The 239,251-nt window shown below is 46.8% G+C and overlaps 2 protein-coding genes and 2 long non-coding RNA genes across 7 annotated transcripts; 3 read left to right on the top strand and 1 right to left on the bottom strand.

Moving 5' to 3' along the window:
- The first annotated feature begins 57,800 nt into the window (after positions 1-57,800).
- Positions 57,801-66,193, top strand: LOC135899187 (uncharacterized). Its single transcript, XR_010563556.2, has 3 exons — positions 57,801-58,092; positions 59,599-59,735; positions 64,824-66,193. It is a non-coding gene; the product is annotated as an uncharacterized lncRNA (long non-coding RNA).
- A 49,765-nt stretch (positions 66,194-115,958) lies between these two features.
- On the top strand, positions 115,959-238,449 carry LOC135899188 (uncharacterized). 4 transcript variants are annotated; one of them, XM_070539566.1, is made up of 5 exons: positions 115,959-116,563; positions 121,158-121,445; positions 124,462-124,791; positions 234,575-234,720; positions 238,230-238,449. In XM_070539566.1, the coding sequence occupies exons 1-3, from the start codon at positions 116,354-116,356 to the stop codon at positions 124,540-124,542; spliced, it is 579 nt and encodes a 192-aa protein (XP_070395667.1). In that variant the 5' UTR covers positions 115,959-116,353; the 3' UTR covers positions 124,543-124,791; positions 234,575-234,720; positions 238,230-238,449. The 4 variants fall into 4 exon arrangements, with proteins under 4 accessions (XP_070395667.1, XP_070395668.1, XP_070395669.1 ...); XM_070539567.1 differs by lacking the exons at positions 234,575-234,720; positions 238,230-238,449 and adding exons at positions 158,309-158,366; positions 159,132-159,163; XM_070539568.1 differs by lacking the exons at positions 234,575-234,720; positions 238,230-238,449 and adding an exon at positions 195,499-196,153.
- LOC135900478 (uncharacterized) lies at positions 166,400-177,730 on the top strand. The gene is made up of 4 exons (XR_010563875.2): positions 166,400-166,547; positions 168,027-168,068; positions 171,188-171,392; positions 174,064-177,730. It is a non-coding gene; the product is annotated as an uncharacterized lncRNA (long non-coding RNA).
- LOC135900509 (uncharacterized) lies at positions 214,582-215,646 on the bottom strand. Its single transcript, XM_065429992.1, has one exon. The coding sequence runs from the start codon at positions 215,644-215,646 to the stop codon at positions 214,582-214,584; it is 1,065 nt and encodes a 354-aa protein (XP_065286064.1).
- Positions 238,450-239,251: the final 802 nt, after the last annotated feature.

Below are 239,251 nucleotides of genomic sequence, written 5' to 3'. Positions count from 1 at the left end.
TGTATAGGCAATATTTGCAACATTGGGAGCACCAGGTGGTCATAATGAGTCGGGTCAAGGAGCAGTACAAAGAAAATGTTAATAAAAGCAGTGCTTCCAATTGCAACAAAAAACTTGATAGGAGAACTTGCTAACCTAATCAACAGTGTATACCAATCTGGCTGACATTTTGATCGTAAGTGACTTTCAAGTGTGTAATAATCCAAGAGAAATGCGCTCTTGGTGAAATTATTACAGCTAAGCTGTTTACCTGACAGACTTGCATGAATGAGCCGTATACGTTGTCTCGTGGGGGTTATCCTGGCTTGCAAACATCCGTAAACTGAACAAAAAAGATGGCGCTGCGTGGTCTGGTTGGGAGGCGGGGAGGTGTTATCTGGGCTGGCTAACGTCTGTAAAGTGAACAAAAAAAAAAGAGCGAATCATAGTACGGTGCAGAGCAAAAAAAAGACGTGGTTTCACCGCGCGCCGCACCATCTCTGAAGGTCTTGCAGCTGGTTCGCATCTTTGCACGTATCAAAATTTAGTTTGCTCGCTCCGTAGTACCGGCGTAGTATCCTGTTCCGGCTTCGCGCTATTGGCTATAGTTGCTAAGCGCTTCCGTGCGATGAGCGACAAACTCTAGGGCGCTATTCTGGACATTCCGCCATTTTCTTCGGTGCGTGACGTAGGCGCGACGCAAACAAAATGGCGCCGGTGGCCCGGTTTTGCTTACGTAACGTGACGCCAACTTGACGTTTCGCCTAAGAAACTGAAATGAAGGCACTGAATGTAGCGTTATCGGTAAAGCAAAACAGTTTTCCTCCGCAGTAAAAATAAAGCAGCTATCTCAAAGCGTATGATTGTTCCGTCGAAAACGCTTCGCGCTTCCGTCGTCTGCTGCGTACAAGCCGTCGTCTGCTTCAATAGCTAGGATGCGTGTCCCCGGAAAATGCAATGAGTCATCGCATGTTGGCGCCAATGCCCTTGTTTTCTTGCTTGAGACAACATACGCGACCTACCAGTGGTGATGCGCGCACGTTCTAGGCCACGTTATCGCTATTTCGTGAAACGCAAGTGACTCAGCCCGACTCGGCTGGCTTAGAAACGGCCGAATATCACCGATAGCGTTGCGCGCGCCAGAGATATCCACTAGAGCGACGCAAGCGCCGGCGCTGCCATCTCTTGTTCATTTCGCTGGTTACTCGCACCGCGGGAGGAAACTTCAAGGCGCCGCCTTGCGTACATTTCTTTTTGTAAGTTAGAAAAAGGCCGTTGTCATAACTTTTGATTGTGCGAAAAGGCATTAATCTCGATTACAATACAAATGCAGCAGTGAAAAGTGGACAACATTGCTGAAAGTTTGCTATATTCAACCAATATTATTTCGTATTTACGCGTTCTTTTAAAAAACGATGGCCCAAAACACAAATGCCAACACCACCCGAGAGCGATGCAAATACTACGAGCACGCGTTATGAACAAAAGATTTTCGTGGCGCCAAACGACGGGGAAAATGTGGCGATACGCATTCCTCTCGGCTGCCATTGCATATGGCTGCCCATTAGCATAATTCGCGCGGCTCGTCGCAGCAAAAATTATGGCGGAAAATCTCAGCAATGGCGGCCCTGCGCAACGTCACGCATCGTCAAAATGACGTTTACGAAACAGCCCTTCCTGTGACGCTCCTCATGAGATATTCCTTCAGCCAATCAGCAAGCTGGCATGGCGCATATCTTGAATCGCCACCACATATTCGCGCAATTGCAGATGCATTGCACTGGCTTCTGCACGCTACCGCTCACATTCTTTTTGAAGCGCTAACATCACAATATATCTGCCAAGGACCAAAAAAATGTATTAGTCCATAACATTTGCAGCTCCACGTCACGTTTCGTCATCTTGATGAAAACGCAAAATTGCATTTTGCAATACTTCCGCTTCCCGGCACAAATTTCAAAACACGTGACCTTTCGACAGCCAATCAGAGAGTAAACATGGCGGCTAATGGCGGCCGTGCAGCCGCCATGCGTGTCCAGAATAGAGCCCTAGATTTCCAAAAGCGATCGACGAGAACAAGCCACTCGCGCGACAGCCCGCTTCGTCGCTCGAAGCCGTCGCACTCAATATCGAAGCCTTGACATTCGAGAGTCATGCCGACTCTCGATAAATGTGTGAAATTTACATAATTTTGTGCCACTGCGCTGGAAACCAATTGAAAGCAATTCAAGATGGTAGAATTAACTTTTTTAGTGAGTCATAATTAGAGGGATTGAATATCTCATTACTGTACAGTCACTCATGTCACCTTCGTAATATAACTAAATCACGCGTTCAAATTATATTCGCAAGTTAATTATTGGCTGCAAGCATTACTAGAAGAGGGGGGAAAACTCTAAAAACGCCTCGCGTCAAACTTCCGTCAAACACGCTAGAGCTTTCACCAAATCTGTCTTCCGTAGCGATAGATTTCAGTCGGCAGTAAAAAAAAACGCAGTAGTTGGCAACCAAGGCACACGGACCGTTCGGCGTTGTGTTACTCCGCCAGCCTGACGCAGAAGCAAACAAAATCGTCATGCGACCTTTTGAAAATGGCGTCGTACTTATTACATCCGGAGTATAGTGTACTAGAATAATAATCCGGAGCGTGTGCTGTTGAGTATATTCGTCGGCGGAAGCGATTTGTGCAACGGACATGGACAAAGTGTGTAGAGTCTGAGCATTTTCAAAAGTCCGCGGTACAGTTCATTTTACTACTGAGCCCGTTTTACTCGTGAAACTTCATTGCCAACTCAACTGAAACTTGATAATAGTTGCAGTGAAGCAAGTGTTTTGTTTCAATTGAGTAAAGGATTGGGTTTTCACCATCCTACTATATAACGGACGAGTGAAAACTAGGGGTGTGCGAATATTCGAAATTTCGAATACGAATCGAATATTTTCCTTATTCGAAGCGTATTCGATTCGAGAAATGCATATTCGTAAATTCCCGAATATTCGAGGATGGCCGAGTAATGGTCGAAACGGTGAATATTCGGACAGACTGTGAATAATTTAGCAATTAACGAATTATAGGCTTGCTCCACATTCTCCTAAGAACATGTTTATTCACTGAGAGCTTCACATGATCCGCTCATTATCTGTATGCTCCGCATCAAGATGGCAAGTTGGGCCAGTTGGTTGGGATTCATAGTTAGGTTCGTTACAGCGCAACACAGAACAAGGACAAAAGAAGGTACCAAACGCCGACACAGCGTTACAGCACTGTGATCTTAAGTGCTGTAACGAACCTTACTATGAATGTGTACGCTCTGTTCCAGTCTATCTGCATCAGGCCCCGTGAGACATGATCAGTTCCGATTTTTTTTTTTACCAAGATTTATTCCAGGACTCTTTCATAACAATATATGATGTACTTTCAGGCTTTGTAAGTATGCGCAATAAAATATGCACCTAGAAAATGTTACCTGGACAAATGTTGTCACAGTGCATAGAGAGCCCTTACTTTCTGAACATGTTGAGCAGTCAATTTTCCTTCGCGATAATCTGTAACAAGCGTTTACCTGACAGAGCATTACCTGACATTACCTGAGTGCATTACCTATAATGAGTGCCTCTTTAACCTGAAGCAACCTCGTAAAATGCAATATTATTTTTAAAAGCGTAATAAAACTATTGTTACCTCGTTTTGCAATTTTGTAATACTACACATATATTCGATATTCGATTCGATATTCGAAGACAGTTTTTCGCCTTATTCGTATTCGATTCGTATTCGAAAATTTCAATATTCGCACACCCCTAGTGAAAACGTATAAAAGTACGCACTAATAGTTTAATTTTTGGGGTTACCGCCTTATTAGGCAACTGGGAAAGTTTGAAGTACGAACTCTTTTCAGCCTCGCAGAGGAACACTGGCAGGCGGTTATTTAAAGGTGTGGGCGGGGCTTCACTGCAGACTTAAGTTGTACCGACTAAGCAAGAAAGTCCAATATATCCTAACCCCGTATTCAGAAATGCATCTTAATTTGAAGCCCATGCTTGATTTAAACGACGCCTGTCGTCAACGCACCAAAAGAAACGCAATGAGCGTCTTCAGCGCGTTCGCACCAGGCGTCATTTATATCAAGTCAAACATGAGCTTCAAGTTAAGTTGCATTTCTGAATACGGAGGTAAGGCTAATCTTCGTCATCTATTCCTTGCTACAACTGCGTAGAAATAAAAAAAAACATCGCGCAGAAACTCCTCTGGAAGCTGTCTAAGTATATCGCGCTATGGGTGACCGGTGGCAGCGACGCCCACATCGAGGGTGCGCTGCAAGCCGCTGTCGACGCAATAGAAGACCAGCTGGAAGGCACCGGACTGAGATGTTCGCCGAGCAAATCGGAGCTTCTCATACTCCCACCTACCAAAAACAGCAGAAGCAAGACCAGACAACGCGAAAACGAAAAAATCAGAATCGTCACCAAATCCGGCAACGTGATCCCCGAGGTCGGCAAAATTAGTATCCTAGGCATGGTCATCGAAAAGCACAGAAGAAACGGCGAAACTATCACCCGTCTGAGGGCGAAAGCAGCCAACGCGATTCGAATCCTAAAACGAGTCACTTCCCGAAAGGCTGGCATGAGAGAGGAGAGCTTACTTAGGCTCGTCCAGTCCTTCGTCATCAGCCACGTCGCGTACGTTGCAGCCTACCACAGATGGCTGCAACACGAACGAAACAAAATCAACGTGCTCATCAGAAGAGCGTACAAGACGGCGCTGGGCCTGTTCGAGTCCACGAGCACGAACCGCTTGTTACAACTCGGATTACACAATACGCTCGAAGAAATAGCCGAAGCGCAACGGACTTCTCAACTGGAGCGGCTGTCCATGACCAAAGCCGGGATGAAGATACTGGACGATCTAGGAATTAGACGCTCGAATGAGGTGAAGATGAAGCTCCCCGTCCCCGAAGAAGTCCGACGCCAGACCAGAATCGACCCCATACGGAAGAACATGAATCCCGAGTTCAACAAGGGAAGAAGAGCGGCGAGGACCAAGGCTCTCATTGACCAGCATGCCAACGACGAACACGCGCGGTACGTGGACGCGGCCGAATACTAACGGAACGCCTTCGCAGCGGTCGTCATAGAGGCGTCAACCGGCGCCACGAGGACGGCAGCGAGCGTGAGAAGCGCCGGAGCGGAACAAGCGGAGGAGGTAGCCATCGCCGACGCAGACTGCCACACGGTGCTGAGCGACTCAAGACAGGCGGTGCGAAACTTCGCCAAAGGCCAAATCTGCAGGGAGGCTGAGCGCGTACTGCGAGCGGTCAAACTAAAAGAACGAAAAGTACGACTCAAGTGGTTCTCGGCGCACGCGGGCGACGCGTCGGAACTCAATGAGAACCATAATGAGACGGCACACTCAGCGGCGCGAGCGCTAACCAACCGCGCCCCGGCGACGGACCGTCCGACGTGGTTCGGAACCAGGGACCGCATGACAGATTACAGTGAAATCACGAAGGCCTACCGCCTGGCTCGCAGGACTCTCCCATTCCCGAGACTGAGTCGAGCGGAGGCGGTAGTACTGAGACAGCTACAGACCGGATCGCTACCGAGCCCGAGACTGATGAATCGTATGTACCCCGAGGCATATCCGACAGATATGTGCAGAGTCTGCCGGAGGGAGACTGCAGACTACACGCACATCTTGTGGGACTGCGTCAAATATCCAGAAGATTCAAAATCAAGAACACTCCCACCACGGTTCGAGGCAGCCGCGAAGAGCTACGACCGAGACGATCAGCTCTGGGCGGTCCAGCAGGTCCTCGAGGCGCTCGAAAGGCACGGACCCAGCGAGCCGGCAACGGCGAGCGGAGACCCGCGCCGAGTAACGGCGACTTCGAGGATGACGTAGGCCCTCGTCGGGGCGCGCGCGCGCCCATCTGCAGGCATAAATAAAGTTCTCCCCAATCCAATCCAATTAGCGTTGAAGAGAGGCACGCGGGCCCGTACCTTGAAAGCGATCTGCGTAAGTGGCTGACTGCGGCGTGTGCTGAAAGCTCCGTCAGCGCTGTGTTCGTGCCACTTAAGTTCCTTGGTAATTTGAAAGTACCGCCACCCTTTGAACTCTGCCGCCGCTGCGCGACCTCCTCGCCTCTTGCGTGCCCCTCCTCCCCCGCCCAGCAACAACCAGTTTTGCCTCCGTTTTTCTGCACGATTGGTCTCCCTGCCGTTGCCCTTGGAAACGCGCGGATCTTTCGTTTTACTTGTGTTTTTCACTTTCGTTCGCGCCATTTTTCTCCTCAGCTCGGCTGGCTCGGCGCTTTAGCTCGGCGTAGCGAACGCTGTACTCTGTCTTTGCTGCTCTATGTGCTTATTATGCTCTGCTGTTGCGCATATAACTGCAGCATTTTAAGTAGCCTGAAGATGGTTATGCGGCTTTTATGACAGCACAAGGAAAGCGTGACGGCTTGCGGAGGAAGCAGTGGCTGCACAACATTGGCCGAAATAACTTTGTTCCTTCAAAGAATAGCGTTGTTTGCGAGGTGAGGCATTTTTCTTATTGCTTTTAGCAAAGCATCCCGTAATGGCGCATTTTTTTTTTCATTCTTGCGGCTGCTCACCAGCGTTTTCGTTGCGTCGACTTGTACGTTGCATAGAAATGCGATTGTCCTCAGTATGCTTAATATTCTGCGGCGGCTCCATCACCTGGCACGTCGCCAACTGTTGTTATTCAGTCGGAAACGCAGCACTATAGATTATGCTTTCCGCTGTGAACAATTATGTGCGAAGATACAGCCTCTCGATCACACTTTTCGCGATTGTTAGGATCCGTTGTCTGTTTTACTGAAAATCGAAATAGCGGCTTGTAGAGGAACTATTATTTCTAGCTTACGTCGATCTGTGTGTCAGTCAGATACAATGAATGCAAGCCCCGAAAAAATTAGTGGCAAGTATATCCGTGGTATTGCAGGTGATGAGCGCTAGTTAGTCCAAATTGCGTTCTTTTTCTTTTTTAAGTTTCAAGGCGAACGCCTTTAGATCCCCATTTCAAGGTCGCGTTGCGAACAGAAAATATCGCGTTACCCCAGCAAAGCCAGAGGCCACCCAAAGCATGTCTCCACCCCTGATAAGAGAATGGCTAGCCAAGGTAATGATTCATTAGGGATTGAGTTAAGGTGCGTTAGGGAGGATTTACGTGGATTAAGGGTGCATGAATAAGGATTAGGGTGTATGAAAGAGGATTAAGGTGGATGACGGATGATAAGGGTTGAAGTAAGACCTATCAGGGTGGATTACGGTCATGAACAAGAATTATGGAAGATCAAGGTGAATTAGTGTTGATAGAGGAGGATTACGACCGATTAGGATGGATTAGGCTAGATTAAGGTGTATTGAGCAGGATTAATGTGGACTAAGGTGTATGATAGAGCAATACGGTGAATTAGGGTTGGAGTATTACGCCCGATTAGGGTGTTTATTAAGGTGGATGAAGGATGATTAAGGTTGTAAAGCCTACTGTAATATTAACCTTAATCCACACTAATCCTTGATCGGCTTTAATCTATCTTCACCATAATCCACCTTCATACTCCTTCATCGACCTTAATCCACTCTAATCCTCATACATTCACTTTAATCCACGATTATCCTCCTTAATGCACTTTCATCGACCTTAATCCACCCTTATCCTTCATTCGCTTTAATCCTCCATAATGCACCTTAATCCACCTTCATTCACCCTAGCCCACCTTCATCAACTTTAATCCTCCTTAAACACCTTAATTTTTAATTCAATCACTAATCAATCATTACTCTGCTAATCAGTAATCATCTCTTATACACGGTTGCACACGCTTTGGTTCGCTTCCGGAATTCCTTCGGTGACGTGATATTTTCTGTAGCTCACAAGGCGACCTTGAAACAGATCCAAGGCTTTCGCTTAATAAGCCACACGCAATGGGATGTGCCACAAGCAATACTACATCAGACGCAGAAAGCATCTCATCATGTGGCAGAAAAATTCTCTAGAGCATACAACTCCCCTCAAAGCTCCTCTTACATCCTAAAACTGATACAGCGCAGCATAGAAAGGAAGAAACAAGCCGAGCCGGCCAGATAATCTCCAGCATTGGGCCTCTTCGATTTTCGTAGTTATGGCAGCCCGCTGGCAGCCAGCTAGTTCCGGTTCTGATAGGAAGTCACGTGGGCTGGGACACCAAGACAACCCGAACCTGCCCGAAGTTAGCAAAATCGAACGCCGGGACAGCTGGCCAAATGTGAACATGCTTGCTACCAGCATGGCAACGCCCGGCGAGGCCGGCGCGCGCTCGGCGTGGTTGGCCCATTTATGCGTTGCCAGCTTGAAAATATATTGTTCTATTCAGGGATGCAATCACTTTCGCGTGATTGCGCGCGACTCGGCGCAGGACGCGCACTGGGCCAACTTCACCTTGCGCAACAGACGGCCTCCGACGCGTCCGATGACAAGACGCGAAATCGCGCCTAAGTGATTGTATACTCAAAAACGATAGCTCGAGGATTCCTGCTCGCAGCGATCACGTCGCCCACCTGCGACATTGATGAGTTGCCGTTGTTTCATCACTTCACAAGGCATGAAAAAGCAGGTTATCGGGCGCGTACCTCATACGCGTTAAATTTCGTGCCGACCTGCTTGGGCTTCGATTTCAGTGGCTGATTGTGCTTCTCATTTTGACCCTGAGGAGCTGGGGACGCGGCTGGCGCATGAGAATGCAGGCCGCCTGTGACCAGCGAAACGTTTCACACGAAAAACAACATTGGTCGCGATCATGAGAGCAATGAGCCAATGTACAGTCAACAGCAAAAGTTTTCGGGATGCGCGAGCGCGTGGGAAAGCGACCCTCCTCCCTTTCTAGCGGTAAACCCCTGGTCTGGTGTCGAGACCGACGCCTGCACGCATGCGCGTCCCTCCGAGACTGCAAGCGTGCATGTTTCCGCGCTTCCTCTTTGCGTGCCGGCCATATCCGAACGTAGCCGCGAGGTAGCCCTCTTGCGATATGCGCCGTGGCAAGCACACCAGCCGGCGCTGCAGCAACGTTCCGCGGAGAAGTCGGGAATCGCTCAGTATTATTTATTTAGAATTTGTGATAGCAGAGGGAAGAGGTGCTTTGTCCTGAACTGCAAGAAGCGAGTCATGCAGACACTTGAATGTGCAGGGACTGTGTGCGAACTTGAATCAACCGCCTCAGCTGCACAAGAAGTGCACGCGTACTTACGACCATTAGTCACGCTCACCTTTCCGCAAGGCAAGCACAATACGCTCTATCGCCTGCACTGGATAGCAAGTTGCCAGTAATGATGGGCAGTTGACTGCCAGGCTAAACACCTAACATCACCTCCAGCACACGACACAGTGTTATTGCCTCCGCTGTCGAAAATATAGGGACTGACAACTGGCACGAATGCGTTGCGAGACGTTGACGGAAATGAAATGACCATGACTTATACTGGTAGAATCCAGCACGCTGTTCGCGGTTTAAGAAGGAATCATTATTTAAAGAAACAAGTAAGAGGCGTGGCCTGGTGGTAGTCTTGAACGAGACGTCCATTTGAGGGATCGCCAGCCGTATGTGTCCAGGCGAGAGTATCTTGCCCTTAAGAGCGGGCGCGAGAGAGAAAATCTGGGTGCTTGTTATGAGATACGGTTGAGTGGGACGAGCTGCTGGGGCGGTGCATGCTTTGCAGTGAGCCGCGCGGCGACGAAAAATACTGCGGCGGCGCTGCGATCGAAGTGGATTAGGCCGCATCAAGGTCGCGCCGTCGGAAACTGCTGGCGATACTTCTCGGAAGGGTCATTCGTACTACTTCGCGCGCTGGTATATGGGTCCAGACGGCTCAGACGGTGTTTACAACTGGATATCACATGTGTTTATGCCTTAGGAAGAGTTTCTTTCTTCTCTTCTTTATTTCATATTATATTTTTTAATGCCGCTCGGTCATTGCGCGTGCATTGCGGCTGCAGTGTCGGCTTTCATTCTATGCCATTGTGCGGTTACCTTTGGAGAACACATATTTTTCCTCATCTTCAATTAAACCAATTTTTATAGAATGCTTCCCATAGAATTACGCCGACCGCATCCCCCCAGGGTTGGCTTCGCCGCAGTGGTCGATGTCGCGGGTTCCTGAACTTGCGGGGGGCCGCTTCGCGCGGTAACCTTGCAGGGGTGAGCGAAGCGATTTCGGGTATATGAGAGTGTGTCCGCTCAGAATGGCGAGAAGCACTGCAATGGACACTTTCAAGCCGGGAAAGATGCGGTATCGTGGGTGTTCTCCCTGGTCGAACATTATTAGCTCACGATATCTTGGACATGGGAGGCGCAAGTTAAGCGCTGTGTGCTTGTCCTGCCTCTTCTGTGTACGTGGTGCTTCTGCGCTGAAGAAGTTTAGTCGCGGGCTGCACTTAATCTTGTAATACCCAAACATAGTTCCACATCGCAGAAAATTAGAAGAACAAGTGTTCACCTTTATTTCTGACCATAGAGGGTACATTAGTACAAAAGAAAGAAGAAATAAATGGTATTACTTATGGCGGAATTAAATGGGTAAGCTCAATTAGTACAGTAATCACTAATCGGTTTGTCGCACTATCCAGAACTGTAGACTCGCTAGAGCATAATCAAAACGCTATTATAAGCTGTGTGGTTGCCACGCTTAGATAGAAATGTTGGGATGTATATGATGCGTTGGGAACTACGGGGTTGTGATCTAGAAGCAAATTTGGCCGCAATAAAACGAGTTTTTGACTACCGCTGTGGAGTTGGCAGCCGTGCTCTTAGCACGTCATGTCACGTGATATCAGTCCAAGATACTAGGGAATCCATGAACTCATCCTGCACGGAGCACTGCGAAAAATCCAGCCAGCCGTGTTGGCAGATCATATTTGACCTTGCCACAGTAAGAAGGGAGGCGTTTTTTCTTCTTGCGTTAGGCTCGACGAATTTGGTGACGTACCAAGCCTCCATGGGCACTTCCCGCGAATGACGCGCGAATAACGAAAAGGCAAAGAGTTTTCGCACACGTCTCTATTAAGCAGGGGCTTAAAAAAATAAACGAAGACATTGCAATATCATATCATGTAGTGTCCGGATCCTGGATGATGTCACTAATCCATGCGGCGGGACGTAAATTCGAAACCATGATACGATCCCCGGAGTTGACGCGTGCCTGGCATGTACACTTGATTTACAATGCCGGTTTTCTTTTGCGCGCTGAGGAGAGACGTGAAGAACTGCTATGTTCGGAGTGCCTCACGGGCAGGCGTCTGTTTGTCAACCTAGATTTTGGGCGGCGCTAGCTAGCAAACCTCACTTAGCTGCACCATCCCAGCATGGCCGCGTGGGCACAACCGTTCCAAGCCGAAAATATCGCGCGGCTTCAGTATAGCAAATATTACAGCAAATATCACAAGCATCTTGCTACCGATTGGCTCTCGTGGGGAACGCGGCAAATGGAACGGGCTGTACTCGTAAAGCGACGAAGCTTTCCTTACCGCTTCTTTCAACTTTCCCGCTGCTGCTGCTGCTGCTGTCATCGTATTTTTTGTCGTCATGTCCACGGCTTGTACTTTGAGAAGGTGAGCTAGGCGCGGAAAAATGCTTTATGTGGTCTACATCGGCCAGCATCCGCCAGGATGGGCGTGATGTTGTCGTCAAAGCGTTGCCATCACGCCGTCGTTGATATACGGTCCCCGTCATTCTAGAGTCGTCATATGCGTTGGTCGTCATGCTGCGGTCTTCCCACCGTCGTCATCATAGAATTGTTATCCCTGCTGACCGTTGGCTTCAGCCTTGCACATTTGGTGAGTAACGGATATAGTGCAAGCAAACATCTGATATAGCGAATAAATGACACGGCCCGCAGCAGCAGGCAATGTACGTAAGAGCAGACGTGAGCTCCAACGTCAGCATGCGCATGGTCGTTGTCATGCCGTGGTCTTCATTGCATCACCTTCACGGCATTGTGATCATTCATTCGTTGTCATGTCATCGTCAAAGTTCCGTTGTGTTGCCTCTGACACTGTCACGGTATTGTCCTCACGCCGCCGTCTTCGAGCCGTCTTCTTCATGCCATCATCGTCACTGCCATCGTCACGTTCATGCCATTGTCGTATCTGCGCCATCGTCACAAAGTCTTGCCGCCGTCATTTTTTAATAGTGGTTTGACACATGTCTTCGTCGTCATACTATCGGCGTCACTCCAGCATCGATATCATATTGTCGTCACATCGTCGTCATTTGGTCGTCGTCATGTGACATGTAGCGTTGTTATGCCACGGTGGTCGTTCCATCTTTGTTGTTCCTGGACTATACCATCGGCATACTTCCAGAATCGACATCGCGTTATCACGCCGTCGTCATACCACAGTTATAACTCTAGTATCGTCATCCCGTCGTCGTCATGCGTTCGTCACATTGTCAATGTAGCTTCGTCATGCCACGTGGTCTGTCATTTTGTCGTCATAGCGATGGTATGACGGCGGTATGAAGACGAAACAACACGCTGTCGTCACGTTGTCGTCGTCACAACATCGTCGTCACTCTAGCGCTGTCATATGCTTTTTAAGCCGTCATGGTCACACTGTCGTCGTGATTACATCGTTGTCAAGCCACCGTGGTCGTTCTGTCGTTGTCTTGTAGTGATTCGAGTGTCGTCATGCCATTTGTCGTCGTTGTCCCGTCATCGTCATTCGATCTTTGTCACTGCGTCGTCAACATAGTCATCTTCATGCCCTCGCAGTCGTTTCATCGTCGTCCTGCGTGGTATGTGCATAATCGAGAGCAACAGCTTATGTTGAACGAGGCGGTTCCCACTGGAATGGGCCCAACATGGGCCGTGTGAGGTCAACTCACAAATTGTCGCCGAGTGGGAACAGTGTTCTTAACAAACACCAGTTCGCTAAAGCAGATTCCCACAACGCGTCGTATCCGCTGATTCTTCAGTCATTTTTTTTTAATCGAGAAAGATCAGCTGCAATGAGCGTGAAACTGGAAGCGCTGTCTATAATATCTGGATTCAAAGTTTCGGAAGCGAGTGTCATTGTAGCTAACGCGCAAAGCGACTCGGCAGGCCGTACACCGCTACCCCTCCTCCCCTCGACCCTGCCCACATTTTCACGCTCTCTGGCATATACAATTTCTGTCTAAGCTTGCAGTTGAGATTAGAAATGTCGATGTATTTTTGTCAATGTTACACTTCAAAACTCAAGTCAAATATTCTTCGGTGGGGACATAATGACCACGGAGTGACATGTCCCGGAAACACGGCGCTTGTTCTCACCTTGTTGCCAGGACTCTCACGGCATCAATGCCCCCTTCCTTGTTCCTCAGAATAGTTTTCTCGCCAACATTCTCAAATGGTTATTCGTGAGGCCCGACGCGAGGCGAAGGACGCTATCATGAGGGCATGCGCTCGTAAGTGTTCTTGGGTTCGCAAAGCAACTGGCTGACGTTCCATGAGGAATAATAACGCTTACTTATATGTTGTAAAGTGAGAATAGTGCTGCACCTCGGTGGGATTTATTCGTAACGTCAGCAGAGATATCACCGCGTGTTGCACATAACAATCGGTTACAACGTGTCTTAAGATCTTGAGGATGCGTCCTTAGAGCCTTGTCGTCAGGCATAGTCACTAAGGGACGAAAGCAAAATGGTACTAAAAGGTGTTGCGGAAAAGCGTCGTGCCAACGAAGGGTTCCGGCGTACGAGAGTAAGACGTCGTGCGACTTCGTACTAGTGCGACATACATCTGGCACAACGGACAGGCATAGCTGCGAAAGAGTCCGATCTAGATAGCAGTAACTATAAATGTTTTCGTCGCGGGTGAACTTTTTCACGTCGACACGGGGCGGTAAGGCATGGGAGTATCAGAATCATTGAAGAACTGTCCATCGCTTCCTTCGTCCTCTCGTATATTGTCATGAGCCCTTCGCTCCCAAAGCAAAGCGCTGGTCTGCTGCTTGGTAAATAATGGAGATGGTGCCGTGAACTCTGCTGCAACGCGCCCGTTCGTCGGGGGTCTATCGAGGTCGGTGACCTGCGTGAACTTCGTGCTCGCGTCGCCGGTATCCGTGTGGCCCTGTGTAGTGGCGAACGCGAACAGGACGAATATCAGCAGACACATGGTTCCAATGGCCAGTAGGAGGAACAGCGTCGACACAGTGGTTACGAAATCTGACCACGAAGTGCCGAATCTGCTGAAACCAGGTACTCTGACTTCCTGAGGCTTATTACTTTGCGCAAAAGCGCCGGAGGGCAGCAACTTAGCTGCGTTGATGGAACCAGGAAGCGGGTTTGCACGAAACATGGCTTCGGCGTACGCTGGAGGCAAATCGTCCGGGCTGATTGCAGCAAAAGTCGCGAAGGGTTCTTCGCGGTCGACGTAAAGGCGATTAGTGTTGTAGTTGATACCTTGAGGCGGGAAGGGCGACGGTTTTTGCAACTGCTGCTCAGGCGGCACCGCGAACACCACCCCTGGAACCGGTACTGCTGGTACGGCGGTCGGGGCGTACAGCTGCATGGGTCCGATGGGCGGATCTGGGGCGAGTCCTGTCGACGGTCCCTGTTGCGGTAGCGTGCCCACGATTGCTGCCGAAAGTACGGTCGGAGGTGCACAGCTTCCGGCGGCGGCGGCATCCTGCTGCACTGTGTCCCTTTCTTTGGGGTCGTTCATCCAACGGAGCGACCTGCGACGACTCCTCTTCAGTCGCCGGCGGCTCCTGCCGGACTTTAGGATGCCGACCAACTCTTCATTCGGATCCCTTGTGTATCCTCGACGCCCCTGAGCTTCGGATAATGCTGCAGCGGGGCTGTTTACAATCGGTGTCACCGCATCCATTCTTCTACTTCCTTTCTTCGAGGTTCACAGGGCAGGTGTATTCTTCGTCTCTATCTATGGTGGATGCCAACGGAACCTCGAGGTTGGGCGGTGTCAAAAATTTAGGGTTATTTTTCATAAGTATACATATGTGTAACACTGAGGCCTGGACAAGACACAGAAGATGCTGCTTGTCGAGCTCCTATATAGCTGGGTCATTTTATACAAACCTCCACAGAAGGCAAAGTCCAGATATTGTTAAGATGGAGGCGCCCACACTTACTTCTCGAGGTGTGACTCCGTGCATAGAGAGAGAGAGAGAGAGGGGAGAAAGAGAGCGAGTGAGAGAGAATGAAAGTCTCTGCGCTCTTTCATTTTCTTTCCCGGGAACATTAACGAAGGATGTCAATAAGACCGCACAATAACAACGGTGATTCTGAAGGCACTTACATTGCGGTTATCGTGGTATAAAAAAATTAGATGCACAAAAGCAAGAGGGAGTGAAGGAATTGTTTTAAGTCTATCGTTCTTTTCTAGTCCTATAGCGATTACGTCGATGGCTTCTTGAATTCACTATACCGATGCTCAACAACCGCACAAACGAATATTGTCTCTAGGACTCTTACTTATGGATGGAGTCGCTTAGCTACATGCGAATGTAACGCGCTTCGCAATGTGCCTCAGTTGCGGAGAATACTAAAGAGGCGCGGCGCATCGGGCTACACCGCAATCAAGGTTTGATTTCATCTGATTTGATGGTCCACATAACATATTGAAATGGGGTCGTGCACTACAAGAATGGGCGGAAGCTCGGCTGGTAAAGATGCCGAAGATCGCAACCGCCTCCAAAGTTTTTAGTTTATCCATATTGAACTTCGAAGGAGAGTACCGTGTTGCATCAAAGTGGCGCATAACCTAAGGTTAGAGATAAGAAGGAAATAGAATAAAAGAATGCATTCCTCATTAGCTAAGCATTGAGGAACAACAACAAAACACAGATAGCAGAGATGAAGTCGCGAAGCTGATCGGTATTCTCATTCTCCAGCTTATAGTAGGACCACCGACATCATGGCAAGTGGCATCACGGCAGGTTCGTCTGCTGGCACTATGAGGAGACAAATCTCCGAGCCGCTTCACAGCAGGCTCCCACCGCCGGCTCAAGCTGTGTTTCGGTCAAGCTTGCGGCGACCGCTACGAACGCGCTACCGCGACGAGAACCACCGAAAGAATTCGCCGGAGGTCCGTCCGGCGCAGCCACATAGCACAGAGCGCTTGCCTTTGGGGCAGCGGGAGTGGTCAGCGAGGCGACGGTTGCGATGTCGGCTCGGTTGACAGGGAAAAAGACGTCAACTTCGCCTTTTCAAGGTACCCACAACCAAATCGACGGCTTTCTTCTATAGCCGTCAAGAAGGTCGAGCTGGCAGCGCGATGAGAAATCCTGCCCAGCTGCTTCCAGGCCGCGGCGCACACAAGTCGTCCCTTCTCGTTTCTCCCAATATATACAACCGCTTGCGGACGGAACTCCGCTGCAACGTTGGGCTAAGGCTGCAGCACCGGTGGGAGTCGACAGTACGGAGACGCTCACCGACTTCAACATGCACCTGACAGCTGAGCAGGTGACCGCCCACATAATGACACAGGCCGAGGTGCCCGATGTTCAGGCGACCACTAACCCGAGGGGGGGGGGGAGGGGGGGGCTTATGGGGCTTCAGCCCCTTCCGAAATTTTTTCGTGCTGTCCATGCACTGCCTACCCAAGCAATCCCCGGTGCCGGAAATCATTCTGAATTTTCTCTAGAATGTCTTTTTCACACTCGAAAAGATATTTCAGCGCGAATTTAGAAAAGTAAATGCACCTTTGGCGTCCAATATTTATAGTAACATCAAACCCACAAAGTTCCGCACTTGAATACCTAAAGCACAACTTTGGAAATGTCAATGCACCTTTCACATCAAAAGTTTATGAGAACTTTATATCCATAAATTTCGGAATTGACATCCATGCGCTGCGTAGATTACGCGGCCTCTGCAAGATGCTGTGGCGAGTCCGTTCGCCATCGAAACGCCCTTGAAACTTTGTGCTCGGATGGGGTTGCTTGCGTTATGTGACTCCCGGTGCATGGGCGCTGCCGCGAACTCGAGCCCGAGTTCGCAAGGTTCGGGCCCGGCCCCACAAAAGAAAAAAAAGAAGACATTGTTGTGGCGCAGCGAATTGTCGTATGGTGAAAGTTCGATTTTGTTACTCCTTTTGCGGACAGTAATGGGCCACGGGACGCTTCAGTTGCCGGATAGTCTTATTATATAGTATTGCGATAGCAATTATATGGACACTCCAGGCGCATTCCTGCCGTCGCCGTCGCCCTCATGTTTCGTATAAAGTCCAAGGGCGACAACATCGTGACCGCGAGCCGCATGCTATATGTGCGAGTGGAAGCATAGGAAGGGGTGTTCGAATGGGTGAGACGACGATGGTGGCTCAGTCTTGTGTGTGCAAAAGACAAAAGCGAGGAGCAAGCGCGCCGCCTTCCGTCGCGCGCGATACATCGGGGGGGGGGGGGGGGGAGTGGATGGAATGGGGGTGTGATCTAGGATTCTATGAATCTCTGATTGCGCAACATGTTTATTTGCATTGTTTGACGCATTGTATAAAGTGACTTTTTTTAGATACGCAGAATTATTGGAGACTTATACGTATATTTAAATATCTTGTTGCGGTTTTTTGTGTATACGTGCAGTGAACTTTGTTTCCAGTGACACGTTCTGCCTTTTATCAAGCTGTATCTTCGCATTTTTAATGTACGAAGGCGAGTAAAATGAAAGTGAGCCAATCTACCCCGTGCAATAATTTTTCGGTCCATTATCTGAGGCATGCACGCGACACAAAGGCACTCTGTTACAAAAGTGACACGCAGGTGTGAGTATCAAGGTTGTTTAATGCTCTCATACACTGGGTTGAACATGGTTGCGCGACATAATGGAACCTCTAGAAGTTGAGCAGCGTGGTGCCCTGAGGTTTTTGACAGCCGAAGGTATTTCCCAAAAAGAAATTAGTCGCCGTATGGCTGCCGTATACATTGAACATCGCATTTCATTGGCCACTGTGAAGCGTTCGAGCAAAGGGTTCAAAGAAGGACGTGAAAGTTGCAAAGACGATCCAAGGCAGGGCCAATGCATTCGTGCAATCACCCAAAACATAATTGCAAAGGTTGACGAGCTGATGAGACAAGAACGGAGGATAAGCATCGATGAACTGGTATAGAGCGTGTGAACATTAGTCACGGTTCAGTTCACGCCATAATACATGTACATCTCGGTTATCCGCTCTTGTGTGCGCAATGGTTGCCCAAGATTTTGAACTACGGCCAGAAGACGGAGAAGTTCAGCGCTGCCTTGACTCATCTGATCCGGTATCACAATCACGGTATCACGGTATTCACAATCACGGATCCGGTATCACGACTTCTTGTATCCAATTGTGATCGGGAACGAACCGTGGTGCCACTTCTACGAGCCTGAAACACGACAGCAAAGCTTACAGTGGAAACATTCTAATTCTCCACCCCCAACAAAGGAAAGGCCGTCATTCCCGCCGGAAAGGTGTTATTTACTTTTTTCTCGATCGTCAGGGGCCATTACTGATACAATTTGCAAAATCTTGAGAGACTATCAATTTGTTTCGCTATTCTAAAACGCCAGATCAGCTGCGTGTCACAATCAAGAACAAACGTGGAAAATTGCCGAATGGGGTCATCTTGTTCCACGGCAATGCCGTCCTCACGTCGCGGATGTGGTTAATACAAAACTGGTAATCTTCAAGTGGGAAACGCTGCAACATCCGCCATACAGCCTAGACCTGTCGCCTTGCGACTTCCACTTTTTGGAGCATTTGAAAAAAAAAAACAGCTCAAGAGAACCAGATTCGTGTCGGACGATGACGTGAAAGAGTCAGTTGCAGACTTTTTAAAGCAGGAATCCAAGGAATTTAATGACACGGGAATCACGCGACTCGTTAGACAACGGGACAAATGTCTAAATGATCATGGAAACTACTATTAAATAAGGTACCCCCTTTGTCATATATTCGCATTGGGTGACTTTAATTTCACTCGCACTCGTTTATTTTGTAGAACTCCTGCTTTTTATAGGTGCTCTCTGTTGCGGCTATAATTTCGGTGCAATTACTCACGATACACGACCGGTGACAGCTGCTCCTGCGTAATACTATGGAACAAATGACAGCGTTGTTGAGATCTTTCACTGGCCGTTGCATATGTACAAGAATGCAAACAAGGTTCTTGAATGACAAAGTTTCATTAAAATATTTGTCCTCAATTTGTTCATTGCATGGCCTTTACATTTTTCATATCAGCAGTATGCACTGCTTTGCTGGTTTCGAATTGATATAGTTCTAAACTTCGTGTGATATTTTCTTTACTTATTAAATAGACAAAAAACATGGAAGCGTTGATATAAGTTATTTTGGGCACAATATTTGGCACGTATGAGCATATTTTTTATGACAAAATACATATTTTACTTGTTTTGACAGTGCGTAGCTTTGAAGAATTCGTTTGCAGCATCTTTGGCAATGTTAATGCAATTATTATTAATGTATTTGATCCCTCGAAAAATTGTTTAACAGGAAGCTCTAGCTCGGGACCAACTGCGACGCGGCCCATTCAAGTACATGTAAAACCCAGAAACTGTTTTCTGAGATAACCCCTCGGTCGCTTTCAATGAAATTTGTTGCATATGAGAGGAAATTTAAATTCTAGGGTCAGTTGGAAGCGGAATTTCGATTTAGGGCGTGAACATTGTTTAAATATCTTGAAAAACTCGAAAGTTAAAAAATAGAAGCACGACGTTTACAAACTAATAGCTCTGCATCAAGCACACATGTCGCTGTTCAGTAAACGACTTCTATTATAACAGTCAAAGCGGACAAATTTGGTTTGTCAATTCGTATCTTACGTGAATTGGTTACGTTGTGTACAAGGATTCTGTGAAAGCTGTATTTCCATAATGCTAAATTCCTTGAGATTCGCGTGTAACATAGAAATTCTGTCCGCTGTATATGTACTATTAGGTGCAATTCACAGAATTGTGATATCATTTTTCATTGCTGAGTTACGTAGTCTTAAACTTGATAGTTTAGATTTCTGAAAATTAGTGATTTCGGCGAATCTTTAATAAAGAATTGACAACTTAAATGAAAAATTCGAAACCTACAGTCGCTAGAATTTAAGTTTTCTTTTAAATGCAACAAACCTCGTCAAATTTGGTGCATTGGTTGCCGAGAAAAACGAATTCTCCTTCTACATGTATTTAGATACGAGCACCCGAGCTAAAGCTTCCTCTTAAGGAGTAGACCGAGCTGCAATGTGAGCCCCCCGAACGAAATTTCTGGCTACGCCACTGACCACTAACGAGTACCAAAGGCGCCGATCTAGTGGAGAAATTCCAGAGAATGGAATGGAATGGAATGGAAAACTTTATTGGTTCTTTAAGATATTAGCGTGTTGAGGACGAAGTCATCATTCTTGAAAACTTTGGGTCCTCTTCAGCCTTGGGTGGGCCCCTAGTCCAGGGCACCACTGAGTCGGGCCACCTCGCTTGCTTGTGCTATGAGGGCCCTTTGGACCCCTAGCTCGCAGCTGGTGACCCTAGCTCGCATTGCTCCGCACTTGGTGTTGTATGTTTGTGGAATGTCTTGTTTCTCTCACATTCCCATGTGATGTGATTTAGTGGCCTTGCTCCGCACCACGGGCATACGGCGCAATATTGTGTGGGGAACATCCTGCTTAGTATGTAAAGATTTGGAAAGGAACCCGTCTGCAGTCTACGTCATCCTGCGGCTTCCTCCTTCGTCAACGCTTTGTGTGGTGGGGGGTATTGGAATCTTCGCCCTCTATATAGGTTTAGCAGCTCTGAATAACTGTCCCCGCAAGTAATCTGAGGCTCTCCCGGGGGGACTGAGGTGCCCGCTCGGATGGTGAAGCCTCGAGCTAAGCTGTCCGCCCCTTCATTGCCCTGAATCCCTGCGTGGCTTGGTATCCAGATTATGTTGTGTGTAGGTTGTCCTTCATAGAGCGGTGCTCTACCAAGGACCTTGAGTGCCGTGCTGCTTATTCTACCTCTGATATAGTTTCGGCACGCCTCTTGTGAGTCTGTTAGGATGTTGAGGGATTTTCCTATCCTGTATCCTTCCTCTGTTGCCAGTGCGACAGCTATTTCCTCTGCTTCGGTTACGTCTGATACCGCTGCCGTGAGACTCGTGATTAGTTTGCTTTGATTATTAGCTACTACCGCTACTGCGTGTTTCCTGTGTTATTTTGGATAGAGGGAAGCATCTGTGTAGACTGTGTTGTCTCTCTGCCCCATCGTTCTTTCGTAGAATTCTGCCCTAGCCTGTCGCTTGCTGGTTTGGAGATTGGGGTCCATATTGTGGGGGACAGGTGGTATGCGTAGTTTCTTCCTTAGCAGGTCCGGTATTATTGCCCTACTACTTTGCGGTTTTTCTATGTCCTACCCCAACTTTGTCAGGAGCGCCCTTCCTGTTGTGTTACTGAGCCTTCGTGCTTGTGCCTTGAGCTGGCATTCTTTTAGTTCTTCAAACGTGTTGCTGATTCCCAGTTGCATCAGCTTGTCATTGGATGTGTTTCTTGGGAGATGAAGGGCTGTTTTGTATGCCTTCCGAAGGATTGCTTCGGCTTGTTCTCTTTCGGCTTTGATGGTTACATGGTACGGCAGGGAGTATGTGACCCGGCTGACCACCAGGCTGTTGACCAGCCTGAGGGTATCTTCCTCTTTCATGCCGTATCTCTTGTGCGCAACTCTGCTGATCATGCGGCCCACTTGTCCCGCTGCTCTACTCAGCAGGCAGAGGGTGTGGCTGCACCTACGGCTGCCCTGCAGCCACATGCCGAGGATCCTGATAATTTTCTGTTCCGGAATGTTTTGGTCTTCGAGTTTTAGTTCGAGTGGGGCATCTGTTGGGTGCCTTCCCACTCTGAGGAGCTCAGACTTCTCCGTGGAGCATCTGAGGCCTCTTTGCTGCGTATATTCCTCGATGCAAGCGGCGGCTTTCTGTAGCGCTTCTTGCGTACGTGTTCCCTAGTGATCCTTCGGTGGTCCAGATGGTTATGTCATCTGCATATATGGCACGACTGATGCCCTGGACTTCGTTGAGCTTCTTCGCAAGGTTGACCATGGCGATGTTAAAAAGTATCGTCGAAATTACCGAGCTCTGCGGAGTGCCCTTGCATGGCGTTTGAAAGTTGCCGCTCCGCAGGTCTCCGAGGCCTACTGTCACTGTTCTATCTGTGAGGAAGCTTCTGACATAGTCGTGTACTTTCTTCCCGCAGTTGGTAGTGTTGAGTCCTTCCATAATGGCGGCGTGGGATACGTTATCAAAGGCCCCTTTGATATCAATGGCCATGACGACGTTCTCTCCGTTCGGCATTGGTTCGAGTACCTCTTCTTTTGGTTGTAGCAGGATGTCTTGGGTGGATAGGTTTGCCCAGAAGCCGAACATGGTGTTGGGGCACTACCCTCCGTCTTCTAGGTGCGTTTGGATTCGTCGGGTCACAATTCTCTCAAACAGCTTGCCGAGGCACGATGTGAGCGAGATGGGTCTCAGGTTTTCAATTTGGAGTTTCTTGCCGGGCTTGGGAATCATGACCACCACGGCGTGTTTCCACTCCGCTGGGACCGTTCCGTCTTCCCATAATTTGTTGAGGTAAATGGTCAGTTGGTCTACTGCTTCTTCACTTAGGTTTCGTATTAGCGAGTTGCGAATCTTGTCCGCCCCTGCCGCCGTGTTCTTCGTGGTTACTCGTATGGCTTCGACAACTTCTTCCCTTGTGATGGGCCGGTCTGTTGTGGGGTTTTGCTCTCCTTGGTAGTCGCCTTGATAGCCTTCCACCGAGTCTTTCCCATAGCATTTTTCTCGTACTGCTTGGAGTAGCTGGTCTTCGGTCCATTCATATTGGTGAATTAGTCTCTGAATAGATTTGCTGCTTTCTGTTTTGCTTTTGCTTGGGTCCATTAGTGTTCTGAGGATCTGCCACGTTCTAGCTGTGCCGAGGGTGCCATTCAGTGAGGTACTAAACTGTTGCCACCCCTGTCTCGCTAGCTGCGTTGCATATTCCTCCGCTTGCTGTGCTATTTCAGGAATTTTCTTTTTTAGTTTCCGATTTAGTTTTTGGCGCTTCCAGCGCTTGGTTAGGCCCCGTCGTGCCTCTCATAGTCTGAGGAGTCGCTTGTCCACTTCCGGCGCTTGTTCTGTTCGATCTACCTCTTCGGTGTAGAGGTTCCTGATTTGCTTGAGTTGTTGGCTCCATTCTTCTACTGAAGTTATGTCCCCTTTTAGCTGTTTGCAGTGGATTAGGAAGGCGTCGCAGTCTGATAGGGTTGCCTTACCAATTTTCCTCTTGATGCTTTCTACTTCCGTGCTGATCCTAATGATGTAGTGATCGCTTCCCAGATTTTCTTGCAAGTTTTCCCATGTCACTTGCTTGGCACCCCTGACAAAAGTTAGGTCGGGACATGTGTCCACACTGACGCTATTCCCTGTCTAGTAGGTTGGCCCTCATCTGTGAGTAGTTCGCAGCCTGTTTTCTGCTGCTGTACAGATGCTGCGTCCCTTTTTGGCTTCAATTCTGATGCCCCATTGCGGGCTTTTTGTGTTAAAATCCCCGGCTATTATCAGGGTGTTTTGTCCCGCTAGCTTTTTTGCTTCTGTAAAGAGTTTAATGAAGTCTCCCCTATTTTTAGGTGGGCTGTATAGATTAATTATGAAGGTACTTTTAGCTTTCCGCTTCCTCTTGGGGATTATCTCGGTTACTATGTGTTCGAGCTGTGTATCCTCGAATTCTTTGTGTGCAATGGTGGTGATTTTGTTGCTAATTAGAGTAGCTGTTCGTCCGTTCTCCTGGCAAGTATATCCTCTCAGGGCTGAAATACAGTTTGTCTCTTGTAAAAGTATTAGATCTGGTGGGGTTCCTCTAGTGCTAATGAACTGCTGTAGGAGCCCTTGTTTGCGCTTATAGCTCCTGCAGTTCTATTGCCATATCTCTAGCTGGTTTTGTCCTGCCATGTTGATGTATTAGAGTGCGTACGTTCCCTGGGGTTCTGATCCAAACCTGCGCTCATTGTAGAGCCGGTCTCTGGCGTCGTTTACAGTTCTCTGTGTGTTTTGATTCTTTACATAATTTCGAAAGCTCTGATCTTGCATGGCTATCTTTTGATTTAGCTGCTGCATTTGCTGTTGCATTTGCTGTATCATTGTTTTCAAATCGTCTATTGGGGAGGTTCCCCCTTCGTCAGCCTGTAAGCTTCCTACGCTCTGCTGCGGGGGTGAGGATGGTCTGACAGGCGGAAAACCTGCCTTTCGCGTCTCTTGTATTTCTGCTATTAGTTCACTTATTTCTTTTTGAGTTGCCTGTTTTCTTCACGGGTCTGTTCCTGTTCCCTCTTAAGATTATTAATTTCGGCAATAAGCCTTTTTTCGTTTTCTGTTTGTGTGTTTGTGTTGTTACTGTTGTGCGGAGCAAAAAGATTCTTGGGAGGGCCGGCTCCCCAGCTCACCTTAACTCCGCCGCTCTGCTTCTGCAGTTGCTTCGGCTTCGACCAGGCCTGCTGACCGCCCAGGGGTGGGTAGGACTCGTCCCGCTCCCGGCTCCGGTCCTGGTCTCGGCTGCCACTGCGGCCCCGGCTGCGACTCCTCGACTCGCTCCGGTAGTCGCCTCGCTTCTCCTGGTCTTCGTTCCGGAACCAGCGTGGGCGCCGCGATCCGCCTCTGTTTCGGCTGCTGCCGCGTCGTTGCTGACCCTGGGGTCACCATCGTAGTTCGCTTGTTGTCTTTAAACGTTGCTTGCAGTCCTTTGTGCCGGCTGCGTGGGGCTCCCCACACAGCAGGCACTTGGGTGTGCATTGATGGTGTTCCTCTGGATCCTTTTGGCCACACTGCCTGCAGGTCTTGATCCCGGGAGTCGGGCAGACGTCTGAGACCGGTGTCCGTGCTGACAGCAGATGTAGCAGATCTGTCTCGTTGGTCTGTAGGGATAGCACCACATTTCTCCCCCATAGTACAGAACTTGCTTGGGAAGGTGGGGCCATCGAAGGTGATGACGGCAGTGCTCGACCGGCCTAGCATTCTTGCCGCCAAAATCTTCACACCCTGCGTTCGGGTTCGTAGGTTTGTCTCGAGTTCTTTGGCAGGGGTTCCCGGGTCCAGCCCGTGGATTACCCCGCGCGGCGTTCCTTCCGGCGCCGCCACGTGTGCGTTGATGCCGTAGCTGTGCTCTCCAAACTTCAGCTGCGTAATGCGTCTAATTTGTTGAGCAGCGCTTTCGTTGTTGCTGCTTATAATAATGATGTTGGAACCTGTGCGGAGTCGGATAATAAGGTCTTCTGCCTTGCATCCATGTCCGGTGGCTGCAACCACCCCCCGCGCCACTTGGTGCGTCTGCAGGTTCTTCACTGCTAGTCCCTTGGGCTCCCTATAGTGACGTGACTTTATGGCTTTTAATAAGGTGTCGCTACGTTTTTTGTTCCGGACGGATTTAGGCTCTCCTGAGACGAGCGGCGTTCGCGGCTGGCGCTCGTGTGTAAGGAATGATGAATCGTCAATGGAACCCTTCCATTTCTAATGAACGGCGCGTCATACATCCATGTCTTGCCAGCACGCTCTATATAATATACCGGATAGATTGACAAAAAGACAGATTGAGTGCCTCTGTGACGTGACGTTGCAGTGCCCAATTTCATATCGTTGGCCGGGTTCTTCTCATAAGCAGCGACGGCTGTCACTTACGCTGGGCAACAGGAGCATGTTGGGTCAATCTGAAGCATATAAACATCGTGACGATGGGAATGAAGCAGAATGCGCGTTGAAATAGAGCAGAAAAGATAGAATAAAAATAGTGCTTTCGGCGCATACTTTTTGCGGTATTGTACTGAGAAAACGTTTTAATTTAGAAGGTGCCGGTGACATCTCGGTTACAACAGCGCCTTGGCGGAACATGACTCTCGTAAGAATGTAATACTGTTGTGATGTTTGTTTAGTTTATTCGTGCAATGGTAGCAGCCATTCAAAAAAAAAAAGAAAAAAGTGGCGCAACCATATACACATTGTCTGGGCTTGCACAATGCGAAAGTTACCTGTCCTTGTCACGTCTACGTCAGTTCACATTAAGAGTCGCGCTTTTACAGAGCGACGTCAAAAATGCTGCATACGCTGCTTGCACTGCAATTTCTGCAAGAAGCCCCCTTATGTTCCCAGCAATGAATACATGGAAAATAAGAATGGGCGTTAATCTCGCTCGTCCTACACCTTTTAAAAGGGCTCAAAACGAAAAGTAAGTTAAGTTGCTTTAGTAACTCGTATGCCCTTCAACAACAGCAGTAAAGCCACTCTTCCCGCGAGAAGAGGCTTGATAAGCGAGATGAGACGGAACGACAGAAGGTGGGCGGCTACACTGCCTTGACGTTCCCGCACCAGGCCGCCGTGATGTCATGCATTTTGACAGCGTCTGCACACGCCTGTACGGCGCGTTTCGTATTGAGCGAGTAGCGCTGTGGAATTTGCGGAAGCGGTGCGGTCGTAGAAGCCTCACTCCGCATGTTTAGCGGCGCAATTGGTTTGTATCTGCGATTATGCGATTCGTTCTACGAAACCGTTCATGTATTATTACAACTGCGACTTCTGGATGTAACCTTAAAGGGACCCTGATACGATTTTGACGATTTTGTGCAAACGTACCGAGTCGTTAGAGTAGGTCCTTCTGATCATTAAATGGCGCATCTAAGGGCTCCGCGTAAAGCGTGCAATTTATTATAAGGTTTTAAAAAGTTACATGGTTGCCGATCAGAGCACATAGCTCGGCTGAATTTTAAGCCGCCCCTACCAATTTGACCTTATTTACCACAATGGTGTTAGTAGGGCGAGCTATCCGATTGGCTGCCCAGGTCGCGTGATCAATAATTTTTCCAACTTTATGGTAAACAAATGTTCGTAATAGTTGGAATGTTAGTTAATTTGTTTCTATAAAAAAAGTACCAAAAAGAGAATGCACAAGAACAATTTCTCACTACACTTAACAGGGACGTAGTCAGGGGGAGGGGCTTATGAGGCTTCAGCCCCCCACCCCTCACTGAATTTTTTTCGTGCTGTCCTGCACCGCTGACCAAAAGAACCCCCGGCGCCTCAAATCATGCTGGATTTTGTCTCGAATGTATTTTTCACACTCGGGAAGACATTTCAGCGCGAACATTGCAAACTCGGGCTGGATTTCGCGGCAACGCCCATGCACCGGGAGTCACGTAACGCAAGCAGCCCCATCGGAGCACAACATTTCAAGGGAGTTTTGATGGCGAGTGGGCTCGTCGCTTCATCTCGCGGAGGCCGCGTAATCTACGGAGCTCATGGATTTCAATCCGAAAATTTAATGGGTATGAAGCTCTAATAAACAATTCATGCGAAAGGTGCACTGACATTTCCAAAGTCGGGCTTTAGATTTTCAATTCCGGAACTTTGTGGGTTTAATGCCGTTATAAACATTTGACGCCAACGATACATTAACTTTTCTAAAGTCGTACATCGGACCATACAACGCGACAGGCCAAATCAATACACTATCAAACAAGTTGAAAAAGCACGCAGCGAGGTCCGATAAGACGAAGCTGTGTGGTGGTTCATTTGTGCCGTAATGCCACAGGAAAGAATATCAACATTTTTTTTATCACCTGCGCCAAAGCACCCATGTGAAGGCACTAAATCCAGCAGAGCTAACTAAGTTCTCATCTATTTTTCTACTTTAACTTTTATTCGCACGGACACATTGAACCTGTTTCATTTTCTTGTTCTTGCTACCCGCGGGCGAGAAAAGCGGGGAGGAGGCGCGCCGCCTTCCGCTGCGCGCGATACATGGGTAGGAGTGCAGGGCGGGCCTCAGGATTCTGTGATGCGAATCTGTGATTGCCCAAGGTATTTATTTGCCTTGTTTGACGCATTATATACAGGGACCTTTACTTAGCTAAGTAGATTTTTTGAAGATTTATAGGTACATTAAAATATCTTGTTGCAAGGTTTTGTGTATGCGCGCAGTGAGCATAGTTTACAGTGACTCCTTTTTGCCCTTTATCAAGCTGTAGCTTCGCACTTGTACATTCCATTCTAGCTTCACATTTCTAATGTACGAGGGCGAGTCAAATGAAAGTGAGCCAACCTGCAGCCCGCGCAATAATGGTTCGGTTCATCATGTGCGTGGCATGCGCGTAGCACACAGTCATCTCTCATTTACAAAAGTGGCACGCAGGTGTGAGGATAAATGTTCTTTAATGCTCTCATGCACTGGGTTGAATATGGTTGCGTTACATAATCGACTCTCCAAAACTTGAACAGCGTGGTGTCGTGAGGTTTTTGACAGCCGAAGGTGTTTCCCAAAAAAGAAATTAGTTGCCGTTTGACTGCCGCGTAATGCTGAACATTGCATTTCATTAGCGACTGTGAAGCGTTGGAGGAAATGGTTCAAAGGAAGATGTGAAAGTGGACTAGACGATCCAAGTCCGGGCCTAAGCCACCGTGCAATCACCCTCAAAACAAGTGCAAAGGTTGAGGAGCTGATTAGGCAAGAACGGAGGATAAGCATCGATGAACTGGCAGAGCGTGCGAACATAAGTCACGGTTCGGTTCATACCATAATACATGAACATCTCGGTCATCGGCTCTCGTGTCCACAATGGTTACCCAAGATTTTGGACCACCGCCAGAAATAGGAGAGCTTCGGCGCTGCCTTGACTCATGTGATCCGGTATCACAATGAGGGTGACGACTTTTTGTCTGCAGTGGTCATCGGGGGCGAATCATGGTGACACCTTTACGAGCCTGAAACACGACGGCAATGCTTAGAGGGGAAACATTCGAATTCACGACTCCAAAAGAAAGCAAAGGCCGTCATTTCCGCTGGAAAGGTGCTGTTGACTTTTTTTTTTTTCGATCGTCAGAACAAACGGCACGGAGAATTCAGGAATGGGGTCATGTTGCTGAATGGGGTCAATGCCCGTCCCAACGTCGTTGGTGGGGTTAACACAAAACTGGGGAAGTTCAAGTAAGAAACGCTGCAACATCCGCCATACAGCCCAGACCTGTCGCCTGGCGACTTACATAATATGGGGCAATGAAAAAAAAAACAGCTCATGGGAAGTGTATTGATATCGGACGATGACCTAAAGGAGTCAGTTACAGAGTTTTGGAAGCAGCAACCCAGGTAGTTTTATGAGACGGGAATCACGCGACTCGTTAGTCAGAGGTACAAATGTGTAAATGATCATGGAGTTTACTTTTAAATAATGTGCCCCGTTTGTCATATATTCGTATTTGGCTCACTTTCATTTGACTCGTCCTCGTATATTTTGCAGAACTACTGCTTTTTATGTTTGCTCTCTGTTGCGCCTATAATTTCGATGCTATTACAATACACGACCGGTGACAGCTGCTTCTGCGCACTACATTGAAACGAAGGACAGCGTGATTTAGACTTTTCCTTAGCCGTTGCATATGTACAAAAATGTGAGGTTAATGTAAGGTTAAAAATGTGAGGTTAAGTGAGGTTAATAGAGACATTACAATAGCTAACTGCATTGGCTACACCATTCGGTATCTACTGCTGTTGTCGCCTCCCTTTTAATATTACTTCTGCCCCAGAGTACTTTCATAAACAAATGGCAAGAATACTAGATGGGCAGGAAGGGGTTGACAACATGATCACTGACGTTCTGGTCTTTGGACGGAGCAACAAAGAGCACGACCTCCTTCGGCAACAAGTAGTTTCTCGCCTATAGAAGGCAGGAAGAGCACTTAGCGCAGCAAAGTGCAAGTTCAGCGTCTCGGAGGTCCCTTTCCTAGGATTCATCGTCTCGGCGGTAGGCATCAGGCTAGGTACTGCTAAGCTCGAAGCTCTACGCTCGACGGAGTCGCCCGAAGACGTCGCGGCTGTACGCCGTCTCTTTGGCATGGTCAACCACATGGCCCGCTTTATTCCCCACATTTCCGATGGTACGGCTCCTCTACGAGTCTTACTAAACAAGAATACTGGTTGGACAGGAAGCTGGAAGCAGGAAGCCGCTTTCCAAAAGCTCAAAGAATTTCTTACGTCCTACTGGTGTATGGCAAAGCGTCACACTGCTTTCTCAACCACCTTCTCAGCTGGTGCAAGTTCCTTCGCGCAGTGATGCTACAAACTCAACCTTCAGTGAAACGCAGACCGGTGGCTTTTGCAACCGGATCCACGAAACACAAAAAGCAGCATTATAGTCAAACTGAGAAAGAAGCCTTGGGTGTAACATGGGCCGTGCAACCGTTTGATGAGTTCGTGCGTGATATCAGGTTTGAGGTGGAAACGAACCACCACCCACTGGCGTCGCTGTATAGAAAAACGGAACTAGACATGCTTCCTCACCGAATTCAAATGTTTAGCTTGAAACTGATCTGCTACCAGTTTCCCGTGCATTAAGTCCACTGGACGCTTTGGAACCCTTCACAGCTGATGCCGTGATTTGCAGCTCCGATGTTCTACCGATAAATGTAGACGACTTGAAGAAGACACAAAGCTATGACGGCGAGTGGAAGATTCTTACCGTTTATGTCCAATGAGGATGACCTCAGAAAAAAAAATATGCCACTTCATCTCACAAAGTATGAACCAGCTATGCCAACGGACTCTCAATATGTGATGACCTGCTCCTCAAAGGTACCTGCATTATTGACCCTTCTGAACTGAGACCTTTAGTGTTGATAATTATGCATCAGGGGCACCAAGGTGTCAATCGCCATAAAGCTAACGCCTGTGAGTGCTTTAGTGGCCAGGTATCGCTGCCGATATCACTGAACTTGTCTCCATGTGCGAACGATGTACCACAATGCGAGCAAACTGCGGAGCCTCTCATCTCGACTCTACTACATGTAACCCCATGTGAAGTCTTGGGTATGGACCTCTGCCATTGGACCTCTGCCACTTCTTAGTCGTCATCGAATACTACTCACTATAGCTTGAAGCAGTGACCCTCTGATGCACTGCTGCGGGAGTGGTCACAGATGTCTTGAAGAGCTTTCTTTTCGTCATGGCATCTCTAAAATGGTCAGATCCGACAACGGTCAGCCCTTTTCCTCGCACGAGATGGCTGCTTTCACGCTGTCTTACGGATTTCAACTCCAGACGAGTAGCCCTCGTTATCCTCGATCCATAGGTAAAGCAGAGAGAATAGAACAAACAGTCAAAGATTTTTTTCAAAGACCACGGACCCCTATCCCGCTCTCCTCGATTACCGAGACACGCCGGGTGTGAGTGAATATATTCCTGCCCAGCTTCTTACGGGAAGGCAATTGAGGACAAGGCTAACGAAGAGAGAAGAGTTGCTTCAGCCTGTGTGTCCCGTCCTACAGCAAGTAACTAAGAGAGACGCAGTCAACAAAAACCACACGTAAAGGATTTCAACGACCGTCATCGTGTTCGAAATTCGCCACATCTCGAAGCAGGGAACCGGGTTTGCATACGCCCTGATGATCTACGGACTACAGCATTGAGCCCTGCTCAACGTCCATGGCCTTACGTCACGGAGACGGACAAAGGCACTGTGCTTCAGCGTAGCCTCTATCCCCTTGTGTCGTTCTACAGTCCGAAACCTCCGAGTGCGATTGAACCCCTAACCGCACAGGAAAGTGAAACTTGTGAAACGCCACCAAGCAGCCTTAATGCCGAACTGGCCGATGAGCAACAGGATTCAGATGGCAGTGACTGTGTTGTCAGCAACAAGAAGCAGTCGCCGCGTTGTGCCACCGACCCGATTAAACTTATAGTGTATGTGGTGTCCGCTTCACTTCTGAAAGCATCGAAGCGGACACCACATATACTGTGGCCCCACCACCGACCACGCGAGGAAAGTGTTCGTGATTGGTTATATTCCGCAGTACCTGACTTACTGGTGGTCCATCTTCTTTACCATATGTTAATATGCGTCATGCTCCCGTCTTGCGCCTCGTTATGGCTTCCTAATGGGTGCCCCATGTCCCGACATACCCTGTGGGGCAAAACAAGACAAGTTAACATATACCAAGACATCGATCGTTGGTCGACACGCAAATGAGGGCCTTCGTGCAGCCATCGCCGCGCCGAACGACGATAAAGAAGAACAAATTCACCGTCAGACCTTTCAAACAGTCGTCAATCTCAACGACATATTCTTTGACATCTCGACAAGCTTGACAGACAGCGTTGGAGGACTTTCTGCGGATCCCTAGACCCAAGACAACCTCTATCTATGATCTGGCGGGTGATGCAAATTCTCCAGGTAACTCCGCAACAAAGACACCCGTTCCGTGCCGGGGCTCTACATCATCGCCGGACCGAATTGGACGTAGCAGAGGATAACTGTAAACTTAATGTGGACAAATCTGATGCAGTAACTTCAGCTTGTCCCCATTGCGCCTTCGTCACCTAATGAGCGACTCGAAGTACCTTTTACGATGCAAGAGCTTGATGCCCCAGTTTCTGCTTCCCGAGACTCATCGGCGGCATGGCCTAATGGAAACACGTACACTGCAATCTGCCATCTGAGCTCAGAAGCACAATGTATCCTTTTATTTTAAAATACGATGTGGGTGAAAGGAGCGGAAGAAAGCAGGAGAAAGAGGTCCAGCTGCCGCATGATGCGTTTCTCAGCACAGGCGCCATCGCCCCATGTATTTCGGAGGTCACGAGCAGATTTTACGGCGGCACCGCAAGATGGCGTAGATTGTTGATAAAGAAGCCCGAGAGAGGAGTATTGAAAGAGCGTAGGTTTGGGCATGTTGGTATACCATAACTTTTAGGTTTTCAGCGCACAAAAAGGGACGAGAGACAGAAGTACCACGCGGACACAGCGCTGTCTCCGCGTCGAATTCACGGAGGCGAGCGCCATCTGGAGGTGTTGCAAGAAACCCTGCGGCGCGTGCAAGCTAGACCACAACAGCAGCAGCAGCGTCCGGAAAGTCGGGAGAAGAGGGAAAGAAAGCTGCGCTTTAAAATTGTCAGTTCCGGCATAAGACGCAGCAATGAAAGAAATGGCAAGGCATAGCGTCGCGCTCGAGCTTCCCGCAGTGTGTTCTAGCAGTACGCGAAGCCGACATTGTGCGACACAGCACGCGAGGGAACTGCGCCTTTGGCAGTTCATAAGGGATTATAAACTTGCGTGTGACACCGCTGGAGCGATGAGGAACGCCGACAGTGGCGTTACATTGGCCCCATCTTGATGGCGTACGATATGAGACCGACGGAACACCGTGAGCAATTGCTTGCGCCTAATAAAAGAAATCAGTGGGTTTAGCTTGATGCTCCCTCGGCGCTCCGCTCAGACCAGTGTATGTACCACGCTGTGGTATGCACACAGCTGCTCAACAGGTTTGTTGGAGTTTTAGAATTGGGGCCCCCAGCGTCTTGGGGCTTCAAGAAAATAGCGGGCCACAGCTCAGCATGCGCGGAACGCAACACAGCCGTAGGTCTTTGCGTTAGGGTCAACCAAGGAGGATACATAAAAATTTTTATGTATCCTCCTTGGGGTCAACCCACAGACCCTAAACTCGAGAAATAGCGTGCGTTCACAAGCCGCCTTGGGTGGCTCGCACCGGCGACGAGCAGTCGCGTGATAGCCGAGCCGCAGCCGTGATACGAGCCGCAGCCATCCAGAGCTTGGATCGCTCGGTCAAGTTAGGGCGCCAAGCATGACTGGCCAGAAAGCTTCGTATGCGCGGTCGCGTTCAACTCCCACTTGAATAGGCATACAACAGTTGGTTGCAGAGCAAACTTGCCATGTTCCGGATGATTTTCGACACATATTTAGATAACATTGAGGAAGGAAAAGGGATAGAGCATTACATGACGTAGCCAGCCGTGGCAAGCGAACGCTCCGTGAAGTGCATACATTTGCTCAGCGGTGGTCCAACACGAGACCTCTTGCATCGAGATTACGAAACAAGACTCGAGATTTGCTGAGGCGTCTGGTTCCCAGCAGCTGGGCCAGTATTTCTTATTCCGTGGGCGCTTGTTTAGCTGCCTTGCCATGGCTCTGCCTTCCGAGCAGGAGCACTACATCCAACCACGCACGTGTGATCACATTTGGGGCGACAGGTTTGGCTTCTATCCGTTGCGCGCGATGCTCCCTCCTAAGTTCTAAAGCGAAGCTTTCTTTGCCTCCGACTTTGCTCTGCTGCTGCTGCTGCTCCCGTGGTTTTGCAAGCCGCTAACGACTACTACATCGGGACGTAGTTGAGACGCTCGCCACTAACGTCGGCCGCGAGGCGACGTGGTTGAGACGTGGTCATGTCACAAAAACAGAAAAGACATGCGCTGTCGGTGTTTTGTTTCATGACATTTGTTTATGGGCTCTCATTCTCAAAATTCCGTGGAATAACTTTGTAAAGAATGTAAGACAAGATATACGCCACGTGAAGGGCCTTCGCGGTTGTGGTTCAGAATGATTATTCGCCAAGCGACGGCCGCGGCGTCGACACCGGATTTTCTGCGACACGTGAGCTTTAACGCTATCACGTTAGTACATGACAGGACTGTGGCACAAAAGAAAGACGACCCGCAAAGCGCGTGTCAACATTTACGCCGCGTTGCTTGTGCACAACGCCTTCTGGACGCCGATCCCCCCCAAATACAGTGTAGGAGCTGCCGCGCTTGTCTCCGTGCTCACCCGCGACAGCAACGACAGTAGAGAGAGGGGAGGTGGGGAGATTGTTAACGAAGGAATAGAGAGAGGAGGCAGTTTTGTGAGCTAGAACACAACAACCCAGAACGGCGCCGACGCGTGCACTTAGTGTCGAGGAAACGAACGCTCGCATAAAGCGTTGAGTGGAGCAAGAACAACAAGCAGCAGCGGAGCAGACAACATTTCACATCACGTCACGACTGTCGTTTGCCGTCATATATCACCACCAAATAACGTCAATGAACGCAAACAGCAGGCAAAGCTTCGCTTACATCGATTCCCACAGTGCGTGGAATCTGCAGATTTTCGCTTGCTAAATGGAACAGACAGTGCAACGCAAGAAGACGCTAGCTCAAGATAGGTCGGCGTCCTTCGACCCATCCCCGCTCCCCCTGGCTTAGAAAGGGCAGAAACAAGACTTATTCGAAGCCTTTTTTTTGTTCTAAAATGATTTCTCTTAGGTTTAGCGAGTGAAAAAAAATACTAATTGTTTTTTCACTTTCAATCGTCTTCTATTTTTGCCACCATTGCGGCATCCCGAGCGGGCAACCCAACGGTGCTCTTGTCCCAGTCGTAAAACTCTGATGCTCCTTCGAACCCAAGAGCAACCAACGCTACATGGCATGGGGCCCCAAAGTCTGGGGGTCCAATTCTAAAACTGTCTAAAATGTGCGCACGCGCGCAATGCTCGCGGCAGTAGCGCAACGTTAGAACGCTGCACTGGGACCGGCAGACCGGATAGAACGGAATAGGATGGTGCGTCCGCTTGGCTTCGTCGCTTTTGCAGTCAAACACACTGCGCGTCTCTTCAAGCCTTCTAAACCTTCATGCGCGTGCATGCGAATCGACGCGATGACAGCGCAGCGGCGCCACCACGCCTCTAGTGTCCGTATAAGCGCTGTCGTAACGAAAAATTGATGGCCTATAAACCAAAATGGTACATGTAAAAAGACCGTAGAAACTCCCTGAAATTGGTCCCATGTTTGTTCAATTAAATCTATCTATTTCGGTCGTCCAAAAGCTTCGTCACCACGGTATAAGAGAAGAGGTAATGCTCACTCTGTAGTATCATCGTACTTACAACACCGTACACCGTATGTAGAGATTAACGGGATCGCATCTTCCTTCAAACAGGTCAGTCTAGGAGTGCCTCAGGGAAATATTTTAGGCCCGTTTTTATTTCTTATATATATCAACGATAGCGTCACCATGGATTAGACGGTGAAATATGTCATACGCTGGTGGTACTAGGCTCTTCTTTTGTGGTCGCTTCACCGCTCATTTAGCAAATCGTGCGAACTTTAATCTAGATTTACTTGAACTATGGTCCGCACGAATCCACTTAAAACTAAATGTCAGTAAAACTAAAGCAGTAATGTTTCACCCGCGTCACAAAGAGCTTCCCCTGTACCCTCTCTGTATCAATGGCAGATCAGTTGAATACGTTCAGTCTTTCAAGACTCTGGGCATCTACCTGTCTGCAACTATGTCGCGGGATGCATACCTTCACTTCTTGTCTGGTGTTACGTTTCGCCTACGACGCGCGGTATAGCCGGCGCGGATGCAACGGACGCCGGGGCTTCGTTCAAAGCGGCGGACATTTTGGCCCGTTCGGAGCTGCCGCAACGCATCCCCGCCAAGCGCGTCCAGGCATGTTTCAGTCCCACGTGTCTTCGTGTGTGCGTGTGTGTGTGTGTGCCCTCGCTTGTCAAAGCGCGGCAGCCGGGGAGAGGAGCTCCCCAAGTGTGAAGCGAGGAGGTCTGACCGGCGCCGGCCCGGCTGATGCGTCACTACACTCGTCTCAACATGTCTCGCAGCTTGTACGTGCCCCTCTGTCACGTGGCCTCGTCCCGTGACGTTCCCTCTTGCCCTCAACTCCGAGAGTATAAAAGCAGCTGCCCCCGGACGCCAGGAGAGAGGCTCCGATTTCTTCTGTTGAGTAACGTGCTCTCCCGTCTCTCCACTTCGGTCGATGCTAGAATAAACAAGTTGTTCTGTTAGCAGTCGACTCATGCTTTGCCAGGACCTTCGGATGCTTCCAGTTGTGCCCCAGGCCGCCAGGCCAACGCTACCCTTGGGGCTTGCGACCCAGTTGCAACAACTCGTGCCAGCGGTGCGATTGCAACAACGGGCGTCAGCGCTGAGGTTCCAATAACTGGTTGCCAGCGGTGAGATCGCGACAACGGAGGCCAGCAGCGAAGATATGCGGTTGACTGTATGCTGAGCAGCACAACGACCATCCGGGAGCAGTGCGACGAGCCCTGTGTGATGACTGGTTGCCTGCAGCGGAACGACTGCGCTGAATTCTTGGCTGCGAGGTTTGGTGAGTGCGGGACTTTCTTCTTCTGAGTTTTGCCAGGCTTTTGTTAGTGTCAGAAACAGAGCTGGTAATTGTGGTTGTCGTTGCTGCCGGGTTTGTTTGCGGCAATACAATAGTAGGCAGTAGAGAAAGCAGCATTCAGAGCAGCCATGGATTTGAAGTCGTTGCGCAAACCGAAACTGCTGGAGCTTGCAAGAGAGTTGGGTCTGGATGTCTCAAACTCAGAAAACCAGAACTGCTAAGGGCTATTCTTGAGTTAGAAGCTGAGGATGACGAGCTGTCGGAATGCCTTGAGACCATTGAGGAGAGGGAGACAGCAAAAAGACAGGAGCGCGAACTTAAAGAACAGAAAGAGAAAGATGAGCGTGAACGAGAAGAACAGAAAGAAAAAGAAGAGCGTGACCGTCAACACGCTTTGGAAATGAAGCGTCTCGAGGTGGAGATGGAACGCGCTCGTAATGGAAGCCAGGCACACGGTGCAGGAGAACGAGTATTGTTCACGATGACTGACCTAATGCGGCCGTTTAAGCTTGGAGAGGACATTGGTTTGTTCCTGGTTAACTTTGAGCGAACGTGCGAGAAGCAGGGGTTCTCTCAGGAAACGTGGCCACAGCGCTTGCTCACTTTGTTACCCGGCGAGGCGGCCGACGTAGTCGCTCGCTTGAATAGAGGAGGCAGAGGATTTCGACCAAGTGAAATCGAGTCTGCTAAAAAAGTACAGGCTGTCAGCGGAGGCGTTCCGTCGGAAGTTTCGGGAAAATGAGAAAGGCAAAAGTGAGTCTTATACAGAGTTTGCCTACAGGCTTATGTCAAACATTCAGGAGTGGCTCAAAGAAGAGAAAGCGTTTGGTGACCACGAGAAAGTTCTGCAGTGTTTCGGGCTAGAACAGTTTTATAGTCGGTTACCTGAGAACGTGCGGTACTGGGTCTTGGATAGGCCAGACGTTAGTACGGTGGCTAGAGCCGCTGAGCTAGCCGAAGAGTTTGTGACGCGTCGGGCTCGCGGAGCTAAGGATGGTCAAAAGGGTGAATTTGGCTCCAAGTTTGAGAGGCCGAAGTTCACACCCATGAGAGCAAGGGATGGTTGCCAGAAGAAGGATGGCAGCCTAGGAAACATACGCTGCATTGTCAAGGAAGGTATCGCCAAGAAAACTGCTCGCTTTGTGGAAAGACGTGGGGTCCTGTACCGGAAGTATCTAGACCGCAGGGGAGTGGAGTTCGATCAGCTGATCGTGCCTCAGTGCTACCGTCAGGATCTGTTGCGCTTGTCGCATGGGGGTTCGTGGTCCGGACACCTAGGAGTAAAGAAAACTAAGGACCACACGTAGTGCGGATGCGAGTGAAAGCAGTCTGACCGAACGTAAGGAGACGGCGGCAGCCGAAGCCGAACGCAGAAAGCGGTTCGAGACGAGGCAAGCGCGCGTGTGTTATACGTGTAAGAAGCCGGGTCACTTTTCGGCGCAGTGTCCGGAAACAAAAACAAAAGTCGTGTTTTTGTCATTATGCAGCACTGACGAGAACATGAAGCTTCTCGAGCCTTACATGCGAGACCTCCTCGTGAACGGGAAAGAGTGCCGAGTGCTTCGCGATTCCGCAGCTACGATGGATGTAGTTCACCCCTCCTACGTAGAACCCGATATGTTCACGGGGGAGTGCGCATGGATCAAGCATGCCGTGGAAGCTCATAGCATGTGTCTGCCCGTAGCAAAAGTGCTTATTGAAGGACCTTTCGGGGCACTTGAGACGGAGGCCGCAGTGTCATCTATGCTGCCCCCCCAGTACCCGTACCTATTTTCGAACAGGTCCGATCATCTCCTGCGCGAGAAGGGGCTTTTGTTTGGTGAGGCTAGCATTCAGGCCTTAACCAGATCGAAGGTTCGGGAGCTCGCTGCAAAGGCGGTAGTTGCGGGGCTGACGTTGTCGAACAATGAGAAAGGGTCAGAGGCGCAGCAAGCTGATATTCAGAGCACGTCCAAACTGAATAAAATTGAGCCTGTAGCGTTGAAGGCACCAGATACTGGAGAGGAAGTGCCCGATGCGGGAAAGTTAGAGAGCTATCTGCAGATTTGCTCATCGCGCTTACGTCAGAAGGACTTAATAGGTTGCTAAAAGTCAGCCGGGCGGCTTTGATAGCCGAGCAAAAGAAGGATGGCAGCCTAGAAAACATACGCTGCATTGTCAAGGAAGGTATCGCCAAGAAAAATGCTCGCTTTGTGGAAAGACGTGGGGTCCTGTACCGGAAGTATCTAGACCGCAGGGCAGTGGAGTTCGATCAGCTGATCGTGCCTCAGTGCTACCGTCAGGACCTGTTGCGCTTGTCGCATGGGGGTTCGTGGTCCGGACACCTAGGAGTTAGGAAAACTAAGGACCGTCTCTTGTAAGAGTACTATTGGCCAGGGTGTTTTCGGGACGCAGACCACTTTGTGAGGACATGTGACACCTGTCAGCGGGTGGGCAAACCAGGGGACAAATCAAGGGCGCCGTTGAAGTTGGTACCTATCATTACGGAGCCTTTTAGACGGCTCGTTATTGATACAGTAAGACATCTGCCGGTAACAGCCACGGGGTACAGACACATTTTGACTGTGATCTGCCCAGCGACAAAGTTCCCTGAAGCAGTGCCGCTTAAAGAACTCAGCTCAGTTGAGATAGTCAATGCACTACTGCCCATATTTGCGCGAGTTGGTTTTCCTGCGGAAATCCAATCAGATCAGGGCACAGTGTTTACTAGCGCTTTGACGACAACTTTTCTCGAAAGGTGTGGGGTAAAGCAGTTACACAGCTCAGTGTACCACCCACAGTTGAATTCCGTTGAGAAGTTCCACTCCGTCGCTGCGATCTCCGCTTCGCATGCTTCGAGACGGATCACTACCCTCTCCAATGGCTGCAGACCATCTCTCACAAATGGCCGCCTCCTGCGCTGGAGCCTCGCTTTGCAACAACATTCCTTTGAGGTGCGTTACAAAAAGGGGAGTCTCAACGGTAACGCCGATGGCTTAAGTCGAAGCCCCTAACGTAGGAATCAGCCTCAGAGTTGTTTGTTACTGATGTTTTTCTTCCTGAGGCAGGATTTTTAACATATTGCTTTTGTTTAGTGTTTCAATGTCATGATGTGTTTTTAGTGCAATTTTCCAATTTGTGGAGGCGTTCTGGGTGCTGTTAGACTACTGTAAGGTACTAGGCAGTAGTGTAAAAGGGGAAAGAGCCTGGCATGGCTTAGTGAGGGTTGTGCCGTGCTTGCTGACTGAGCGGCTGAGTTTCGGCGCAGTTCTAACGCTTGCTGGGAACGAGAACAAAAATGGCAACTCTCCCGAAGTCACTTTGCAGTGTCCTGTGTGAACCTGAACGTGAGAACGAGGCCTTCTCGGTGCGCTGCGCTCAAGAAACGCAGAGGGACGACCGACTTTGGTTATGAGCATCATCGAGTGACATCCCTCCGTACAGCGGATGCTGTCCCCTGACCATCGGAATCTCCTTCCCCCGGCGGGGCGGTCTGTTACGTTTTGCCTATGACGCGCGGTATAGCCGGCGCGGATGCAACGGACGCCGGGGCTTCGTTCAAAGCGGTGGACATTTTGGCCCGTTCGGAGCTGCCGCAACGCATCCCCACCAAGTGCGTCCAGGCATGTTTCAGTGCCACGTGTCTTCGTGTGTGCGTGTGTGTGTGTGTGCCCTCGCTTGTCAAAGCGCGGCAGCCGGGGAGAGGAGCTCCCCAAGTGTGAAGCGAGGAGGTCTGACCGGCGCCGGCCCGGCTGATGCGTCACTACACTCGTCTCAACATGTCTCACAGCTTGTCCGTGCCCCTCTGTCACGTGGCCTCGTCCCCTGACGTTCCCTCTTGCCCTCAACTCCGAGAGTATAAAAGCAGCTGCCCCCGGACGCCAGGAGAGAGGCTCCGATTTCTTCTGTTGAGTAACGTGCTCTCCCGTCTCTCCACTTCGGTCGATGCTAGAATAAACAAGTTGTTCTGTTAGCAGCAGTCGACTCATGCTTTGCCAGGACCTTCGGATGCTTCCAGTTGTGCCCCAGGCCGCCAGGCCAACGGTACCCTTGGGGCTTGCGACCCAGTTGCAACAACTCGTGCCAGCGGTGCGATTGCAACAACGGGCGTCAGCGCTGAGGTTCCAATACTGGCAAGCTTTCAGGCACTATTTTCTTCTTGCAGCGGAATTGTTCAACGTTTGCATATCTGTTAATCTACTACTATATATCTCATTATTCTTTTCTATTCTAAATTATGGTGCTCTTGTTTGGAGCACAACTGCAAACGTTAATATTACGAAGCTGTTGGTATCACAAAAGCGAATTACTGGATTAGTTTGCGAAATGCCTTATTTGACTCACACAGCCGAATTATTTGCGAAGTTACACATAGCTATATGTTCCTTCGCTTTATGAATTTAGGCTTTCTCGCTGCTATAAGATATGTGTAAGGAAAAAGGACACTGCATTGCACATTCTTCCCAATCTTAAAAGAAACACAGTCACATATGACACTTGTAAACTGAAACTATGACATGCAACACACTTCTCACAGACTATGCCAAACAAATGATTTGATAACGGCTACCTTCGCTGTTAAATAACTTTCAACAACAAAATGGCGTGGACCTTGCAAACATATCACTGCAAGAAGTTCGTGACATGTTCTTGCAATAAATCTCTTGTCTTGGCTTTTACCGAACTTTGCTATTTTTATTCTTTCAGCATTTTCATTGTTGAACTGTTACATATGTTAACATATTGCATTGTCGCGTTATCTATTTCTGCAGAATTTCCTTAATTTCCCTAAAATTGCCTGTTAGACATAAAGGTTGTCTCTAAGTTCTCTGGCCTAAACATTGTTACGAAGAGTTGCGAAGAAATGGTATTATTTACAGGCGAGGGATGATGATCGTAGCGTGATAGTAGCGCAGCTCGGCCTCTCAAACTCCTCGTTCTCTTCGTCTTCTCTTCTCTCTTCTTGTCCGCGCCTTTCGTATCCGTTACATTTCCCCGCAAGCAGACGAAGCCCGTGGGGTGAGTCAGGATGGACAAGCAAGGTAGAAAGGCTTCAGGCGAGCAATATGAGTCAGCTGAGTTCTGTTTGATCGCCGACCATTGCACAGTAGGCGAGCTATGACGTAAGTGAGTTCGCTCAGGCGGTCCACAACTACAAATGGGCCTGAATATTGAGACAAGAACTTTTGGCACTATCCACGCTTGCGTTACGGTGTCCAAAGAAGAACCAAGTCACCTTTTCCCAACGATACTCGTACGTGACGGTCGTCGTATCGCTCTTTCGAACGAATACGAGCACGAAGAGTACTCGTCTTCTTTCGAGTACGAAGACGAGCTATACGACGGGCTTCTTCGGCGAGATACAAAATCTTCGATACAGAATCGTCACTGTTCAGAACGAAGGGTAAGAAAGTATCGAGAGGGCTTCGCGGTAACCTTGCATATAGGAGATAAAACGGGCTATAGTTCGTGGTTTCGTGTTTCGCCGTGTTGTATGCGTAAGTGATGAAGGGCAGCACGTCGTCCCAGTTCTTATGATTGGAGGAGACGTACATGGCAAGCATGTTGGTCAGCGTTCTGTTTGTCCTTTCAACGAGGCCATTGGTCTGTGGATGATACGGCGTGGAATGACGGAACTGTGAAGTGCACAAACGAAGTAACTCTTCAATGGCATCAGTCGTGAACTGGCGACCACGGTCGCTGATGATGACACGTGGTGGGCCATGACGAAAGACCACGGAACGCAACAGGAAGACCGCCACGCAAGCGGCGGTGGAAGACGGTATGGCTGCAGTTTCTGCATACCGTGTAAGATCGTCTACGCAGACACTTATCCAACGGTTCTTGTTAGATAACGGGAATGGACCCAAAAGGTCAATGCCTACTTGCTCGAACGGCGTGCTGGGCGGTGTCAATGGCCGAAGGGGACCCGGGACTGTGGTGGTCGGTCGCTTGCACGTTTCACAACTAGCGACATAGCGCTTGGTTGTTTCGTACATCTTGGGCCAGTAAAAGCGCTCCTGCGTGCGGTGTAGCTTTAGTACGAAGCCGAAATGGCCGGATGTCACATCGTCATGCATGGCGCGTAGAACGTCGGAGCGAAGGCTCTCGGGGACAACAAGCAGAAAACGCGCTGCATACCCGGAATAATTAGTTTTGTAGAGTAATTTATCACGGACAGTAAAGCGACCGCTGCCTTGAGAAGTATGAGCGGCGACAAAAAGCGGATCGAGGGTAACATCACACCGTTGTTCTCGCTGAAAGTCTGCCGTGTCAAGGAACGTAGAAGTAACAGCAGCGAGACAGTCGTCAAAATTCTCAGCATCGCAGTCGGTAGCCTCAAGAGGAATCCGAGAGAGGCAGTCTGCGTCAGCGTGACGACGGCCACTCGTACGACACCACAAAGTCGTATTCCTGGAGGCGCAGCGCCCAACGTGCGAGGCGACTAGAGGAGTCACGCAAACCAACCAGCCAGCATAAAGAATGATGGTCGGTGATAATCTTGAAAGGTCTACCGTAAAGATAACACCGAAAGTTCTGTATGGCGAAAACAGCTGCCAGGTATTCCTGTTCCGTAGCCGTATAATTGCGTTCAGATTTGCTCAGGCAACGGCTGGCATATGCTCGATGGATCGAAGTGACGCAAGAGGGGTGCTGACGTTAGTACAAAATTCAGTTGAGAGAATGATGCGTCACACTCTGGTGTCCAATTGAAGGATGCATTTTGTCGCAAAATACTTGTAAACGGGTAAAAGATGTCGGCACACCTGGGAACAAAACGACGAAAATACGAACATTGGCCAATGAATGAGCGAAGTTCTCGTGCTGATTGTGGTGGCTTGAAGGAGCTCACCGCTTCAATTTTACGAGGATCGGGTCTGATGCCATCCTTGTCGACTAAGTGTCCCAGGACCAGTGTTTGACGTTCGCCAAAGCGACATTTTTTTAAAGTTTAGAACCAGTCCGGCTTTCTCGATGCAGTCGAGAACGAGGCTGAGGCGTTCATTATGTTCTTCAAATGTGCGGCCAAAGATTACAACATCATCGGGGTAACACATGCATATGTCCCACTTTAGACCACGTAGTACTGTGTCCATGAATCTTTCGAAGGTGGCAGGAGCATTGCAAAGGCCAAAAGGCATAACATTAAATTCGAAGAGGCCATCTGGAATCACGAAAACGGTCTTTTCCTTGTCGGCAGGGTCCATAGGTATTTGCCAATACCCCGATCGCAAATCAAGTGTTGAGAAGTAAGAAGCAGCGTGTAAGCAATCAATGACGTCATCTATTCGCGGTAGTGGATAGACATCCTTCTTTGTCACTGCGTTTAGATGTCTGCAATCCACACAGAATCTCCAGGAGCCACCTTTTTTCGGACAAGGATTACTGGGGCTGCCCATGGACTAGACGACTCTTGAACGACACATTTGTCCATCATCTCCTTGACTTGCTCTGCAATAACCTTTCGCTCGGAGGATGACACTCGGTAGGGCTTCTGGCGGATGGGGTGTGCGGAGCCGGTATCTATTCTGTGACGAGTGCGGGACGACGGTAAATGAAGGGGTGCATCTTCATGCGTGAAGTTGAATGCAGCCTCGTGCCTGGCAAGGACATGTACCAGTGCTTGCCGCTCCGACGTACCGAGAGCCTTGCTGATCATGCCAAGCATTAGCTCTTCAAAATGGCCATTATCGCAACGAGAGCAAGCTGTAGAGACGTCCGTAGTTAGGGCCGCCATTGAGTTACATGCGGTTTCATCGAAGAGAGCGATTTTCATACCGCGAGGAAGGACAACCGGCGTGGCGGAACAGTTCAGCGCCCACAATGTGGCGACTGCTTTCGTCATGCACATGACAGAGCAGGGCACAAGTATATTTTTTTAGCACAGTTTATGCGGAGAGGCGTAACTACAATGTGAACACAATCAGCGTCAACAGTAGTTGGAGAAACACGAACGGGCGTCAGGCACCACAATGGTGCGATCACTTCATCAAGAACACTGAGTGTGTCTGTGTCCCTGTCTTCGCCACGCGATCTTTGTTCGGAATCTGCTGATATAATTAACTTGTTCAATGATATTTCGCCACAACCACAGTCCACGGAAGCGCCGCACTGTTCAAGAAAATCAATATCAAGAATAACATCGTGCGAACAACGAGCAAGAACAAGGAATTCCGACACAAAAACTTTCGCAGCTGAAGCACTCACAGCACAAACACCAAGGGGATGAAGCCACTCGCCGCCCATTCCACGAAAGGTAATACCGTCGTTCCAAGAAAACATAACTTGTGGCCTAGACGGTTTTTGAAAACGAGGCTCATCACAGACACAGTCGCCCCAGTATCAACTAACGCCATGGTCGGTATTCCGTCAATCGAGACATTCACTTTGTTTTTGAGCATCACAACAGGCAGAGGCATTTCTGGCAAAGACCGTCCGGCGACCTGGCCTCCATTGGCTGCGGATGCTAGTTTTCCGGCGGCGGTGAGGAAGAACGGCGCCGAGGGGGCGGAGAGCGACGGGGATGGTTATTTGGTGGCGTGAAACTCTGCTCAGAAGTTGGCGAATCGCTGCGTCTGGTCTCGTGTGAGAAGTGGTCCATTGGAAGGGAATCGGCCGTCCGCAAGTCATATGAAGTACGGGTTCCGGGTGGCGAGAACATCGGTGGTGTCCTTCGTGATTTACGGCCTTGGCGACAATACCGAGCTATATGGCCTGTGGAACCGCAGTTGTTGCACACGGGAGGGTCGCGGTTCACAGCATCCTCCTCGAAACGGATGCTAGGCTGCTGCGGGTGGCGAGAAAGTTCGTTGTGTGGATAACGTGTCTCTGCGGCTCACTGAAATCCGTTATATCGTTCATAAGTCACGTCTTGGCAGTAGGGTCGGTGCTCTTCTTGTCGCGGCCTGATAGAAGTCACAGGGCCTCGGGGGTAAAAATGCGGCTGCTCTCGTTGTGGCCGAGCGTCATAAGTAGCGCCCCTGTCGTAGAGACGTGGCTGCTGTCGGCGCGTGAGTTTATAATCCTCAGTGCCCCTCGCCGCAGTATACGGGGAGAAGGATTCCACGTTTGGCTCGAAATCTGGTGGTAGGCGGAAGCTATGAGTGCCTGGATGTGTCACTTGCGCGTGGAGGCTGAGCTCTTCCTGAACAATTTTCGGATCGTTGATGCAAGATCAAGGGCCTGGTTTCTGTCCACGCTTGCAACTGTAGTCACATTGGCTAGCCTGCCCAACTTCGGCGTGATGCGCCTCGTTTCCAGCTGCTCGAAAGTACGACAATGTCGAATGATGTCAGCGACGGAAGCCAGGTTGTCTTTTGCGATGAGGAAACTATAAACGTCTTCGGCGATTACTTTCAGGATGTGCCCGACGTTATCTTCCTCAGACATTCCAGAGTCCACCACCCTACACAGTTTTATTACCACCTCAATGTAGGTCGTGCAGCTTTCGCCTGACCCTTGCGCACGTTGCAGTAACGTCTGTTCTGCTCTTTTCTTTTTCGTCGCGGAGTCGCCGAATCGCTCTTTGATTTCGGAAACAAATCTTCCCCATGTTGTGAACGTTTCCTCGTGATTGTCTAACCACATCAACGTAGTATCCGTGAGAAAGAACACTACGTTCGAAAGCTGAGAAGCGCTGTTCCACTTGTTGGAGGCACTCAACCGGTGATAATGGATGAGCCATTCCTCGACGTCTTCGTCCGATCTTCCGGCGAAGGGACGCGCATCTCTCAGTTGTAGAACGGAAGTTATCGATGCAGCTGTTCGTTGTTCGTCTGCGTCGTGAGACATATTCGACTCCGGTAGATTCGGTGGGAGTCCAGCAATGCGACGGCTCCGTGGAAGAACTTCTGGTTCAGCCTCCGTCTTCAGGTGTCGATTACCCCGCACCTCTACCACAACTGTTACGAAGAGTTGCGAATGGATGGATGGATGAAAAACTTTAATAAGGTCCTGAAATGGTTTTATTTACAGGCGAGGGATGATCGTAGCGTGATAGTAGCGCAGCTCGGCCTCTCAAACTCCTCGTTCTCTTCGTCTTCCTTTCTTTTCTCTTGTCCGTGCCTTTCCTATCTGTTACAATATTTCAAGCATCCTTGTAATATCTTCCCTATGTGCTCTGTTTTTTTCAGTTGCTGTCATTTGGAGGGTGCAGCCACCTCGTCAAGCTACTTGCTGTAGGAGCTTTCGTGACTGCTCCTTTCTTTCACAGAAAGATAAATAAAGCATTTAATTCAATTGAATGGAATTTCTGCATTTCACGTGTTTGAAAATTGAAATTGGAGTTGGCCCTGAAGTAAAGCCTCATATTAAGCTAGGAGGTTTGCCCCCATAATCTTCAACTTTAGCGAGAATATCCCACTCGATTGATTTGCTAGCGTGCATGATTCGACGAAGCAAGAAAAACGGGTGGAGCGCACGCATGTGTGCATCGGTGAGGAGCGACGCTTTCTTTGAGGTTGGTTGGTTGGTTCTTGGTTGGGTTATCTTCAGTGAACTGGCTTAACGTACTGTGGAGAATCTGCCATAAATTGAGCAAGTCTTAGGAAGTAAAGATTCGGAAATTGAATGTTAATTTATACAGATATTAAGAAAATAATGACTAAATAGTACAGTAAAGTTCTACGAAAATTCAGGAAAATGGAAATTTAGCACGGAATTCGTGTCTCGCAAAAGAAGAAGAGAACTCCAGAGGGCATCAAAAACATTCTTGTGGCGAAACTGAGTTCGGTAGAAAAGGGCCACTGCAAGAATAAATTCAAGTCAAGCCTTCGAAAGGGTTCTTCGAAAAAGAATCTTTACGGTAAAGCGGCAACATGATAACATTAAATACTGTAACAATTCACTCTCAATGAAGAAATGACGCAAGGTGATAGGGCCATACCAAAGCTGTAAAGGGAAACGTTGAGTTAGGGTACTTGGCGATGTATTCTCGTAAGTGAGACTTCACACTTTTTAGCGCAGCACCACCTATTTTTCCGAGAATCGTTTACATGCGGAACATCAAAATAAAACAATGAAGATTTGGTAAAATTGTGTGCTGCAGGAAGCTTTCTGAATGGGGCCGCAATGACGAAAGTATAAGGAATAGACAATTTCGGACACTGGTTATGTGCAAGTGGGCGTGTGTCGCAGATGGGTGGCCGAATAGACAAGCAAAACAAGAACCAAAACGTCAAGAAGTCGGCAACACAAGCAGCCAAGTGTGAAGAAAGAAGTAAACAGAATGACACCAGAGCGTTCGTTTACAGAGGAGAATTGAGCTACAGATAAGTGATGATGATGTCGGTAATGAAGAAGTTGGTTACTGAGAAGTCGTCAGAAGTACTTGCCGACTATGCGGAAAGAACTCGAGAGCATGAAATGGAATTAAATAATGCGTTCAGCAAGAAGCGTTGAGTTATGTGGAAGTGAGGAAGCAAGAGAATTAAGAAATTTCAGTAAGCATACATGAAAGATTCGCTTATCACCGATTCATGGGCGAGTGTGGAATCGGTCGATCTTATAATCGAGTGTATTCAGCTCAAGGACAAATATTTAGTGCCTTTAGAGAAACAAAAACATTCAGGAACGTGCGATGCCAGAAAATGGGCCTGGTTCTTGTCATACACAGGGCATAAATAAAGAAAACGAACTGATTCCTGTATTATACGTATTGCTACAGAAGGCTATACACTAAAATTGGCTGAAGGGTCTCTTCAGTGCACCTGGGGGCATGCAACAATCTTGCTCATTATCTTTGTCTTAGGGAAGGGGCGTGTGCAGTAGTGTGTAATTATTGCTCTGTGCGAATACGTGCAGATGTAGCTACTGTTTTTGTCATTGTTTCGAAGGCTACAAAGTTAGACACGTGGTTTATTCAATTTTCTGTCTGACCTCATTCCTTATATGTTTAACAATCCTCAATAAGTTAAAAGTTACGCAGATACGAAGCGTCCTAGTGCAGAGAAATACTTGCACTACAGTGTCCTGTACAAGTGTTCTATTATCTTGCTGTCTGCGCAGATGATTTATATAGCTGCTGTCAGTTTACGTTGAAACACCTCTTCAGGTTTCGTTTCATGCCAACACCACTTGCTGCACAACACTTTGGGTCACATCGGTATGGGAGTGGTAGTATCTAGTACGGTCAAACGGTCGGGTCCTTGCCGCTCCGTATTTTCGACACCAGCCCGATCATTGCGATAGCGGCTGCTGGCGGTCGACTGCACATTGGTCGTTATGGACGTCATAAGCTGAGATGTAATGCGTTCGTCTCTCGAAGGCGTCAGCATATCAGTGACCTGCGTTATTTTTGAGTCGTTGGTGCCGGCGTCTGGGTCCAGCGGCACGGTGTCCGAGGGGAAGGCCGCAAAGATGATCAACAGAATCACTGCCGCCAAGGCGCCAGCCACGAGCACGGCCTCTGCAAATTCGACGCCCTCTGGACAACAGGTTTTCGATGTGTAGTCACGCGCGGCGCTGTTGGTCTGCCGCGACGTCGTTCCTGTGCGGGAGACAAAAATCAACACTGGAGCTTGGAAACCGAAGCTGCTGGGTGCTCCGACCGCTGGACCGTTGGGATAGAGTGGTGCTGTAGGATGGACGGCCATCGCAGGAACAAACGCTGGACGGACAGGATTAATGAACCCAGTGACTGCGTGGCCTCGTTCTCCACCTACAACAGAGCGATCGTTCCTGCCGCTGGTACCCCGAGGAGATGGGGATGAATCGTGTTTCGATGTCGGTGATGGTTGCATGGCGACCAGTTCGGTACCTTGTACCGTTGGTGTGAGGGTCGGCGGTCGCTGTTGCACAGCCGCTCCTGGCTGCCCTTCGGCGCCTCCTTGCGCTGGTTGTGGGGAAGTGGTCGTGGCGGCTGCAGAAACTGCGTCTGGGGCCAAGCTGTCTGTGACGGCTGGGGCATGCTGCTGCACGGCGTCTTCATCGGTATCGAGCCACCGTAGCGATCTGCGGCGATGTCCTTTTCGTCCGTGGTGGCCCTCGCCGGGCGGCTTGAGAATGCCGAGCGGCTTGTTGCCTTGAGTCTCGCCTGCTTGAGCCGCTTCTGGAGGGGTAGCCTCTATGCTGCTCGCCGTCGCAGAATCCATTCTTCTTCTCCTTCTTCTTCCAATTACACCTTAATCGTGCCAGTAAGGGCTTTTAACGCTTTCAGGGAGAAATTATTAGTGCACGGCTGCAAAATGTTATTCTTTTTGTTATGAATTTATCATTTGTGAAATGGACGAAAAATCAGAGACACTGCAGACTTTTATGAATACACTATTACGCTATTATTTATACACTATTATTTATGCACTATTACAAGTGCAACGCACGCCCTTGATGGTGCCTATAGAACCTGTTCGCGGAGCAGTTTTTTCTGGAGGAACCAGATGACATTTCCGGCGGCGCGCCGCACGTTGCCTCATCGAAAACCCACGAATGCGGAACCATTACCTCTGCTGCCCTGCTTCTGTGCGATCAGCTGACGGAAATGCAACTGGGCGTTCACTAACACATTGTGCTCCATTGCCGCGCTTCGCACGTCCACCAAGCTGCCACCGATACACGCTGTTGCCTGTGCGGCGACGTTGCTCGCTGAACCACCTTTTCTGGGGCTGCCCGGAGGATCCCCCGCCTGCCTAACTCGTCTCGACACCCTTCACCGAGGAACAATGGAAGGCCCCTCTCCCCAGCACTGACCGAGACATTGAGATTAGGGTCCTGGCACTAGCTGAAGGCATCATCGAGAAGCCTGGCAGATTACACAGCTGAGGCTCCCGTACCCCTCATCCCTTCGATTAATAAAGTTGTCACTCACTCACTCACTCACTCACTCACTCACTCACTCACTCACTCACTCACTCACTCACTCACTCACTCACTCACTCACTCACTCACTCACTCACTCACTCACTCACTCACTCACTCACTCACTCACTCACTCACTCACTCACTCACTCACTCACTCACTCACTCACTCACTCACTCACTCACTCACTCACTCACTCACTCACTCACTCCTGCTGGAAAATGTGGAACAGTAGAGAGAGGACGTGCGCAGCAGTTGGCTGCAAGAATATAGACTGGCATTTTAAGGAATGAATTGAATATGTGTAACTGAGTTCACGGGCCACGGCTCTAGTAAGGACTACCTGTGTTGCATGCCATTCGCGATGGGAGGCTTTCCACGACGATAAAAAAAAAATTGCTCATCTGCAAGCGCTGTATAACTAAGCTCCGAATCAAGAACTTAAACGCCGATACGTCATTAGGAGTGAGTACCACTCATTACACCGTGACAAAGGGAGTAGCGCAGGTTCGTGGCATAGTAGGTTTCGCGCACTTTATCTCACACATCATCCTCAACTGAAAAGCAAACTTACGCCCACGGTATCGTCAACGTTTCAAGATTCAGTGAATGAATGCACTTTCGAATATCTGTGCCGAAGCATGAGGGACGGCGTCTACAGCGGCAGTTCACTACTGTCCGAAGCTGTATGCTTAAACGAGTCACTAATGATAATTTGTCTTTGCTACAAGCTATTAATTCTAGTGCGCAACAAGAAGAAATCTGTCGCAACTGGGCATATTCGTGAGCGACTAGTCAGAAAATAAGCAATATGATAGTGATAGATCACTGAGGAACGGTATTGATTGAGTCAGAAACATGTCAAGCCGCTGCTTCAAAGTGTTCACCAAATAAAGAACGAAGAGCAAAATGCAATGATTCTGGTTTAGTTCGGAAGCGGAAAGTTTGGAGAGCTGCGACTACATTTCAAGCCCCGTATTACTTTGAGCCCATTTCGCGCTGTTTCGACAAGGCGCGATGAGCTCTGAAAAAGTTTACATGTCCTTTGACGCTGTATCCAAAGCACCCAGTCACCGTCTATCAGATATCAGTCGAAACATAGCTTTTTGACCCGCACTGGAGTCATGCACATCCAGTGGCGGACCCAAAGGAGGACGGCAGGAGAGGTTGCTTCCCCCTTCCCCTGAAATCAGCGTCAGCAAACCAGCCAAGTCCGTGCCGTCCATGTCATTCTTCAGCTTGCCTGTTTGAGAAACGTCCTAAGCAGCTTGACTCAGTTCCACGTACACAAGTTTTTGGGGTGACGTTTGTTGTATTCGTAAAGAACGCTAGTATATGTGCGCCACCCTGAGACTTAGGAACCTTAACTGAACTACCCTGCACCATGCGAAACTCTGTTCGCCGAAATGTGATGTCAACCTCCCGTTACAATGTTGTGGTCGCCGGGCGTTGTTCAATTGGTGCCCACTCGGCACGGACCGCGCCCCCGAGTACACTGCGCAGCGTTGCCGCCACCAGCCGCGCGAGCATTCCCGTTGCACGACAGTCGAGCCTGAGCCACAGTCTCCTCGCGGGTCCCAACTCGTCTGCTTCAGTGTGGGCGAGGTTAACAACCGCACTATTGACTAGCCCGTCCATTACGTCTATGTTGACGGTTATCGTATAGGGCGAAGCTCCAGGGCCTAATTTTCCTCTGCTCGCACGCGGGGGTCTTCGCAGCGAAGCTGTCGGCCAGCATTTTGAACGCTTGAACGCACGTGAGGGTACTCGCGTAGAAGCTGTCGTGCTTTATTTTCGCACTTGAGGTTCTCAGTGGCGAACCTGTCGGGCGGCATTTTCGGCAGTACGCGTTAGATGGTCTTTGCGGCGAAGTCTTTTGACGTCGTTTTCTCGAGAACGAACTGTACACCCGGCGTCGACCAGCGGCTTGTGCTGCTTTCTGCGCAGTAGTCTGCTGAGCCCGATGTTGCCTGATTGCAGCCGTGCACGTAGCTATACGAGTCGCTTCATCAGCAGCGATACGTACATTGGAGGCACCACGACGCATTGCGGAGAGGCAACACAGGTAGCGAGACTGCACGGCGCAAGTGTCACATCCCTTGATACGTGTCATGATACGATGCACTTGGTAACTGGAGGGTCCCAAGCACTCAGTCTACAGGAGCATTAACAAGAACGGACTGTTTAACACGGCGCGCTAGTCACTTCTTTTGTTCCTTTGTCTACCTTTGCTCAAATGCCACTTACTCACCGTGCGGGATGGGCCAAGAATTGGGCAGTTTGGAGAACATGGATGACAAAAGTTTAGAAATAAATTTAGGGGAAGATGTATCTGCTTGGTGTTCAAAGTGGACCAGTCATCATACTAGAGGGAATTGAAAAATACATAATAAATATTCTAATTGACTGTTTTAGGAAGGCAGCCGACTGTTGTTCAGAATTAAGTCTTTCATAACTACCGTAACATTCTGGTGGCTGTACCCTAACGTGGAAGCTCCAAGCAAAAGCAAGGCTAGAACGCTAATACTGAGGGTAAGCTTGTTTACAGGAACGTCGAGCGTCCTCTTTACTGAAAAAAATCGTCGGCAAGTAAAGTGGAAGTGGCCTATCGCTTCCGGCTCCCCACATTGCACACACAAATTGGATGCCGGCAAACCAGTCCTATTTGTATAGAAATTTAGTGTCGAGATGCGGCAGCGTAGCCTGTTTAGTGTAGACTTTAATTTACGTGTTGGGCATAATTTAAGGCTCAAAGGGAACAGTTGGTGGTGATAGTCAGAATGCGGAGCCAGGCTAGATTTATAGGACTCGTTCATAATTGTTCATCTGCTAAACCTAGCGGCAGTGATATAGGCGGTTGGGGGAACGGCAGAAACTAGTGGGCCACCCAGTGAAGCTATTGTTGTTGTTGTCGCAGCCTGTGACACGTGTGCTAAGGAGTTATCATCTTCTTGTTCGCTATGCTATCTAAATGGCGATATGTCTTCTTTTCGTCATTGTCCTTGCCACACTAATTACGTGGAGTTTCCCTCCCATTCAGAGAATGCATCGTCCCAATATGAAAGTCAAGTGTATGCATGCACGAAACATTAAAGCGCGAATCTTTTGGATAAGTATGGCTTTATAGGCACCACATTGCAATGAAAATCGAGCACGCATCGACGCTACACGGCACGCCTGTGACATCGCGTGATTTCTCGCGCGTTGGTGATAGGTGCGACGCACACCAGCAGTGGCGATGGCGACGGCGGACACTGCCTGCCGCCTGTCTTACCTGGCTAATTAAGGACTTCTTGTCCTGCCAAGTGAGAACGGGCGAGCTGTGCCTCCTACTGCTCCATTGTGTCATTGCTATTTGGCCCACGAGGACGCTTAGTGCACTCACAGGTTACATGTGTTAAGGCGGGTATGCCACAGCACCAAAGGCAGTGGGCCCTATAACGAGTGGGATACATGGCGTTAAGCATTTTTGGACGGGGGTACGGCCCAGTCGGTATTTTGCGCCAATCGGTGGCCTCTTCTCCGCTAAGTTGTGGGTGAGGTGGCGGGTATTTTCTGTGGACTCCGCTCTGATGAGCGCCGGTAAGAAAAGAAATAGGATAAGAAAAAAAAAGATAACATTTTGTGGCGTCTAACAGTTTCTCTCAGCAGTAGTTTTCAGACCTGACCCGGAACGTCTGCCGGAGACCCCAAGCGTCGGAGTGTTACGTCACTCCTCTTCGCCTGCGACTTTTCTCTCAGTCAGACGGGCTCCAATCACCGTAGCCTGTGCTCGTTACGTCGTCACCAAGTTCGTCATCGAGCGCGCTGTGGGCAGCGGGCTCTGTGTTAGGGCTCTTTTGTTTTCAGCAACCCTTGCTGTATGCTTTCATAGTTCTGGTGTCCTCATGAATTAAACCAGATAAGTTTGCCTTTGACTCCTGGTCGTTCATCGGAGGCAACAGTCTTTGCAAGTGGCCCCGCTACGACTCATCTAGCAAGAAAAACTGCCCCTCCCCCCTCCACCAACTAGCCGCCTTCTGCCTCCGGCACTTGTAACACCGGGCAACCGCCTGACCCCATCATATCCCAGATGGACTGCTGCTCTGCACGTCCTCTCAGGCTCGATGAACGAGTTGACTACACTCTAAAAATTTTCACACTCTTATGGGTGTAATGCGGGTGTATTCATCTTTTAACCCTTGTAAACACCCTCGAAACACCCTTTTTTAACGAAAAAGGGTGTTCAACAAGAAAACACCCTTGGAACACCCCAGCCTTTCTAATTTACACCCTAATTATAAGGGAGTAAGTGAACAAGCTTACAGTATATGATGAATGAACATTGCCAATTAAGGCGTTGATATTGGCTGTACATGAAACGCGCGCTACCTGCGCTTGAATCAGGTAGCTGGAATGATTAGATCGGGGCACCTAGGCAGCAGCGCACTGGCTCCGAACAGTGGTCAAAAATGAAGTTTCCCACGAATGTTGATATTGAACGGATGACACTAACGCGCAGACTTTGCATAGCCAGATATCTGCAAAAGGCTTCATATGATCAATAGCAAAATATTTACAATGCTATCACTGAATACTTAAAGGTGTGCAACCAGTTAGACTGGGAATGGTTAGGAGTGAGGGCTAACGGTAAATAGCTCACCAACTTACGGTTCGTAGATGACATTGGCATACTCAGCAACACTGCAGACTATTTGCAACAAACGTTTGAGGAACATGTCGAAGAAAGTGTAAGTATGACTGAGAGTTAGTATGCAGAAGAGAAAAGTAATGTTCCGCAGCGTGGCGAGAGAACGAATGTCATGGTCGGCAGTCAGCCTCTAGAACCTGCGCAGAAATACGTTTATTGAGCTTAATTATTTGCAGGGGCCTCTGATCAAGGAAATTAACAAAAATAAAACATTAGCTGGAGAGCCTACGGCAGGCATTACTAAATCATGACCAGGGAGCTTACTGCTAACCATTGCTTTCTACCGTTACTAACGTATGGGGCCGAAACTTGGAAGTTACCAAAGAAGCTTGGGAAGACGTTGAGGACCGCGCAACGAACGATGGAATGAAAATTATTAGGCATGATGATAATAGACTGGAAGACAGCGATGTGGATTAGAGAGCGAACGGGAATAGCTGATATACTGGTTGACATTATGAGGAAGAAGTCGTGCTGGGCAGACATTGCAATGCGTAAGGGAGAGAACTGCAGGTCTATTGGAGTTGCAAAATGGGTGCTAAGGGAAGGAAAGCACAGTCGAGGACGGCAGAGAATAATGTGGACGTGATGGAATCGGGAAACTTGAAAACACGTGGAACCAGTTAGCACAAGACAGGGGTATTGGAGATCGCTGGAGAAGCTTTCGTCCTGCGATGGAGGTCAAAATAAGCTGATGAGGATGATGATGTGACGACATCCATGCTAGCTTCACGGCATGTCTTTCATGTTATGTCATGCATGCGTGTCATGCACGTTCTGATAGCTCGATTTCCGTCGATTGCGGGGGGGGGGGGGGGGCACAACCCCGCGCTAGTAGCGGCGTAGCCAAGTGGGGCACACCGGGCACTTGTAACGCTCACTAAAAGTAAAATTTTTGCTGCTATGGCAATGGCCCCGCTCCTTCCCCCTCCATGGTCAATTGGGACCCCCCCCCCCCCTCACACGAAAAAATTTTCTGGTTACGCCACTGTGAGGAGGGGGGTGTGAGATTGCTCTAGACCCCTCCCCCTAACTTGTCAACGGAAACGGGGGACGGGAGGGCAGCTGCCGCCGGGCCGCAAACCTTAGGCAGCCCAATTAACGGCTGTATTTCCCTTTGGACGTGAATACTGCATTAATGCCATTACACTGTAGGATTCGTGGCGGTTCGAGGGCATGCGACAATAAAAAAAAACACATACAGCCATCAGAAAGTCTTAGTTTGAGCAGATCTTTGGGAGCTGGGCAAGACTCTCACAAAAGAAAAAAAGCTTGGCACCCCTCTTACAGGCATTGTCAACTCTGGGTCCCACCGCTGACTGTACATTTCCGGTAAAAAAAAATCACCCATGAACTCCTCTCGGATTTGTCTAAGTGTGCGTAAGCATTGTGACTCTTCCTCATCTACACGCAGTCCATGTCGTTATCAATGTTATGAGAGTTGATCCGACAAGTATAAGCGCCAGCGCTGCGGCGACACGGGCTGCTCTGGTCGGCAGCGCAAGCAAAGTACTGCAGGTGGCGGGGCCAGGCGCGCTGGTGACTTTCCGTTCGTTTTGAGCCGTTATCGCTCTTTATCCCTCCTCATCCGCGACGAACCATTATCAACCGTTCTCCGGCGGCGGCTGCTTGTGGAACGGCCGCGCGAACCGTATCTTGAAAGCGAACTGCATTGTGGACAAAGTGTGCCCACTGCTGAAAACTTCACGCGCTGTGTTCTTACCGTTTACTTCGCTTTGAAAACAGACGCGCGCACACCTATCTTGAAAGTGATCTGCGAAAAGCGCATAGTGCGGCATAAACTGAAAGCTTCGTGAGCGCAGTGTTCTCGCCGCTTCGGTCGCGTTGAAGCCTTGAAGCGAGAGCTAGCACGAAGGTGAATTCACTCGCTGCTGCGGGTTCTATATTGAAAGATATCGTGCGGTACGGACTGACGGACGGATGGTTTTTCTTGTTGGGGAAGTATAGAAATGCTTACGTTATAAAAAAAAAATCGCAGGGTTCGCGAATTTCGCGATAAGAACCAACACCAACCTACTCCCCCACCCCCCGCTGAGCGATGCCGTCTTGATCGCCCCCTCCCAACCCCAGGAAAAGGGACACTACCTTTCTATCTCAGTTGAAGTAAGGATGATGAAGCGTTAACATCGACAATAACGGCATTTTCTAAAGAGTTGTCTTATGGCCTCTGAGATTTGCGCGCGAAGCTGGCGCGCGCGAACCTGAGAGGCCATAATTGGCCGCTTAATAGCATAAAAAGACAAAGATAATGCCAAACGACACAACTAAAAATTCAAACAAAGAACTGATCTTAGCTATACCGTTTGGGGAAAAGAAAAAATTAGACAGCCGCAACACACGCCACTAAAGCCACCACCGCCGGCATAACGCGGAACCAACTGTTGGCAACATTCATTCGCGCGTCATTGCTTCGTCCGCGTCGTCTCCGCAACGAGAGCCGCCATCTTCTCGCGCCTAACGTTTTGTATGGTTTTGTTCTCTGCAATCCGCGCACACAGCTCATCGGTGGCTGCACGTCTGCTCGGCGTCACAATGCGGCCTGCGTCATTTTCTGGTGCTCGCGCAATCGGTGTGAAACATGTCGCATGTGAAATGTTTGATAGAAGTGCCTCACGTCCAAGTCAAGCCGCCGCACGGGTGTATGGCTGTGCGCCCCGTTCTCGGAAGCGTCGACGGGTTTCCGGCATGCGGATTTCAGGTACGTGCAAATGCGTTTCGCCCTCCTATTGAGCTCCGGAGCAAAGCGTGCAATATTTCATGTGAAAGATGCAGTGCCCGTGATCATGGTGTGAATTTCGAGTGGCAAACGAGAACTTTGGCACTTAGAGCACACCGCGGCTGCTAAGTCAGCGTGGAAATTGTTTTACGTTACCGTAATATGTTGCTGTCAGTCTAATCTGCGGCTCGTGGATAGCTAGCCCATTGACGTTTGCTTGTGGCAGCGATAGGTGTATAAATGGAAGCGGTAATAATTTTCGAGAGCAGAGTTTTTTCGCTCGATGTTTGGTCGTGTTCATGGCGTTATGAAAGCTAGAAAACTAAATGGCTTGATCGTGCTTAGTTCCAACTCCAAGGGGCGTAACGTTGGCGCTGTATATGTTTGTTTTCGGTGTCACGAGTACCACTTTCATGCTTTTGTTGCATGAGAGTGGTAGCTGCTGCGTGCCGTCTGGGTAGAACACAATAAAAGCAATTTCCTCACTCATACGTATGCAATGTGAGGTAACCAAATTTCCAGCGTTTTATTCGGAGCGTAAATATCCAGTATAGTTTAGTAAGAAACTCAAATTCTGTGTTAGCTTAGTAGGCGTGAAACAAGTGAAACTCGCATTCCCTTTTGAATTGTTAGCCCAAACTGCACCGCCCCCAGATGCGTCATCGGGTAATTGACAGTAGCTTCGCTACGTGAGTTGTTTTATGCGCCTATATTGCCCGGTTAAGTATCCTGTTCATTTATGCTGACGCTCGTTCATCTTGATTTTAAGCGGTTACTATCCCCGAGTACCGGACGATGCCAAACTTGTGAGGTGTAGCAAACGCGGGAAATTCAAAGTGGCGTGGCTGCAAGGCCCTGTTTTTACGTTTCTTGCATTCAAAGCCAACAGACACAGTATCACTGATTTATTTTCCATTTCTGCTGTACTTGATCAATCTAATGTGACAACTGCATCTGCTCTTTAATGTTCTCCATTTACTGTGTACAATTCAGCTTGGCTGCCACCTTCTCTTCAGAGGATGCCGCTGTGATAGCTCTTTCGTATAGCACATGCCTCTAGACCCTTGTGTTTCAAGGGCTCCCGCGAGGCAGCAGTGCTTCAAGTAATTATACCATCCTATATATTTTCTATTTTGCATCATTCTTCCACGATGGATTTTAATGTTAATAGTATTTGTCATTAGTCATCGCCATAATGTTATAGCACGTAGATTTTACGCACTTCACATCGACAATTTTTAGGCCAGTTTACAGCCAAGTCACATCTTCCATAATACATCGTCAACATTACCACTTGTCATGGCGCTCTTTGGCCAAACCTGGCCCTTGCGCCATAAAACACCACACATCATCATCATCAGCTTGGCTGCCAGAAAATGCTTGAATTTCTTTCAGTATCCAAGTGACGAAATATTTCACTGACGGCCGTGTGTGAAACACGCAAGATGACAAAACTGATAGCAAAATGATGAGATATTTCTTTTATAGCGTTTGGACTCTACTTTTGTTGAGGATGTCGATCGACCTTGGGCCTGGCGACAGCACACCCGACATCGCCAAAGTGCAGCCTATCAGTTGAGTGCCCCCGAACGGACCATCAACATTGGAAAATGAAGCAGAGCCAGGTAGGGGCAATTTTTACTTTGGAACAGAATACTGACAGCTGCCTCTTTTTTTAAGAACTAAATAACATATTTACAAACCAATCCTTTCTCTTTGTGCAGCCTACATAGAATTGTTTTTTGCTTGTTATACAGACCTTCAGAAAGCAGTTCTGAACCCTTTTTGCATGCACAAATAAATAAAGAGGAGTGCACTTTCTGAAGAAATTGATGCACTGAAATGTGCGTTCGACACACAGTGAGATGCAAAATAACCAACAACTTTAAAGCGGTAAAAAAAATTTGAAACATGTTCTAACATCATAGCCCGCCTTGGCATACGGATCTAAATATAACAGCAACGGAAGTGCATGCAGAGAAGTGTTTGTAAATGTTTGCAAGATATCTACATTGTCTAAGAAATTGTTTTTATTTACTTGGAGCTTCTTGGTGCCATGGCAGTGCAGTAAAAGCTTAAAATGATGCCCCTGCTCCTAATAAAGCACTTTTAGATTTTAAAATTAAATTATGGGCTTTTACATCCCAAAAGCTAAAGTTTTGGTAACCTGGCTTCTTTAATGTACACCTGAATCTACGTGCATAAGCGGTATTGCATTTTACCCTCATTGGAGGGCAGCTGCCATGGCCTAGATTGAAGCTGGGACCAGCATGACTGAGCAGCATGGCATCATAGTAAGTGGGCTATTACACCAGGTCAAAATGAGAAATACTGCTTAGAACTACCAACTTCTTGGCTCACAAGCACTTTGCACTAAGTTAAAGGAGTATGTAGTACTGTCAGTGGCCATTTATGTACCAATTTCTTTTTAACCTGACTCCATTATTAAAGTGCGAAGCTTCAATTAGTCAAAACCAGCCGAAATTACAGAACCAGCTCAAAACACGCACCATGTATAGCTGGATTTGGACATGAAAATGAAGTCAATTCATGTCGCTGAAAATGGCAGTGGCAGTCACACTATTTCATGCATTTTGCCTAAAACATAGTCAATAATAACTAATCAATTTCTAAAATATTCTTTTCAAAAAGTTTTTTTCAAGCATGAAAGGAGGAGCCAAATGGTGTTCAGGTGCACGAGCAGTTAGTTGCACGGCTCTTCTTGCATGTGTTCACTGGCTTCTTTCTAGCTTGAAAGAAAAATTTGTTGCACCTATTGAGCAGTAGAATTGGGAATTGGGAATTTTTCAGGATGCTCTACAATTTTCGCACTGACACTTTTGCTTTGAATATAATATTTGAGCAGTTAAGTAATCGTTACTAATTAACTAATTAGAAGAAATGTAAGAATTGGTTTCACTTCCTCAAAACGATGGCAAACGACACTGCCTTGGTGCTGTCCAGCTACGTGGCACTTGTACATATTTAAAGCTTGCACATGTCATACAGACCACCTGGTAATTACAAGGCATATATAGAAGTGGCTAAGTTGTGTGAGCCAGCCATATGTAGCAAATCATGAGAAACAGCCATGTTTCTTTCACTTAAGGGCATGATAAGATTTACATGCTCGACACCTTGCATCAGTGTGTTCTAGGCCTGTTTGTAGTTTAGCCGCTACGTAAACAATATTTCTCCACATGTAAGCTCATATGCATCTTTCAAGTATATTGCCCCGTGTGTCCAAAATAAACCATCCTCGCGCTTCCTTCATTATGTATACATCTGTTGCTGTGCTAAATTTTTAACATGCAACTGCACAAATTTTCATCTAGTTTACATATTTCCTCGTTGTTTGGTGGCTTTATTTCTGAACAAGTTGTTTTCGTTAAACCCTGTTGCACACAGCATTTCTGCCTAGAGTGGGAATTGTTTTTTTTTTCAGATTGACATAAATACACCTTGCCTGGGCAATGTAAGGCATTCTACATAACACGGCCCTGCAATAATGTTTCATATTGCATTCCAGCATCATACAGAACTGTTTACTTACCAGTTTAGAATATGTATAAGTGTTGGAAGTAACAGAACTGGAAGAAGCCAGCAGATAATGAGGCCAAGGAAAGCATAGAGGAACATGTTTTAAGTTTTTTATATGAAGTATAGAAATGATGAATTCTAGGTAAGTGAAAGTGGATTAAAAGATATCCACCTCTTGATGGGGAACGGACCCATAACCTTCACATTACGCATGTGATATACTAACCACTGTGGTACAACGGCCGTGTTCGAGCGTCGACAATCTGAGGGGCCATTGTGGACGGTTGAATGCTGCCTCGGTGGCACAGTGGTTAGTGCATCGCATGCCTAATGCAAAGGCTGTAGGTTCGTTCTCCCCCCATGCCTGTTTTTTTTACCATTTTCATTTCCTTTTATCATTTCTACATTTAAATAGAAAATTACAAATAAGTTTCCACGTGCCTTCCCTGGCATCTTCCAGCTGTGATTCAGAAAAATTTTGACCCTCAGTATCTGTTCTCGTTTGGAAGAACAGGAGCTTCATTTTAAAAATAGTGAATTCACCTTGTTCAGCATCTCAATGTGGTCTCAAATCTTATCACAGCATGTGTATTACTAAGTGAAGTTTTTGTTAAGATGATATAGCATGGGACCTAATTAGTAGCCTTTGTGTACAGATATATGACTAGCCTAATAAATAGGAGGATTTTAAGAAGCACTTCTAACATGGTGTGAGCATGTGTTTAAAAAAACTAATCTAGCATGATTTCAGGCATAGCTGTTGCCCCTGAAAAATATTTGGATCATCTGCATTGGCATTGTTTTTAGAGAGCACCAATACTGCTTTGATAGAAGTAGCCTCGTGGAACATGAAGCGTCGCTTCTTGCTTAGTCAAGGAAATATTATCTGCATATCTGACGTGCATGTGTCATATGCTCGAATGCTGTTTAAAGGCTGCTAATAAGAAAATTACTTCACATGCCTTCCAGAGATTGCTTCAGTAGTCTATGCTACTCGATCATAAACAATTTACCAGAGTGAACTTTCGTCACAGTTGGCTTTGCAATGTTTATGCAAAATACAATTGCCTACTAGACATGTGACTGCACTAAAACTTGGAATTAATGACCAGTAAGATTTATGGGACCAGCAAAACTTAGTTTATTACTCCAGAACAAAATGCGAGGCACTTCGGTTATTTCTGCCATAGAGTTTCTTACAGTAATTACTAGAGGCATCTCTGGCGCTGCAGTCGTACCACCATGGGAATGATGGGAAGCACATGGATTTGTCTGATATTCGTGCTTGTGAATTCAGACGTTCTTGTGGCTTCGTATATTATACGCTATATAAATCTTATTGTCGTAAATTTCAGCGCAGTCTATACTCTTCGAAGTGCAGAAGACGGCGCCAACACGCACAATTGCTATTAATTGCAACGATTGAGCTTGTCCACGTAGCCAAATCGAAGGGCACCAAGCGTCTCAAGGCACTAGTATGCCCGCGATAAATTCATCAGGGCGTTGCACTCGCTTGTCGTTACATGCCTCCGTCGCTTAATGGTTTCAATATCAGACATCTGTTCTAGAGTTCCTGTGTTTGAATCGTGTCGTCGGACGATTTAATTGTTTATTTATTTATTACACAGTATATTGTTGAAAATGACTAGAATACAAAGTCACAAAGCCGTTTGAAGCCAAACAGACGAAGTTTAGGCAAATCCGTGTACTTCCCATAATTTCCATGCTGGTACAGCCGTTCTTGTTTAATCTCCTGTGGACACTAACGTCAGAGTTCCCCCTAGTAATTATTGTATGAAACTGATTTCTGCGCCTCGCTCGTGCAGAAGCGGCACCACACCTGCTGCGTAAACATGCACTACCTTTCGGCCGAGTGCAGGGAATGCTGTGAACTCGCCATGTACATAGCCTGCACTAAGTAAAACAAATCACAACGTGCAGTTGCTACCACGTTGAACTGGTGGAATGAGTAGTGAAATGCAGTACCTCCTGAACTAGTTCAGAAAGTGCAGGTTAATCAAGTGGAGATTATATAGCAACAGAAGTTGAGTGATTCTGCATTACATTCACGAAATATACTTCATGATACTTTTCCATTTATTTCCTCAGTTATTAAGAATCCCTTTTGCATTGTTGGACAAAACTACAGAATGCCAACATATTTTCCAGCATTCACTGGTAGCAAACATGTCAAAACATGTTCTAGTGTCTGGATTGCCGCTTTAGCTGTTAACCCCCAAGTTAATTCCGGAAAATGTACCAAATGTTTTACGTACTCAATTTTCGGTGTCATTCTCTTTCTAAAAATATATTACTTCATTGGTCTCTGGTTAGAAATAACACAAAAATAAGAGCTGCTCTTGAGGGCAGCTTTCCCTCAATGCCGACTGTAACTCATCTTTGACAACAAGAGCAGCATAACGTCGGGCAGAAAGAGTGCAACTAGTCATTGGCGATATTGGTACTACCTCCGGTCACTAGTACAGCTTGTGATCAGTGGTTAAAGGTTGCGACTTTGTTGCTGCCCAATTTTAATTCTGCAGCTCTTACACTTGGGTGTAGCATGTGTACGTACGTGTGCATGCATTAAAATGACTTCACACTAGAGCAAAGCAACTAGTGCAGAGAGGCATTAGTCATCTTTATATATTTGCTTTGTAAAGATGCACTAACTTTATCTTTTGCAATATAGACTTGGCGCTCATTGGCCAAAGATGCCCTTGTGCTACTAAAACCTACCAATTAATTCGCTTTTTGCAGTAGCAGGTGCTTATTCCTTTTTCAGGATTGGTCTGTGAGTTCTAATTTGTTTTTCTTGAACTGTGCAATTCCCACTCACAGGACTGCATGTCATCTAAGGTGTTCCTTTTTCAATCAAGAATGTTGAGGTTGTGTTTGTGAAACTCGATTTCTTGCCTCAAACGAGCTTGTACAAATTGACCAAGCTGATAATTCTACCTGCTTATATAATAAATGTGTTGCGGTTATGAACCCTCATAATGAATGACACACAGTATAAAAATTTTATCTAATAAAACAATTTATTGAAAATTTTCATGTTTTTCGCATTCGTGTTCACTTCTCTACTCTCGTGTCCTGTCTGCATGTCTCGCCTCTTTTTTTGCATATTAAATATCGTATAAACTTAACCATGCTTTTTTACCACAATGCAGGGGGAAAAGGTTCCGGTAACACTGCATTCAGTATGGTGGCCCAGACGTGTATGCAAGCAACCTCCTTCATGTGGACCAAGAACTACTCTGCAGTGTCTCACAGACTTCCATGCGAAGCCCTCAACATTCTCGTCTCAGTGGAATGGCTGCTCATCTATCTGCGTGTCCATCACCAAGATGGCCAGTTGTAAAGCTCCTGTACCCGTTTAAGACAGCTTAATGATTTTTTTATTTAGTTTTCATGGTTGGCCGTAGAATCTTAACATTTTTGATGTTTCTAACGTTTTTACCTGGCCCAAAGTGGTGCAATAACTTTAAACCAGTGTAATGTATTTAAGTGATGCTCACTCTAATGCCTATCTGGTTTTGTTTGTGTTTAAGAAATTTGAATGTCTGATGAGGTAACTGCATTTAAACTTGTCATCGTGGCTCTTTTCAGTGAGCTGCTAGGAAATAAGATGCAAAACTTATCACACGCCAGTTGTAGCATTTTTGTTTTCAAGACTAAAGTATACATGTTTCAAAAGATGGAAAGTGGGGAAAAAAGCCTCAAGAACATAATCATCCTAGGATTGTCATGTCCTTACAACTCTGCAATGACTAATGCCTCATACATCTTGGGAGCACATTGGTCGCAATGCCTACAGGTATACTTGATAAGTGAATAGCTTGCACTCAGATTTGCCACGCAGTTGATGGCTGGTAGCTTTTGTTTGTCGTCTGCATGTTACTACTATGTATTCAATATTCATTTACATGTGCTGCGGTTTTTTGCAGTCACACACACACACACACACACACACACACACACACACACACACACACACACACACACACACACACACACACACACACACACACACACACACACACACACACACACACACACACACACACACACACACACACACACACACACACACACACACACATATATATATTCTTCGTTTCAATAAAAATTTAGTTGAGAGTTAGCGCTCATCCTGTCTGCTTCTAGTCTGTGTCCGTGTCACTTCGCGCTACAATCCAAGATCAGGTTACTGTACCAACTTGCCCAACTTTTTCTCCTTGTGTTAAAGACACACTCAGACTTGTTCTTACTTATGTGACCGGTTATTTTTGTGCTTTATAATAAGATGCAGTGCTTTTCAAATGAAATCATGTGATAGTTCGTAGTGAGGTTATTTAAAAAAACTGTTCTGCTTAAAATTTAATTGAGCAAGCCTGTGCCATTATTCGGTGCTTATGTCTTTGTATTGGTATGGTTTTACTCATCTTCCTTTTTACTTTTAAAATGTGCAAACATTATTATGTAACCATTTCTCTTGAATGAAATAAATACTTCTGACATTTCGTCACAAATTTTACAATGATTTTGTTCAATTAGGTAACCTTCGACTAGCTGATTGTTATTCTGGTAGCTTAACTTACAATGCCTGTAGAATATTCAATGCAAGCACATGGTGAAAAATACACTAAGTTATTGGGTATAAGCAGGTCACTGTCAGTAAATAGAGCATACGTATTTTTCAGAAAATAGTGCATGCTTACATATTGAACAGCATGCACAGCTACGCATGCTGTTTTGTTCGTAAATGCTGAAAGATTATTCGACGGGGAAGCACTTTGTTCTTGGGCTTTCAGTGCTACCTTTAAGTCATATATGTGAAGGTACTAGTAGAAGCATCCCGTGGAGATAAATGACAACTTTGATGAATAGAGGTATAAAATATGTGCTTAAAACGGCAAAAAACTGCTTTACAGGCAAACGTATGCTTCCGTAGTACTGCACTTGTTACCGTCGCCAATACATGCATTGCTTGCGCTCTATTGCATTCAATATGAGCTACAGCAGCGAGCTGTGGTGTCTTTCCCTCCTGGTCGAGCTGGTGTTGCGAAAATTTTTGACCAAGAAAAGTGAAGGTTTTTAATCATTTCTGAAATGCATGTAACTATGCTTTTGGCTGTGTGCTGTTTCCACGGAGTTATAAGTACTGGTGCACCAAGGTGCGGGAGTCCTGTGTCCTTAGTGCAGCGCGCATTGTTATTGCGCTCTGCATCCTGCCGGCAGTGTACTATCACTGCAGAGGAAGATTACGAAAACATGGCGTGTGTGCCTTGCTGCAATGGCGAAACCTTAAATTGTTTGCCTGAAAGGGCCGCACGTTATGCTACCACATGACGGACCAGAAGCGCAATATGACAACGCCTCACAGATTCTGGCTCATACTGAACAAGGTAGTACCATAGCTAAGGCTAGGCAGCATTCACAACAGCTAGTCTGCCCATTAACTACATGGCTGTAGTGAACGCTAAAATACTTGCAGGGATAACACCCTTTTGGAAGGGTGTTGTCACATGCTACACCCATATTGAAAGGGTGGTTGTCTGTGTTACACCCCATATAGAAAGGGTGTTGTTTGATTTACACCCATAGGTGAGGTGACGTCATATTAACACCCCTTCTTTTGTGGGGTGTTAATGTGCACCCTTTGCTTGGGGTGTAGCAATACACCCAAAAAGGGTGTCACCCATGGGACAAGCCATTTACACCCTTAAGGGTGTTAAAATTTTTAGAGTGTACTTACAAACAAGTGTTCTCTCATGCACAAAATATCCAGATATCCGGTGATGACGGTAGCAGAGCTGCAGTGTGTTGTGCTCCGAACATTGTTCACGGTGTGAATGCTATGTGGCACCCACCAACGTCTCCGGAGCGTTCTGTTCGCGCGTCAACAGCCACTTTTTTTTTAATCTCGCACATCCAAAGCCGCCAGATGAATTCCGCAACTTTTTCGCAGCGTACGCCACTTCATGGATTCCCTCACTTTTTTGTGCAATCATGCATGGCGGTTGAGCGCAAGTCCCAACCAGGTTGTTTGCAAGAGAGTGATTGTAAGTGGCTTAAATTATTCACGAAATGCTATCGACGGCTTAGACAAGCAGTGCGCTTCTAAGCTTACAATTGCACAAAGCTGACGAAACTCCTGGCACATTGGTATTGTGTATGCGTTGTGACGTATGACTGTTTAATGGGCACGGAATGCAAACACGGTATGTATTATGGTGCCGATAACGCCTACCTTTGTTCGGACAAACGTCATTTCGTGTCTTTAGTGCAGCCCCATCACGTGTACTCGTGCAGTGTAGCGACACGCATTTTGTAACAAAAAGCCCGCAATCACAGCTAGTGATTATACACCATAAATATTTGAGAACCATGTTTTTGTTTGTTTGCAGCCGCAAAGTTTTCTCTGAATATGCAGAGAGCAACTTGGCAAGAAAGTAAGAGAAAAAGAGAAGTTCTTGATGCCAGCTCCCAAGAAAGACCAACAAATTGCAGTAAAAGGCACCGAACAAGCCGCCTCATTAGCATTCTTCCTTGTGCTGCTACTGGACGAAAAAAGCATGAACATCTGTGTTCCTCCCTGGTCGCCGTCGTGTAGCGTATCACTTCAATGCGAATGTTCGCACCCTACTTCTGTATGTAATCAAAATATCGAAGGATTCAACGTGACATTGAGCGATGTGGCATTGTGCTGGCACTTTTTTAGTACCTGCTAAATTAGTCATCGGAAAGTTTGTTGGCGGACAAGTCGATGACTACACTAAGCGGTGTTTCTTAAAATCGCACTTGTACCTTCCGGATAACTACTGGTTTCTATACGAAGTTTACAAGAAAAACGGCAAAGATGAAAAGCGATTCGCACTGAAACAAGTGCCTTGTCCTCTCTGGTTCCCACTGAAGCCTGTAGTACTGCAAGTACTGTGATTTGTTCACAACAGGTACATTGGGAGGCTACTAGAAATATTTCCTGCTTCATAATCTGGTCGCCAGGCCACACACACAGTGACTCCGGAAGTATTTTCTAAGGGGGGGGGGGTGAAGGGGGGTTTACATAAATACACCGCAGGGAAGGAAACGACAGCACATTGATATTGTTCTTCTTTGTTGAAAGAAAAAGGAAAGACATTGTGCTTTCGATAATTTATAAGAAAGTGTCATGAGATGTTACGCTCATATTATTCATAGAATATTTCGCTGCCGTTTTTTTTATTGAAATAAATATTAGGAGAGGTTGGCGCCTTTATGGTGGCACTGGCTGCTCCTTGTCACTTGGCAAAGGAAACAAATTTGCGTAAAAAGGGAGAATAGCGACACAAAATCTGACACTATGTAGAACACTGGATGAATAAAAAATGTACAGTCCAACAGTACACGAATCGCAAAGTTTTGTGCATGAGTTAAGTACACGTACGCATTATAAAGTCAGATATTTTGAACAGCCAAAACCAACAACACATGTAATCCACTGCAAGTACAGAACAGAATTATACATATTGCGTAAATGCTGCGACCACCCCATAAACCAGTTATAAACAACGAACAACATTTATGTTACTCATTTGGCGTATTCGGATCATCTGAAACTTATTATTTTCCCAAAATGTTGGTGTCCTCTAAATACTTTTTTAGAGCGAGAAGTGCACTTTTCTGAAGGCCCGTAGTTGGCCATGGGCCAAGCATATTTTTTAGAGTGAATGGTCTTCTGTCTAATATCAACAAATTTGCTTGCAGTACCCTTCTTTGTGGATCGTATTTCGTGCACTCGAGGAGAAGATCATGCGCATCTTCGTCTGGATGGCCACAAGAACACTGCGGACCAGAGACACGTGTTATGCTGTACAACAAGTGCATCGTAAATGCAGTACCGTACCTGTCTTGCAGTGCAGTACATTTAGATTAGACGGCTACTACAGCTAATTGCTCTATAATAGCTTATATGGACTAATTATGTGCGCGCTTCATTCGGTAATCTTATAAAATGTGCACACACACACACAAGAAAAACAAGAAACACATCAAGCGGAATTTTTAGCGAATCACATTTATTACTCTCCAGATTTGCATATTTTTATTCACCAAGGAGTTCACACTGTAAGTTATCTTTAAAGGTGCCTACAAAAAAAAAGAAACTGCATTAGTAGAACATAGCGTAAAACAGAAACAAAACAATAGCACCTTTATTATTCCCATCTTATTATCCTCACGTGCAGAGGTTCAAGTTTCAGGTTTATTGCTTCATTCATTAGTGGTACATATATGCAGTGGAAGTTATGCAGAGTCAGTGTAGAAGAAAGAGGGGAAGCAATCTAACAGGAATCTAACAAACATAAGCACACGAAATGAACACACACAATGTGCCCGGGTCTTGCGGTCGGCTTTTAATGCAGTATCACGTAAAAACCGAGTCGTATCATCAAACCAGCGTATACGGAATGAAAAAGGCAATACAAACTTATTATCTTATGCCACGCATATGCGCAATAGCTACGCATATGAGCAGCTATACGTTTTTAATGGCACGAGGTACGAACAGCAATGCTCGGCAGGGGTAATTACTGTATTTTAAATATACGAGGTGCTTTTTTTTTAGCTGCACCAAAGTTTTAAAAATTGCCTGTGGCAGATGGCACAATTCTAATCCTTGATCTAAATTACTCGATCAGGCGGCCATTACTCCTTTGAGAAATCAAAATACTTCATTAAATCATTAACACAATTAGTTTACTTAATAATTACTAACATTACAGCTACTATTTCAAACTGCGAATTATAGCCGCTGAGTTCGCAAGGCGTATTCACTTGGAATCAATCCTCAGGAATGCACCAGCCTCGATATCTTAATTTTCAAAGTGTCTGACGAAATGCACTGGCGTTGCGGTAACCTTTCCTTTTTTAAAGAAAACACCATTTTATTCATTGAAGCACGAAAGTAGCCGGCAACCTCCCACCACCCGGAGCCCTGCACGTCATGGAGGAGGACAGCGCGCTACCGCTTTCCTGCCTTGCGCGGCCGCGCGACACGCAGCCGCCGCCGGGGTACCATTGACCACGGTTGATAATGGCTCGACGAAGATGGATTAGACGCTAAGGAGGGATAACGGCTTATAATGATCGGAACGTCATCAACGCGCCTGGCTCCGTCTCCTGCAGTAGCTTGCGTGCGTTTTAAATTCGCCTTGCGCTGCCGTCCACAGCAGTTCGTGTCGCCGCAGCGCTGGCGCTTATACTGGTCGGTTCAAGTGATCAGGTGTCATGAGAGTGATAATGACACAAGGCTGCGCATAGATGAGCCAGTCGCGCAATACATTCGCACACTTAGACAATTCCCAGAGGATTCATCGCATAAATTTTTACGTATGTCGTGGTATTCACGTCTCGTTTCGTGTAGACTAGATTACCGTCCGTCGTACGCATACGTTAGCTCGCACCGTATGCCACAGGATGAGCAAAACCGTGGGCACAGATACTACGTCGCTTCCACTTAGAGATCAAGTATGATTAAATACTAACAATATAATAAATGACTGAGTCTAACAGCACGGAAAACGGCAGCGAATTCCAAAACAGGGAATCGTTTTGATAATTATAACCGTTTAGGCGTTCTTCCCGTTTTTTTCGTATCTGCTTACGTCGAGAATGATATAACTTCGAAAGCGTCGGGAAATATAATTATTTGCAGCCCTACGAGAGACAGAGAAACATCAAACTATAAAGAAGCAAAGAAAAAACAAAAACTCTCGTCAGCGACAAACTTATTGGTTGTCTGGTACAGGCACTACGCTTTTATTGGCTACACCCAAATAAATTGTCAGATCGAGAATGAAAAGTCAGGCTGTAAATTGCGCGCATAAAGAAGCACAGACTGTCAGACCCGAAACAGAAGTTCGCAGCGCAGCATTAACGTTGCTGCCTTCCACAGTAGTGCACGCTTAATACAATTACGCACTGCAACTGCTGAATGCACTTTGAGGCAACAAATCAGAGCGCGCGCCATAACCGTGCACGCGCCATCCTCGGCTGTCAATTGTGGCGTCGTGCCAACGGGCCTCACCAGCGGGTTCCAGTGCTTACTGGCGTTAGCTCGAACTGCGCAGATAGACATGATTCTTTTTATTCGATAGAACAACATTTGTCTCTGCTAACAATTTTGACTCTTCGCTTTGTCCTGTCAGTTCCGGTGTTCCGAAAGGTTCTGTTCTCGGGCCCTTGCTTTTTTTCTCATTTAGATTATTGATTTGCCTAACTGTGCAGCGTCCTCTCTAAGGTTATTTACAGACGATTGTTTCACTTACAGGGTAATATCATCGAATTCTGACACTCTAAAATTGCAATCTGATCTAGACAAGGTATCTGACGGATGCGACACTTGGAAAATGCGTCTTAACAGCTAAAAGTGCAAAGTAATGAGGACTTCCCGCAATACTACTTCGCCCAACCTATCCAATTATCACTTGATGAACTCTGTACTAGAAGTCACTTCCTATAAATACTTAGGCGTTCACACACCATTAAATTTTTCCTTGCCAACACACATAAAGCATATCACTAAATATGCTAACCGCACGCTTGGTTACCTCCATCGCAATTTCTCTATGGCCCCCGCGGACTAAAAGCTACTTCTCTACAAAACACTAATACGTCCTAAGCTCGAATATGCCTCTTCTGTCAGGGACCCTGGCCTAGATTACTTAACGAATGCCATAGAATCTATAGAAAATCGTAGCGCACGTTTCATTCTTACTAACTATTCTCTGACATCAAGCGTAACATCTATGAAGGCTACTTTAAATCTCCCTCTCCTCTCATTCCGTAGGAGGTTAGCTCGCTTATCGCTGCTGCACAAAATTTATTACTACTATCCGAAATAAAAAAGTCAACTTTTCTCCGAAGCTGCTTACACATATTCTCGTACTGACCATCACCATAAATTGACCGTTCCACATTGTCGCACGAATCTATTTTTTTATTCATTTATTAATTAAACTACCAATCAATGGCATCATCTGCCGGCGTCAATTGTTAACATAGCCAATACATCTGCTTTTAGTACTACTATTGAAGAATACTTTTGTTAATCTGCATTTAACATTTTTTGTTATTATAACATGTCGTCTGTACATGTTCTGTATTTGGTTCCACTCCTTTCTGTAACGCCTTCGGACCTTGAAGGTACAATAAATTAATAACTAAATTAAGTTCGTAAAGACTGCAAGAAATTTCTTAGCTGCACAAAGGGAATTTTATTGAACGAACTCTCGATGATGACCGTAATTACATACCGACAAAGTGTGCACAAAACTTAAGCAATTGGTAGTTTGCACACAAATGTAAAGTGTACACAATAATCATGCAGATGGTACCTGATACCTTGCGCACAGGCAAGTGAGTTCTAGCAGTGAACATAATGAAGGTTTCAAATAACCGACATGTTTGAACCATCACTAGTCTAAGGACAGCACGAAAAAGTATAAATTATACAAAATGATGCATACAGCTTGTGTTTTCACATAACAATGAAGCAGTAGTGTACACAATTGTTAAGTGACATATAATACAAAAGGGAGGTTATAGCAGATCACTGTAGCGCTATAACGTGTTGTACTGTGTGTGTCCTTAATAAGGAACAATAGGGTAATGAAGCGTGCCGTTTTGCAAATAAAAGAATCTGGTGTAACCTCTCCGGAGAACGGCCTCCTCTCCGTTGGCCTTTAGATCCTCCGAAAGGGATTTTCAGACAAAAAGTCTAATTTTTGCATGGCGGGATAGGCCCCCTTCACCGGCCGTCTACGGACCTCTGCGAGGCTTCTTCTCTTCCAAAGTGCAAACATAGCGCAAATTATAGTAAGGTAATCAAATGATCCGCGTGTTTTTCTCGGCCTTTGACGCCCATCTATTTTAAAGGTTTGTTTCACTAGTCTCCAAAATATTTTTGCAGGCGGACACTCGACTAGGCTGTGCTGGGTTGTCTGGATTCCACTACAGTTAGGACAACGTGCGCATGGAACTATACCAAATTTATGAAGACGCTCTCTTATCGGCAGCACTTGCCATCTACGCTTCCAGTCAAAATTCTGAATTTCTTAAGGTAACCAGAAACGGGGCCAGTCCTTCCAAATTTCCTCTGGGGTCTAAAATTTTTCTCCAGGGCTCAACTGTCTGTGTGGTATGTCTTCAATAATACTGGATACATGATCTTTTCCAATATTTTTGTCAGGGCATTTTATGAGTATCATTTTTTCAGAAATGTCAACTGCTTGATGAAATGATTACGGATTTTCAGGAAGCGGGCCCGTGCTTCTTTTGCCTGTAAATGATATATGATGGGTACTAGCCAGATACGATAGGAGATGCTTGCCAATGTACTCTGGAATCTTGGAGAGTGAAACGACAGTTTTTAAGGCTATTATTGTGCCTGCATTATCTACGTGCGGTAAACCGAGGCCTCCCAGTTCTGCCAGAAGTTTTAAAAGGTGTCTCTTTACAAGCGGGGGCTTGTTCATCTACATAAAGGCTGACATTAGCTTGTTGAGGTGGATACCAGTCTTTCTAGGCATAATTGCAATTCTAGATGCATAGTTGGCATATGCAGTTTTGATTGCGAGTGATTTCTGTCTAAGTGAAATGTCTTTGTGTATTATTGTGATTGCTGAGTCGGATCTCTGAAACGCCAATTGCCAAGTGGAATCTGATGCACCGTTGCTTGTAAAGAAGACAATTAGTACTTTAACACAATTGATTTAGGAACGTTTTTGAAGGATCTGCAAGGAAATGAACTAAAAAAGAGAGCTTTACTTTTATGTTCATTTATGCGGGCACCAGAGTGTGCTGAGTATTCTGCAAAGATACCTTTAAAGGTCTCTAGGCTTCGGACATCTCTGAGAAATAATGCGATGTCATCAGCGTATGCGCTAACTCGTATGTCGTCGTGACCGCTCATTGGAAAACCTCGCATCTGTTGGTTTTTTGGTATAGTTCTCAGTAGGGGATCTAGTGACACAATGAAGAGAGCTGGGCTTAGCGGACAGCCTTGTCGGACACCTCTATGGATGTGAAATCCAGACATGACTTCTCTGTTCCCTATTACTTCGTTTGTTATGTTCGAATAAATAAGTTGAACGGAACAAATGAAGTCTGGTGGAAATTTAAGAATTTAGACGATTTGAAATAGGTACTTGTGGCTAACTCTATCAAAAGCCTTCTCCTGATCTACCTATGGAAAGGCACCACAAGTTTTTTTTTATCTGAGCATATTTGAAAACATCATGGGTTAGCCTTACGCTTGCATGTATAGAGCTACCAGGAACTACGCAGGATTGGCAAAGAGAGATTGTCGAGGTTAGTTGGGGTGCAAGTCGTGTTTGAAGAATAGTTGCGAGTAATTTGCACTCAGTATTCAGCAGATATATTGGTCGACAAGACTTTGGGTTTGTCGGAGGAGCCCCTTCTTTCAGTATTAACGTTATGTGACCTCTGCCAATAGAGGCTGGTTTCCTTCCTTCCTGTAACACCATTTGAATCATTAGAAGGAAGGCGTCAGCGATTGTGTCGAAGAAAGTTCTGTACAAATTTGTCATTAGACCATCGCAGCCAGGGGCCGTTCTTACACTCATATATCGCTCAAGGCTTGTTTTGCGCTGTCTAGAGATAGTTCTTCGTTAAGACGCATAAGAGCTTCTTCCCCGAGCAGTGTGGTGTCCCTACACAGCTCTTGGACTCTTGTTGTAAAGGGTTCCCTTAGTTCCTCTGATCCAAAGAGTTGCTTGAAGTGCTCGTTAATGTCTGTCGCAATTTCATGAGGATCAATCGTTAAGCTTCCATCTGCACGTTCGATTTTTTAAATTCTCATTTTAGCATTACGTACAAAGGAGGCACGGTATTCCTTTGCACTCAAACGTTTTGAGCCATCTGTCTGTTTATAGAATTTTGTCTGTACTACTCGGTCATATTTTGTTTCTAATACTTCGAGGTATTCTTGGGTACAGGCCACCATCGTGTCAGCCCATCTGATTATTTGGATGCGACGAAGCAGCTCGTTACGCTTTTTGGAAATCCTCCTATGTCTGGCTTTTCTTTCCTGCAAAATCTGCTTCCAAGATTCTTTTAATTCATCCCATTTAGCTGGGGACATTGTTGTAAGATATTGAACGGTTTCGGAAAGTGCGTGCAACGTTTATGCTGTCAATAATTTGTTTGTCATGGAGAAGCGAGGGATCTAATGTCCATCTTTGGTATGAATGTGTGCAGCCAGGTTGTCCTTTTAGCGATACCACCGCTGGGCAGTGGTCGGTTCGGCAAAAGATGCGACCTCACATTCCAGTAATATGGACAAAAGCATATCGAGTAGATAGACTCGGTCAAGTCTGCTAGTCGTACGGAAACCGTGTCTTGTTGGTTCGAAATGGTCCTTATAAAGATAAATCCAGGCGTCCGATAGGAGGAGATAATGCAATATATTGATGAGTTCCCTTGCATGGTAGGTGGAGCTACCTTGTCCTGGACCCCTCATATCTCTCTTGAGTCACTACACAGTTAATGTCGCCCAGTAAAACATGGGGGATTGGTTCTAGTAGGGTTGGGTGCGGATCCTTATAGAATTGATCAGTGAGCGTCACGGTGACTGGTGCATATATGTTAACGAATCGAATATACCTCCCATCTGTGAGAATATCAGTGATTAGTGTACGCCCATTAGCTCCAAACGTACAGTGGGCATTCTCTCGAAAACTTCCCGTGAAAAGATGACCCCAACGCCGAAAGCCTTAGCGTTTGTTAATGAGAAATAGGCTGCGACTCCGAAATCTCCTTGACATGTAATAACTTCAAGTGGGGTTCTGAAGTTTGCCTCTTGTGTGAAAGTCCCATCGAGACACAGAGTTCTCCCGAAAGTTAAGACATGTCTGCTTTTGCTTATCTCTAAATCCTCTGATATTGAAAGAGGAAAACATAAAGACACTCATTGGATCCTGATAATGAGATTAGAACAGGAGTATTTGGCCGCACACTTGGAACATTTAGGGGGAGAAGTTATGGAAGGTGCAACGACAAACATGTTGGGCGATTATGAAAAGTAGGAATTAATAATGGGGAAGTGCTTTTATGAAAATCACTTTCGCATGTCGCCATCACTAAGTGATGATCGCTCATTAAGTTTAGGTGAGTGTTTTCTGGCTTTCTTAGGCTTCATGCGACAAACTACATCACTGTCACTACTATTATCATATTTTATTCGTCGTGGCTAGTTGGAATTATCCTGGTCATTTGGCGTTGTGCTATCTCTTTCTGGGCTGCGCCTTCCTTCTTTGTTCCTCCTGTCTGACCGTGATTGGTGCCTTGATTTGTTAATCCTACTGCGATCTTCGAGTGCCACATTTGAAACTGGTTTCGAGGGTTCCTTTATGTTAGGAGTCCCAGATTTGTTTTCCGAACTCGTAGAAGGTTTCTCCACTGCTTCCCCAGGGCTGACGTAGCGCCCACAAGCAAATATAGGCCTTGAGTCAATGTTTTGCTGAGTATGCTTAATCGAGCTAATGTTGTGTTGTTGCACCTTTTCCCCGTTTTGTACAGCTATAAGCATCCGTAGGGACGACTTCGGATCTGTCGTAACCTCATCAGGCACGGAACACCAGCGAGGCTCGGTTTCCGTGGAGACTTAGATGTTGCTATGGCTTTAGTGATAGAGCTCATGGACGGTTCAGTTACCGGGAAGACTAAGACCGAGGTTGTTACTTCGTTAGAGATGGGACTAACGTTTGCAGAATGGCACGCCTCACTGTCCGAGGAGGATGTAAGCGGAGGCGCATGTTTTACGTGCGGTTTTAGCACTTGCAGGTTAGGTTTAGTAGACACTGGTTTCTGCGAGGGCAATGTCCTCATGGGATCAGAGCTGACTGATAGGGAGCCACGGACAGGCGCTACATACGATTTCTTCCTGAAGCACTCGCGACTACCGTGACTCCCGCCACACTTTTGCATTCCTCTTCGCAACCTTCGGTGTCATGGCCGAAGTGCCTCAACGTTTGCCGTAGGGCGATGTACAAGCTTTGGCCATGTGACCATCGTCGCCGCGTCTTGCACAAACCCGTCTCATGCTGCGGTATTCCATCACAACTCTATGTCCTTGGATGGTCATAAAGTTAGGCAAAGGCCTACTCATTTCTACGTGGATAACCCGCACACCGTTTAGTTTGTTTTACCCGGTTGACACAGAACAATGGGAGACGCCCCTCACTTTGCCATATGACTGTAGGGCAGCTAACAATGTGTCGTCCGGTAAGTACAGAGCAAATCTGTAAACATTGACAAAAGTTAAGGGGAGGCCCACAGCCTCCACTAGTACTTTAACGTGGTTTACGTGAAAGCCCTCAGCTGCAATGAGCCTGGTGGCTTGTTCCGCATTCCTGGTGCATACTAGGAATCGTGAACCGCCCATGTGTTGTTGCGGGCCTAAGAAACTATCCTCAACTGCATCAAACTGTCTATAAAGACATCGCCATCAGGGTCATTGAACAGAAAACAGTTTTCCCTCAACGGGGTCTCACGTAGAGAGTCTGTTTCGGTTGCCATCCTCCAGCAACCGCCGGTTGCAGCCCCTCCACGGGTTGGTAGACTGGCAGACCGGTGGAGCCGAGGTTCAGCAGAAGCTGCTGGAGCCTCGGTAGGCTTGTGATCTTGAAGAGGGCTGCGATGAGGTCCTTAGAGGCGCCAGGTTCATCAGCGGCCCGGCGGGGCACCGATAAGGGCCCAGCAGCAAGCTAGGGAGGAGAGCCTCAGGACAGCCGGAGCCCAGAGACCCTCCAAGAGGGCCGATGCTGGAGGCAGTGCAGCTTGGGTCCAGGCAGGTCCAGCTCCGGGTGCAGGCTTGAAGACTTGTGCTTCTTCAAAGAAGCAAAGGTCGGGCAAGCCAGCTGCAGCTCTGAAGCCTAATAAGGTTTTGCCAATGGACTCACGCTTACGATTGGTGCAATTAAGCACCGGACGCATACCCAAACACTTCTAGCACCACCGTTACTCATACTTTGTCTTTATTTCATTACAAAGTTATTCCTTGGAATTTCGAGAATGGCAGCCCACGAACAAATGTAATGGCAAAAGACACCGACAGCGCATATCTTTTATGTTAGTTCTTTTCAGACTGAAATATTAAAAGTGCGAAACAATAAAAAGAGATCGACACACGCACAGCGTTCACCGACAGCGTTTCCCGGTAAACGTCACGGTTACATAAGCTGCAATTACCTGGAAGCATGAGGTGTCGTTGAATGCTATCGCGTTCCACTCTTAAAGGCGAAGCTTAAGCGTCCTCCGAATTGCTCTATTCTGTTGACTTGTGATAAAGTGTACGTTGGCCAGACAGGTAGACGTCTTCTGAACACAAGGCTCACAGAGCACAACTACCAGTGCACTAGAAAAGACACCGGTCACCATTCCGTCCATAGTAGAGCTTGCGGCTGCGAGCCGGAACTGAAAGATATGAAACTGGTGTGCAGGGAAAGAAACAAAATGACACGTGAAATTAAAGAAGCAACTGAGATTTTAAAGCAGGAGCTAATGTGCACCAGTTTCCCCTCGGTTGCCTTGTCTGAAAAAGAAAATAGGGGTGGAATTCAATAAACAAACTTACGAACAAATTCTGACGTAAGAAAAATCTTACGGGAAAAGTGCTTTCACAAAGCTAAAACTGTTCGTAAGATCAACAAGCTTGAGATGCCCTCCACTGTTGCAAAGACGAGCGCTGTAGTCGAAAACAGACGTGTATGTAATGCTAGCAGAGGTGCGAACTTCAGTAGTCGCGCCAATAGTAAGCGTAAGTCGATTCACAAAGCCAAAATAGCCCTCGTGGCTGCCGAAGTAAGAAGACATTTCTACTACAGGGGGCACCAATATTAAAACATAATTATGTCTATCTGCGCCGCCCGAACTGATGCGGCTAAGCGTTGACACGCGTTATTGTGGCCGATTGGCCAGAGGCAATAACTGGTAGCCAAGGGTGGTGCGTGCTAATACCTCTCTGGCGCACTCTGATTTGTCATCTCAAAGTGCATCGAACAGTTTTAGCACGTATTTATGTAGGGCGTGCACTGCTATGGAAGGCAATAACAATAATGCTGTGGTGCGAACTTCTGCTTAATGTCTGATAGGCCGTGTTTCTTTAAGTGAGCGGAGCCTGAATTTTCATGCTGGTCATGGCACTGTATTGGATGGTAGCAAATAGAAGTGTGGTGCCCGTACCTGAAGATAGTCTTGTCAATGATATGTATTGAATACTTCAATTATTTAGCTTTTTTTCTAGTTTGTGCTTTCCCTCGCTCATAGGGATGCCGATGATTGTATTTGCCAACGCTTTCGAGGCTATAAACCTTCATGGTAGATGAAACAATGAAAAAATGCCTGAAAGCTCGTAACTATCAAAAGTCGTTGTTGTTGCACATTACGCCGTCGTCTTCCATGCTGATAGAAATTCTAGTATATTGCTCGCAGTTTCAATTCAGCACTAAGTCGACGCGACGTAGGGTCTGTGCCCACGGTTTTGCTCTTCCTGTGGCATGTGGTAGAGTGAACGTATGCTTACGGACGACATCCTGTCCCCGATATGAAGGGGGACGTCAGTTCCGCTTCATAACAACGGGCGCATTAATCCCACACCATTATTGATACCAAAATTATCTGCAGTGTTCGAAAGAGAATGATGCTCTAAAATAAAATGCGCCTCACGAACGGACCGAATAATTGTCGCATGAGTACGCACACACACGTATGTGTGTGCGTACACGTGCTTGTGTGCGTGCGTGCGCACGCGCACAAACACATGCACTTATACACATATTATATACAGGGTGTTTCAGCGGACACTTTCAAAAAATTTCAGAAGTTGCCAGCGGCAGATACTACGGTGCTAATTTATGAACTGTACTATAATTGTACTCTCTGCCACTGGCAACCTAGTTCTAGTTCATGAGCTGTGCCCCAGCTACCACAGGGCGAGGGCGAACTCTCTCCTCAAGAGGGCCGTCAGCCTGGCCGGTGGGCATTCCCTTGTCGTTGTCGGGGATTTCAACGCCCCACATAGGGTGTGGGAGTACACCCATGACACGCCCAAGGGACGCGAGCTGTAGCAGACTGCGATGGAAATGGACTTGACCCTTATCACCGATAAGTATTTTCCCACCAGGAGAGGCAATTCCACATGCCGGGACACTACCCCAGACCTTTCTTTTGTCAAGAACGTATGGGAGGTCAAGTGGGTGAACACGGCTCTAGACCTCGGAAGCCATCACTACGTCAACGAAGTCTGCCTCGCGATTACCCGCTATAGGACGAAGAAATTCAAGTTGATCGACTGGGACGTTTTCCGCAAGATCAGAACCGAGCGCGCACCGACGGCCGAGACAGATTTTGAAGGTTGTCGTAAAGGGATCTGGAATGACGCCGCGGCGACAACAAAGGAGGTCGTCACTGACCTCGACATTGAAAAGATGAATAGCAAGTTGGCGCACCTGCTGGAAGCGAAGCAAGCCCCTCTCACCAGATGGACGGGGCAGAAGCATAGCAGGAGGCTCCGCAAGAAGGTTTGCGACGTTAACAGGGCGATCGAACAGCACCACAAGAACCTGTGCAAACAACAATGGTATGAGCTCTGCGAATCTGTCGAGGGTCAGCTCAGATCAGGCAAGAGCTGGGGTCAGCTCAAAGACCTTCTCGATGTGGGCAGCGCCAGATCCAGCCAGAGATGACCCGTCGCGCGAGCCATCCAGCTCGCTATGGGCTCTACCCCGGACAAGTTGATTGTCGACAGGCTCACAAACAAGTACCTGCCAGTCGCGGATAGCTCTGCCACTACCCAGTTCCCTAACTATGCAGGGTGTGCGGTGCCGGAATTGGACCAGGACTTTACTGCGGCCGAGAACCGACATGTCCTCTTCTCTCTCAACGCCAAACCTGCCCCTGGCCCGGATGGCTTCAATAACAGGATGCTCAGGAATCTCGATAAGAGTCGATCGACTTCCTCAGTGAAAGGATTAATGAAGTCTGGCACAGTGGACAGGTCCCCGCACAATGGAAGACGTCCTGCACGGTACTCATCCCCAAATCCGGTAAAGCAGCAGGCATTGACTATCTAAGACCAATTTCCCTGACGTCCTGTGGCGGTAAGTTCGCAGAGCATGCCGCGCTCAACCGGCTCGAGGTGCACATCGAGACCAATGAAATGTACACTCACAATACGATTGGTTTCAGAGCCGGCCTCTCGACACAGGACGCCATCAAGCTGATAAAGCATCAGATCATCGACCGGAGCACGGCAGATACCAGAGAACATCCTTGGAACAGACCTGCAGAAGGCCTTCGACAATATCTGATACGAATTCATTCTCCAGTCTATTGCCGGCTTCGGGCTCGGGTAGAGGGCCTGCAACTTCATCCGATCATCCCTTAGCAAGAGGACTTCCAAGCTGAAGATCACCCTCGGTTCACGCGGCACACCTGAGGGCTCAGTCATCTCGCCAACATTATTCAACATCGAAATTATCGGGCTTTTCAAGGAGCTTGCGAAGATTCAAGGAATCAACCATACGAACTACGCAGATGACATCCCCATCTGCTGCGTCGGCGAAAGCGCGGCGAAGTTGAAGCCGCCTTGCAAAGTGCCATCGATGCGACCGAGCGCTTCTTCTGCCCCAATGGGCTCAGATGTTCACCATCCAAATCTGAACTACTTCTTTACAAGAAAAGACCCAGAGGCGGCGGCCACCGTGATTGGAAACCGGCGCACGAAAGCGAAATACGGGTTTTCACTGGGGACGGGTCCCCGGTGTCCAGAGTGGACTCGCTCGGAATTTTGGGGATGTGTATCGAGTCTAACGGAGCCAATGGTACCGCACTGAGAAAGATCACCGCCAAGACGGAGATCGCTCTCGGCCTCACCCGGAGGATCGCCAACAGGCACCGGAAATCAAGGAAGGCAATATGATTCGCATTATACATGCTTTTGTTCTCTGCCAATTTTCATACTCGCCGGCCATGCATAATTGGCATTTTGCAGAGAGGAGCAAGCTCAGTTCTCTCATCAGAAATGTCTTTAAGCTTGCCCTTGGCTTACCTGTCAGCACCCACACGGAAAACCTGCTCAAGCTCGGAGAACACAACACGCTTCGAAGAAATAATCGAGGCACAAGAGCGCTCACAGCTGCTCAGGCTATTTAGCACCCCGGCGGGCCGGAAGATACTCGACAAGATGGGCCTCAACCCTGTCGACTAGTGCCCCGACGTCATGCGGATTCCCAGCGACATCAGGTCTCAACTGCATATTGCGCCCATTCCCCGCAATACGTACCCAGCAAACAACTTCGGCAGACGTGGGGCCAGGGGAACAGTTCTATTCGAGCATGTCCGCTACAACCACATTTAGGCAAGCTTCGTGGATGCCGTGGCATATGTCCATCAAGAGGCATTCACCGTTTCCATCGTCGACTCCAATCGCAGGCTCCCTTGCTGCGCTACGGTCCGCGCTTCGAGGCGCGTGGTAGCCAAACAGGTTGCAATCGTGCTGGCTGTGCCCGATGGTCGCAGAGAGGCAATATATAGCGATTCCAAGGCAGCCATTAAGGCCTACCAACCCCGGGATGGTCTCGCCTCAGGCCCTCCGCATTTTAGAAAGCTCCAAAAGTAACTCTCCGCATTCTTTCACTTGGTTTACCACTCAATTGGGGTCGACATTGGGCTCTCGTTCTTACCCTAACGAGGGTGTGCACGAGGCTGCGTGAGGACTCACTGACCGCACCGCCTCAGCAGTCCCCCTGCTCCGCGGGGAACCCTTTCTCATGTTACATGAAATCACCACACATTACTATCTGTCAAGACGGGTATTCCCCATTACGCACCCTGCCTTAAGGAGGGTTTGGGCGGTGGTTCCTGAACTTTTACAAGCCCATGCGTATCCTAACCTTGCGGTTCTTCATGCAATATACCCTGAAAGGTATTCCAGTGCGGACTGCCCTGCCTGCGGACTAACGGCAACATTGGGCCATGTGTAGTGGGATTGAGAATCCATCGGCTCCCCCTTGAGCGAGGATAGGTGGGCTCCGCTCTTGGGCAGCCCCGAACTCAACGACCAAACCTGGGCCGTCCAGAGTGCCCGCGATCGGGCTGTCAAGCTCGGCTTGGCGTTGCCTACGTGGGGCTTGCCGGGTTGCCCGGGGTATCCCCTGCGTCTTCTGTGGAGCTATTAAAGTTATTTCACTCACTCACTCAGTCATGAGCTGTTCAAGTTGATGAGGCGAACATTACTTTCTAAAAAAATTGAAATGCATGATCGAGTATTAGAAAAATTCACTAATTAAGTTTCTAACTAATTACGTAATGGCCAATAATGGAATATGCAAATTCTAGCGGTGTAGCTCGCAAGGCGAATCCACTCGGAATGGATTCTCAAGACGTCACCAGTTTCGAGGTATCAATTCCTGACCTCTGCGGAAAAAATGCATTGGTGTTACAGTTACTTTTGCGCTTCAGTGCATAAACGACGTTTTGTTAAGAATTTAACTGAAACGCCACTCACTGCCTTTCTCCGCAAACTTCAGGAATTAAGATCTCGAAACTGGTGTCATGTTGAGAATTCATTCCCAGTCGATCCGCCTTGCGAACTCCGCGGCTAGAATATATAAATTACAGTACTGACCATGAAGTAATTAGTCGAAAATTTAATTAGTTCATTTTTGTTAAGTGGTGGAATATACATTTCAAGTTTTTATGCAAGCAATGTCCGCCTGTTCGAGTAGACCAGTTGATAAACTAGAAATGTGCTATCTGCCACAGGCAACCTTTAAAAAATTTTCAAAGCGTTCGCTGGAACACCCGGTATACATAACCACACTGACGAGTAACACTGGATACACGTCCTTTTTAGTGAAAACGTGCGCACATAACGCTTATAAAGGCGACGCTACATTTTTGAAAGCCAGTAACAAGCAACGGGCCGCGTGGAGACCAGATGACAAAAGTTGGAGGACGCTTAAGCTTCGCCTGCAAGAGTGGAATGCGATAGCGTTATCGCACCCCTTTCGCAACGCCCACTCATTTGTTCGGCATGCTCTTGAGTCACACAGACATAGTTTTCATATACAACACTTCTAAGTCCACAGCACAATTTTTTTCTGAAAATTTGTTCCGGGAGCTCCACGCAGACGCATGACTCCTCGCCAGCAGCACGGCACACATCGCAGGGAACGCTTTCCCACCAGACGCGCTTCGGCGCAGCGATCATGTCAGAGGCGTCCCGCATCGGACGCTGCACCTATGAATCCCGCTGTTAGCGGAAACAGGAGCCGCGTCGCCTAAACACGAGGGTTCGAGTGACGCACACTGGAAGTTGGAAGTGGAGAGAGCGAGAAAACTTATTAAACGCCAAAGTATTGGGGCATCCTCGCACCGGTCCCCGCAAGGCCTCAATGCGCTCAAACGAGACAAAGGGGCGAAGCGGGCGAGTGGCGCGCCACCTTTCGGGGAAGCGCCGTACATTGCGAGGGGGTCTTCTGTGTTTGCCACAAGATGGCTCTGCATGTGCGCCAAGCGCAGAAGAAATGTAGCGTAAACGTACTTCGCGGCTCGGTGAACTGCGGCTTCTGTAATTTACATGCTCATGATTACCAATATCCACCGCAGTATAACTTGCTACGACACGTTTCTAAGGCTCCACCGCATTCACTAGAGGCGCTTTTGTCACGCTTTGAAGCATCGAAGTCATGGCTGAGTGGTAACGTCTTCGTCTCACACTCCGGAGACCCTGGTTCGATTCCCATCCAGCCCATTTTGCTAGTTGTTTTTACTTAGGAATTGCTTTACGGGATTTTTCGCTCACGGCCAACGCCGCCGACGCCGCCGATACCGGCTTTTGTGTGACTCGAGCTCCTTAACGCTGTCGTGTTAACAAGAAACGCAGCTGCAGTGGGCATAAAGATAGGCTGAGCACGTCTGACAACGTCCAAAATTCTTCAGGAATGTTAACGGACTGTTGCTCCTCAGCGCAGTTGGCTTCGCACTGCATGACCGCGTTCGCAGGTTTGCAGCACGGTGTCTATCGCCGATTGCATACTACCACCTCCCTCCCCTTTGTCCTCGTACTATATGTGCAGTGGCTGCTCCGAACAAACAAAGTGCGTCAGTGGCGCAAGGTCAGCGACTTGAAATGATTTGATCCGAAAGCAGCTAGAATGTTGAAGCGTTATGTACTTCATGTACGGTGCTGTGCACCATTCTGACGTGCACATGAACATGTATTGGCGCTGAACGTTGTGGTGATGTTAAGTGATTAGTCTGGACATCTTTGAGGTGCCACTTGGGCTATGACAGACAGCGTAGATACGGGCGTCAGGCCTTTATGCTACAAAACCTGTGATTTGTTGTTAACGATCTCCAATCGAGAAGTGTACGCGCCTTTGTGCATTTTGCCTCTGTATGAATGGAGCCGCCTGAACCTATAAGACGTACTCTTAACCTGGTCCGAGCCATCATCGTGCTCTATCGGCTGTAAAGAAGCCAAGATGAAGCGACGAACGCTGGTATGACGGTAAAGTGCCAAACTTGCAGGCGCGTGTGTTAGGTAGTGAAATTTTTTGTCATAAATTAGGAGTGTCGGTAGCCGATGGCTTCTTTCTTCTCGGGATGCTTTCATAGTCCTCCGTGCCCTCGACAGCGATCCTATGCGAAGGGGGAGCGCGCTTCGTCGTCGGTTGGTGCAAGACGACGTCGCCGACCCTCCCCTTAGTCGGTACCGGCTGCCGAGGGAACTGATATTGAGCATAAGCGCGGCATCAGAACCGCACCTGCAACCGTGTGCTGCGCTATCACATATCATACCGATTAACATACGGGTGCTGGTCGCTTTCTCTTGAGGTCATATCAACCATATATTATGCAGCTTTCTTTTTTTCCTTTCCATAACTAGCATCGAAATAACGACGTTTAGTCACCTTTCTATATGGTGGTGGTGGTGATGATGGTACTACAGGCGGTTTTTGCATGGCGGACTTAGCCGGCAAATGCTTCGCCTGAGAGTCTTTTTCTGCCCCAAGTATCGCACCATGAGTCCACCAGTCCTGTGTTTCGCTGAAATGTGAGAAGAATGCGTGAAACTTACACGGCCATTCCTTTGACGGCGGTGCGGTGAACGCGTGAGCATGGTTGCGCTTGTCGGCGCTGCAGCATACGCCCGGAAACGGAAGTTATCGAATAGGGGTGTGTAGTGACTTGGCCGTAAGAATATTGCCTGAACTATATAGATGCGTGATGTGTGATCATGCTATCAGTTGACCGCGCTTCTTTTATTTCTTATCGTTTATTCGGAGCTTTGCTTCGTCCTCGCTCTCGCATGACACCGTAAGTTAAATGCGCTGCCGCTTCGGTTGCACCCTTATATTAGCGTAAGAACTATTTGCCTAAGAAATTGCGTACGAATAGCGCAGCTTAGTGAATTTCACCCGTAGGCGTTGATGTATTTGAAAGGGATAATGTCAGATGACGTGTTTCACTCGCTTTCTTTCTCCTTTATTCTTTTCCGTGTGATCAAACGCTTGTGAAGTATCAAGTTTCGTGCAGCATGCTGGCTGTTAGCTCGTATGAGTGGCCAGAAATCTGTGTCGTCCTGTCCTCTGTAGTGGTTGCTCCATGTTTGCGTTGGAACGCTTTTTAGATATGCTTATCCAGCAATAAACCAACTGTTGCAGTTCTTTACAGAGTTCGTGGTTGTTCATTCTGTGTTACGTCGTTGTTTCGAAGTTCACCGCCATATTCCGTCATTACTAACCAACTAGCCCACCAGTACATCTTAATCGCATACACCGTTGACGGTGAGGGAGGCGTTATCTGACTACCGTGCTGTGTTATTGATTGTCCGTCTCGAGTTGCGATAGTGCTTTGCGTCTTTTCTATTCATTTTAACGCGATAGCGTTAAGGAGCTCGTGTCGCAGAAAAGCCGGTGTCGTCGGCGTCGGTGTCGGCGTCCGCGGCGTTGACCGTGAGCGATAAATCACGGCAGGCACTTCATAAATAAAAAGCAACTTCCAAGGTGGGCTGGGCGGGAATCGAACCAGGGTCTCCGGAGTGTGAGACGGAGACGCTACCACTCAGCCACGAGTTCGATGCTTCCATGCGGTACAAACGCGCCTCTAGTGAATGCGGTGTTGCCTTCGAAACGAGCCGTGCATATCGGTAATTATGAACATGTAACGTACAGAAGTCGCAATTACACGAGTTGCGAAGTGCGTTTCCGCTGCATTTCTTCTGCGCTTTCCGCACACGCAGAGCCATCTTGCGGCAAACACAGAAGACCCCCTCCTCTCAATGTACGGCGCTGCCCCGACAGGAGGCGCGCCGCGCGCGCATTGGGACCGCTGCCAGGCGCGTCGCGGTCCCGACTCCCTCTCCCCTGACGACGCTTCGCCGTGCTCCCGGTTGCAGAATCAAGCGCCGTTCCTTTCTTTAGATTACTATCTATCTATCTATCTGCCCGTGCCGATCACGACGTTTGGCTAGCGTAGATCCTTTCCCCTTCGAGACACCGAGTTCGTTGGTTCGTTCCGTTCGCTCAGGCGCACGTTTCGTTGCCGCGCCGAACGCTGCGTTGCTCGACGCTCACCGCGTGATAGGTGGGCGCTAAGTCCGATGCGGGGCGCCCCGTAAGTGATCGCTGTGCCGTAGCGCATTGTCTTATACCCCTTGGCGGGTCGACGGGAACGCTGTCGCGTTCCACTCTTGAAGGCGAAGCTTAAGCGTCCTCCAATTTTTTGTTCTGTGAGTCTGTTAAGCTGCACCATCACGTGTGCTCTCTCCAGTTCGTCCGCTTTATGTCCGCTGTGCGTAGCTCGGAGCATGCATCCATAATTTCTTGTATTTGTCCTTCATGTCACAGAGGGGAGCATCATGAGAGCTTGCCAGTTTCAAGCAGACACACTTGGCGAGATGCTCGTCAGTTCGGTACCAAGAGCAGTTCTACCAAGATATCTTGCACTTCCGCTTTCTGATGACGTGAAATTCTGGCTCATTCTGCATCGACGTGTAATGTTTTTCGCATTCACCGAAACGACGTTTAGGAACGCAGTTTTGACTTAACTATGCATGACCGAGTTTGTGGGAATACTATAGCACCAATGCTAGTGGAAATCTCCGACCGTAAAGGGAACTTAGAATTTTATTCGTCTAATAAGAAATTCCAACTTCTCTGTACCAACGGGGAGAAATCTAGGTAGTCCCTGTAGCTCAAGCAAGAGTTCAGCATAAGTGTGTTCAGCGTAACTGCACGGATCAGTGCATTCTTCAGAGGGAGAGATAAAAGTTTATTGTGTCCTTTATGGGGTCCGGGAGTGGCGGAGATTTGGAGACTAACCCCCAGGATACTTCTTCCTCAGACGGCGGCCAGTCCTTGCTTCCTGCCGGTGTCGTCGGCCATCCGCACGGCCTAGAGCTGCTCTTCCTGGTCCAAGCTCTGAGCAACACCCCCCCCCCCCCCACACACACACGCACGCACGCACGCACGCACGCACGCACGCACGCACGCACGCAGACACACACACGCATACACACACACACACGCACTCAAGTATCATGCTTGTGTGTGTGCGTCCCTTTTTGATAAAACGGTGGTATTAGGAAGCAGCAACACTGAAATCATCTGTTTAAAGATTGAGACTGAGCTGATTGACTCTCACGGCGGTTTCTGTATCAGGAAGAATTCGTTAGCGTTGTCCGTCAAAGAGCTGAGTTTTTGGCGCATGTGTAACTGAATTTCGTTCTTCTTGTTTCTACGCTCTATCTTGTCATCTTCCCGGTGGCAACGTGGTTGACCTGGATCATAACGTGTAATCGACGGCACTTTTGTTCAGCTCTCTCAAGGAATTTAGCTTTATTGTTTTGAGTAAAGCCCTTGTGCCCATGTGTCTCCTTTTATGTCCTAGTCTCTAGTAAGCGCTCAACTATACACCGTTTTTTCGTAGGCGCCGCCATATTGTGAACGCAGTGGTGCCGCCTATGAGCCGCGCCATACTGGCTTGGGTGAAGGCGATCTTTTGCATGGTAGGTATACGCTCGGCGGTGGATTCTGGCGTTTGTTTTCGCGGTCGTGCAGTCTCTTTAGTACGACGTGCGTCTTCTACGTAGTAAACGGTTCTGTGAGACGTGCTGAAGGGGTTTAAGACGTAATGGCCGAAATTTCTGGTGTCGTTGAGGTGGACGGAACACGCAGCGCGATGTGCGCGCGCATATTTGAGCCTATACAATCAGCCTCGGAGATAAATTGTGTATTTCTGAATGTTCCGATCACTAATGTGACCTTATTGCAGTATTATCCTCTATTTCTAAGCTGAGGTTTAGGAGCCATGAAACCTACGCGACGATCGCAACAGCGTGAGTACCGTTCTGCTACGATAGGAGATGTGCTGTTATACTTTGACAAGCGTTGAAACTGTTCGCTGAAGGCTTCATTGCGTGACTACTTGGTTGTATGGATGAGGTTTCTACTCATGAATAAAATAGTTTTGGCTAGTAATAGTAGCATACCTTCCAGTCTGAATTAAGCTTGTCCAGCAAAGGGGCTGTTTACGAACTGCGCGAGCGTCCTAAGGAGTGGTAGGTGCCGGATTACATATATATTTGTTCTATATACCGCATGGTCCAAGAATACAGCATCAGCGATTATATATTTATAAACGTTGTGCGGCGTGGCTATGCGAGGTACTATTGCGGCGTTAGCCCGTTTTCTCTTGCTTTTTCGAGAAAGGATGCTAACCGAATTTTTTATTTCGGTTGTGTTCGTTCCGTTCTCTACGACGCACTCACACGTATTACGGAAATTTTGTCCTCAAAATAGGCATCGCTTTCTTTTTATGTGATCCCTCTCATATATTATGGCTGTATGCAGGCCAAAAAGGAAATGCCGAAGCGCACACCTTACACATGTATCGTGCTGGTTCACCAACCACAGTGATCGCCGTGTTGAGCAGCGCCATCGGCATCATGCAGGAAGGCTAGCGTAGACATATGGTAATTTCAAGCCTACTAGACTTGAAATGCGCAAGGACGATGCCGGTGCATCACAAATATTTGATAGCGCCTGCCGCTTAAATGTTTCGTGGTTGCTTTAGGTTGGCCGTGCACCAGCATGCGCTCTTATGCCTAATGTTTTACACCCTATGCCAAGCGATCAAATAGTGAGCAGATTTACCATTTCATGCTGCTAATACAGAGACACCGGTTTTCTTTGTTGAATTGAAACCGATATAAGCAAAATAGTTCACAACACATACACACACCGCGACTGATAATGTGCGTACGCCGCGGCTGATAAAACGCGTCACATTTTTGCGCCCCCAAGAGATATTTCCGCCTACTGTAGAGACCAATGCACCGAAAGGCTTCCCTGACGACCTTATATGAACGGACATGGCGTAAGTTTCACAAAGTACCATCTAAAATATCTCGAAATCGTTCCGCAGCACGCGACAGCAGTACTTTCAAGCAGCGCCGCGCCGGATCGCCCAAGCCAGAGAGGAGGTAAGGCTCTCCGCGCGCCCTATCCTCCTCGCCCGATGAAACGGTCTATACTGCTGCAAAAATGAGCCCTTTCTGAGGTGTCTCTTGCAGGAGGTATGTCGCATCAGCACACAGGGCAGCAAGCTCTCCCACCGTTGAGGTTGTTTTGTGTGACAGTTTGAATTCTATTGTATACAGTTTCCATAGCCGGAATGACAACGGCACCTGAACAGCTGGTAGATGGAACCGAAGCTCCTCGGAAGCCTATGGGGACGTGTGGACTCTGATGAGGACTCTTCTTTGCCTTGTCCTACTCACCCTGCTCGTCTGGTAGACTCAAAACAAGCCCGCCTGGCGCTTAGGCCTAGTGCGGTCGCGCCGCCGCGCTCGCCCGAAGAAGAAATGTTTGTGCCAGATGTGAGCTCCTCATCTGTACCTTCCACTGGACTGCTGCGCGTGACAACATCCATGCCAACCATGCAGTCGAAGTGTGCAACCGATAGCTCGAATACCCAAGATGCAACACCGAAGGACAGTCCACTTCGTGATGTGAATGTGAACCTATCCGCAGTCGTGCCGATGGACAAGGGTGACGCTATGGACGTGCAGCCGTATGGCGGTTCGACGAATGCAGCCAAGCGAAGTCTCCCTATCAACGTGCTTCAACAAGACGCCATCGCATCGGAGCAACCGGCAAGAAAGGTAAGGGCCACCCCAGACAATTCCTCCACGGCCTCCCCTACGCCAGCTCCCTCTCAGTCTTACCCAACGCCCACCCCTTCTCAATCCTATCGAGTTCATATGCGCCCGTTTTCATGCTGCGACATAACTTCAGTAGCCACAAAATATGTCCAAAGGGTCACCGACCAATCTCTTGCAACCACTGGATACAGAGGGTTCGCAGCATATAAATCTACCAACTCGATCACTGTGCACTTGGCAGAAAGTGATGTGCAGAAAATGTGCACTGTAACATCTACCCGCTGTTAGAAGATCAACACCTACCTGTGCAGTGCTACTTTGCATCGGGCCCTAATATACAGAGGTGTGTTGCCTATAGCATTGACCCGGAAGACACCCCTGAGATAATATGTCGTGAATTGACCTCCACCACACAGGGTGCTCGCAGCTAGATTGATGGGCAAAAGCCGTACATGCTTAGTGACGGTACAGGGCCCTCAATGTATTCCAGAACTGTTTTATTACTATGGTTGCATCATCATCATCATCATCATCATCATCATCATCATCATCATCATCATCAACCTGGTTACGCCCACTGCAGGGCAAAGGCCTCTCCCATATTTCTCCAACAACCCCGGTCATGTACTAATTGTGGCCATGTCGTCCCTGCAAACTTCTTAATCTCATCCGCCCACCTAACTTTCTGCCGTCCCCTGCTACGCTTCCCTTCCCTTGGAATCCAGTCCGTAACCCTTAATGACCATCGGTTATCTTCCCTCCTCATTACATGTCCTGCCCATGCCCATTTCTTTTTCTTGATTTCAACTAAGATGTCATTAACTCGCGTTTGTACCCTCACCCAATCTGCTCTTTTCTTATCCCTTAACGTTACACCTATCATTCTTCTTTCCATAGCTCGTTGCGTCGTCCTCAATTTGAGTAGAACCCTTTTCGTAAGCCTCCAGGTTTCTGCCCCGTAGGTGAGTACTGGTAAGACACAGCTATTATACACTTTTCTCTTGAGGGATAATGGCAACCTGCTGTTCATGATCTGAGAATGCCTGCCAAACGCACCCCAGCCCATTCTTATTCTTCTGATTATTTCTGTCTCATGATCCGGATCCGCAGTCACTACCTGCCCTAAGTAGATGTACTCCTTTACGACTTCCAGTGCCTCGCTGCCTATTGTAAACTGCTGTTCTCTTCCGAGACTGTTAAACATTACTTTAGTTTTCTGCAGATTAATTTTTAGACCCACTCTTCTGCTTTGCCTCTCGAGGTCAGTGAGCATGCATTGCAGTTGGTCCCCTGAGTTACTAAGCAAGGCAATATCATCAGCGAATCGCAAGTTACTAAGGTATTCTCCATTAACTTTTATCCCCATTTCTTCCCAATCCAGGTCTCTGAATACCTCCTGTAAACACGCTGTGAATAGCATTGGAGAGATCGTATCTCCCTGCCTGACGCCTTTCTTTATTGGGATTTTGTTGCTTTCTTTATGGAGGACTACGGTGGCTGTGGAGCCGCTATAGATATCTTCCAGTACTTTTACATATGGCTCGTCTACACCCTGATTCCGTAATGCCTCCATGACTGCTGAGGTTTCGACAGAATCAAATGCTTTCTCGTAATCAATGAAAGCTATATATAAGGGTTGGTTATATTCCGCACATTTCTCTATCACCTGATTGATAGTGTGAATATGATCTATTGTTGAGTAGCCTTTACGGAATCCTGCCTGGTCCTTTGCTTGACAGAAGTCTAAGGTGTTCCTGATTCTATTTGCGATTACCTTAGTAAATAGTTTGTAGGCAACGGACAGTAAGCTGATTGATCTATAATTTTTCAAGTCTTTGGCGTCCCCTTTCTTATGGATTAGGATTATGTTAGCGTTTTTCCAAGATTCCGGTACGCTCGACGTTATGAGGCATTGCGTATACAGGGTGGCCAGTTTCTCTAGAACAATCTGCCCACCATCCTTCAACAAATCTGCTGTTACCTGATCCTCCCCAGCTGCCTTCCCCCTTTGCATATCTCCCAAGGCTTTCTTTACTTCTTCCGGCGTTACCTGTGGGATTTCGAATTCCTCGAGACTATTTTCTCTTCCATTATCGTCGTGTGTGGCACTGGTACTGTACAAATCTCTATAGAACTCCTCAGCCACTTGTACTATCTCATCCATATTAGTAATGATATTGCCGGCTTTGTCTCTTAACGCATACATCTGATTCTTGCCAATTCCTAGTTTCTTCTTCACTGTTTTTAGGCTTCCTCCGTTCCTGAGAGCATGTTCAATTCTATCCATATTATACTTCCTTATGTCAGCTGTCTTACGCTTGTTGATTAACTTCGAAAGTTCTGCCAGTTCTATTCTAGCTGTAGGGTTAGAGGCTTTCATACATTGGCGTTTCTTGATCAGATCTTTCGTCTCCTGCGATAGTTTACTGGTATCCTGCCTAACGGAGTTACCACCGACTTCCATTGCACACTCCTTAATGATGTCCACAAGATTGTCGTTCATTGCTTCAACACTAAGGTCCTCTTCCTGAGTTAAAGCCGAATACCTGTTCTGTAGCTTGATCTGGAATTGCTCTATTTTCCCTCTTACCGCTAACTCATTGATCGGCTTCTTACGTACCAGTTTCTTTCGTTGCCTTCTCAGGTCTAGGCTAATTCGAGTTCTTACCATCCTGTGGTCACTGCAGCGCACCTTGCCGAGCACGTCCACATCTTTTATGATGCCAGTGTTAGCGCAGAGTATGAAGTCTATTTCATTTCTAGTCTCGCCGTTCGGGCCCCTCCACGTCCACTTTCGGCTATCCCGTTTGCGGAAGAAGGTATTCATTATCCTCATATCATTCTTTTCCGCAAACTCTACCAATAACTCCCCCCTGATATTCCTAGTGCCTATGCCATATTCCCCCACTGCCTTGTCTCCAGCCTGCTTTTTGCCTGGAGACAAGGCAGTCTCCAGGCAAATTGCAGGTTGCATATTGCATATTGCAGGTTGCAAATTGCAGGTTGCATATTGCGACCTAAACCCTACCTCCCTCGGTCAATATTCTGCTACCGCTGCTTTCAACGTGGACACATGCTGGCATTTTGCCCATAGCGTACTATTGATCCAGAAAAGCTCACACCAGAAGGCCAACCACGATATCGATGTGGCTTATGTAAATCTGATGAGCACGATATGAGAAGCATAAATTGTCCGACTAAATAGAAGGCGGATACGAAAGGCTATACCACAAACGACTATAGTAACAACACACAATCGTTATGAGGTTCTTGTAGAAGAGCCAGAGATGGTCTTGGCAAAAGACGCAATATCCCCAGAAACACAGCTGTATTCTTCTGTTCTTAAACGTGGCAAGCAGTCGCAGACAAAGAAACAGAAATTACCAGAACCTCTGGATCAGTCGGATGATGACCACGATGACATTGACGCTCGGATAGACGCACTGGCCAGAGAGATTGAGCGACTACGCAAACATAAAGAATTGGTAATTATGCGTCGTCAAAAAACAGTACCAACACGTGACACATCAACCACTGCGAATGCCACCGTTACGCCTGGATCCCGTCCGGTACAACAGGTCAACCAAGCTGTTTGGACATCAGTTTTAGATGAACTTGCTCAACTAACGTTGCTGATTCAGAATTGCCTGCATCATGGCTAATTCTCTGCAGCAGCTGTCACAGGATGGAATTCTACAGTGGAATTGTCAGGGCCTAAGCTCCAAGTTAGGAGAAATTAAAACCAAGCTTCAATACAATAAGCTACATGTATGGGCACTACTTATTCAAGAGCATAAGAAGCTATGCTCCCTGTCCAATTTAATGGGTATCATAACCCATCTATTAGAGATAGACGTGCTACTACAATGGCTTCAGCTCCGGGAAAACCTGCAGTTTATATATCATCGCATATTGCTCACACAGTGATTGATCTCACACAGTGATTGATCAAGAAGGTGTAGGGGTCCTGACACGACCAGTGAAGACTCCTGTCATTCTAGTGTCATTTTACGCCAGGCCACAGCGCACACGTTTGAACTTGGGGTGGATAGCCCATCTCCGGTCTACGTTCCCGGGAATTCCTATTCTCGTGGGTGGAGACTTCAATGCCCCACACACTGAATAAGGGTACAAGTACAACTCCCGAAGAGAATACTAAGGTAAAAATATCATGAGCGATGCCACTTTTACACGGTTGAACCATCGCGCTGTGGCTACCTGTGCTGTACCCGCAGTATCTAGAACAAAAGCTCCAGACCTCACGTGGTGGTTGGGTTCTGGAATGCCCCAGTGGCGAGTTGAACCAGATACATGGGCTAGTGATCACATGCTAATAATCATGGGTTTGCATAGAACGTGCATAAAGAAAATTCGACGACGAGTAACATTCACGCATTGGGACAAGTTTCGGGAATCATCGATTGATAAAGTACCCTCAGAGCCCTCAGAAATTCTTCCCGCTTTGCAAGAACTGCTACGGAGGAACACCACTGTAACTACAGTTGACGAGGAACAACCTCAACCGGACCTCGCCCCTTTGCAACTTTGGGCAAAGCGACGTCAGGCAGAAGTGTATGCGTCGAGAAATCCCGATGCACCAGGTAGCCGTGCACGTGCTAACCATATAGCGGCGAAGGCGCGTCGGCACGAAAAGCAACTTTCTCGACGATGATGCTATGAGTGGTGCGAGAATCTTGGATCGGGCATTGGAAACAGAGCGCTTTGGCGTACGTTCCGATCAATGGAACGCGGTCATAAGCAACCTGACTCTACAGCGAGCGTTAGGTTAGCGATGCAGAGTTCGCCACATCAATTTGCAGAACACGCTGCTTGAGCGTTTTTCCCGAAATACGATCACGCGTCACCTATAAACTGCCCCGAAATTGATGAGTCTGACACAACTTCCAAATCCGAAATATCCAGCCCTTTCAGCATGGCCGAACTAATAGCGGCGATTGATACTTCGAAGCAATGAAGAACACCTGGTCCCGATGGTATTACTTATGAGGTTTTCAAGAACATGGAAGGAGCAGCTCTCGACGCACTTCTTCAGGCTATTAACAAAGTATGGCAGACTGGAAACGTTCCACCTGATTGGAAGCATTCAATTGTTGTCGCGATTCCAAAACCAGGAAAGTCTCCAAATAGCCTGCAGTCTTCACGCGCAATTTCACTAACCCCAACTGTCTGCAAGCTCGCTGAAAAGATGCTGGCCACACGTGTTTCCTGGTGGCTTGAACACCACGATAAATATCATCCTGCTCAAATTGGATTCCGTTCTTACTTGGGAACTGAAGACGGACCTTCTATCTTATCAGACGATGTTTACAGGTTTCACCACACAGTCACGCTGTGCGCACGGTAGTAGCAACAGACATAACGAAAGCTTATGACAATATAGACCATGAAATCATTATAGCCAACCTCATTGACCTGGGACTTCCACCGTGGGTGATAAGATTCATCTACTCATTCCTTCAGAATCGCACATTTGCGATTAAAGTAGATGGAAGGCAAGAAAGATTCTTCACATCGAATAGAGGAGTCCCACAAGGTTCGGTTTTGGCTCCTCTTGTCTTCAACGTTGCTCTAATACCTCTAGCCTGGCAACTACATCGGATTCAAGACGTGAGGTTCATAATCTATGCGGATGACGTCACTTTGTGGTCCGTGCATGAAGATATATCTAGACAAACTCAATAGCTTCAAGAAGCTTTTGATGTTCTGAACAACTACGCTCAGAAAGCAGGGTTGGACATTTCTGCCCAAAATCAAGCTATGTTGTGGTGGCCAACAAGAAAGGACGCACAAGAATCACGCAGCACCACTTTACATTTAGACTCGGCGCAGTGACAATCCCTGAGGCTTCTGAGGTCCGCATACTGGGTCTCGATATTCACCACTCCGGCAGTGGTGCATACTGGCTCCGTAAAACCAGACAGAGCTCGACAAAACCCCTTCACCTTATTCGTCGCATTGCAGCAAAAGCAGCTGGAGCTCGTACTGACGTAGCTCGACGGTTGGTGCGTGCAGTCTTGCAGCCACGAATTTTATATCAGGGACAATTTCAACAACTGACTTTGGCACAGCTGGCACAGTTGGAGACGATTAATCGCGATGCTATGCGCACAATCACAGCACTGCCCCGCATCACTCCGATACCAACCCTACAGGAAGATGCCCAGCTCAACACAATTGCAGAGCTAATTTTGCAACGGGAAAAAGCACGTGAAATAAAAAAGCAACTTGTTCCGGCTGTCGCTGCGTTGCATGCTCATTTTCGATGCGGCTCTCAGACTGACAATCAGCCCTATCCAATGCCTCCCTGGGAATTCACCAGCATCACAACTAATAAGCCAACGAAGTTACGACGCAGCGATACAACAGGTACTATTGAACACAACATCGTCGATGCATCATGCGTTAACACCTGCAAAGTCTATACGGATGCTGCCATTCTCCCAGACGGCGGAAGGATATCGTTCCTGAGTACTACTCATAATTTCATCAGCGGCCACCAGCGCTATTTATCTACGGAAGCCAGCGCTCTAGTAATGGAACTTCAAGCCATCCACGACGCTGTGCAAGATGCGACATCTAAGCTGCCTACCATCAAGCAACTAGATATATTCACGGATTCTTTAGCGGCTATTCAGGAACTCAAGAAGGTTGATAAGGCGATGGAAATCTGCGAGAGAATACACACTATGAATAGTAAGACAGCTACTTGCGTCAAGGTACACTGGATTCAAGGCCATTTAGCGAACCCTCGCAACATTGCTGCTGATCAGCAGGCGCACTGCCCTCCTAATCCTGATCCTCCACCTATTCCCCTCCAACCCCACCCCGTAACTCGCTCCGAGCCCGTAAATATGTTCTCCGGCAGGACACACGCTCTCTTATCCCACCGTGTGTCTGCTCCCTCCCCCTTCGCCTTACTAGGGCGGAGGAAGATGTGCTGAGGAGGCTTCGGGCAGGGGTGGCCCTTACACCGGCTGTTGTCTCAAGGTGGAACTGGTTGCATTTACCACTGGGTGCTACATGTCCATACTGCTCCGTTCCTGTGGTGGAAGCAGATGCATACCACCTAATATGGACATGTACGGGTTTACAATCGGAACGCTCGCGTCTCCTACTGAAAGCCGGCCGCCGCTACAGTGTGGCAACGAGCTATGACCGCTGGATACATGACAACAGATTCCACAAAACACTGCATCAATTCATACACAACACAGGCCTCACAGCACTCATATAATACACATATACGCTCCAAGAATTACGCCTTAAGGGCAAGGCTTTATCGCAATAAAAAAAAAGATATTCATTCGTTCCCCGTACGTCTTATTTCATTAAAATCATCGTCATCTGGTTCAGTGCTACTTTTGGTTGACTGGCTTTCTGCTTTGCAGCCGGAACAATTAGGCGCACCTGTGGCTCAGGAGACGTCACAAGGGAAACGAATGCCTTGCTGCTGGTGTGTACACAGATAGACGACAGTCTCGAGGGGTGATTACAACTTCAGAAAACGTGGCGCGAGGCCTGTGCGATGACAAGAACATGACTTAGTGACCGGGGTCTCGGGAAGAAGGATGACTATGTGACCTGAGATAATTCACAGCAACGTATGTGTGGACGGTATGAGCTTTCGCAAGTGCGATTGCTGCAGATGTTGAAGCGCAGCGAGGTAGTCTTAAACACGTGTGCACTGCTTGGCCGTGTAGGCTCTCCGATGAGCGAACATTTCACTTGCACGTACTGTAGCGTAGAAATCAAGGAAATTGAACTCTGCACAACTGAAATGTGGGACCTACAGACGTGCCCATGTTTTCCTGCGCATGAATCTCGGTACACGTTTTTCTCATCTTGAACAATTGTTGAGAACTCATATGATGCTATAAATTGCGGAACGGCCCCGGCGAAAGGCTGCCATAGAAGCGGGGTAGATATTGTAACACTCGCGGTGCCATTCTAGAAGCGCAAGGACCATGCTTTCCATCACCTTTGCGATGCAGTTGGCCAGAGGAATGGGACAATATGCAGCCAAGTCCAACGAGGATTTTCCCGGCTTTAGCAACGGTAAACGCCGACATAACATCCATTCCCGGGGAACTGTACGTCTATGGCATGGGTTGTTAAAAGTGTTCCGAAGCGCTCTTCTTTGTACAAGGTGTCCCAGGGTAGCATAAATGTGGTCGTCAGGGCTCGGAGAGGATGCTTGTTGGAGACAGAGAGGCGGAGAGACGGAGGGTAAAAGCTACAAATGGGTGTTGTTCTTGTGGGAATGATCGAAGCGCACGCACTGTCCTCCCGATGTGTGGCGTGGCAGTGGTTTGCGAGGGTCCAGTGATTAACAGAATGTGTACCATCGCTTGCTCTCTAGCTTCTCGGAACGACGCTGAAGTTTCTTGTGAATGCGCAATGCGTGTCCGAGATTACAAATTGATTTTTCCCGTCGGCATTGTCATTAAGAATGTCGTCGAATCGCACACGGAGTCTCTCAAGTTGAATATCAAAATCGGTTGGGTTCGATGACAGCGACAATGAACACTTGGCAGTTTTCGTTGCATCTGTGATGGTATCTTCTACGTTGCCGGCCAAATCTGGCCTACATGATTCTTCCATAAGTCACGTAAACACAGTCCATTCGGTTCGCCTCCAAGAAACCGCGAGCGAAAGATCCATTTCATCCATTAATTTTTAAGTAGGTAGTATTGTGACCACATTTAAGTCTCTATGTGGCAAAGCTAATCATCTTTTAATGTGAAGCTTCGCGACATTAGTATCAACTCTGCTCAGCTTCTGTACGTAGGACGCCGCAGGTACACCCGTGAGCAAAAGTATACGGACCACAGGGTCGCCGAAAAAACAAAATTCCTTAGTAATTAACACGCATAAGCGGAAATTGATGAATGCACTAGATAACTTGTAATGCCAAGTTTGGTCTGGAGTCTTTACTTTCAAATTGCATTCACAAACAGAGGAGAAAACGAGTTTTATCGCGCAATTCCTGGTCTGTATACTTTTGCTCACGCATGTACGTCGGAATACCATCGTTCACGATGCAGGGGTCATATTCAGAGGCAAGTGACATAACATTCCAGCGCCTTGTGGTTATTTGGTGCTTCCCCAGTCCAAGTGGTGTGCATTGAAATCACGAGTGATGACTGAGAGGCGATCAAATTCCATTAATATATCTTTCAGTCTTTCACAGTCAAAATACCCGGATGGGTAGATGTAGCAACCAACAAAAGTGAAATACATGTTGTTATTTCTGATATGGAGGCACACGTATTGGTAGCAGTCATGGGGCTGAACAGTGTGCAAAACCTGCGTCAAGTGTCTGCAGATGTAAACGAGAACGTTGCTTCGTTCTTCGCACGTGGAAGAAACAAAAAAAAACTTAGTATACAGATAATCTCTAAGGAGTTGATATGTTCAGATCGCTATTAAGAAGTATGGGAAACTGACTCTTTTGGCGCAAATCCAAGATGCAGGAATTCAAGCCTCTTGCATTCCATTGGAACATCGTCACACTTCTAACTTCAATGTGAAAAGAACGTATTGGGTGAGCCATGGTACTTATGCGAGGCTTGCAAGTACTGGGCTCGGTGCATCGAGTACTTCCAAGGCGCTTTTTACAGGTGGTTTCTGCAGCTAGTTTAGTGGCATGCGAATGTTATTCATTAAGCATCATACCATTATAACCAGTTGGCGTTCCTCTTCAGTCAATTATCCGGCATTAGGTGCCCGTGTAGGTCTACTTCCATCGGCGTGCAGCGGTTTTTCCTGGTGGTTTCCGTTACCGCATTGCAGGCCAGGCTTCGGTGTCCGTATTCTTTCCAGCGCCCTTGTCCATTGTAGACCATTCTAATGCGCATAGCCGGCGTGGCAGTGGAGGAGGTGATTTTGGGCGTGGCATGCGCATCACCGACGCAGAAGCTTTCCTTGAAGAACGACGTCGGTGACAGGAGCGTCGCTTGCAAACTTTAGCGGCGGCTTCTCGATGAGAGGAATGATCCCTTGCCATCTCTTTTAAGACAGGGATTTCCTTCTTATTCTTGGGCAGTTCTTCGAGGGAGCCGGATGAGGTCCGTGGTGATTTCGACATTTAATGACAGTTGCGGAACAGTTATCTGTGGTTTGCGGCTCAGGGCAGCGGAGGGGGGAGGGTGGGGTGTAGACTGTTTCATCCTCGCAGTTGCTTCTCACTTGTCCGAGTTTCATGCAATTGCGGTATTGAAGAACTTTCGGAATGAACCTCCCGACAGGATGACCAACGTGATTTCATTTAACGTACGACGGGCGACAGTTGTTCTTAAACGCAATCTTCACGCAACGTAAGCGGCTCAGGAGCAAAACATCAACAATGGCGTGGCGATAATTTGCTGCTTTAGCCGAAATCGGCGAGTCATTGCTGACCAAGTGACCAAGTGTACAACCCAACGGGATTTTGCAGCGCACATGCATGCCTTCAACATCTATCGCTCTGCGTAGAGCGCTGGGAGCGCCCACACGCGGACCATCAACCACCAGTACAATTTTCCGGGTGTTCGCTGTAATTAACGTGATTTGTTTGGCACACCGGTCTCCAGCAGCATCGAGACAGATGTCCCCTTAAGCTACTTCATGCTAACTGGCATAAACAGGATGGCGTTGGCGTCGGCGGTGGGTCCAACAGTTTGTGTACTGCAGGATGAAGACGTTCTTGTGATCCTTCTCTTGGCCTTGTCGTTCCGCACGAGTTCGAGGTCATCGTCACCGGAGGGGCCTTAACTTCCGAGCGAGTAGATATGGGTGCCTTCGCTCTTACTATCAGTCTGTAGCCCGGTTGTTTGCTAGAGGCGGCCGCCTCTGACGCCACCGTTACTGGCATACGCCTTGATCGGTCGACTTTCATCGTCGTTAAACAAGGCGCGACGATTAATAGATACACTAGAGATTTCACAGAAATAGGCCAAATGCATAAAAATGTCCCAGTATCGCAGGAAATGCGGAGCGTCGATTGCGATAGAAAATTTTAAACAGCTATACGAAGTAAGCATTGTAGTTTTATCGGCCGTATACGTTTTGAAACGTTTGCTTACTAACTAAATTAACAAGCATGGTGTCACGCGCACACATGCAATTATAAACAAATCTCATTGGATGATCACGGACACTCGCTCTCAAAACGCTTGAGTTAGGAAGCGCGGCAGCAGCAGCGAGTGTGTTAGCTTTCGTGCTACCTCTCGCTTCAGCACGAACTAAGCGGCGAGAACACAGCGCACACGAAGCTGTCGGCCACCGGCACGCATAGACTCTATCACCATCGCAGATCGTTTTCATTATAGGGCCCGTGCGGCAGCGCTCAGCTGCGCCATATGCAGCCGTTGCCGGAATAGAACCAACGTCTGATAGACAGCAGGCCTGTCCACTCTGCTTTATGACCTCACGCTACATGGACCGAAATTGCTATTGCTAATGATTGGCGTGACAAAAGCGGTGACGTCAAAATCACTGCGGTTTTGTCTGGAGCATGCCCATTTGATTCTATGCCAGTCGGGCAAGGCAGCATCACGTCATGGATCGAAGGGCACAGGGATTGTGCTGTCTAGAAAGCGTTGGTAGAACGCCTACACTCCCCCCTCCCCTCCTCCCCCCCGCCCTTAGACCGGCCTGGCTGCCTTGCGCGCGTAGGAAGACGGCGCGGTTCCACCCCACCTTCCTCCATTACGCGCGAGAGCGAGCCACCATCATTGGCTCACCCTCCCACGCTTTTACTGGCACACTGAGCACACGGTGCGCGGACATGGTGTTAGCCACTTGGACCTTATACGGAACATCACGTCGACGCCGACGGCGACGATGCAAATGCGTCTGGTGTTTCCATGTAATCGGTATCGCAGTAAAAACAGCATTCCGTCAAGAAGCACCTCATCGTCCTCCACCGTGCATAGGGCGCACGTTAAAAAACCCCAGGTTGCCAAAATTAATCATGAATCCTCCATTACGGCCTGCCTCATAACCAGATGGTTGTTTTGGCACCTAAAACTTGAGAATTTATTTTAATTTCGTTGTTATATTTGCTGCAACTTATTCAAAGTTCTTTGTATTCTTACTTTACAAAAGATAATTTAAGTATATAGCTGTTTCACAATGTAGGCTGTTTGTTTGCGAACATCCTCATTCTGCTTTTTAGATAAAGAAATACGCGACTTGTTGTTGCTCTCACCTGACTGCGTTGACATTATTATTAATATTATTATTATTATTATTATTATTATTATTATTATTTGTTTTGAACACATATATACAATTTAACAGGAAAGGGAAAGCGAGGAGCAGGTTGGCAACTGCCACCGGAAGGGGCACAACGCCTGCCTACTCTTCAGAAGGGAGGTGACAAATGTGCGTGTGCGCTGAAACGCACACTATATTAACATGCTCAGGTCAGAGCTATGTCGCTGTTAAAGGCTATTGGAGGCGAGCTCCACCATTGGAAAAGCTGGCGCCACCGTCGGCGTGACGTGGCATGAGGGATCACGTGGACACACAGGCCGCGTCGGCTGCTTCGGAAGCGCCGAACCGAGCTGAAAACGAAACTTTAAAGTCCCACCTGCGCCGCGGTTCTGACTAAGTGGTGTGGCTTTACCTTCTTGGGTGCCTGCTTGACAGCATTTGAAAGAACTATAGTAGGTAGTGGCTGCCTTTGGAAGCGTGCAGCATGATAGGCTACTGCTCGGTGCCGCAGTGCCTGACGTACGTAACGGAGCCCGGTTTCAGCCTTATTCACACGTAGCCGAAGGGCAAGGAGCTGCGTGAAGCTTGGCTGGCGAAAGTTAGAACCGGCAGAGAGCTATCGGCAACAACTCGGGTATGCAGCAAGCACAGACGCGACGAAGGTTTCTTCTACGGCGTCGGGACAGCACGATGTTCGGTGAGCAGCAGAAAATGCGCACCGAGACGCCCGCGCGCTGCCCGGCTAATGTGATGACGGTTTGGTCTGTGAAGTTGTCGATGCTAGATACTGGCAAGTTCACTCGAACGGAAAGGGAGCGCTAAGACGCACATTAAAGAAAGCCACATGGCATATGGTCAATGTTTGTGTTATGAATTAATGCACTGGATTACGAAAAAAAAAATGGCTGTGGCTTAGCTAAGGTTAAGCCCAGGATGCGAAGCATATTAGCCTTTATTTTAGTTGTTGAAGCACTGTTTAGCCTGGTGAACTGCTGTTGCTTGGCTATATTTGGTTCGGCTAGACGAAGAAACCACTCATGCGTTACTCTGCTTCGCCTTCAAGAGTGGAACGCGAAAGCGTTCCCGTCGACCCGCCAAGGGGTGCAAGACAATGGGCTACGGCGCAGCGACTACGCGCCCCGCATTGGACGCGGTGAGCGTCGAGCAACGCAGCGTTCGGCGCGGCAACGAAATGTGCGCCTGAGCAAGCGACGCACGCCTGAGCCTTAGAAACAGCTCGTTTCTAAGGCAACACCGCATTCACTAGACGCGCTTTTGTACCGCTTTGAAGCATCGTACTCGTGGCTCAGTGGTGAATAAAGAAAAAAAAAACTCGTGGCTCATTGGTATCTCCGTCTCACACTCCGGAGACCCTGGTTCGATTCCCACCCAGCCCATCTTGCAAGAGTTGAGCCAAAGCCACCTAGAAAATCAGTCTCTGTAGCACGCCGCAACCTTCGCTTCTCATTCCAACGAGCAGCTCTGTCTCCAGGAGGCATCTCACCTCGTGAGTGTCTAGCAGAGGCTAGCTGCGCTAGCAGAGGCAAGCGCAGACGCGACGCCGCGAGCGACGGCGCGAGTTGGAGCCCCGTTTCTCTGTCGTGACGTCACGGTGTCACGTGGTATTGAAGGCGACACCGCCGCGCCTGAGAAGCTGGGTTGAGCCCTCGTAATGTGCTTCGCATAAAAGAAGCAGAGGGAAATCGCACGCTGAGAAGACCGATAACCATACAGTGCAACGTACCTTAAGAAATAATATTGAGAAGTCTAAGAGTTTAGAAGACAAAAAAATGGCAATGGCTTAGCTCAGCTATACCAGGATATACATAGCGAAAGCTAAGGCAGCCATAGCATAGTTAGCCTTGGTTAATCTAGATTGCAAGTCCTCGTTAGTCTGGTTGTCTAGCAATGTTGCGGCGTTTTGCCAGTCGTTCTGCGCACTGTTCGTCTGTTTGTGAGCGATTCGTTTCCTCTCCATCTCGTTCCGATGTCGATTCCAGGCGTCCTCCTGCTCATCAGAATTGCTGCCGTCCATACTGCCGCCTCAACTGTGGTTGCGGCGCACGCGAGCTCGCCTTTTCAGTCCTCCGACATGTTATCATGCATGCGACGCAGCTGGTGAAGCGAGTGGAGGCGAACGCAATGACGAGGAACGCAGTGTGATGAGGAACGTGGTGTGACTTCATGTGCCTGCTCGGAGCACGGCCATGATGAAATCACAAGTTCGCGGCCAGTAAAGCTTTCGCTTTAAAAAAGATCGAATCATCGCGACGGTGCATCACAGTCACCGTAGGCGTCGAAGTATGGCTCTATAACGAAATTATTTTTGAACAGTCCTGATAGCGCCCACGTAACAATGGTTGCTGGTGTACTGTCAAGTGCTCATATGCTGCGGCCTAAAGCTCACAGCACGGTGCGAAAACGCGCTCACAGCGAAAGCAAAACATTGTGTGCGGAGATGTATGCAGACGCGCAGTTGGTCGCTGCGAACCCGTGCGATCACTGCACTGAGGCTTCATTCTGTTATGTCCCATTTGATTATACAGGCAGCCCACTATAAGAACATATTTCACATAGTTTACTCTCTGCGTTTGCCTACCTTTCACGCAAGAAGCCGATTCGGGCAACTCCATCGTGGCGACCGCGCGCAGTGGCGTTCACTGTGCGTATTCGGTAAAGAAATAGCGTCTGTAAATGATTCTGTGCTTTCAGCTTGCCCAAGATTATATCGACAGTCAGAAACTTCCCTCGTTACAGATAAATGGCCAGGAGGCCTGTCGCGTGTTTTTATTGAGCGCCGTAAGAGAAACCTATAAGGAGCGCGCCGCGTGATCCCTCATACTAAGCTAGGGAGGCGCTTCCGACAGATGGCGACTCCGTAACTCCTATCCCCCAGTAGAAAAAATGTTTCAGGACAGGCAGGTGAAAGGCTAAGCAATTGGAACGATCCCTGATGATGTGCCTTCAGAAAATGGCTCGCACAACTATGGGAAATGGGCCAAGAATCGGATGGCTGTATGGACAGTTGATGAATTGAGAAAAAAATTCATAAAGAAATCCCTGTGGGATTCGTCTGAATATGCGTAAGCTTTGTGACACTTCCTCATCTCCGCGCAGACCGCTGTTATGATCAATCTTATCAAATTTGACCCGACCAATATAAACCTCTATCAACCCTTATCAGTCTTTATCCGACCTATATCAACTCTTGGTGGTGGTTATCAACCTTATCGGACTCAACCCAAGCCTTATCAACGCTTATCGGTCGGTATCAATCTTATCGCAATTCATCCGATTTTTATCAGCATGTATCTGTCCTTATCAACGTTATCGGACATGATCCAACCGCTATCAACCCTTGTGGGACTTTACCCTACCCTTATAGACCCTTATAGGTGCTTATTAACCGTATCAGAATTGTTTAGACCACAACAAGGCCTCATTGCTCTTTAGCATCTTATCTATCGGCGCAAAGCATTACTAACCACGATCACTCCCAATAACCTCTCATCACTGATTATCATCTTTATCAGCTCACTGACTGCTTATCAGTCCGTGTTGCGCGAAGCGAAGCGCACGAGCCCTCAGATATCGGTGGCACTTCGGTCGGTGAAGGAACACCCCAACGGAAGACGCATGCCGGTGCCGCCGAAATATCATCTGGGATGACTACGCAAAACAACACTTTTAAGGACAGGTTCTCGGAAAGCATTGCTCCAGAAATAGCGCATCACAATTGTCGAACGACAGAAAGACTCGAAATCGGGCATTTCTAAATCTCGAAATAAGTTATCTGTGGTTTGGTTGTACGCAACAGTTTTTAGTATGCTTTTTAATAGGCTGTCAATCTTATGTTTCCAAAATCTGCTGCAATGAAAAAAAAAAACAGGAAATGCCGTACCTTATATGCGAGTAGCCTAAAGCATGCACTATCACTTTTTAATCTTGGTAGGTGCATAACACCTTATACGGTAAAGGACACATGCAACATTACGTAATCGCGCACAAATTCGAGCCATTTGTATATTCTATGAGAAGTCAGTCTCAAAGTATACTCCAAGTTACTTGACATTATCCGCATATTGTACTGGGGCACAAACACAGTCTAAGCAATCAGAACTGTGCAGGAACACATGTTGACTTGTTACAAGAGCCTTTAACGGATTTCTAAAACACACTAATCGAGTTTTCCGAGCACTGACTTTTATGCGGTTTCTTTTTAAACCAGTTCATCACATTTTTTATGTCGCTTCGAAGTAAAGCGACAGCTGCTTCGTACTGCATGCGTTTAGAAACAAGCAAGAAACATGCAAACAGCAGTAATAATAATAATAATAATAATAATAATAATAATAATAATAATAATAATAATAATAATAATAATAATAATAATAATAATAATAATAATAATAATAATAATAATAATAATTTTACTGTAGTAATTGCTTGATTCTTCTTGTGCTGCCGTGTGCCATGCCCAAGGCAAATGTGTTCTTTGCTTCGAAACTGCATAGTGTCTTTGAGATACCTGTTATTGCTGGGAGGCGATGTAGAGAGCAACCCTGGTCCCAGCATGCAGGAACTTGCTGCTGAAATTAGAAAAATGGCTACCGACATCACCGCTATCAGAAACGAAAATAAGGGTTCAAGATAGTCGTTAGGAAGTATTCACTTCAAACTAGATTTTTTAGGACAGCTTGAAAGTCGTATGTCAACCATCGAGGAAAAGTGCATGCAGCTGGAAAAGACCATGAAATAATTTTGTGCGAAAGATTGACGACCTAGAAAACCGAAGCAGACGGTCGAACCTAATTATTTACGCGCTAAGCGAACTCGAGCATGAAACATCGGAAAGCCTAGAACACGAGGTTAGTATTAAAGTAATTAAATAACCCGCCGTGGTTGCTCAGTGGCTATTGTGTTGGACTGCTGCGCACGAGGTCGCGGGATCGAATCCCGGCCCCGGCGGCCGCATTTCGATGAAGGCGGAATGCGAAAACGCCCGTGTACTTAGATTTAGGTGCACGTTAAAGAACCCCAGGTGGTCAAAATTTCCGGAGTCCTCCACTACGGCATGCCTCATAATCAGAAAGTGGCTTTGGCACGTAAAACCCCATAATTAATTTTAAAAATTAATTAAATAAGTGCTTGGAGTAACGCTTTCCGGTTTCGAGGGAATTCACCGCTCGGGAGGGAAGAAGGCTAATAAAACGCGCCCCGTGATCTTCAAGTTGTTCGATTACAGATACAAAGTCAAGATACTTAAGAACTGTTTTAGACTGAAGGGTTCCAAAATCTCTGTCAGTGAAGACTTTTCTCTGGCGGTACGCAATATAAGAAAAAAACTTAGGTATAGTTGCAACATAATAGAGACAAGCTTGAAAAGGTCAGACTCGTTTACGATAAGATCACAGTAAATGATGAGCTGTTTGCATGGGATGAAGAATTAGGCCAGAAAATACCAGTAACAAAAGTATCTCCTCCAATTGCCGAACGGCAACCTGCTCAGTTAAGAAAAAAGTAACTATTCTTAATATCAACGACAGGAGTATAGCGAATAAGACGGTAGAACTTGAGGCCTTGTCTCTTGATCATGAACTTCGAATCATAGCCATTAGTGAAACTTGGCTGTCATCATGTATCTTGACCAACAGGTTTTCCCCCAGGTTATCTAGTTCTTCGTCAGGATAGATGTACAGGCTCGTCCACTCTTAGGGTGAACACGGCTCACCGTGGCCGCGTAGAGTTACTGTATAGGCTACCACAAACTCTATGGCCGCGCTCCGCGGGGCGCCAGTGTGTCCGGCGCGGCGGCGCATCGAAGCAAAGCGGCGCAGGCGCACACGGGCCCAGGGGAGGTGCCTCGCGTCGTCTGCTACAGCGCTGGAGCGCACCGCCTCTTGCTTTGCTTTGCTGTACACTTCACTAGACCCAGGTGACTGAGTGCCCGAGGCGGCATTGCGGAAGGGCGCACTTCACTAACTGGAGCATTTTCCAGCTGGTTCCGTCTACAGCTTGTGAACAGCCTGCTTAATCAATATACATAAACAGAAGCAAGCTTCTCACCACATAAGTCACTTAGCATGTTTTTTCATAAGTGATGGGGGTAAAAATACAGCCATTTTTTTCGCGCTCTTTATTAGACTGGGTGGGGCGTAGAGGCGACGCTTGATAGTCGTGGCCGGGACGTCAGCCAGCGTGAGGCTGTTCTTAATTTCTCGAACGGTGGTGGTCGGGTTTGCAGCAGCCGCCGCAACAATGGTCACTCTTTGCCGTGCTTTACGGGGAGCATCCGCAATTCTTCCATCCTTCTTGTAAGCCTGGACGATTCTATTCACAGTTTTCAGTGGCCTTTTTGTCATCTCCGATATAACACGTTGAGAATAGTTTTGTAGGCACAGATCTACAATGCGTCGTCTTTCTTTTTCCTGTACCCGCGACATGGCTAGTTTCCAAAGCGCACCGGGGAAATGAAATTATCCTGCACTCTTACAGCGTTTTTATCGCCGAAGGGCCATGGCAAACAGCAACCGAACAAAATGCAATTCATCATGAAAGTCGACGGAAATGGGTTTAGTGGAAACACCTCTGGTGTCTTTCGATTTGTCGAGTCATCCCAGAATCTGTAACTCCTGAGTGGCCAGTCACTCAGTTGAGTAGTCATTGGCTGCACCGCATCATCATATTAAGCTAGTATGGGGTAGCATGACCTACGCAAAAAAAAGGGGGCGGGGGGCTCAGCGGTTGATTGGGCTGACGCCCATGGTCAGTTAAAAAGTAGACTGGCCTTAACACAGCAATCTGGCTTGGGCCGGGCTTAGCGTTTACAAACGGCGAGTCCGTTTGCCGACCACCGGCATGCTGTGGGCAGACGGCACCATGCCGGCCTCATGACCGTCGGTTTAAATGTCGTGGCCGCCTTCGTCCAACACACGGACCGGCCACTTCCCCATGACGGCAACAGCATCGCTTGTCCGCGGCAAGGGTTCCTGTGCCGTATTCATATTTGGGTTTTACCCACTCAGCATAGCCCACCCCCGCCTACCCCCTAAAAAAAAGAAAGAAATAAATTCCTCCTAATCTCCAAATTTATCCGATGCCCACCTCTATGGCGTAACTCCATGCGTCGCTTGGGGACGTATACCGCACAATTAGCAAATTATTATATGCTAGTGAGAATATGCATATGGCCCATTCTGAGGAAGTATTGAAATGAAATAGAAGCGAATAACGACCTAATTACCCGGCAAGACGTAATTTAAGCTGGAAAACAGACATGTAGATTATAGATTTTCCACTTTATTTACCTATTATAAACGGGCGGAAACAGCATTCGCATCCGGCGTGCATTGATTCCAAGGAGAGAAAAAAACAAACAACCAAAAAAATACGTCGGCGCCATATGTTTTACTTCACCTAATCAATGTAATCAAATAATTGACCGACGATTCCTCAAAATGAGAATGCGACATCTCGCGTCAGGTAGCCGTCAGAGGACCGGCACCGCTTCGGTGATTTTACACCAGCTGTGACAGCAAAAATGAATTTAGTTTTTTTATAGGATGCAGAACGATGAAAAGGGGGAGTAAAATCGCCGCCAAATCAGTTGCTATGCCGGGGAGAGCACTTTCCTACATCGCGTAAAGCGATCCATGCTCTCCTACCAGCGACATTAACGCGTCAATAAGAGAGTGCGAAGCAGCTGAGATCACTTCTTAGTTGTTGTCGAAGTAATAGTATTGCCCTCCTTAATGGTAAACTCCATGGCAAACATGATGATGCGTGATTGAACAATCACTCTCTAACTTTCTGCGAAATTTATAGCGGGTTTCGGTCGTTTTCTTAAGTCAATTAAGCACATTCGTTCTAGCATCAAGACATGCGCGAAACGGCGCGCTAGGCTCATCCCATGATGACTCCAACCAAGAGCGCGCCTAATAGGTTTCTGGGTATGCACTGCACCAAGTGCTGTGAGAGTAAAATAAGAGGGCCCCAGCCTAATAAAGAGCGCGAAAAAATGACTGTATTTTTGCCCTCATCACTTTAGAAAAACATGCTAAGTGACTTATGTGGTGAGAAGCTTGCTTCTGTTTATGTATATTGATTAAGCAGGCTGTTCACAAGCTGTAGACGGAAACAGCTGGAAAATGCTCAAGTTAGTGAAGTGCGCCCTCCCGCAATGCCGCCTCGGGCACTCAGTCACCTGGGTCTAGCGAAGTGTACAGCAAAGCAAGAAGCGACGCGCTCCAGCGCTGTAGCAGACGACGCGAGGCACCTCCCCTGGGCCCGTGTGCGCCTGCGCCGCTTTGCTTCGATTCGCCGCCGCGCCGGACACACTGGCGCCCCGCGGAGCGCGGCCACGGTAGGGTGTCTAGCCACGGTGAGCCGTGTTCACCCTAAGAGTGGACGAGCCTGTACACGTGGTTGTGGTGAGAGATGTACACGTGCTCAACACTGGCCCTGAAAAGTACCCATAGGTTATCAGTTGGCATGCTTCCATCGTGGAAACACCGAAGGAATTCTGGGTAAGACTCTTCTAGGAAGTCAAGAACACCAACGTCATCGGCATTTGTACAGTCGTATATTTGAGTCTTTTTCTTTCACGCTCACGGCCGGTTGTATAATGTTAATGAACCTATGGTTGCTTTGTGATCTGCAATGCCATTGACTGTTTCCCAAGAGATTGTGTTATCGGGAATATTGTCGCTTAAGAAGGTGAGGTCTAATATATTGCTGGTTTTCGTGGTTACACGTGTTGGTGCATGTATAATCTGCTTGAGGCTAAAGTTAAAGGCAATTTCCAGCAGTGCTTCTGCGCAGGACGGATCGGCAGTTCCGCCGTCAAGCTTTGCCCAGTCTATTGAGGGTAGGTTATAGTCACCCGTGAGTATAATTTTATGAGTATCCTGAAGATGACGTCACATGTAATCATCCAGTGCGTGAATCATACTACAATCGGCGTTTGAGGGCCGGTACATAGTTCCGACGAAGAACACAAATTTACAGACAGTAATTTTACACGACAGTGCTTCTATACCATGTATGTACGTCAGGTATGGGCATCGTTGGAATGTCGTCTCTCACCAAAATTGCAACGCCCCCCCCCCCCCCCCGCTTGCATCTATCTTTGTGCAGGACAATATAGCCGGGTGGAAAGATACCGCTGCTCGAAATGCGTGACGACAGCCATGTTTCACTGATTGTGACTATTTGCGGAGAGTGCTCCAGAAGAAATCCTTCTAATTCTTCGGTTTTGTTTACAACGCTTCCGGAATTAATGTTCACTATAGTTGGCTTTTCTTGTTGGTCAGGCTGTTCCCGTTTTTAGCAAAGTTCTGCTTTTTTCTGTTTAATAGTACTTTGTCGCCACTTTCTTCGTCCCAAACGAACACGTCATCATTAACTTTAATTTTATCAAAGGTCAATTTGACTTTTTCTCGATTGGTCTTGCAGCTATCCCATAGTTGTTTCCTAATATTACGCACCTTTAACGAGAAATCTTCGCTCACTGATATGGTGGTACCTTTAAGTTTGGTGCAGTTCTTAAATATTTTAGTTTTATCTCTGGAATCAAGCAGCTTAAAAATGACAGGACGTGTCTTGTTTTCTTTTTTGGCCTCAAGGCGGCGAATCCTCTCTACTCCAGAAATAGTGACACCAAGTTTATTCTGAATGAGTTTCACACATATTTCATTTTGAAGGCGCTCGGCAGTCTCCTCTTGTTCTTCCTTAATTCCGTAAACGATTAGGTTCGATCGCCTACTTCTGTTCTCGAGGTCGTCAACCTGCCGTGCTAGGTTAGTCACGGTTCGTTCCAATCGGATAATTTTGTCTTCTACGTCACCTACCCTACCCTCAATGTGCGAGTCCATCCAGTTTGGCGTGAATGGTTGCTAAGGATTCAGAAGCCGCCTTGTTCTCGCTTTTAATGTCGTTAATATCTGCAGCCATTTTATGTATTTCGTTCATGACTTCTTGAATAGTAGGACCAGGATTGCTTTCTATGTCTCCAGACAAGAGTAATAAATCTCTTAAGGAAACAGCATACTCGGCAACATTGAATTGAATAGAATTTATTGATAGGAAAGACAGAGAGGTCGACCTGAGCTAGTGCGCTGTAGTCTGCTACTCTGTACTGGGGAAGAGGGAAGGGGAGTGAAAGTATTGGAATGGATGATGATGATAAGAGAAGTGGTGAGTGCTTATGTACATGAGACAGTTGCCTCACTAGAGCCGCTCGTCGAAATTGCAGTGTCAGTCCATGGGCCGAGGATAGCTTCCACCGACAGTAGTTGTCTGCCAACGCTGGCTAGGAAATTGTCTAACGTCCTTCGCTCCAGCATATATGCTGGGCAGTCGCACAGTACGTGTTGCAGTGTTTCGGGCATCTGGCAGTGTACGCAATCAGGGTTGTTCAAGTGAACACATTTGCCATGGGCACGGCAGCACCACAAGAAACACATTTTCACTACGAAAACATTTCCCGTAATCCTTCCTCACCTGGGCGAGAAAGATGAAGTGGTTCGTGAGCGCCATGCTCACTGCGGTGCGGCCGTGTGCCGACGATCGACAAGTTGCTCCATCTATACGCAGTTGGTATCGCTGTCATCTCAGTTGCAGAAGGGAAGCGGTAGGATGCGCTCTCCCGCCAGTCCATCTCGTCGAGGACTGCGCCGGACAGGGTGCGCATCCGCTGTGTTTCATGGATTTCAGCAAACGGAAGATCAAGCAGCGAAGCCGGGCCATGATCCTGTTTGCAAGCGTTGTGGGGCAAAAAAAAAAACCAACGACCTGGACGAGAAAGATGAAGTGGTTCTTGAGCGCCATGCTCACTGCGGTGCGGCCATGCCCAAAGTTGTTGTTGTTGTTGTTGTTGTAACTCACCGACCCGGGTGTGGTGACACGCTGTCCACCGGGCATAATTATCAAAAAAAGTTGCACATGTGCAGCCTCTGAGTGCATGCGCAGAAGCAGCTATGCGCGTTCAAGCTTCTAGTATTGTGGTAAGATAGTAGCATTGCTCCCGCGCCCTAGACAGCCTCGACGGGGCTGTGCGTATAGTTCGAAAAAGGCTTTACATTTCCTCTTTACTGTGTTTTTCATTTCGTGTTCGTTTCGTTTCTCAAACACTGGCGCGTTTTTCGTTTGCCATGTTACTTTCTTCATTCATTGGTGTCCCTAATTATCTTCCTTCCAAATTATTTTCTTTCTGAATCATTGATCTCCCTCTATGGCTTTAAATTTAATGTTCATTTATCTTAATTGAATAACCAATTACTCGGTATCCTCTTTTACTACTTTGATGTTTTTCTTCCTCTTCGTTTCACGACTACAATTATTATTACCCTTATTAATAATGTTACTCTTTTGTTTGATAAAACAACCTCCATCTTGACTCATCACACATTATGGTTAAATGTCGTATCTAATTCATAATAACCATGTTCATCGCGGTCATTCCAAAATTGAGGCTTTACAACCTGCGGAGAACGTCGGGTTTGCCGCACGCGTTCTTCTAACACCAGCGCCCGAAGTAGAGACTGCCGAAGACGGAGACGAAGTGAATGATGCGGCCCCGAAAGGTCCGTGCGGAGACATCCAGTGCTTCGGATGATGAAGGCGAAAGACACGCCCACGACCGCTCGTCTGAGGAAAGCGAGAAAATCGCTGTTGGACATGAGCCAGGTGCAGTATAGTGTCGCCCCCTGTCAGATCTATGTGTCATCGCACATGTATGTTTTGTAGTTGTGTAGCTAGATGGCGCACCCCCCTTCTGTCATGTGACGAGCATTGGACCAATCGGGAGGTGCCATCTGGCGTGCGAAGCCTTGATTAGTAATAAACGGCCGCGGCTCGGCCGAGTCTTCGTTCCGGTTTTCATCGGGAGCAGTTCGCTCCGAGTCTCCTTCACTGCGCCGGCGCTAGCCGCGCGTTCGCTGGTCGGGGCCCCCCGCTTGCCTGCCGCTGCCGACACAACACCAGGTGTAGAGGAGGAACCAGGTCGGAAGGCAACGCCCTCCGAACCCGTGCCGTCGAGGAAGCTAGAAGTGCCCCGAGAGCGAGTCGAGATGCGTGCCCGCTGCGCTCGCCTCACTACCGGTGGCAAGGCAGCTTCAGTGGGCGACGTCGAACCCCGGGTCTGCAATCGAGCACCCCGCGGAGCGACCCGATTTACTGGTGCGGAAGAAACAGACAGCGGATAACGACGAGCGGCGGTCCGAACACAGAGGCAGGCGCCACCGCGAGATGTCCCGTAGAAACGAGGCCCCTGGTAAACGAGCAGCGCCCGGCTTCCACCTTTCTGGCACAGAGGCTGCCCTCGACGAGCCCGAACCCTTCGCAGCGCCACTGAAGCACAAACGACTGTTCGCTCCTCGGCTGCAGGATCGAGAGGGACAAAGTACCGAAACGGAACTGCTCAGCTACGCAACTGTGAAAGATAATTATTCTGGTCAGGTAAGCACATCGAATAGGACTGCGGCTGACCATAAAAAAGTAAAGAAAAATCCGTCTACCACGTTTTCTACTGTATGCATTCGTTCTTAAACACTAAAAAAACTGCAACAATGCAGATTCGGTCTGCTGGTCTTTCAGGCTTGTAGTTTCTATCTTTACATTTCGCTATATGCACGGAATAGGTGAATTAACATTCTGGTTAAAGCGATATAATGAATGCAGAGATTTGAATGAAGAAACTATCTATCCCGCACACCACATTCTATGACATCACTCTAGCTTGCTTCGTATCTTGACGGGACTTCGTTCGATTAACTGGTTAAACGTCACTCGCAATCAAACCTGTGTTCAATTGATTTATCAATCACTCGGCATGTTCCAGGACAGAGCTGTGGACAAGATACATAAGTGCTCCTGGAGGACCTGTCTCAGCGCCATTTAGAACATGGCCATGCTTAATATTTTCAGTGCCTGCTGCCTACGCTACATTTGATGACTTAATTTGTCGATCCGTCTACTCGTATTGTCGCGTCCTGGTGATCGATAAAACGCAAACATTGCTAAGAATAAGAGTTACGAATCAACTCTTTAAAAAAAACAATACACGCGTGACAATATATTGATTCATTAGGTAAAGAATGTGCGTTTTGAGTCTATGCTGTTTCGCAACTGTTGCGTACCACACTGCACAATTACTAATATGACAGTATCTATATGAATGAAAATCCCCATAAAAAGCACTTTAATGTCACCATGAGTGAAATCCTTGCGCCCTAGGTAATTTTGGCAAGCTTTACCGCGAAAAAGGGCTAAAAAGGGGCACTGCAGATAAGTATGATGAAGATAGGTGACCACGCATTCGAACTCGGAATGTGCTGTTGGTGAATATTAGTCGTAACAATTGGTTACGAGGTTAGTCGTGCAATAAGGTTTCTACTTGGGCTATTTAACATGACATTGTTCTGTTTACTGCACTATACTGTACACAAAGGACAAAAAAAGGGAGATTGGTACATATGTGCACAAAGCTTCAACTTTTATTAGTCGCTAGCCCACGTCAAGTACGTATATACCCCCGCAATAGGGTGGCCGAAAGTAAGTAGAAAACATAAAATGAGAGACAAACCAAGCTAATCAATGCACATCTGGGGCCGTATTCTGAAACTTTCGCCTTCCGCGATAGTTTCGCGACCGCGATAGCCACGTTCAATAAACCAAGCGACTGCTTACGCGTGACGTCAGCGTGCACTACTAGCGCGCGCTTGGAACGCTTCAGATCGCATGAGAGCGCGCACCGTGCGAGCTCAGAGCGGCTCGGGTGTGTTGTTTTGGAGTGTACTGGCCGCAGTACGGGTTCTGTGCGCTGACTACGGCTGGTTACAGCCGCTTTAGGCAAAATAAATGGAAAAAGAAAGTGTGAAAAGCTTTATTTTATATAGATTATCAAATATCGCAGCGAAACAACGCATGTAAGACGCCATCAAAAAGACTTCCACTGCAGTGTACTACAAGGCTTTGTAGTGGGCTCAGAAGAGGGCGTGGCCTAATGTGCTGCATGTTGCCACCGAGAGGTGGCAGGGCAAGAATTTTTTATTATTATTATTCTTTAACCTAGGTAGGGCATCCGGCAGCATAACAGCAAGAGCTTGGTGGCGCAACCCACCGCCTCGTTCCAAAGGGGACGCTCATAACATCCATCCATCCATCCATTCATCCTGAAGCTTTGCTCAGGTAGCTCAGGGAGAGGGCGGCTGCCTAGCGGGTGGCGTTATTGCACTTCGAAGTAGGCTACCGGTTTGTGCGCTGCCGACCGCGCAATTGTTTGTTGGGTACCCCGACACTTTGGCAGGAATAAGAAATTGCGATTCTCCGCATCACTGCAGACGTCTCGGGCAAGATCGCATGTCGTTCCCGAGGTGATGTTGAATGTCTGCCCAGTTAGTCCTTACAATCATTACGCTTCCGCGGGAAAATTAACTTGCCTGTGCCAATGCCACAGCCTAATCATACGCAAAAGGTTGACCCGTTACCTTCGCCATGCTGTTTGCCCTAAACACATCGAGTTTGATTCTTAAACTGCCATGGTACATTACGCGGCTGCAGGAAAGTAAATTTGCCATGCGCTCGCATAGGCTCGGAGGCCAATTTGTTCCGTAAATATGGACGTGCAATGTGAGCATGCACGGCACTCGTGCATGCTCGCTTTTACAAGACCACATTCTTACATTACAAAGCGTGACTAAATCCGCCGAAACAAAGCAGCATTTTTCAGAGCATGTATAAACACTTTATTTACAGTAACACATACAGCACATTGGTCAGGCGCATCTGGCAAAAACGTAGCAAAACAGCTTGCAGAAGCCAAGCAGCATCCCAAACGAACCTTGTATTGCTTCGCAAGTTTTGGTGGCGACATGGTCACGCGAAAATCCAGATGCCCCCAGAGCAGAGCAGCTGTGAGAAAGAGCGGTTTGATGAGTTGCCAGCTGCATAGGCGCGTGCTCACGCCACGCGCGCAACCACTCAGAGCCGTTTCGTTTCCGCCGGGGAGGGAAAGGGCAGAAAAAGGTATCGCGCGCGGTCCGCCGGCTTCGTTTCCGTTCAGTTCAGTCTCGGAAAACGGATGGTAATGCCACGCGTTGTGCGTTCTCCCGAAGAAAGGGCAGCGTTCGACGAGTGGCGGCGTGGACTCGGTCGTGAAAGGGCTCGCCATCGGCGCGCCGATCCAGCCGTTAGAGCCGCCAGATCCCAGGCATTCCGAAAGCAACGAGAAAATCCCGAGCACTGAGGGAGCGGGAGGCCGAAGGGAGGCAACGGGCACCGCTACCTGTGGGTTACTTAACCGTAACGAAGACCAGGTGCATGCAGGACAGGCTTGCCTTACTTCTATTTTATGGTAGAAGAAGGGTTGGTCATCTTCACATAAGCCTTTGATCTTTCGAGGAGCTGAAAAAACAACTTTCGCACAGAGCCTTCCACCAATCTTTTTGAGTCACGTTAAATTTCATGCATATAAGGTATCGCCGTTACCTTCTTCTTGTGCTCACCGTTTTTTGTAGCTGCGTTGTTTTTCTTACTTAAGCCTCTCAAGACTTTTTCGGCGATGGACGTCATAAATGGGATAGGATAACCACTGTCCTTATGCTTCGTGACCTTCCAGTGCATAATATCGCTGATTCTATGACCACATGACTTTCTGGCTTGGTTAATGGTCAAGTTGGCAATTGCTCTTGTTATTAACTTAGAATGGCCTGGGTCGTAAAGGAGCAGACTTTTTTTCGCTCCTCGTTTTGTACTCTCAACAACCATGAGTTGTCAATTGTGAGTTGATTGTCAATTGAGTTGTCAACATGAGTTGTCAACAACCAATGTCAATTTTCAGTCTTAAGAATTGGAGGCAATGGCATGAGCCATTGCTTACGGGGGTATTATCCATTGCTGATAATGATATTGTTTGTACCACTCGACTAGACGCCTCGTTTTCTTTATTTTTTTGGGTGTGAGCCTTAATAAGCATCATGGACCCCTCTACAGGAAAATAAAGGAGAACCTCACACAACCACTGCTCTGTTATAACGCGCAGCAACCCCTGTGTGTATTATATATATATATATATATATATATATATATATATATATATATATATATATATATATATATATATATATATATATATATATATATATATATATACATACATAGTCGAGTGCAAAAGTCTAGAGACTATGGTGTATGCAGAAACATTAATTCATTGTACCACAGCTATGCCACGCGAAATTTTATGAAAGCATGGCGCTGGTAAAGCAGGTGCCCGTGGGCACTACACTTCATTTCAGCCTTTATGGCTAGGATGAGAAGACGAAAGAAATTTAGCAGCAACTCTGGTCCTTAAACTTTTGCACCAGACTCTAGGCAAAATACACTAGGCCCGCTTGTCATACTTTTGATCGAGAGTGGCAGTATTCTTAACAAATAAAGAATGACAAATGCTCAGTATAATTACCTTCCTACATATTCATTTTGGGGCACCCGTTGCAATTGCGAAATTTAGGCCGAACAGTAAGGAAGTCAGTTTGCCTTTAGCAGGAATTCCAAGACAAGCAGCACTTTAGAGATATCGGTACCTCTAGTAGTTCGCGGGCCGATCTTAAGTGGAACGAAAACTGATGCATTCTTAAGCAGACTGTGCGTGTCACTAACATGGAAGTGGTGCTAGCCTAAGGAGTTTTCCTAAGCTAAGGTACCTTCACTTCTGCTCGGGCTCAGTTTCGCAATTACAAATCGTGCCGCAAAGTGAATAATAAACACGTATTGGTGTACCTTATTAAGTAGCCACCTAAATATTGCGACTCGTGCATGCAATGCCTTCATATTCATGTGATCCGCTTGAAGACCTAGATTGCTCTGTATTGTCCCTGTGAATAAAAAAAAACGTTTATGTTAATGTTCGAAGAAAGAACGTAAACGGTGTTTGTGCCACTTTTTTTTCTGTTTTATTTAAGTGATCGGAGACAAACTATTCAAACGCTCTATTTTACTGAAACATCCTCGGCTTTCCCATTTGAAAGTAGCGTAACGGCATCGGCGATCTCAGGTCGTATTGTGCGAAGCTGTCGCGGAAGTGGGAAGTCCACCCGCCACCAAGGCTCCTTGGAGTGGGGCCGAGGCGTTGTCGGACGAAGGCGGCACCAGCATCTCGGCCGGTGCAGCTCGCAAGAGCGGCCGATGGACGGAAACCGCAGGCCTTCACAGCGCGGACATGAACCGCGCCGTCCTCGTGGCCATCCTGTGCGCATTCGCAGTCATCGTGGCAGTCCTTGCGCAGCATGTCGTGATGCATAGGTCGGATGGCGCCTGCTTCTCGGCTTCTACTTGGCTCAAGGTGCGCGACGACGTGTGTACGATGAATTACACGATGATTCCGCTGCAGCGTCAAGAAAAGCGAACAAAGTGCAATGACCACAGTGCGGGATTTCCAGGCTTCAAATGCTGCTTGTTTTGCCCTTTGCTTTAGTATTGGCGGCGAGGACTTACGAAGTCGCCATCTGTCGGAAGCGCCTCCCTTGCGTAATATGAGGGATCACGCGGCGCCCCCCTCATAGCTTTCGCTTACGGCGCTAAATAAGAACACCACGTGGCAGCCCTCCTGTGCATTTATGTAGGTACTCTCAAAACTAGGGAAGCTCTTGATTGTCGATATAACAATCTAGGGCGAACTGAAAGCACAGAATCGTTTACAGACGCTATCTCTAGACGCACGCTAATACGTACAGTGAACGCCACTACGCGCGGTCGCCGCGATAGCGTTTCCCGAGCCGGATTCTTGCGTGAAAGGTAGGCAAACGCTGAGAGTGGGCAATGTGAAATATGTTCTTTTAGTGCGTTGTCTGTATAACCAAATAGGGCATAACATAATGAAGCCTCAATGCAGCGATCACACGAGCTCGCAGCGACCGACTGCGCGTCTGCATGCATGTCCGCGCACAATGTTTTGCTTTCGCTCTGAGCGCGTTTTCGCACCTTGCTGTGAGCTTCAGGCCGCAGCATATGAGCATTTGACAGCACACCAGCAACCATTGTTGCGTGGACGCTATCAGAACTGTTCAAAAATAATTTCATAATAGAGACTTCGCCGCCTACGGCGACTGTGATGTGCCATCGCAACGATTCAATTTTTTTTTGTTTTCTAGATGCTTGGACATTTCAATATTATTTCTCATGTTGCGTCGCACTGTATGTTTATCGGCCTTCTCGGCGTGCGATTTCCCTCTGCATATTTTTAGTAATCCAGTGCATTAATTCATAACACAAACATGACCATATGCCATGCCTTTTTTTGATGTGCGTCTTGCCGCTCCCTTTCCGTTCCAGTGAACTTGCCAGTATCTATCATCAACAAGTTCACAGACCAAACCTTCATGACAGTAGCCGGGCAGCGGGCGCGGGCGAGCGTCTTAATGCACGTTTTCTGCTACTCGCCGAACATCGCGCAGTCCCGGCGCCGTAGCAGAAATCTTCCTTGCGTCTGTGCTTGCTGCATACTCGAGTTGTAGCCGATGGCTGTCTGCCGGTTCTAAGCTTCGCCAGCCAAGCTTCACGCTGCTCCTTGCCCTGCGGTTACATGCGAATAAGGCTTACATCGCGCTATGTTGCGTACGTCTGGCACTGCGGCACCGAGCCTACCATGCTGCACGCCACCAAAGGCAGCCACTACTTATTATAGTGATTTCAAATGTTCTCAAGCAGACACGCAAGGCGGCAAAGCCTCACCACTTTATCAGAACCGCTGCGCAAGTGGAACGTTTAAACTTTCGTTTTCAGCTCGCTTCGGCGCTTCCGAAGCAGCCGACGCAGCCGCTGTGTCCACGTGACCTGGCCTCATACCACGTCACGCCGATAGTGGCACCAGCTTCTCCAGTGGTGTAGCTCGCCCCCAATATTAAATACAGCGTGTCCCACATAACTTGAGCCAAGTATTCAAAAACGAAAGGCGCGTCGGAAGCGAATTGAACCGAACGCACAATATTTGTAATAGCCTAAAGTAACGCAGACAATGTTTTGCTTTCCTCGGAACTCGCTAAGTAATTAAGTTTAATTCCGCAGCTTTTCAATTATTGGCTGCGGACCCCAAGTATGATACGCAGATTTGTAGAGCACCTTGAGAAACCACCGACTGAGTAGTTTGTTTTACGATGCGTCGCACGTAGTCCTTCCCCCCCCCCCCCACGAGTTGCAATGAAAGCCCGCGAAATTTGAAAAAAACCACGTGACGGAGCGCCTTCGCAGCGGTATCGTGCTGCTCTCAACATGCGTTCGGTGAACAACGTCGGCTCCCGTCGGGTCACGGCGAAAATGCATGCAGCTGGCCGTGTGCTGTCGATGAGATAAAGAACGCCCTGCAGTTTCCTCGTTGCCAGTCACGATGCAGCTGACCTTGTTCACCGAACGCACGCTTGAGAGCAGCACAATCCACTGCGCAAGCGCTCCGTCACGTGGCTTTTGTCATATTTCGCGGGCTTTCTTTGCAACCCGTAAGAAAGGACTACGTGAGATCGTAAAGGAAACAACCCGATCGGTGGTTTCTAATGCTGCTCTACAAATATGCGTATCATATTTGGGGTCCTCGGCGAATAACTAAAAATTGGGTAATTAAACCAAATTAGTGAGTTAGGGGGAAAACAAAAAACTGTGAGTTATTTAGGCCATTTCAAATAGGATGTGTTTGGTTTAATCCGCTTCCTGCGCCTTTAATTTTTAAATTCAAGGCTCAAGTTGTGTGCGGCATCCTGTACATTCTCTGTACCTTTCTTTAGGACTTGAAAATTGGTTTTGTTCGGCACAGACTGGCTAGAACGTTTCCTTCCAAATTGGTCAAAGTGTCCTGCGATATGTCTATTTACCTTACACTCCCTGAACTGGTTCAGGATGTGCATGTCGCTTTTTTAATTCTTGACTGCAATTTTCACGGTGCCGGCTTCGTACATAACGAGTTCACAGCCTCCCCCGCAATTACCGCCAACGGTTACCCTACGAATGCACGGTGGACTGGCCCCCCGCAGTGGCTCAGTAGGGGCGACGAAGCTCTGCTTCGGAGCACGAGGCCCCTGGTTCCATTCCTGGGTGCCGCAGCGACCAGAATCTAATATGCGGAGATACGTTTGTTAAACTTCGGGTGCGCCTAAGAAAAAAGCTATTTGGTTAAACTCAACGTGGGGATCCCTCCACTACGATGTCCCTCACGGCTTCTGTGTGGCGTTGAAGTGTTAAACATCACGAATATTTCGGAGACTGTACCTACCGGTTGCGGTGTAATTACGGCGATGTCGGGTTTGATTACTTGGATTCGTACCTTTGAGGCAGCAGTTAGCTAAACGGCATCTCCCACAACTTCTGTTCAGGAAATGGACAAGCAGTGTAACTCTGCCGACTGCCTTACTGCCGTGAAGTTCATCGCCGCTGCCATGAACGCTTCAGCCTAGCCTTGCGCCAAGTCCTACACGCTCGCGTGCGGTCGCTGGCGGTCGTCCGTGTCGGCCTCGAAGATCGAGCCAGACTGGACGTCGCCCACCGATGGCAACGCCTCGTGCACGGCGTCCATGAGAAGTGACTGCGTGGCCCCCGCCAACGAGAGCTTGTTGCGCGCTGCGCAGAAATCGGCGACCTCTGACGTGCAGGTCAGTCACGCGGGCAAAGTCTACGCACCGTGCCTGGCATCCTTCGTTGACAAGGTGAGTACAAGCACGGTGCATGTTAGTTCCCCAAGTCGCAACACTATACGCAGCCGAGCTTGTTTCGGTAAAGCGTTCGAAAGCCGAGCTCAGAGACGGTAGGTGAGGGCAGAAAAATGCGAGCAGCTGTGGGTTTGTTGCTGTGAAATGTTGAGAGCCCCCTTGTAATAAAATAAATTGTCAACAGGTTTCTTTCAAAGTGTCCTGTAGTATTCTCCGAGTGTACTGACGCTGGCGGGAAGGCTTTGCCAAACAGATACCTGAGCCACAGAAGTGGAATCAACAGATAAATTTGCCGCAGATAAATTGACCCAGAGGGCGGCCCGGCGGGTTTCTCCGGAAATTAGGCGGTATAACCCCCCCTGCCCACGCCATCACTCCTCACAGACAATCCTCAAGCGCCACCAAATCAATCTTGAGACTTGACAGCTATTCGGCGGTCAAGATTTTGCTGCCTTTTTCACTCCTTTTGGATGGCGGCAGTTATCGGCTTCTCCTGTGGTTCGAAGCCCAGTTTTCTCATCGATTTGGTGCCCGCGCGAATAACTCGAGCTGTGTTCAGTTGTCATCTAATGCAATGGTCACGCGCATCACTGTTGCTTCGTTAGTTCAGCCTTCTTTGTTTAGACCAATCCAGGGACCAGGATAAAGCTTCAGTTCGTATTCAGCTGGTCTGTATGCTCGTGGTACGAGTTGCGGCCGGAGAAAACGCCACTTGCGTTTAACTTTTCATTTTGTTTCATTATTTCCTCGAGTGACGGCTGGCCGGGACGCTGGCTGACTCTTGGAACCATAAACTCGTGATATGGGTTAGATAAGGTGGAAAAGTCATGCTAAACATCGTCCGTCGTCAAACCCTGCAACAACCGTTAAACCCATAAGCAATATCAATGTCACTCGTTAACTCGTCTGGCTTTTCCCTAATTGTACAGCACCAACCGTCGCAAAGATTTCATAAATTAAGCAATCTGCTAGGGGAGGGAGCCGAGGCAACAGCCAAACAGGAAGGAAAAGCGAAAATTAACAAATTTAACCTTTGTTTGTTTATCGATCAACATCTGTTCATTTAAAAACGGAGTAGAGAAAACGTCGCCGGAAGTGGAGAATGATTCTGTGTGTTTTTGATGACGCTTCTACAGTTATCAGTCGAGCGCCCTGGCGTAGCCACTTCTCTACTGTGGTTATGTGGGTGTTTTTCTAAGCTTCCACGGTGGGCGCAGTACGTCTAGAACCGCAGCGTCCTGCACTCTACGCGGCTGTACGGCACTAGCTGATGGCCACGCATCGTTACGCAACTGACAAAAAAGCAGTACGAGTCGAGTCGGCACTTAACTTGGTAGAGCAGCAAACGAGGGATCCAAAAGAACTGTGATAATTTCGGAAATACATATTTTGCTATAATTATTCCAGAGATAATTCAAAAAACGCTACTAGAAATCTTTATTATACAATTTCGCTTGTTTACTTGTCCTAGGCAGTGTTGTTCCAGCGTTTGTTTCTTGCGCGGGGACATTTGATGTGGTTCCTTGTTGGCCAAGTAAAGGAGATGTGTATGTCAGAGGCTGTGGGACACAACTTATTTCATTTCTCTTTTGCGGGTTTAAGCGTCTTTATGGCGAAGGGTGGACAGTATTCACATCTGTACTAGTAAAGGTATCCCCCCCCCCCCCCGTATCTTTTGCAAAGAAAGGTCACCTTGGGTTGGGCCCCCGAAAAGATATTCTGAGTACGTGCCTGATTTGCCGGCTGTTTATCCACTCGGTGGTTCGTGGATAAATTAGTCGAGCATGACAGGATGCTTTGCTTTCCTTAATTGGCTTGTTAGTGTGCGTTAAGATTCAATTTAGTGGGAGAAGGAGTTTAGAATGCTGGTTCGCCAAGATCGTGCTTGGTCGGCTACCCCACATCGAGGGAGGTGTAAGCGGCAAAAAAGATAATGTGTAAATAAAGTGAATGACAGCCTTAAGCGCCCGAGAATACCGCCTGACCGCCGTAATGGCAGCCGCAGTACCTAATTATCACTAGTTTCATTTCACCACTGTCCCTAGAATTGCGTCTACTGAGATTATTTGAATTATTACTGTGAAGAAAAAAGCAATTTGGGCAGAAACCATCGACAACGATTGCCAGTGTAAGCGAACAGCACGAAAGAACGAGCGAAAGAACGAGCGAACGAACGAACGAGCGAACGAACGAGCGAACGAACGAACGAGCGAACGAACGAGCGAGTGAAAGAATGAACGAACGAATGAACGAACGAAGAAAAGAACCAGCCAGGGAGTGAACGAATAAACGCCTTCCTTGCCAAAGCTCACGCGCGACACTCGTGACACTTACAAGGGACACTGCGGAGCGACAGCTGGTCCGTTAAGGCTAGTAATCAGCGTTGCCATTTTAGCGATGTTGTCGCTAGATGTAGCAAGCTTTTGTTGTTTTAATTGTAGCCACAATTTTTTTTAGTGACTACCGATTTTTTATAGTGACACGACCGGACAATATCGCGACATTTTAGCGAGTGCAAGTTAAACATTTTCATTTGAGAAACAATTTCTTGAACGCACTGTTTAATTAACAGCTACAGCTAGGTGGCCGAAATTGGGATTACGGCACATATGCTCTCTGACCACAATGATTTAACAGCGGCTCCACTAACGGAGACCGTACGCTGGCGTCCATTAATTTTCTTTGACCCACCAGATTTTACGACCACACTTAAGTTCCGCTGGAGGATCGTATTTTTGCTTTTGTATTAAAACTTTACGGCAAGATCTGCTGTGGAGCTCTATAGTGCACGTAATAGCACGCTGAGCAGGGCGCCGAAACTGAAGTATGCTCAGAAATTCAGACAAGTGGCTCGAGGACCCACTTTTGTGCAACTGACTCTTCTGCTAGAGGACGAAGAGAAGAACCTTGCAGAATGTAAATATTGCAAGCACACCGAACTAAAAAAAAAGCATGCAAGAAGCATTAAGATGCCTCAGCATCTCGCACGTCGAAGCAGCCGCATATGATGTTTCCGAAAGCCAGCACCACTTCGTATAGTGTAGCTGAACGCGCTCTTTATTGGTGAACGCTGCAGAATTGCTACGGCTGATTATCTAGCGCATGTGATAAAGCGATAGTTTTACGACAGCCCTACATCGAGGGACTATGCAGCGAATTGCATGAAAACGCTGCAGCGCTGTAGGCTTGCATAATGTACTCTTCCCTCATATTCAAGTGGATCTCGTTGACGATTTTGGACAGAGCAGGTTCAGTTTAATTACAGATGAGTCTGCTGACACTAGCATGACAAAGCACTTGCTTGTGTACTTATTTATAACAGCGTAGTTAACGGGAAAATAGTGACGAGCATTCTTTTTGAGCGTTTGAGGCCTGCAATGCAGACGCAATTATAAAGGGAATCAAGAGCAATGACAAGGACTTCAACCATAAGCTGTGCAGTCTGGTAGGAATCAGAATGCACAATGCAAGTGTAACGACCGGAGACTGTCATTCATTACAGCTAGCCGTACCTGCAACTGCAGTGTGGCGGGGCATTTTCGTGGGAACCTTACGTACCTGATTGGTTACGTATATAACTGGTTTTCGAAGTCACCTGCTCAACAGGTGGCTTACAAGAAGCTCTGTAACCCTCTGAACCAACGAGGGTCACTACCCACTGAAATATGTGCGCGGTGGCGCTCAATAGAGCAAGCTATATGGAGAATTTTCGATCATTGGCTGGAACATACGACGCACTTTTAACTTGTAAGGTGAGTTGACAGGTGCTATAAAGCGGATGTTCTATATGCAATGTATTCAAACGACGCAAACCAGGCGTACCTACTTATACTGAAGCCTCTGCTCGTGGATCTGGTAGCAGTGAATTAGTTTGAGGTGAAAGATGCTGATCGAACAAAGTTGGAAATGAGGACACACTGCGGACCCAGTGTGTGCACTTTCTGGCGTCCCTTTGCAACATTTATGCCAATAGCTTCCTGACAATATTCAAATTTGGGGGATTCTTGCTCTGTTCTTAGTTGCTTTCGAAACCACTGTCTATGTGGCCACCATTAATTCCTATACTCGAAGCTATGGGTGTGGACGCTTGACATATCGAAGAAATAGAAAGTCAATGAGGGATGACTACTTGCGTTGAATTCACAAACACGCACACAACAAAATATGTTTTCATGAGGTAATGGCGTTCAAAAATGTCGTCTGAACAGAAACCAATGAGTGTCTCGCGAATTTTGCGTTTACGATACTTGTGATGTCCCACTGATATGCCTACAAGGAACAATTATTCGGTGACCTCAAGCTGGTGAATACAAACCTATGGATGAAGCATATCCAGCTTGCCTGGATATCAGGGTTTAATTCGCGCGGGGGCGACCACATGGCGTATTCACTTGAAGCTTTTCATTCTTCCCGCCATGACGTAGTGATGACGTCAACGAAAGAAAAATGAGAATTAAAAGCTATTCTGGAGGGCACAGAACATCACTACGAAGCCTGTCCCGCCGGCATTATCAGTTTTCTTGATAAAGAGTTGTCGCTACTCGGTTGGAAATGCCTTACCATGCTACACTCTACATTCTTAAAACGGTTGCACCCTTTGGGGTGTATATTTGTCCCGCAACGATAATCGTCATCTGCCTTGCTTGCGTTTCCTTTCTTGCAAGCTCGGCGCTCGCTACTTTCCTGTCGAGAAGCTGCGTCACACTGATAACGCGCATACCGTTCGTGACTGGGAAGTACCGGGCTCGCAGCGTTAAAGGAAACAAGGGCAAGACAGATGACGATTATTGTTGTGGGACGAATATACACCCCAAAGGGTGCAACAGTTTTTAGAGTGTAAGAGCATTTAGTCGCGGCATGCAAACCAAACGATTATTGATTCCAGGGGCCGAATGTGATAGCGGTTCAGCAGGGAACCGGTTCACTTGGCCTCATCTAATTGGTCAAAATTTTGCTTGCGTAAGAGGCTGTCAGAGACAGCAGGGCGGCATCGCAAATTACGATCACGTCACGCATTTGTCAATCACTTCCAAAGCGAACTCGTCTGTGGCTAAAAGCGGAGCCAGCGAAGGGGTATAGTCCGCTTTGGGATCCGTTGCTGTGGCTTGGCTGTTGGCTGGCGACCCCGGCCGCGCGACCCTGGAGACACGCGGGTGTCGCGCGCGCCTGCGTTGGTTGCTTCGGAGGCTATCATTTGCCTTCGTCGCCTCCTTGGCTTTGCTCTTCCCGTGTCGACCACTGCTGGAAGCGCGATACGCGTTCGAAGAAATGACGGATTATGAGTTGCACCGCCCCTGCCGGCTTTCTAAGTAGACCTTTCGCAGGCTACGCTATCAATTGGAGGAGACTCGGGTGCAAGCGTACCAGTAGTCATTCCACGCAGAGGAAGCGTGGAATGACTAATCGCCACCGGCCTGCAGCACCCAGAGGTCGGTCGGAAGCGAAGCATTCATGGGAATGTCCTACATCTCTGCTGCCGACACCGCCCACGAAGTTGCTCTCGCAATTACTGTGTTGGCCGGTAGAAGGGCTGGGTCAGCTTTCCCGTGACCTCCGCTTCAGAGCCAATGCGACGGAAATATTTGCATGGTGAGATTGAATTCCCAGTGCTAACGCCAACGTGAATAGCTCGCAGATCACCATTCAGCAATCAGAAGGGTTCAGCCTAGGCTGGTCCAGCACTTCCTTCGTTCGGCTGATAAAACTATACAATCAGTACGGGAAGATCTTATGGAGATCTTTCATTTGGCTGCCCTTTTTTTTCTCTAGTTAGGGAGTGCCGAACTTTGTTCCTCAATTTCACGGCACAGCCCGCACCGTCAGCACCACGCTCTTCGATTTTCGCGCAGGCAATGCAGGGCCCCTCTATCGTAATGTTCGATTTCAAGTTCCATTGCCTCTATCACGCGACGCGCCGTGGGGCAGATCGCAGGGATAGCGGCAGCGCGGCGGCGCGCGAGTCATGTCCGAGCCGATGACGAAGGGCGAAAAAAGAAGGAAAAGTGATATAGTTGTCTAGTAAAGGTGGCCCTATGAACCAGCTCACGGTTTTGTCACGCTCGCTACTTAAGCTGGCAGTGTGTTCCTGTCGCGTGCATCGTGCAAGCTACTGGTAGCAGACGACATAACGCTGCGCTCTGCCAACTCCTTTACGCTTGCGATGCCGCCTGTCGGCTGAGAAAGAAAAAGAATTACATTAATAAATTACTTCTGCATTGCCTAAATACCCGGCACCACACCTATATACTTTAGAACTTGCCGTATAATATTTAATTTATATTTTATATTTATTTAGCAAGCAGAACCATTCTGCAGTTCCTCGATTAGCTCGTCATATAATGACGTACATGCACTTCAGAGGTGGCACCCTTTCACCTGTTGGTGGCGTCCTCCCCTTCTTCCAGCAGTGGCTTAGGAGTGGCACATTTAGTGACGTAAGCGGCGAAGTGAACGGTTTGTTTTCCGAACCGTTATAAGATTTCGCCCCAGGTTTCGCAAAGGCTTCCCTAGAGGCTGCCATGGTTATTAATTTTTTTAATGCTTCGAAGACAACGGGCTAGGATAATCATCGGAAGCACTCTGCGACTTTCATTCAGTCGGAACACATTCTTAGCGTCCAATTATCCTACAGGGTGTACGAGAGGCGCCGTCGTGCACGGCTTTTCATTTTGGCCTATAGGTTTCATTAAAGCGCCCCCAATTATTTCCCTAGCAATTTGGTTATTCGTGCTAATTGGCTACCGAAGCAGCTGCAAATCGAGAAAACGTGCTGAAGTATTAAGATGGGTGGACACGTGAACAAGCTGGTTTTGCACCTTGAGGCAAAAGGCACGACACAAGATTTGTCAAAGTCCATCTGTGTCATCGTCTGTTAGCATGTTACTGCCGTAGCTACTCACAATACCACGTCATACTTACTGATCGTGTGCCGGGCCAGGTACACCTTTGGGTATGACATATACAGTACTTGCAGTCAGTTGTCGAAGTGTTGTCTTGTCACGGTTATGCATGTGCGTGAAGGAAGACCGCTATTTACGAATATTGTCCAGTAATGTATGCAGAATTTGTCTGTTCTCCATATCGAACGCCAAAATGGCTGCCCCCATCTCGATGGCCTCGCGCACAATTCCTCACACTTACTCGTATTCAAGAGTTGTGCGGCTATCAACGACATCATTAGAATTTTCGGCAGTTTGAGGAAGGTGACAGTCGGCAAATGAGATAAATTATGTGCATCCTTTTTGCGCTAGAATCGCTACAAGCCATCGAAGAATCACACTGTTGAGTTCATTGTATTTGTATTTAATACGGTGGAGTCCGCGTCCTAAATTTTGCAATAATAGGCAGCACGAAAACTTATGGGTACACTAGACCAAACAACACAAGTGAGGAAACGCTTCGGAAAACACGAATCGCAGGAACATCGGCTTGATCCACCAAATAATACTTAATCACAGATACGGCCGTACTTGTCATCTGCCTCCAAACAATGCCAGCGTATAATCGCTATCTCACTCACCTATGCCTGTTTTCAGCAAGCTTCCAGTGAACGACTACAACCTCACTGCAGATCGAAAAGCTCTGCTAAAAACTGTTCCAAGAAGTTTCCCGCGTTACCACTTCATGATTAGATAATCCGATCGGTGCGCTTTCCATTGCAGTCAAGGAAAGTGGGTACCATGAAAATTGGTTGTCAGTATCTTTGAGCTCAACGCGATCTTGCTTTTTCTTTTAAGTCGCACGATTGCTTTCATATCGCAATCGATCACCGCAGCCCATCCGAACCTCGGGAACTGGTTCCTTACCGCGCTCTTTATTTATTGAGTGTCCGCGACATGACGCCCTTCTTTCCTCCCCTTTTCGAACTCTTCAGTGAGGGTCAGTATAAATCCCCCATTCACTATTTATATCTTCTTACTTTCTTTTGCGTGTGGAAATTATATAAAAGCCGATTCCTATTTACATGTATTTTGTCCACAGAAATGCCAGAATCTGACCGAACATCTCTATAAGCAACACTTTCGTGAGAGGGAAGTAGTGTCATCTACCCAATTAGGAGTGGTTCAGAGCCACAAAGGAAACCGAATATGACTTTTCAGACTAAAGATATCGCCATCAAAAAGATTGTCCTGGTCGGGTCACCAAACCCGGGACCGACGCCTTTCTGGCGCATTCGCTTCGCCATTTTACCGATCCAGGAGGCCAGTGGATCGTAACGATTTCAGATTTGCCTTATTCAGTGCCCGCATTTAGAGTTGTTGATTAATTCGACCTCCCCCTGTGATGTGCTAGTTCCTGGTTAGCTCAGATGGTAGAGCCGTTTGCGGGCTTCCTCAGAACTTACTTGCCATGATAAACAGCTGTTTTAAGAAACGTATTATTTTTTACTTAAATTTGAAATTCCGAACTGTTCAAATCAAAAAATCGTAGTTAACTTCAGTCGCTTATATACGATGCAACCAGAGAGATACAGTGCTGAAGCATTGAGATGAAATTTCGTTACGATGAAGATAATATTCAGAAGGCAAAGAGAATGAAAATGAGCCTGAATGATGTAATGGATCTGCCATGGCATGGTGGAAATAAATGTTTCATTAAAATCCCCTGACCAGGTTTGAGCACTGCAAACTATCAAGCTTGGACCGTAGATCACTCTTTGACGATCGTGCCTGCAAAGTAAGAAATAGCTGCGTTGAAAGCGGCAAGAAATTTAAACAGAAGGCCGTGTGACCTTCCTCTCGACGTAGCTGCGCTTCGAGCGAGAGTCATAGGGGCCCAAGGCCACACGGAAAAATGTATTTACGTAAGATGCACTCCTTGCAACGTCATGACCATGGCACGTGACTTTGGTTAACTACACCACACGAAACGCGCACTGCCGCCATTGGAGATGCGCCGCGCAGCAAGACGGGTAGAGGAGAGAAACAATTATGCAGAAGCAGCGACGACGACTGACAGTGTAACCGAATAGCCCGAACAAATGGACGAACGAGCGATCTAGCCGCAGTGATCCCCCCCCCCCCCCCTAGCAGCCCTTCCCCGCAGCTGTTGCCCATCGGCGCCTTCCTTCGCCTTGCCGGAGTTCCTTCGCGACAGCTGCGGAGAGTGAGTGCTTTCACTTTTGAGCGCAGCTGCGCCCTTTCCTGCGTTTCTCGTCGTTGTACCTCGGCGTAATTGAGCGAACGAGCACAGCGAAGGATGAAAGAGCGAAGCGCAGCAGGGGATGAAAGAGCGCGAGGAGAAAAGCTGACTAGGAGCGTGCAGAGGAACCATGATGTGGAAAGTGGAGGAAGAGGATATGGCGAAAGTGGGAAAAGAAAAACGTAGTGCCGCACAAGACGGGCTATGCGATGGCGATGGGTACGACATGGTGCCAGAGTAGCGCGCGTCATCTGCTCGCCGATGATGCCACGGATACCATGTATGGAAACAGTGCTGCGTGAGCAGGCACTGAATAAGGCAAATCTGAAATCGTTATGATCTGCTGGCCTCCTGGATCGCTAAAATGGCGAAGCGAATGCGCCATAAAGGCGTCGGTCCCGGGTCGGTGAATCGCGCCCACGCGCCGCCCACGCGCTCGCGATCTCCCGCATTAGCGAGGTCGCACGTGGTACCACACATCGCTCCACTTGCAACGTGCCGCACGAGACAAGTTTTCCATGCCAGCCAATATATCGCGGAATAAAAACATTTGCACCGCTGCGCTCAAATTACGCATTAGGTCGGTGACATTTTTGCTCTCCTTGTCGTGTCAACGTCAACGCCGTCAGCGTTCGATGGAACGCTCGTCTGCGTCTCCGGTGTGTTCTTCGTGGTCGAGAATGCACTATCGATTCGAATCGCCGCATGGTGACGATGCGGCCGACGCACACGCCCTTTCGCTCATCTTCCCGCACCGAATGAGCGAGCGACCTAACGAGCGACAGTACATCTTTCCTTATTCCTGACCCTCCCCGCCACTAGTTTAATGAGAGCTCGCGCACGGCACAACCTACTTCTCTCTCCACTTTAACCCCGCCCTTTGCAACTTCCCGGGAACACGCACCCTTTCCCTCGGCGCGCACCCTCCCCTTGCGCAAGTCAGACCTCCGTCGTACCAATGACATACGGCAAAAACATCCGAAAGGGCCAAAGACATTTGTTCCCTCTAAAAAAAATTTACAGATCAACGTGGAAATGGACGTTACGCGAAGCATTTGGGGGCCTCCGGTTATCTATTCTTTCTTTCCGTACCGCAAAGCGATACCAGGTGGAGCAATGCGTTTGTGTATATTGAGTAGTTGTGTGTGAAGTAGAGCTGTGCACGGGCTCGGGCCGGCCCAAAAGCCCAGACCTGGCCCGGTCCGCGGGCCGGGCTCGGGTCATTTGAGATTCTCTCACTCAGGCCGGGCCCGGGCCAGGCCTTCTACGTCTCGGACGGACCGGTCGGGCTCCCCGATCTCGACTGCGTACTTTATGCGAAGGTATGTTTTTCGTCTCGCATGTAGGTAGAGCAGGAAGTGCAATGTATTTATTCGTCAAAAATGGAATCTACATTGACGGGAGAAAACTCCAAACGCTAACAAAAGGCAAACGAAAGCTAGCGGAGGCTCGGAATGTGTTTTCGGTTCTACCAAAACCGACGCTTTGGAGAAGCCGCCGCTTGCAGGCGCCTCCCAGTAAAAAGGCTGAGAAGGGAAGCGTTTGGGAAGCGAATATAAGTCTGTGTACGGCGCACGCGTGCTCGCCTTGGCCACACATACAAATTAGCCAAGCGGCGGTGTATAGGGCGCTTTTCCAATGGGCAGTGGTATTGCTTGAACACTGGTCGTGGACAGAAGTCGACAGGAAGCACACGTCGTCACTGCCGATACTGGAAAGGTCAGTGTTTTCTTTCAGCAGCCCCTTAGAAACGGATGAATCTTTTCAACTCGCCGCTGTCGGCACCTAAAAAAGGCGACGATCGGGTGTTTTGCGGCATTCTCATGACGAGGCTTCACAAAGCTCCGAAAACGCGCACCAGGAAGCGCTTGCCTTATCTCTTGTTCGTCTTCCCGGTCGGAGCAAGTAGCTAGTTGCACGGCCCGACCTGCCCTCGCGGAGGTCGGCCCGGGCCCGGGCCGGGCCCTCAACCCGGCCTAGGGCCGAGTTGAGCCGGGCCGGGCGAACTCAGGCTTCTTTAGCTTCGGGCAGGACCGGGCCGCCTGTGGTAGTGTAGGGCCCGGGCCGGGGGCGGGCTCAGAATTGCGGCCCGTGCACAGCTCTAGTGTGAAGGTCGCGAGCGTACATGCTTCAAACGACAGCAGCACGACGACGATCCCGTTGAAGACGATCGTATGGCGGCAGCGGCATGATTACTGCGCCGGCCATTCGACGCGTGGCAATTGTTGGTTTCTACGTGGTAGTGGACGCGCGTAAATGAGAGAAACGCAGTTTGTGAGGTCATCATCGACTACGTGCTATACAATCGTACGTATCTATGACTATGGCATGTGGTGTATGTAAGACTCCGGCGTACTCCGGCGAAGCAATGTTAAACCATGATTAACTTGGGTGATCATGAAGTCCGTACAAACTCGCACTATTTCTGCGTAGCATGCTATGAGAAAAGTACTGAGGAAAGTGGGCCAGTCACTGAGATATTTCAGTCTGACACGGCGATTCCGAGCGCGAGCTGTAGCGAGGACATAAGACGAGGACGTAAGTGGCACGGAGCACCGCGACCGAGCATTTCAACGAGTTGCCTGGCTTACGAACGAGATAAGTGTGCCTGCGATGATGGCCTAATGGCATAAAACACACAGCTGTATTCCGGTGTGAGCGCCGCATGTAGAAACATTACTGCATATGAAACCTTTCTCATTTCAACAGGTTCAGCTCAGGTTTGGCTGTCATCCGAGGTATGTTGTAATTCCTATGGCATTTCAGCTTGAGGGTGCTGATGTGCATTGAATTTCTCCGGCAATAAAGACAGGAAAAGCGATCGTCTGGCCGACCTGGAGCATTGCGCGCTACTTCAGAAAAATAATCTCCTGTTGCCAAGAGTTGTTCGTTTTTCAGCTCTCTCGAGTAGGTGAGGTGCCCTTGCACATGCATCACTCTACACCTGTACATTCGGAAATACGGAAATTCTTTCAACCCGTTGTCTGGTTCATCGTGGCATATTCGCGGCTGTTATCATCAGGTCATGTTGTCCATGTTCACGGCCGTCCCGGTGGAGTTATCTTACAGTTCTGCCTTTCTTAAAGCATGATGACCGGGTGCCATGTAAATAGCGCTAAGAAAATCGCACCGCGATAATTGTAGGGGGACGAAAGCTAGCAAAGCGTGTCCTGTATTGGGATGTACACTTTTGCGGCACACCCCGGCACAGGGAGTCACCTCTGATTATTATCGCCTGAGTGATACTGTAACAGAGTTCAAGGCTGTAGACATATAATAACAACACGTTGCACGTTTGTTTTGTATCGACAATATTCAGACTTGACTCGCCTCCTATTTCGATTGTGCGCAGAGCTGTGGCAACGCCGCTATAGGCCCGTCGCCTTTCGTTATTGTGGTAATATCGAAGATCAAAGGTTAGTGATGACGCGCTAAGAAGTTTCCCAGTTGGCAAAACTTGTTGACACCTCCCAAGTAAACGCGAAAACTTGACATCATCGTCAACATCACGTTCACCGTGTACACTCCAGTGCTATGCCACATATGAGCATGACGCTGGACAATACTTGCAGTACTTGCTGGCAGTGGAGCAATCGCAGAATGATAGCGCCCTCAATAATTTTTTTCATTTATTTATTTGAATACCTTCAGGGCCTATAGGGCGTTACAGAAGGGAGTGGTAACAATAAATAGAAAATAAAAAAACGCAAATCAAATATTGCGTAAGCGCAATATGAAGTCACTGGGTTCCGCAATGATACAATGGAGGCGGGCAAGTGGTTCCAGTCATTACAAGTTTGAGGAATTAAAGTGTTGGTTAGGGTGACAACGAGGAAAAAACACTTTATAACGATGGTCAATACGAGATGATATGAAAGAGGGGACAAAGTAATTCTTCCTTAAGACGAGGGTTATGGTAGTAAATCTTATGAAATCAGGAGAGGCGTGCTATTTTCCTGCGTAAGGAGAGAGACGGAAGCCGTAATGTTGTTTTCATAGATGAAACACTGGCAAGACGTGGGTAATTGGGGAAAAATGAAGCTTGCGCTACGATTCCGTACAGCTTCAAAGTGACTAACAAGACTTTCAGTAAATTTATTCCACATAGCTGATGCATATTCTAGTTTGGAACGAAAAAATGTTTTATAAAGGAGGAGCTTTTCTCTTAAGCTCCTCCTTTATAAAACATTTTTTATAAAGGAGGGGCCTTTGAAAATTTACGGTGCAGGTACCCAAGCATGCGGTTAGCATTACTGACAATATAAATAGTGTGTGGTTGCCAAGACAGGTTCGCATTAATGTGGACCGCTAAGTATATGTAAGTACTCACTTCTTCGAGAGGGGAACCATTTATGTTATACTTACAAGCATTAGTGGATAGTTTACGATAAATCTTCATTAGTTTGCACTTCGTCGCGTTGAGTTTCATTTTACGTGTGTTACACCAATCAGAAATATTATCAAGCTCAGTGTGTAGTAGTGATGTGTCATTATCAGAAGAAATCACGCGAATTGTTAATTTTCTGCAAAAAGCCTAATAGAGTTATTAAAATCAGGTAAATTGTTTATGTAAATTAGAAAAATAAAGGGCCTTAGGACAGAACCTTGGGGCACTCCTGAAAGGACAGGACTGAGGAGAATCGTAGCCATTAGCAGTTAAAAATTGCTGTCAGTTCAACAAAAAGTTTTTTATCCAAGCAAGAATGTTAGGGTCAAGATTTAGTTTACCGAGCTTACAATCAATTAGTTCATGACAGGGAAGGTCTAAAGCTTTAGAGAAATCTAAAAAATCAATCAATATATAATCCCTAGTCGAGGTACTAATAGTTCATTAGTAAATAATAATAATTGCGTTTCACAGCAGAATGTCTTCCTGAAACCTTTCTGACGAGATGTGAAAAAAGAATTACCTTCAGCAAAGTTATTCAGGCGAGAATAATGTTCAAATATATTACACATTCAAAGATCTTACAATGTACAATATTCACTGATATCACCAGATATAAACAATGCTAACACTTTCCCCACTTTCCATTCACAAGGCATCGCAACAGAATTTGAAGTCTGAGCGAAAAGTGCGTAAAAAAAATTTGACGAGTAAGCAACCATACTTTTGAAATTTTTGGCTTTTACACCATCGATGCCGCATGATGACGAAACCTTTAAATTGTTAATAGGCCAACGATACAATCCTAATCAATTACTACAGGAACCACGGTAGGAAAGTTCGCCTCACATAATTCTGGCAGGCACTCAGCACTCAAATCTAAATATGTATTTGAAAATACTTCGTTGAATACGTAACAGCACTTCGTAAAAAAAAATTGACGAGTAAGCAACCATACTTTTTAAGATTTTGGCGTTTACACCATCGACGCCGCATGATGAAGAAACCTTTAAATTGTTAATAGGCCAACGAGACAATCGTAATCAATTACTACAGGAACTACTGTAGGAAAGTTCGCGTCACATAATTCTGGCAGGCACTCAGCACTCTCATCTAAAAATGTATTCGAAAACACTTCGTTGAATACGCAACAACACTGAGAACGAGAAACGGTAACGTCACTGTCATCAGTTATTGACAATACATTTTCGCGTGACCCCTTAAAACAATCCAGAACTTTTAGGGGTCGTCTTTCAACAAAGAAGGTAAAGTAGTGCCAAAGAAAGCGTGCTTAGCGTCCTTAATCGCATATTGTAGCGAGATATAAGCTATTCTTTGTCATCTGTACATGATCATTATCATGTGGGGCTCATATGGGGTTCTTCTTCATCATCGCTTGTGGGGCTGGCTCTCGAGTGTGATCCGTGCTATGGGCGTGATCGCTTCGCCGTATCTTTGCGGGCCATCTCTTTATATGCGGTCCAGTCACCGTGACCATTCCTGCACTTTATTTTTCGGAAAAAGCGTTTCATTTTTTGATCCTGAAGCGACTTTCAAGGACCCCTCACCCGGTGACCCCTCACCATTTTGAGCTGCAAAACGCAGATCATACATTGCGCAATAAAAATCGCGTCTGCAAAGTATTACATCGCTAGGCGCCGCGGAATGATCTGAAATTTCAAACCGAATGCCGTTTTTCCTTCTCCTCGTGGCCGCCGCGCTCCAAGCCGGACGGTGACGTAATCGTGCCCCTGCGCCTACGTAATCGTGTCCGCATTGTGATGTCGCTCGTGGTAACACATGACTTCGAGAATTATTCAGGACATCTGTTCTCTGTGCGATCTGTTGCTTGAATTGACGAATTCAAGTTTAGATAAATATTAAAACACACAAACGCGATGTGCACGTGTTTTTTGTTTTACTTCGCACCGATGCAAGAGAAACGTACTTCCGCTTCGTCTGCTTGTTCCCACGGTCCTGCGGTCACGTGTGCAGGTACCAAAACTATGCCGTTTTGTACCGTGTTCCAGCGCGTGATCATGCTCTGCGATCAGTTTGTTCTGCCTCAGTATTTGTGTAGCACTGACTCATACCGCTAGTCATGTTTCTTTGTGCACAGCGCGCAAAATCTTGCGTTGCGCGGACGAGACAACCGCTCGCGCGCGATGCCTTCGGCGGATGTCATCATCATCATCATCAGCCTGGTTACGCCCACTGCAGGGCAAAGGCCTCTCCCATATTTCTAAAAAAACCCCGGTCATGTACTAATTGTGGCCATGCCGTCCCTGCAAACTTCTTAATCTCATCCGCCCACCTAACTGTCTGCCGCCCCCTGCTACGCTTCCCTTCCCTTGGGATCCAGTCCGTAACCCTTAATGACCAGCGGTTATCTTCCCTCCTCATTACATGTCCTGCCCATGCCCATTTCTTTTTCTTGATTTCAACTAAGATGTCATTAACTCGCGTTTGTTCCCTCACCCAATCTGCTCTTTTCTTATCCCTTAACGTTACACCTATCATTATTCTTTCCATAGCTCGTTGTGTCGTCCTTAATTTGAGTAGTACCCTTTTCGTAAGCCTCCAGGTTTCTGCCCCGTAAGTGAGCACTGGTAAGACACAGCTATTGTATACTTTTCTCTTGAGGGATAATGGCAACCTGCTGTTCATGATTTGGGAATGCCTGCCAAACGCACTCCAGCCCATTCTTATTCTTCTGATTATTTCCGTCTCATGATCCGGATCCGCCGTCAATACCTGTCCTAAGTAGATGTATTCCCTTACGACTTCCAGTGTCTCGCTGCCTATTGTAAATTGCTGTTCTCTCCCGAGACTGTTAAGCATTACTTTAGTTTTCTGCAGATTAATTTTTAGACCCACTCGTCTGCTTTGCCTCTCCAGGTCAGTGAGCGTGCATTGTAATTGGTCCCCTGAGTTACTAAACAAGGCAATATCATCAGCGAATCGCAAGTTACTAAGGTATTCTCCATCAACTTTTATCCCCAATTCTTCCCAATCCAGGTCTCTGAATACCTCCTGTAAACACGCTGTGAATAGCATTGGAGATATCGTATCTCCCTGCCTGACGCCTTTCTTTATTGGGATTTTGTTGCTTGCTTTATGGAGGACTACGGTGGCTGTGGAGCCGCTATAGATATCTTCCAATATTTTTACATATGGCTCATCTACACCCTGATTCCCTAATGCCTCCATGACTGCTGAGGTTTCGACTGAATCAAACGCCTTCTCGTAATCAATGAAAGCTATATATAAGGGTTGGTTATATTCTGCACATTTCTCTATCACTTGATTGATAGTGTGAATATGGTCTATTGTTGAGTAGCCTTTACGGAATCCTGCCTGGTCCTTTGCTTGACAGAAGTCTAAGGTGTTCCTGATTCTATTTGCAATTAATTACCTTAGTAAATACTTTGTAGGCAACGGACAGTAAGCTGATCGGTCTATAATTTTTCAAGTCTTTGGCGTCCCCTTTCTTATGGATTAGGATTATGTTAGCGTTCTTCCAAGATTCCGGTACGCTCGAGGTCATGAGGCATTGCGTATACAGGGTGGCCAGTTTCTCTAGAACAATCTGTCCACCATCCTTCAACAAATCTGCTGTTACCTGGTCCTCCCCAGCTGCCTTCCCCCTTTGCATATCTCCCAAGGCTTTCTTTACTTCTTCCGGCGTTACCTGTGGGATTTCGAATTCCTCTAGACTATTTTCTCTTCCATTATCATCGTGGGTGCCACTGGTACTGTATAAATCTCTGTAGAACTCCTCAGCCACTTCAACTATCTCATCCATATTAGTAATGATATTGCCGGCTTTGCCTCTTAACGCATACATCTGATTCTTGCCAATTCCTAGTTTCTTCTTCACTTTTTTTAGGCTTCCTCCGTTCTGAGAGCATGTTCAATTCTATCCATATTATACTTCCTTATGTCAGCTGTCTTACGCTTGTTGATTAACTTCGAAAGTTCTGCCAGTTCTATTCTAGCTGTAGGGTTAGATGCTTTCATACATTGGCGTTTCTTGATCAGATCTTTCGTCTCCTGCGATAGTTTGCTGGTATCCTGCCTAACGGAGTTACCACCGACTTCCATTGCACACTCCTTAATGATGTCCACAAGATTGTCGTTCATTGCTTCAACACTAAGGTCCTCTTCCTCAGTTAAAGCTGAATACCTGTTCTGTAGCTTGATCTGGAATTCCTATATTTTCCCTCTTACTGCTAACTCATTGATCCGCTTCTTATGTACCAGTTTCTTCCGTTCCCTCCTCAGGTCTAGGCTAATTCGAGTTCTTACCATCCTGTGGTCACTGCAGCGCACCTTGCCGAGCACGTCCACATCTTGTATGATGCCAGGGTTAGCACAGAGTATGAAGTCTATTTCATTTCTAGGCTCGCCGTTCGGGCTCCTCCACGTCCACTTTCGGCTATCCCGCTTGCGGAAGAAGGTATTCATTATCCTCATATTATTCTGTTCCGCAAACTCTACTAATAACTCTCCCCTGCTATTCCTAGTGCCTATGCCATATTCCCCCATTGCCTTGTCTCCAGCCTGCTTCTTGCCTACCTTGGCATTAAAGTCGCCCATTAGTATAGTGTATTTAGTTTTCACTCTACCCAGTGCCGATTCCACGTCTTCATAGAAGCTTTCGACTTCCTGGTCATCATGACTTGATGTAGGGGCGTAGACCTGTACAATCTTCATTTTGTACCTCTTATTAAGTTTCACAACAAGACCTGCCACCCTCTCGTTAATGCTATAGAATTCCTGTATGTTACCAGCTATATTCTTATTAACCAGGAATCCGACTCCTAGTTCTCTTCTCTCCGCTAAGCCCCGGTAGCAAAGGACGTGCCCGCTATTTAGCACTGTATATGCTTCTTTTGGCCTCCTAACTTCACTGAGCCCTATTATATCCCATTTACTGACCTCTAATTCCTCCAATAGCACTGCTAGACTCGCCTCACTAGATAACGTTCTAGCATTAAACGTTGCCAGGTTCATATTCCAATGGCGGCCTGTCCGGAGCCAGTGATTCTTAGCACCCTCTGCAGCGTCGCAGGTCTGACCGCCGCCGTGGTCAGTTGCTTCGCAGCTGCTGGGGACTGAGGGCCGGGGTTTGATTGTTGTGTTCATAGGAGGTTGCCTAGAGGATGTGCCTAGCGCCGAATAAAAGTTAGGAGCAAAAGAAAAAAAAATATATGAAGGCGTCGTATTGTATGTGACGTATGTGTCACGGCGATCCTCGATGTCCAGTATTGGGAACGCAGGGAAGGAATTTCGCTTGCGTAGGGTAGACGGGGGTGAGTGGAGGGAGCGTTTTGCTTGGCACTGGAGCCCGCCTGCTGAAATCATGGGTTCACGGCACTGAAATATTTCTATCTCGGCTATTAATTAGCCGATTTAAACAATTGTTGTGGCAGAAGGCTCCCTAGTGTACACGTAATAACTTCCAGCGTATAACCAAAATTTGCTATGGAGCCTGGTGAGGCGCCCTTTAAGGACACATTAAACCAATATGACATTCGCTTGCGACGGATCACCCGCAGAGGTACATATTTGCTTGTTAGAAAGTTGACTTTCTTTTTAGACATTGACCGGCCTTCCTCAACAGTACGCTCATAAAAGCTGGGCATGCAGCCTTCCAAGAAGGCTGCTAGTTCACTATTAATAACTGAAAAATCGGCTTTTTTATAATCTCTGGTGGATTTTCGTTCACTGGTGGGGCGTTTAATAGTTGCTTTAATTGAAAAGGTAATAACACAGCGGTCCCTCAGTCCTGGTAAAAAAAAAAAGTGAATGCACGCGATCAGGAGGTGTTAGAATAAGATCAAGTACGTTAGTGCTGGACGAAGTAGTTCTCTTTGGAATAGTGACTAATCGAGTGAAGTTGAAATCACAGCAGATCTTCCCAAAGGCGGCACTTTCATTTGAGCACTCTTTAAGAACAGGAAAAGGACCGGACCGGACAATGTTAGGCAAATTAGTCACCTAAAAAAAATATAGGTGAGTGAAGGAACCTAACGATAATAGCATTCAAAGCGTCATGTATATCAGAAGAAAATTTATGCCCACCGTTAGGTGGCCAATAGCAAATGTTAAAAGAATACACCGCAGTGGTTAATGCCCACGCATGCGCAAGTAATTTCTAAAGGTGATTCGGTGGGAACATGATAAGAGGCAATGTGATCGGAAACAGCTATCAGAACGCCTCCTCCTGATCTACAGCCACGATCAAAGCGGCAAAACCTGAACTCATTTTTACACTCAAATATTTCGCTATCACACACTTTGGACGATAACCATTTCTCCGTAAGTACGACGTCCTCTGATCTAATTGACACGTGTCAATTAGATCAGAAAGGTCATCATCAATGCTCGCGTACGCTTTTTTCTGAATCAGCCCGTGAATCGAACGGTTTGTCAGGAAAACCATGAAAAATGAGATTCTCGTGTCGACACTGATGATGATGGCCTTTCTGATCTAATTGACACGTGTCAATTAGATCAGAGGACGTCGTACTTACGGAGAAATGGTTATCGTCCAAAGTGTGTGATAGCGAAATATTTGAGTGTAAAAATGTGTTCAGGTTTTGCCGCTTTGATCGTGGCTGTAGATCAGGAGGATGCATTGGAAAAAAGAAAACGTCACTAGTTTGACTATTTGGCCTAAACGAAGGCTACGACAAACAAGTGTTACTTGAAGCAGGTGTGAACACGCCATGGCTCTGCGCAACAGGTGAACCACTGTTCGAAGATATAATACACACGCTATCGGTTCACGCGGCATACACATAGCACTTGTTTTTCAGAAACAACGTATTGTGGCAAATTAAATACGGTGCTCCGGTGTTTGCAAATTGCAGCAGCTTTTTGCGGGAGGTGCGTGTAGCAAGGCAGAAGTCCTCATTAACACTAATACCGGTTGGTTTTAATTTCTCGCGTGCTGAAAAAGTGGCCTCTTTGAGGTTAGCGCTTAAAACTTCACAATAATTGGGCGGCACTTATTTGGTACGTATTTACCGAACCTATGTGAACGAACAATTGCTTCGTCAGACAGCTGTATGTTTACAGGGTGGATGATAGGAGCTCGCGTACGCTTTTTTCTGAATTAGCCCATGACTCGGGCGGTTTGTCAGGAAGACCGTGAAAAATGAGATTCTCGCGTCGTGACCTGTCTTCAAAGTAATCTAACCGACTGGAAAGGGTTGATGTTTCAGTGACCACGACAGTGGATGCTGTAGTGGCAAGGGCTCTGTAATGTTTGGAATTGACTCGCTCTTTCGTTCGACTGCCGTTAGTCTGCCATGTATCTCATTCAATTCTTTCTGTACATTTATCTGAATTTCTTTAACTGAATTAATTTGTGACATGGACCTCAGCATAATTTTTGTCCATTCTTTTGGTTAGCGTTTTCGACGAAGACAGTACGTCCCTACTGGCTGTATTGAACGCCGGGCTTTGGGTGGCCCGGAGTTCAATTTGACGTCACTACCTAATATTAAAAGTTTAAGTATATGTACGCACTCACAGAGAAGAGAAGGAAAGCGCAGCAGTGGGTGGCAGAAAGGTCGGCGGATGAGATTCAGAAGTTACCAGGGACAACATGGACACAATTAGCACATGACCGGGGTAGTTGGAGAAGCATGGGAGAAGCCTTTGGCCTGCAGTGGGCGTAACCAGGCTGGTGATGATGATGACGCATTCACAGTCAATGCAAGAAAGCACACTTGGGCACAGAGTAAGCGGCAAAGTGACATCGCTTGTGCGTTTGCAGTTCAAAGAAGGATGGGGACCAACCTACGTCAGAAGAACAAACAATTGGCACGTCCGCACGCTGGCCGCCTTTCCATGCCCACTTGCGAAGCATGTCGAGAGTTGCAGATTTAAAGTCTGGCGGAAGCTTGATGCTGCTAGCGATGGGTGGTCTGTAGACTAGAACACGTCAGCAGGACTACCGACACAGGGGTTCAATGGAAATCATGCGTTACTCGCTATTTCTTGTCTTTGTCTCTAGCTGCTGTGCAGTGGCGTAGCCAGAAATTTTGTTCGAGGGGGGGGGGGGGGTCTACGCCACTGGCCCCATATATGCAGAGACTTGGGGCAGAGACTTGAGAGCAAGTTAATAGAGAGTTTTAGCCCAGCGGGTTTACGGCCAGCGGAGCGGAGCGGTCTCCACCGTTGCGCCAGCGGAGCGGCTCGCGAAAAAAGAATTTTAGCCCAGCGTATCAACCGCTCGAGCGGGGTGAAGAGCGGGGTAAGGTCCCTCTTTAGAGCGGGGCGCTCTGCTGCCCCACCTAGTGGTTCGAATAGGAGTTACTGAGAAATGGAATTGAATCACGCTTGCTTTTATTATGCAAGAAATGTAGAATAAAGATATATTACATGTTCTCAGTGCATTACTTGTTAATAATGTACTGAGTACTAATGTACGGGTCAGCGCGGCAGTCGCCGTCTTCGATGCAGAACTGCCGGCGTTCATGTTCGCGGCTGCCGTGTTGCATTTCCCATACACGCCCGCGCGCCCTTACGCACGCTCGCGCGCTGCGTATACCCTCCGCTGAAGAGTGCTTTCCAGCGGGCGTAAACGCTGCTCCGTAAAACCGCTGGCCGCCTCAGCGTGGTGCGCATGCGCAGTCGCGTCTCCGCTCGCCCGCTCCGCTCCGCTGGCCGTAAACCCGCTGGGCTAAAACTCTCTAATGACCACGCAAGGAGCGATCGAACGAATATTGCTAGGCATAACATAAGGAGAGAGAGTGGTTTGGATCAGAGAGCGAAGGGGTATAGACGATATTCTAATTGACATCAAGAGGAAAAAATGTAGCTGGGCAGGTCGTGTAATGCGCCGGTTAGAGGGTTACAGAATGGATACCAAGAGAAGGGAAACGCAATCGAGGACGACAAAACACTACGTGGAGTGATGAAATTAGGAAATTCGCGGGCGCTAGTTGGAATCGGTTGGCGCAGGACAGGGGTAATAGGAGATCGCAGGCCTTCGTCCTGCAGTGGACATAAAACAGGCTGATGATGATGATGATGATGATGGAGGTGGTGCCCCCCCCCCCCGAAAAAAAATCGTGGGTACGTGCCTGTGGGCGGATGAGATTAAGAAGTTTGCAGGGACAAGATGGCCACAATTAGTACATGACCGGGGTAGTTGGAGAAGTATGGGAGAGGCCTTTGCCCTGTAGTGGGCGTAACCAGGCTGATGATGATGATGAAATCCAGCCTCCGCTGTTAGGATTGGCCTGCAGGGGTACTGCTCTGCAAAGCTATTTCAGCCCGCTGCACGTGCTTCGATCGACCCGCGGTGCTGGCGCCCTTCGGAGAAGCAGCGAGGACGACAGCGGTAATCCACAATGCGCCTCGTTCGGAGAATCGGTGACGACAGTAGGGCGGGCCACGTTTGGCACCCAACGCATTGTTGGTTGAGTTGCCGGGTCGTCATGGTCTCCCTGCAGCAAGAAGAGCTTTCCCTAACAAAAGGGGGCTTTGCGGTACGGGGGCCCCACGATACGTAACAATCTGCTGACACTCGTGGCGACTACAGGAGAAAGGCAGCTCTGGAATTTAGAGGCGCAAGACAATGGGCAACCGGCAGCCGCGCTGCGGGGGTCAGCTCGGGGAACCGACGCGCCTTTCAAGACTCAAGATAATGGAACCTGGGGGGTCAACTTCGATGACTGGTCGAACAGTTCTCTCACCTAGGGAACTAGGGGCCAATGGAGTGTTTGTAAGCAGCTGTTGTCGGCTGCTAGAGTGTGCTCGTCGTCGTGCTCTGTGCTCGGATGATGTATACTTCATTTTGCGTGCTCCATTTGGGGAGCCACGCTAGACTATCAAATGTATATCTTGCTTAAAATGTAAAAACTGTAAATAAATCCTTCTCGCCTAAGTACAGGTCCTCCCTACAGCTACGACCGCCAACTCTAATACCGCGGCCGGGATTTGAAACCACTACCTCGTGCTTAGCAATGCAACACTATGGCCGCTATAAGCCACCGTGTTGGGTATAGATAAACGTAAGTTAGCGGAGAAACCCTTAGGATATTTGAGAAAATGATTCGACTGGGTAGTTTTGCATGCAAAACCACGATCTGATAATGAGGCATGACGCAGAAGGGACTTCCGGAAATTTTGCACGGCACACGTTTTTTTTTTTGCAGTTTGCCCCCATCAAAATGCGGTCTCCGCGGTCGGTACATCTCCTCGACCTCGTACTAAGTAGCGCTACGTCATAGCCAGTAAGCCACTACGATGGGTTATTTGTTTGAGAATATGTGCAGGTACGTAGTGCGATAACTAGTCATATTAAGCCCAATGGTGCAGACGGAATTTCAATTTATTTACGTTTCGTAGTATTCGCGTTCAAGTGCACACACTTCGACAGTATACAGTGAACGTGTACTTAGTACTTACCGCAGGTTATGCGCAAATCTAACGGGTGACGTGAAAATGTGTAATGTTACTGAGCCTGCATTACCATGGCCGTTGTTAATAAATAAGTCATTGACGGGTACCCGCTAAGTAACTACCTCTTGCAGAAGCCACGCTGCAAGTGCGGAACTCTCGCATGTCTCACCTTGATAGAGTGGCCCATCTCATGGAAGTCGTGCCACTTACACGACCATTGCACGTAAAGGCGCACGTAAACGTGGAAGGTGAAACCAAATCGACCACAGCCGGGCATACGTTCCGTGCGCTTAGACGAACGGCCGAATGCGAGCTGGTGCGGGGAGGAAGGCAAGCGTGCACTGACGAACCCTCTCTGCAACTGACGGTCAAGTGCGAAGCAGCCGAACGCCGCACTTGAAATTTATCAAGAGCGTGAGTTGGCAGCACGAGAGTGAGGCCCAAAATTGGCGTCCCTCGGTGCACCCTCGAAGCAGGCGCCCTACGGAGATAGCAGCGCTGCGGTGCGGCCCGACAGCCGCTCCTGCGCCCGGAGCCGTGCGCCGCGTATTTTTGATTACTGTTTGGCTATGAATATTTTCATCAGTGCTTTGTTGTTGATGCGGTGTTTTTGTGTACACAGTTCTGCACACAGCTGAATGGTATATTGCTGCACTCCAAATGGCCGTGAAGAACATCGTGAGAAATGTCCTGGGTAAAATGCAAAATGCAATAATGCACGGAAATAAGAAAATTGCTAAAATTGTACAATTTTAAATCTGCTTGGTCGAGGCAGTTTCAATTAAGTTTGCTTGGCATGTTGAATGACATCGTCATGAAAAACTTTTATAAGTGGAGGTGACGGTGCCTGATCATGATGATGATCACATGATGTGCTCAATAATGCAGAAGTCCACAATTGTTGATGCAAAACAATGCGAATGCGAGCTGGTGCGGGGAGGAAGGCAAGCGTGCACTGACGAACCCTCTCTGCAACTGACGGTCAAGTGCGAAGCAGCCGAACGCCGCTCAGGGTATAAGAGTGAGATAGCCGGATGTTTTATAGAGGCAAAGAAGGAGAGGTTAGCCAAAACATGTCTCTAGATCAGTCTTCTCGTGGTGAAGGAACAAAGCGAAAGGAAGAAGGCAGTGACAATGCTGTAGTAAAACTAGCTATATACATGCTGTCTAAAATGCAGTATGTACACTATACATGTTGATGCACAAGTATGCATCCATTCGTACAAAATGTGTCATTGAAATAAGCTGCCAATTTCAAACGTAAGATTATCACATGAAACGCCTAGATTAAAATGGAATAAAGGACAATAAAGTGATTACTAACCAAGAAAATGCTTTGGTAGGTTTAAATTGTGAAACTTAAGCACTGGTACAGAATGTTGTGCTGGAATTGGTAATGCAGTGAGAGAAGTTTTTAGTGCACGTAAATGCTTCAAATGGAAGAGCATCATGTGGGCACTAGCATATTTGACGATGAGGTTGGCTACTTGTGCAGAAGCATCCTCAACGTACAACAATGATCATCAGACAAAGCTAGTGCTACAAGGTACCTGTTCACATTGGGGTTGCTTTGCAGTTGTAGAATCCACGACTTTCTTCTGCGTGCATTTATAGCGAGTGACTGAAATGACAACCTCCTTAGTTTTTTCAAAAGAAGTTTCAAACACGGGACAGTCATAATGTTCCCAGAATAATGTTTCAGCATGACAATGTTACAAGCTCAAGTGGAAGCCACTTGAAGCGAGATCCGGAGATTGGTGATTGTAGTACCGTCGGAATGTTATTGTCAGCGAGGAATTATTGCACAACAACCACTTGTCTCGCTGCGTCCTTCGAACCGCATCGCACACCCTCTGCAAAACTTGCACGTAAAAATGACCAGTAACAGACTGTCAAGGCGGTATGAACTCATGGTGCACCAAATCGCCATTGTCAAACAATGCAATGAACATCACTTCCACTTTGAATCCGGGAGACGCTGGTGTGTGCCAGCGTCTGACAGTTTTGCAGAGGGTGTGCGATGCGGTTCGAAGGACGCAGCGAGACAAGTGGTATCATGATAACCTGCCAAGGTTGTTGTGCAATAATTCCTCGCTGACAATAACATTCCGACGGTGCTACAATCACCAATCTCCGTATGACTGCTGTTTCGTCCCAGGACCGTAGGGGAACGTCCTAGACTCATCCTCAATGACGATCTGTTGGAGCAATGTTGGGTCCTGCGAACTCGTCTCAAACAGCTCGCTAGCCATTGCCATGCGACATTTCATCTGATCCGTGTTCAGCTGCCTCAAAACAAACTGCAGTGATGCGTCTCATCCTCAACTTATTGCGTAAAATGTCGTGAATTGATCTGTGTGAAATACCCACTTCTTGCTTTAACTCCTCGATTGTCATTCTTAGATCACAGCGAATCAGTTGTTCCACTTTGGCAATGATTTTATCGTTTTGTCGACAGCCTTCCAGTGCACCCGTAGTCCTCTAACCTCTCCTAACCTTTCTTAGACCGTGCAAACCAGTCATAACTGCAGTTTTTTTTTAATTATCAACAGACACTTGCTACAGGGCTAGTAGCTTCTCTAAAGCTCATTTTCCCCGTTTGCACGTGAACTTGACCCTTAAATGTTGTTCAAACTGCGAAATCGCACTAACTGCCGACCACTCACGTCCATGTCATACGAGCCAGTGACACCACCGCGCACTGAAACTCCTGACCTGCTCTGCCCGCGCACAGACGTACCCTGTGCAGTACCCAAGCGTCTACATCTTGTTTTATCGGTCGTTCAGTGTCGGTGAAGCAATTACGGGATATTGTTTTTTACTATTCCTGGTATGTTCAAACTGCACTGAGGTTCCTCATGCTGCATCCCCTCTTAAGAAAAAGAAGCACCCCAAAGCCATAAATACTACCAACACAAACAAGCCTTCCCTTCTTGTCAATACATTCACTAGCTCCCTTTTCAGTAAGTAAATGCGTCATAATTCAATTTGTCAAGGATATGAGTAAGTTTGCTAGCAAATAAGTTCATTCAGTACTGTAAAGCATGAAGAGCTATGAATTTGTATATGGCAGTACAGTTCAATATCGACATGTTTGCACAGCACGAAAGACGAGGACTGAAGGAAGAACACAACACAGGCGCTGACTTCAACTGATCTTTATTTGCAAAATCGCCAGAACTATATACATGAGCAAAAGTAATGCAAAACCACTTTTGCATTAATTCGCACATGAACCCCTATTGCATCACAGCCAGATACTTCATTTCCTGCGATAGTAGGGCAATGCAGCAATATCTTTCCTGTATCCTCGACAGCGTCCGGGAGAATCCGAGGTGCCCAGCTGTCGGATCGTCATGCAAGACGTGCAGTCGGTGCAGTACTTCTGGACGCAGCGTTGAGGGAACAGTCCAGTCCAGTTCTTTATGAGTAGTCTATCGCTTTTGACAGCGACCGGCTAGCATAAGCTATCACCCGTTAAAGTCCGTCTTTTCACCCGACTGGGATGGCACCGAGGCCTGGGCTACTGGCGTCCGTGTGCATTTCTGTAACGGCGTGCTCTTCGAAGTGCGCAAGTGCCGACAGCGACTGCATGCGTCGTTCGAGTTCTTGCGTCGGCTTGCGGCGTTTCCCATTTGAACTCGACGTCACATTTAGTTAGATGACACCACTTGCTCAGCGGCTCAGCGATGCGTGAAAAGTCCTTGACAAAGCGAATTTAGTAAGCACGCAGATAAAGGAATATACGTACTGCTTTCTTGTCGATAGGCTGCTGGAACTTTGTGATGGCAGCTGTCTTCTGCGGGTCAGGGTGGACTCCAGATTTGCTGTTGACGCCGCCTAAGAACAGACGCTTATCGTAAGCGAAGCGGCACTTTTCCGGCTTCAGAGTGAGACCTGATGGCCTTTAGTACTGTCACAAGCCACCTAAGGTGATCGTCAAAATTTATGGTGAAGACGCGTCGTGTTAGCCAGAAATTGAAGTGACAAGACACGTCTGCCACTTCAATCCTGCTAAAAAAGTGTCCATGACGCGCTGGAATGTCGCAGACGCGAAGTGTGACGTCATCCCCATACGCACTGTGTGTGCCTGTGCCACAGACATGCGCTGAGATAAGCGCTATGCTTTCATTTCCTTCGACCAGTTCTCACACAAGTCCATGACCATTTTGGCTGTATATATTTCACAACGATACATTAAAAGGGAAGGGATTATTCTTGGTCATGATACGACGAGCGTCTGTCTGTCTGACATGGTGTCAGAAGTGGCTATGTAGCTGACTACGATGTAGCGCTGCAACAACACATGCCAACAAGCGAACGAGCGCCTGCTTCCACAGGGGCAAATCCTCCCTGTGACAATCGTCAAACAACGCTTCAGCATGGAATCAAGCCTCCTAGGCCCTTCGACATCCAGAACGCTGCGGACTGCCCCGCCGAGTTCGACGACTACAGATTCGCATCCGGACTGCATGAGAAACCAGACGAAGTACAAGTAAGGACTCTTCTCTATACAATGGGCAGAAAGTCACGGGAGATTCTTCGGTCGCTAAACGTCAAAGACGAAGAAATGCCTCTTTCTTCGTCTTTGAATCGTAAAGCCAAAATTTAAAGGCTATTTCTTCCATACCAAGAACACAGTCTACCAGAGTGCTCGCTTTAGTCTACGCCGCCAACAACTGGGAGAAACAGTAGACCAGTTTGCAACCGAGCTTAAAAGACAGATGCATGCGAGTTCAAAGAAATGAAGGAGCGCCTAATAAGGGACCGAGGGATCTCTCGGATCCTAATCTCGGTGCTTTGGTAAAAGCGCGTACAAGCGAAACTGTGAAGAGACAGCAAGCCGAGCTAAAGGGGCACGAGGGCGCTATCCCAGAAGCTTGCGTCGCCGCAGTAAAGCCCGAGAAAACCCCTGGAAAGAAAGGAAAGTTTACACGCGTTCTCGATAAGCAAGCCAGCTTACCGAGAAAAGTTCTGCAGTTCCTGCGCCTGACCATTTCATCCGAGAAGCAGTTGTCCAGCGAAACAAGAAAGATGGGGGTTTTGCCGAAAGTTGGGCCACTTCAAAAAGGCATGCCGAAAAAAGAGGCAAGCAAACGGGAATCTTGACAACATTGCCAAACCTGATAAATTTCTTGGCACGGTCGAGCAATCGGCGAACACACCATCTGAACCACGGTACTGATAAACGACCATGAGCTCCACATGAAAGTAGATACGGAAGCCGAAGCCACAGTCGTCGGGGAAATTTTTCCTTTACTTCCGCGTTCTCTGGCCAATGCAGATTATCTTAAAGGACTGAACAATGCACTTCGTACGATCGGAAAGTTTGGCGCTGGAAAGACAACTGTTCGAAGCAGACCATTTACGTCGTGCACAACTTGCGCACACCCTTCTTGGGACTACCAGGATTCCTAGGGCTTTGATAAAAGCCCTAGGAATCGTTCCCTTCCTAGATGACTTAGAAACTGCTAACACTATCGTAAGAAGGTATCCTGATGGGCTCTAGTACTGTCACAAGCCACCTAAGGTGATCGTCAAAATTTCTGATGAAGACGCGTCGTGTTAGCCAGAAATTGAAGTGACAAGACACGTCCAAGGCACGGGTTCCATGCCTGGAGAACATCCCATACGTCTCGTTCCGAATACAACACCATACGCCTAGACGGATTTCTATTCTTATGAAGGAAAAAGTCAAGCAAGAGCTGGATATGCTAGAACGAGAAAGAATGGTACAAAAGGTTGAAGAAGCGACAGAATGGTGCGCTCCTATTGTACCCGTAATGAAGCCGTCTGGAGTAGTTAGGATATGCGTCGAATTAACTCACCTGAATAAATTTGTCAGTGTCATCAGCTACCAAGGGTAGAGAAAGTTATGGGAAGCTTCCAGGAAGCGAAGGTCTTTTCTAAACAGGACGCTAATTCTGTATTCTACGCAATATGGGCGCGTCGTACGAGCGCCGAAAAGACTTGATGACTGATTTATAGAATGCTTTCCTTTCTTGGCACACAGTGCTTGTAAAACGGGGAAGATGTGACGTCAGCCACACAGTGCGTGTCTGTGGCACACGCACTGTACGTGCCTGTGCGACAGACATGCGCTGAGATAAGCGCTGTGCTTTCGTTTCCAGTTCTCACACAAGTCATGTGACTATTCTGGTTGTATATATTTTACGACGGTACATTAAGAGGCATGACAGACGCTTCGTCATGAGACGACAAGCGTCTGTCTGTCTGACGCCGAGCACAGTCTGAATGGAATGATCTTGAACTCGTAGAGGCCGTGTGGCGTGATTTTTTATTTATTTATTTATTTAGTCGTACTGTTAACCCTCACTTGAGGGTCGTTACAGGGACAGCTACATGCAAGGAACAAATATAAGCTATACATTGTGAGCGAAATACTTATCAAGGCCAACCTCAAAATCACTCATAGCATTTTTTCGTACCACATCATTCGGTAATTCATTCCACATTTTAATGGCGTCAGGAAAGAAAGAAAAGCGGAATAAGTCTGTTCGAGCTATTATTGGTAGCACGAATGCGTGTTGTTCGTGGTAACCTTTTGTGAAAGAGCGTCAGTTATCTGACGCTCTTTCACAAACGTCAACAAGCGTCAGATAACTGACAAACGTCAACAAGCGTCAGACAGACAGACGCTTGTCGTCTCATGACGAAGCGTCTGTCATGCCTTTTAATGTACCGTCGTAAAATATATACAGCCAGAATGGTCACATGACTTGTGTGAGAACTGGAAATGATCATTGTTTATTTTCACTCTTCGTGTAGTATTTGAAAAAGCAATTTCAATCGCTGCTTCGGCCTTCTTGATTCCAGTGGTTCCAAGTTACATATTTTTACCATTTCAGTTACCGAGTCACGTCGTCGACATTTAGCGCAGATAAAGTGAACTGACATTCCTTGAATTCGTTCTAGTTTATGTTTTAAAACCTTTTGATGGGGGCTCCACACAGCACCCATCATATTTGAAGCTACATACAGTATATTATCAGCAATATATGTGAACGAGATCACTTCCTTTCTTTCTGGTATGTGTGTGTAAGTGATATTCTTTAAATTAATTTCTATACCCCATTTTTGACACCATGAGCTTAAGTTTTGAAGGCACTGGTTGAGTTTAAATTGATCTTCCATGCATGTTAGCGGAATTAGGCAGTCATCTGCGAAAAGCTTAATTTTTACAGGTGATTGGACAACCGCTGAGATATCATCAATGTATAGCAGAAAAAGTAGTGGCCCTAGTACGGAACCCTGCGGCACGCCCGAATACACCTCACGATTTCCTGAAATGGTATCTGCCACTCTGACTGCTTGTTGGCGATCAGTTAAATACGCTCCTATCCAATCGAGAACATCCGCACTAAGATCGACATTGCGAAGCTTGAAGAGCAGTTTACGATGTGAAACTTTGTCAAAAGCCTTCGCAAAATCTATGCATATAACGTCGACTTGTACACAGGCATCTATAGCAACACAGAAATCATGAATCGTTTCGATCAACTGCGTTACAGTTGAAAGGCCACTGCGGAATCCATGCTGAAACGGACATAAGTCATTTTGTTCCAGAAATTGTCTGATGTATTTTGGCACTATACGCTCAAATATTTTACAACACACCGATGTGAGAGACACAATTGTTCAACATTGTTCTATTGCCGCCCTTGAAAATTTGGACCACTATTGCTCTACGCCGATCCTGAGTTAGCGAGTGGCATTTTAAAGACTTCTGAAATATAATTAGTAGGTAATACGACAACCACTCCGCGAATCGTCGCAGAAATTCATTCGGTATACCGTCAGGCCCACATGACTTTTTCGTGTCCAGAAGGAGCAGCTGATCAAATATGCCTTCTCGGTTAATAGTAATATTACCTGATTGAAGTGGTAATGTAGGAGCCGATTTATATTCTTTGTTGTCATCCTGGTCCGTACAGAACACTGACTGGAAATATCGATTGAACCTGTCAGCGATATCAGGCTTTTCCGTAATTACATCCGTTCCTTCTACAATCTGTTCAATTCCTTCATTCGTTTCCTTAAAAAACAGCCAGAACTTTCGTGGAGAGCTCTTCAGAAAGTTAGTGAGGGTGTTATTAAAAATTGTTTTTTAGACTGCGCCATCTCTGCCTTCAAGTTTTCTTTTGCACGCGGTATCTCCATCGGGAACCTTTTATTTTTGCGTAATCCTTTTATTCTGCGCTTCATCTGAGTTATTTTTCGGCTTATCCATGGGTTTCTTCGTTTTGTTTTTTTAGTGCGAGTAGGTACGTAGTTATCTAAACAGTTCTGCACAATTTTCTTAAAACGTTTCCAAAGCTGTTCAACCGACTCAAGCCTTGATATCATCTCAAATTCGCTAAGCGACGTTTCTAAAAAGTAACTGATAGTCGTATCATCAGCACAACCGTAGTCTTTAACATGTGCATGAACGTGACGCTTTGCTCGAATGCTGATGTCACAGAACACGTCAACCACAACCATGTTGTGGTCCAATATACCGTCCTCAACTGATACGGCGTAATCGGCCACTTTACTTGATATGAAAACCAAATCAGCAATGACTGTGACGTAGGGGTGATTCTTGTGCAGTCTTTTACAATTTGTGTGAGATTATGAGAAAACATTAGGTCTAATAGACTGTCAGCGCTACGGGTTTCTACATGACCAGTTGAAAAACTTTCCCAGTTAATATGCGGTAAGTTGAGCCGCATATTATAACTGGGAAATTATTAGTCTTGTGTTTCCATTTACATGATCGTACAAAAACTTATTTAAGTCCTCTAGAAACTAGGGTGGAGTACTGGGCGGTCTGTAGACGGCCCCAATAAGATACGTAATCTTGGCGTAATTCCCCTTGCACCACACTGTTTCTGGTAAAGTGCAATCCACTTTTATTGCCACCATTGTGCTTTTTGTTATCACCGCCACGCCACCACCTCGAGTGTCCCTATCCCATCGAAAAATCTTGTATCCCGGCGGTACAATGCGTTATGACACTATTCAGCCACGTCTCTGTTATGACCATAATATGGTGACTGTATGCAATAAGTAAGTATTCTAAATCTGTTACTTTGTTTACAACGCTTCGCGAATTTATTGAAAGAAATTTGAGCTGTGATCGCGCCGGCTGAGGTAGGATCCCGCCCTTATCCACCGCTTCAGGCATTCGCGATCTGCGATGACCGGAATGACGTCACGACGGCTCTGAAGCCAGAGCCGTCGTGACGTTTTGGTTTATCTTGTCTATGCTTACACTGACAACGAATGTTCCGTTTTCGATCCCATGCTTATCATGAATCAGCTTCACTTTTGCGCCAATTGCTCTTTCTGCTTCGCCACAACTTCTTCCTGACATCGACGGATTCCTTCACGTAATCATTGCTGATGCTAATGGTAGACCCCTTCAGCTTTCCGCAGTTCTTGAGGACATTTTTTTTCCGAGTGATTATAAAAATTCATAATCACTGGTCTTGAACTATTTGGTTTTTTCCTTACCCAGCCGGTGAATTTCACTATAACGCCCAATTTTACTTCGAACAGATTTTACTTCTAACAACGGCTCCCCTCAAGTCTGATTCGGTTTCACCAGAAGTTTCAGGTAGGCCGAAAACGATAAGGTAAGTTGTCAATTTTTTTCTGTTCTTGTTGCCGAACAATAGTTTCCAGGCTAGTAATACGCTCACCTCAATAGCCGGTCAATTTGTCAGTTTTAGTATGAAATCGCATACCTCCTCCTTTATAGCATGTATCTTAGATTCAAATGTAGCCTGATTTTGCAAGATTTGCTCCAACATCTCAGCTGTCTTTGGACCGGGGTTTTCCTCAACGTCACCTGACATCAAAAGCATCAGCACCGCAGACCAACAATCAATGACACTAGCAATACAGTTGTGAGGGCACGGCAATACCAACAAAAATCGCTTGTCACTTCGGTAACATGCAGCATTGGAGTGGTAACGAACCTGCATAGCCAGCTTAGGCATGTTTTCTGCAGGCCATGTGCCGTGCCCTCTGAAGGCTTCTTGGATGTGCTGCTCCTCTTGTAGTCGAACCAGAGGTGACGTCACCGCTGATGACAGCCGATCCTCCCACACATTGCTTGCAGTATCCATATAAGTTCCGTTGATAGGTAGCCAGTTTGTGTCGCTCGTAGTCGTCGCTTCCATAATCCACGACAAAAAAGTTGTGCCAGCTTAGGCTTGTTTTCTGCAGGCCATGTGCCGTGCCCTCTGATGGAGGCGGTCTTCTTCTAGATCTCTCTCGTAGCCAGACTTCACATCCATCAACGAGTATTTAGTGTTTCAGAGCGTCGTGTATCCATGGTAGGGGGTATAATACGTTTCTGCGACGATAATTGACGCAGAGACGCTGTCAGCGCTGTCCTGTGTGTTCCTGCCTTCTGTTATCGTCTTTTTGCGCTGCGCCTTCAAGATGTTCATCCAGTACCAAATCGCCCAAATGTCGATCTTTCGACGCAAGGTGAGGACGGATCCTTTTTCTTCAACAGGAGATGCCCACGGGCTTTTCTACGGCTGGATGATGTCGTTGCGCAGCATTTCGTCGATTTGTCCTATAGCTTCACGCTCTCGCTTCGAAACTCGGCGAGTTTCGAAGCGAGCGAGCGAACACGTGAGTGACGTGTTCGTGAACGACATGTCGTTCACGAACCATAGCACAATAGCAAGAACAATAGCGGCCCCAACACGGAGCCTTGCGGAACACCGGACGCAACTTGCACCTTCTGAGACTGAGTACCATTCACCACCACAAACTGCTGACGTAAACGTAGGTAATCTTTTACCCATGATATCACTTGAGGCTAAATTGTATCAAATGCCTTTTTGAAATCCAAGAACACACAATCCACGCTAAGACGCCTGTCCATGTGCTCCTGCCAGGTCGTGCACAAATTCAGTCACCTGCGTTGTACACGATAGGCCCCTTCGAAAACCATGCTGACGAGGATTAAACGATGAATGTGCGTCAATATGTGCTATTATACTAGTACACAAAATATGTTTCCACAATTCCTTCGTGTTATTTTTTAATTTCTACTCTATTGAAATTCCAAAGGAATGCTTTGCAGGTACCACTGCAACTTTTATTTTTTCGTTAGTTTCATGCACCTTCAACCAATGATCACGTGTCGGCTTTCCTTTATAACTGTAAGCTAGTTGCCGTTTGCGTGTTAGACTGCGTAACTCCCGAGTAAATTAAGGGAGTTACGCAGTCTAACACGCAAAACGAAAAGAAGTCTTTTGCTTTTTCTTTTCGTTAATGTCCATGCCGGAACAAAGCGCTGCCTCAGCTCCTTAAATATAAGCCATAATTCAGTTACTCCATAGTCGGCATATGTTTCAAATACCGTCCGGTACTCGTTCAACACTTTACTTATCTCGCTTACGTTTGCTTTTTCGTAGTTATATACTCGTTTGTTGGATGTTCCAATGCTTCAACTTTCATTTCACAAAGCACAGCATTATGATCGCTTATTCCAGGTAGCACTTGAATAGACCGGACGAATTCAGGTTTATTGGTGCTCAACTTCTTACGGTGCGTGACTTGCTTGGCAAGTCATCAGGACACCCAGCCTTAGCAATTTTCAGATTCTGCAGCAGAGACTCTATAACATTATTGCTAATAACAACATCGTCCATTACACCATATTTAAGATATTGTTCCCACGTGTCGGTTCCGAAACAGTTTGACGTAACGCAAAAAATTCAACAAAGTTAATCAGTTTTTGACTGCGCCGACCCGAAAAAGAGTGAAAGTGTGGTTGATGACTCCAATCAATATTAGGCAGATTGAAATCTCCTCCAACTACCATGAAGTCTGTTTCAACTGAGTCAACTGTCACTGCCAACTGCATAAGCACATCGACGGATGAATCAGGTGGGTGGTAGAATAATAAGAAAGTTAAAACTTTCTTATTATTAAGCGTCAGTCTATACAATACAGCCTCACATTCATCGGTGCCATCTAAGAAATTCTAAAATCCACAAGGATAAGTACACCTCCGCCATGCAAGTCTCTCTCCTTTCTATAACATTTAACTCGATCTGAGAATACTTCACCATCAGTATTGGCCGAACTCAGCGGCTATGCTTGTCGATTCGTCGTCGTGAGCCGCAGACGATTTACACATCACTTACGCATTTCGTTAGCAAATTACAATGCCTCCTCTGGTTCAGCGGTTGGTCTACCTTCGCCTGGTCTGGGATGTGCATCCACATCCCAGACCGAAAGGGCGAACTCGCAACTTCGACGACCTGCGACCACACCTCATTGGATTGCTGCTTTTAGTTTTTTGGATATGGGCTCGCAGAACATATGCACAGATGCGTGTAAAGCATGCGGACAGCCCTTGGATTCAACGAGAGCGAGCGGAAAGCAAATATGTCCGCAATAGAGATTACTAGAGGCGATTGGAAGATTAGTGGAAGTAGGGAAACGACAAATAATGAAGGCTACAAAAACAAAGATCCTAATAGAGGCTAAGAAATTTTGGTTACTGGAATTCTTTGTGTTTTTCCCCTGCATTTGTTTTCTTGAGATAGGTAGGACAGGCACATACCCAGGATTTTCTTTCGGGGGGGGGGCCTCCATCATCATCATCATCGCGATCACCATCATCACGATCACCATTATCATCATCATTATCACCATCATCGTCACGATCACCATTATCATCATCACGATCACCATTATCATAATCATCATCACAACCAGTTATCATCATCATTATCGCCATTATCATCATCATTATCACCATTATCATCATCACGATCACCATTATCATCATCACGATCACCACTATCATCATCATTATCACCATTATCATCATCACGATCACCATTATCATCATCATCACAACCAGTTATCATCATCATTAGCGCCATTATCATCATCATTATCACCATTATCATCATCATTATCACCATTATCATCATCACGATCACCATTATCATCATCATCGCAGCCAGTTATCATCATCACGATCACAATTATCATCATCATTAGCGCCATTATCATCATCATTAGCACCATTATCATCATCACGATCACCATTATCATCATCATTATCAAAATTATCATCATCACGATCATTATTATCATCATCACGATCACCATTATCATCATCACGATCACCATTATCATCATCATTATCATCATTATCATCATCACGATCACCATCATCATCACGACCACCATTATCATCATCATTATCACCATTATCATCATCACGATCACCATTATCATCACCATCACAACCAGTTATCATCATCACGATCATTATCATCATCACGATCACCATTATCATCATCATTACCACCATTATCATCATCACGATCACCATTATCATCATCATTATCGCCATTATCATCATCATTATCACCATTATCATCATCATGACCACAATTATCATCATCATTATCATAATTATCATCATCATTATCATAATTACCATCATCATTATCACCATTATCATCATCACGATCACCATTATCATCATCATCACTATTATCATTATCATTGGCACCAGTATCATCATCATTATCACCATCATCATCATCACGATCATCACCACCACCATCATCATCATTGTCATCATTATCTTAATCATCATTATCATAATTGTTATCATCATCATCATCATTACCTTCATCGTTATCATCATCATCACGATCATCATCATCATCACGATCATCGTTATCATCCTGTTTTATGTCCACTGCAGAACGAAGGCCTCTCCTTGCGATCTCCAAATACACCTGTCCTGTCGCCAACCGGTTCCAACTATAGCGCCCGCGAATTTTCTAATTTCATCGCACCATATCTAGTTTTCTGCCGTCTTCTATTGTGCTTCCCTTCTCTTAGTACCCATTCTGTAACCCTAATGGTCCAACGGTTATCTAACCGGCGCATTACATGACCTGCCCAGCTACATTTTTTCCTCTTGATGTCAATTAGAATATCGTCTATACCCGTTCGCTCTCTGATCCGGACCGCTCTCTTTCTCTCTCCTAACGTTATGCCTAGCAATCTTCATTCGATCGCTCTTTGCGCGGTCCTTAACTTGCTCTCAAGTCTCTGCCCCATATGTCAGCACTGGCAAAATGCACTGAGTGCAATCCTTACTTTTCAATAATAATGGTAAGCTTCCAGTCAGGAGCTGGCAATGTCTGCCGTATGCGATCCAACCTATCTTTATGTTTCTGTGAATTGATCAGGGTTCCCTGTGATTAATTGTCCTAGGTAAATGAACTCCTTCACAGTCTCTAGTGGCCGACTGGAGATCCTGATGTCTTGTTCCTTTGCCCGACTATTTATCATTATCTTTGCATTCTGCATATTGATATTCAACCCCACTCTTACACTTTCTCAGTTAAGATCTCCAATCATTTGTTGTAACTCGCCTGCATTGTTGTTGAATAGAACAATTTCATCGGCAAACCGAAGGTTGCTGAGATATTTGCCGTAGATCTTTACTCCTAAGCCTTCCCAGTTCATAGCTTGAATACTTCTTCCAATCACGCAGTGAAGAGCATTTGAGAAATTGTGTCTCCCTCTCTGACCCCTTTCTCTATAGGTATCTCCCTGCTTTTCTTGAGTAGAATTAAGGTAGCTGTAGAACCTCTGTAGATATTCTTACGCGAAGGATGAGTCAGTAAGACGAGAAACTATTTACAGATTATATTTACAACAACGGTTGCAGCGCTGACCAGTTTGATTCACAGCGCGAGTCCAGTTCGTTCTTCCTCGTATTTGTAGAGTGATGGCGTCCACGCGCCTCGTTCAAACAAACAAATACCACACAGTTTAGTAGAACTTGTTGTTGGGCGAGTTGGTAGGTATTAGCGAACATTGTTTAGTAGAACTTGTTGTTGGGCGAGTTGGTAGCCCTTATGAAAATGACTGTTGAAATGTTGTTGGCATATTGTTGACGAACTGTTGACTCAATAGCCTTTCAACAATACCTCAACAATTATTGAAACCACAGAGCACTAATTCAGCAGTAAAGTTGTTGGGCAGTTCACAACAAAAAAGTCGTTGACTAAATTCTGTTGGTATAGTGTTGAATAGTATTGAGTATTATTGAGCCATTGTTGAGTAGTTTTCAACAATAAAGTCGTTGACTAAATTCTCTTGATATATTGTTGAATAGTATTGAGTATTATTGAGCCATTGTTGAGTAGTTTCCAACAATAAAGTCGTTGACTATATTCTGTTGATATATTGTTGAACAGTATTGAGTATTATTGAGCTAATGTTGAGTAGTTTTCAACAATAAAGTCGTTGACTAAATTCTCTTGACGTATTGTTGAAAAGTATTGAGTATTGAACCATTGTTGAGTAGTTTCCAACAATAAAGTCGTTGACTAAATGCTGTTAACTTATTGTTGAATAACACTGAGTCACGAGCAATATTGAGTTTCGAAGTACATGTGAAAAACACACGCACATATGTATGTGTGCGTCTTTTGCACATATATGTTGCTTTACTGATCACTTGATCACCATTGCATATATACAGGGTGTTGTTTCACGTTACTTGAACCATAGACGTATATACACGGGTTTCAGCTAACTTTACTCAGAGTTTAAAAATATGCCGATGCACCATAAGACGATGCGACCAAATGCATGTTGCTCACTCTTGTACGTGTCACGCTATTCTTGTATTTTTCCTAAGTAGCTAACTAGTCAAGAAAATTAGCCATTCTGAATGAACAAAGTTAGGCGAAAAATTCCAATTAGAAAGTTCTAGAGCACTTTGCAAAACGTCCGATTAGGCAATTTCTAACTTTCTATCTATTAAGTGTTAGTGTTTTTCAGCTTACTGCGGATGCCCGAGAAATACAAAAAATATCACCTGACATACCCGCTTGCGCGCCGTGCGTGCAGCGCTCCCAAACGAGCATACCATCGAGCAGGGTGTGTTGCCGCTTAAAAGGCGACAGGGCAGTGACGAAGGCGTTGGCTGTGGTATTGATCGCCAGCGACGTGCTTCCCTCGCTGCGGTTCATGATGGCGATAAGCAGACGGGTGTTCACACCGGTTAAATGGTATGTTTTCGTTTGTGCGCAGAAGGCTTAGGAGCCGTGCAATCACGACTCGCAGGCGGGCATGTCACGTGGTGCTTTTTGTATTTTGCGAGCATCCGCAGTAAGCTGGAAAACACTAATACTTAACAGATAAAAAGACAGAAACTGTTTATTCGGACGTGTTGCCAACTGCTCTGCAACTTTCTAATTGGAATTTCTTCGCAACTTCCTTGCTTCAGAAGTTGGTTAATTATCCTTGACTAATTGGCCAATTAAGCAATATATAGAAATAGCGCGACACGCTACATACCAAAGGGAGCAACATGCATTTAGTCGCGTCGTCATAGAGGGCATAGAGTTTACACTCGGCCTAAAGTTAGCAGAAACACCCTGCATATATATATATATATATATATATATATATATATATATATAGTTTGAGAAGACAAACGTCGCTACAAGCAGTGATAAACAACCGATGATTGGACGCATCCTGCATTTCTATCGGCGTCCATTATAAGGGGCCAGTGCCCTGGCTGAGTGTTAGGAAACGGCATTGCATGCCTCCATGTTAAATATGGTCAAGGTGGCGGGGAACGTTAACAAAATTCAAGTCTGGGGTTTGACGGGCCAAAACCACGCTTTGATTATGAGCCGCACCGTAGTAAGAAACTCCATATTTATTTTGACCATCTGGGGTCCTTTAACCTGCACCAAATTTGGTGCAGGTTAAACGCACAGTACGCGGGCGTTTTTGCATTTCAGCCCCATCGAAATGAAGCCGCCGCCGCCGGCATTAGATTCCAAGCACTCGGGTTAGTAGCGCAACACCTCAGCCGCTATGCCACCACGGCGGGTGCGGCGGAGAAAGGAGTGAACATCGTTTTTACAGAGTAATTTAGCTTAGATGTTACCCGTTAGCGCGCTACAGAACGAAACGAAAAGCTTGGCGGATATGTACAACATGGTGCTCATATTTCACATGGAGGCCAAATTCTTCTCTGTGACCTAGACGGGGTGCTGGCGAATGTGTTGGGAATCTGCTCGGCCACCAAGCACAACCTGCGCTGCTATACGTTCTCGGTGACAACTCGCACAGCGCAGAAGCACACGCACAAATGTTTAAAGAATGGGACGACAGACCGCCTGCAGTTTGCCATGACGTCGAAATAAGAAGCACAAACAGCGACGTTTCTGTACTTTTGCGGTCAATAGTTCAGTTTGCATGGTTGCGGCACGCATTACTTTTTTTTTAAAATACAAACGACGAAAACTGTGCGCGGAAACATTAGCACGGCGTTTGCGACGTTTGAATTTGGCGCCTTTTCCCGCGCATGCCATTAGCTCCGGCCGGTGCACTGCGTTACTGCGCCAAAGAAAGTAGTTCATCAAAAAGAAGTGAAGCAAAAAACTTTTATACACTTCCAAAGTGCTACAATTTTTCTGTAATAACATGACATCACAGACTTTGTTATCAAATGGTACAATTTATGATAATATAAGCGTGTATTTGTATGAGTGTACATGTATGATTGCGCGTTTGCGCTGTTGAGGCTTGTAGCATTCCGGCGTGATCGTGCATGGCGGATGTGTGAAAACTTCCTGCGTTTTCTGCGTTCTTTGTGTGCTTCGCTGTGACATCTTTGGAATGTTCCTGCGTGTTGCTCGCTTTTTATGGGCTTGTTGCCTCGAAGATCGCCATGATCGCCTCCGACTCAGCGACATCAAAGGTGAGTTAGTGTTTCGAATTCCCCTTGTGGGAATTTCAGCGCCTGTGCGCGTTTTCCGTGCGCCTCTTTTCTAGTTTTCATTCCTAGCACTATCCTTCCGTTGCCAGAATTGGTTGTACCGCACTAGGTTCGTGGTATATAACATGGAGCTTTGTCCTGGTTTAACTTTACACTCCGCTTGTGGTGACGTAAGGCAGCTATGTGGTGCCAGCTAAAACAGGGCATGTTGTACGCCATGATTTCTGATACGGTATTCGAGCACCGATTGAGTTAGCCTTATTAATGAGCGCAAAACAATGCGACGTGAAACCATCCGATCTGTACTGTAATCGGAAGATATTTCGTTTGCGCCACGCTAGTACAAGACGTGGGAGCGAGCTTGTAGCGGCGTGGGGCGGTGGGATCGGCGAAAGTGTATTCTGTTGCGCTGAATTCCCTTCAGGAACGAGTGACTAGGCTGCTATCTGACACGCCGTGCGGCCGATGTTCGCGCGATCGGAAAACACAGAGGAGGCTGTCGCGCAATAATAATAAAGAATTTGAAGGGTGTACATGTGATTCTATGCGATACGTGAGATACAATAGAGGGGGATGCCACAGAGTGCTGCGAAATCATCGAGTTATACGCCTTGCTAACCGCGTGTGTTTTGTTTTCCACCAGTTCGCGCGCATTCAGCTTTCTTTTTTCATCTTCGTTCGACGCCATCGAGTGCTTCGCCCCAAACGGCTTCGCGTAGGCGCTCTTAGCATTCACGGAAAGGCAGATTTCATGTCACTCCAGGTCCTACAACATTCAAAATAACGTAATTTCGTGAAATTGCAGCTTTTCGCACTTCAGTAAGTGATTGATTTAACAAAACTTTAAAATCAGTAGAGGAACGAGATGCCTGGCATATCTGCTTTGTCGTCCCACTGGGTTTCGAGGCGGCATGTATACGTTATCGGCAACATAACCATCAATAATTAGCATTGTTTCTTGTGACCATAGAAGTAGCTAGTTATGTCGAAAAGCTATTTTTGCTTGGAATCCGAGCACTAAATAGTGAACAGATTGAAAGGGGAGCGCATAGTTGTGAACTAAATGACAACGCTTTGCGACAAGCTTGGAATAATGCATTGTCGAAAGAGCAGTTCTGTGAAATTCTTTCTTTGAGAGTAAGCAAAACTTCAGTAGCATCAGGTAGACGGGGAGTAAAAGAATGCAACACTGTGGTTTTATATGAAGGAGCATCCTTTAATATGTGGCCATAACAGTTCAGTAGATGCATGGAAATAATTTTTAAAATAATAGAGGAATGTGAAATAAATTATTTGACAAGCTCACACTGCCATTGGCAAGAGCGGCCACACTTTAGTGTATTCAATGACTAGTCATTTGTATCCGTCTATTTATGTCAGCCTAATGGTCCATGTAGCTCTTTTGATTGTTGATTTTGCTGCATTGTGGCTTCACATTTTAATACTGACATCTTTTTTCAGATTCAAAATGAGCTGAGAGACACCCAAGCTGGAATGCTAAAGGTGAATTCTTTGGCCATCCATTCTGTAACGTCACCATGATCAAATACAGTGATGCCGTGAAAATGTATTGCAGGAAGCAGAAAAAACAACATTGCTGATGCAACTGCAAGGCATTTGCTCCAGTGATCAATTGGTGCAGAGTGCCTTCATTAGGAGACATGGTGCCTTTAAGCACTCAGCTGAAAGACTGCAACTGCACCGGGACTGGGAGTGAATTTCAGTGTCACTTGTGAACATATTAAAGATAGAATGTGCCTTCTTCAGGGTATATGCCTGATATGGGAGGGGTGTTCAGAAACAGTGTGGACATTAGTGGTCTACGTGAGTGCACATCTTCCTAGTTTTACCTATGTCATGCAGCAGTGCACTGCTAAAGGTATCAAACCAGAGCAGCAGCACCCTTTGAGAAAGTTGGCTGAAGAACGAGCAGTGATCAAAGCTTTCTGCATTTCAAGGGCCAAATTCCAGAAAGATTGATGCCGAGCTGGACGGTGTGAAGTGCCGGTCACCACATACTGTAGCCAGCATGGCATGAATCTCCTTGGCATTATGCCTCGTTAGGATACAGAAATTGCATCACTGCTCATAAAAAAAAAAATTGGAAATTGGGAGGTTGAGGGGAAGTGGCAGGGCTCCCCTCTGGAGTAGCCAGTGCATGCCCATTGCTATACTGATAATCCTACCTTAATGAGAACCAGTGATGCATGTTAACCTATTATGCAGCTAAGTGCATTCCTTGTTTTGTATTAAGGGGACACTAATGACACCTTAAATGAATTTAAAATAAAGCATCGTTTTAAATATCTACTTCTGTAAATTTCTTGGTAATTGCTTGATTATTAGAGGAAATAAAGCTCAGCGTTCAATTTTCTGAGTATCGCCCCAAAATCTTCATGCTGACATCTCATTGTCACATCGTGGATTTCAAGTATTTTTACAAACTTGGGTTGTATTGTTTCAGTAAAAGTTCCTGACGGTTCTTATTTTAAGTTTTTGGAATACAATGAAGAACATCTTTATTTGTAAAAAAAAATTGCTGCACCTGAACAGACATCAAAATCCATGACGTCACAGCAAGCGGGTGTGGTAACTTCAAGGCAGCACTGCCACCAATCTTTCCTCTTGCTGCTTTTACAATTTACTCACCCTCTTGTCATGGTACGAGTGAATCTCTTGAATTGTAGGAAGGTCATTTACAGATACATCTAAAATAATTTTTCTCTTTAGTGCTTTCTTGCCATAGTTGCTTAGGGGTGTTGGCACAGCGCCGCTAAGCACGAGGTCACATGATCAAACAACCGCATTTTGATGGAGGTGAAATACAAAACTGCCCATGTACCTTGCAGCCTGATTTGGTAAAAATTAATCCAGAGTTCCCCACTATGGCGTGCTTAAAGCCTGTTTCACATGCAAGCGAAAATGCTTGCAAATCCTGCCGCCGCGCCGCAGAAATCAGTTTCCACGGTGGGAGCGGCAAAGTTCGGGCAAGTTGGAATTTCATCGCAGCGGCAGAGCGGCAGCACTGCTTCCGAACGACCCACCTCGACACGTGACCAGCGGAGGATTAGTGCTGGAAAGCCTGCGCATAGGATGATGTTTATTTACTTGGTACACGTGGTACAGGCAACATGCCAAGAGAGCTTTTCAACGAATTGTTAAATTGCTAAGCGCAGGATATGTATTTATAAAATAAAAATTTGAGAGGCAGAGACAAAGCTATGTTTATGTTGGTAGTCGCAAACTACCGAAACTGGCTGAAAGTCCTGTGTTTTATGCCAGCAACATTGCTATTCGCAGCAGCGGAAAATGCGCGGCGGCAATGCATATGAAACGAAACTTTGCGATAAGCTTTGCAGCGCCGCGTCGCTGTTCGCTCTATTCGCTGAATCGCATGTGAAACAAGCTTAAACATCAGATTGTCGTTTTGGCTCTTAAAACGCCAAAATTTAATTAATTTAATTTTACTTTAGTGCTCCTTTAAGCGGTAGAATTCATGATCTCTGCAAAAACTCATGCTCAAAGTATTTTCCGTAAAGATTAAATAAACAGTAGATATAAGTGTCTATTTATATTTTGAATTCTGTGATACGTGATGACTATTAGTGGTACGAGACAGAATTGTAATACAATGTGTGACGGCACGATGATGCACATCGAGGAAATGACCGAGTCTCCCTAGAGGTCCTTGACATGGACATCAACTGACTGTCCACAAACTTCTGAGTTCACTCCGTGATCTTGTGCAGCCTGTGCTTTGCGAGTAGATTAATTTAATTGAGGTTTAATTTAATTAATTTAATTTACTGTCCTTGCGGCTTATGTACATTTCATACAGTGGAGTGGAATCTCGCATTACTTCTGGAGCACAGCAAGCGAACGTGATGTGTAGTGGTAATCTTAGTAATGATCGACAATCATGTCCCACTTCGAGCTCCTAATGCTGCTTGCCAACACAAGCAGCAGCATCTGCTCAAGATAGCGTGAAAGAGATTCATTGAAAAGTGGCATATGCCCAGGGTCACATACCCAGTCACCCAAGCTGTTCCAACGGTTGGTATTGAACTCTTCCCTCAACATAGCAGCCCAATCTCCCCATTAGACCATGGCTACATATTCACACAAATGGATGGGACAATCGAGACAAACACCTGAAAATATGAAGTATCCCAAGAATGGTAATCACAATAAATAGTACTAGATGTGCATTAGCGCAAGCTCTTGGGCCAGTTGGTGCATGACGAACTTGAAAAGGGGGGGTACCAGCAAAACAAAGGACGCGCACACATGGAAAAGGCGTTAGACAGGGACGAACGCTGGTCTGTCCCAATGTCCGTCCATGTCTAATGCCGTTTCCTTGTGTGCGTGTCATTTGTGTTTCGCTGGTGCTCCCCTTTTTCAAGTACTAGATGTTTGGATACGTTGGTTTATTTTTCTTGATTGTGCTGGATTGTTTTTCTGAAACATGGGGCATCCAGACAGCATCAGAAGCTTGTAAGAAGTCAAGTTTAGCATTTTAGATTTGCAACAGGTACTTTTGTAATTGATTTGCAGTAGGGCTGTTGTGTGAATGTACTTGAAAGGCTTAAAACTGTTTTGCTAACATTTACTTAAACATGCAGGTTCACATACGCTGTAAGAGTGCACATTGAGAAGGTTATCCTGGCCCAGCTTACCATGGCCTGCCATGGTGGACCAGGAAAGTTTGCAAGGGCCTTGCTTCACCATGTGTTCACAGAGGAGGAGCTCATGGGCCATTTGGGCTTTGGAAATAACACCAAGGGGCAACAGAGGCTCTTGACCCCATCAGGGTCAGTGCTGTTATAGGCAAGTACCATATACCCTTTCCGGTTGCATTTTTACATTCACATTTCTTTTCTAAATTTATGAACTTGCCATTGGCATGACAAACGACTTTCATGTAGCCTGTGTGTGCAGTTGTGTGCTACAATAGCCTGCCACTTGGAATGACTGTTCATATGATCTTAAAAGCCTAATACCGCCATACTCAAATGCTTCTAAAATTTAAAAGCTGCCTTCACTGCCGAAAGTTTTTAGCATCTCCACCAAATAAAATGAGCTGTATTTGTGCATTAGCAGTGCTACTTGGCTGTCATTGCAAGGAATAGTTGTCTGTGAAGCACGCTCCAAATCTGTTGGCATGGAGGACATGGTTAAGTAGCCTGAAAGTGTTAATACACGAATTGCGGAGAAGCTATGCTCAAGTGTGGTTACTGCTCAGCTCGAGCAGGAGCACGTTCACCAAATTGCAGAAATCAAAACAGCTCTCCAGGTTCTGAGATGTGAAACAGTAGTTTCACCAATTTTAACAGACCACATCAAATCAAAGTTGCTCCTATCTTGAAGCAGGTCCATGTGATCCGAGACAGCAACCTTTCAGCGGAGGGAACCTGAGGGTTGTGGCAATTTTCTTTTGGTAGTTTCAATCAAAGAAACAACAGGGACCGAGTTGCCAGCTTCACAGTCAACAGTACTATGTTTAGTGGATGCTTACTTATTCTAAGCACCTAACCTATGACTCGTATTTATTAACATGCACTGTATCACTTTGTATTCTAAGATAAGAAAAAAATATTTATGTGGCTTTTCCCCATATACTTCAATGAATGGAGAATAGGCTCTTGGGGCCTTATGTATAAAGCTTCTTACAGACCATCGGACATGTCCACTACTCCCATTCTGAAATTGTTAGAATTGTTTCCTGCTTCCTTACTTCACCTACCTGTTAACATGGTTATGAACCATTGCCAAGTAGATTATGGGCTTAAATTTATCAAAAAGATGAATGGGCTTTTCTGTCGCTCTTGTTTAGCCCGTTGAGGATCACATTTTGGGGAGAAATATGCCTCTAATTTAGAAGTTATATATCTTTTGTAGTGTGCACATACTCAAAACTTTCGACTTGAATAGTGTGCTATTCAATTTAGTCTTTGAATGGTCACTATTTGTAAATGTGAGTATTATTCTAATATTTCGAAACACCAATAAAACATGAGATTTGAGCCAAAGTACGGTAAATTTTCACCTCCAATAACATAGTATAGACGTAAAACGTAAGAACTTGTAAGAATAGCAGACCAGGCTACGTTACTAAAGTAGCTGCACTTTAGAGGCTGCACAGCAATCATTCATGCTTACTGAAGAGTCCTGTGCATGTGAAGAAACTTTTTGCTGCTCCATTTGTGCCTTTAATAAACAGCTCTTCATAACATAACAATGACAGAAACTTGCTAACTTTAAGAATACTAGTATGTGAACCTCATCTTACATTAATTGTGATATCAGCTGTTCATTATTCAGAAGCTATCCAATATTTGATTTGCTTCTGGCATTATTCGGTTCAGTCTCAAAAATCACTTTTCGCGCATCCTTAATATTGTTATTGCAGATTTCAGTTCTTCAGGGCGACTTTCCGAGAAGATAAACTGGTAAATAATTTTTTAAAATAACAATAAAGTGGCAATACCATTTCAGTATTTGCAGTTTTACATGTTTTAATGTTTTATGCAGGATAAAGCAGCATAATTTTTTCTGTAATGAAACTTACGGAAACTTGTGGCAGCACTCCCAAATTAGTGCAATGACAGACACCAAGGAGCTAAGTGAAAAATCAGTTTGGGAGAAACCCAAGGAGCGACAGCACTATAAGAATATTTTCTAGAAGTCTCAGAAGGTTGCAGCACCTCCAGTGGGAGTCTAGGCAACACTTTGTTCTGAAAAGGCAAATTTTTTCAGAACGTTCCATCATAGTGACAGATGTATGGCAGTGAACCCTAAAAGGGTTAAAGAAGTCAGTCCTATGGCATATGGCTCTTAAAAGACAGCATTTCTTCGTATCTGTCACATTCTGCATGTGTCATGCTAAGCAGTTTGGCGCACAACTACACGGAATCCTCATTATAACAGTAATTCAGTCGTTGAGGAAGAAAACATACTTCGCTGTAAGCAGTGTCTTCTTTAATGTGGAAAGTCCTAAGTCATTGTAAGGCGAGAAGTACGTTCCGATTGCATGTGAACTCAGGAAACCTAACATCAAATGAAGCTACACTCAATTATAGTGACATGACACTATTGTATTTGGAGCATGGAAAAGTACAGTGAAGTGCTGCACATTTTAATTATGAAACTTACAAGAAATAATTTTAGTTGTCAGTTCAGGTTCATTTATGAACGACATGAATTTTTTTCACCATTTTGTTTATCAGCAAGCAAAGTTCACATCTTTGACATTGAAGATATTCATAAAGTTATATTGCTACAGTGTTTTGTTCCTCTTTGCCCTTTCCTGCATTTGACACTTAGTGGAGTCCTGTGCCACACTAAATAAATTTAAATGGTCATGCTGTAAAGCTGTACCGATGGAAAATAAAGCAACACAAATACATAAATCAATTTCATTGTAACAAGGGCATATTGCATGCCATTCTTTTGCATGTGGAAGTTGCTTTTTAAAACTTATTCTGGCTTGTTTTTGCAGGCTTCACGTGTCGCAAATTTCCTGGTACCAACATGCCCTATGTAAAGAACTCTGGCCTCGCTTCTCGCATGGGACCCTGCCCCTGAAGCAACTGCCCCTGCCCCTTCACCTCTGAAGAGCCCAAGTTGGACAGCTCAAACCAAAACACAAGTGTTGTGCTTTTGTAACTCTCGACATTTTTATGTTTTATGTTAGTCTCCTGAAGGGCCCAATTTGGATTTCTCAAATGAGCATACAAATGTTGTGCCTTCCTATGCCTTGACATTTTTATGTTAATTTTATTTATGTTAATTATGCTAGTCTCCTGAGAAGCCCACATTGGATTGCTCAATCCAGAATACAAGTGCTGTGCTTTGTTATAGTTCACTACATTTTTATGTTAGTTTTTGATATGGTTCCAGTAAGGATAGTGTTTCCTTATTAATATATTTTTTAAGTAGCTTAAGTCATTTCATGCCAAACCACCCAACAATTTTCTCAAGAACTGTTCCATTATGGCAAACCATTTCAAGTTTGCTTGATTTTGAGTAGGTACAACGAGAAAATTTTTGAGAAAATTTGCTTTCATACATACTCTTAAGTAATTCCAGGGCAACCAACCAGCGTTTTTTTGGCCATCACAGATATAGTTGAAGCTCCGAACTCTTGCTCCCCATTTATTTTCCTTCACAAAAATTTTTTTGAATTTTGGCAAAAATTATTGTTCTTGCCCAGCTAAGCTAGAAGCCACTGATACACGTTTCTTCTGAAAGGGAAATTGTATGATCCAGATATTCAGGTGGTGTTCATGTCAAGAGACTGAAGTGGTGTGACTGCCAAAATTTGCAGTTTGAATTTTCTTCTAACGTAGGGAAATACAGAAGGCACAAAATGAATATAAAATCAGACTGCTTGACTTGGGATAGCAGCGAAATATTTCAAGCCTTGGAGGTTCAGTTTATCAGCTAAAAAAACTAACGTTGAAATTTTTTGCAAGCTTCGTGTTGAAGGTAAAAAATTAGCTTTGGTGGTTGGCACAAAAGTATGTCACCCATCATTACACAGCCGTACATGTCTGCTATGCATGTGACATGAAACAAAAAGTGATTATTCTTTAAGTGCGATAAGGTATTTTTTATAATGTTCCTTTGTGGATCACACATACAGCATAAATATAGCATAAATATATGAAGCCATGTCATCTAGCAAGGAAAGGGTGTTAATATATTAGCCACAAGAACTACTCAACAAACTGACTTGCCTTTTTTTATCATTACGAAGGCAGGTGACGTCAAGCGCTGCTGCTGCAGTCTCAGCTCGTATTTTTTTAACATGAACGCAAAAAGTGGTCGCCAACGGTGTCTGACCACATCAGACTGAACATGGCACATATGGCTTTTATAGATGAGCATGTTCCAGCTCTGAAACAGTGGTAGCAAACAACACCACAAGAATTTGTTCATACTCATGTAGGTTTTCAGTCTTAATTATGAAGGTGTTTTCTACTTGCATCATCATTGGGCTTCAGGGAGCAGGGCACAAAGTGTCCTGCTCCCTCTATGTTGCATTGCAATGCGACATGCCCTTTAGGATGCTTTGTATGAACAATATCAGTGCTCTTTATAGATTTACTGTCTACATAATAGCTGATATTTCTTTTTCTAAACTGCATGAAACATATCTTTTAGCACTGCAGGATTCCCTCACATATTTATTACGTACGAGGTCTGTTAGAAAAGTATTCGACCTTTTTTTGCGAACACGTGATGAATATGAAACAAGCGCGTTTTCATCAGCCACCCTTGAACCTTTGTGCGCATGCATGAATTTTTTCCCACCTGCCAATAGCGTGAATTGCTGGGACGCAGCGTTTGAATGAGGTAGTATGGTGCTCTCGTCGGTTTTTTATCGCAAGCAAAATGGCAGAGCGACTGGAGCAGTGCTACTGCATCAAAATTTTGACAGAAACTGGGCGACAGCCAAGTGGAAACCATCTGGAAGATTCAGAGTGCTTTCGGTGACTGTGCTATGAGCAGCACACAGATTATGGAGTGGTACAACCAGTTTAAAGAAGGCCACACATCGGTGGAGAGCGAGCCACGCTCCAGTCGGCCATCAACATGCCGAAATGACCAGGTCATTGCCGAAGTGAACCCCGTGGTGATGCGGGACCGTCGTGTAACTATCCAAGAAATTGCGGAAGAGGTGGGCATCAGCACATTTTATCCACATTCCATTATCACCGAAGATTTGGCCGTGAAGAGAGTTGCGCCAAAATTCGTTCACAAGCTGCTCATGGTGGAGCAAAAGCAACTTTGTGTTGAAGTCTCGCAGACATGCTGGATTCCACAAACAGTGACCCCAACTTCATGAACACCATAATCACTTGTGACAAGTCTTGGTTGTATGTTTACGACCTGGAAACCAAATCCCAGTCGTTACAGTGGAAGCATTCCACGTCACCAACCAAAGACTGCTAAGTGTGCAGCAACGTGAAAGTGTTGCTGACTGCTTTCTTTGACTCCCGCAGTGTGGTACACCACGGATACACACCACAGGGTCAAACAATCACTAAAGACTACTACAGGGATGTCCTCCATGGCCTATGTGATGCTGTATGGAGCAAGATACCGAAGTTGTCAACAGGAAATCGGCACATCCTTCAAGACAATGTTTTTCTCGCACTTGATTCAGACTTTTTTGGCGAAAAACCAGACTCCTGTAGTTCGACAGGCTCCTTGCTCTCCTGATATGGCGGCGTGCAGCTTCTGGCCGTTTCCCAAAATCAAGGGGCCATTGAAACAAGCATGATTTCAGACAAGAGAAGACATTATGGCTGCAACGACAGCTGAGCTAAAGTCCATTTGGAAAGAAGCCTTCTCGGAATGCTTCTAACAACGGCAGCACCGCTGGGAGAAGTGGCTGGATTCCCAAGGAGACTACTTTGAGGGTGATTAGGTTTCCAACACTTCAGTTATGCCAGTTTTTTTCTTCAGCCAAAGGTCGGATACTCTTCTAACAGACCTCGTATTGATATTTTATGTGCAATGGCTGTATGGTTTACCTGGCCCACACCAAACACAAACCTCGTTGCATTAGAGCATGTGTCCCTTAGCAATAAAATGCAGACCCTAACACCGCTTATCTGTCATCTGTGCATACGAAGCCAGCTTTGTCGTCTGCATTCCCGGCCAGCAAGCTGTGCGCACATCAGAGAAAAGTCGGTGCTGACAAAATTTCAAAAAGGAATTTCTCGCTTTTAAAAATGACTTTTTTAACTTCACACATGCATAGCAGACATGTAGAGCTATCCAATAATGTATCACATTTTTTCGCCAACTACGAAGGCTGTTTTTTCCTTGAACATGAAGCTTCTTGCAAAAGATTAGAATTTTTTTTTTTTACAGGCGATCAGCTGAACCTTCAGAGCTTCATATATTTTTCTGCTATACTATGTCACTTGGGCTACCATTCTGTATTTAATTTCTGTCCTGTGAATTTTTTCTTACGAAAAAAAAACTAACGGATTGCAATTTGACTCATTTTTGCCGGTGCCAAAAGCAATTGAAGTATGCAAATATTTGAAAAATTGGCTATTTTGGCAGTTGCATCACTTCACCATATTTCCACGCACACCATTTGAAGGCCTCGATCAATACAATGTGCATTTGAAAAAAAAGTATTTGAAGCATATGAAAAAAAAAATGAAAAGCTAGAGGACATTTGATGCCTCTAGCTCAGCTGAACAGGAAAACTAAACTGTCACCTAAAATGCTACAAAATATCTGGCAGAAATAAATAAAAGTGGGTAACAAGCTTTGAACTCTAGTAAACATATGGCAATGTTTCAGATTTATGTGCGGTGTGAAAAAAATGCTTGTCGATTCGGCATGGAATTGCATACCTGCAAGTGCATCTGTGCCATTTCCAGAGTTCAGTAAGAACGGCATTTTACATAACTTTGTAAAAATGGTTTATTGCTATCTAAAATACATGAGTAAAATTATTAGGTATAAGTCGGCTTAAATTTAATATGCAACAAAACATCTCCAGTAATGGCATTGATGTGCCTTTCATGTTTGCATAAAACCATATCTTCTGAATTCTTTCGTTATTTTTTGTGGCAGCGAATAAAATTGAAATGGAACTCGCACAAGGAGTAACTTTGCTGTATTCCAGCACATCACTAATAGCTGTCTTTGTTTCATATGAAAATCTGAAGCAGTCAATATGAATAAGTCGCTTGATATGGAATTACCTGCGCAGCAACGTTATCATGGCAGAAAACACAACTGGATCATGCAACAGCAATGCGGCATAATAAACTGCTCCCATAGGCATCACTTATTGTGATTGCCATGTTTCAAAAGTATGTAAGGTTTACTGAAATTGGCACACACCATTCAACCAACAAATAAGGATTGTACAGTGATCCTTTTTCAGTTTTACAGATATTTAAGTTGTCTGCCAGGTAGCATAATTCTTGTTCTTGAGCTGGATTATTCAGAGGTGGACATTACTAGCACAAGAAATGGAAACATTAAACTGATTGTCATAAATTTATTAATTCACTTATAACATCACAGCACATATTTCAGTTTGCAAATTGTAGCCAGTGAGTTTGCAAGACATTCACTTGAAATTAATTTCCAGGATGACACCAGTTTCGATATTTTTCCATAAATGTGAGAGAAATACAAGGGCATTCCGGTTACTTTTGTACTTCGATGCATAGCAGTGCATTTCTACAGCCAGTTTGATGGCATGTGTCTCGTTACTGGTGTCATTCTGGAAATTCATTCTAAGTGCATACACCTTGTAAAATTACCGGCTACAATTCGTAAAAACTTTATTAGGAACTGAGTTTTTGTTAATCAGCTGACTATGGTGTCTTGTTTCTCATGCAAGTAATGTTTGGCACTCTGTATCTAGAATTATGTTAGCTGCAACAGTCAGTCTTCAATAAGTTCCATGAAACTTAAAGATAACCACCCTGCATATCAGGTTTCAGTTGAGTGCTGTGGGCACAAGCAAATTGTGCTATGGTTATAGTACCACTGGCTACCTAATAGAGAAAGCAAGTACCTTTTTTGAGTGTTCTTATTTACAGTCATGTCAGTCTGCTTGTACATTTATTTATTTAGGCATTTATTTTTTAAAATTTATTTCTTTTGGGAAATGTGTTTTACTTGAGAGCCACACTGACTACATCTTCAGTATTCAATTTTGTTATGGTGTCAAGCTGCAGGAAGTTTGTACTGTGCGATAGTTTTTAAGAAGTTTCTGATCTCAAACTACAAAGGGTTGTACATGTACAGAGATGTTTGGTTACAAATAAACAGTTCACCTAGAAAAATGGTTTTTGTCTGCATCAGTTCAGCACTCTTGATTTTTAGGAGGACCATTCACTCTGACAATAGAAAAAAGTGGCATAACAGTACTGCTAGCAGTTTTATAATATGGTTTATTACAGGCAATCTAGGAGCATGCTTTTGAGCCCAGGGTGACAGAGGTCTGCAGTACAAAATGCCTGTATTTAAATTTTATCCTTATCCTCTCACAGCAGACATGCCACCGTGACATCAAAGGTAATTATATGCAACATAGCTCAGCAGTATTTTAAGGTAAGTGCAGGTTTAAACTGCTAAATACCCAGTGGGGCATAAAGAGCTTTCAACGTAATTTGTGTTGATGTTCAACAGATCTGCAACAATGCTTCCATGGGCTTTCAATATTGACGAACTACACATTTCAACAATACCTCCATGGGCTTTCAATTTTGAGGCTCAACACATCTGCAACAATGCTTCAATGGGCTGTCAACATTGACAAACAACACATTTCAACAATACCTCAATGGGCTTTCAATTTTGAGGCTCAACACATTTGCAACAATGCTTCAATGGGCTGTCAACATTGACAAACAACACATTTCAACAATACCTCAATGGGCTTTCAATTTTGAGCTTCAACAATGCTTCAATGGGCTTTCAACATTGACAAACTACACATTTCAACAATACCTCAATGGGCTTTCAACATTGACAAACAACACATCTTCAACACTGCTTCAATGGGCTTTCAAGAGTGAAATGCACCATCGTTTCAACGATATGCCAACGATCTTTCAAATTGAGAGGCCACAATGATGTTTCGACAAAATGTCGCGGGCCAATTATCAACACTTGTCAACAATTTCCTCAATGATGTTTCAACAATTCGCCAATGATCTTTCAAGGTCATTTGTTGACGTTGACCAATGATATTTCAATAACCTTTCAACAATTTTTTTTGTAAGGGAGGTATTAGCGAACATTGTTTAACTGCGCGAGCAAACGAACCACAAAGACAGCGAGGGACAAGGACGGGCGCAGACTTGCAACTAAAGTTTATTCCACAAGGTACACATATAAATACACACCCGACATACATCACTGCGCGTGCGCGAAAAAAGGGGAAGGTAAAAGAAAAGTAAAACCTTGTATATGCGAAACGCTACCTACCTACGCTCGTCAATAAACCTAATCTCACTGGTATGTAAATAAACTGAGGTGTCACTGACACATTGTTGTCCCTTCTTTTTATTATGGTACGCCTCGAGTAGCTCTCTGGCTCGGCTATCTCGGCAGCGGCACAAAATCTTTGTTTCCTTCATGATCGGCTTGCACGTGCACGCCAGGCAGGTGCCCATTCGTTTTATTTCTAATAGATAATTCGTGCTCACGCAAGCGCACATTCACACACCTTCCTGTTTGGCCAATGTAAACTTTGCCGCATGATAGAGGTATCTGGTATACTACTCCAACACTGCAAGCTACGTGGGAAATGGAGTGCTTAGTTCCGCACCCTTGGAAGTTATTTTTACTTCTTTCTATGCGCGAGCATAGCCCAGCGAGCTTGCCGGGAGCCGAGAACGCTACCTCAACTCCATACCGTTTCACAACCTTCTTTAAATTGTGGGAAGTCTTGTGAACATAAGGTACAACTGTCCGTTTCTTATTTTTGCGCTCCCTTGTGTCTTGAGCAACATTGCCTTCCGTCTTTGTCTTCTTAAGCACTGCCTCCACTACTGCTGAAATGACTGATTGCGGGAAACCGGCTTCTTCCAGCCTTACAATCTGCTTGTCAAAGCTTTCCTGTATTTTGTGCGTGCAGGACTTCCTTAAGGCTGATAAGATGCACTGGGTGGCTATTGCCCGCTTTACCGTTTTTGAATGAGCCGAATCGTAGGGCAACAATTTCTTTTGGGATCTTGGGTTATATTTCCAGCACACATGGTCGTCACAGAAGCTTATAGCGTTGTCTAAAAACTGAATATTATCCTTTGTTAGCTCATGGGTGAATGTTAAACCTTTGCCAAGGCGCTGAAAAATGTGTAGTACACCTGCGATGGCGTCGTCATATGTGTAGCTGGCTTGCTTTTTTAAAAGTACAAGAAAATCGTCAACATAACGGAACGCGGTAACAACCAGGTCACGATCGATCTCTTCGTTTACCGCTCTGTCAAATTCCGATAAGTAAATATTGCACAAAATTGGAGCAACGCAAGATCCTATACATATACCTTGTTTCTGTACGTAATAGTCTCCTTTAAACTGGATGAAGGTAGATTTTAGGTAAAACTCAAGCAACGCTAAAAACCTATTAACATTCAAGCCGGTAGAATTCCGAAAAGACACTTCGCCATTAACTTCAATACATTTCTGAACAGCCTGAAACAATGCAGCGTGAGGGATAGAATAAAACAAATCTTCTATGTCAATGGAAAAAGCATGGCCAATATCGTCACTCAACTCTATAAAGCTAGTAACAGCTTCCGAGTTCCTTGTTTCAAACGGGTCGTGCAATTTCAGGTGCGATAAACATTTCTGCAAAAACTTGCTTACTTCGTTCTGCCAAGATCCTCTTTCACTCACGATAGACCGGAAAGGGATATCGTCTTTGTGCGTCTTGGCCGTAAAAAACACGAACAAGCCATCACCTTTACTTTTGTTGACTGAGGTAGCCAGTTTGTTCAGTTCCATCTCCTTGCACATAGAAACGGCCTTCGCCTTTGTCCTTGCGGCTTTCACTGGCACAGGCTTGAAGTTCTTTTTCACAGCAGCCGTCGCCTTCTCGTCGAAAAGCCCCGACGGCATTACCACAAAGCCTCCTTCTTTATCCTGTTGTAGCAGTCTGAGGTCGTTCTGTCTAAAAAACCTGACGATTTCTGACGTTGGGTCCTTCCGCTTTGGCCTTTCTTCAGTCTTCTTGACTGTGTTGATTAGGCAGTCCACGCCATCCAACAAACACCTTTCTTGATCCTCTGCCTCCGCTTGCTTGGCCAGGCTCCGGTTTAGGGTCAACCATTCATGTGCTTCCAGTGTTTCCATGCTGTACTTAGGCCCTTTCTTGAGGGTGGACTTGAGGGTGTCTTTGTGGTTCGTTTGCTCGCGCAGTTAAACAATGTTCGCCAAATACCACACACGTGTAGCAATATTTTCCAAGCTATTTACCCACTCTGTACTCCTTTATTACGTAGTGCCTCTATGACTGCTGGTATCTCTACTGAATCAAATGCCTTTTCGTAGCCTATATAAGCCACGTAGAGAGGCTTATTGTACTCTGCGGATTTCGCGATAACCTGAGTTATGACATGGATGTGATCCATTGTAAGGTGTCTCTTCCTGAAGCCAGCCTGTTCCCTTGGTTGAGAAAATCCAGTGTTGCCCTTATTCTATTGGAGATTATTTTGGTAAATATTTTATATAATACTGGGAGCAAGCTAATGGTCCTATAATTTTTCAATTCTTTAACGTCTCCTTTTTTGTGGATTAGTATAATGTCTGCATTCTTCCAGTTTTCTGGGACCCTTGCAGTCGATAGACACTTCGTATAAAGAGCCGCCAGTTTTCCAAGCATTATGTCTCCTCCATCTTTGATTAGGTCGACTGTTATTCCACCTTCTCCTCCCGCTCTTCATCGTTTCATTCCTTGCAGGGCCCTTCTGACCTCATCGCTAGTTATAGGAGAGTTTCTGTATCCTGTTCATTACTGTTTCTAAGTGAGGTATCGTGTCTCCTCTGAGTACTAAATCGTACTCAGAGGAGACACGTACTACTCTTAGTACGTACTAAGAGTAGTACGTGTATCGTACTACTCTGAGTACTGTATACACTAAAAGATAATAATCTTTTAGTGTATACATCGTGGTTTACCCCAAGCCAGGTTTCTTTTTTACTGATTTCAGGCTGCGTTCATTTTTTACAGCTTCTTCAGTATTTCTCATGTTACAGTTTCGAATATCAGTAATTTTCGCCTTGTTGATCAGTTTTGACAGTTCCGCGAATTGCGTAACGCTGTGCGGCCGCCAGTCCCACACAACCGCGTAGAGCGCAGGGCTCTGCGATTCTAGACGTACTGCGCTCGCCGCGAAAGGTTAGATAAACACCCACATAAGCACAGCAGAGAATTGGCTATATGAGGCGGTTCGACCGATAACTGTAGAAGCGTCATTCAAAGCAAGTAATTGTTGTCCACTTCCGGCAGCGTTTTCTCTACTTCCTTTTTAAGTAAAAAGATGTTGATCCATAATGAATGAATAGAATTTATTGATAGGAAAGACAGAGAGGTCGACCTGAGCTAGTGCGCTCTAGTCTGCTACTCTGCACTGGGGAAGTGGGAAGGGGAGTGAAAGTATTGGGATGGATGATGATGATAAGAGAAGTGGTGAGTGCTTATGTACATGAGACAGTTGCCTCGCTAGAGCCGCTCGTCGAGCTTGGTGTCCTGCAGGAACTTCAACAATGCTTGATCCATAAATATTCTCATAAACGGTTAACTTTTTTTTATTATTCGACTTTCCTTGCAGTTTGGTTGTTGCCTTGGCTCTCTCCCTTAGTAGATCGCTTAATTTCTCAACTTCTTGCGATTTTTGTTTCGAGTTGCCAATTTTGCACGAAAAATGCTATACAATTAGGGAAAAACAGACGAGGTAACGGGCGACAGTCATCTTGCTTATGGGTTTAAGGGTTATTGCAGAGTTTCATGATGGACGCGCTTTCACATTATTTTATTTCCCACCTTATCTAACCCATATCACGTGTATATGGTTGCGGGCATCTGGCAGCCTAGCGGCGAGCCGTAATTCAAGGAAATAATGAAACAAAGGGAAAAGTTAAGCGCAATTGGCGTTTTCTCCGGCCGCAACTCGTTCCACGAGAGTACAGACCAGCTCAGTAACAGCTGCATCCCTTTCCTGGTCCCAGGATCAGCCTAAACAAAGAAGGTTGAACTAACAAAAGCAACAGATATGCACGTGATGGTTGAATAGATGGTGACAACTGAACGCATCTCGAGTTAATCGCACGGGTGCGGAATCTATGAGAGATGCCGATAACTACCGCCATCTAAAAGGAGTGAAAAAGGCAGCATAATGCTGACCGATTAATAGCTGCGAAGTCTCAACATTGATCTGGCGGCGCTTAGGAATGTGTGAAGAGTGGAGGCGTGGGTGGGGAGGGGGGGGGGGGTATGCCACTTGTTTTCTGGGGGGGGGGCCGTGCCCCCCCGGGCCCCCCCTGGGTACGTGCCTGAGGTAAGACAATAGGCAACATAATAAGAAGAGCTTGGCGGCGCAACGCACTGCCCCGTTCCATAGAGGACGCTTACAGCATCTACTCATCCGTCCAACCACGCTTCTCCGTGCGACAGAAGACGGCGCTGACATACATTCATTAATACTGATAGCCTTTGCAGGCTATTATAGGATCGGGGTGGTGACGCAACCAAGTTATCGGTTCGACCGATAACTGTAGAAGCGTCATTCAAAGCAAGTAATTGTTCTCCACTTCCGGAGAACAATTACTCCATTTGCTGACAAAAACAAGTCTGAAGGAGAACTATGCGGAAAAAAAATGGAGGAATTAAAAGCAGGCACAGCGTGCCTGGTTTTAATGAATCAGTCGAGAGTGCCTCGTCCGTCCATGTGCTTGTCTTGTGCTTGCTTGTCTTGACATGAATAGGACGGTTGCGAAATTTCATCGCGAGCAAGCGTGCGCGATCATGCGGACATTCCCTGCACAATGTCTGTAGCCGTGTGAAAAGTAAATAATAATCGTCAGCCTCTCGTGCCTGCGTGACAGCTACATTCAAAGCAAATTCAAGAAGTGGAAAAACGTAATGTGGTCTAGCTAGAGCTCATCCCCTGCAATACCACGGCTATATTTGACATTAATTTTTTTTTTCAGGGCCTGCATTCATTAGGGCTTTTCATTAGGTATGATAAATTCACATGACTGGCAGTAAGAAATTCAACTAAAGCGCATTTGCGTACTTTCCCGTGAAATACATTCCAGCACTGCAGTTTTTTTCAGTTTTCAGTTCCCGTGAACTGCATTCCAGCAGTTTTTTTTCCCCTCGTACGATTGTACGAGGGGGAAAAAACTACAAAAACAAGTCTGAACGAGAACTATGCGGAACAATATTTAGAGCATGATACTGACGAGTATCGGGCCTCCAAATGAAATATAATCCTGGGAAGAACAACGTGGTGAGTTTACATAAACGTGCAAGAACTTCAAACAATCAAAGTGGCGATGTTTCTGGAGAGTGATTATGTTTTGGGGGATGCGCGACTCTTCCGCGTCGCCTATGTTGTTTTCGCGCATAGCTCCCGTCTCCTGTAACCCGTCTTCGCCACGTGGCGTTACGGCCGCGGTCAGTATGCTTGCAGGCTAGTACGAGAGATGGCGCGAGTGTTGCTGTGCTAACGCCACCTAACGGCGGGGTTACGTGGGTGCAAAGGAGAAGGTTCTTCCTCTTTTGCTCCGGATCGGCAAGCGGCGTGGATGTCGCGCGCGTGCGCCGATCTATGCTTTTGCGAGACCATCTCGCGAGGCCTATACTGGAGTGGACGAATAAGATCGTTAGAACGCGCCACCATTCGCGTGACCGTACGCGCGAACGACCGGGCGGTGGTGCCCAGCATGGGGCGAACATATTCGCTCGCTATCCAGTCGCGGTGAGTCAGACTTCCTCGATTCGTCGCGCGCCGATCGGCATGTTTTGTGTATAGCAACTTGGATAGCAGGCATGTATACAAAAGGTGCAATAAATGCCCTTGTGATTGTTTGCACTATTATGTTGCATTCCTTTGTCCCAAGAGCACCAGTGAAAGCCCCACATCTGGCTGCGCAACGTGGGCCTCTTGGGGCATCGGACAATATCTTTGAGTTTTGCTGCGTTCGAGATCTTTTTTTGAAACGAAGCGTAGGGATAGCGTGGATTTTGATCGCTAGCGTCGGTGGCGTGCTTTCTTGAGCAAGGCGACGGTTGTAGTGTTTGAACTTTTCAACATGCTAAGCTTTCGCAAGTGTTTTTTTTTTACATTCGTTGGTACGAGAGCCACATGGTCTGCATCCTGGAAAAGCGAGGCTTAGCGCCCGCGGAACATTGGCAAGCCAGAAGCGAGTGAGTACGGAAGCCTCGTGGGTGGTCCGAATTTCTTATGTGAATAGCTTCTATTTGACTCTGATGAAGTCGCGAATCTGGGAGCCGGGTGCCGCTACGGGTTGACTGGTATTGCGGCTTGGCACCGGGCGCTCCGACACCGTCTGGGACGGTGGGCGCCGTCAACTCGGATGCTGTGTGCATCGAGCGAGATAGGACCACTTCACAGAGCTGACGTCTCCTCGCGGCTGCCTGTTTTTCGCCCATTTTGGGTGTTGTTTTTTGGGTGCCCGTTGTTGTAAGGGTAGCGACGCTTTGTGCCGAAGGCTTACGAAGCTGCCTGTTGCACGTGAAAGGACACAACCGTGTAGACCGTAGCGTTGAGTTGTTGCACTTTCCTTCCCTCATTCTAGTTAGCCTCGCACGAATTGAAATTACTCGCTCGACTCGAGGAAGCGGTTTGTTCACGTGAACTTAGCATTTGAGTAGCCGCCTGGTCTTTTGCTACCCGAGTTGAACATCGTACCACGTAGGCAATGCGCATGCACAATTCCTCTCCCTTGCACTACTTTAGTGTTTGCCGAGTGCGTTGAGTGTACGCAGCGTGGGTGGATTCACCCCTGGTTTGCTGTCACCTGCACATCGTCTGTGCTGCTGCTCCGGACCCTGGGCAACGGAGATGATGTGGCCAGTTCGGCGCAGCGACTTCGGCGGCCGCCTGTATCCAGATCGCAAGAGCCGGCAGTCACCAACAGCTACTGCGGCTCTCGCGAGCAGGGCGCGTCGGCGCGAGCGACGCTTTCTCGTACCAACTACTGCGTCGCCGTTTCCGCAGTCCTGGCCTGAAATCGTGCCGTCGAGTCTGCAGAGGTGCTGCTGTGACCAGAGGGCGCCAGCGGTGTACCCCAAGGACAATGTCGGCTCGCATGTTATGGACAGCGTGTGGACACTTCCTCGGTGCGGCCACACGCTGAGGAAACAAACTAGTACATGCATAAGCATGTACTAGTTTGTTCGCGGAGCACACGTTGATGTTAGACCGTATGACATGTTCCGTGGGAATATGTAGTGGTTTAATGTGGGGATGCGCGACTCTTACGCGTCCCCTAATATTGTCACGTGGCGGTGACGTTGAATAACACAGTAGCAATACTGTGAACGACAAATCTAACCTTTATTGGGCGAACCTGTGCCCACAAAACAGGCTACACTTACACAACGATAGCGGCGAACACGCTCGGCGATCGTCGAAAAACTGATCAGCGGGTCCAGCGCGTCGGCTTTTATAGATCAGTCGTCGAATGTTCCAGATTAACTGATGGGACCCGCGTGTCTTCCACAAAGTTCTACACCATTCGTGTCACACGATGAAATCTGATAACACAAGGTTCGGCGACAACAGACACGCGGATAGAAGCGTCGATAACTTTCCAGAAACGTCGGATACATGCAGGCGCGTCCCTCGCTCTGCGATTACAGTTAAGCGGCGAAACGTGGTTGCCCGATAAAGTACTCGTGTCATTACCCCCCTCTTAAAAAGCATCGACCCGATGCTGCAAACAAACGAAAGTAACAAAGAAAAGCACTCGTAGCAAAGAAAACAACAAACCAAGGAAGTTCATCAGCGTCCGTAAAATGGTTTAAGGCGCACCACGTGGACCACTTCAGATCGTGCGCGGCGCCGCTTTGAGTGCGAAATGGCGTCTGGCACGACCTCATAGTCTAGTGCGCCAATACGTCGGATGACCTTGTAGGGTCCGAAATAGCGTCGCAGCAGCTTCTCACTGAGTCCTCGCCGGCGTATCGGGGTCCATACCCAAACACGGTCGCCGGGCTGGTACTCGACGAAACGTCGTCGGAGGTTGTAGTGTCGGCTGTCAGTACGCTGCTGGGTCTTGATCCGTAGGCTGGCGAGCTGTCGGGCTTCTTCGGCGCGCTGGAGATAGGTAGCGACGTCAAGATTCTCCTCGTCAGTGACGTGCGGCAGCATGGCGTCGAGCGTCGTCGTCGGGTTCCTGCCGTAAACCAACTTGAATGGCGTGATCTGTGTTGTTTCTTGCACCGCCGTGTTGTAGGCGAAGGTGACATCCAGAGGCCGGTTGCATCCAGAGGCCGGTTGTTCGCACTGGAGCAGCCAGAGAAGGCTGTTGGTCGCCGCTGTGGGACATCGGGATCTCAAGCGGTGTTGGAGGCAGTCGAGCGAGGCGTCGGCTCCGGCGTGGCACTTGCTGCAGCAGCTCCGTCGTCTTGGTCGAAGTACTCCGCACCTCCATCACAAAACTGTTACGGTTAACGTTAAACCGGCTTTATTTAAGGGACGAGATTGATGGTGAAGTCAAGATGGCGTCCCCAGGCTGCACCAGCTTCTTCTTCTTCTCCTCGCCCGGCTCATGCCGTAGCAATATATATATGCCGCTGTTTATGCCTATGCTGCGTTATGGCTTGGCTGACTCATCGATGCAAGCAAGCCAGGAACGTGCTTGCAAAGACCACGGCGCTTTCTTCGTTACGTAAGGTGAGCGTTTCTGCAACGTCTCTGCCAGCTGCGACGCAGTGTCATGTAAAGTGACTTGGCACTGTCCGTGTTTGAAACTGCACACTGCACAAACAGCGAACAGCTGTTCCCCAAGACAGCACTGCGCCGAAGTTCTGTCGGTCTCCAAATTATAATAAAAGGCATGTTCTTTTTCATCATTTTTCATAAACATATCAGTTTGATTTAAGTTCCCTATGCCGCATTTTGGCAGGTTAATATAGCGCGAACTGTAATGACGCCAAATTTTTTAGGAGCGATTTTCTTACATTCTTGAGCTACGCGGCGTCATGCGGTTCGCTTGAAGTTGCTGTAAACCGAAGCGTACAAACAATACATTTTCACAGTGGTCGCGATGACTTAATGTGTGGTAAATATTGTCTGATCATAAACTCACTATTTGCTCTTTCCTACTCTCGCTGTACAGAATGAAAGGTAGTGAAATATTGAGCGTGTAGTTTCTCGGTTCACAATGACAGGTAGCAATGAACCGGCTCACAACGACATATGTTGCACTGGTTAGACAAGTGCGAATGTGAAAGAAAATCATTCGCACTTGTATAACTACTGCAGCCTGTCATTTAAAACTGGTATTTTCTGACACTGATATTTTGTTTTCGAATAACCATTTACCAACGTGTTCACACATACTGACAAATGTTTACGTTATACTATTAGGTCGTATGTAGTAGAAATGTTACTAGGGGGATAGTAAAACGTTAGTAGCAAGTACTTAAGCACATTTAAGCAAAATGTTGCCACAATGTTACTACAGGGCCTAAAGAGATGTGTTGGTTCACTGTTGCTAGAATGTTTTAAGACCATCTACGAACATGCTTCAATTGAAGTATAGTGGCCAATTGTTGATAGGATGTTGCTAGAGTGTATAAAGACAAATGTTAATAATTGATTGGTAGAAAGTTGTCAGAACGTTTACAAACATTTTTCAATAGGAAGAATGTTAATAGGTGGTTGGTAGAAAGTGGGCAGAAGATAAATGGACATTGTTTGTTTGAAAGAATGTTACTAGGGTGTATAAAGACAAATGTTCATATGAAATTGGAAGTTTAAAGACATCCTATGAACACATTTCTATTGGGAGTTGGTGGCCAATTGCTTCTAAGGTACTACTAGAGCGTTGTTAAGATGTATAAAGAGTGTCGGCAGGACTTCAATTGAGTGTTCGTAGGTTCTAGTTACAATAGCTTAAAGACGGTCTAAAGAATGTTGCTAGAGTTTTTTATAAAAGATTTAAGCCCCAAAGAGTGTAAACGTTTTAAGACTACACTCTTAGGCAAAGTTACACCCTTTGGTGTGTATCTCTGCCACACAGCAGTAATCGTCCTCTGCCTTGCTTGCGTTTCCTTTCTTGAAAACGCCGCGCCCGCTACTCTTCTGTCGGGAATGCTGTGTCATGCTGATAACGCGCATGCCGTTCATTACTGGAAAGTACTGGGCTCGCCGCTCTAAAGAAAGTAAATGCGGACAAGACAGATGATTATTTTTGTGTGGCAAAAGGGTGTAATTTTTCTTAAGAGTGTAGATATTACACTCTAAAACAAAATTACACCCTTTGGATTGTATCTTGCCACACAACAATAAACGTCCCCTGTCTTGTCCGCATTTCCTTTCTCTGAAGCTGCCAGTCCGGTACTTCCCAGTAACAAACGGTATGCGCTTTATCAGCATGACATAGCATTCCCGACAGGAATGTAGCGGGCGCAGCGTTTTCAAGGAAGAAAACGCAAGCACGGCAGATGACGATTATTGTTGCGTGGCAGATATACACCCCAACTGGTGTATTTATTTATTTATTTATTTATTTAGATATTTCATACATACTGCTAGCCTCCATTTGGAGGCTGTTGCAGGACATGGTAAAATACATTGCATCAAAATAAGAATGACAAACTTATATATTTTTAATATTGTATAGTTTTTACAAGAAGACATAATGAGCAAAACAATAAAAGAGTGTGACCTTCCTGAGTCAGCCCTTAAAGGTTAATGAACAGAAATACAGAAGCATCAGATAAACAATAAAAAGGACATCAAAACCAATTAGAGATAAAATGGGGTGTCTGGTAAACCAAGATGCGTAGTCATAGACATATTTTTCCAGTATAGAAAGTAAATCGTCAGGGGAGCAAATTATAATATCACTAGGCAATGAATTCCAGTCTGATTGCCTGGGGAAAGAAAGAATACCTGAATGTGACTGTGTGGAACCTGTATTCAATTAAATGATTATGATGTTTAGTTCTAGTGTTTCGCTGTTCAGTGAAAGATACATGTGCACCACTGTTAAATTTGTAGCCCCCGTTAAGGAGGTGGAACAGAAACTTGAGGCGTAAGAATTTCGCACGCTTGTAAATAGCCGGGAGGCAAGCTTTATCAAGGTGTTCTGTCGGAGAATGATTACGGTTATAGCTATTATAAATGAGTCTGATGGCTTTTCTCTGTATTGCTTCTAGGCGTGTTATGCACTGTTTGGTATGGGGGAACCAGCAGGTAATACCATATTTTACTATAGGACGAACGATGGAAGTGTAGGCTAGCATCTTAGTGTCTGGTGAGGCAGATATTAAAGAGCGTTTAAGTTAACAAAGTGTTTCAAATGCTTTAAAAGAAATGTTTGACACATGTTTGTCGCATTTCATATCAGATAATAGGACAATTAATGCCCAAATATTTATAATCACCGACTATCTTTCATTTTTGCTATTCGATCGCGTAGGTGAATTCTAGTGGTGTTCTTTTTCGGCTTACTCTCATAAAAAGAGTCTTGTATAAAGTAATCTTCCTCTGCCATGCCTGACACCAATTTGCTACTTGCGCAAGCTCATGATTTAGTGTTACTTGATCATTATGGTTCCTAATCTCCCTATATATAATGCAATCATCTGCAAACATGCCCATCGTTGGTTTCATGTTATCTGCCATGTCATTGATTTATAGTAAAAAGATAATTGGTGCTAAGACTGTTCCTTGTGGCACTCCGTATGACACCTATACCCAATCAGATTGCTGGCTTTCCATTTCTAGGTACTGTTGTCAGCCTGCAAGATAAGCTTTTATCCAGTTTATTATGCTGCCAGATCCGAGAATGTGTTGTAGTTTGCCCAGGAGTTCAGGATGGAATACCCAGTCGAATTCCTTCGATAGATCTAAAAATATTATGTCAATCTGCCCGCGGTTATCAACGGTTAGAGCGAAATCATGCACAGTATGTGTCAGTTGCGTATCACTAGACAGTCCTTTTCTGAAACCATGTTGGTTTTTGCCAAGCAAGTTATCTTCCGCAAAGGATTACGATGTGTTTTAGTATGATGTGTTCGAGAATTTTGCAAGATGTGCAAGTTAGCGAGATAGGTCTATAATTTGATGCGCTTGTTGCGTCACCTGATTTGAGAATCGGGACAATCTTTGCTATTTTCCAGTCTTTGGGCACGACAGACGATTCTAGAGATTTTTTAAAGAAAAGTAACAGCTATTTAGAGACCCATTCTGCGTATCTCTTGAGAAAAGTATTTAGAATCCCATCTTGGCCGCAAGATTTTTTAATGTCGATGTTAAGCAGCAGTGAAAGTATACCTGGTTCCTTAATCTCTATATTACCAAGTATGTCGCCGGTTCCCCTCGGCTGATGGTTTAAATCTGGTGAAGTTCCGTCGTCTTGTGTAAAAACGGATTTAAAAAAGTTATTGAACTGATTGGCTCTTTGGAAAGCATCTTTAGGCGGCAAATTACTTTGCTTATGCATGTTCGCGTTAAAATATCTGCAATATTTTTGAGGAGCCGTCTTGATGAAGTTGCTAAGTGTGACGTTCATGTACGGATGTTTTGCTTGTTTTATCACTGCTCTCAACACATGTGCCAATTTGCTAATTTTCTCAGAGTAGCAGGGATTTGATGTCTTCTTCTTAAGTTTCCTCAGCCTTGAACTCTTACGTTTCATATCGACACGTGTACTTCTTTATCTGGTGACGACTTCTCACCATCTAATAAATGTTAGCGCACAGCGCAGGACGCGCCTGCATGTAAAAGAATTTTCTGGAATGTTATCGATGGTTCCATCCGCTGTCTTTCCCCGCAACTTGTGTGATCTGATTGCATCAGATCACACAATTTTGTGCAAGACACACGGGTCCCAGCGGTTACTCTGGAACATTCGACGACTTATCTATAAAAGCCGACGCGCTTGACCCGCTCGTCAGATTTTCGACGATCGCCGGCTGTGTTCGCCGCTATCATTGTGCTTTAAGTGTAGCCTGTCTTTGGTGGCACAAGTTCGCCAAATAAAAGCTAGTTTTGTCTTTCACAGTATTGCCATAGAGAAAGGGATTGAACAAGAGCGGACACTCGGCGAAAATTGGAAACAGGAAACACGTCACGCTATACTTTTTTTAACATCGACGAATTGGGGTCGCGAGCATCGAAAAATAGAAGAATGTGAAATGAGAGTAACAGAAATTGTTTTATTTTTTTATTTTTTCCCGGAAAAATTAAAGATATCTGCGTATAAATTAAATTAAACTTTGCGGCTTACTTCCGTTGCCTAGCGACAGTCGAACCGGCGAATGACGAGCCAGACATGAGCCAGATGTTTGCGTCATTCGGCAGACACACCGCCGAAGCGGGACAGACCGGCCGCGCATCTGAGCGTTGGGCTGTTCGCGCACCCGTCTGCCTGTTTTTCTATTTTGGGATTTAGCCTGGTTTGGTGGCCTCCCGGCGAATTATTGCGTTCATTCGGAACTTCGACATGGCAGCACTGCACTATTGGACTACGGCAAGGTGAGAAACATTGTTCGACAGTCTGTGCGACGCACTTCAAGCAATTAGGCTTAGTGCCCGGCCACTAGGCTAGACTTGTGACGCAGTTAACGAAAAACAGCGTGGTCGTCGTGGAGCAGTTAATTTGAATTAAAGAATCGTACTGGGAGATGTTTGCGACGCTTCCTATAAGCCCCAATATTCTTTTAATTAATTTCGGTAGTTTTTGGGCACGCTAGTCGCACAGGGTGCTGTGACGCAGTTTCGCGTGTACAGAATTTTACTGCGACAAGTTTTGGCGCTTTCTCTGACTGCCAACATTATTGAAACTAATTTAAATACTTTTTGGGCTACCTTTCGGGCGCAGTGGGCGCACCTGGCGCTGCGACTCGGTTAGCGAAAATCAGCTCGGCCGTAGTGCGCGGTTCCTCGCTTTAATGCATTGACAAGTTCATGGCGCTTCTCTTTCTCTGACGCCCAATAGTGTTGAAAATTATTTTCGATACTTTTATGTTATGAGGCCCACTCGCCGCGCCTGTTGTGACCCAGCGAAAAGCAGCTCGGCCGTGGTGAGTTAGTTTGGCGCGTACTGAATCTTACTGCGACAAATTTGTCGCAATTTTTATGTCCCCGCAGCAATTTAAGCCTTCTTTCGGTACCCACGCTTGTCGAAAACGCGACGAGCAATCGTCAAGAGTGATAACACGGGAGTGCGTTGCTTGCGCCTGCAGAACGTACAAGTGATAAGCCTAGGAGATCAAACGCCAGGAACTAGTAACTCGAAAATTCTGTCTTCTGAACGGCACCCACGCATGTTCTCTTGAGTGCGAGTAGAAGGAATTGTGCGAGCGTCCAGCATGCTCTGGTTGAGAGCCTGTGTTGTGGCCACCTCTGTGTATTCGCAGTGTACTACCTCGTCGGTTGTAGCCAAGTTCGCTAAACGCGCCGTTGCCCGCGCATTCGTGCTATTAAAGTGCAGGAAATAAGTATTGGGAAGAGGGGAATGCTTGGAATTAGAATGTGTTTGTGGTATGTACGGTATTGCTTGCGACGAGTCGGTTATTTCCTACGCCGTGTGTGTAAATACGAACTGCATTTTTTGTTTGTAATGCCGCCCACTCACCATTTTCGCACGCTTCGCCTCTACAGGCATTATTCTGAGATGTTAATACCAAAATAACGCTTGTAATTTTTTCAGCTCACGTCGTCTGGTGGAGCTTCCTGCGGAAACTACTGCTGCTTACGTGGTGCCACAAGGCTGGATGAATTCACAAAAGCCCGCGACGAGCATTTACAAAGAATAAAATAAACGTTAATTTTTCTGCATTTCACAAGGTGTCTTGCGTCTTTATGAAATTGCACGTGGCACATATTCAATAGAGGCTTGTGAAGATCGTTCGCAATCAATTTTACTTAATAAAATATATTGCAAATAAATATTTAATAAATGAGAAATAAATATGCAACTAAATAAATATTTGCTGCAAAAGCAAAAAAAAGAACGGAGCCCGGCATGACGCGCACCAGCTAGAATTCAAAACGCGCGCGCACAAAACCGAAACCGGAAGAGTGCTTCAGGTTTTAACATCGACGGCTTGGTGCGCTGCAGTTAATTCGGCCGCTGGACTCTATGGGAGTGTCCGCTCTTGTTGTATTCCTTTCTCTATGGTATTGCTACTGTGTTCTTTAACATCACTACCCCGTGACATCTGGTGCAGGTGCTTTTCGTCCATGTACCGGACGGCCCCGACAAGCCGTGATCCAAGCCCGGACCGCAAAGAGAGCACCAACGTAGTCCCGGACCATCGAGCAAGCCGTCGTCTACAACAGCTGGCCCCGGAGCACAGACTTCTACCTGAGAACACCAAAAAGACTGTGGCCAAGACTACCACAATGGCAGCCCCAGTGTCACCCGTCGTACTTCAACAACCCAGAGAGCCCCCTACCTTCATGGAGCTACGTCGGACGATCCGGTAACCGGGCTCGAAACCTTCGAAAGGATCTCGACTTTTAACAACTGGGCATATGAGAATAAGCTACGACATGTGTACTTCTACTTGGAAGATGCAGCGAGGACTTGGTTCAAGAACCGGGAGTCCACCTTTGCAACATGGGACCTGTTCCGCAGTAACTTCCTGAGGACGTTCACGAGCGTTGTCCGAAAAGAAAGGGCTGAAGTTCTGCTGGAAAGCCGAGGCCAACTACCCAATGATACCATCGCCATCTTCACAGAAGAGATGACCCGTCTTTTCCGGCACGCCAACCCGGCAATGTCCGAAGCGAAAAAAAGTAAATTTCTTGAGGCGAAGCGTAAAGCAAGAACTTTTCGCCGGACTAATCCGAAACCCACCGAAGACCGTAGCTATGTTCCTGACCGAGGCTACGACGATTGAGAAAACTTTAGAAATGCGCACTAGGCAATATAAGCGCCAAGTGCTCACGCCTCAGTGCGCTATCCAAGGGCTGGGCTCTGTTGACCTCCAAGAGACCATCAGGGCCATTGTGCGCGAAGAACTGCACAGGGCCTTGCCTTCGTCGCAGCCTCAAGCAGCTTCGATCGCTGACATCGTGAAAGATGAGGTTCAGCGACCGCTGGGAGTTCCTGAGGTGCAACCACAATTACCGCATCCCCAGCCAGAAGCGACGACCTAGCCGCCGTCGCACGCCGTCAAGGTCCCCCTCCGCGACCGCACCAGGATCCTGTAACGCCGCAATTCCGTCGTCCCCCGCCGCCACCAGCACGGCCACCCGTCACCCAGCGCACCTACGTGAGGAAGACGAACATTTGGTGCGCCCCCGACCACCACCCGCTCTGCTACGACTGCGGCGAAGCCAGCCATATGTACCGTCGATGCCCATACCGCGACCTCGGATTGCGAGGCTTCGCCGTCAACACACAGAGCCCGAGGGAAGGTGAACGCCTTCGTGACATCGCCAACTACCTGGCCGCTACTCAGTGGAGCCCTCGACGACCGTCCCGTTCGCCGTCACAAGGCCGCTACCTGTCACCCCTACCTAACCTTACCGGCGCAGAAGCACTGTTTTGTAGGGTGACGATCGCCGTATATTCCCTTTATGTTGGTACAATGTACAGAGCACCGAATTCTGGCCCGGAGCCATTACATATATTGTCTGACTTCATACAGCGTCACCTTCAAGGGGACAAAAAGGTTATCCTTACGGGCGATTACAATCTACCAGGTATAGGATGGGATTCGTACGATGCTGGTGTTGTCAATAAGGACAGCGCTGAGGCGATACTTGATATGGCCTTCAATAGTGGTTTAAAGCAAGTCATTCAGCAACCTATACGTGCTACTTAGTCGAGCAGCACAATTCTTGATCTGACTTTCGTGAGTGAAAACATTCCTGTAGAGAACATATCATTGGAAATAATTGACGGAATTTCGGACCACAAGGCAACCAAATGCTGTCTATCACTGCCGTCGTCAGCACGCTCAGAAAAATTGATCACACGAATATATGATTGGAAAAACGCAGATGATGTCAGCATTCTTGACCTTTTTGATTATCACTAACTCAATTTTTCTTGTCTTTTCCATGATAATTCTGTGGCAGTAGATCAATTATGGGCTAAATTTAAGATCTATGTACAGCAATGTTTATCAAACTTTGTACCCATCAAAAAAAAAGAAAGTGCACAAAAGAAACCCTTGGATCACAAGGAATACAATACATATTGTCACGTGGTAGTGACGGTAAAGAACACAGTAGCAATTCCGTGAAAGACAAAACTAGCTTATATTGGGTGAACCTGTGCCCACAAAGACAGGCTACACATATAGCACAACGATAGCGGCGAACACGGTCGGCGATCGTCGAACACTTGATCAGCGGGTCAAGCGTGTCGGCTTTTATAGATCAGTCGTCGAATCTTTCAGAGTAACCGCTGGGACCTGCGTGTCTTCCACAAAATTCTACACTATTCGCGTCGCGCATACATGCGATCAGATCACACAAGTTGCGGGCAAAGACAGCGGATAGAACCATCAATAACATTCCAGAAATTTCTTTACATGCAGGCGCGTCCTGCGTTGTGCGATAACATTTGTTAGGTGGTGAGAAGTGGTCGCCCGATAAAGATAAAGAAGTAGACCTGTCATTACCCCCCTCTTAAAAAGCATCGTCCCGATGCTACAAATATAAGGGAACGAAACACAAAAGGACACTTAATTAAACAAAAGTGACAAAACCACGAAAAGAAACAAAGACCAAAGGTTAGTTACGCGAAGTCCCCAAGTTCATTAACGCTGGCAGTACGGCTTGAGTCGCAAAACGTGGACTATTTCAGGTCGTGAGCGGCACCGCTATGATAGAGAAATGCCGTATGGCACGACCTCCTAGTCCAGTGCGCCAATACGCCAGATGATCTTGTGCGGTCCGAAATAGCGACGCAAAAGATTCTCGCTCAGTCCTCGTCGGCGAATAGGGGTCCAAACCCAAACACGGTCACCGGGCTGGTACTCGACGAAGCGTCGTCGGAGGTTGTAGTGTCGGCTGTCGGTACGCGGCTGGTTCGTTATCCGTAGGCGGGTGAGCTGTCGGGATTCTTCGGCGCGCTGGAGATAGGTAGCGACGTCAAGATTCTCCTCGTCGGTGACGTGCAGCAGCATGGCGTCGAACGTCGTCAACGGTTTCCTGCCGTAAACTAGCTTAAACGGCGTGATCTGTTTTGTTTCTTGTACCGCCGTGTTGTAAGCAAAGCCTACGTACGGTAGGACCGCGTCCCACGTCTTGTGGTCGACGTCGACGTACATTGCTAGCATGCCGGCCAGGGTCTTGTTCAGGCGCTCCGTGAGACCATTCGTCTGCGGGCAGTTGTCCTCCTGTGGCTTGTATAGCTGTACTGCAGAATGGCTTGGGTGAGCTCTGGTGTCAACGCTGTTCCTCTGTCAGTGATGAGATCTTCTGGGGCACCATGTTCCAGCAGAATGTTCTCGACGAAAAATTTCGCCACTTCGGCTGCGCTGCCTTTCGGTAGAGCTTTAGTTTCAGCGAAGCGGGTGAGATAGTCCGTCGCCACGACGATCCACTTACTACCGGATGTTGACATCGGAAACGGTCCCAGCAAATCCATCCCGATCTGCTGAAATGGTCGGCAAGGAGGTTTCATCGGCTCTAGTAATCCTGCTGGCCTTGTCGGTGGTATGTTGCGTCGCTGACAGTGACGGCATGTCTTGACGTAACGAGCGACGTCGGCGGTCAGACGCAGCCAGTAATTGCTTTCCTGTATGCTCGACAGCGTTCGGGAGAATCCGAGGTGCCCAGCGGTTGGATCGTCATGTAAGGTGTGCAGTACTTCTGGACGCAGCGCTGATGGAACAACAAGAAGATAGCAGGCGCGGACTGGTGAGAAGTTCTTCTTTACGAGCAGGTCGTTTTGTAATGTGAACGAAGACAATCCGCGCTCAAATGCCCGAGGTACTACGCCGGTGTTGCCTTCCAAATACTCGACGAGGCCTATTAGCTCCGGGTCTGCTCGTTGCTGTTTAGTGAAGTCTTCTGCGCTTATTATTCCGAGGAAGGCGTCGTCATCCCCATCGTCTTCCTACTGGGGATCGATGGGGGCGCGTGATAGGCAGTCGGCATCTGAGTATTTTCGTCCGGACTTGTAGATTACCGTGACGTCATATGCTTGCAGTCTGAGGCTCCACCCCGTCAGCCGTCCTGAAGGGTCCCTTAAGTTAGCTAGCCAACACAACGCGTGATGGTCGCTGACGACTTTAATGGCCTGCCATATAGGTAAGGGCGGAATTTTACTATAGCGCAAATGATGGGGAGGCATTACTTTGCAGTCGTAGAATAATCGGCTTCCGCTTTTGACAGCGACCGGCTAGCATAAGATATCACCCGTTCATGTCGGTCTTTTTTCTGGCCTAGGACGGCACCGAGGCCTAGACTACTGGCGTCACTGTGGATTTCGGTATCGGCGTCTTCGTCGAAATGTGCAAGTAGTGGCGGTGACTGCGTGCGTCGTTTTAGTTCTTGAAGTGCGTCGGCCTACGGCGTTTGCCACTTGAACTTGACATCAGATTTGGTTAAATGCGTACGCGGCTCAGCGATGCGTGAAAAGTCCTTGACAAAGCGCCTGTAGTAGGCACACATGCCAAGGAATCTACGCACTGCCTTCTTGTCGATGGGCTGCGGGAACTTTGTGATGGCAGCTGTTATCTGTGGGTCAGGGCGTACTCCGGATTTGCTGATGACGTGGGCTAGGAACAGAAGCTCATCGTAAGCGAAGCGGCACTTTTCTGGCTTCAGGGTGAGCCCTGATGATTTTATGGCCTCTGGTACTGTCGCAAGCCGCCTAAGGTGCTCGTCGGAATTTCCGGCGAAGACGACGACGTCATCCAAGTAAACAAGACAGGTCTGCCACTTCAATCCTGCTAACACCGCGTCCATGACGCGCTGGAACATTGCATGCGCCGAGCACAGTCCGAATGGCATGACCTTGAACTGGTAGAGGCCGTCTGGCGCGATAAAGGCAGTCTTTTCGCGATCTCTCTCGGGGACTTCTGTTTGCCTGCCAGACTTGAGGTCCATCGACGAGAAGTATTTAGCGTTGCAGAGCCGATACAATGCGTCGTCTATCCGTGGAAGAGGGTATACGTCTTTCTTCGTGATCTGCTTCAGTCGACGATAATCGACGCAGAAACGTAGGGTTCCGTCCTTTTTCTTCCCCAGGACAACAGGAGATGCCCACGGGCTTTTCGACGGCTGGATGATGTCGTCGCGGAGCATTTCGTCAAGTTGTTCTCTTATAGCTTCACGTTCTCGCAGCGAAACTCGGTAAGGGCTCTGGCGGAGTGGTCGAGCGCACTCCTCGGTGTTTATGTGATGCTTGGCGACTGGTGTTTGTCGAATCCTCGATGACGTCGAAAAGCAGCCTTTGTATCGTCGGAGCAGACTTCTGAGCTGTTGCTGCTTGCTCATGGGGAGACTTGGGTTTAGGCCGAAGTCTGGTTCAGGAACTATGGTCGTCGGTGTAGATGCGGCAGAACCGGAGAGGACAAATGCATTACTGGGCCGGTATTTTGCAGCGATGCCTTTTTCGATTCTATGCTTTTTCAGGCTTTTCGCGCTTGGCCAGTGGTCAGAACGACGGTCTGCCCACATTATCAACGGGATCAGGCGGCCGTGTGTGGTGGATGATAAGAATAGCATAGAATAAGGCATAAGGCATCACTACAAAATAGCGGCCCTGGTTTCCAGAATTTCCTCGATGTACGCCATCGTAGTGCCTTTGTTGATGTGTTTGAACTCCTGGCTGAAATTTGTCAGCAACACTTTAGTTTTTCCTTCGTGCAGTCGAGCGATTCCTCTTGCGATGCAAATTTCACAATCGAGCAGTAGATGTTGGTCACCCTCGATGACGCCTTCTACGTCGACAGGTGTTTTGGTGCCGACGGAAATGACAATGCTGGAGTGAGTCGGGATGCTTACTTGACTATCGAGCACACTCAAGGTGTGGTGACGACAAGACCTCTCCGGCGGTATCGCTTGGTCTTCCGACAGCGTTATCAATTTCGAATTCAGGTCGATGATTGCACTGCGTTGGTTCAGAAAGTCCATGCCGAGAATGACGTCTCGTGAGCACTGTTGAAGAATAACGAAGGTGGCAAGGTAAGTCCGGTCATGAACGGTAATTCTTGCCGTGCAGATTCCAGTCGGCGTAATGAGGTGTCCTCTAGCGGTCCGAATTTCAGGGCCCTCCCATGCAGTCTTAATCTTCTTCAACTGGGCGGCGATGTGTCTACTCATGACGGAGTAATGGGCCCCTGTGTCGATTAAGGCGGTGACTGCGTGGCCGTCGAGGTCGGTGGTTCTTTGTCTTGCGTTACACTTAGGTCTTGGCGGCGGATCACGGCTGTGTCACGTTGACCTGTGGTTGGTATGGGACGTTGTCAGGTCGTCTTTTGTCGTCGTATTCTTTGCTTCCACACTTCGTCGGGACGGTGGCGTGTCGTTATGTCGTTGAGGTAGTTTCTTCGTCGTCTTCGTCGGCGGTGGAGGATCTTCGTCAGTTCGACGAACAGCAACCGCACCTACATCGGTTGCTGCTTTCAGTTTTCCGGATATGGGCTCGCTGACCGCCCCGGGCTGTGCCAGTGTACGGACTGCGCTGCGGTGACAGGTAGCGGCCTTGTGACGGCGAACGGGACGGTCGTCGAGGGCTCCACTGAGTAGCGGCGAGGTAGTTGGCGATGTCACGAAGGCGTGCACCTTCCCTCGGGCGCTGTGTGTTGACGGCGAAGCCTCGCAATCCGAGGTCGCGGTATGGGCATCGACGGTACATATGGCTGGCTTCGCCGCAGTGGTAGCAGAGCGGGCGGTGGTCGGGGGCGCACCAAATGTTCGTCTTCCTCACGTAGGTGCGCTGGGTGACGGGTGGCCGTGCTGGTGGCGGCGGGGGACGACGGAATTGCGGCGTTACAGGATCCTGGTGCGGTCGCGGAGGGGGACCTTGACGGCGTGCGACGGCGGCTAGGTCGTCGCTTCTGGCTGGGGATGCGGTAATTGTGGTTGCACCTCAGGAACTCCCAGCGGTCGCTGAACCTCATCTTTCACGATGTCAGTGATCGAAGCTGCTTGAGGCTGCGACGAAGGCAAGGCCCTGTGCAGTTCTTCGCGCACAATGGCCCTGATGGTCTCTTGGAGGTCAACAGAGCCCAGCCATTGGATAGCGCACTGAGGCGTGAGCACTTGGCGGTTATATTGCCTAGTGCGCATTTCTAAAGTTTTCTCAATCGTCGTAGCCTCGGTCAGGAACATAGCTACGGTCTTCGGTGGGTTTCGGATTAGTCCGGCGAAAAGTTCTTGCTTTACGCTTCGCCTCAAGAAATTTACTTTTTTTCGCTTCGGACATTGCCGGGTTGGCGTGCCGGAAAAGACGGGTCATCTTTTCTGTGAAGATGGCGATGGTATCATTGGGTAGTTGGCCTCGGCTTTCCAGCGGAACTTCAGCCCTTTCTTTTCGGACAACGCTCGTGAACGTCCTCAGGAAGTTACTGCGGAACAGGTCCCATGTTGCAAGGGTGGACTCCCGGTTCTTGAACCAAGTCCTCGCTGCATCTTCCAAGTAGAAGTACACATCTCGTAGCTTATTCTCATATGCCCAGTTGTTAAAGGTCGAGATCCTTTCGAAGGTTTCGAGCCCGGTTACCGGATCGTCCGACGTAGCTCCATGGAAGGTAGGGGGCTCTCTGGGTTGTTGAAGTACGACGGGTGACACTGGGGCTGCCATTGTGGCCACAGTCTTTTTGGTGTTCTCAGGTAGAAGTCTGTGCTCCGGGGCCAGCTGTTGTAGACGACGGCTTGCTCGATGGTCCGGGACTACGTTGGTGCTCTCTTTGCGGTCCGGGCTTGGATCACGGCTTCTCGGGGCCGTCCGGTACATGGACGAAAAGCACCTGCACCAGATGTCACGTGGTAGTGATGTTAAAGAACACAGTAGCAATACCATAGAGAAAGGAATACAACAAGAGCGGACACTCCCATAGAGCCCAGCGGCCGAATTAACTGCAGCGCACCAAGCCGTCGATGTTAAAACCTGAAGCACACTTCCGGTTTCGGTTTTGTGCGCGCGCGTTTTGAATTCTAGCTGGTGCGCGTCATGCCGGCTCCATTCTTTTTTTTTGCTTTTGCAGCAAATATTTATTTACATATTTATTTCTCATTTATTAAATATTTATTTGCAATATATTTTATTAAGTAAAATTGATTGCGAACGATCTTCACAAGCCTCTATTGAACATGTGCCACGTGCAATTTCATAAAGACGCAAGACACCTTGTGAAATGTAGAAAAATTAACGTTTATTTTATTCTTTGTAAATGCTCGTCGCGGGCTTTTGTGAATTCATCCAGCCTTGTGGCACCAGGTAAGCAGCAGTAGTTTCCGCAGGAAGCTCCACCAGACGACGTGAGCTGAAAAAATTACAAGCGTTATTTTGGTATTAACATCTCAGAATAATGCCTGTAGAGGCGAAGCGTGCGAAAATGGTGAGTGGGCGGCATTACAAACAAAAAATGCAGTTCGTATTTACACACACGGCGTAGGAAATAACCGACTCGTCGCAAGCAATACCGTACATACCACAAACACATTCTAATTCCAAGCATTCCCCTCTTCCCAATACTTATTTCCTGCACTTTAATAGCACGAATGCGCGGGCAACGGCGCGTTTAGCGAACTTGGCTACAACCGACGAGGTAGTACACTGCGAATACACAGAGGTGGCCACAACACAGGCTCTCAACCAGAGCATGCTGGACGCTCGCAGAATTCCTTCTACTCGCACTCAAGAGAACATGCGTGGGTGCCGTTCAGAAGACAGAATTTTCGAGTTACTAGTTCCTGGCGTTTGATCTCCTATAGGCTTATCACTTGTACGTTCTGCAGGCGCAAGCAACGCACTCCCGTGTTATCACTCTTGACGATTGCTCGTCGCGTTTTCGACAAGCGTGGGTACCGAAAGAAGGCTTAAATTGCTGCGGGGACATAAAAATTGCGTCAAATTTGTCGCAGTAAGATTCAGTACGCGCCAAACTAACTCACCACGGCCGAGCTGCTTTTCGCTGCGTCACAACAGGCGCGGCGAGCGGGCCTCATAACATAAAAGTATCGAAAATAATTTTCAACACTATTGGGCGTCAGAGAAAGAAAAGCGCCATGAACTTGTCAGTGCATTAAAGCGAGGAACCGCGCAATACGGCCGAGCTGATTTTCGCTAACCGAGTCACAGCGCCAGGCGCGCCCACTGCGCTCGAAAGGTAGCCCAAAAAGTAATTAAATTAGTTTCAATAATGTTGGCAGTCAGAGAAAGCGCCAAAACCTGTCGCAGTAAAATTCTGTACACGCGAAACTGCGTCACAGCACCCTGTGCGACTAGCGTGCCCAAAAACTACCGAAATTAATTAAAAGAATATTGGGGCTTATAGGAAGCATCGCAAACATCTCCCAGTACGATTCTTTAATTCAAATTAACTGCTCCACGACGGCCACGCTGTTTTTCGTTAACTGCGTCACAAGTCTAGCCTAGTGGCCGGGCACTAAGCCTAAATGCTTGAAGTGCGTCGCACAGACTGTCGAACAATGTTTCTCACCTTGCCGTAGTCCAATAGTGCAGTGCTGCCATGTCGAAGTTCCGAATGAACGCAATAATTCGCCGGGAGGCCACCAAACCAGGCTAAATCCCAAAATAGAAAAACAGGCAGACGGGTGCGCGAACAGTCCAACGCTCAGATGCGCGGCCGGTCTGTCCCGCTTCGGCGGTGTGTCTGCCGAATGACGCAAACATCTGGCTCATGTCTGGCTCGTCATTCGCCGGTTCGCCTGTCGCTAGGCAACGGAAGTAAGCCGCAAAGTTTAATTTAATTTATACGCAGATATCTTTAATTTTTCCGGGAAAAAATAAAAAAATAGAACAATTTCTGTTACTCTCCCCAGTTGAAAAACACAACAGGAAATTTTAAGAGTCTGTCGTATTTTGGGACGTTGTTTCTGTAGTTCTGTTGCCTGTAGTTCTGTTGCCTGTAGTTCTGATGTCTGTAGTTCTGTTGTCTGTAGTGTGACGTCCTGTAGTAGAAAGTTGTGTAGTTCTTGATCAATATTTAATAAAAAATTGACAGAGACGTCCGTAAGGTTATGTAAATTTGTTAGTACAAAAAAGAAAAACATAAAAGTAAAAAAAAATTTAAGAAAACGTCGCCTAGGATTCGAACATGCGACCTCACGATTCCTAGCCCGGCATCTTACCATTGCACCACCCCTAACATGCTTTTCGAGTGTAAGTTTGGCCATGTGAACAGTACGACGTGCCGACGCGCTGATGTTTACATTTGCATGTTGAGAGCCAAGATCCGCTATCACTCCACCACGTCAAGTGCCGCATCTCTAGAAGAGCAAGAGTGTTCGTACCATCGACAGGTACATCTTGCAGTGCTAGAACATCGATTTTGATGTACGATATCCTTATTAAATAAGAAATTCAGAAATAGACAACGTTGACTTTTAGGGTTATTACTGCTAGTTTCGACAGTTGTCTCTCGTTCTTTACACTTTTGAGCGCGCATATAATTCGTGTGTTCAATGCAAAATAGCTACATGAACATTCGTGGATGAGAGTTCTTTCTGACAGCATACTGGCTTTTCACGGCAGCACTGTACCAGATAAATGAGACCCGAGCGAGACAGCTTTTCACGCAACTTTGTGGAACAACCCAAATCTTCTTTTCCGCTTCGCATAAGCTTGTGAAATATTCCTGGGAAATTGACTAATGTGTCAGTGTAACAGCACTTGTAAGTCCACAGGCCTGTGTGCCACATCTTACGAAAAAAAAAAACGGATACGCAGCCATTCCCGCAGATGGTATGATTTTGATCAGTGGCCGATTTTGAGGAGGCCGGTAGGGCGTTGCTGGTGCCGCATTGTCACGGCACAATTATAACTATTCGCCACGTCGACTTTATTACCGGTGTCGGTGCCATCAGCATTGCCGGCTTCAGAGAAGCGCGATTGAATACCGCGCAAGAGAAAAGTACAGTGTACACCACCGATGCGAAAACATACAATTTTAAAGGACCGCGACGGAAAGCGCTTCTGTTGCGACTTCGAAACTCTTGGCCGTCGCGACCGAATGTTTCTGCTGCGACGTCAGAATTGGTGTCGTAACGTCGGAGTCGCTGTCAGGATATAAAGCTGTTGTTCCGACTTCAGAACTCTTGTTGTCGCGACAGAATGCTTCTGTTGCGAAATCAGAATTTCTGTCGTAATGTCAGAAATGTCTCCCAATTAAGAAATGTCAACAACTTCTGTCGTACAACAGAATTTCTGTAGTTGCGACAGGAATTCCTTTTGTCCTTTTCAACCGGGCACTACATAAGCTTGTCGCATCACACAATTTCAGTGCACTTCTGTTGTCATCATTGGGTACATGTTGCGGCGATAGGTTTCCGTTGTGGAACAGTTCTCTGTAGTACAACAGAAGTTTGTCCATTACTTCAGGAACACTTCTGTTATGACAACTGGGGGCCTGTTGCAATGATAGGCTTCTGTCGTACAACATTTTTCTGTAGTACAACGGAAGTTGGTCGCATTACTTCAGGAACACTTCTGTTGTGACAATTGGGGGCCTGTTGCCACAATAGGTTTCTGTAGTATTTCAACAGCTCTCTGTAGCACTACAGAAGTTTTTCGGGTTACTTCAGGAACATTTATGTTGGGACAATAGGGTGCCTGTAGTGATGACAATTTTTTCTGTAGTACTACAAAAATCTGTTGTAGAGCTTCAGCTTTCTGTTGTAACAACAGACATACGACAGACTGTACTTCTGTAGTAGCAACAACAAATGTCTGTTGTACATCAGAAAAGTCTGTCGCTCCATCAGGAATCTGTAGTTACTACAGAAAAATCCTGTTGTACAACAGAAATTTCTGTAGTACGACAAAAATCTGTTGTAGAGCTTCAGCTTTCTGTTGTAACAACAGACATACGACAGACTGTACTTCTGTAGTAGCAACAACAAATGTCTGTTGTACATCAGAAAAGTCTGTCGCTCCATCAGGAATCTGTAGTTACTACAGAAAAATCCTGTTGTACAACAGAAATTTCTGTAGTACTGAACACAACCTCTGTTGTCATTTTCAACTGGGTCATTTCACATTCTTCTTTTTTTCGATGCTCGCGACCCCAATTCGTCGATGTTAAAAAAAGTATAGCGTGACGTGTTTCCTGTTTCCAATTTTCGCCGAGTGTCCGCTCTTGTTCAATCCCTTTCTCTATGGCAATACTGTGAAAGACAAAACTAGCTTTTATTTGGCGAACTTGTGCCACCAAAGACAGGCTACACCTAAAGCACAATGATAGCGGCGAACACAGTCGGCGATCGTCGAAAATCTGACGTGCGGGTCAAGCGCGTCGGCTTTTTAGATAAGTCGTCGAATGTTCCAGAGTAACCGCTGGGACCCGTGTGTCTTCCACAAAATTGTGTGATCTGATGCAGTCAGATCACACAAGTTGCGGGGAAAGACAGCGGATGGAACCATCGATAACATTCCAGAAAACTTCTTTTACATGCAGGCGCGTCCTGCGCTGTGCGCTAACATTTATTAGATGGTGAGAACGACTTCTCACCATCTAATAAATGTTAGCGCACACCAGATAAAGAAGTACACGTGTCGATATGAAACGTAAGAGTTCAAGGCTGAGGAAACTTAAGAAGAAGACATCAAATCCCTGCTACTCTGAGAAAATTAGCAAATTGGCACATGTGTTGAGAGCAGTGATAAAACAAGCAAAACATACGTACATGAACGTCACACTTAGCAACTTCATCAAGACGGCTCCTCAAAAATATTGCAGATATTTTAACGCGAACATGCATAAGCAAAGCAATTTGCCGCCTAAAGATGCTTTCCAAAGAGCCAATCAGTTCAATAACTTTTTTAAATCCGTTTTTACACAAGACGACGGAACTTCACCAGATTTAAACCATCAGCCGAGGGGAACCGGCGACATACTTGGTGATATAGAGATTAAGGAACCAGGTATACTTTCACTGCTGCTTAACATCGACATTAAAAAATCTTGCGGCCAAGATGGGATTCTAAATACTTTTCTCAAGAGATACGCAGAATGGGTCTCTAAATAGCTGTTACTTTTCTTTAAAAAATCTCTAGAATCGTCTGTCGTGCCCAAAGACTGGAAAATAGCAAAGATTGTCCCGATTCTCAAATCAGGTGACGCAACAAGCGCATCAAATTATAGACCTATCTCGCTAACTTGCACATCTTGCAAAATTCTCGAACACATCATACTAAAACACATCGTAACCTTTGCGGAAGATAACTTGCTTGGCAAAAACCAACATGGTTTCAGAAAAGGACTGTCTAGTGATACGCAACTGACACATACTGTGCATGATTTCGCTCTAACCGTTGATAACCGCGGGCAGATTGACATAATATTTTTAGATCTATCGAAGGAATTCGACTGGGTATTCCATCCTGAACTCCTGGGCAAACTACAACACATTCTCGGATCTGGCAGCATGATAAACTGGATAAAAGCTTATCTTGCAGGCTGACAACGGTACGTAGAAATGGAAAGCCAGCAATCTGATTGGGTATAGGTGTCATACGGAGTGCCACAAGGAACAGTCTTAGCACCAATTATCTTTTTACTATAAATCAATGACATGGCAGATAACATGAAACCAACGATGGGCATGTTTGCAGATGATTGCATTATATATAGGGAGATTAGGAACCATAATGATCAAGTAACACTAAATCATGAGCTTGCGCAAGTAGCAAATTGGTGTCAGGCATGGCAGAGGAAGATTACTTTATACAAGACTCTTTTTATGAGAGTAAGCCGAAAAAGAACACCACTAGAATTCACCTACGCGATCGAATAGCAAAAATGAAAAATAGTCGGTGATTATAAATATTTGGGCATTAATTGTCCTATCATCTGATATGAAATGCGACAAACATGTGTCAAACATATCTTTTAAAGCATTTGAAACACTTTGTTAACTTAAACGCTCTTTAATATCTGCCTCACCAGACACTAAGATGCTAGCCTACACTTCCATCGTTCGTCCTATAGTAAAATATGGTATAACCTGCTGGTTCCCCCATATCAAACAGTGCATAACACGCCTAGAAGCAATACAGAGAAAAGCCATCAGACTCATTTATAATAGCTATAACCGTAATCATTCTCCGACAGAACACCTTGATAAAGCTTGCCTCCCGACTATTTACAAGCGTGCGAAATTCTTACGCCTCAAGTTTCTGTTCCACCTCCTTAACGGGGGCTACAAATTTAACAGTGGTTCACATGTATCTTTCACTGAACAGCGAAACACTAGAACTAAACATCATAACCATTTAATTGAATACAGGTTCCACACAGTCACATTCAGGTATTCTTTCTTTCCCCAGGCAATCAGAGACTGGAATTCATTGCCTAGTGATATTATAATTTGCTCCCCTGACGATTTACTTTCTATGCTGGAAAAATATGTCTATGACTACGCATCTTGGTTTACCAGACACCCCATTTTATCTCTAATTGGTTTTGATGTCCTTTTTATTGTTTATCTGATGCTTCTGTATTTCTGTTCATTAACCTTTAAGGGCTGACTCAGGAAGGTCACACTCTTTTACTGTTTTGCTCAGTTATGTCTTCTTGTAAAAACTACAATATTAAAAATATATAAGTTTGTCATTCTTATTTTGATGCAATGTATTTTACCATGTCCTGCAACAGCCTCCAAATGGAGGCTAGCAGTATGTATGAAATATCTAAATAAATAAATAAATAAATAAATAAATAAATAAATAAATAAATAAATAAATAAATAAATAAATACACCAGTTGGGGTGTATATCTGCCACGCAACAATAATCGTCATCTGCCGTGCTTGCGTTTTCTTCCTTGAAAACGCTGCGCCCGCTACTTTCCTGTCGGGAATGCTATGTCATGCTGATAAAGCGCATACCGTTTGTTACTGGGAAGTACCGGACTGGCAGCTTCAGAGAAAGGAAATGCGGACAAGACAGGGGACGTTTATTGTTGTGTGGCAAGATACAATCCAAAGGGTGTAATTTTGTTTTAGAGTGTAATATCTACACTCTTAAGAAAAATTACACCCTTTTGCCACACAAAAATAATCATCTGTCTTGTCCGCATTTACTTTCTTTAGAGCGGCGAGCCCAGTACTTTCCAGTAATGAACGGCATGGGCGTTATCAGCATGACACAGCATTCCCGACAGAAGAGTAGCGGGCGCGGCGTTTTCAAGAAAGGAAACGCAAGCAAGGCAGAGGACGATTACTGTTGTGTGGCAGAGATACACACCAAAGGGTGTAACTTTGCCTAAGAGTGTAGTCTTAAAACGTTTACACTCTTTGGGGCCTAAATCTTTTATAAAAAACTCTAGCAACATTCTTTAGACCGTCTTTAAGCTATTGTAACTAGAACCTACGAACACTCAATTGAAGTCCTGCCGACACTCTTTATACATCTTAACAACGCTCTAGTAGTACCTTAGAAGCAATTGGCCACCAACTCCCAATAGAAATGTGTTCATAGGATGTCTTTAAACTTCCAATTTCATATGAACATTTGTCTTTATATACCCTAGTAACATTCTTTCAAACAAACAATGTCCATTTATCTTCTGCCCACTTTCTACCAACCACCTATTAACATTCTTCCTATTGAAAAATGTTTGTAAACGTTCTGCCAACTTTCTACCAATCAATTATTAACATTTGTCTTTCTACACTCTAGCAACATCCTATCAACAATTGGCCACTATACTTCAATTGAAGCATGTTCGTAGATGGTCTTAAAACATTCTAGCAACAGTGAACCAACACATCTCTTTAGGCCCTGTAGTAACATTGTGGCAACATTTTGCTTAAATGTGCTTAAGTACTTGCTACTAACGTTTTACTATCCCCCTAGTAACATTTCTACTACATACGACCTAATAGTATAACGTAAACATTTGTCAGTATGTGTGAACACGTTGGTAAATGGTTATTCGAAAACAAAATATCAGTGTCAGAAAATACCAGTTTTAAATGACAGGCTGCAGTAGTTATACAAGTGCGAATGATTTTCTTTCACATTCGCACTTGTCTAACCAGTGCAACATATGTCGTTGTGAGCCGGTTCATTGCAACCTATGTCATTGTGAACCGAGAAACTACACGCTCAATATTTCACTACCTTTCATTCTGTACGGCGAGAGTAGGAAAGAGCAAATAGTGAGTTTATGATCAGACAATATTTACCACACATTAAGTCATCGCGACCACTGTGAAAATGTATTGTTTGTAGCTTTGGTTTACAGCAATGATCGGGGATGTGGTTCTTTGGCATTAAATTTTTGGGAAAGCAGGAATTTTCCTGACGTCTACAAGGCTCCAAGTCGGCTCTACATGCAGTCGTAGAGATGGCTTTCATTCCACCATCAACAAATCTTTCAACAGAGCCTTCACAGAAACTGCTCTCTCTCTATTGACATTTATATTCTCCGCCGGTACAACACATTCACCGGTACAGATATATATATTTTTTAGTGAGTAAAGCACTCGGCTTCCGAGCGTGGGGCCGTCATTTCGAAACTCACCACCTGCAACGTTCTTCCTCACGAATTTATTTATTTTGTACATTAATATCTTTATAGCGATTCGTCTTACGTGAAAAACCCATGGACGGACCTACGCGTTTCCTCGTTAGGTAGGCATAGAATGCTTGCACATTTATAACGACCCTGTAAACGTAAAGCTGCGAATAAAAGAGCAGTGCGTAATTGATCAGTGAAACCCGTTCAATGCGCGATTACGAGTTCTTGCGTATTTGTCTTCCTAATTTTTTGTCTTCATTATAATCAAAATGTGAGTGCTCTCTGCAACCGTTAAAGATGAGCTGTCATGAAATTTTGATCCGCGTAACAAGCCTAGATTAAAATAATGTAGATTTAGAGGAGCTTATATAAAGAAAAAAGTAGGTGACCCTAATTTTAGACTTCTATGTCTCTTAGTGGCACTCGTGATTCAGAGTTGGTTTTCGTTATGTTGAGCAGGTCAACGTTTTTCCCCTGATGCGATAGGCGGGCGAGGAGCGATGGAGGGCGAGGAGGAAGCCCAGTGCGTGCCAGCTATCGGGGCGTCGTCCTCTAGCGAGCGGCGCACGAAGTAGAGTTACTGTATATGCTACCTGCGGTAGCATATACGGTAACTCTAGCACGAAGTGCACTTACGCACCCTTTTCGATGCTGACGTCAGCACATGTAACAAGAGCGCGTGCGCAGCGGTTGCCTGCAAGCGAGCGAAGCTGCAGGTGAGCGCCGGAAGAGGAGAAGCGAGAGAGGAGGGATTGACGTCACATCCGCTCTGCTAGTCAGATGTGCAGCCTATGCCAAACAACAGTTTCCCATTAATTAGCGTGCTAAATATAGTTCCACCTTCTTGTGCGTCATTAGCGATGTTATAGCCTCCGCTTCCTATTTACGGGTTTCCAGGAATTTCGCCATAGTCGTGCTCACGCGGCGGGTCACTAAAATCTACGATTCAGTGCATTCGTTTGCGGTAACCAGTGATTTCTAATTATTTGTAACTATTCCATACATTTCAGTAGCTCATCTGACTAAAGGACCAAAGCTTTATGGTCGTTGTGGTACACTCTGATCGTTTGTACTGTCATGCTAGACACGTTCACGCCGCAAGTAAAATCTATACACGACCGGTGACGAGCGGTCGGAACATTGAAGTCCGTGTAGCACTCAATTCCAAACCTTTCCAACGGGAAGGACACGATCCACTTGCCGTCAAGGTGCGCTATGCCGACGTTAGTCCCCTTATATGACGATCTACTTGTCTTCGACGGATGAGATCCTACTAAAGGCGCCTGTCACGAAGGTCGCAACGTCTCCTTTGGACGTAGCCGTGGGGTGTGGGGGAGGTGTAGACTGTCGCAATCACGGTATCGTCTTCCGTCTGCTCGGCGAACCCGTCTGCACCCTAGGCCTGCTCTACGATGGGTAACGCGTAGGGCGAGACGCCTACGTATAGCCATTCCTTGCGTAAATCGCATCACACTGCTCCGGCCTATCTGTCCGCTTGTAGGAGCACGTCCGTCCATGTCTCCGACGGGCAGAAGATGGGGAATTTGTCGAAATACGGCGTCGCAACGCGCAACGAATGCGAGTTTAAGGCGGCAAGTGCGAATGAATGCACTTGGCTCACTTGGTTGGCGCGGACATTGTTGAGTAAACTGCGCGCGTCCTGCCCATAGCAAGTCCAAAGTGCAACTGCTGATAAGGTCGCTAGGGCGATGACTACGTCACAAGAAAGCAAGAATACATAGACTACTATATATTTATACAGGGAAAATTTCTCTGTCGATGCGACTCGACAGACGGACGCACAAATTTCCAAGAAAGCGCCACCATTACCACTAACCGGAAGTAAGTCATGACGCCAAACGCCTGCCTGTATGCCTTAAAATCGTCCGTGCATGAAACGATGTTTTTTAGCGAATTATTTGGAACGGCAAGACATTTCTCCGCAAAGTTCGGGAATTTATATCTGGACACTGGTGTCATCTTGAAAATTCGTTCCAAGTGAGTTCGCTTTGCGAACTCCACGGGTAAAATTTGTAAATTGCAATATGGGTCATGATGCAATAAGTTAAAATGTCATTAGCGAATGTTTTCTTAATTAGTAGGTTTCACATATAATTTTTTTTTGCAAATATTGTCCGCCGCTTCGAGTAAACCAGCTCAATAACTAGAATTGTGATATCTGCCACACGCAACTTTTAAAGATTTTTGAAAGTGTACACTGAAACACCCTGTATATATATCAAACAAATTATTCTGGCTTTATTAGCTAACCAAAAAAATGCGCCCTCCGCGGAAACGGTTTCGCTGGAGCACATGTAATGGAGTTTGCCATTGTGATTAATCACAATGAATTCAACATTCTAGTCATTGGGCAACTTATGTGACTCATTTAACGAGAGCTCGCCATTGCAACTTCCTTCGTTACTTTATTTCCGATCGAGCAGACAAACGTGGGCAAAAAAAACCCGAAATTCCTGGCGCATAAACGTTCCAAACGAACTTCCAAACGAGCCTACGCACTTGCAGAAAGGTTGACGAGTTAAGGCCGTTGAATGTTGTCAATGAAAAAATATCTTTCAAAGGAGTGCGGCATGGCACGTAGGACGAATAACTTTTCCGACCCCATTTGCGTCACAATGGCGTGAGCGGCTCGGTCACGGGAGTCGTAGGATCAAGCGAGGACAATCCTCCTTGTCCTTCCCCATCAATCGAGGGCAATCCTCCTTCTCCTTTGTCCTCCGCCCTTTCCCGACCCGCCCTGCGAATCCCGCTTCCTTCGGTGTTTACGCGCAGGGTCGGGATCGTCGCAGGTGTTGTGAACTGCTTGTTCGGGTGTTCGTTCGTCGCGGGCGCTTTGAAGTCGGTGAGTGGCGTCAACTCTGCACTCTCGTCGCCAGCGTTCGTCTCCATCTGCAGCGTGTCGGTGAATAGCGCGAAGAAGGCGAGCAGACCCAGCGTTGCGAATGCCAGAGCCAGGGTCAACATCGCTCCCACCGTAACGCCCGCCGGACAGCAAGTCGTACCATCGACTTCCTGCGCTGTTGGAATGGACTGCGCTGGAACGTGGATGGCGGCGTTCTCGGCTGCCGGTATGACGTTATAGTAGAGCGGCGCCGCAGCAATGGCGACCGCCTCAGGCGATGCAGCTGGAGCAGGCGAAACAGGCTTGCTCACCGCGGGCTCGGCGTGAGGGCGATCCACGTTGTTGATGGCACCGTGAGGCGCGATGGACTGCGCCTGTTGCGGCCCCAACGTAGCCGGCACCGCAGGAACTGAAGGCAGAACTGGTGATCGCACAGTAGCCGGCGCCCGTTGGGGCGCAGCTGACACACTTGCTCCTGTCGGGATTGCCGACGCTGACGGCGTCCCGGAGGCCGCAAGAACTTGACCCGCAACGGGTGTTGCCTGCGCTGGCGCTGCCTGTTGAACTGACGGGTTCGCAGCTGCTGCAGGGACGACCGGGGCATGGCTTTCGGCTGCAGCTGCGTTCTCCTGCTGGTTGCTGCCTTCCGGGTCTATGCCCCACCGGATTGATCGGCGGCGATGTTTTTTGTGTCGCCGGCATCCCTTGCCAGACTTTAGGATGCCGATGAGGGCGTTGCCGTCTTCGATGACGGAACCGAGGCCCGAGTCTGTAGCGCGGGAAGCATCCTTGGGGGAGCTCCGCGGCGTGTTGCCCTGTGCAATGGGTTGCATTCTTCTACTTCTTCCTTTCGGAACGGGTTATGCACAAGGTTGGTTAACTATGCTACGCCCTGAGGCCGTACGCTCGTGGTTCCGTAAGATACATGAGTGAAGGCCACTACGTTCACATGGCAAATACGTAGGTAAACATCTTGAGAGGAACTTATATGGCATTTCCTGATTAATGTTCTCTGATGCCTATAGAAATTTCCGTCGTGGTTATACTAGGGTCGCTTTATTTTATCTATGCGCACAAACACATGTAGTTCTAGTTAATTGCCTAAGAGAGGCGTCGAGTGAGTTCTACAAAAATTACGCTTCGCAGCTGTCGGTTCCCATTCCTCATCTAATCAAATTAGGCGTTAGTTATGGTGGTGCTTCCGAATCCATACACAGAGAGTAAGAACGAGAGAGAGTAAGAGCGAACAAGCTTTATACAAAAGAGCACAGGAGCGTAGGTTATAGGTCTTCTGCACTGCAGTGGGTGGTCCCCTCTGTCCGGGAGTCCAGCTACTTCAACAGCCCTTCTCGCTCGATTGACAAGGTTGAGCTGGTCCGTTGAGTCAGAACTGGACAGCGCTGCCTCCCATTGCCGTGTGGTGCAGCGTGCTTGGGTGTGAGCTCTGGTGTGCTTTCGCAAGGCCATACCATGTGGTAAAGAGTTGCACATTGATCCTAGTATGCTAGGATGCTCGGCGCGTACCTCTCGCGGCTCCCGGTGCGCATGCGCTCAGGCGTAGGCATGTGCGTTCTGATTGCCGCGTAAGGACTGATTCGCACGATGCATGATTTGTATGTATGGTGGGAGCTCGTGCGCTCCACACAAAATGCGCTGTGTGGCCCTGGAAATTTTGGCCCTGGAAAACTTTCTGCGTGTCGTCTCAGTGGCTGTCAGAATTATGACGCACTCCCCGTGCAGCCTCTTCGTGATGGATAGCGTTATCGTTAGTTACTCTGACTCCGCAGCTCTCGCGCCGGCAATCGACGGCGCATTTATTTCGGTCACCTGATTGTTGACTACGCTGGCAACGAACATGGTTCCTGTTGCGGTGGTAGCCGCGTCTACCTACGTACGAGTTATTGGGGTGGTTCTCATACTACTTCGCGAGCGCCTGCGCACGGGCGTGTAGCCGTCCGATGTGGAGTGTCGGGTCCATTTTCTGGGTATTGGCGAGACGTGGATAATTTCATGTATTGGTGGGGGGGGGGGGGGTCTCTATCGGCACGCTTGCCTTCCGTACGGCATATCCCAGACGTTTCAAGACACAGCATTCCGGTATGGCGTGTTGAAGCCTATCCGTTTGGCCTACCAGGTGGGTCTCTATGATTTCCTGTACTTTGTTATACACCTCTGTCTTTCGAGGCAAAAATTGAGCGTTAAGGGTGAGAGTCCGAGCGCCTGCTTATACGCTTTGCTTATCAGCCGGTCGAAAGCCTCCACTTGCGACTTAAGAAAATTTAGATGTGGTGCTGTGCACGTAATGCGGCTCACAACCAGAGTTTGCATAAGTCGGACCAGGACTTGTTCCTCCTTGAGACCCATATTCCTGCTGTAACAGGTTGCATCATGCGCAAGATCTTCGTGGTCGTGTTTCGCATCTTCTCTCGTGTTCTCTCGTATCTTCTATCGTGTTTTGTATCCTCCGCTCGTCTTTTTGTAAGTGTAAGGCGAGGATACGAAGTGCCTCCACCTTGTGGATTTCTTTAGGACCTCATCTGAGGTCGATGGCTAGTGCCATTTCGTTTGTCTTTGCATTCGAGAAGCGCACATGAGGACGATCAACAACCCGAATCCAAAGACAACCAGCTGTCTCGATTCTCGGCTGTAACCCTACATAGTGGGCAAGGCATGAAGTAGCCAATTTCAACTTCCCTTTGCCTTCGGGCGGTCGAATAAAGATGCTAACGGGGTTTGTGCTGCTCAACTTTTCTAAGTTTAGTTTCCTTGAATTTTACTTTCGCTTTCCAGGTCATCTATGGTACGCGTTTCACGCTCGCTAAGAAAATAGAGTGTAGTCAAGTAGAAAAGAAAATGATTGAACTAGAGACTATAGAAGGCGCTTGTATGCACCTGACAAGGTTATTGTCCCTGGATATTTTCTATGTACGAGCAACGATGTTCATATCTTTTACCTGTCGCAGTTATACCAATTGTCGCGCAGTTTAGCAATATCAGCTTAAGTATCTTTTCAAGGAGTACATATGCATGCAAGAAACATGAAAATGTTTTTTCTCCAAGGAAATCAGAGTGGAAGTTGTGCGTCCCAGGAAAAGCACACATATCGTCATGGGCAAGTTCAGACAAGAGCATGCACTTTTTGTTCATATCGCTCGTTCATAAAACCAGGGAGCTTGTGTTTACAAAGACCAGTGATGCGCCACGCACTTCCTCGATCTGTCTACTTAAATCTGCTGTTCTGCAGCGGATATTGAAGATGATATGCACCTGGATTTGGCTAGTAGTTCCGAGACAGCATTCGAGTCAAAGATGTCGAACTGTCATGGAGGTAGAGACGTTTGTTTATAACGCGCGAGCCACGCACGCTGGATTACAGCTGGCGACATTAGCGTTGGCACGTTCTTGTTCTTGTTCCCTAGTGAAATGGCGCCACACACTCTGGAGGATCGGCCACGAATCGGGCGGTGAATTAGGAAGCGAGAAGGAATGCTAAAACCGCTGGACGCCTGCACTGAAGTTACCACCCACTGCAGTGCGGATGAGCCAGAAGTTACGCTTGTGTGCTCTTTTGTATAAAGTTTATTCTCTCTCTCTCTCTTTCTCTCTCTTTCTGTTGATTCGGAAGCAGCACCTTAATTCAACGTTAATTTGATTAGATGAGGAGTGGGAACCGACAGCTGCGACGCGTAATTTTTGGAGAACTCACTCAACACCTCTCTGAGGCAACCAACTAAACTACATGTGTTGGTGTGCGGAGATAGAATAAAAGCCACCTTAATATAACCGTGACGGGAAGTTGAATTTTCATCAGAAAACAATAAACACGAAATGTGCTATAAGTACCTTTCAAAATTTTTACCTACGTATTTTTCACGTGAACGTAGTGGCCTTCATTCATTTATGTAGTGTAAGGCCTCAGGAAGTAGCTTAGTCAACCAACCTTGTGCATAACCCGTTCCGAAAGGAAGAAGAAGGAGAAGAATGCGACCCATTGCAGAGGGCAGCACGTCGCAGAGCTCCCTCAAGGATGCTTCCGGTGCTGAAGATTCAGGCCTCGGTTCCGTCATCATAGACGGGAAAGCCCTCACCGGCATCCTAAAATCTAGCAAGAGACACCGGCGACACAAAAAACATCGCCGCGGATCGATCCGGTGGGGCGTAGACTCGAAAGAGAGAAACCAGCAGCAGAACGCCGCTGCAGCCGAAAGCAATTCCCCGGTCGTCCCTGCGGCAGCTGCGAACCCGTCAGTGCAACAGGCAGCGCCAGCGCAGGCAACACCCGTTGCGGGTCAAGTTCTTGCGGCCTCCGGGACGCCGTCAGCGCCGGCAATCCCGACAGGAGCAAGTGTGTTAGCTGCGCCGCAATGGACGCCAGCTACTGTGCGATCACCAGTTCCTCCTTCAGTTCCTGCGGTGCAGGCTGCGTCGGGGCCGCAACAGGCAGAGTCCGTCGCGCCTCACGGTGCCACCATTATCGTCGATCGCCCTCACGCCGAGCCCGCGGTGAGGAAGCCTGTGCCGCCGGCTCCCGCTGCATCGCCTGCGGCGGTCGCCATTGCTGCGGTGCCGCTCTACTACGACGTCATACCGGCACCCGAGAACGCCGCCGACCGCGCTCCGTTGCAGTCCATTGCAATAGCGCAGGGATTCGATGGTGCGACGAATAATTACTGTCCCGCGGGTGTTACGGTGGGAGCGATGTTGCTCCTGGCTTTGGTCTTCGCAACCATGGGTCTGCTCGCCTTCTTCATGGTCTTCACCGACACGCTGCAGATGGAGACGAACACTGGCGACGAGAGAGCAAAGTTGACGCCACTCACCGACTTCAAAGCACCCCCGATGAACGAACACCCGAACAAGCAGCCTACGACGCCGGCGACGATCCCGACCCTGCGTGTCACCACCGAAGGAAGCGGGATTCGCAGGGCCGGTTCGGAAAGGGCGAAGGTGGAAGGAGAAGGAGGATGGTCCTCGCTTGATCCTACGACTCCCGTGACCGGGCCGCTCACGCCTTCGTGACACAAATAGGGTTCACTCGTCTGGAAAGTTATTCGTCCTACGTGCCATGCCACCCTTCTGTGATAGATAATTTTTCTATGACAACATGGAACATCCTTAACTCGGCAACGTGCCTGCAAATGCTCAGGCGCGCTTGGAAGTTTGTTTGGAACGTTCATGCGCCAGGAATTTTGGGCAATTTCGGGCACTTTTGTCTTCTCGATCGGAAATTAGGTAACTAACGAAGTTGCAATGGCGAGCTCTACTTAAAATGACTCACATGAGTGGCCCAAGGACGCGCATGAACGATTCCTTGTGATTAAATAAAATGACAAACGCCATTGCATGTGCCCCAGCGAATCCTTTTCCGAGGACGGTGAATCTCTTAAGTTAGCTAATAAAACTTCATTAATTTCATTCGTATTTACACACACAGATATATATATATATATATATATATATATATATATATATATATATATATATATATGTATATATATATATATATATATATATGAAACCACTGTAAGTACGAAAGACAGTTTTTTCACTCTTCTCATCCGTAGAACCTGCATTGAAGGGCCCACTAACACTGTTTAGAAGGACAGGCAGAGGAAGGGCACATTCACACCGGCGACTTGAGGAGGTCGCGCGACCATTTGCGACTCGCAATCAAAAGGCGACCGAAGGCGACTGATGTTCACACCGGCAAGCCCGGCTGAGCGCGACCCGCAAGTCGCAATCCCGGAGATTATCGTTCTCAGTGAGAACTCTCGGAATCTACGCGGAATTTGAATGCGACGCCGGAGGAGGCCGGATTTAGACACACGAAAGATCACTTCCGGTGCGTCGCTGATTGGTTTATCAGTTTTGCGACCACGGTCGCGCGACTGAAAAATCGCGCAGAGAGCGACTCGCCCAAAATGGTTGCTTTTCGAGAAGGGCGACCGTTTGCGACCATTTGCGACTGGTCGCAAAGCGACCAACTTGGTCGCGCGACCTCCTCAAGTCGCCGGTGTGAATGTGCCCGAAGTAATCCACTTTCGGTCCACGACTTCTTCACTCCACGATTGCCTTGAAGGCCAGCTACAAGGAAATTTCACTTTGGTGAAACCTTTGGATTTTTCCGCGCGCCACGGGCAGGAATGGGCAGTGACAATTTTATGGCGAGTGGGCAATCGTTGAGTGTCATCACTTACTTTCGGTTAGTGGTAATAGTGGCGTTTTCTTTTTCCTTTGTTACAGCGAAGCCGTATATGTCTAGGTTCTGGAAATTTTTGCCTCCGTTTGTCGAGTCGCGTCGACTGAGACATCTTCCCCGTACGAAGATATAATAGTCTATGTATTCTCGCTTTCTTCTGATCTAGTGATCGCCCTTGCAACCTTATCTGCCGTTGCACTGTGGGCTTGCTGCGGGCAGGACGCGCGCAGTTTGCTCAAGAAAGTCTGCGCCAACCAAGTGAGCCAACGGCATTCGTTTGCACTTGCCGATTTCAACTTGCGTTCGTTGCGCCCGCAGTTCGCCAATGTATTGCGCGACGCCAAGCTACGAGGCATTCCCATCCTCTGTCTGTCGGAGACCTGGGCGGACGTGCTCCTACAAGTGGACAGATACACCGGAGGGGTGTACAACAAGAGCGTGGAAACTCGAGCCGGCGGCGTTGTGATTGACCCAAAGAATGGCTACGTGGGTGTCTCGCCGTACGCGTTACCGATTGCAGAGCAGGGGTGCTATGCAGGATGCGCCGAGTTTCTCGTTCACCCGAGTTTTGCCCGAGTTTGCTCGACGGCAGTCAGTGAACGGAGATAGCGCGGAACGGGCCGAAGGTGCAGGCAAAAAAATATGTAGACAAAAAGTCGCGTATGACAACATGAGCGCACCCTGCGCGGCACGCTGCTTCCACGTTTCAAGCGCAGAAGGCTGCACAACGAAACGCGCCAACGCCGCGTATTGTTATCAACGGATTATCGCATCTTAGCGATACCGTGACTGCCCGCTGTCTGTCAGCACACTTGCCGTGAGCCGTTTGCCACGCCTTTCCCGGGCGCGTCAAGGGCGTGCCTCATCTTTCGGGCGCTATCTATCTATCCTCCATCGAATGCGATCGGGGTACATGCGGCGCATTCTTGCACCTACACTTTCACTCAAACGAATACGTTAAAATACGACAAATAAAATAATGCACATTTTTATTTCTTTAGGTATCTGTTTTTCGTTTTCAATGCTAGAAATTTGTGATGACAAACGGAGATCGAGCAAATTATTAAATTTTGCACTTCTTGCCGTGAGTGGCGACAGGGAGGCGAAAGCTTAGACGCGGTACATGGAATCTGGTAGCACGCACGAGGGCATTCATACGGTGATAAGTCGCCTAGGGGCGCTGCAGTGCTATTCTCAATAAAGTCGGTCATGATCCATGGAGGGTCATGGCCATTCTTTCTCTAATAGGGGAATAGAAACGCAGCGCCGCGGTACGGCTGTTCATCGCAGGCGCTTCACTAGGCTATTGAGGCCCCCGCTTTACCAACTAAAAACGACACAACAGCTGTCGCTGCAAAATGGCGGTATGTTATTTTAGAGTGCGTAGTGACGCAGTTCAGTGAAAATGTACCAGTTTATCTTTGTGCGCGAAGCCTCTGCGATACATTGCGAAACGTGCGTGCTTCCCCAGCGACAGAATTCGTCGCTTGTCATCGCTTGCACAGTGAAGGCGCCTCTGAGCGCATGTACGCAGTATATGAGTGTGTTGTGCAGTCGAAGGTGCTTGCGGATTACCTCTGCTGAAGCCAGCAGCGATCGCAGATGGATATCGTAACGACACCGCAGCACTCGCATTTTGGCAGGTGAGGGCTCTTGTGTGCAGTTATGAAATCAGATTTCGAACGGAGAGAGGTGTTGGAACTGTTGAGTGCGCAGTGCTTGTGATGAAGAAATGCCATTGCACTGGGCCTAGAAGAGCGAGCGATTCTCGGACGCTGATCGTGTTTACGACGTTGTGGCTCCGTTTCATCACCGATGACAGAGCAGCCATCTGAAACGACTGCTGCAATAAGCATTCCTCAGCATCGTCGTCCCCCTCGACGCCTCGACGCTTTGCAAGCACCTACAGTGACGTGCCGATAATTATTTACTGTGCGCTACGCGCCGCAATACAGGCAATGAAACCGTGTTGTGCGGCCATCTCAGCCCGAGAAGATGTATGCCAGCGACAGTCAACGCTTTGTTTTCGATAGTGGTGCTCAGTACATCACCGATGACAGTGCGTTGTGCGTGTTTTATGTCGGCGGTCAAGATTGTTGATGCCTCTCAGCTCGACACCGCGTCGCTGTTGCCGGAAGATAAGTTGGGCGTGGCCCAACTGTGGTGGGTGCGCGCGCAATAGTTACATGCCTCGCGCGGGGCGTGACCTCTGGTTTTGATTGACAGGCGAACTCGTGCTAAACTCGTACATCGCGAAACCCCCTCCAAGTTCAACTCGGGAACATGGCGGCGGCAGCAGCAGCCTGTTTCATTGCATCCAGCGGCAGCAAGCGTCAGTATGACCGTCCGGACCCGTTCACCTGCATGACCGACGGGGAGTTTCAGCGTCATTTTCGCCTGTCGAAGACATCAGTGTGCTGGCTGTGTGACGAGCTAGGCGAAGACTCTCGTCTGCGGAGACAGCGTGGCGGGCTTCATTCGCTCACCGTCGTAGAGCAAGTCATCTGTGCCCTCCGTTTCTACGGGACTGGGAGTTTTCAAGGAAGCGTCGGCGCCGAGCGTTACATCGGACGCCATCAAACTACTGTTAGCCACTGTGTCAGAGATGTGTATGACGCGCTTATCGATGCGGCAGTGCGTAAGCGGTCGCTAGCTTTCCAGAATACTGCGGCGGAGCGGGCATATATAAAAGAATGCTTCCCACTTCGTGGGAACATTACGAACGTAGTCGGGTGTGTCGACGGAACGTACGTAGGAATTAAGGCGCCTTCAATGTCAGCGTTACTGTGATTAACAGACTTTTTCGCTGGTTGATCACTTTTTGTCGATTGTTCTACTTATCTGTCAGGGTGCCTTCCAAATGGCTCACTTTCTTGGGAAAGGGGTTAAGTATAAATAGATAAATGGATATCACTAATTGTGTGAAGTAACCTATGAATCCTAATCTCATAAACAACTTGGGGTTCTTCATTGGTGAAGTTACTAAGTATGCACAATGCTGAATTTTGGTCATGCGTAATCTATCGGCCGCACTATGAAACAGCGAGGCATTGCACAATTTGTTGCAGCGCGAGATGTGGATGTTGCACCAAGCCGGTTGTGCCTATGCATTTGTGGCGAAATAAAAATGCATTGAGAATCTTAGTGTGTTGGCTTGCATGAAGAAAATACTTCAGATTGTTTGCTCTGTTCACTGTCGATGCATGTGCCAGAGGTTCAGTGCATCTTCTTTTTTTTGGGGGGGGCGGCGTTATTCTGGATGGATAAATTTTATATTTTCGTCTTATAATGGGGCTCTAATTCTTAAGCATTAGAACAATGCACATCCGATACTCTGCAGAACTCTCTGTACGTGAAGATGTCATGAACCACCAAGGCATTATTACATATCGGAAGAAATGTGGTGCAGATGCCAATGAAAAGTGGGTCTTCAACCTACCATGATAAAAATAAAACTTGCAGAGCAAATAGACCATTTGTACAGGTTTAGAGCAACGATTACACAAAACGTGATATGCCGAAACGAGTAAACACTTGCCGCATTGCCAAAGTAGGCTGAGCGACATGCAGCATATATTGGCATTGAACATGTCTCGTAACTGTTATTTTTATTGTAAGCCCTCGCTGTCACACCTTTCCCTCCAGCACTCCCTTTACTGAAACGTGGCACTGTCTTTCCATTGGTGTCATGATGATAATGGTAACGGCAGCAGCAAGGCTGGTTAATGCTTGCCTCTTTGATTCCTGTGAGTTTAGTGGTAAAGAATATGGCACGTTCATACATACAGCTGTGCTGCAAAATTTAACATTTGTGATTTTTCGGAGAACAAATTTGTGTTGGGAAATTTCAAAGATGTGCACCATTGTGGCCTAATAACTAGAGCATTGGTGAAGTTCAAGACGGTATATTGGTATAGAAGCTTGAAGTTTAATTGCACAACAATTTGACGGGACACAAAGAGAAATACACACAGCACAATGCTTTGCTGTGTGTGTTACACTTCTTTGTCTGCCGTTGAATTGTTGTGCGATCCAACTTAAAATAGAGCATTGGGCTTCTTTGGTGCAGGACCGAGGAAGTGTGAGCTATTCGACAACATGCCAGTGCCTTGCCACACACTTATGGAAGTCGGAAGGTTTGCAAACAAAGCTTTGCATTCAAATCCAACTGCTCATGTAATACAAGCGCTGATTGAAAGAACCATCACACAAAAATAATGGTGAAATCAATGGCCTGTGAAAAGTGTAATTTGTATATAGACACTGTTGACATAATAGGTGCCATACCGGTGCCATAATAGGTGCCATACCGGCCTCAAAATTGTACTGGACAGAGCAGTTTGTTTCCTATGTGAAGCTCGACCTCCCATTACATGCTGTGCAAATAACCAAGCTCAGTTTGTTTTGACGTGCTACACAACATTCAGTGTAATCTGTTTTTGATTCTAAAGAAGTGCCAAACACCACCTCTTTTTCAAGGACGTCATGGGAATATTTGGCGAGACCTTTTTCAGCCCCTCATAATGGAAGTGTGGTCAGCCAGCTTTGCTTGGATGCCTTTATAGATTTCTGCTCCTGATCATTGTGTGCTATCAAATTGCAGAAGTCTATGCAACTGGTGCAAGGCATTACGTGTTTCTTTAGTCGGATACAACTTTAGGAGGCTGCGGAATCTGCACTTTAAGGCAGGTGAACACAAGCCTGCACCAATGGGCACGCACTCGAGACTGATATCGTGCCGCCAGACAGACTAATATTGCTCATTGGAGAGGGACCATTTCTTTAGACGTGTAGGCAATCGGCTGCTGCGCTTTGGTCATCTGGGTGGGGCCTCTCCTGTCTTCTGAAGTTTTATCCGACTGTAAAGGATGCTGCTTTTCATACAACACAAAAGGACAAAGTGTACAATTATTTGGCCTATGAAATGGATACATCAGAAGTGTGCTATGCAAGGGCTTAAGATGTGTGAAATATGGTACATGCAATTATAAGACAATGTTAAAGAATATGTGGTATCGAACATGCATGTAATGGCACATTTGAATCGGGGAGTGTGGCAGTCATATGCACAGTCTATAGGTGATAGCATTATTAAGCTCCTGCTGTTTCCTTTCTTCATTGTGAATTACACACACCGTTCATCTTGTGGCTAATGAACACGCACTGTATTCTTGCACATAGAAAGAACAAACAGCATGATGACGTGTATGCTGCATTAGTGTATTTTTTATTTACATGGTCCAAGAGTGGCACAGGTTGTCTTATGTTTTTGCGTATTTTGAAGGGACACAAAGTGCATGTTATAAGTCTCCTAATATGCACAGCACAATGTTTACTGCAATAATTTTATTCATGTTCTTGAATAATAAACAAAATATTAAACTGAAAGCTCATTTATAAGGTGCCTTCTGTGGGCTCGACAGGACAGCAGTGAGGGCACCGATACTACTGTTGCGGAGCAGCCCTCTGGACCTTTGCCACACTCTAAAGAGCACGTGCCTGGCGCTCGCCTACTGCCACCAGGCGGTTGAGTGGCTCCAGCAGCAGAATGTTTTGCTGCAAAAAAGTGTATTGGAATGAATCAGCCACATACAAACCATTATTTACAAAGAAAAATGCTCGTTGCACTATTAGTACTAAGTGCCCTTAAATGTGGAAGCCTCTAGTGTAGTATGCTTAGTAAAACAATGCGTTGGGACAACATTGCTTTATTTTTCAAAACTGGGGTTTTCTTTTTCAGAGCCAATTGTCATGTTGATTAGTGTGCCAGCAGCTGAGGTGGCCCTGCACCTTCACGAGTCTCTACTGTCAGCACTACAAACCTATTTTTGTTCGCTGCAAAACAAATGCCTCACCCTACAATCCCGTCTTATACGAGCTGATTGCATCCTATGCCTACAAACATCATATTCTTGTCCCATTACGCAATTTTCTACCATCCTTGGCTGTAGTTCTCTCTCCTTGACATTCATTCTGTAATGCTTATGTAATCACCTGATATGAATTGGCAACAAGTGATCAAATACGTGCATGGCCTGCCTGCCGATTCCTTTCTTTTTTAATCTCAACTAGCATATCAGTTGCCACGGTTTACTACGCCACTGTCTTCCTGCCTTAATGCTATCTGCAACAATTTTTGTTACTTCGCTTTCTACACCGTCCTTGACATCTCAAGTTTCTTTCTTTGTTAACCTCCAGGTTTATGTCCCATATTGCATAACCGGTGGAATGCAATGATTCTAGACTTTTTTCAAGGATATCGGTAACGTGGCGATCACGATTCGGTAATGCCTTCCATGTGCTGTTCAACCCATGAAATTTTTGTATAAGTTTCCTGCTTTATATCAGTACTTGCTATTGATATTTCACTTGGATAAAGATACTCTTCCATAAATTTTCTAGCTTAATGTCACTCATGAATTTCTGTTGCCTCACCAAGTTAGTGAATGTTACCTTCATCTATTCCATATTTTCGCGCGCCCACTTGCACGTAAAAGCACGAACACTCATTGGTTCTCACTGCCTTCTTTAAACTGCTGGACATTCAGTTCGTTACTACGAAAGTGACTTAATCCGTGCGCTCTTATTATGCTAAATATGAAACAGTAGAAATATACTTATCTGCAGTTTGTCTAAGTCTCCTTCACTGTCTTGGTAGCGAGATCCATCGTCGGTACCACCTCGTCGCATCGTAGCTATATAGGATGTCTACCTTTTGCCCACACTATGTAATGTTCGTGACGCTCGCAGTCACGCAGAGTGGAGGAACTCAGCGCACTCGCAGAAGCAGCACCGGACAAGTTCTTTCTTCAGCACTTCGCCGTGAACAGTAGGTGCGCGTTGCGATCTGTAAAATCGCCGAAGCTATTGGCAGTCTTACCGGGTGCACGGGAAGATTGCCCACGGAGGAACAGAACTATCCAAGAAATAGTGGCCTTCGTCGAGCCTGATCACTACGTCGCGCACTGCAAGCTCTATGTACGGGTTTGTTTACACTGGGCCTCTCTGATGCTTAGCCGCCATGCTTGCCCGGTGAATGGATGTGATGACGCCACTACAGCGCTCCCTCATGGTATAATGCGAAGCGTACTAAATTACAAATTAGTCTAAGACGCATTCAGTGCACATCTCGTAAGCTTCAATATGCTTATAAACCACGTTAAAGTAACTAATAATATTGTACTAAATGCATTTGTTTTACAACTTGCTTCTGCATGTAATGCACTCGGTGGAACGACAAACAAGTGAAAGAAGGCACGACCATGCACCGACGGTATGATCACGTGAGCTCCAGTTTGTCGACCGCCCAGAAGGCAACGCCCAAGGAATGATAGCCAGCCAGAGTGAATCTAGACAAACCAATGAAACTGGAGGCTTGTCGAAAGATAAACTGTGTCTCGGTACCATTCGTGCTTTCATCTTGGGGTGTCGCCAGAGCTCGTGAAGATCCCGAGTTTCGCCAAACTCGACGCATCCTGCATAGCACCCCAGGCCGAGTGTGCAGACGTGTCTGCCGTGCAGATGGAAGACGTGACCGTCATCGCGACAATCACGCATATTACGTGCAAGGCAGGGGCGTAGCCAGGGGGGGGGGGGGATGCTTATGGGGTTTTAGCCACCGCCAAAATGTTTTCGTGCTTTCCATGCATCGCTGACCAAAGCAACCCCCGGCGCTGGAAATAATTCTGGATTTTGTCTAAATGTCCTTGTCACGCTCGAAAGAACATTTCACTGCGACGAACTCCGGTTGGATTTCACGGCACCGCCCATGCACCGGGAGTCACATAACGCAAGCAGCCCCATCCGAGCACAAAGTTTCAAGGGCGTTTTGATGGCGAACTGGGTGGCATCTCGCGGAGTCCGAAGAACCTACGAAGCGCATGGATGTCAATTCCGAAACTTCATGGGTATAAAGTTCTCATACATTTTTGATGTGAAAGGTGCATGGAATTTCCAAAGTTGTGCTTTAGATTTTCAGTTGCGGAACTTTGGGGGATTATTGTTTTTATAAACACTTGACGCCAAAAGTGGTATACTTTTCTAAAGTCGTACATCGGAACATACAACGAGACAAGCCAAATCAACACACTCTCTGACAAGTTGCGGGACGCAGCGTTGCCATGGTTCATTTGCGCCGTCATGTCGCACAAAAAATTATCAACATTTTTTTTTTACCTACGCCAGAGCATCCATGTGAAGACAGTAAAGCCAGCAAGGGTAACTGTGGTCTTTTTTTTTCTACGATGACTTTTATTCGCGAGGACACATTAAGCCTCCTCAATTTTTTTATGCGAAGCATATTACGAGGGCTCAACCCAGCTCCTCAGGCGCGGCGGTGACCATGAAATCACGTGACACCGTGACGTCACGACAGAGGAGAAGTGGCTTTGGCTCAACTCTTGCAAGACGGGCTGGGTGGGAATCGAACCAGGGTCTCCGGAGTGTGGGACGGAGACGCTACCACTGAGCCACGAGTACAACGCTTCAAAGCGGTACAAAAGCGCCTCTAGTGAATGCGGTGTTGCCTTAGAAACGCGCTGTTTCTAAGGCGTGCGTCTCTTGCTCAGGCGCACATTTCGTTGCCGCGCCGAACGCTGCTTTGCTCGACGCTCACCGCGTCCAATGCGGGGCGCGTAGTCGCTGCCCTGTAGCCCATTGTCTTACACCCCTTGGCGGGTCGACGGGAACGCTGTCGCGTTCCACTCTTGAAGGCGAAGAAGTAATGCATGAGTTGTTTCTTCGTCTAGCCGAACCAAATATAGCCAAGCAACAGCAGTTCACCAGGCTAAACAGTGGTTCAACAACTAAAATAAAGGCTAGTATGCTTCGCATCCTGGGCTTAACCTTACCTAAGCCACAGCCATTTTTTTGTTCTCGCTTCCCTACCCACGGGCTGCCAGAGCCAACCAGACCGAATGGGTTTTTCTCGTGTTGCCCCGACCACCGCACGGCGCACTTTGGTGAGCGTTCGGTTTTCTCTGGCCGAGTGGATTTTCGCCTGGCAGAGTTACGGACGCTTACTGGCTAGCAGACGAGAGAAAGAAACAATGGTCGCTCGCCGCCATCACTGTGGGGACTCGACGGATTGCACCGTGTTCGCTGGAGCGCAACCTCTCCGGAAAGTCTTGTCTTGCCGGTGCAGGATACCGAGCAGTATGCGTAAGGTTTGCGGTGGACCAAGCGTCTCACGTATTCGTCGATATGTACATACATGGAATTATCATGCATCGGATACACCGCACCAAATTATAATAGCTATGCCGATATTGTGATGTACCAGGTAGCCTCCAACACATGGTATTGGTGTGCCCACACTGCTTGACAGACAGTCCAGGTGGTGCCTCAGAACCCCTACAAGCGATCGAAGAAACGTGGAAGGAAGTGTTAAACGCATAGAGCCTTAAAGATCAGCGATGTCTGGTGGACCGGGCCCGGGCTGCGGCATTAGTCAACGGGTTTCTCGACTAAGAGAGCCGCCCACCTATAGGGCGAAGAAAGTACTCTTTATCGCTGTTTCTCACAATAAGCGTCCATTCCTCCTCATTCCTCCTTCGGTAGCCACATTAGGTGCCCGAAGTAGGAATCCGATTGTGGCCAAGATACTTTGCGTTTTTTTATTTCGGTGCCCCCGCCCCACAAAAGAAAAAAAGAAGGCATGTTGGGGCGCAGCGAATTGTCGCATGGTGAAAGTTCGCTTTTGTTACTTCTTTTGCGGAAAGCTATGGGCCACGGGACACTTCAGTTGCCGGATACTCTTATTATATTATTGCCATAGCAATTACATGGTCACTCCAGGCGCATTCCTGTCGTCGCCCTCACGTTCTGTATAAAGTCCAAGGGCGATAACATCGGGACCGCGCGCCGCATGCTGCATGTGCGACTTTCGACAATGGTGACTCAGTCTTGTGTGCGCAAAGGAGGGAAGTGTGAAGGAAACACACCGCCTTCAGTCGCACGCGATAGATCGGGGGCAGTGGATGGAATGGGGACGGGTTCTAGGATTCAGTGAATTTGTGATTGAGCAACATGTTTATTTGCCTTGTTTGGCGCATCATATACAGTGACATTTTCTTAGATACGTAGATTTATAGGGGACTTATACGTATATTTAGAGATCTTGTTGCGGGTTTTCGTGTATACGTGCAGTGAACTTCGTTTCCAGTGACAGTTTTTTGCCCTTTATTAAGCTGTATTTTCGCATTCATTTATATATATTATTTATTTATTTATTTAACACATACTGCTAGCCTTATATATAAGGCTGTAGCAGGGTCGGGACAGAAATACAACTGTGAAAGTGGTATCAAACATGGTTAACAGCTTCTGTTGATAACAATTCCAAATATTGTGGACAGAGAATAAAGGCAGCACAGACATTTTCCTGCAAGTCATGTAAATGTATGCAATTCGTATACACAATGGTATTAATAGCACTATAAACAAATTTAAAAGAAAGGAAACTTACCACGAAAAATTACTGACTGGCAGAGTTTTATAATGTACATTTATAATGTACGAGCATGATTCAGATGAAAGTGAGCCTACCCACCCCGCGCAGTAATGGTTCGGTTCATTATATGCGAGGCATGCGCGTAGCACAGAGGCATCTCTCATTTACAAAAATGGCATGCAGGTGTGAGGATAAATGCTCTTTAATGCTCTTATACACTGGGATGAATATGGTTGAGTTACATAATGGACTCTCCAAAAGTTGAACAGCGTGGTGCCGTGAGGTTTTCGACAGCTGAAGGTGTTTCCCAAAAAGAAATTAGTCGCCGTGTGAGTGCCGTGTAATGCTAAACGTTGCATTTCATTAGCCACTGTGAAGCGTTGGAAGAAACGGTTCAAAGAAGGATGCGAAAGTTGACTTGACGATCAAAGTCAGGGCCTCAGCCACCATGCAATGACCCCCAGCGCAATTGCAAAGGTTTATGAGCTGATTAGGCAAGAACGCAGGATAAGCATCGATGAACTGGCAGAGCGTGCTAACATCAGTCACAGTTCGGTCATCTCGGTCATCGGCTCTTGTGTGCACAATGGTTGCCCAAGATTTTGAACCACCGCCAGAAGAAGGAGAGGTTCGGCGCTGCCTTGACTCATATGATCCGGTATCACAATGAGGGTGACGACGTTTCGTCTGCAGTGGTCATCGGGCGCGAATCATGGTGCCACCATTACGAGCCTGAAACACGACGGCAATGCTTAGAGTGGAAACATTCGAATTCACGACCCCAAAAGAAAGCAAAGGCCGTCATTTCTCCCGGAAAGGTGCTGTTGACTTTTTTTTTGATCGCAAGAACAAACGGCACGGAGTGTTCAGGAATGGTGTCTTGTTGCTGAATGGAGTCAATGCCCGTTCCAACATCGTTGATGGGGTTAAAAGAAAACTGGGAAAGTTCAAGTGGGAAACGCTGCAACATCCGCCATACAGCCCAGACCTGTTGCCTGTCGACTTCCATAATATGGGGCAATCGAAAAAAAGAAAGCAGCTCAAGGGAACCATATTCATGTTGGACGATGACCTAAAGGAGTCAGTTACAGACTTTTGGAAGCATCAACCCAAGTAGTTTTATGAGACGGGAATCACGCCGCTCTTTAGTCAGAGGTACAAATGTGTAAATGATCATGGAGTTTACTTTTAAATAAAGTGCCCCGTTTGTCATATATTCGTATTTGGCTGACTTTCATTTTACTCGCCCTCGTATATTTTGCAGAACTACTGCTTTTCATATGTGCTCTCTGTTGCGACTATAATTTCGATGCCATTACAATATACGACCGGTGATAGCTGCTCCTGCGCACTACATTGAAACGAAGGACAGCGTCACTTAGATTTTTCCTTAGCCGTCACATATGTACAAAAATGTAAACAAGGTTCTTGAGTAACAAAATTTCATTAAAATATTTGTGTAGTGGCTGCACGTCTACCGATAACCTACACGTGCGCTACTGCGACACGCCCCTTTGATAAGAGCTTATATACCGCGGCGCCGAGCGTAGCCGGCGCACTTCTTCCCAGCTTATCACAGTCGGCGGCCCAGCTGTGCTGGTGCTCGCCAGTCACCTTGTAAATGGAATAAAGCAATTCCCTTGCGTACTGTCCCTGCAACCGCCTGGTTCCTGCCTGCCTGGAAGAACACCACAATTTGTCCTCAACTTCTTCGTTTCACGGCCTTTACATTTTTCATATCAGCGGCATGCACTGCTTTGCTAATTTCACACTGATGTAGTTCTAAAGTTCATGTGACATTTTCTTTAGTTATTAAATATACAACAGATATGGAAACATTGATATCAATTATTTCGGGCACAATTTACACGAGTATATTCTTTTATGAAAAAATTCAAATTTTACTTTTCTTGACAGTGCGTAGAGCTAAAAAAATTCGTTTGCAGCCCCTTTGGTAATTGCACTGCAGTTATTATTCATGTGTTGGATCCTTCCACAAATACTATAAGGAGGCGGCCGGGCTGTATGCATGCAGCATGTATGTATGCGATTCGCCGGGAGCAGTAAGAGAGGTGCACAATGATAAGTCTCTGATTATTACAGCGGATGTCGTCGAAGGCTGTAGCTTACTCAGTGCTGGAACAAGTAGCTAGCAATCCCGCCAGTACCTCGCGCTTCACACGGTCCGCATACTCTTCTTAATTTATGGCGAATGCCCACATACCCTGGAGGTTGGACGGTGTAAAATCGTTTAGCGTTGTTTTTCAGAACTACACATGGGTAATGCAAGATGTGGATAACGCAGGCTCTGTTGCTTTTAGCACTCCGATATAGCTGAACAATTTTATAGAAAGCTGCACGGACAGCTAAGTACAGAGATTGTTTAAATCAAGGTACGCTCGCTTGCTTCTAGAGATGTGACGCTGTGCATTGATTGAGAGCGAGGGAGAGAGAACGAAAGAGAGAGGTTCAAAATCTTGGTGCTCTTTCACTTACTACCTGGAGAACATTAACGAAGGATTTCAAGCACAATGCACAAAACTAATGGTGACGTAGGACTTACATTACGGTTGTCGTGGTATAAAAAAATCTTGATGCACAAAAGCAGGTCGGAACAACGGAAATAATTTAGTAGTTTTTGAGGCAATGTTCTTTGCTCGTTCAATACCGATGACACCGTTGGCTACTTGAATCGACCATACCGATGCACGGAAAAAAGAAAGCAGATTGTCGTGTTTAGAAATCTTACTCATGGAAGATGTTGCTTAGCGACATGCGGATGTAACACGCTTCCCACTGCGCTGTAACTTGTTTGGAAGAACTAAAGTGTCACTTGCACTTACACAACCTACACCGCATCGGACGTAGTGAGTGTCGATCCGCCCGATTGTTGTTTTGGCATCTGCATTGGGGGTTTGGGTCAAGTATCGCATGGTACTTTCTTTGTTTGATTCTTTTACTTTGCTGTTTTTTCTTAATTTCAACAATTCTCATGTGTTGCTGAGTTCGTCAGTGTTGCTTCATGTCTATATCCTCACCGGGCTTCGGGAGCACCCCGTAGTCAGCCTCGGTAGCTGTTCAGCAGTTAACGCTTGAGTTTCCTTCTTTGCAGTGGTACCGGCAACGTTCCCGTGGCCATGGTGCCTACCCAGAAAGGTACGATCAGTATGAAGAGCCTGAAGGCAATGCAGGCGGAATTTCAAAAGCCTTCAGCTCACTTCCTACAAATCACGGAGGTCCGCGAGTTCGGCAGAGATGGTATGCTATGTTGCTCGCTCGACCAGAACTGTGTCAAGGATCTACTAAATTGTTCAACCTTCGCTTTAAATCTGGGAATATGTTTGGTCACACTGCATCTTGCATGCTTTAGAGACATATTCCGAGTAACTGACGTCAGTTGAACCCCTGAATAGATTTCAGACATGTGTTTTTAGTGGCTGGTGTTGTCTCCGTTCACCGGTGTAGCGGGGTTATTGACAATGAGAAGACTCCAACTGAGTAAGTCGTAGTGACACTTGCTGGGACAATGCGCCCGAGAGAAATGAAGGTCTGGCCTCTATTTTATAATCTTGAAGCTCTGGTTCCACGCATTCTAACATGTGCGAAATGTTAGCGATTCAGTCACAGCATGAGGGGCTGCACGTCTGCTCCCCACGGCCATACTTGCGGTGACAACCATACTTTTAGTGATTGCTCCTACGAAAAAGAGAAATGTTGTCTGCGTGGTAGTGGTCCTCCGGCCAACTACTCCAATTGTCCTTCAAAATCTCAGTAATGTCAAATTATGACACTAATTGAAAGGAGACGTTTTCGCCGTGATGCTGTTGCTGAGGTCCAGGGAAGATCTGAGGGATTTGCTGGAGCGACAGTCCGTGAGCAAATGCATGTGCGCACAGTCAACCCTTTGCGATGTTATTGCAATCATGGTCAAAAAAGTGCTGGCAAAAGCAGTGAAACGTCTAGCATCAAGCCCGTCGGAGACCCTAGCTCAAGTGTTAACATCCCAAATGATTCAGCCTTGCAGTTTCGTAGCGAATTCCAATGTTAGCTCGCAGATTCCTTCACAACCCCTTACATCGAACGCTGAAAAGCTGATAAATCCTTTTCCTGTTATTGTTGAAAACTCTGAAAATAAAAGGCCATAAACTTCAAATCAGCAGACCGACAACGAATGCTTCTCTGGATCAACGTCAGAAAACTACCAGGATGTAGGAATTGATCCTAGGAGGCTTAAACGCACAAGATCCCCGAATACTAATTCATCGATCTCTCCCTCTATCCAAAACCAAATGTTTGTTAAAGATAGCCTTTCAAAGACACATGCTAATGTTAATTGTTCCAGCTTTGTCTCTCAATAAAAAATTCGTTAAAGACAGTCTTTTGAAGACAGCTGTTTTGAAAGAGAGTATGTTAGAGTAACGGTTCTATAAAGTAGGCACTAATTAATCATAGGTCATTCTAAGGTATTACAGTGGAACGGACATTACAGTATTTCCGCAGCTACAGATTCTCTCCTGACATTATTTTTTTGCAGGATACTTGGCTCTCAAGTGGCCAAGATTTTCACTTAAGAAATTATCGTTTACTTCAATTGGACCATCCACTGGCAGGCGGAAGACTTGCTTTTATATTTATATAAAATACGCAACAGAGCAGAAGTATCCTATATGTCTGCGGAGTGCGACACTATCGCAATGGATGCAACTGTTCCTGGTCGTTCCCCATTTTACTTTGTTAATGTAAATTTTGTCGATGGCATTCAGGACATTCGTTACCTTGATACCGTTTTGAAATCATGTTGGAAATAAATTGTGATTGCCAGAGACTTTAATTCGCATCATGTTTCTTGGTGTTTTAAAACGAATTGATCTGGAAAAAACAATTGTGGGACAGAGCAAATAATCAAAATTTTTGTTCTTGAAACACGAAAGTACTTAAAAACGCTAACGCTAATTAAAAACGCTAACCGCATGCTGGGATACCTAAAACGTAATTTCACTAAGGCACCGTCTTCCATAAAATTATTGTTATACAAGTCAATAGTCCGCTCAAAGCTTCAGTGCGCCGGAGCAGTTTGGGATCCATTTCAGAAAAACCTAATTCACTCATTAGAATTGGTACAAAATAAGTCTGCTCGTTTCGTTTTTTCTAATTATAACCGAACTGCCAGCATTTCTGCAATGAAGTTAAACCTTGATTTGCGATCCTTAGCCTGTCGCCGTAAAGGCCTTAGACTTTCACTTTTTCATAAGATATTTCATCATCCTTCACTTCGCGATGAACTTATCTCCCCTCCTCAATACATTTCATCAAGGTTAGATCACAATAACAAAGTTGGAATTTCATTATGCCAGACCATTGTCATGTCTCATTCATTCCTTCCGCGTACATCTGCTGAGTGGAATCGCCTACCCGCCTCAACCGCTACTATTGTTGACCATCAGCACTTCATGGCACTATTAGATAACATTGTATAAACAGGAGCATTTCATTGGTGTTTTTATGCGAAGCGTATTACGAGGGCTCAACCCAGCTCCTCAGGCGCGGCGGTGACCATGAAATCACGTGACACCGTGACGTCACGACAGAGGAGAAGTGGCTTTGGCTCAACTCTTGCAAGACGGGCTGGGTGGGAATCGAACCAGGGTCTCCGGAGTGTGGGACGGAGACGCTACCACTGAGCCACGAGTACAACGCTTCAAAGCGGTACAAAAGCGCCTCTAGTGAATGCGGTGTTGCCTTAGAAACGCGCTGTTTCTAAGGCGTGCGTCTCTTGCTCAGGCGCACATTTCGTTGCCGCGCCGAACGCTGCTTTGCTCGACGCTCACCGCGTCCAATGCGGGACGCGTAGTCGCTGCCCTGTAGCCCATTGTCTTACACCCCTTGGCGGGTCGACGGGAACGCTGTCGCGTTCCACTCTTGAAGGCGAAGAAGTAATGCATGAGTTGTTTCTTCGTCTAGCCGAACCAAATATAGCCAAGCAACAGCAGTTCACCAGGCTAAACAGTGGTTCAACAACTAAAATAAAGGCTAGTATGCTTCGCATCCTGGGCTTAACCTTACCTAAGCCACAGCCATTTTTGTACTAACAATTGTATCACTGTTTTTGTACTACCGCAACACTGTATTACTGCACTGCATTCACCACATTTCATTTTATTACCCAACACTCCAAGAACACTTAGATAACATTGTATAACCGAGAGCCATCTATTTCTACTATTTCTCTACTATTAACCATTTTGCTGCACTGTACTTTTTTTTCTGTATTTGATGTAACTACTCCCCTCTTTAATGCCCCTAGCCCTTAGGGCTCACGAAATAAATAAATAAATAAATAAATAAATAAATAAATAAATAAATAAATAAATAAATAAATAAATAAATAAATAAATAAATAAACACTACATGAATCGCAAAGTTTTGTGCATGAGTTCAGTACGCGTACGCATTATAAAGCCAGATATCTTGAACAGCCAAAACACGCAACACATGTAATACACTGCAAGTACAGTAAAGAATTATACATATTGCGTAAAAGTTGCGATTACCACATAAACCAGTTATGAACAACGAACAACATTTATGTTACCCATTTAGCGTATTCGGATTATCTGAAACTTAATATTTTGCCAAAATGTTGGTGTCCTCTAAAAATTTTTCAGAGCAAGAAGTGCTCTTCTCTGAAGGCCTGCAGTTGGCCTTGGGCCAAGTACCTTTTTTAGAGTGAATGATCTTCTGTCTAATATCAATAAATTTGCTTGCAGTACCCTTCTTTGTGGATCGTATTTCGTGCACTCGAGGAGAAGATGATGCGCATCTTCGTCTGGATGGCCACAAGAACACTGCGGACTAAAGAAACGTTTTGTCATGTACAAGAAGTGCATCGTAAATGCAGTACCGTACCTGTATTGCATTGCAGTACATTTAGATTAGACGGCTACTACAGCTAAATGCTCTATAATTGCTTATATACGCTAATTATGTGCGCGCTTCATTGGGTAATTTCATAAAAGGTGTCTACACATACAAGAAAAACAATAAACACATCAAGCGGAATTTTTAGCGAATCACATTTATTACCCTCCAGATGTGCATCTTTTTATTCACCAAGGTATCGACGCTGTAACATTTGAGGTACCTACAACAAAAACACTGCATTAGAGCAAAGCGTAAAACGCAAATGAAATAATAGCACCCTTATTATTCCCATCTTATTATCCTCACGTGCAGAATTTCAAGTTTCATGTTTATTGCTTCATTCATTAGTGGTACATATATGCAGTAGAAGTTATATAGAGTCAGTGTAGAAGAAAGAAGGGAAGCAATCTAACAGGAATCGAACAAACATAAGCGCACGAAATGAACACACACAATGTCCCTGGGCTCTTGCGGTCGGCTTTCAATGCAGTATCGCATAAAAACCGAGTCGTTTCATCAGACCAGTGTATACGGAATGAAAACGTTAATACAAACTTCTATTTTATGCCACGCATATGCACAATAGATACGCATATGAACAGCTGTACATTTTTAATTTCACGAGGTACGAACAGCAATGCTCCGCAGGGGTAATTACAGTATTTGCAACATACAGGGTGCCTTGTTTTTAGCTGCACCAAAGTTTTAGAAATTACCTGTGGCAGATGGCACAATTCTAATCCTTGATCTAAATTACTCGATCAGGCGGCCATTACTTCTATGAGAAATCAAAATGCTTAAATAAATCGTTAGCATAATAAGTTAATTAACTTATTAATTACTAACATTCCAGCTACTATTTCAAACT

The sequence above is a fragment of the Dermacentor albipictus genome, chromosome 5, assembly GCF_038994185.2.
Source record: "Dermacentor albipictus isolate Rhodes 1998 colony chromosome 5, USDA_Dalb.pri_finalv2, whole genome shotgun sequence".
Lineage (NCBI taxonomy): Eukaryota > Metazoa > Arthropoda > Arachnida > Ixodida > Ixodidae > Dermacentor > Dermacentor albipictus.
The sequence above is the reverse complement of the archived record's forward strand: the minus strand, read 5'-3'. Positions and strand labels throughout refer to the sequence as shown.

Coding starts and splice junctions, on each gene's coding strand:
- LOC135899188 (XM_070539566.1), top strand. CDS start 116,354: ATGTCCCGTAGAAACGAGGCCCCTGGTAAACGAGCAGCGCCCGGCTTC. Junction 116,564..121,157: donor AAGATAATTATTCTGGTCAG/GTAAGCACATCG, acceptor CGGCGATCTCAG/GTCGTATTGTGCGAAGCTGT. Junction 121,446..124,461: donor CGGCTTCTACTTGGCTCAAG/GTGCGCGACGAC, acceptor ACTTCTGTTCAG/GAAATGGACAAGCAGTGTAA.
- LOC135900509 (XM_065429992.1), bottom strand. CDS start 215,646: ATGCAACCCATTGCACAGGGCAACACGCCGCGGAGCTCCCCCAAGGAT.